At 44.5% G+C, this 288,358-nt stretch overlaps 1 protein-coding gene across 4 annotated transcripts; it reads left to right on the top strand.

Moving 5' to 3' along the window:
- Window positions 1–57,013: 57,013 nt before the first annotated feature.
- Window positions 57,014–236,761, top strand: LOC129868294 (mediator of RNA polymerase II transcription subunit 13-like). 4 transcript variants are annotated; one of them, XM_055942141.1, is made up of 30 exons: window positions 57,014–57,623; window positions 63,397–63,631; window positions 90,574–90,742; window positions 149,480–149,625; window positions 165,622–165,837; window positions 167,500–167,694; window positions 180,809–180,971; window positions 182,000–182,110; window positions 187,705–188,466; window positions 189,827–190,016; window positions 195,451–195,481; window positions 196,947–197,068; window positions 197,969–198,059; window positions 199,187–199,398; window positions 199,626–199,834; window positions 215,337–216,265; window positions 217,049–217,216; window positions 218,544–218,767; window positions 219,299–219,488; window positions 219,721–220,141; window positions 220,259–220,469; window positions 221,542–221,733; window positions 223,147–223,370; window positions 223,656–223,798; window positions 226,616–226,774; window positions 227,548–227,736; window positions 228,024–228,175; window positions 234,713–234,877; window positions 235,174–235,274; window positions 235,654–236,761. In XM_055942141.1, exons 1-30 carry the CDS (start codon window positions 57,558–57,560, stop codon window positions 235,784–235,786), a joined length of 6,519 nt encoding a protein of 2,172 aa, XP_055798116.1. In that variant the 5' UTR covers window positions 57,014–57,557; the 3' UTR covers window positions 235,787–236,761. The 4 variants fall into 4 exon arrangements, with proteins under 4 accessions (XP_055798116.1, XP_055798114.1, XP_055798115.1 ...); XM_055942139.1 differs by having other exon boundaries at window positions 215,301–216,265; XM_055942140.1 differs by having other exon boundaries at window positions 167,500–167,703.
- The last annotated feature ends 51,597 nt before the right edge of the window (window positions 236,762–288,358 follow it).

Raw genomic sequence — 288,358 nt, 5'->3', positions numbered from 1 at the left:
GAGACTGGGGACAACTACCACAACTGACCCATGTCACATTTGGCCCTGCTCTCCACTATAAATTCTTAGCAGTATCCCTTTGAATATTCCATGTCCATTATTAATTAACCTTCATTTGCATTCTGTGTTGTTTTTCTATATCTTGGAAGTGTTATGCTAGTATTGGAACAGAGCTTTAATGTAAGCAAATGGTATTACTATCCCGTTTGCCGCCCAATACATTATGTAGTGGTGCTGGTTTACAGTAGTATATCCCAGCAGAGGTCCTCCTAACTCCACTGCTTTTCTGTGCTCCTCTCCCAGAGGCTCCTCTCTAACCGCCTGGGCCCATATTCAGACATCTTCTAAGAGTGCTGATCTAAGATCAGGTCCTCACTGTCTATATATACTGAGTGTACAAAAATATTTAGTATAGTAGTATAATAGTTGCCCTCAGAACAGACTCAATTTGTCAGGGCATGTACCCTACAAGCTGTCAAAAGCATTCCACAGGGATGTTGGCCGAAGTTGACTCCAGTGCTTCCCACAGTTGTCAAGTTGGCTATTTGGATGGTGGACCATTCTCAATACACACGGGAAAGTGTTGTGGGAAAGTGTTGCGCATGAAAACCCCAGCAGCGTTGCAGTTCTTGACACACTCAAACCGATGCACCTACACCCATACCCTGTTCAAAGGCACGTAAATCTTTTGTCTTGCCCATTCACCCTCTGAATGGCACATATACACAATCCGTCTTAATTGTCTTAAAAATCTTTCTTTAACTTGTCTCCTCCCCTTCATCTACACTGATTGAAGAGGATTTAACAAGTGACATAATTAAGGGATCATAGATTTTACTTGGATTCACCTGGTCAGTTTATGTCATGGACAGAGCAGGTGTTCCTAATGTTCTCTACACTCAGTGTAATTCTAATTCAGTATGATTTAAAAGGCCAAACTGATCCTGTATCAGCAGCTCTGGAACACCATGCCAATCCTAATAAATACTGGTCGGAGTGTCACGACTTCCGCCGAAGTCGGCTCCTCTCCTTGTTCAGGCGGCTTTAGGCGGTCGACGTCACCGGCTTTCTAGCCATCGCTGCTCCATTTTTTATGTATCCATTTGTTTTGTCTTGTTCCCTGCACACCTGGTTTTCATTCCCCAATCCATATGTATTCATTCCTCTGTTCCCCATCATGTCTTTGTGTAACATTGTTTGAGTTACGTGTATTTTGGAATTGTGGATATTGTTACGCGCATACATTTTTTTCTATGTTCCGTGTTTGGGAACATTTTATGTTACTTTGTGCTGTCATTTTGGACCAGAATAAAAAGTGTGCCTGTTCACTACACTCTGCTCTCCTGCACCTGACTTCGCCTCCAATACACACTACTAACACGGAGAGCAGCAGCCCCACATTCCGCACACACACACAGAGACAGAGACACATCAGCCCTACATTCCAGAACAACAAGAACCTCCCTTAATCTGCCTCGGAGTCAGAGATGGAGCAACAGTTGGTGGGCGGGATGCAGGAGAGGGCTGTTGGGAGACTACCACAGGAGAGGAGAGCTCCCTGCTGGCAGCAGTGTGATGTGTATGTAAAACGCTGGGAATGTTGGAATTGGATTGATTCTCTACTCGTAGCTCTCCAGGCAGCTCTATAACAAACCACTGACTGAGAAGCAGATTTTGGCAGTTGTACTGGTTTTCCCCAAAGATGCAGGGAAACAGATCCTATTACGTTGTTTTTCCCATAATGTCGTGTGTGTGTGTGTGTGTGTGTGTGTGTGTGTGCGCGTGTGTGTGTGTGTGTGTGTGTGTGTGTGTGTGTGTGTGTGTGTGTGTGTGTGTGTGTGTGTGTGTGTATTTGGTTTGGGCACCTGTTGAACTTGGAAATGCTTTGCAGATGTGCAGAATGTCTATAGTTGAGCCCTGTTGCCATTTGTCTGCCAATTGACTGTTGTTGGCAGAGAGATGGACATAATTCACCTTGTAAGAGGGTTTGATGGGTTGGGTTCCCACCCTGTACAGATCTGTGTTATTTGTGGGGCAGGCTTTGTGAATGCATTGCTGTTATCATACACATTATGCCTCTTATGTTGAGTTATTGACTGATAGATTGATAGCGCCATTGTCACACCCTGGCCATAGAGAGGGTTTTTAGTCTCTATTTTGGTTAGGCCAGGGTGTGATTAGGGTGGGAAATGTTATGTGTTATATTTCTATGTTTTGTCCGGGTATGGTTCTCAATCAGGGACAGCTGTCTATCGTTGTCTCTGATTGGGAATCATACTTAGGCAGCCTTTTTTCCTTTTGGGAGTTGTGGGTAGTTATCTTTGTTAGTGGCACTATGGCCTTGTTAAGCTTCACGGTCGTTTCTTTGTTTCTTGTTTTGTTGGCGACATTTACAATAATAAAGGAAAATGTACGCTCACCACGCTGCACGTGACAACCATGTTAATAGTAATGGGTCCAGTGGGGTTTTGCGCTGACATGGCCCACACACAGGTAGCAGACTGAAGTGGTCTGGACTGGAATGTAGGATGTGGCCTATGGTCGTGTTTTCCTCTTGTAACGCTCGTCCTCCTCCTCGTCTGAAGAGGAGCATGGATCGGACCAAAACGCAGCGTTGGTTGAATACATATTTGTTTATTAATAATAATGAAGACGGAAAAACTCTTAAACAAACTACAAAACAATAAACGACGTGAACAGACCTGAACTTGTGAACATATAACATGAACGCACGAACAGGAAGGAACACATGAATGAAATAAACGAAACGAATGAAAACAGTCCCGTGTGGCACAAACACTGACACAGGAACAATCACCCACAAATAAACAGTGAGAACAGCCTACCTTAATATGGTTCTCAATCAGAGGAAACGTAAAACACCTGCCCCTGATTGAGAACCATATCAGGCTAATTGAAAATGAACCCAACATAGAAACACATAACATAGAATGCCCACCCAGCTCACGTCCTGACCAACTAAACAAAGACAAAACAAAGGAAATAAGGTCAGGAACGTGACACCTCTCTTGCTGTTGGTCGCTAGCCTCAATTGATTGCTTTAATTTGGCCTGTAATGTGCCATGACAATATATTGCTGACTATGTACCTGTCCAGGTTATCCACTTCTGATAGTGATGTTTCGAAAGCTGATAAAATGAAGTGAATTGATGTAACATTGTTGAATTTGTGACTTGAGTAGGACATGTTTTACATTTGTTTTTATACATTTATGAATCTCAACGCACCCTGAGAACACAGATGGTTTCTCCTAAGAGATTGTGGCATGTGAATATGTTTTGGCCTCTGTTATTATTAAACCCATGTACTGTATCTGTTACGGTACAGTAAAATCCCCTGCTGACTATGATGTCATCACTCTGTTGGTATGGATTTACAGTACAGGGGTGCGTAGGGAGGTAGCCCTTTCCTGCAGCCAAATTACCTAGTGGCCTCATGGCTGGAATGTTATTAATACACCGAAAATCTGGTCTTTGTTTTTAAAACAGTTTTGTTATTTCAGTCTTCTGTGATGTATATAAAGTGTAATATTGAGATCCAAACTCAAAATGTAATACACCTCAAGCCTTCCCAGAAGAGTGGCAGCTGTTATAGCCGCAAAGGGGGGCCAACTCCATATTAATGCCCATGGTTTTGGCCCGTGGTTTTGGAATGGGATGTCCAACAAGCTCATATAGGTGTGATGTTCAGGTGTCCACATACTTTTGGCCATATAGTGTATTTAGAATATCATCAAATTTAATTTCAAATCTGAGGTGGACAAGTACAGTTCTAAAATGTCTGTCACTGTCCATTTATCTTTGGTGTTGACTGTAATAGCATATTGAATTCACATACCTGAGTTTTATCTAATCTTTTCAACTTCCTACAGGTTTACCAGCCAAAACAACAATTGGCGGAGTAGCGCTACCTGCAGCATCCAGTATGAATTGTGCATATCTGTTACAGCACATAGTCAACCTCCCTTAGTAGTGCCCAACAGCATCAACACATCCCTCTCTATTTTTCCCCTCAACCAAAACCATTGTGTTTTTCTGAAATGTCACAATGCACTGTTAAGAATGAATGAATTGCTTTACGCTAAACCTCCTATCCATCCTCATAGGTCTCCAACAAAAGGAATCTGCATCCACAAGTCCTGTTCAGTCTCAAGAGATAATTACAATGATGTCTTGTTAGTACTGTACATGTTCATCTGTGATTTAACAGTGCTTTGATCAAAATAGCAACTCCCCTTTAATCCTTTCTGCTAAAACAGCTTGTCTAGGACCCAATTATGTCTCTGTTCTAATCAATGATGTTGTCTTGTTAAGCCTTTCAAACAAAGGTACTGATGAAGCTAGACATTATAATTTAGAACCAGCGAGAGCAACTGAGGCTCCTTAATCCTACAAGGCCATCGATCACAGTTGAGGACCTCGACATTCTGCCCTCACCGTTAGACTCTGTGGCTGATCTGAAGTTACTGTGTTAGTGGATCTCAACAGAGGAGAATTTTCACAAACAGTTGGTATGTTCTCACTACAAGTACTGTCAGACATATCAGTAATCAAATTGTCAATTACTCAACTAGACATCCTATCTCAGTATATATGGGTCCAACACATTGGAGAAGACTATGAGGAGGATGATAGGGCGCATTGGGACCAACAGACTGTAGTTCCACATCAGATATTTTGTGTTCATTAACAGTATGTAACAGTAGCACAAGTGTTTTACTTACTTGAAAATATTCATATTCATTGTAATTTCTCTGAATAATTCATTTGTATGATCGACTCCGTTGTAGCTCGCTAACACAACAGCTGGATGTTTAGCCTAGTGTAGCTAAATACCGTAGTATTCCACGAAGCAAAACATTAGCCAAGTAACAGCAGTAGCTATGACTTACCACATGCAAGTTATGCCTAACTATACATTAGTAACTATACAAGCTATTTATCTGTCGACAGGTCTACTTCATGGGTACAGCCATGTTTGTTTACTTCACCACTATCCCATAATGTTAGGTAACTTTCTTATTCCTTAACATTACTTGTCAAAATTGACACATCTGTCTCCAGAGAAGTAGAGAGTCGCAGATAAATAGAAAGAGCTCTGTGTGCCCAAATGGTGTGAGTGAGCACGAGCTGACTGTGCCTCTCAATTAAATGTTATTAGTTCAATGATGAGTTTTAACACTAAGTTACTTTGTTTCAGATCACAGCACCTGAAATGATGGAGAGAGACGGAAGCCTAAGAGACGGAAGCCCAAGAGAGAGAAGGAGCACAAGCATGGTGTCGACCATAATGCTTTTTGACTAAAGAGGACATTTTGTATCTCCAGTGATTTTATTAAATGGGTCCAGTGGTTAAAAAAAGGGAAATAGTAATGTAATTAGTTGCTAATCCAATTATAGTTCATCAATAGTTAGTAATTAACAGTTTTATATTGTATTTTGTATTTCCTTGTTGGTTAAATAATTTAAATGTTCTCTATAATAGTCTCCTTTTTAGTCATGTAAATAGTTACCAATCCAAGTATAGTTAATCAAAAGTTAGTATTTAACAGTTTTATATTGTATTTCCTTGTTGGTTAAAAAAAAATATATAGTCTTTATTAGTTGAAGCCATCATCGTATATGACACCTATTACCGCTAACCAACGTTTATTAAACATTGGCGAACGTTGATGGACGTTTGAAACCCAACCAAACCAACGTTGTAAAATACACCTATTATAAACATTTGCCAATGTTTGTTAAATGTTTGTGGATGTTCATTAACATTTAAAAGGAACTAATGGCCAATGTTGTAAATTACACTAATACCAACGTTAACCAAAACGTTGATGACACCTATGAAAAATGTTTACAAAACGTAATCTGTCCCCTACACTTTAACCAAAACCTAACATTTATCTGAATGCATTCAGAATGTTTAGACAGCCAATCAAATACCTACATTATTTTTATTTTTTTATAAAACCCATTTTTGCTACCTGGGTGATGTATAACAGTGCCAACATACTTGTTTTATTACATAGGGAAGTATGCAATGTGCTGTGTTGCATGTCTTGTGAAGGCTTGTAGAGTTGCATTTTGACAGACTGTTTCAAAGACAGTCACAACCCAAGTCTCACGTGAGTACCGAAAAGACTCCCAGCTGAGTTGCATATGAGTACCCAAGAGAGTCCCATGGTACTCATGTCCAATAGCCGTACCAGAACAGATTGGGCACCAGGTACCATGACAACTGCATCCTTCAGAGACAATAAGTAGTTTGCATTCAATGAGCTACATGTTTATGTATGTAGTGTATGATCACAACTACGAAATCATTATTTACAAAACAGAAACTCTTATCTGAAGTGAACTCAACCACTGTTTTAATTATCGAACAGCTTTTTATTCATTTGAAGTTTGGTACACGCTTCCTAATGATGGTGTTTCTGAGCGTGTGTGTGTGTCTACCACCAGCAGAATAAATACCAGTTGTTCTTCTCTTTCATTAAGCAGATAATCGCACATTGATTAACAAAGCTCATTACAATTTCCAATGCAGCACAAGCTGCTGATCTGAGTTCTATAGCGCTATAGGATCTAACAACCTGCCATGTTGAGGAGTAAATGGCTTGTCTTTTTTCTCTTACTCTCTTTTCAGATATCTGAGTCATTCTACATTATCCTTGACTGATACACCTCTCTGCTGTTTTTCAAGGAGGAAACACATACCTGCAGGTTCATGAGCATGCATGTATGGCCCAGTACATCACTGGGGCCAAGCTTCCTGCCATCCAGGACCTCTATACTAGGCGGTGTCAGAGGAAGGGACAAAAATGGTCAAAGGCTCCAGTCACCCAAGTCATAGATTGTTCTCTCTGCTTCTGCACGGCAAGCGTTACCGGAGCGCCAAGTCTAGGTCCAAAACTGTCATGCCCTGATCTGTTTCACCTGTCCTTGTGCCTGTCTAAACCCCCTCCAGGTGTCTCCCATCTTCCCCACTTATCCTCTGGGTATTTATACCTGTGTTTTATGCCAATTCGTCTTGTTTGTTCAAGCCTAACAGCGCTTTGTGTCTCAGCACCTGCCTTTTCCAGTTTCTCTTTTCTCGCCCTCCTGGTTTTGACCCTTGCCTGTCCTGACTCCGAGCCCGCATGCCTGACCACTCTGCCTGTCCCTGACCCTGAGCCTGCCTGCCGTCCTGTACCTTTGCTCCACCTCTGGATTACTGTACTCTGCCTGTCCGTGACCCTGAGCCTGCCTGCCGTCCTGTACCTTTGCTCCACCTCTGGATTACTGTACTCTGCCTGTCCGTGACCCTGAGCCTGCCTGCCGTCCTGTACCTTTGCTCCACCTCTGGATTACTGTACTCTGCCTGTCCCTGACCCTGAGCCTGCCTGCCGTCCTGTACCTTTGCTCCACCCCTGGATTACTGTACTCTGCCTGTCCCTGACCCTGAGCCTGCCTGCCGTCCTGTACCTTTGCTCCACCTCTGGATTACTGTACTCTGCCTGTCCGTGACCCTGAGCCTGCCTGCCGTCCTGTACCTTTGCTCCACCTCTGGATTACTGTACTCTGCCTGTCCCTGACCCTGAGCCTGCCTGCCGTCCTGTACCTTTGCTCCACCTCTGGATTACTGTACTCTGCCTGTCCGTGACCCTGAGCCTGCCTGCCGTCCTGTACCTTTGCTCCACCCCTGGATTACTGTACTCTGCCTGTCCGTGACCCTGAGCCTGCCTGCCGTCCTGTACCTTTGCTCCACCCCTGGATTACTGTACTCTGCCTGTCCGTGACCCTGAGCCTGCCTGCCGTCCTGTAACTTTGCTCCACCCCTGGATTACTGTACTCTGCCTGTCCCTGACCCTGAGCCTGCCTGCCGTCCTGTACCTTTGCTCCACCCCTGGATTACTGTACTCTGCCTGTCCCTGACCCTGAGCCTGCCTGCCGTCCTGTACCTTTGCTCCACCCCTGGATTACTGTACTCTGCCTGTCCCTGACCCTGAGCCTGCCTGCCGTCCTGTACCTTTGCTCCACCCCTGGATTACTGTACTCTGCCTGTCCTTGACCCTGAGCCTGCCTGCTATCCTGTACCTTTGCTCCTACTCTGGATTATCAATCCCTGCCTGCCTTGACCTGTCTTTTGCCTGCCCCTGTTGTTACAATAAACATTGTTACTTCAAACAGTCTGCACTTTGGTTTTATCTTGATCCCTGATAAAAACTCTGCTTAACGTCTTCTACCCCCACGACATATGTCAGGGTTTTTGTTGCTGGTCATTCGAGTCAAGTGCAGGAGAGCAGAGAATAGGTGATCAGGCGACTTTATTAGCCAAGAGCAACACACAGACGGGCGCAAACAGCTACAACTCAAGCCAACCGGCAAAAGTGACAAGCGCAAAATACCGTCAATAATATAACAATAAGGTTCACCAATAATTCCCCAAATAGGGTACAGGCAATGCCCAGGGTGAAAAACCAGACTGGCGCAATACAACAAACACAAAACAATTCCACACAAAGACATGGGGGGAACAGAGGAAATTAAATGTGCAGTGTGATTAGGGAATGTAAACCAGGTGTACGGGGAACAAGACAAAACAAATGGAACAATGAAAAATGGAGCGGCGATGGCTAGAAGGCCGGTGACGTCGACCGCCGAACGCCGCCCGAACAAGGAGGGGAGCCGACTTCGGCGGAAGTCGTGACAGCATAAGACTGCTGAACAATGAATAAAATGGCCACCCAGAATACTTGTATTGACCCCCTCCTTCCTGCTACTTGCTGTTTATTATCTGTGCATAGTCACTTTACCCTTACCTACAAATTACCTCGACTAACCTGTACCCCCTGTATATAGCCTCATTATTGTTATTTTATTGTGTTACTTTTTTAAACTTTAGTTTATTTACTAAACCTGTTGTATTCGGAGCATGTGACAAATAAAATGTGATGTGATTTTCATGCTCCTGAACAGTAGTCTACATCATCCCTTTGCCATCATACGGTACACTTCATTTCACTGCCCCAACGTTGCCTTGAATTTATAGAGGAGGTCTAAGGCGCACTAACAGTAGGTTATAATTGCTACTGAACTGTCTGCTCTCTGTGACTTGTGCTGAAACACACTGTTAATATACCTGTTGAGGACAGAGGGCGCTGTTTTCACTTTGGGGGAAAATCGTGCCCAATTTAAACGGCCTTATACTCAATTCTTGCTCGTACAATATGCATATTATTATTACTATTGGATAGAAAACACTCTCTAGTTTCTAAAACCGTTTGAATTATATCTGTAAGTAAAACAGAACTAATTTGGCACAAACTTCCTGACCAGGAAGTGGAAAGTCTGAAATCGAGGCTCTGTTCTAGGTCCTGCCTATAAATGGGCATGATACGTATTAGTATACATGCACATCATACACCTTCCCCTGGATGTCAAGAGGCAGTGAGAGAAGAAATGAGGGTTTATCTTGGTCTGAAGTGGAATAAATCCTCTTGGAATGACGTGTCACCCATTTCCTGTTTTCAGGAAGTCGCGAGAAGGAACCGGGGATTGCCTTATGAAAAGCTTTCGTTATAGGCGACTACTATCTCCGGCTTTGATTTTATTTGATACATGTGACCATATCATCGTAAAGTATGTTTTTTCAATATAGTTTAATCAGATTATTGAACTTTTTTCGGGAGTTTTGCCGTATTCCGTTCTCTTCCGTTTGTTGACATGGAGAGATTCGTGCCACTTGGCTAGTGTGCTTGCTAAATCGAGAGGGAAAAAGGCCGTTCTAAATCCAAACAACAATTGTTCTTGACAAAGGATCCGTTGTCCAACATTCTGATGAAAGATCAGCAAAAGTAGGAAACATTTTATGATGCTATTTCATATATCTGTCGTACATGTGAACTAGTCGTTGGCGCCCAGCTTTTGGGTACTCTCTAGTTATACCGAAGCTGTATGTCGTAATGAAGTTATTTTTAGAATTCTAACACGGCGATTTCATTAAGAACTAATGTATCTATCATTTCCTATACGACATGTATTTTTTAGTTATGTTTATGAATAGCTATTTGGTCAGAATATGTGTGTCAGAAAAAGTGTCAGAAAAATATCCGGACGTGGTGGGAAAAAGTAGCTACGTTAGCACAATGTATAACCACTGATTTCAGCTCTAAATAGGCACATTTTCGAACAAAACATAAGTGTATGTATAACCTGATGTTATAGGACTGTCATCTGATGAAGCATATCAAGGTTAGTCAAAAATTATATATCTTTTGCTGGTTTGTTACGATCGCTAACTTTTGCTACTGGGAAATGGCTTGTGTTTCTGGCTATTGTGGTAAGCTAATATAACGCTATATTGTGTTTTCGCTGTAAAACACTTAATAAATCGGAAATATTGGCTCGAATCACAAGATGCCTGTCTTTCATTTGCTGTACACTATGTATTTTTCAGAAATGTTTTATGATGAGTAATTAGGTATTTGACGTTGGTGTCTGTAATTATTATGGTTGCTTTTGGTGCAATTTCTGATTGTAGCTGCAATGTGAACTATGATTTATACCTGAAATATGCACATTTTTCGAACAAAACATAGATTTATTGAATAACATGTTATAAGACTGTCATCTGATGAAGTTGTTTGTTGGTTAGTTTGGTTGGTTCTTGGTTAGTTAGGTTGGCTTTGTGCATGCTACCTGTGCTGTGAAAAATGTCTGTCCTTTTTTGTATTTGGTGGTGAGCTAACATAAATATACGTGCTGTTTTCGCTGTAAAACATTTTAAAAATCAGACATGTTGGCTGGATTCACAAGATGTGTACCTTTCATTTGCTGTATTGGACTTGTTAATGTGTGAAAGTTAAATATTTCTAAAAAATATATTTTGAATTTCACGCTCTGCTTTTTCAGTGGAATGTGGGAGGAGTTCTGCTAGCGGAACGCCAGAGCAGTACTATAAACCATCCACTATATTCCATCAAGACCTACATTTATAAAATATTGTGCTGTTGTTGTAGAATTGCTATATAGAATTTATAGGGTTAGAGTTAGGGTTATGACTGGGCCTAGGATTGAACCAGGGTGTGGACATGAAGCTGGGCTTAGGGTTAGCGAGAACCACACAATCAGATGCTGACTGTTGTGTTTGTATACTGCACAGTAAGCATAGGCTGAAATAGTTCTGTGTTCTGTGGTTCTATCTTTACAGATCTACCCTTTACTCACGGTTTACTTACTGTATACAACTCTTTTCTTCCCCTAGTGCTCAGAAGTCTCTATCTCTTCCTGTGTTTTTCTCCTGAGCTGTAGACTGAGAGATGTCCCTACGAGATAACAGATGTTTTTTATTTATCCCCCTCCCCCAACACACAGAGAGATAAATGCTCACACAGAGAGATAAATGCTCACACAGAGAGATAAATGCTCACACAGAGAAATACATGCTCACACAGAGAGATACATGCTCACACAGAGAGATAAATGCTCACACAGAGAGATACATGCTCACACAGAGAGATACATGCTCACACAGAGAGATAAATGCTCACACAGAGAGATAAATGCTCACACAGAGAGATAAATGCTCTTGCCCATGAAACCATTTGCTAGTAGCAGGACTGTGAACACTGCTGCACTACATTCCTGTAGGAATTACATTTCTAACCCTCTCAATCTTCAGTGATGGTTATACTTAGAAACTCATTTCTAGGGAGCTAGCTATGTTTGTGTGGCTACACTGCATTGTATTTTTACTATGGCACTATTTCAAAGTACATGTGAAAAAATTATTTGCCAGTGTTTGTGTGTCTCAGATTGTGTAGACTGTGTAGATGCAGGTGTGTGTGTGTGTGTGTGTGTGTGTGTGTGTGTGTGTGTGTGTGTGTGTGTGTGTGTGTGTGTGTGTGTGTGTGTGTGTGTGTGTGTGTGTGTGTGTGTGTGCGTGCGTGCATGCGTGTGTGTGTGGAGATGCAAAGGGTAGGAGGCTGCTGTGTGTGTGATTGACTGCCTCCACTGAGCTGTGAGTGTGATCTGGCAGGCTGAGCTCCCGAGGTCTGACCCTCATGCTGTGGGCTTTAACACAGGCCTTAACTCCTCTATCTGGGCTGCCCAGGGTGGTCCACACACACAAACACACACTCGCACACTTACACACACAGAGAGGGCTCAAAACACACCCGTGTGCTCATCTTGGCGCTATTTACATACATACATTACCATAGATAATACATGTTAAGGTGGATACAAGGGCGTTTGATAAAACCCTCTCAATCATCACTGATGGAATGTGTTGTGGTAGCTAACTACAGAAAATGGCGTCTGGTCTGACAGGTCTGGAGACCCCCTGGGCTGGATGAAACCCCCGAAAGTGGCAGTGATGGAGCCTAACACTACAGAAATTAGCTCGTTTGCTAACTCCAGCACATTGACATTGATGTGAACACTGAAACCATTGATGTGAACACCCCCCCCCCTCCAATCATCCTCTTTTCTCTATTTCTCTCTGCTACCTGCTCATGCTGCTCAAGTGGGTGTTTTAAATGTGAAATATATATAATTACAGAGCAATAACACACTAGCACAGAACGCATGTCTTCCTTTGTTAGCGAAAGAACTCTTAAATGTTAAACAATGAGAGAGAGAGAGAGGCTGCCATGGTACACTGACCCTCCCTCTCTCTCTAGTTAATATGCATTTCATTAGCCTGCTATGAGCCCTGCTCTTTTGGCTTGTCTTCTCAGATTTCAGCGTGTCTCCCACAGGGACCGTTTCTAATCATTCTCATGGAAGGCAGCGCGTGCAAATACACTTCACATCTAGTCACATTGAAATGTATGGAAGCTGCATCGCACCATTCTTCTCCCTGTTCCTAAGTGAGATGGATGCAGCTGAGGGTTTTTAATATATACTGTGTGCGTGGGGCAGATGCCCTTAAGTCTGGAAATGGATTGGTCCAGTAGCTGCTTCCTTAGACTGGCTGGTGAGGCAGGCAGGCAGGCGTGGAGGATAATCTTATTTAAAGCATGTCATTACCCCCACCCTCCCGTCATTTTAAAGGCATTTTTTATTTAACAAGGGCAGGGAGTGGATGAGTGAAAACTGTGTCTGCTTAGGTAAAAATCACTCTTTGCACATTGCACACTCTTTCTTTCTCTTACTTCTTGGTGCCCCCCTCCTCTCTCTCTCTCTCTCTCTCTCTCTCTCTCTCTCTCTCCCTCTCTCTGTGTACAGCCGTCAGTGTCACTTTTCCCATCCATAATTGAGGAGTGCACAGTGCATAAAGCCCTGAAACCGTGTCATCCACTTCCAATTGCTCCTGTTGAATAATCAGCCATAACCAATGGGGACTGTAGGACAGGGAGGAATCTGCCCATGAAGCTGCCTGTCCTGTGTCACTGGGTTGAGTAGTCAGCCCCAGGTCCCCCTCCATCCCCAGAACTAACATTCCCCTGGTCCAGTTGCTCCAGATATGTTGTGTACGGGCAGAACTGACCTCAGTGGTCAGCTGTGAGAGGCAGTCGTGTGTGTCTGTGTCGTGTGTCTGTCTGGGGGTCATAAGGTTGTAGGGTTGGAGTGTCTGGATGAAACATGAAACTAAACACCAGTGCTCATCTGGTCCTGACTTTCACTCTGGGGTTATGGTAATGATGGTGGTGGAGTTGAATGGATCAAGTTGACCTCGAAATGATCAGTGCTTTGACTCAGCCATTCTCAATACCACTGGCAAAATTGTTAATATATTATCTTTGTCACGCTCGTGATTAAAGACGGATCAAGGCGCAGCGTGTGTAGAGTTCCACATCTTTATTAAACGTGAAACAAAACAAGTAACGAACAACGAAACGTGAAAGTCGTGGTGCACAAAAACACTCACACAAACAATATCCCACAAAGCAGGTGGGAGAAAGGGCTTCCTAAATATGATCCCCAATTAGAGGCAATGATTACCAGCTGCTTCTAATTGGGAACCATACAACCCAGCCACATAGAAAATCAATGACTAGAACACCCCCCCTATTCACGCTCTGACCTAAACACCATAGAGAACCGAGGGCTCTCTATGGTCAGGGCGTGACAATCTTACATTTACTGTAATTCTATTATCATATATGGTTATATTAGCTACTACTATTACCTCTTTGGTGCTAAGCATTTGCTAAGAGTACGTTGTTTGATTATTAGAATCTACATTTTAGTGTATGGTGGGTTACCTTTATTCAAGCCAAATCAGTGTTTATTAGTGAACAAACACTACCAGCTCCAAGATTAATTAACCACTGTGAGGTACAGTATCAGGAGATGTTTAATTAACCACTGTGGGGTACAGTATCAGGAGATGTTTAATTAACCACTGTGGGGTACAGTATCAGGAGATGCTTAATTAACCACTGTGGGGTACAGTATCAGGAGATGTTTAATTAACCACTGTGAGGTACAGTATCAGGAGATGTTTAATTAACCACTGTGAGGTACAGTATCAGGAGATGTTTAATTAATCACTGTGAGGTACAGTATCAGGAGATGTTTAATTAACCACTGTGAGGTACAGTATCAGGAGATGTTTAATTAACCACTGTGAGGTACAGTATCAGGAGATGTTTAATTAACCACTGTGAGGTACAGTATCAGGAGATGTTTAATTAACCACTGTGAGGTACAGTATCAGGAGATGTTTAATTAACCACTGTGAGGTACAGTATCAGGAGATGTTTAATTAACCACTGTGGGGTACAGTATCAGGAGATGTTTAATTAACCACTGTGAGGTACAGTATCAGGAGATGTTTAATTAACCACTGTGAGGTACAGTATCAGGAGATGTTTAATTAACCACTGTGAGGTACAGTATCAGGAGATGCTTAATTAACCACTGTGGGGTACAGTATCAGGAGATGTTTAATTAACCACTGTGAGGTACAGTATCAGGAGATGTTTAATTAACCACTGTGAGGTACAGTATCAGGAGATGTTTAATTAACCACTGTGGGGTACAGTATCAGGAGATGTTTAATTAACCACTGTGAGGTACAGTATCAGGAGATGTTTAATTAACCACTGTGAGGTACAGTATCAGGAGATGTTTAATTAACCACTGTGAGGTACAGTATCAGGAGATGTTTAATTAACCACTGTGAGGTACAGTATCAGGAGATGTTTTCTTTATCTCCCCCCTCTTTCTCCTCTTTCCTTCTGTCTTCATTCTCCCTCTCTCTCCTTTTCTCTCCTCTCTCTATCCCCCTTTCTCCCCTCTCTCTCTTTCTCTCTTTCTCTCTCTCTCCCCTCTTTCTCACTCTCTACCTTTCTCTCCCTCCGACTCTCTCCTTTTCCTCCCCCTCCTCCTTCCTCCCTTCTCTCTTCTGATAGCAGAACCTCAGCTCCACCTCACAGTGTCAGGACACAAAGCAGTTGGAGACATCCCAGGGAGCTGTGTGGTGGCGTGTGTGTGTACGTGTGTGTGTCAGCGTGTGTGTCTGCGTGTGGTTTGCGATGGCGACTGAGACATCCATCCCCATCCCGTCTTTTCATAATTAACCAACACCCTTCAGGAGCATCATGATTCACACAGTACTGTCTCAGGTGGAGGACCCTGATAATAATACCAGCCAACCCAGGTAATTCGCAAACAAATTAATCTGGTCCTTTAGAAAATCTTTAAAGACAAGTCAGAGTGCAAAGACAGGAAAGCTGTTAAATGAAAATCACTCAAAAACTCTCTTTTGGTATATTTCCCATTAGTCCACCCTTGATACAGTCCCAAAATGCTTTTCATGCCAGCAGTCAAGTTTTCAAGATATTGGAATTTCAAGAAGCAAAGTGTCACCCCGGCCACATCATCACTCGGTGCCTGGGTTTACCTCCCCTCTACCCGCTCCCCACCATACCCCTGTCTGCACATTATGCCCTGAATTTATTCTACCACGCCCAGAAATCTGCTCCTTTTATTCTCTGTCCCCAACGCACTAGAAGACCAGTTTTGATAGCCTTTAGCCGTACCCTCATCCTACTCCTCCTCTGTTCCTCGGGTGATGTGGAGGTTAGGGTTTTTCATTTTCCGTCAAGATAGAACTGCCAAAGGGGGAGGCGTTGCAATCTACTGCAGAGATAGCCTGCTATGTTCTGTCATACTTTCCAGGTCTATGCCCAAACAGTTCGAGCTTCTAATTTAAAAAATTAATCTCTCCAGAAATAAGTCTCACACTGTTGCCGCCTGTTATAGACCCCCCCCCCCCCCCCCCCCCCCAGCTGTGCCCTCGACATCATATGTGAAATGATTGCACCCCATCTATCTTCAGAGTTCGTTCTGCTTGGTGACCTAAACTGGGATATGCTTAACACCCCGGCAGTCCTACAATCTAAACTAGATTCCCTCAATCTCACACAAATTATCAAGGAACCCACCGGGTACAACCCCCTTATCCGTAAACACAGGAAGCCTCATAGATATTACATTGACCAACTTGCCCTCCAAATACAACTCTGCTGTTTTCAATCAGGATCTCAGCGATCACTGCCTCATTGCCTGCATCCGTTATGGGTCCGCGGTCAAACGACCACCCCTCATCACTGTCAAACGCTCCCTAAAACACTTCTGCTAGCAGGCCTTTCTAATCGACCTGGCCCGGGTATCCTGGAAGGATATTGACATCCCGTCAGACCAGGATGCCTGGTTGTTCTTTAAAAGTAATTTCCTCACCATCTTAAATAAGCATGCCCCTTTCAAAAAATGTAGAACTAAGAACAGATATAGCCCTTGGTTCACTCCAGACCTGACTGCCCTCGACCAGCACAAAAACATCCTGTGGCGGACTGCAATAGCATCGAATATTCCCTGCGATATGCAACTTTTCAGGGAAATCAGGAACCAATACACGCAGTCAGTCAGGAAAGCAAAGGCTAGCTTTTTCAAATAGCATCCTGTAGCTCTAACTCCAAAACGTTTTGGGACACTGTAAAGTCCATGGAGAATAAGAGCACCTCCTCCCAGCTGCCCACTGCACTGAGGCTAGGTAACACTGTCACCACCGATAAATCCACAATAATCGATAATTTCAATGAGCATTTCTCTACGGCTGGCCATGCTTTCCTCCTGGCCACCCTAACCCCGGCCAACAGCTCCGCACCCCCCGCAGCTACTTGCCCAAGCCTCCCCAGCTTCTCCTTCACCCAAACCCAGATAGCAGATGTTCTGAAAGAGCTGCAAAACCTGGACCAGTACAAATCAGCTGGGCTAGACAATCTGGACCCTCTCTTTCTAAAATTATCTGCCGCCATTGTTGCAACCCCTATAACCAGTCTGCTCAACCTCTCTTTCGTATCGTCCGAGATCCCTAAATATTGGAAAGCTGCCGCGGTCATCCCCCTCTTCAAAGGGGCGACACTCTAGACCCAAACTGTTATAGACCTATATCCATCCTGCCCTGCCTTTCTAAAGTCTTCAAAAGCCAAGTTAATAAACAGATCTCTGACCATTTCGAATCCCACCGTACCTTCTCAGCTGTGCAATACGGTTTCCGAGCTGGTCACGGGTGCACCTCAGCCACCCTCAAGGTACTAAACAATATCATAACCGCCATCGATAAAAGACAGTACTGTGCAGCCGTCTTCATCGACCTGGCCAAGGCTTTCGACTCTGTCAATCACCGTATCCTTATCGGCAGACTCAACAGCTTTGGTTACTCAGATGACTGCCTCGCCTGGTTCACCAACTACTTCTCAGACAGAGTTCAGTGTGTCAAATCGGAGGGCCTGTTGTCCGGACCACTGGCAGTCTCTATGGGGGTACCACAGGGTTCAATTCTCAGGCCGACTCTTTTCTCTGTATATATCAATGATGTTGCTCTTGCTGCGGGTGATTCCCTGATCCACATCTATGCAGACGACACCATTCTGTATACATCTGGCCCTTCTTTGGACACTCTGTTAACGAACCTCCAAACGAGCTTCAATGCCATACAACTCTCCTTCCGTGGCCTCCAACTGCTCTTAAACGCTAGTAAAACCAAATGCATGCTTTTCAACCGTTCGCACACGCCTGCCCGACTTGCATCACTACTCTGGACGGTTCAGACAACTACAAATACCTAGGTGTCTAGCTAGACTGTAAACTCTCCTTCCAGACTTATATTAAACATCTCCAATCCAAAATTGAATCTAGAATCAGCTTCCTATTTCGCAACAAAGCCTCCTTCACTCAAGCCGACAAACATACCCTCGTAAAACTGATTATCCTACCAATCCTTGACTTCGGCGATGTCATTTACAAAATAGCTTCCAATACTCTACTCAGCAAACTGGATGCAGTCTATCACAGTGCAATCCGTTTTTTCACTAAAGCCCCTTATACCACCCACCACTGCAACCTGTATGCTCTAGTCGGCTGGCCCTCGCTACATATTTGACGCCAGAACCACTGGCTCCAGGTCATCTATAAGTCTATGCTAGGTAAAGCTCCACCTTATCTCAGCTCACTGGTCACGATAACAACACCCACCCGTAGCACGCAGGTATATCTCACTGGTCGCCCCCAAAGTCAACACCTACTTTGGCTGCCTTTCCTTCCAGTTCTCTGCTGCCAATGACTGGAACGAATTGGAAAAAAAAACTGAAGCTGGAGACGTACATTTCCCAAACTAACTTTAAACATCAGCTATCTGAGCAACTAACCGATCGCTGCAGCTGTACATAGCCCATCTGTAAACAGCCCACCCAATTTACCTACCTCATCCCCATATTTTTTAAATTTACTTTTCTGCTCTTTTGCTCACCAGTATTTCTACCTGCACATCATAATCTGCTCATCTATCACTCCAGTGTTAATTTTCTAAACTGTAATTACTTCGCTACTATGGCCTATTTATTGCCTTACCTCCTCACACCATTTGCACACACTGTATATAAACTTTGTTTTTCTCTATTGTGTTATTGACTGTACGCTTGTTTATTCCATGTGTAACTCTGTGTTGTATGTGTCACACTGCTTTGCTTTATCTTGGCCAGGTCGCAGTTGTGAATGAGAACTTGTTCTCAACTAGCTTACCTGGTTAAATAAAGGTGAAATAAATAAAAATAAATAAAATGCTATATGCATTACCGACAATGTTCTATATGATCAAAAACCAAGGAATGTTCCACCTTACACATGAAGGTATTGTGTTTTCTAAGCACAGTAATCAGATAGATATAATTATTATGTAGTAGTGTGTGTAAAACCACCACTTCACAGGCATTTGGACAGGACACCCAAGCTCTTGGCTGAGAGTGGAGGTCCTCCATAACATGTGATGTTATGGTTCCCTGATCAGGGGTCTTGGTGGAACTATCCTACTGTGCACACACTGGTTGAACCAATGTTGTTTCCACTTAATTTCAATGAAATTATGTTGAACCAACGTGGAATAGACTTTGAATTGACATCTGTTCCCAGTGGGATAATAGACCCACTGCAATAGGGCCCAGTGATGGTGAGTTATCAGTGTGATATGGGGAGAGGAGAGGAGAGGGATCTCATGTTAAGATATATCTCCCGCTCCTCTCTGTCATAACTTATGGAACCATAAAGCTGTGTCACACCAAGATTCTGAGGAGATTGTGACTGATGGTGCTTTTACGACCAGGACTGGAACTCACTGGGAGACACTGGTCCTCAATGTCACTTTAATAGTGTTTTTATGGACATTTTTAAGAGCGTATGTGTTTTCAAATGTTTTTTCACTTTCTCTGTGTGTTCGTGTGCGTGTGCGTGTGTGACATAGAGGTGTGTCAGTGTGTGACTTGAAGTTACAGACGTCAGCTGTTCAGGTTGAGCTCCGGGGAGGATATGAGTCTCTCCGACTGCATAGGATGGGGATCACGGTATACATCACGCGCAGTAAAAACAGAGTCATATATGGAAGAGTGATTTCGTATGGTATCTCTTGTATGTTATTCACACAAAGATCTGTTTAATGACTTTATAATGTGAGGGGAAATAGTGGTTGTGAATGTGCAATAATTCATTGATACTGTTACTTTAATATTGACTCCACTGTTATACATTGCTCCTAAAAGCATCCCCATTATGTCTATGACCCATATTACAGGCACAGTTTGTCCCATGATCCTAGAGCAGGCTAATTTTCCACCGTCTCTGTCACGTTAATTCTGAATGATTTCTCTTTTTCTGTATTCCTGAATGGCCTGACAGGCTGAGTGTCCTTGGCTGAATCTCACTGAGCTGTCTGGAGAACGAGGGAGAATGTGCTCCTCGGTGTGTGTGTTTGTGTGTGTGTGTCTGCATGGATCCGCGTGTGTCTGTGTGAATGCCTGCGTGTGCGTGTGCATGCACGTGCATCCGCCCATGCGTTCGAGTGTGTGTGTTATGCTGATGAAGGAGGACCCAAAAGCGACGTAATAGAAACAGAGTCTTTATTCCAGTCTTAGACAAAAACGATACTCCTGATATATCTAAGGTAAAAACAAAACAGGAAAACTGAAATCCTCTCGTCAGTAGAGATGAACGACTGGAGACGCGACCACTAGACACCTGCTCACATGCAGCATCTGATGAAAGCAAAAACACGACAGGGCGGAACAAGGACACTGAACAGCAAACATCAAACAAGAATCCGACAAAGACAGAAGCAGAAAACAGAGGGAGAAATAGGGACTCAAATCAGAGGGCAAAATAGGGGACAGGTGTGAAAGAGTAAATGAGGTCGTTAGGAGAAAGAGAAACAGCTGGGAGCAGGAACGGAACGATAGAGAGAGAGAGCGGGGGAGGGAGAGAGGGAGGAGGAGAGAGAGGAATAGAAAGAGGGAAAGAACCTAATAACCAGCAGAGGGAAGCACAGGGACAAGACATGAAGATCAAAGACAAAACATGACAGTACCCCCCCACTCACCAAGCGCCTCCTGGCGCACTCGAGGAGGAACCCTGGCGGCGACGAAGGAAATCATCAATCAACGAACGGTCCAGCACGTCCCGAGATGGAACCCAACTCCTCTCCTCAGGACCGAAACCCTCCCCATCCACTAAGTACTGTTGACCACGTCCCTGAGAACGCATGTCCATGATCCTCCGTTCCTTGTAAATAGGTGCGCCCTCGACAAGGACGGGAGGGGGGGAGGGAAGACGAACGGGGGCGCGAAGAAAAGGCTTGACACAAGAGACATGGAAGACAGGGTGGACGCGACGAAGATGTCGCGGAAGAAGCAGTCGCACAGCGACTGGATTAACGACCTGAGAGACACGAAACGGACCAATGAACCGCGGAGTCAACTTGCGAGAAGCTGTCGTAAGGGAAAGGTTACGAGTGGAAAGCCACACTCTCTGACCGCGACAATACCTAGGACTCTTAATCCTACGTTTATTGGCGGCTCTCACAGTCCTCCCCGCAGACGAAGGCAGACCGGTACTAAAGTCTAAGGCGATCTGAGACCATGGTCGAGAAGGAATGGGAAGCGGTCTAAGACGACCGGCATGAGGAGAGTTACCTGACTTAGTCTGCGCGCAGTCCGGACAAGCAGCCACGAAACGGCGCGTGTCCCGCTCCTGAGTAGGCCACCAAAACCGCTGGCGAATAGAAGCAAGCGTACCCCGAACGCCGGGGTGACCAGCTAACTTGGCAGAATGAGCCCACTGAAGAACAGCCAGACGAATAGAGACAGGAACGAACAGAAGGTTACTAGGACAAGCGCGCGGCGACGCAGTGTGAGTGAGTGCTTGCTTTACCTGTCTCTCAATTCCCCAGACAGTCAACCCGACAACACGCCCTTCAGGGAGAATCCCCTCGGGTTCCGATGGCGACAATCGATGAGAAAAGTAAGCGCAGGGATGGACCTTATCGTCAGACTGGAAGCGCTGGGACAGAATGGCTCCCACGCCCACCTCTGAAGCGTCAACCTCGACAATGAATTGTTTAGTGACGTCAGGAGTAACAAGGATAGGGGCGGATGTAACACGCTTCTTGAGGAGATCAAAAGCTCCCTGGGCGGAACCAGACCACTTAAAGCAAGACTTGACAGAAGTCAGAGCTGTGAGAGGAGCAGCCACTTGACCGAAATTACGAATGAAACGCCGATAGAAATTAGCGAAACCGAGAAAGCGCTGTAACTCGACACGTGACTTAGGAACAGGCCAATCGCTGACATCCTGGACCTTAGCGGGATCCATCTGAATGCCTTCAGCAGACAGATAATCATCGAGAGCCTTACGTTCGGAAGCCGACAGAGAGAATAATCTACCCCGAGGAGAAGTGGTCCCCGGATGGAGATCAATACAACAATCATACGACCGGTGAGGAGGAAGAGAGTTGGCTCTGGACCGACTGAAGACCGTGCGCAGATCATGATGTTCCTCCGGCACTCCTGTCACATCACCAGGCTCCTCCTGAGTAGAGGGGACAGAAGAAACAGGAGGAATAGCAGACATTAAACACTTCACCTGACAAGAAACGTTCCAGGATAGGATAGAATTACTAGACCAATTAATAGAAGGATTATGACATACTAGCCAGGGATGACCCAAAACAACAGGTGTAACAGGTGAACAAAAAATCAAAAAAGAAATGGTCTCACTGTGGTTACCAGATACTGTGAGGGTTAAAGGTAGTGTCTCATATCTGATACTGGGGAGAGAACTACCATCTAAGGCGAACATGGGTGTGATCCTCCCTAACTCTCTGAGAGGAATGTCATGTTTCCGAGCCCATGCTTCGTCCATAAAACAACCCTCAGCCCCAGAGTCTATCAAGGCACTGCAGGAAGCAGCCGACCCGGTCCAGCGTAGATGGACCGACAAGGTAGTACAGGAACTTGATGGAGAGACCTGAGTAGTAGCGCTCACCAGTAGCCCTCCGCTTACTGATGATCTCTGACCTTTAACTGGACATGACATGACAAAATGTCCAGCAGAACCGCAATAGAAGCAAAGGCGGTTGGTGATTCTCCGTTCCCTCTCCTTAGTCGAGATGTGAACACCTCCCAGCTGCATGGGCTCAGTCTCTGAGCCGATGGAAGGAGATGGTCGAGATGCGGAGAAGGGAAGCCCCGCTGACGCGAGCTCTCTTCCCCGAGCTCGGTGACGAAGATCTACCCGTCGTTCTATGCGGATGGCGAGTGCAATCAACGAGTCCACGCTGGAAGGAACCTCCCGGGAGAGAATCTCATCCTTAACCTCAGCGTGGAGTCCCTCCAGAAAACGAGCGAGCAACGCCGGCTCGTTCCAGTCACTGGATGCAGCAAGAGTACGAAACTCTATAGAGTAATCCGTTATGGATCGATCACCTTGACATAGGGAAGCCAGACCCCTGGAAGCCTCCTTCCCAAAAACTGAACGATCAAAGACCCGTATCATCTCCTCCTTAAAGTTCTGATAAACGTCAGAACACTCAGCCCTTGCCTCCCAGATAGCTGTGCCCCACTCCCGAGCCCGCCCAGTAAGGAGTGATATGACGTAAGCGATCCGAGCTCTCTCTCCAGAGTATGTGTTGGGCTGGAGAGAGAACACAATATCACACTGGGTGAGAAAGGAGCGACACTCAGTGGGCTGTCCAGAGTAACATGGTGGATTATTAACCCTGGGTTCCGGAGACTCGGAAGACCAGGAAGTAGCTTGTGGTACGAGACGAAGACTCTGAAACTGTCCTGAGAGATCGGAAACCTGAGCGGCCAGGGTCTCAACGGCCTGACGAGCAGCAGACAATTCCTGCTCGTGTCTGCCGAGCATTGCTCCCTGGAACTTGACGGTAGTGTAGAGAGAATCCGTAGTCGCTGGGTCCATTCTTGGTCGGATTCTTCTGTTATGCTGATGAAGGAGGACCCAAAAGCGACGTAATAGAAACAGAGTCTTTATTCCAGTCTTAGACAAAAACGATACTCCTGATATATCTAAGGTAAAAACAAAACAGGAAAACTGAAATCCTCTCGTCAGTAGAGATGAACGACTGGAGACGCGACCACTAGACACCTGCTCACATGCAGCATCTGATGAAAGCAAAAACACGACAGGGCGGAACAAGGACACTGAACAGCAAACATCAAACAAGAATCCGACAAAGACAGAAGCAGAAAACAGAGGGAGAAATAGGGACTCAAATCAGAGGGCAAAATAGGGGACAGGTGTGAAAGAGTAAATGAGGTCGTTAGGAGAAAGAGAAACAGCTGGGAGCAGGAACGGAACGATAGAGAGAGAGAGCGGGGGAGGGAGAGAGGGAGGAGGAGAGAGAGGAATAGAAAGAGGGAAAGAACCTAATAACCAGCAGAGGGAAGCACAGGGACAAGACATGAAGATCAAAGACAAAACATGACAGTGTGTCTGTGTGTGTGTGTACAGTGAAACTCCCCAGCCCGGTGCTTTGGGCCTGAGCGGCGGTCCTCAGACATCCTGTGTTTTTCTGGTGAGTAATCAGGTAATTGATCATAGAGACAGGTAATTATTCCTGTGCCAAACTCCCTGGCAAACCAACAGCCCAGCTAGAAGGATCCATCTAATTCCAGTCTCCAACACAGTGAAGGATGAAAATGTGAGTAAGAAGCCCCGTTTATACCTGGTTCTAACTTGCGTCCTTTGTCCTGATCTTGTCCACGTTCTGATTGTGCTCACATTTTTAGACAGGTGTAGACAATCAAAAAGACACATTGTGATCTGATTGTGATCAGCTCATCCTGCCCACCTCATTAACCATTAACAGGTGGCACCATTGATTGAGTACATCAATATGTGTCTTACAATAAATAAATAAATAAATAAATAAATACATGGGGCGGGCGTGCATCAGATGGCCACATCACCAGATGCACAATGAATACAACTAAATGGTAGATAAAAATGTACTAGCATTCAAAATCTTCAGGCCATTTGTGAGCTTTGGCTTCCTGTTTCAGTCATAATCAATATCTGTCAGTACAATACAGGTGAGTTACTAATTTCCTCTATCACATTCACATCTGAATACGCAACTTCCATTGTACAGTACAGGGGATGCAACAGTCTCCTGCTTAATACAATTGATGACTGAGTCTTTGAAATCCGCGTCCTCTATATATTTCCTCTGAGCTATGTGTTTCTGGTCTACATGGTATGAAAGGTGAGCTGACTGTAGACTATGACAGAGTGCTTACAACTGGGCTTTTCCTTCCTCCTCCGTCCTTCCTTCTGGCCCTGCCTGACTACATCACATCACAGGCCTCTCAGCCTTCCAGCCTCCCAGCTTCATTTGTGTAATTTAGTTTTTTTCTGGGTTAGTGGGTAAACCAATCTCCTTACATATATCCCCCTGTCTGCACTCTGCCTTGATTTATGAACATCTAATAACCAGAGCAGAGCTTTGGGGCCAATTCTAACCTGTCATTAAGATGTACTTGTGGAGGGGTGTTTTGTTTTTACAGACAAATGGTTCATTCCAGTCCAAGGTAAATTCAGTCAGTGTTCCCTCTCAGTGTATTGTGGAGGAGAGGAGCGATTCATCCTGTTGGTTTTGATGCTGTGAATAAATCAGACAAAGGGAAAGGGTTATGGTATTGTTTGTGGTACAGTTTGTCTGTGGTAATAGCGCCGTGGCCGTCTCTACAATATATTTTTCCCCTCACCACTATGTTTCTTTGTCATTGTTCATATTAATGAGTGAGAGCATAGTCACGGGAAGTAGGGGTGCTGAGGGTGCTGCAGCTGGAAAAATCTGAATTTCAAAAAATACATTAATACCAACTCAAAACAAAAAAATATTTGTACAAAAGTAGTGCACTGGGCCTTTACTAGTCTTGTATTAGTGACCGATATAGCCGTCTGTAGCACATGTACAGCGCCGCAAAATGTACAGCGCCACAATATACTGAATCTCAGTTTATTGCATAAATCATGCATGCATTGTAATGCTGGTGCGGTAAAATAATCCGGCCCAGTTTAATGAATTACAGTGTAGACTAATCCATTTGTAGACTGACACAATGTAAGTGGAGAAGGATAAAACGTGGTCAGATCAAAATAGTGGCACGAAGTCTCCCGTTTAACGGAGGAGCTGTCCATGGTGCTGTCACTCAATGTCCTTCATTTACCCTGTTTGTAATGAGCATGGGACGGTTGCTTTTTGGCTTCTGCTCAGATGGATGATGCCAGCGGGCATCAGCGGGCATCTTTTAGATGAGGAAGCGCAAAAAAATGTGTAAATAACATCATCATTTCCTCAAAGTTTGTACCCAAAGATGCAGTCTATTGAACAGTTATCATGGCTCTCCAACCCTATTCCTGGAGTGCTACCGTCCTGAGGTTGTTACTAACCCCATTAGTTTTATAAAACAGATCATTTTTATAATCAGGTGCGATAGATTAGGATTGGAATGAAAACCTACAGGATGGTAGCTCTCCAGGAACAGGGTTGGAGAGTCATGATCTAAAATATGCATAACATGCATCCTCCAATTGCAACATTTGCCTATGCCCACACATATTGTCTCAAGAAAACGTTACATTTTTAATACCCTCAAACACCAAGTTAGGCATACCTAATTTCAAAATAGGCCATCATCATCACTGTCAATGGTGAATGATAATTATGCACCTTTTACAGGTGAAACTGCATCTGCATGCTAATCATTTGATTGATCTCAGTCAGTTTCATGGGAATAGCCTATGCATTTCGATATTCTTGAATTACTGTTTCGTGAGCGAATGATGATGATGTTAACTAACTATTAACCTTTCTTGTGTTTTGTTTCAATCAAAGCATATATCCTGCCTAGTGGCTCTGAGTTTTGGTGCATTATAATTTTTTGGGGACTACTCAGCTTTAGCTAACCATCCTAAAATCTCATTATAAATTAGCTGTTTTTTTAATGTTATAGGCCTGCTATGCGATCTTGCAAGACATTGATTCATCTTTGATCTAACATTACTAAACGAGCACCACTGTGAAAATGATAATCTTCTATTTGTAATAATAATAATACTAATAATAAGTGATGAGGACTATTAGGCAACAGATCTTGATGAAGGTTATTTGAAACGATTAGAGCGCCCTTCGTGGTTCTAAAAAGACAGCGCTAAATACATTTCAATTTGATTAACTTGAAGGGTTTTTCTTTATTTTTACTATTTTCTACATTGTAGAATTATAGTGAAGACATCAAAACTATGGAATAACACATATGGAATCATGTAGTAACCATAAAAGTGTTAAACAAATCAAAACATATTTTAGATTTTAGATTCTTCAAAGTAGCCCCCCTTTGCCTTGATGACAGCTTTGCACACTCTTGGCATTCTCTCAACAAGCTTCATGAGGAATGCTTTTCCAACACTCTTGAAGGAGTTACCACGTGTGCTGAGCACTGCTTTTCCTTCACTCTGTGGTCCAAGCCACCCCAAACAATCTCAATTGGGTTGAGGTTGGGTGATTGTGGAGTCCAGGTCATCTGATGCAGCACTCCGTCATTCTCCTTCTTGGTCAAATAGCCCTTACACAGCCTGGAGTTGTGTTTTGGGTCATTGTCTTGTTGAAAAATGGATTATTGTCCCACTAAGCGCAAGCCAGATGGGATGCCGTATCGCTGCAGAATTCTGTGGTAGCAATGCTGGTTAAGTGTGCCTTGAATTCTAAATAAATCACTGACAGTGTCACCAGCAAAGCACCCCCACACACTCACACCTCCTCCTCCATGCTTCATGTTGGGAAACACACATGTGGACATCATCCATTCACCTACTCTGCGTCTCACAAAGACACAGCGGTTGGAACAAAAAATCTCAAATTTGGACTCATCAGACCAAAGGACAGATTTCTACCAGTCTAATGTCCAATGTGCGTTTCTTGGCCCAAGCAAGTCTCTTCTTATTATTGGTGTCCTTTAGTAGTGGTTTCTTTGCAGCAATTTTACCATGAAGGCCTGACTCACGCAGTCTCCTCTGAACAGTTGATGTTGAGATGTGTCTGTTACTTGAACTCTGTTAAGCATTTATTTGGGCTGCAAACTGAGGCTGGTAACTCTGATGAATTTATCCTCTGCAGCAGAGGTAACTCTGGGTCTTCCTTTCCTGTGACGGTCCTCATGAGAGCCAGTTTCATCATAACGCTTGATGGTTTTTGTGACTGAACTTGAAGAAACTTTCAAAGTTCTTGAAATGTTCCGTATTGACGGACCTTCGTGTCTTAAAGTAATGATGGACTGTCGATTCTCTTTGCTTATTTGAGCTGTTCTTGCCATAATATGGACTTGGTATTTTACCAAATAGGTCTATCTTCTGTATACCACACTTACCATGTCACAACACAACTGATTGGCTCAAACGCATTAAGATGGAAGGAAATTCCACAAATACATTTTTAACAAGGCATACCTGTTAATTGAAATGCATTCCAGGTGACTACCTCATGAAGCTGGTTGAGATAGTGCATAAAGATGTCATCAAGGCAAAGGGTGGCTATTTGAAATATCTCAAATAGAAAATATATTTTGATTTAAGACTTTTATGGTTACTATAGGATTCAATAAGTGTTATTTCATAGTTTTGATGTCTTCACTATTATTCTACAAGTAGAAAATAGTAAAAAATAATGAAAAACTCTGGAATGAGTAGGTGTGTCCAAACTTTTGACTGGTACTGTGCCTATTATTACAGAATAAAAGAAAACAGAGGGCTTAACTATCAATACATATAATTTATTTGCATAGATTTAATCATCAAATCATTAGGCTAAGTAGTTAACATAAATCATTACCAGTGGTGTGTATTCATGGATGCCAAGAGAAGCCAGGCTTCCCCAACAATTTTACCAATATATATATATATATATATTAAACATTAAATAATTTATCTTCAGTTTTTCTGTGTTTCATACTTTTTCTTCAATTCAGCAAGCATCTGGCCTCCCTTGACAAAAAAAAGTATAAAAAATGTGCCAATCAGCATTGAGAACAAAACTGAGCGAGCTTCACTGTGAATGGTCCTGGCACACCAAAAAAAGTGTCAAGGGAAGCGAGCTTGGATTTGGTGTCACTCCTATCAAATCCCATTGAGAGCATACATCATTGACAGAAAAACTTGAATTGTTGCATCTCCTTGTGTTGTTGTCCAGCGGTGGCTAGTTAGCCAGCTAGCTAGAATTTGTCCCTTTCATAAATTAGCCATGGATGGAGATAGGGATTTGGACTTGTGGTTTTACTTAATTCTCCGTACTGGTCAATGATTATAAAGGCTTTTCTGATCCAACCATTAATTCATACATTGTTGTGCCCCTGGACTTAGAGGATGGAAGTTCAATATGTAGCTAGATGTAGAAGGCTAATGTTAACTAGCTAACGTTGACCATGAATGGAAGTTAGGCTAGCGAGCAAGCATTTCAGCTAGGTAGCCTGGGACAACAATAAATAAAAGCGTATACTGTATGACAGAGTGATAGACCGTTTTGTCAACATGAACGCGAGGAGGGTTGCATTGTCTTTTCTCTACAAGCAGGGTGAGTCAAGGTTTTTTTACTTGCACTAATGCCCACGGACACAACCACGCACACAGAAATCAGAACCTTGGACAGCCACATTATATTTAGCTTACGTTGATTGGACTAAATTGTTTTTGGTATCTTTTAGTTGTCACTGTATTAGACTAAGCAGAGTTGATTTGATGGTGCTGGAATAGTGGAGCCATCTCCTGTTTTCTTTGCGACTTGGAGTAACTCTCTGTGGTTCTAAATCAATAGTTGTTGGAAACATTAACTTGCTTGACCATGCTGTAGGTCATGTACCTGTCTGTTACTGTACATACAATATGCTTTGTGGACTTGACTGGACAGAAGTTGATGTCCGGTTTTGTAATAAGACAAAGGTGTGGTTGAATTTATCCTGCCACTGTGTCTTCTTATTGTTTTGGCCTTTGGGCCTATATATATATTACAGTCACAAGGCATATGAATTTATTATAGAGCAAACAACGCAATTATCACAACACATAGGTTGTAATATGTAGTACTGGCTTCGCCTCTACTGATCCTTACAACATAGAATTGCAGGAAATGTGTTTTCAAACAGCCATAAAATCAAGCTTTTGGTGTGGTGCATCTCAATAAACTAGAACCTAAATGCATTATTACCTCAAACTTGGCCCAAATCACATTTCCAATTTACCACACTGACATAGCCTACCCTAACGGGTCGTGCGTTTCAATCAATAGTAAATATAGGCTAAAGATCCCAAGCAGGGCTACAGCAACTTCCAGAGAGGGTCAGGCTCTTGGGCTTACGGTGGCCGCTCTGGTTCGGGTCTCCTCAGCAGAACGCTGTTGTTGTAACCACGTGGTCACATGTCTTTCTGGGTTCCACAGCGAAAGAGCAGGTCGTGGAGTTTTATAAACATCAAGGCAGACAGGAGATTTTTTTTGTGTGTTCTGAAGATGTCAAGCCTCCAATTGTCCTCTGCAGTGTACACATGTAGCCTACAGTTCTTCATAATTTGCCAGAGAGAAGACAAGGGCAGACGCCACTATTTACCTATTATTTACCCCCCCACCCAAAACTATATACTTCCAGCAGCTATGAGTAAGAGTTTTTTTCCCTCCTCTTTTGCTTCCACTTCCCTCCCACTCAGAATACTCTACCTCCCTCCTCTCTCCATGCAGTGAAGTTACTTCGTTGCACTCCTGTGGGCAGATATTATTCCCACTAGAGACAGACACTTAACTTGACTAACAGATAGAGCATAGAGCTAGCAGTGTGCTGAATGGAAATGCTAACTCTAGCATGAAACCAACCCAAGTCATGGGAGACTAATCAGTTGCTGAAAAGTAAATAAATAAATTGCGCATTGCAAATGTAATTTAGCCTGGACCTGGATGGACTTATGTTTCTGCATTTCAGAGTGAGGGGAAAACATCCTGACTGCTGCTAGGGCCTGAACTGTAAAACACAAGAGAACATTGGAAGCTTTCCTTTGTCTCTATATGGAAGGAAGGGTGAGGGGGAGGGATGGAGGGAGGGAAGGGGGGGGGGGGTGTATGATCCCCGCAGAGGTGAGAGGGGGAGAGAGGAAGTGAAGGGGTGGGGGGTAGAAAGTTGAAAGCAGCGAATCTCTGCACGACCAAGAAATTGTAGACTCACCATTAATTATGTATTTCTTCAATAGAAAACCCTCTAAATATACTCCCAGAACTGGCATTAAATTGGTGTCCTCTGAGCTATGGGGAGAGAGAGAAATAAAGAGCGAGAGAGAGAAAGGGAGAGAGAGAGAGAATATAGATGACAAGAAGAAAGAGGAAAGAGAGAGGGGAAGAGTAGTCAGAGAACCTGGAACCGTAGCCCTAATCACATGAAATGATATAAAATATTTAGTGACAGAATGGAGGAATGTCTGAAATATAAATCCAGGCATTGTTAACAGAAACATATGTCTACAACTATTTCAATTCCGTTATTCATGTCAGTAGAGTGCACATACAGTTGAAGTCGGAAGTTTACATACACTTAGGTTGGAGTCATTAAAACTCGTTTTCAACCACTCCACAAATTTCTTCTTAACAAACTATAGTTTTGGCAAGTCGGTTAAGACATCTACTTTGTGTATGACACAAGTAAGTTTTACAACAATTGTTTACAGACAGATTATTTCCCTTATAATTCACTGTATCACAATTCCAGTGGGTCAGAAGTTTACATACACGAAGTTGACTGTGCCTTTAAACAGCTTGGAAAATTACAGAACATTTTGTCATGGCTTTAGAAGCTTCAGATAGGCTAATTGACATCATTTGAGTCAATTGGAGGTGTACCTGTGGATGTATTTCAAGGCCTACCTTCAAACTCAGTGCCTCTTTGCTTGACAACATGGGGAAATCAAAAGAAATCAGCCAAGACCTCAGAAAACAATTGTTGACCTCCACAAGTCTGGATCATCATTGGGAGCAATTTCCAAATGCCTGAAGGTACCACGTTCATCTGTACAAACAATAGTACGCAAGTATAAACACCATGGGACCATACAGCCGTCATAACACTCAGGAAGGAGAGATGAACGTACTTTGGTGCGAAAAGTGCAAATCAATCCCAGAACAACAGCAAAGGACCTTGTGAAGATGCTGGAGAAACAGGTACAAAAGTATCTATATCCACAGTAAAAAGAGTCCTATATCGACATAACCTGAAAGGCCGCTCAGCAAGGAAGAAGCCACTGCTCCAAAACCACCATAAAAAAGCCAGACGGTTTGCAGCTGCCTATGGGGACAAAGATTTTACTTTTTGGAGAAATGTTCTCTGATCTGATGAAACAAAAATATAACTGTTTTACCATAATGACCATCGTTATGTTTGGAGGAAAAAGGGGGAGGCTTGCTAGCCGAAGAACACCATCGCAACCGTGAAGCACGGGGGTGGAAGCATTATGTTGTGTTGGTGCTTTGCTGCAGGAGGGACTGGTGCACTTCACAAAATAGATGGCATCACGAGGAGGACAATTATGTTGATATATTGAAGCAACATCTCAAGACATCAGTCAGGAAGTTAAAGCTTGGTCGCAAATGGGTCTTCCAAATGGACAATGACCCCAAGCATACTTCCAAAGTTGTGACAAAATGGCTTAAGGACAACAAAGTTAAGGTATTGGAGTGGCCATCGCAAAGCCCTGATCTCAATCCTATAGAACATTTGTGGGCGGAACTGAAAAAGCGTGTGCGAGCAAGGAGGCCTACAAACCTGATTCATTTACACCAGCTCTGTCAGGAGGAATGGGCCAAAATTCACCCAACTTATTGTGGGAAGCTTGTGGAAGTCAACTTGAAACGTTTGACCCAAGTTAATTAAACAATTTAAAGGCAATGCTACCAAATACCAATTGAGTGTATGTAAACTTCTGACCCACTGGGAATGTGATGAAAGAAATAAAAGCTGAAATAAATCATTCTCTCTGCTATTATTCTGACATTTCACATTCTTAAAATAAAGTGGTGATCTTAACTGACCTAAAACAGGGAATTTTTACTTGGATTAAATGCCAGGAATTGTGAAAAACTGAGTTTAAATGTATTTGGCTAAGGTGTATGTAAACTTCCGACTTCAACTGTAATACTAGAGAATGAATTTGACACCAGAAATAAAATAATTGGTCTGGATTTGACAGCTGTAATGAAATAATTGCATATCTAAAGCTGGCTAATGCTTCAGTATAATTATATAGCAACTTATGTGTACAGTGTTATTTATGACCTTGGACTTTTGAGTTGTAATATATATAATTAAGTATAGGTTCTTTTCAGATTGAATACGGACTCTTTGTATTAATTTTACTCTCTGGATAGATAATGCTGGAAGCTAATGACAGATCAATGTTCGTAGGACTAGAATGACGACTTGCCTTTTAGAAACCCGAGGGAGTGCCTTTCTCATACCTGGGAAACCCTCTGGGACATCTCTGAGTCTGTGTCACACTACCCTGCTCCCTCTGGCCGCTGACTGTCACACTAATTAGCCATCAGGTGTGGTGGCAGTATCTGTGACCTGGGGCTGGTATCAGAATAATTATCTATTTTTGTAGCTGATCATGGTTCCTCAGGAGGATCAGAGAGCAGGCTAGACCACTGCATCATCTGCCCAGAGATAGGAGCTCCTTCCCACTCCCCAGGATCTGCCACACAGCAAAGGGCAATGCGGTTATGGCTCAGCCAGACCCAGGCAAAGTTTTAATGGCCTAGTATGTGGAAACAACAATAGAGAGGCCAGAAGAGATGGATGTTGTGTGTACTACAGGGGCAGCAGAGGCAGAGGGGTCTCTATCTCTCTTTGTGTCTCTGTCTCCCTCTCTCTCTCTGTCTCTCTTTGCCCCTGTGGCTTTCACCCTAGAGATCGTTTCCCCTATACCCCCACTCACTTATCTAGTCCCTCAGAACAGAAATGATGAGGCTTTTCATCTCTACCAGTCGAGAATGATGAAGAGCGAGAAGAGACAGGAAGTGATGCTTTTTGTCAGCATTTGCTATATAATCTGTCTGCCAGTACTTGCTTCAATATCATTGAAACAAGATATATTATCAATAAGTCATATGTATTTTATGTGTTCTCCAAACAACAGACAAAAGAGTCAATGACAGGGACATTGGTTCAACAGTAACATTTGACAGTGACATTTGGTTCAACAGTAATTTGAGCTCTATAGTGTGACAGGCCACTATAGTGTGACAGGCCAGGCTGGGCTGTGAAGGGTTAACTCCGGGCCACAGACTCTTCTCTTTACTGTGCAGATAGAGTTCCATGGCTGACGGCAGGAATGCACACTGAGTGGATGCAGCCAGTGGACCTCTCACATACGATCTTCCCGACTGGGAGATAGATGGTTGAAAAACATGGAAATCGCATCACAAGCTCTCTGGGAGTTGTTCTCTTATTCCTTTCTCCCTTTACTTCCCTTAGCAGTCTCTGGAGTGAGGCCTCTGTGTCAGGGAATGGTAGTCAAGCCTGAGCTGGTGCCCGGTGGGTACTGTGCTGTGTATGTGTCTGTGTGTGTGCATGTTTTCATGTGTAAGTGTGTCTATGGTGTAGTGTGTGGCATGCGGTATACACTGAGTTTACAAAACATTAGGAACACCTGCTCTTTCCATGACATAGACTGACCAGGTGAATCCAGGTGTAAGCTATGATCCCTCATCAATGTCACCTGTTAAATTCACTTCAATCAGTGTAGATGAAGGGGAGGAGACAGGTTAAGGAAGGATTTTTAAGCCTTGAGATGATTGAGACGTGTATGTGTGCCTTCCAGATGGTGAACGGACAAGAAAACATTTAAGTGCCTTTGAGCGGTGTATGGTAGTAGGTGCCAGGTGCACCGATTTGAGTGTGTCAAGAACTGCAACGCTGCTGGGGTTTTCACTCTCAACAGTTTCCCGTGTATATCAAGGATGGTCCATTCCAGCCAGCCTCTCTGTGGGCTCATATTCATTTACATCATTGCATTTAAGTCATTTAGCAGACGCTCTTATCCAGAGCGACTTACAAATTGGATAGCATTGAGATTTTCACAGCTTTTCACTTTCTTACATATTTCAGTGTAGTTACATCATATTTCAATACTAGTTACATACAGTATATATATATTTTTATACCTTTATTTAACTAGGCAAGTCAGTTAAGAACAAATTCTTATTTTCAATGCCTAGGAACAGTGGGTTAACTGCCTTGTTCAGGGGCAGAACGACAGATTTGTACCTTGTCAGCTCGGGGATTTGAACTTGCAACCTTCCGGTTACTAGTCCAACACTCTAACCACTAGGAATAGGTAGCCTATTCCTCTGAGGCCATTGGCTGCCTGGACAGAGTGACTCATCATCAGCACCACAGAGAGATGAATCAGACAGGAGGAGAATTGGAAGAGTGAACTAGAGTGAACTGAGAGAAAGAGGAGATGAGAGGTGGAGAGTAGAGGAGCTGGGAGAGGAGAGGAAAAGGAAGGAGCTGGGAGAGGAGAGTATATTATACACTGTCCCCATAGGAGAACCCTTTTTGGTTCCAGGTATAAATGTTTTTAGTTTCATATGGAACCATTTTGGGTTCCATGCCGAACCCTCTGTGGAAGGGGTTCTTCGTGGAACCCAAAAGGGTTCTACTTGGAACCAAAAGTGTTTTATCTGAAACCAAAAAAAGTTCTTAAAAAAGTTATCCTATGGGGACAGCCGAATAACCCTTTTAGGTTCTAGATAGCACCTTTTTTTCTAAGAGTGTAGGAGAGAAGAAAGAGGAGAGGAGAGGAGAAAGAGGCAGACAGAGAGAAAGAGAGAGACAGACAGAGAAAGAGAGAGACAGAGAAAGAGACAGAGAGAGACGCACACGCAAACACACATATGCCCATGCTGTGAGCAGAGCAACAGGCCCAACACACATCAATGTGTTGGGCCTGCACGTGCACGTGCTTCTACACCTGCATTGCTTGCTGTTTGGGGTTTTAGGCTGGGTTTCTGTACAGCACTTTGAGATATCAGCTGATGTAAGAAGGGCAATATAAATAAATTTGATTTGATTTGATTTTACTATCGTATCCTGGAATATACAAGGCCTGAGGTCATCTGCCTTTGGCCTGAAGAGCAGGAACCTAGACTTCATAAAATAATTTGGAAATACATACTGTCAACCTACAAGAACCATGGTATAGAGGAGACGGACCAATTGGTTGCCATATCTGCTACAGAGAGCTCATAGTCCCATCCACCTAACTACCATGTGTGAAACAGGGAAGAGACTCAGGGGGTATGCTAATTTGGTATAGAGCAGACCTAACCCACACTATTAAATTAGTCAAAGCAGGAGCATTTTACATCCGGCTAGAAATTAAGAAGGAAATGATCTCAACAGAAATAAATGTCCTCTTATGTGCTCCCTACAGTAAATCCCCTCATACTTTAATGATGACAGCTTCTCCATCCTAGATGGGGAGATCAACCACTTCCAGGCTCAGGGACATGTACTAGTCTGTGGCGACCTAAATGCCATGACTGGACACGAACCTGACACTCTCAGCACACAAGGGGGACAAACACCTACTTGAAGGTGACAGCATTCCTTCCCCAATATGCCCCCCCCCCCCTAGACACAACTACGACAAAACAACCACCAGAAATGGGTCACAACTCTTGGCTCTATACATAGCCAATGGTAGGCTTCGAGGGGACTCCTATGGTTCATCCCTTGGCAGTAGTACTGTAGATTACTTTATCACTGACCTCAACCCAGAGTCTCTCAGCACGTTCACAGATGGTCATGCAACGTCACAATCTTAGCTCTCTCTCTCCCACTACTCTCTCCTCTTCTATCCTATCACCAGTCTGCTAAATCCTTCTCCCTCCTGTCTCCTGATTCTGCCTCTTCAACACTACTCTCTCCTCTTCTATCCTATCACCAGTCTGCTAAATCCTTCTCCCTCCTGTCTCCTGATTCTGCCTCTTCAACACTACTCTCCTCCCTTTCCGCATCCACGACTCGCACTGTCCCATTTCCTCCTTGCCGGCTCGACCCTCCCCTCCTTCTCCATGGCTGAATGACTCATTGCGAGCTTACAGAACAGGGCTACAGGCAGCTGAGTGAAAATTGAGAAAAACTAAACTTCAGGAGGACCTATCATTCTTTCAGTCCCTCCTCGCTACCGCCTCTTACTCTGTATCCGCTGCTAAAGTCACTTTCTATCACTCAAAATTTCGAGCTTCTGCCTCTAACCCTAGAAAACTATTTTCCACCTTCTCCTCCCTCCTTAATATTCACCCCCTTCTTTCCTCTCTCCTCCCTCTCTTCAAAGTGGTTGACAAAGTCGTCCGCAAAGAAGGTTGACGACATCCTCCCCTCATTCACCCAGCCTATTGAGTTTGCTGGTCATACTCCGACCCTACGCCTTGCTCTCTTTCTCCCCTCTCCTCTCCAGATGAAATCCTGTGACTAGTGAGGTCTGGCCGCCCGACAACCTGTCTGCTCGAACCCATTCCCTCCTCTCTTCTCTGGACCATCTCTGGAGACCTTCTCCCATTCCTCACTTCTCTCATCAACTCATCCCTGACCACTGGCTGTGTCCCCTTTGACTTCAAAAGGGCCAGAGTCCCTCCCCTCCTCAAGAAACCGACACTCGACTCATCTGCGTCAAAAACTATAGACCTGTACCCCTTTTCGCATTGCCAAAGCTGATACTTTCACCTCTGTTCTCATCCTCCTAGATCTATCCACTGCCTTCAATACTGTGAACCATCAGATCCTCCTCTCCACCCTCTCAGGGCTGGTCATCTCAGGCTCTGCACACTCTTGGATTGCGTCCTACCTAGATGGCTGCTCTTACTAGGTGACGTGGAGAGCATCTGTGTCTGCACCACATACTCTCACTACTGGTGTCCCCCAGAGTTCGGTTCTTGGCCCTCTCCACTTCTCTCTACACACCAAGTCAGTCGGCTCCATAATATCATCACATGGTCTCTCCTATCATTGCTATGCGGATGACACTCAAGCTCAAGCTCAACCTCGACAAGACGGAACTGCTCTTCCTCCCCAATGGTGGAGCCAACTTCCCCCTGGAGCTAGGACAGCAGAGTCCCTGCCCATCTTCAACATAAAGCACCTGAAACCCTATCTCTTCAAAGAGTATCTTAAATAATACCCCTCATCGACTCAACTGCAATCGCTCTGGATAAGAGTGTCTCCTAAATTACAAAAATGTAAATGATTCAATTTGGCATGAAGGTCTGCTATAAAAATGGATGGAAAGCGGTGTTGGGGGAAAAAAACATACATTATAAAACCCATCCACAAACAAGTGTACAGTTTAAATTGGCACATAAAACACACAGGTTTCTTTCCACAGGGCCGTGTGGTGAGACAAGGATGCAGCTTGAGCCCCACCCTCTTCAACATATACAGTATATCAACGAATTGGCGAGGGCACTGGAACAGTTTTCAGCACCCGGCCTCTCCCTACTAGACTGTGAAGTCAAATGTCTACTGTTTGCTGATGATCTGGTGCTTCTGTTCCCAACCAAGGAGTGCCTACAGCAGCACCTAGATCTTCTGCACAGATTCTGACAGACCTCAGTGAATCTTCGTAAGACAAAAATAATGGTGTTCCAAAAAATACAAATTCCATATAGACACCGTTGACCTAGAACACACAAACTATACCTACCTCAGCCTTAACCTCACCACCACAGGTAACTTCCACCAAGCTGTGAACGATCTAAGAGACAAGGCCAGAAAGGCCTTCTACTCCATCAAAGGGAACATACAATTTGACATACCAATTAGGATCTGGCAAAATATATTTGAATCAGTTTTAGAACCCATTGCTCTTTATAGTTGTGAGGTCTGGGGTCCGCTCACCAACTAAGAATTTACAAAATGGGACAAATACGAAATTGAGACCGCATTCAGAATTCTGTATAAACATCCTTGTACAATGTAAAACACCAAATAATGCATGCAAAGCAGAATTTGGACAATACCCGCTAATGATCGATATCCAGAAAAGAGCCATTAAATTCTACAACCACCTAAAAGGAAGCGATCCCCAAACCTTCCATCACGAAGTCATCACCTACAGCAGTGTTTCCCAACCATGGTCCTCGAGCACCCCCAACAGTACACATTTTTATTGTAACCCTGGGCAAGGACACCTGATTCAACGTGTCAACTAATCATCAAGCCATCAATGAGTTGAATGAGGTGTGTTTGTCAAGGGCTACCACGAAACTGAACTGTTGGGGGTACTTGAGGACCAGGGTTGGGAAACACTGACATACAGAGAGATTAACCTGGAAAAGAGTCCCCTCCGCAAGCTGGTCCTGGGGCTTTGTTCACAAACACACCCCTCAGAGCCCCAGGACAGCAACACAATTAGACCCAATCAAATCATGAGAAAACAAAAAGATAATATTCACCAAAAAACTGGAATGCTATTGAGCCCTAAACAGAGAGTCCACAGTGGCAGAATACCTGACCACTGTGACTGACCCAAAATTAAGAAAAGCATTGATTATGTACAGACTCAGTGAGAATAGCCTTGCTATTGAGAGAGGCCGCCGTAGGCAGACCTGGCTCTCAAGAGAAGACAGGCTGGCTATGTGCACGCTGCCTACAAAATGTAATGAAAACTGAGCTGCACTTCCTAACCTCCTGCCAAATGTATGACCATATTAAAGACACATAGATATACATACAAATCCAATTTTTATAAACTCCCATAACTGCCATCAGAGCAGCAAGATTTGCAACCTGTTGCCACAAGAAAAGGGCAACCAGTGAAGAACAAACACAATTCTAAATACAACCCTTATCAATTTACTTTCCATTGTCAAGGCTGTGGGCAACTGGTGAAAGGAGTCAGGCGCAGGAGAGCTGAGATGCGTGGAAAAGGTATTTAATACAAGAAAACACCAGTATAAACACAATACTATGGGGTGGGGAAAATACCGGTACCACGAAATAAACGGGCGTAATGACAAAACCCAGCAACAAAATACCAGCCGTCAGTAACAGCCTGAACAATAAAACAAACACGCACACAACATGGGGGAAACCAGAGGGTTAAATAATGAACATGTAATGGGGGAATTGAAACCAGGTGTGTAGAAAACAAAGACAAAACAAATGGAAAATGAAAAGTGGATTGGCGATGGCTAGAAGGCCTGTGACATCGACCGCCAAACTCCACTCCAACAAGGAGAGGGACCGACTCCGGCGGAAGTCGTGACATCCATTTTGTACTTCAGCTATTTCTACATTGTTACAACACTGTTGTACATAGCCATAATATACAATTTGAAATGGCTCTATTTTTAAAAAACATTTGTGAGTGTAATGTTTACTGTTAATTTCTTATTAGTTTATTTCACTTCTGTTTAATGTATTTCACTTGCTTTGGCAATGTAAACATGCGTTTCCCATGCCAATTGAGATAGAAAGAGAGAGAACCACTATAAACTACCTCATAATCAGGGGCGCAACTTTCACTGGGGACGGGGGGGACATTCTGCAACTGCATTTTTGTCCCCCACATTTTTAAAATTGGAATGTGATACAAAACGGGGCAACGGTGTGATTTAGGACCATCCAGACGCCTCTGAGCAGTCGGGTTGGCTGTTTGGAGTGTTTATCTGACACACCAAAAAATATATAGTTGAAGTCGGAAGTTTACATACACCTTAGCCAAATACATTTAAACTTTGTTTTTCACAATTCCTGACATTTAATCCTAGTAAAAATTACTTGTCTTAGGTCAGTTAGGATCACCACTTTATTGAAAGAATGTGAAATGTTATAATAATAGTAGAGAGAATAATTTATTTCAGCTTTTATTTATTTCACCACATTCCCAGTAGGTCAGAAGTTTACATACACTCAATTAGTATTTGGTAGCATTGCCTTTAAATTGTTTAACTTGGGTCAAATGTTTCAGGTAGCCTTCCACAAGCTTCCCACAATAAGTTGGGTGAATTTTTGCCCATTCCTCCTGACAGAGCTGGTGTAACTGAGTTAGGTTTGTAGGCCTCCTTGCTCATACACGCTTTTTCAGTTCTGCCCACAAATTTTCTATGGGATTGAGGTCAGGGCTTTGTGATGGCCACTCCAATACCTTGACTTTGTTGTCCTTAAGCCATTTTGCCACAACTTTGGAAGTATGCTTGGGGTCCTTGTCCATTTGGAAGACCCATTTTCGACCAAGCTTTAACTTCCTGACTGATGTCTTGAGATGTTGCTTCAATATATCCACATAATTGTCCTCCTCATGATGCCATCTATTTTGTGAAGTGCATCAGTCCCTCCTGCAGCAAAGCACCCCCACAACATGATGCTTCCACCCCGGTGCTTCACGGTTGGGATGTTGTTCTTCGGCTTGCAAGCCTCCCCCTTTGTCCTCCAAACATAACGATGGTCATTATGGTAAAACAGTTATATTTTTGTTTCATCAGACCAGAGGACATTTCTCCAAAAAGTACGATCTTTGTCCCCATGTGCAGTTGCAAACCGTAGTCTGGCTTTTTATGGTGGTTTTGGAGCAGTGGCTTCTTTCTTGCTGAGCGGCCTTTCAGGTTATGTCGATATAGGACTCTTTTTACTGTGGATATAGATACTTTTGTACATGTTTCTCCAGCATCTTCACAAGGTCCTTTGCTGTTGTTCTGGGATTGAGTTGCACTTTTTGCACCAAAGTACGTTCATCTCTCCTTCCTGAGTGTTATGACGGCTGCATGGTCCCATGGTGTTTATACTTGCGTACTATTGTTTGTACAGATGAACGTGGTACCTTCAGGCATTTGGAAATTGCTCCCAATGATGAACCAGACTTGTTGAGGTCAACAATTGTTTTCTGAGGTCTTGGCTGATTTCTTTTGATTTCCCCATGATGTCAAGCAAAGAGGCACTGAGTTTGAAGGTAGGCCTTGAAATACATCCACAGGTACACCTCCAATTGACTCAAATGATGTCAATTAGCCTATCGGAAGCTTCTAAAGCCATGACATAATTTTCTGTAATTTTCCAAGCTGTTTAAAGGCACAGTCAACTTCGTGTATGTAAACTTCTGACCCACTGGAATTGTGATACAGTGAATTATAAGGGAAATAATCTGTCTGTAAACAATTGTTGTAAAACTTACTTGTGTCATGCACAAAGTAGATATCCTAACCGACTAACCAAAACTATAGTTTGTTAACAAGTTAACAAAACGAGTTTTAATGACTCCAACCTAAGTGTATGTAAACTTCCGACTTCAACTGTATATATATATATAATGTCCCCCCCACTTCTAAAACCAAATTGCGCCCCTGCTCAAAGTAGTTTTTTTTCATTTTTTACAAGAGTTGATTTCAACCTTCTGTTTAAGGTAGAGATATATTTATCGTCTGCGTCTCAATACACTGCATCTGCCTATTTCAGCCTTCCGCATCTGCGGTGGAACGTGGCAGAGAAAATCGGTCTTCTCATGAAAACGGCTATAAGGTTTGGCCTACAAACTAATATGACCCCACTATGGAAAGGGGAGACTCATGAACAAGATGGTGTTCTAGGACCCCCACAAGTGTCACAGGACTCGTCTGAAGGTAACCCTGTACTGGTTTAAAAAATGTGTGGAAGTATGTAATTAGAACAGCCTCAATTCATTGGGGCATGGACTCTACAAGATGTTAAAAGCGTTCTGGCCCATGCTGGCCCATGTTGACTCCAATGCTTCCCACAGTTGTGTCAAGTTGGCTGGATTTCCTTTGAGTGGTAGACCGTTCTTGAGGAAACTGTTGAGTGTGAAAAACCCAGCAGTGCTGCAGTTCTTGACACAAACCGATGCGCCTGGCATCTACTACCATACCCCGTTCAAAAGCACTTAAATATTATTATTTAAAAAAAAATCACCCTCTGAATGGTACATACTCAATTGTCTCAAGGCTTAAAAATCCTTCTTTAACCCACTGATTGAAGTGGATTTAACTTGTGACATCAATAAGGGATTGTAGACTAACCAGGTGAATCCAGGTGAAAGATAATGTTTTGTGTACCCAATGTATATTTCCTGAGCTTTCTGACATCTCCTATATATTTCTCTGGCCAAAATCCAACGACGCTGGGCTTGTTGTGCACCGCCCTATGGGACTCCCAATCACAGCTGGATGTTATACAGCCTGGATTTGAACCAGGTACTATAGTGATGCCTTTTACACTGAATTGCAGTTCCTTAGACCACTGCACCACCCGGGAGTCCATATAGGACAGACACTTCAAAACCTTATTATTATTATTATTTATTTTTTGACTGTCTGTCACATTTATGAATGTGTTATTCAATGTGTTATTCGTTTCTATGGGCTATAGTAGTAAAGGCCAAATTCAATATTTTATTAAATCATTTTACAATATATTTTTTTATATCTACTGTAACAGTCCTGACCTGTTTTATGTTGTTTTTATGTGTTTATGGTCAGGGCATGTGTTTTGGGTGGGCAGTCTATGTTATTCGTTTCTATGTTGGTTTTGGTTTGCCTGGTATGGCTCTTGATTAGAGGCAGGTGGTTTGCATTTTCCTCTAATCAAGAGTCATATTTAGGTAGGGCATTTCACACTGTTTGTTTGTGGGTGGTTGTCTCCTGTGTTTGTGTCTGTGTGATGTTACACCACATGGGACTGTAGCGTTTTGTTTGTAGTCGTGTACCTGTTCGTGCGTTCTTCAAGTTATATGTAAGTTCGTGTCCAGGTCTGTTTTCATCGTTTATTTGTTTTGTAGTTTATTCAAGTATAGTTCGTTTTCTGTCTACGTCGTGTTTTGTTATTTTGTCGTGTCTTCAATAAATCATTATGTCTTCACAATCCGCTGCGCCTTGGTTCCCTCAATACTCCTCCTTCTCCGAAAATGGAGAGGAGGAGGAACGTCGTTACAGAACCACCCACCTCTCCAGAGCCAAGCAGCGGAGTCAAAGGAGAAAGGGACAGGAAAAGAAGGAGCAATGGACATGGGACGATGTTCTGGATGGAAAGGGTGTCTACACATGGGAGGAGATCCTAGCTGGTAGAGATCGCCTCCCATGGGAACAGCTGGAGGCACTGAGGAGAGCGGAGGCTACCGGAGAGAGGAACCGGAGCTATGAGGGAACGCGTCTGGCACGGAAGCCGAAAAAGCCCGTGAGTAACTCCCAAAAATTTCTTGGGGGGGGGCTAAAGGGTAGTGGGCCAAGGGCAGGTAGGAGACCTGCGCCCACTTCCCAGGCTTACCGTGGAGAGCGGGAGTACGGGCAGGCGCCGTGTTACGCAGTAGAGCGCACGGTGTCTCCTGTACGAGTGCATAGCCCAGTGCGGGTTATTCCACCTCCCCGCACTGGGAGGGCTAGATTGGGCATTGAGCCAGGTGTCATGAGGCCGGCTCAACGCGTCTGGTCTCCAGTGCGTCTCCTCGGGCCGGCATACATGGCACCTGCCTTACGCATGGTTTCCCAGGTTCGCCTACATAGGCCGGTGCGGGTTATTCCACCTCCCCGCACTGGTCGGGCAACCGGGAGCATTCAACCAGGTAAGGTTGGGCAGGTTCAATGCTCAAGAGTGCCAGTACGCCTCCACGGTCCGGTATTTCCGGCACCACCTCCCCGCCCCAGCCTAGTACCTACAGTGTCTACACTATGCACTAGGCTACCAGTGCGTATCCTGAGCCCTGTTCCTCCTCCACGCACTCTCCCTGTGGTGCGTGTATTTAGCCCGGTGCCTCCAGTTCCGGGCCCACGCACTAAGCTACCAGTGCGTCTCCAGAGCCCTGTACACACTGTATATTCTCCCCCTACTAATCCTGATGTGCTTGTCCTCAGCCCGGCGTCACCAGTGCCGGTACCACGCATCAGGGATAGAGTAGGCTTTGAGAATACAGTGTGCCCTGTCCCTGCTCCCCGCACTAGTAGGAAGGTGCTTGTCATTAGCACGGTGCCTCCAGTTCCGGCACCACGCACCAGGTCTACAGTGCGCCATATCCGGCCAGAGCCATCCATCTCCCCAGCGCCATCTGAGCCATCCGTCTCCCCAGCGCCATCTGAGCCATCCGTCTCCCCAGCGCCATCTGAGCCATCCGTCTCCCCAGCGCCATCTGAGCCATCCGTCTCCCCAGCGCCATCTGAGCCATCCGTCTGCAATGAGCCTGCAAAGCCGCCCGTCTGCCATGAGCCTGCAAAGCCGCCCGTCTGCCATGAGCCCACTGAGCCGTCCGCCAGACAGGAGCCGCTAGAGCCGCCAGCCAGACAGGAGCCGCTAGAGCCGCCCGCCAGACAGGATCTGCCAGAGCCGCCAACCAGACAGGATCTGCCAGAGCCGCCAACCAGAAGGGATCTGCCAGAGCCGCCAACCAGACAGGATCTGCCAGAGCCGCCAACCAGACAGGATCTGCCAGAGCCGCCAGCGAGCCATGAGCAGCCAGAGCCGTCAGAGAGCCATGAGCAGCCAGAGCCGTCAGAGCGCCATGAGCGTCGAGAGCCGTCAGCCTGCCATGAGCGTCGAGAGCCGTCAGCCTGCCATGAGCGTAGAGAGCCGTCAGTCTGCCATGAGCGTCGAGAGCCGTCAGCCTGCATGGACTTGCCAGAGCCGTCCAAACAGGACCTGCCAGAGTCCTTCAGCCGGGATCTGCCCCTTGTCCCGGTGTTGCCCCTTGTCCCGGTGCTGCCCCTTGTCCCGGTGCTGCCCCTTGTCCCGGTGCTGCCCCTTGTCCCGGTGCTGCCCCTTATCCCGGTGCTGCCCCTTGTCCCGGTGCTGCCCCTTGTCCCGGTGCTGCCCCTTGTCCCGGTGCTGCCCCTTGTCCCGGTGCTGCCCCTTATTCCGGTGCTGGTCCTTATCCTGGTGCTGCCCCTTGTCCCGGTGCTGCCCCTTGTCCCGGTGCTGCCCCTTGTCCCGGTGCTGCCCCTTGTTCCGGTGTTGGCCGTTTATTTAGGGGAAAGTGGTTTTAGGGTGGTCATTAGAAGGGGTAGACAGAAGAGGGGAGTGACTAAGGTGGTAAGGGGACAGCGTCCTGAGCCGGAACCACCACCGTGGTCAACTGCCCACCCGGACCCTCCCCTGGACTTTGTGCTTGTGCGCCCGGCGTGCGCATCTTGAGGGGGGGGTACTGTAACAGTCCTGACCTGTTTTATGCTGTTTTTATGTGTTTATGGTCAGGGCATGTGTTTTGGGTGGGCAGTCTATGTTATTCGTTTCTATGTTGGTTTTGGTTTGCCTGGTATGGCTCTTGATTAGAGGCAGGTGGTTTGCATTTTCCTCTAATCAAGAGTCATATTTAGGTAGGGCGTTATCACTGTGTGTTTGTGGGTGATTGTCTCCTGTGATGTCTATCGTGTGGTCGATGTTTTTTCACATTTGGAGCTGTTTTGCTGTTCGTTCGTTTTGATGTTCGTTCCTGTTCGTAAGTTTACGTTTTGTCCATGTAAGTTTATGTTCAGGTTCCGTTGTACGTCGTTTTCTTATTTTGTAGTTTTGAAAGTGTTTTGTTTTGTTTAGTCTACGTCGTATGTGTAATAAAAATGGCTTATTTCCCTAACTCCGCATTTTGGTCAGAAGATCCTTCTCTCCTCACCTCATCTGAGGATGAGGAGAGCGACAGCTCTAACAGAGGTCCCTCCCAGTTTCAGTCTGTTTTCTTCCATTTTGTGCTTAATGAATATGACCCAGCAGTCAGCCAGGGAGTGTGACTCACCCGGCACCCCCAGACAGGGATATCCCCATGGGGACTTGGAGGCCCTTCTAGTCCCTGCACTTCGGAAAGTATTCAAACCCCTTGACTTTTTCCACATTTTGTTACATTACGAAACGTAACGCTTTGGATACTTTTCGAAGGCATGTACCGCTCTGGCTAACATTATGGTAGAATAGTTTAGTCACTTCTCCTTTAACCCCTAAAAGTCTAAGCCCAATTTAGCATTCGATATCGAATTTTAGGACCCCGTAGATGTAACGACGTTCCTCCTCCTCTCCATTTTCGGAGAAGGAGGAGTATTGAGGGAACCAAGGCGCAGCGGATTGTGAAGACATAATGATTTATTGAAGACACGACAAAATAACAAAACACGACGTAGACAGAAAACGAACTATACTTGAATAAACTACAAAACAAATAAACGATGAAAACAGACCTGGACACGAACTTACATATAACTTGAAGAACGCACGAACAGGTACACGACTACAAACAAAACGCTACAGTCCCATGTGGTGTAACATCACACAGACACAAACACAGGAGACAACCACCCACAAACAAACAGTGTGAAATGCCCTACCTAAATATGACTCTTGATTAGAGGAAAATGCAAACCACCTGCCTCTAATCAAGAGCCATACCAGGCAAACCAAAACCAACATAGAAACGAATAACATAGACTGCCCACCCAAAACACATGCCCTGACCATAAACACATAAAAACAACATAAAACAGGTCAGGACTGTTACAGTACCCCCCCCTCAAGATGCGCACGCCGGGCGCACAAGCACAAAGTCCAGGGGAGGGTCCGGGTGGGCAGTTGACCACGGTGGTGGTTCCGGCTCAGGACGCTGTCCCCTTACCACCTTAGTCACTCCCCTCTTCTGTCTACCCCTTCTAATGACCACCCTAAAACCACTTTCCCCTAAATAAACGGCCAACACCGGAACAAGGGGCAGCACCGGGACAAGGGGCAGCACCGGGACAAGGGGCAGCACCGGGACAAGGGGCAGCACCAGGATAAGGACCAGCACCGGAATAAGGGGCAGCACCGGGACAAGGGGCAGCACCGGGACAAGGGGCAGCACCGGGACAAGGGGCAGCACCGGGACAAGGGGCAGCACCGGGATAAGGGGCAGCACCGGGACAAGGGGCAGCACCGGGACAAGGGGCAGCACCGGGACAAGGGGCAACACCGGGACAAGGGGCAGATCCCGGCTGAAGGACTCTGGCAGGTCCTGTTTGGACGGCTCTGGCAGGTCCATGCTGGCTGACGGCTCTCTACGCTCATGGCAGGCTGACGGCTCTTGACGCTCATGGCAGGCTGACGGCTCTCGACGCTCATGGCAGGCTGACGGCTCTTGACGCTCATGGCAGGCTGACGGCTCTCGACGCTCATGGCGCTCTGACGGCTCTGGCTGCTCATGGCTCTCTGACGGCTCTGGCTGCTCATGGCTCACTGACGGCTCTGGCTGCTCATGGCTCTTTGACGGCTCTGGCTGCTCATGGCTCACTGACGGCTCTGGCTGCTCATGGCTCGCTGGCGGCTCTGGCAGATCCTGTCTGGTTGGCGGCTCTGGCAGATCCTGTCTGGTTGGCGGCTCTGGCAGATCCTGTCTGGTTGGCGGCTCTGGCAGATCCTGTCTGGTTGGCGGCTCTGGCAGATCCTGTCTGGTTGGCGGCTCTGGCAGATCCTGTCTGGCTGACGGCTCTAGCGGCTCCTGTCTGGCTGACGGCTCTAGCGGCTCCTGTCTGGCGGATGGCTCTGTAGGCTCATGGCAGACGGGCGGCTTTGCAGGCTCATGGCAGACGGGCGGCTTTGCAGGCTCATGGCAGACGGATGGCTCAGACGGCGCTGGGGAGACGGATGGCTCAGATGGCGCTGGAGAGACGGATGGCTCAGATGGCGCTGGGGAGACGGATGGCTCAGATGGCGCTGGGGAGACGGATGGCTCAGATGGCGCTGGGGAGACGGATGGCTCAGATGGCGCTGGGGAGACAGATAGCTCTGTAGGGAGGAGAAGGAGAGACAGCCTGGTGCGTGGTCTAGGCACCGGCTGCACTGGAGAGGAGGAAACAGCAGGAGAGAGAACCCGGAGAGACAGCCTGGTACGGGGGGCTGCCACCGGAGGACTGGTACATGGAGGTGGCACCGGATATACCGGACCGTGAAGGAGGACACGTGCTCTTGAGCACCGAGCCTCCCCAACCCTACCAGGTTGAATGAACCCCGTAGCCCTGCCAGTGCGGCGAGGTGGAATAGCCCGCACTGGGCTATGCAGGCGAACCGGGGACACCACCTGTAAGGCTGGTGCCATGTACACCGGCCCGAGGAGACGTACTGGAGACCAGCTACGTTGGGCCGGCTTCATGGCACTCGGCTCGATGCCCAACCTAGCCCTCCCAGTGCGGCAAGGTGGAATAGCCCGCACTGGGCTAAGCACGCGTACTGGGGACACCGTGCGCTCTACCGCATAACAGGGTGTCTTACCAATACGACGCCTACTACCTCCACGGTAAGCACGGGGAGTTTGCTCGGGTATCTTACCCGGCTTTGCTACACTCCTCGTGTGCCCCCCCCAAGAAATTTTTTGGTCTGACTCACCGGCTCCCAACCGCGTCGTCTCGCTGCCTCCTCATACCAGCGCCGCTCAGCCTTCGCTGCTTCCAATTCCTCCTTTGGACGGCGATATTCCCCTGGTTGAGCCCAAGGTCCTCTACCGTCCAAGATCTCCTCCCAAGTCCAGAAGTTCTTATTGCTCCGTCGAGCATTCCCATACCGCTTGGTCACTGTTTGTTGGTGGGTGATTCTGTTAGAGCTGTCGCTCTCCTCATCCTCAGATGAGGTGAGGAGAGAAGGATCTTCTGACCAAAATGCGGAGTTAGGGAAATAAGCCATTTTTATTACACATACGACGTAGACTAAACAAAACAAAACACTTTCAAAACTACAAAATAAGAAAACGACGTACAACGGAACCTGAACATAAACTTACATGGACAAAACGTAAACTTACGAACAGGAACGAACATCAAAACGAACGAACAGCAAAACAGCTCCAAATGTGAAAAAACATCGACCACACGATAGACATCACAGGAGACAATCACCCACAAACACACAGTGATAACGCCCTACCTAAATATGACTCTTGATTAGAGGAAAATGCAAACCACCTGCCTCTAATCAAGAGCCATACCAGGCAAACCAAAACCAACATAGAAACGAATAACATAGACTGCCCACCCAAAACACATGCCCTGACCATAAACACATAAAAACAACATAAAACAGGTCAGGACTGTTACAACCTCCTTGAATCAAAATCACCTTTATTCACCAAATACATTTGCATGTACAGGAATTTGACTCTGTGAAATGGTGCTGCTGCAATAAAAATAATATACAGACAGATAATAAACAGAATATCCGGACAAAATATATAGGCACAGAATTGTCACAGTCCACATACAATGTACACTATAAACACTAAAGCTAAAAACTACAGACTACACTATAAACACTATAAGCTACATTATAACTATGAGTGCAGAGATGTACTGTATGCATAGAATGAAGGTGCAGGGTGCATAGTCTGTGAGTGGGAAGATCATCGTGGACCATGTGGCTGGTTAGTAAGGGCCACGGCACGGGTCAAATAAGAAAGACACTTTTTTTGTGACCGGTTGCAAAACTTTTTGCTATAGTATGCCCTAATGAATACAATCCGGGACTCAGTTAGGGGAAGCACCAAGGGCCGTCTCATAAGGATCTGAACCAGAACTGATTATGCTACTCTCTCAACATTCCACGTGTTCACTTCCTATTCAAACAACCATTATTTACTCCCGACTGTAATGTTCTGTTTTTCTGAAATATGGAGTTGGATACAGATCAGTCATACCATAACACACCCAGTTTAATCCAAGCCTTTTCTGCAACTGTTGCATTTCTTCTACTGTCTTTGATCTTCTAATGCAATGAGCTTCCATGCAGGAAGCTCAACGGTATAGAAGCCAATTCTCTGCCAGCATGGGGGTCTAGAGGAGCTGTATGAGCCCTGCTGCCTGGGGAAATGACTGCCTATCAATCAGCTGCGGAGACCAGCAGAATGCACATCTGGAACACATTGATGCTCTGGTGCCTTGATGCTTTTCCATCTTAGAGAGAGACAGTTTCCAATTAAACAATTAAGAGAATAAGAGCCTATGATGGGAAAAATGGCCGTTGAACTAGGGTCCTTTAGGTCTAGTGCATGGAGCACTGGTGAAGAAGCCCTCAAGGCATCATCATGGTAGGCTATACACCACCACTTCACCTTCCTAACCTAATCTTGGGTTTAACCACGGCCCTCCCCTGGTTTGGGTCTAATTGCTGCCTGCATCAGATGCAGGGGAAACTGCAGTGTGTGCAAACCTGATTGTTTCTCAGAGTTGTGTTTGTTTTTCTCATCTAGTGTTAACCATTCACAAGTGCCACAATGAAGAAAATGACAAAGTATCTGTCACAGAGAAATGTCAGATATGTTGTTACTCAGTCCTTAACACAGTTCAGGTTCTTCTGACTGTCTGACAGCAGTCTAGTTCATGTTTTTCGCTGACTTGACTTCTGTGCTTGACGGCCTAATTTCAACAATAATCTCATTCTTGCTGGGTGGTTTCAGGAACAGAGTCTGTGCTCCCTTCCTTTCCAGTTGCAGCAGCAGCAGACAGGGAGCCAAGGAGGTGTGGGAGCTCATCGCATTAGTTTACAATTCATATTGAATGTATAAATCCCATGCTGTTTTCTGAAGGCTGCTTAAGGAGAGAGAAAATCCCAGATATACACTCCTTTCCTCCATCTGCTCACAACATGTGTGTGTGTGTGTGTGTGTGTGTGTGTGTGTGTGTGTGTGTGTGTGTGTGTGTGTGTGTGTGTGTGTGTGTGTGTGTGTGTGTGTGTGTGTGTGTGTGTGTGTGTGTGTGTGTGAGAGAGAGAGAGAGAGAGAGAGAGAGAGAGAGAGAGAGAGAGAGAGAGAGAGAGAGAGAGGAGAGAGAGAGAGAGAGAGAGAGAGAGAGAGAGAGAGAGAGAGAGAGAGAGAGAGAGAGAGAGAGAGAGAGAGAGAGAGAGAGAGAGAGAGAGAGAGAGAGAGAGAGAGAGAGAGAGAGAGAGAGAGAGAGAGAGAGAGAGAGAGAGGAGGGGGGCACCAAGAAGTAAGAGAAAGAAAGAGTGTGCAATGTGCAAAGAGTGATTTTTACCTAAGCAGACACAGTTTTCACTCATCCATAGTTTACAATTCATATTGAATGTATAAATCCCATGCTGTTTTCTGAAGGCTGCTTAAGGAGAGAGAAAATCCCAGATATACACTCCTTTCCTCCATCTGCTCACAACATGTGTGTGTGTGTGTGTGTGTGTGTGTGTGTGTGTGTGTGTGTGTGTGTGTGTGTGTGTGTGTGTGTGTGTGTGTGTGTGTGTGTGTGTGTGTGTGTGTGTGAGAGAGAGAGAGAGAGAGAGAGAGAGAGAGAGAGAGAGAGAGAGAGAGAGAGAGAGAGAGAGAGAGAGAGAGAGAGAGAGAGAGAGAGAGAGAGAGAGAGAGAGAGAGAGAGTGTGAGTGTGAGTGTGAGTGTGAGTGTGAGTGTGAGTGAGTGAGAAGCGGGGGGGGGAAAGGGAAAGGGAAGTTGAGAGGGATCTTAACAACGAGGTTCTGTGCTAAAAGACTGCAGAAAAAGTGTGTCAGAACATTTACCAGCGGGGATGCGCGAAGTCGTCTTTTTCCTGGACGGCAGCCTTGCAGAAAAGCTCTTGTCTAGTCAGCAGCACAACAAAGGGATAACCATGGCTTTATTTGTGCCTCTAGAATGTTCCTGCACAGGCACTGCGTGTACCAGTGCCCATACAAGTGGCCACTTGCTTCAGCTGCATGGGGAGTGGGGTGCTGCTATAACACAGAACCGACTAGAGGCACACCCACATGTGCATGCACGCACTTACACAGAGGCTTCAGAGATCTGCAAACGTGTCTTAAAACAAGTGATGCTGCCAAATCACTTTATTCTCTCAAACTACAAAGTCCCTGGCAGCCGTGGTTGTGACTCAACTGAAAGAGCAGAGCACTGCTCTCTCTGCCCAACTGCCTTTGTGTGAGTGACACAATCTGACACAGTTCAAAAGAGGCCCTTTAGCCAGTAGCAGGCTCCGTATGTGCCTAACAGGCCCTTTACAAAGCACCTCTGTCGTGTTGGCCATGGAGGGCTGGAGTAGTGAGTCTGGCCCTGTACAGCTTTACATTGTGTCCAGCCCACTGCCTCCCTGCAACGACGTACCACATTGAAGACAGACAGACCTGCAATTACTCCCAGAAAGGCTAGCCTTATTGGGTCTCTCTCCAGAATTATGGTTTTCACTGGTTTCCCTTGTTGACCAGAGTTGTGCCTTTGAAATACTCCCCCTGCAGCTCTCTCAGAACATGGCTGTCTACAGGACACACAATGTATTTGGATTGTTGGCTTTCTTATTATCTTAATTCCACTGCTGAAATAATGTGAGTTGGTTAAAAAAAGAGCCTGATATACGGTTGACTAAATTCACTACATGAACACAGGCTTGATACTATATTTGCTGGCTACGTTAGAGGCTATAAAATGTGCATGTGGTTTTAGTATATGTATAATTAAGCCAGTTGTGTTCATATGTTAATTAGCAAACCATGTGTGAGTGTGTATGGGTGGGGGTTGGGACTAGAGGCTTTATTTGAACATGTTGACCCTTTTGATTACTAAAGCCATTCCTCCATTGTAGAAACTAAGACAAGGACATTACCACTTAGCCTTTGTAAACAAGAGTCTGTAAACAAGAGCTGTGCTGTTGAACTATACACCTTCCAATCCTGCCCTGCCTGGCCCTCAATGCTACTGACTGCCAACCCCCCCCCACACACACACATGTTTGAATGTCAATTTGGTAATAATGCACAATTGAATTCCAGCTGCTTTGACAACAATGAATGTCAATGAATCCCATTATTATGACGCACTCAAGCTATTCAGACTATTTAAAGACCTCCAGATATCTTGCATTCCATTCACTCTTCACTGTTTAGCTCACAGTCACTCACGTAGTAGTGATTGGTGCAATATCCTGCTCCTCTTGCTGCTGTTCTCCTGTCTTATCTGATCACATGTTTTCATTAAATGCAGGTTATGGCCTCACAGGCAAAATATCAGATGTAATATTCACTTTCTTTATACAGGATTTAGTCACAGAACAATACGACTTTTTGACAAGTGCTGCACACAGTTACTTTTTGCAGACAGATAGGGCCTGTAGACAGTGTTGAATCAGATGGTACAAGACCAGTGGGCTAACTCCTAAGTGCCAAACCACTTGTTATAAACTGGGTGGTTCGAGCCCTTAATGCTGATTGGCTGAAAGCCGTGGTATATCAGACCTTATACCATGGGTATGACAAAACGTTTTTTTTTTACTGCTCTAATTATGTTGGTAACCAGTCTATAATAGCAATAAGGCACCTCGGGGGTTGGTGATATATGGCCAATATACCACGTCTAAGAGCTGTGTCCTAGCACTCTGCGTTGCGTCGTGCATAAGAACAGCCCTTAGCTGTGGTATATTGGCTATATACCACACCCCCTCTTGCCTTATTGCTTAATTATATACAGTACCAGTCAAAAGTTTGGACACACCTACTCATCCAAGGGTTTTTCTTTATTTGTACTATTTTCTATACTGTAGAATAATAGTGAAGACATCAACACTATGAAATAACACAAATGGAATCATGTACTAACTAAAAAGAAGTGTTTAACAAATCAAAATATATTTCATATTTTATATTCTTCAAACCCTTTGCCTTGATGACAGCTTTGCATTCTCTCAACCAGCTTCACAAGGTAGTCACCTGGAATGCTTTTCCAACCGTCTTGAAGGAGTTCCCACATATGCTGAGCACTTTTCCTTCACTCTGCGGTCCAACACATCCCAAACCATCTCAATTGGGTTGAGGTCGGGTGATTGTGGAGGCCAGGTCATCTGATGCAGCACTCCATCACTCTCCTTCTTGGTCAAATAGCTCTTACACAGCCTGGAGGTGTGTTTTGGGTCATTGTCCTGTTGAAAAACAAATGATAGTCCCACTAAGCGCAAACCAGATGGGATGGTGTATTGTTGCATAATGCTGTGGTAGCCATGCTGTTTTAGTGTGCTTTGATTTCTAAAGAAATGACCGACAGTTTCACCAGCAAAGCACCCACGACACCATCACACCTCCTCCATGCTTCACGGTGGGAACCACACAGGCGGAGATCATCCATCACAAAGAGACAGTGGTTGGAACCAAACACCTCCAATTTGGACTCATCAGACCAAAGGACAGATTTCCACCAGGCTAATGTTTAATGTCTTTTCTTCTTAGTGGTGTACTTTAGTAGTGTTTTCTTTGCAGCAATTCGATCATGAAAGCCTGATTCACGCAGTCTCCTCTGAACAGTTGATGTGTTTGTTACCTGAACTCCGTGAGGTGCAATCTGAGGTTCAGTTAATTGCCGATTTCTGAGGCTGGTAACTAATGAACTTATCCTCTGCAGCAGAGCTAACTCTGGGTCTTCCTTTCCTGTGGCGATCCTCATGAGAGCCAGTTTCATCATAGCGCTTGATTGTTTTTGTAACTGCACTTGAAGGAACTTTCAAAGTTCTTGACATTTTCCGCATTGACTGACCTTCATGTCTTAAAGTAATGATGGCCTGTCGTTTCTCTTTGCAAATTTCAGCTGTTCTTGCCATAATATGGACTTTTACCATCTTCTGTATACCCCCCTACCTTGTCACAACACAACTGATTGGCTCAAACGCATGAAGAAGGAAAGAAATTACACAAATATATTTTTAACAACGTTAATTGAAAGGCATTCCAAGTGACTACCTCATGAAGCTGGTTGAGAGAATGCCAAGAGTGTGCAAAGCTGTCATCAAGGTAGAGGGTGGCTATTTTGAAGAATCTCAAATAGAAAATATATTTAGATTTGTTTAACACTTTTTTGGTTACTACATGATTCCATATGTGTTATTTCATAGTGTTGATGTCTTCACTATTATTCTACAATGTAGAAAATAGTAAAAATAAAGAAAAACCTTTGAATGAGTAGGTTTGTCCAAACTTTTAACTGGTACTGTATGTTATACTTTCATTTTCACAGTTGTTCTTATAGTTTGGCATTGTGTCAGTAGAGATTTAATGAGATAAGTAAGAGAAAGAAATAACATCAGAAGATTAGATATACATTTCCTGTTAGTTGCAATGTTATGACAATTGTGCTTATGAGGTCTATCATCAAATACTTTTCTTTAAAACAATCACACAGACACTTAATCATTCCCCAATAGCTTCTCATATCTAGTGGGAGTGATGATAAAGAGAAAAGAGCAGGGAGAGAGAGATTATCAGTGCTGTCTGGTGGGAGATAGATATAACGATGGGAGCTGTTGGACCTGTCAGGATTAGATCAGAATCACTGATGAAGGGAGAGAAAGCCTTGGAGACTGGCCTGCACAGTATCACAGCAGCAAGCATGAACACATGGCCATGCACTGGATGGGCTATGACTTTGACTGAGGATCTCACAGGCAGTGTGACAAAGTGATGCCGTTATCAGCTGGAGCTGCATAGCATTTTTTATATAGGTTATTAGATAAGTTAAAATGGCAAATTGTGCTGAATGCTTTGCTTCAATGTGGCTCTTTAGAATTATGTGCATTCATTACAACCAATCATCTAAAAGGATTAGCCTAATTGACATTTTTATACAAATGAAGGAGTAGAGCTCAGTATCTATTATTTAAAAAAAAGTATTAAAAAAAAAAAGTGTAGTCACTATTGGGTTGCAAAATTGAAATTGACTGAATACTTCATCACAACCAAATGTATTCAATCATCTTGAAGGATTGGCAGCAAAAAAACAAAAGAAAGTAATTTCTTCACACAGAGGTGCAACAATAATTTGATCATGTCACGTTTAGTTCTTTCATGGCATGTGTGGCCTGGGGCAACTTGAAATCTATTCATGTGCTTCAACTGTTACAGTGTTACTATTGGTGTTACAATAGTGTTACATTGTATCCCCGCCTACATTGACACATTCAAGGTGCACGTTTTGTACTCGAATTAGGGCTTTGTTTGGATTGCAAGGGCAGGGCAGGGCACACACAGTTGAATGATGTAAATATTGATGCAAGGAATGGATACATTTCTTTGTGTATGCACTAGGTGGTGCACTGTGAAAGTCGGCAAGTTAGGTTTGATCATTAGTAACAAAATCTGGTTGCTCAGTAGCGCCACTTGCTCTCGCCTGGCGGCAATACCCATCAGTTACAGTGTTATTACAGCCCTCATGACCATGAATGAGCCAATAGGCTTTGGGAGGCAGAGTTCTCCCTGTGGCCGCCATTAAAGAAAGGAATCCATGAATTCAAATGGAAACCAGCAGGAACAGAGACCGAAATAATGGTTAAAATGACCGTAAAAATATAGGCATATGCCAATTTTCGATTGGTTTTTAAGGATGTTATTCGTTTTTAGATCGATTTTGATGGTGATGGAGGAGTAGAGGGACGTTTTTAGCAAAGACCGTTTTAAGCTAAGGGGGAGGGGGAGAGTTGCTTATTTACTCTCCTTTTCTTTTTGTTTTAAAGCATTTTTCGCTCATTTAATTTGTTTACTTTGTGTATATTTGAGAGGTCGACAGAGAGGTTGCGAAGACGATATTTGAACTGCTTTTATTTTTGGGCGGACAATAGCTTTCGAAGGGTTGTTGAATTACATACTCCAGCCGATTGGTAAAAATAATTATCGTTGATTAGCTTATACACCTTGCAAAATACTACTGGAAATCGGTATTCATTTTCCCCGGAACTGAAATGATGGAATGTTCGATCTCGCTGTGAAAGGATGAGTTCTTGTTTTGTACCAAACGGGGCCAGTTTGGAGGATTGCCATTCCAATCTATTCTGTCTGGTAAGAGATTTAAAACTAAAGGAAAAGCAGCCATTTTTTACTAGCTGAAGAGAGCAAAAACGGTAGCCACAGCAGTGGGAAAACAGTCGTAGCACTGCAATTCAAACATCATTCAACAAGGCAATGGTTATTTGCATACTGAGAAGTTGTGCATGATTAAGAAATAATAAGGTTATCTATCACTTGCAGCTGCATGCATGTGTTTGCCATCAAAAATGTTCAGCTTGATCATATTAAATACATTCCGGCCCTGAGAGTTTTAGGTAATAAATGTGCAACTAATGTAATGTGTGTTGATAAACATCTTAGCCACATAGATATAACTAGCAACACTGAATACCATGCATGATGCATGTTTTTCCTCTTCTAGTTGTTTGCTTGGTTGAAGTAACGTTATGCTTTTTATTGAATGCATTGTGCAGCATGTTTACGTGACATAAAAATAAACCCAATCAGTTTGCTCGCCTGCTAACTAGCTTGCAATGTCATTCATTTGCACAAATAGCAAGTTAACTAAATGATAAATACATTTACATTCAGTCATGGAATGCAAAGTAAAGGCTTGTGAACATTGGCTTCTAATTTCAACTCTCATGTTCAATGAATGAATCATGTTGTTCTTGTCAGTGGGCCGGTGTAGTTGTTCAGATACATTGCTTGCTACATTGTTTTCTTTAAAGTAGCCAATGAAGAGCTTAGTTACTGAAACAGCGTATCTTATTCGCTGGCTTACATATACAGTACTTTCCCTTTGAAGTTGTCAGGTTTGCTTGCCAATCATTTGTTGTTTACACTCTTGGCTCGCGCATACTTAACGGAGGCACGGGCTGAAATATTAATAAACAAGAATGTATTCTTGGCTATTGTTAGTGCATTATAGACTTTAGGACTCACTTCTTGTCTGGCAAGTTGTCAAGTTGAATACATTGTTCATGACAGATTAATGCATTATTGTTAGAGTTGTTGTGTGTATTTATTTTGCTATTATAGTTCTCATAGTGCTGATTGATAACGTTACTGTTTCTAGTCAGTCGTTAAACAATTGAATTATATAGTTATCATAAACGCATACAACCAACAGTACCTAATAGATTTTGGTTATAGCGTACTATGACGACTGAAGGAAAAAGCTCACATGTCCACTCTTGTCCCTGGCACTACTACTACTCTAGAGGCTTCTCAGTAGTGCACTATCTATAGGTTTGTATCAATGCATTGCATTTTTTCTGTACAATATGCACTGCATGACATATGCTAACAATTATCCATCATGAAGGTTAAATAAATAAATAATGATACACTTTGGACATTGATAGACACGAACTGTTCTTGTCCAAAGCATTTGACAGTAGAGCTGAATGAAGAGGAGAAGCTATGAGGCCAGTAGTGAATGACTGGCTGCTGTATTGCAATAGCAGGGAGACATTTTACTGCATACTGAGACTAAGCATGATACCAGTGCTTCTGTTCACAGTCCTGTATGACTCACACACTAACCAGACTTAGTGGTTTTAACCTAAAAGAATGCAGTGAACGGTGGCACTTTTACCATAACTTTAAACAGTTCCCAGGAATCGTATAACAATGTTTTATATACAATTCCTGTTTGTATTTGAAGTAAAGCGGATTTTGGTAAAGTTTGAAGATTAGTTATTATGCTTTTCATAAGTAAAGTCACATCACAACTGCCCTGCTAGCCTAGTGTCTCCTGGCAGTCTTTAGTTCTCAGCCTTGTGTAGAAGAAAGTCATTTTAGCGGGCATCAAACTCCTTCCGGGCTGGGCAGGATTAGAACAAAAACCAACACTGCAGCAGCGACACATGCTGTGCAGAAGGAAAGGCTGGGCGAGACAAGAGAGTAGACCAAGTGGATTTGCATTTCTCTCCAGTTCTCCAAGATGCAAACAGACACTTGTTAACTCGTTTCATGTGTTGCCGCAGGAGGGTGAGGCCTTGACGGAGAGTTCCTTGTAGTGGTGGTGGGGTGTCTATGCGTCTGCTCAGGATTGATTTGAGCAACTTCACCTGTTGCCTGTCTCTGGGAGGGAGAATGGCCTGAGAGGGAGAATGTCAGGAAGTAAAGGGATTTTTGGGATACCTAGTCAGTTGTACAACTGAAAGCTTTCAACTGAAATGTGTCTTCCACATTTAACCCAACTCCTCTGAATCAGAGAGGTGTGGGGGGCTGCCTTAATCCACATCCACGTCATCGGCGCCCGGGGAACAGTGGGTTAACTATCTTGCTCAGGGGCAGAACAACAGATTTTTATCTTGTCAGCTCCGAGATTCGATCCAGCAACCTTTCGGTTACTGGCACAACGCTCCTACCCGCCAGGCTACCTGCCGCCCCAAAGCAAGGGAAGGATAGGCAGCGGTTGGCACTAAGTGTACTCCATAATGGGACCTGGAGCTGTGAGAGGGAAGGTGAGCAGAGCTGAGCAGCTGATGAAAGGAGGGGTCGTAACCCTCAAATCCCAGGCCTGATTAACGTCAACTTCCTGAGTCTGTCAAATGGCTTTGCCCTCAGATTCCCCTATCGCCACTATGGGGGTTTGGCTTGCCATCTGAAAAGGGAAACTTAACTTCACCCTGGTTCTTGGCCTTTTGGTGGGGTACACTTTGCATATACAGTTGCCCACATACCTGAGCATAATACTAACAGTCAGCTAGCCGTGCCATTAGTCATTTTGAAGGAAACAGACAGGTTTCCCTGACACTCACTCATTCATCCTGCATACAGACTGTAACTCAGATGTACTGAAAAGATGGATTGATTGATTGACCGCAGAAGGCACACAGACCCTTGACGGTGCAATCTGCCTCTTGAAGATTGCCACTTAGTATTTGCAGAGAATAGCCTAGTTTATGTATCGTAAGCTTCAACTTGATCTTTGACAGGGAAAACAGCCAAGCCAAGGGTTTGGATAGCCTCACATTGACAAAAAATCAGAGCTGTCATCAGAAAACTGGATTGTGCGATGAAAATACATTTCTGTAGAAGAATAAGTGAGATGTATGCAGGCAAACTGTCCAAGCATGGCCCGTTTCAGAAACAGTCAGTTTATGTAAGTGCGGACGATCTGGTTTCACACTTCAGTTTTTTTCCCATCCCCTTTCTTTCTGTGCAGCACAGATGTTTCTCTGCAAGATGCAGGTGTCAGGTAGTTCCTCACAACACTGTGTCTGCCAGAGAGAGGACTTGATGGAGGGAGTTAGTGAAACATAAACTGCAGCAGTAGTACTATACTGTGGAAGGAATAAGCTATAGGCTATAGGTCTATATGATAATTGAACATTGGCGTGTGAATATGGTCTTGTCTGGAACAGCGTTTGAATGCCCTTGAGCAAGATTCCTGAGGTGAGATATTTCCTATGATGTTGCTTGATGAACAGATACTACGTGATAACATGGCAGTTATGTAAGAGGCTGGGAGTTGGTGCCCATCATAATACATCTTAGTATTGAAAAACTCATTTAGGGGCACGTGGGACAGAGTAATGTTGAGGAAAGTCATTTTTTGTTCATATTTGTAGTCATCTTGTGATTTTTTTGTTGTTGTTGAGATTGTGCCACAAACTCAACAGCCTATGAGCTTTCAATAATTGGTATCTCTCAATTTATGTATACTGAACACAAATATAAACGCACCATGCAACAATTTCAAAGATTTTACTGAGTTACAGTTCATATAAGGAAATCAGTCAATTGAAATAAATTCATTAGGCCCTGATCTATTGATTTCACATGACTGGGCAGGGGTACAGCTATAGGCCCACCCACTGGGGAGCCAGGCCCAGCAAATCAGAATGTGTTTTTCCCCACAAAAGGGCTTTATTACAGACAGAAATACTCCTGTTCAGTATAGTTAAAGTTGCTCATCATATTTGGTATATGAGACTAGCAATTTTTTGCTGAGATAATTTTAGCATTAGGATTTCACTAGCGTTCTGTGGCCAGTGTATGGCCTTCCTTGCTGTCATGTTAAAATGAGTAACTAAAACCTGACTCCAGCTGACAACACATCTCCCAGCTTATCCGTGGCTATGATAAAGACTAGCTATAAGTTGAGTTCCCGCTCAGCCCAGTCAAAACTGTTCGCTGCTCTGGCACCCCAATGGTGGAACAAACTCCCTCACGACGCCAGGACAGCGGAGTCAATCACCACCTTCCGGAGACACCTGAAACCCCACCTCTTTAAGGAATACCTAGGATAGGATAAAGCAATCCTTCAGACACCCCCCCCCCCCCTTAAAAGATTTAGATGCACTATTGTAAAGTGGCTGTTCCACTGGATGTCATAAGGTGAATGCACCAATTTGTAAGTCGCTCTGGATAAGAGCGTCTGCTAAATGACTTAAATGTTAAATGTTAATGTTAAATGTTATAACACTACCAGGCTTTATTACTTGGTCATACTCATAGCTTTTAAATTAATTTCATTTTACCCTAAAATGTTAATAAATCGTCTACTTTTAACAAAGTGACAGTTGGTCGACTAGAACATATTGCCTAGCAGCGTAAAATAACCTGCCTAAAAAATCAGTAGGTCCAGTTGAAGAAAATCAGGTAAACTGTCTGCCATGCTGCAAGGATAAATAGGAGAGCCAGCTCCATCAAGAGTAGTACTGCAAGGCAATATAGGTTGTGCGGATCGAGTTGGCTTTTGCAGTGTGTAAGTGTATGAAATGGGCACAGAGTGTAAACCTAAAACACTGGAAGGCATGATGTATTCAGCAGTGTAAGTGTTAGTGGTGTGTTAGTGGTGTGAGAGACAGTGTATGGCGTCAGTGTAGGACATGAGCACAGGGATCGCTGGCTGGTTGTGTGTACGTAGGGCCTGCTGTCTGATGAGTGCCAGCCAGCCGGCACGGCCAAGCAGGCAGCAGTAGCAGTGGAGCGTAATGTTCCTGCTTTAACACTTCATAACCCTGTAGTAGCCTGTGCTGCTGCTGCCTGTGATTTATGACCTATGAGTTTCTCTGTGTTGTGTTTTCACTCTCTATAAAAGCCAAACAGCATTGGTTATTAGAGAGCAGTGTGCACACTCCCCAAAGCACTGATCATTAAAACAGATGAAGTTGGTCAGAGAACCCATTTACATGCATTAGGGAGTTTTATCGAGCTTTGAACACGTTGTTCATGTTGTTTTTCTTGAGATTATGTGCATTTTAGCTTCAGGTGCTTTCAGTCGGAACAAAAACAAACATGCTTTTTTGTGTGTGCTGCTTCGTTCTCCAGCCGTGTTTCTGTCTGTTTATATTGCAGCCTTTTCTATCACCATCTGTCTGTCTGTTGTCTCAAACCTCCTCTCTGTCTTCCTTTATCTCTCTCTTCCCGCTTTCTCTCTGTCTCTCTCTCTCCTTCCTCCCTCCATCTCTCTTCTCTCTCTCCTCCCTCTCTCTCTCTCCTCTCTCTATCTCTCCTCCCTCTATCTCTCCTCCCTCCCTCTTTCCTCCCTCTATCTCTCTCTTCTCCCTGCCTCTATTGTTGTCTCTTTCTCCTGACTTTCTGTTTTCCCTCTCTCTCCTCCCTCTATATCTCTGTCTCTCTCCTCTCTCTTTCTCTCTCTCTTTCTCTCCTCTCTCTCTGTTTTTCTCTTCCTGTGGCTGTCTTCCTTTGTGTCTCCTTGTCATAAGTGTTCCTGCTGAGGAGGCAGATGCTCCATAAAGGAGAATTAATGCTTGTTCTTTAGTACTCACAAGTACTGGCTGGGTGCTGAGTACTGGTGATTGTAGCAGAAGCTGACACTCTCTCTCTCCCTCCTTCCCCTCAGGCGGACTTGACGGGGATCAAATGGAAGCGGTACGTGTGGCAAGGCCCCACCTCGGCACCCATCCTCTTCCCGGTGACCGAGGAGGACCCCATCCTGTGCAGCTTCAGCCGCTGCCTCAAAGCGGACGTGCTGAGTGTGTGGCGGCGGAGCCAGAGGACCGGACGTAGGGAGCTCTGGCTCTTCTGGTGGGGGGACGACCCCAACTTCGCCAAGTTGATCCATCACGAACTTACAGGTGAGGCTAGAGGGAATGGGCGCGCACACACACACACACACGCTAGCTTGGCTATAATAATTGCCATGGTCCTGTGTAATGGCTTTGGCCTATTAACAGAAGAATACAGTCCAAGCCACAGCCCTCTCAGACCAGGAGTTTCACTCCTTTTCCTATGCTGCTTCCACGTTTCAGATTGCCTTAGCTGGTCACAAGAGATAAATGAGGGATTAATTTGTCTTTGGATGCACCTTTTCACATATTCACCAAAGATTATAGACGTATAGACGTTCTTGAAGAACAATCTGGCCTTAATGTCCATGTTCTTTTATAATCTCCACCTGGCACAGTCAGAAGAGGACTGGCCACCCCTCAGAGCCTGCTTCCTCTCTAGGTTTCTTTCTAGGTTCCTGCCTTTCTAGGGAGTTTTTCCTAGCCATCGTGCTTCTACATCTGCATTGCTTGCTGTTTGGGGTTTTAGGCTGAGTTTCTGTAAAGCACTTTGTGACAACTGCTGATGTAAAAAGGGCTTTATAAAATATTGATTCATTGATAGAGCTGGTTAAATGGGTGGTTATTGTAAAATTTAATGAAAAGGGCTTGTTACATCTGTTTGAAAAGGAGCATCTTGAGATGTTGCAGACCTCATAGAGCACGCCCTCTCTTTGTGATGATGGTAGTAGTGAGCTGGTTGTATAATGTGAAATATTGCATGGTTCAGGACAGGGGTTGATTGATGCTGGAAGCTCTGGGGATATTAATTTCCTGTAAATGAGAGCTTAGAAGGCGTTAGAGTTGGTGTAACCAGATAGTTCCCTTAGTTTCCCCCCTCACCCCCTAAATGACAAGCAGCCAGCCTGGCAGAGAACAGCTTTCCACCTGCACGTCAATTCTCACTGTTTGGAGCAAACGTTCACTGCAATCACAGTTTTGTTTTGTGTTAACACACATCGCGGCATCTAAGCGCCTTCCGCCCTCCGGCACACAATACAGCAGCACCCTGCACCTTGTGTCGCCAAGGCTGAACAAGAAAACCTATCCCATCTTCCCATTTAAAAAGGAGGATAGAAATGGAGCTCCCTCCTCCTCACATGACTTCTGTGAAAAATAGAATATGCAGGAGCAACGATGCAGAAATGAGCCTAGCACATCACGGAGGACAGCATCATGGAGGTCTGACCATTTTTTTCTGCAGCAGCAGTGGAGGATGGACAGAGACGTACTTTATACATACTCTCTTGCCGGGGAGATTGAACTCCTGAGTCAGAGACATTTCTCACTCACTCTCACTCACTCACTCACTCACTCACTCACTCACTCACTCACTCACTCACTCACTCACTCACTCACTCTACACAATGCGGGAGAACAGAGGAGCCTCACTGGACTGACCTCAGGGCAGCCAGACCCTCCCTCTCTCCTCTCTATGTGTCTATCTGTCTGGTGAGAGGGTGTGCTGTGAGCCCTGAGAACACACAGAGGTCATGACCCCTACCTCAACAGCCAGAGTTGTGAACCTGTGTTTCCCTCTGTGGATCACACTGACTCGCCTCTCTTCTCAGAGCCTGAAAAGTGCCTGTCCCACTGTGTGTGTCCTTGTGTGTGTGTAGACATTGCTGGGATGGGCTGAGACTGGCTGAGTCGTGATGATTCACAACCTGATGCATTGGAGCCTCTCATAGACATGCTGGCAGTGAAGGAGTGAAGCGACACACAGAAGCTAGCAACAACGTGTGTGTGTTTTGGTGGCGGTGATCAGACTGGCCGACACATCGCCAGTAATCTGGGATGCCACAGCTCTTTTCCCTCCATGTGGCTGATGGGTTTGTCCTTTTCCTCATCTGACTGTCCAAATCAAATTTGAATATCCCTGGAAATATTAAGCACTTTTTTGTTTGTCATTTTTTTATTTCCCCCATTGCAATGTTGGTGGTAAACATGAAAATCAGCTATTTTCTTTCAGTGGAAATGGCGGCGGCTTCTTTTACCCTTCCACACTCATTAGATTAGCTGCTTGGCTGTGGAAGTATTAATATTTTGAGCATGTGTGTCACAACTTCGACCGAGGCAGGCTCTCCTTCCCGTGCGGGTGGCGTTCGGCGGTCGTCGTCACCGGCCTATTAGCTGCCACTGATCTTTTTCTCCCCCTCCCTATGTGGTTATTGGGTTCACCTGTGGTGTATTAGGGTTAATTAGTTGGGCTTATTAGTCAGCCGGCCCGCACGTTTCTTTGTACGGGATTGTTTGCTTGTAAGTTGTGGTGTTGATTGTGTGCTACGTGTTTTCTGGACTGTGTTCCTTTTCCCCGTGTCTGGGGTTGGTTATATAGTACACCCAGTGTGTTAATAGGGTGGACTAGATGGTCCGTGTTCATTAAAGAACATTTTGGATTTGGCACCTGCTGTTTCCTGCGTGTTGACTCCACACTCCGACACCCAGGCCTTACAATGTGCCATTTCTGTGTAAATCAGTGGGCCAGTAATCCTTTCAAATCAAATCAAAACATATTTTATTTGTCACATGCGCGGAATACAACAGGTGTAGGTAGACATTACCATGAAATGCTTATTTACAAGCCCGTAACCAACAATTTCTCTCCAGCAAGTGAGAGAGAAGGAGAACGAGAGGGGGGCTAGAACATTACAAAATGTGGAACAAGTCAAGGGGTCTGAATACTTTCCAAATGCTCTGTACATATCGTGAATTGGCCATACGTTTGAAAAAAGCTGAGCTGGGATTTTTAGGCAATTTCGCCCGGCTGTAATGTTGACAATTAATCACCATTCAAGGAGCGCTGAGAGGAGGGGGGGGGGGGGGGGAGGAGGGGGGATCCCCATCCCCTCTCCCTCCTTCCCTTCACCCCTCCCTCCTGATGTTTACTCTTGTGGCTATCATGGAACCATACACACTATCAACCCCTCTGTATTACTCTGTCTCTACACAAAGCCCTTGCTTTGTCTAATCTGAGCTTGCAATGAGGAGGTTAAAAGCGAAACGAAAGAATTGTCTGTTTTGCAGAGCAGGATCTCTTATCAGCCCAGCCATCTCCACTGTGCTCCTGGGTAGCACACCCATTCATTACTGCATGTTGGTCAGATCTCTGGAGAAGGAGGAGGAAAGTACACTTGTCATACTGTGCCCCCTCTGCTGTTTCATGGACGGACAATACATTGTTTTGGATGTTTGTAAGGACTGAGAGCTAGGGGATGTGCTTCATTTAGTTTCTCTCTTGAGGGCTTTATTTTAGTATGGATGTGTGTGGCGCTAACAATCTGCAGGCATAGCTCTGCTCTTGTTATTTTTTGTTGGCTCTGCCAAAGTCTTTGGACATTTCCAGGCCTGCCCATTCTTTACTATTCAGAACAGCTCTGGTGTGCACCTCTCAGGGCAGCGCCAAGCTCCAAAGAACATATTTCAGTACCCTGGAGGGGCAGAGCAAGTCAAAGTTTTCACTTTTGTTTGCAGGTCAGGTCTTTGTTTTTCTTCCTTGCCCTGACCCTGTGAAGATGGCTACCATTCAGATTGAATGAGGCGTCTGGTGAAAAGAGATCCATCTCTCAGATCTGTGGGAAAGACAAAATCATTGAATGCAGATAATGTTGTTTTTGTCAGCCACTTTTCTACCGAATCTAAAATATATCAAGCACATCATGATTGTTTCAGTTGCTCGAGGACTTAAGAAATGTCAGGAATGTCAGTGTTCTACCATGGCCAGCGAAGAGTCCGGATGAAGAGCCCCGATCTCAAACCCATTGAGCACGTCTGGAACCTTTTGGATCGGAACCATTCCCCCCCAGAAATGTCCCGGGAACTTGCAGGTGCTTTTGGTGGAAGAGTGGGGTAACATCTCACAGCAAGAACTGGCAAATCTGGTACAGTACTTAATGCAGCTGGTGGCCACACCAGATACTGACTGTTACTTTTGATTTTGACCCCCGCCTTTGTTCAGGGACACATTATTCAATTTCTGTTAGTCACATGTCTGTGGAACTTGTTCAGTTTATATCTCAGTTGTTGAATCTTGTTATGTTCACACAAATATTTACACATGTTAAGTTTGCTGAAAATAACTTCAGTTGACAGTGAGAGGACGTTTCTTTTTTTGCTGAGTTTTTTAAAATATATATATACACTACCAGTCAAAAGTTTGGACACACCTACTCATTGAAGGGGTTATCTTTATTTTGACTATTTTCTACATTGTAGAATAATAGTGAAGACAACAACACTATGAAATAACACATATGGAATTATGTAGTAACCAAACAAGTGTTAAACAAATCTAAATATATTTTATATTTGAGATTCTTCAAACCCTTTGCCTTGATGACCTCTTTGCACACTCTTAGCATTCTCTGGACCAGCTTCATGAATGCCTTTCAATGAACAGGTGTGCCTTGTTAAAAGTCAGTTCGTGGAATTTCTTTCCTTCTTAATGTGTTTGAGCCAATTAGTTGTGTTGTGACAAGGTAGGGGTGGTATACAGAAGATAGCCTTATTTGTAAAAGACCAAGTCTGTATTATAGCAAGAAGAGCTCAAATAACCAAAGAGAAATGACAGTCCATCATTACTTTAAGACACGAAGGTCAGTCAATGTGGACCTTGTGTCTTCAAGTGCAGTTATAAAAACTATCAAGCGCTATGAAGAAACTGGCTCATGAGGACTGCCAAAGAAAAGGAAGAACCAGAGTTAACGCTGCTGCAGAGGATAAGTTTATTAGAGTCTCAGAAAATTAATTAGAACCTCCGAAATTGTAGCCCAAATAAATGCTTCAGAGTTCAAGTAACAGACACATCTCAACACCAACTGTTCATAGGAGACTCTGTTAATCAGGCCTTCATGATCAATTTGCTGCAAAGAAACCACTACTAAAGTACACCAATAAGAAGAAGTAACTTGCTTGGGCCAAGAAACACGAGCAATGAACATTAGACCGGTGGAAATCTGTCCTTTGGTCTGATGAGTCCAAATTTGAGATTTTTGGTTCCAACCTCTGTCTCTTTGTGAGACGCATGTATGTGAACGGATGATCTCCGCATGGGTAGTTCCCACCGTGAAGTGTGGAAGAGGAGGTGTGGGGGTGCTTTGCTGGTGACACTGTCTGTGATTTATTTAGAATTTAATGCACCCTTAACCAGCATGGCTATCACATGGCTACCAGTTCCCAGTCCAGAGCTTCCAGCGACAGTTCCCAGTTCAAAGCTTCCGGCAACGGTTCCCAGTCCAGAACTTCCGGCAACGGTTACAGTCCAGAGCTTCCGGAGACAGTTCCCAGTCCAGAGCTTCCGGAGACAGTTCCCAGTCCAGAGCTTCCGGAGACGGTTCCCAGTCCAGAGCTTCCGGTGACGGTTCCCAGTCCAGAGCTTCCGGTGACGGTTCCCAGTCCAGAGCTTCCGGGGACAGGTCCCAGTCCAGAGCTTCCGGCAACGGTCCACAGTCCGGAACCTCCAACGACGGTCCACAGTCCAGAACCTCCAACGACGGTCCACAGTCCGGAACCTCCTGCAACGGTCAACGGTCCGAAACCTCCAGCTCCATGGCCGGAGCCTTCCCCTGCGCCGATGCCCAGTCTAAGCTTGGCGTCCAGTCCAGCTCCAAGGCCAGAGTCTTCTTCAAATCAAAATCAAATCAAACTTATTTATATAGCCCTTCGTACATCAGCTGATATCTCAAAGTGCTGTACAGAAACCCAGCCTAAAACCCCAAACAGCAAGCAATGCAGGTGTAGAAGCACGGTGGCTAGGAAAAACTCCCTAGAAAGGCCAAAACCTAGGAAGAAACCTAGAAAGGAACCAGGCTATGAGGGGTGGCCAGTCCTCTTCTGGCTGTGCCGGTTGGAGATTATAACAGAACATGGCCAAGATGTTCAAATGTTCATAAATGACCAGCATGGTCAAATAATAATAATCACAGTAGTTATCGAGGGTGCAGCAAGTCAGCACCTCAGGCGTAAAAATGTCAGTTGGCTTTTTTAGCACGTCCGGTGAACAGGTCATGGTTCCATAGCCGCAGGCAGAACAGTTGAAACTGGAGCAGCAGCAAGGACAGGAGGACTGGGGACAGCAAGGAGTCATCATGCCAGGTAGTCTTGACACATGGTCCTAGGGCTCAGGTCCTCAGAGAGAGAGAACGAAAAAGAGAAGGAGAGATTTAGAGAGAGCATACTTAAATTCACACAGGACACCGGATAAGACAGGAGAAGTCCTCCAGATATAACAAACTGACCCTAGCCCCCCGACACATTAACTACTGCAGCATAAATACTGGAGGCTGAGACAGGAGGGGTCAGGAGACACTGTGGCCCCATCCGACGATACCCCCGGACAGGGCCAAACAGGAAGGATATAACCCCACCCACTTTGCCAAAGCACAGCCCCCACACCACTAGAGGGAAATCTTCAACCACCAACTTACCATCCTGAGACAAGGCCGAGTATAGCCCACAAAGATCTCCGCCACGGCACAAACCGAGGGGGGGCGCCAACCCAGACAGGAAGATCACGTCAGTGACTCAACCCACTCAAGTGGGTTGCTTCTGCGTTGGTTCCCAAGTCCAGGCACAGCGTCCAGTCCCGCTCCATGGTGGGAGCCTTCCCCTGCGCTGATGCCCAGTCCAGGCACGGCGTCCGGTCCAGCTCCATGGCCGGAGCCTTCTCCTGCGCCGGTGCTCAGTCCAGATACGGCGTCCAGTCCTGATCCATGGCAGGAGTCTTCTTCTGCACTGTTGTCCAGTCCAGATCTGGTGTCCAGTCCCGTTCCATGGCAGGAGCCTTCCTTGACACCGAGGTCCAGTCCAAGTGTTCAGCCCGGGTCAATGGCTGGATCCACGGGATGAGTGGGTTCTTCGGCCCGCACCAGAGCCGCCACCAAAGCTGGCGTATCCCCGAGCTGAGCGGGTTCTTTGTCCTGCACCGGTGCCGCCCCCGATGCTGGCGGATCCGCAGGATAAGCGGTTTCTTCATCCCACACCAGAGCCGCCACCAACACTAATCACCCCTCCCCACCCCATTTGGTTTCAGGTTTTGCGGCCAGGGCCCGCACCTTTGGGGGGGGGTTACTGTCACGCCCTGACCATAGAGAGCCTTTATTTTTCTATGGTATAGTAGGTAAGGGCGCAACTGGGGGTGTTCTAGTCAGTTATTTCTATGTGGGGTTCTGGGTTATTAAGTTAGTGTTAGATGTTAGAGCTGTGTTTGATGTTAGAGTTAGTGCACGTAGCATCTCTGTAGTCACGGTTCGTTGTTAGTTTATTGTTTATTTGTTTTTGTCTTTGCTAAGTTTCACTTTATTCATTAAATTATGTGGAACTCAAAATTTGCTGCGCCTTGGTCCGATCATTATTCCAACGAACGTGACAGAAGTAGGCCTATAGGCTACCTCGCCTGCGTACAAATGTAGGCATATTAATGTGACCATTTGGGATATTTCTGATTGGCTTAATTCACCACCACTAATAAGCTGTGGAGCTTCTCAAAGTAATGTTTTCTTCACCTTAAACAGCAAGCAAACAAAGTTTGTTTTTACATCCATTGAGAAAATAGTTTCTCAATATATTTTTTAAAACCTTTGCAGTGCTCTCCCTTTCGATAACCACTCAGCGTGAAAGGGAAAATAGCATGCTCTGATCCAGTGAAAACGTCATAAAATAGGCCTTCCTGATTACTTCTTATAAGAGCTTGACTTGCACTGAAATAGGTTCCGGTCCTCATTTTGGGTGCTGGTACTGTTTGTATTTAGTTGCAGGAGCTCCACAATACTTTTGAGCTAATATTCTATAAGAGGAACAGGAGCTCAAGCAGTAGAATATTTGAGGTGTCGGTACTCAGCTCCGGTGAGCTCCTGCCCAAGTTAAGCACTGCTTCTTATCCCTTGTGCAAATAGCTACAGCTGTGTCTGTCCCAAGCTCACTGGCGTGGGAAACTGAGGGCCCAGAATATTTGATTAAATCTCGCAAGTTCGCTAGTGCAAGCTTCTGGCCTAACCCAAGTTAATAGTTGTTTCAAGTTCGTTGCAGACAGGCCATGCGTAGCCAATGTGATTTCTAGGATATTTATTTTTATCTGGATATTTTCTACCTGCAGGCTGCAATGTTTTTATTTGTTGGCTTTATGTAGGCTATTTTGACATAGTTGGCAATGGCAATATAAGTTACTTTTTAGTTATGTATCATTTTCATTTAGATTTGGATTGAATTTTGATTAACCAAATGACAACGATTTTGAGGTATGAAGACGTCATTATAAATTAAATTAAACAGGTCCACGAAAATGTGCATATGAAAATCATAACTGGCACACAGATCGGTAGAAATTGTAAGCAAATTGGCTTTTCATGTGAGAAAGGTTGCAGACTCCTTGTGTAGCCTATTACCAGCAACTTTGGCAGCATAATGGCAGAGTCTGTGAAGGCCAGCAGGAGCGGGAGGAGAATGTTTGGGTCAGGTTAAGTTTTTTCCTCTTCTGGTTATCTAGATCTCTGGCTCCCTCTTGAGTCATTTGTGTCTTATTTCATCAAACAGTAAGCTTAAAGCATCAGACAAGCTCAATAGATATAGTTGATTTTATTAAGACACATAGTATGTTTAAATATGGAAGAATACACAGTAAAAACATTTGACCAATCGCTTGGTCGAAAGAACAGACGACTTTCGGTCGACCAAGATTGTAGTTAGTTGGCGACAGCCCTTGAGCAAATACTGTCCAAATCCATATGGAGGGGAGTGTATGTCCAAAACAAATGTATTCCCGTTGCACACATTTCAACGCATAGAAATGTGTATGTATTCTATTACCAGGTTATAAATTGTTATCTGGCCACACCTGAGGAAAATGTTTTATGTTTTCCCACCCAGGTGTTCCGCAAACAATTTAAACACAATCAAGTTGTAACTGTTCTCGATTACACATAGTAGGCCAAGTTGTTTAAATTATGGTTGGTTGTGGTTGCAAAAGCAGCAGTGTAGCGGCAGGGCTGTTGATGTGGGTCTAAGATAATTGGTGAGCGATATGCCCTATTAACCCAGGCTAAGGATTCTGGGTGCTTCAGTTTTACTCTGTTCTCTGTGTCAATGCTGCAAAGACAAATACACTGATACGTCTACTCTACTGGCTTGTAGTTTGCTTTTCAGAGAGAGGGATATATCCCTTTCGCACTAAGGTGTTTTTCCCGCCAACTTTACCGTACCGCCAACTTTTTCTGTCTTTTCTTTAAATCTGTAAAGGATTGACGATATCAAAGCCAATATCTTTATTTCTGCCAAACAACCTATTAATCATTTCAGTAAAGTTCTGCCTACGGTTTAGTGTGAAAAGTAGACACAATGCTGAGGTGGCATTAGCATGCACTACGCTCTTAAACTTTTGATGGTTGGGTTGCTAGGCAACATCCTTTTACCTGTTTTAAACTTTGCATGCCACTTTTCCCATCTATTCATATAGCCAACCACTAGGCATGCAGTGGATGGCTCTATAAAGAATTATTGTGGGAATAAATATCACAGAATTACAAAAATATTGGAATAAAGTAGGTTAATGCAATTGAAGACTTTACCAAAGTCATCCAATCCTTGTAATACATTTGAAGCAATAGCCTACCAGCATGTGGTCAACTAGATTATAATTTTAGCACCATGTTGATTGGAGACACGTCTTGATAAAAAAGCTGATACCGATTTAAGTCGGACGATTTATATATTTTTATATTGTAATAATGACAATTACAACAATACTGAATGGACACTTTTATTTTAACTTAATATAATACATCAATAAAATCAATTTAGCCTCAAATAGATAATGAAACATGTTCAATTTGGTTTAAATAATGCAAAAACAAAGTGTTGGAGAAGAAAGTATAAGAGCAATATGTGCCATGTAAAAAAGCTAACGTTTAAGTTCCTTGCTCAGAACATGAGAAAGCTGGTTCCTTTTAACATGAGTCTTCAATATTCACAGGTAAGAAGTTTTAGGTTGTAGTTATTATAGGACTATTTCTCTCTATACCATTTGTATTTCATATACCTTTGACTATTGGATGTTCTTATAGGCACTATAGTATTGCCAGTGGAACAGTATAGCTTCCGTCCCTCTCCTCGCTCCTACCTGGGCTCAAACCAGGGACACATCGACAACAGCCATCCTCGAAGCATCGTTACCCATCGCTCCACAAAAGCCGCAGCCCTTGCAGAGCAAGGGGAACAGCTATTTCAAGGTCTCAGAGCGAGTGACGTCACCGATTGAAACGCTATTAGCGCGCACACCGCTAACTAGCTAGCCATTTCACATCGGTTACACCAGGCTAATCTCGGGAGTTGATAGGCATAAACAGCTCAGTGCTTGAAGCACAGCGAAGAATTGCTGGGAAATGCAGGAAAGTGCTGTTTGAATGAATGCCTACGAGCATGCTGCTGCCTACCACCTCTCAGTCAGACTGCTCTATCAAATATCAACTCATAGACTTATTATAACATAATAACACACAGAAATATGAGCCTTAGGTCATACATATGATCAAATCCGGAAACTATAATTTCGTAAACAAAACATTTTCAAGAAGTGACACAATTTCCCTAGTTAAAATAAATTAATGTTAGCAGGCAATATTAACTAAATATGCAGGTTTAATGATATATACTTGTGTATTGATTTTAAAGAAAGGCATTGATGTTTATGGTTAGGTACATTGGTGCAACGACAGTGCTTTTTTCGCGAATGCGCTTGTTAAATCATCACCTGTTTGGCAAAGTAGGCTGTGATTCGATGAGAAATTAACAGCCACCGCATCGTTTACATGCAATGCAGGACAAGCTAGATAAACTAGTAATATCATCAACCGTGTGTAGTTAACTAGTGATTATGTTAAGATTGATTGATTGTTTTTTATAAGATAAGATTAACGCTAGCTATCAACTTACCTTGCGTAACAGGTAGTCAGCCTGCCACGCAGTCTCCTCGTGGAGTGCAATGTAATCGACCACAATCGGTGTCCAAAAATGGCCATTACCGATTGTTATGAAAACTTGAAATAGGCCCAATTAATCGTCCATTCCGATTAATCGGTTGACCTCTACTCATGATCATCTGTCTAGTTGGCTCATTTATTAGAACATGCCATGTTATGTAGTTTAACAAGTGGGTTATTTTGCTCTTCACTCGCTGTCGCCTAATAGCCTAGCCTAGGCCTACTCCCGACCAATTGCCTATGACTTCATTGTCTATCTATTTGTTGTCTCATCTATCACTAATCAGAAACATTTAGCATGCAATAATGGAGCCTAAATCAAGAGTAGGCCTATTATTTTGCTCGATCGCGTAGGGGGTACGCCCAATTTTTTTATTTTACCTTTAATTTTTCTTCACATTTTCAAACAGTCCATTTATATTTTCCAACGGGGCTATACATTTGGGTGAGGTTTTTCTTCTCGCCTGAGTAGCCTTGTTTCACTGCCAAAAATAAAATTAAACCATCTAGTGTTCAGCGAAATAACAACACAATGTCAAATACAGGTAGCCTAATCAAATCATTTACATCCAATCACATTAACCGTTACTCTCTCGCGGGAATTCCACTAACGGTCCTTATGTAGCCAAACGTAGCTGCTGCTCATGTTGGTATCTGTACTGATGGTGCAAAAACCATGACAGGGAGACATAGTGGACTGCAGTATCCACCGAGAGGCTCTTGCTGCCAAGGGAATGCCTGACAGCTTGAAAGACGTTTTGGACACTACAGTGAAATGATTAACTTTGTTAAATCAAGGCCCCTGAACTTTCATGTATTTTCTGCACTATGCAATGATATGGGCAGCGACCATGTAACGCTTTTACAACATACAGCACTGGTTATCAAGGGGCAAAGTATTGACACGTGTTTTTGAATTGAGAGACGAGCTTAAAGTTTTCTTTACTGACCATCATTTTCACTTGTCTGACCACTTGCATGATGATGAGTTTCTCACAAGACTGGCCTATCTGGGTGATGTTTTTTCTTGCCTGAATGATCTGAATCTAGGATTACAGGGACTCTCCGCAACTATATTCAATGTGCGGGACAAAATTGAGGCTATGATTTAAGAAGTTGGAGCTCTTCTCTGTCTGCATTAACAAGGACAACACACAGGTCTTTCCATCATTGTATGTTTTTTTGTGTGCAAATGAACTCAAGCTTACGGACAATGTAAATGTGAAATAGCAAAGCACCTGAGTGAGTTGGGTGCGCAATTACTCAGGTACTTTCCCGAAACGGCTGACACAAACAACTGGATTCGTTATCCATTTCATGCCCTGCCTCCAGTTCACTTACCGATATCTGAACAAGCCTCCTCGAAATTGCAACAAGCGGTTCTGTGAAAAATGTATTTAATCAGAAGCCACTGACAGATTTCTGGATTGGGCTGCGCTTGGCAAATTGTGCTGTTAAGACACTGATTCCCTTTGCAACCACGTACCTATGTGAGAGTGGATTCTTGTACCTCACTAGCATGAAAACTAAATACAAGCACGGACTGTATTTAGTGGAAAATCAGGTGGAAAATGATTTAAGACTGAGACTCTTTCCAATACAACCCAACATTGCAGAGTTATGAGCATCCTTTCATGCAGTGGATGGCTCTATAAAGAATTATTATACTCACCTGTGGTGAGTTATTCACAATTTTCAATGAATAAATAAAGTTTATATGTAAGATTGTTAAATAAAGAGCAAAATGATTGATTATTATTATTTATTATTTGTGCCCTGGTCCTATAAGAGCTCTTTGTCACTTCCCACGAGCCGTGGTGTATATTTGATGGTGTATATTCTCAATGGACCCACATCTTCACACACCTACTACCACTTGTCCCGGCATGCGGATGGGAGGTATAAACGGTTTATGAAGACAAGATTGTGGTAAAATCTTTTTTTTACAGGCAAAATACCATAAATCCTGTGTGAAAGTAGTAAGAGCAAGTCAGGGGAGTTGATGCCTTTTGTGCGTTGGGATCCATTTTTAAGGTGTAATCTCCTGAATGTGACCCCCTCCCTCTCCCTGTTATCTGATGGATCTCTGTTGGCTGGCTGGGGGGCTGTGGGACTGGTGTGGTGCAGCGCAGATGAGGACGGGGACTGGGAGGGATGAGGCCATACTTAATTAGTAATTGAGACTTTGTGGAACCCAAAGCATAAAAGACATCAACCCCCTTGACTCGCTATTACTGCGTTCACATCGGATTTACGGTATTTTGCTTGGAAAATTGTTTGCCTGGTTGCCAGCCTCTGTTAATATGTTGCATTCCACTCCTTGTACTCCGTGTCATTTGCCAAAGACACAGAGTACAATGAGTGAAATATTTAAAAAAAACTGGTAACCAGACTACCACCACTGGTCCCACTCTCTCTGCTGCTTGTGGATGGATGGGAAGGAGAGGAGGAAGGGTGGGAAGAGAGAAATAGAAAGAGGGGGGAAAAGATCCTCTGTCTAGCCTGGAAGGAAGAGTCTCCTGGAGGCCTGTGTATCACAAGACATTAATCTTGGTGTTTAATGAGCGACCAACTGCAGATTTCATTACCAGAGCATAGAGACCTGTGGCTGGAGGGACTGACCCCCTCCAAGCCTATGCCCTCTTACATTCACCCCTTAGCGCCAACAAACAAGTCTCAGAGCGAGTGACGTTTGAAACGCTATTAGCGCGCACCCCGCTAACTAGCTAGCCATTTCACATCGGTTACACCAGCCTAATCTTGGGAGTTGATAGGCTTGAAGCATTGCTAAGAGCTGCTGGCAAAACGCAATAAAGTGCTGTTTGAATGAATGCTTACGAGCCTGCTGCTGCCCTACCACCACTCAGTCAGACTGCTCTATCAAATGTCAAATCATTGACTTAATTATAATATAATAAACACAGAAATATGAGCCTTTGGTCATTAATATGGTCAAATCCGGAAGCTCATTTAGAAAAAACTAAAGGTTTATTCTTTCAGTGAAATACGGAACCGTTCCGTATTTTATCGAACGGGTGGCAACCCTAAGTCTAAATATTGCTGTTACATTGCACAACCTTCAATATTATGTAAAATTCTGGCAAATTAATTACGGTCTTCACACAGTTTGCAATGAGCCAATGAGCGGCCCAAACAGTTGCATATACCCTGACTCTGCGCTGAACGCAAGAGAAGTGACATATTTTCCCTAGTTAATATTGCCTACTAACATGAATTTCTTTTAACTAAATATGCAGGTTTAAAAAAATATACTTATGTGTATTGATTTTAAGAAAGACATTGATGTTTATGGTTAGGTACATTTGTGCAACGATTGTGCTTTTTTCGCGAATGCGCTTTTGTTAAATCATCACCCGTTTGGCGAAGTTGAAGTAGGCTGTGATTCGATGATAAATTAACAGGCACCGCATTGATTTTATGCAACGCAGGACAAGCTAGTTAACTTAGTAATATCATCAACCATGTGTAGTTAACTAGTGATTATGTGAAGATTGATTGTTTTTTATAACATAAGTTTAATGCTAGCTAGCAACTTACCTTGGCTCCTTGCTTCCACAAGGTCCTTTTGACGCTGCGCTTGCATAACAGGTGGTCAGCCTGCCACGCAGTTTCCTCGTGCATTGCAATGTAATCCAATCGGCCATAATTGGTGTCCAAAAAGGCTGATTACCGATTCTTATGAAAACTTGAAATCGGCCCTAATTAATCGGCCATGCCAATTAATCGGCCGACCTCTAGTTCAGATAGAAATATATAATGTGGAACAAGGAATCACGTCTAGGGCCGTGACGGTCATGACATTTTGTCAGCCGGTTATTGCCATGTAAATGACTGCCGGTCTCACGGTAATTTACCGTTAATTAACATTAACACATTTAGCATCTCCAGGCCTCCATGCATACAAGCCACTGAGGTGCACGTTTGGAACATCTACATTAAAAAAGGCTAGGCTATATGACAGAACCATACATTTGTAATCTCTAAACACACACTTTTTGCTGGAAACCCACTCCTATCAACACACTTTTCAGGATTGTCTTCTTTGAGCAGAATCAGAGATAGGTTTGGAATATTGCTCACAGTGACCAGAGGGGCTAAGGAAAAGCTTCTGAAAGAGGGGTAAAAAGGAATTGAAGAATGTGAGATGTTTTATAGTAGATGGTAGAAGGGTAGACTAGAGATATGAAAAACAAGGTCAAGCTCTCTCTCCAGAGTGGATAGACAGCTTTGTGCTTCAGCCCTTTTTAAGTTTCTCTTGCGGTTGTTTACAAGTGCACCAGTGAAATATAGCTGGCCCTCTACTTAACCTTTTTCTGCAGTGGACTAAATCAGGGTCACACAGTTTTTCTTGGTAGTCTTAAACAAATCTACTTTAAAACAAACGTATACACCTCACACACGTGGTTAAGGGCTTAAAAAACACCTGTACCATGTCAGATCTAGAGTTAAAATGTATTACATTTTGAGTTTGCGTCCCAATATTATACTTCACAGAAGACTGAGATATAACAAAACCGTTTGACATAAAAACACTGGATTTTCGCCGGGTCTTTTGAAATAATGTATAGTAGTTATGAAATTATGAAAAATATTAATAACATTCCACCCATTAGGGCTACAGGAAAAGGCTACAGTCCTGAAAAATATATAGCCCAGATTCCCTTAAACAAGCTGTTCAGCACTTGCTGCTCTACCATAGAGCTTCACTTACTGTTGATATGGGGGACAAAGGAATCACAGTTTAAATTCCTCTTTCAAAGGCAGAGAGACACTATAATCATTGATGTATGTTTATGTCTGTGTTGACTTTCTTCTCACCTAACTAAACTAATCTGTCTCCATTTAAGAATGTAGGCCTAATACATTTTAATTGACCTGAAGTTTATAGTTGCATAGTTTGGTAGCTAGCTCCTCAGTGCTGATAACCTGACTACACCGCTCACGTCGCGTGTGCGAGCGTTGCAAAATAAATGTAGAAATCAATGTTATTCAATTATTGCTCCCACACTGCTCGCACGCGTCAACGAGCGTCTGCGTTGCCATGGGCTAAAATAGAAGTCCTTTCTATTTCTGACGCAGATCGCTCTGCAAGTCCTGCCTCTCCCATCTCCTCATTGGTTTATAGAAGCAGGTACCCACGTGCCATCTCCTCATTGGTTATACCCACGTGGGTGATTGAAAGACGAACTGTGTTGCCGGTTGTCGTGGTAATACTATGAAAGTTTAGATGCCATTCACAATATAAGTTCAAAGATGAAAAAGCCTGGAAGGAGAGATGACTAGGAACGATTCGGTTGATCGTTTTATGTGTGGATTAATTGTCGGAGTAGAGGACCTTGTGCATTTCAGGTAAAATAACAACCTAATGTTTATATCCCAGGACAAATTAACTAGCAACAGCATGCTAGTAGCTAAATAGGACAAATTAGCTAGCAAGTGCAAGCTAACTAGCTAAATGGCCATAAATGTTTAATGCTTTTCGACCTGTCCCCAAATTAATATAATTGGTTCAGAGTTTGTTTTGACATTTTAACCTGCGTGTCGTGATCGCGTTTGGTGTGGGGGGGACAAAATACATTTATGCCCGACGGCGCACGCGCGCAGCCGGTTTGGGTTCCGTGTGAGTCTCACCACATTAAGGAACAACGTCTTGTCAAATAAGATATGTGGGATAATGTCTCGTGGTCATGTCTGGTGTTTATTTTTTTCTGTGCTGATCGGCGCTGCACACTGGGAGAAAGATGTTTGCTGGAGACATGTATAAAACAAGCTTAAGTGCTCTAAGATGTCTCACAGTGGCTGTTAATGAGATTAGCAGAGCATCCAGGCCACAGCCGAGCAGGATCCAGAAACAAACCCCACTACTATTACAGTCAGGTAATAAAGACAGTGCTAGTCCGCTCCCTGATCTGTTTGTGCTGTCTTGCCAAATCCTATGGTCATTGTCAAGACGGCACAAACAGATCCGGGACCAGGATAGAAAACATTTGCTGTCTTGTGTGGTATTCTCTGCACCATCAGACAGGAACCCTTGTTCTCTAAGGCATCAAGTGACAATGACCAAAGGAGTTTGACAAGACTGCACAAACAGATCAGGGACCAGGCAAAAACAGTGCATCTGGAGCTGCTATCTCTATCTACCATCAGCCAGCCTGCAACAGCGTTTTCACTTGACTCCTCTAACTGGGCTCAGACACACTTGAGTCATGAATGGAAACATGTGGTGAATTGTAGCTAGGTTGTCTGTTTTCTGTCTGCTGCAAAGAAAATGACTTGCTTTGGGTTTTTGGATGTAGGAAAATACATTTCCTGTTATAGTTTGTCTTTCCCTCTTGCTTGCTTACGGTCAACATGTGATTTTCAGATGCCACTATAATGACTGGCTATTTTGCATATCAGGAAATTAAGAGTTTCAAATCTCTATTTTTAGATGCCAGGTACAAAATGCTGCCCTTTGAAGTAGTAGGCTATAGTTTGTGATTGTCATCCGCTTCCTGCAGAATCTTCTATGTCTGTATGCTACAATTTTGATTTATATATATTTTTTATTTAACTAGGCATGTCAGTTAAGAGCAAATTGTTAATTACAATGACAGCCTAGGAACAGTGGGTTAACTGCCTTGTTCAGGGGCAGAACAACAGATTTTTACCTTGTCAGTTCAGGGGTTCGATCTAGCAACCTTTCGGTTACTGGCACAATGCTCTAACCACTAGGCTACCTGCCGCCCCTTATTATATAATAACTTTATTTTGTTTCTATGCAGTGTGCATAGTGTAGCTGCAAGACATAGCTCACATCAACTTCCCCCCTCTGCCTGTCTGATCTTTTGATCCCCTTCACCTCTGCTAGGCATCTGCTTTAGACTCATAAAAGTAAATTCATCAATGACAAGGCATGTTGAATGTATGGTAGCCTAGTTGTCAGACCTAGCTTGATGGATTAGGTCAGGGAGATGTTGGAGATCTGGAACAAGCTCATATAGGCCTAGTTCGTTTCATATTCCTAATAGCCTATAGTAAGCTAGAATAGCACATTTCATCCAGTCATTTAATTATTCATAATTTTATCCCCCAACAAAATTAAGAAGCCAGTTCACATTTTCACAAGTTTATCCACATAAAGACACCTATTAATTACAATAATAATTACTCCTAAATTTAACATAGAAACATTTTAAAGTGACATTAACCACATTACCATGCACAGTTTTTATGCGTGTAAAGCCATACCGTATATAAAAAAAAAAAATCACAACAGCTGTGATGGAAACAGGAAGTTTCGCTTCAATTTTACAAATGTCAACAGATAATTTGTTCGTTCGTTATGGTGGGATCTTTTTGTGTCTGTAAATTAATTATGCAAGAAATGTGGGTGGAAACACCTTTATGCCGCAAATATTTTTATAATAACCATCATATCAAAGTAAACTTGAAGTCACGCGATGATATGGTGTGTCGTCCTCCCACTATTACTCAGGAAACCATGCTTTTTATTAGGCTACAGATGTAATAATGTAACAGATGTAACAGATGGAATAAGTTATGATAAACTTCACAGGGTGTGAAAGTGCAAGGTGATCTTGATGCTCCTTTCCAAAAAATATCAAGGGTCTTATTCTGGTGAAATGATGATCGATGCTTGACTGCCATTTGACAAATAAAATATTCTCGCACTTATCCACAATAATCTCATCATGTAGACCAGGTATTCCCAAACTGGGGTACGCAATGGCATCGGTGGGTGCGCCAAATAAAAATGTAATTCACATTTTAAAAAATGAATACAATTTTCAAACAGTACATTTATGTTTTCCAATGGCGCTGTGCATTTGGGCGAGGTTTTTTTCTCGCCTGAGTAGCCTAATTTCACTTCCAAAAATAAAATTAAACCACCTAGTGTTTAGCGAAATAACAACACAATGTCAAATACAGGTAGCCTAGTCAAATAATTAACATCCAATCACATGAACCATTATTATTTCGCAGGAAACCTTCACTCTTGCGCAGACATTTAGAAACGAAACATGACAATTTGAAAAATAAGCCACAGGAGTTTTTTGAGCGAGAATAAAGATGACTTTTGAGTAGTAAGACATGTATAAAAGCAACAGATACCATTAATAGGGGCTATAAGCGTCTTACATGGTGAGCTACCAGGTGTCTAGGACAGGCAAGCCCCATACTATTGTGGAGGACTTAATTCTTCCTGCTGCCGCATATATGGCTGAGACAATGCTGGGGGAAAAGGCCCACAAAACTATACAGACAATTACTTCATCAAACAACACTGTTTCACAACACATCAGTGACATGGCAGGAGATGTTTTGAAACAATTATTGCTTCGCATACAAGCCAGTGAATTCTATGCGTTACAGCTGGATGTGGCGGGCCTGGCACAGCTCCTGCTACATGTCCGTTACGTTTATGGGGGGTCAATTAAGGAAGACATCCTCTTCTGCAAACCACTGGAAACCAGGACAACATGATATAATATTTTTAAAGTACTGAACAGCTTTGTGACATCAAATGGACTTTGGTAGTCAAGATGTGTTGGTATCTGTACTGATGGCGCAAAAGCCATGACGGAGACATAGTGGATTGGTAACGCGCACGCAAGCAGTTGCTCCCGACGCCACTTGGGTACACTGCAGCATCCACCGAGAGGCTTTTGCTGCCAAGGGAATGCCTGACAGCTTGAAAGATGTTTTGGACACTACAGTGAAAATGATTAACTTTGTTAAAGCAAGGCCCCTGAACTCTTGTGTATTTTCTGCATTATGCAATGATATGGGCAGCGACCATGTAATGCTTTTACAACATACAGAAGTGCGCTGGTTGTCAAGGGGCAACGTATTGACACATGTTTTTGAATTGAGAGATGAGTTTAACGTTTTCTTTACTTACCATCATTTTCACTTGTCTGACCGATGACGAGTTTCTCACACGACTGGCATATCTGGATGATGTTTTTTCTCACCTGAATGATCTGAATCTAGGATTACAGGGTCTCTCCGCAACTATATTCAATGTGCGGGACAAAATTGAGGCTATGATTAAAAAGTTGTAGCTCTGTTCTGTCTGCATTAACAAGGACAACACACAGGTATTTCCATCATTGTATGATTTTTTTGTGTGCAAATGTACTCAAGCTTATGGACAATATTAAATGTGAATGAGCAACGCACCTGTGTGAGTTGGGTGCGCAATTACGCAGGTACTTTCTCGAAACAGACGACACAAACAACTGGATTCGTTATCCCTTTTATGCCCTGCCTCCAGTCCACTTAATATTTTAAAATTGTACCTTTATTTAACTAGTCAGTTAACCTGTCTGGGAACGGAGTTCCACTAGCGAACCCCTCGCCAACAGCCAATCAAATTTCTCAAACATAAAAGTATTAGACACCATTTTAAAGATAAAATTCTCATTAATCCAACCACAGTGTCCGATTTCAAAAAGGCTTTTTGGCGAAAGCAGAACATATCATTATGTTAGGTCAGCAACTAGTCACAGAAAGCATACAGCAATTTTCCAAACAAAGAGAGGAGTCAAAAAAAGATTAAAAAAAAACAAAAAAAACATGTATTGTGTAACATGAAGTCCCTTGAGTGTCATCTGATGAAGATTATCAAAGGTTAGTGATTAATTTTATCTCTATTTCTGCTTTTTGTTACTGCTCTCTTTAGCTGGAAAAATGGCTGTCTTTTTCTGTTCATACCTAACATAATTGTTTGTTGTGCTTTCGTCGTAAAACCTTTTTGAAATCGGATACTTTGGCTGGATTTACAACAAGTGTAGCTTTAAAATGGTGTAAAATACTTGTATGTTTGAGGAATTTAAATTATGGCGCCCTGCAGTTTCACTGGCTGTTGACGAGGTGGGACGCTACCGTCCCACATACCCTAGAGAGGTTAAGAAGAGGTATATCTATAAATGTAGAAAGTTCAGCACTGTTGCTACTCTCCCTAGGAGTGGCTGTGCTGCAAAGATGACTGCAAGAGCACAGCGCGGAATGCTCATTGATTTTAAGAAGAATCATAGTGTCAGCTAAAGACTTACAGAAATCTCTGGAACATGCTAACATCTCTGTCGACAAGTCTACGATACGTGAACATTGCTGCACGTCTGAAGTTTGCAAAAGTGCACCTGGATGTTCCACAGCGCTACTGACAAAATATTCTGTGGACAGATGAAACTACACTTGAGTTGTTTGGAAGGAACACACAACACTATGTGTGGAGAAATACAGGCACAGCACACCAACATCAAAACTTCATCCCAACTGTAAAGTATGGTGGAGGGAGCATCATAGTTTGAGGCTGCTTTGCTGCTTCAGGGCCTGGACAGCTTGCTATCATCGATGGAAAAATTAATTTCCAAGTTTATCAAGACATTTTGCAGGAGAATGTTAGGCCACCAATTGAAGCTCAACAGAAGTTGGGTGATGCAACAGGACAACGACCCAAAACACAGAAGTAAATCAACAACAGAATGGCTTCAACAGAAGAAAATACGCCTTCTGGAGTGGCCCAGTCAGAGTCTTGACCTCCCGATTGAGATGCTGTGGCATGACCTTGAGGACATTTCACACCAGACATCCCAAGAAAATTGCTGAACTGAAACAGTTTTGTAAAGAGGAATGGTCCAAAATTCCTTCTGACTGTTGTGCAGGTCTGATCCGCAACTCCAGAAAACATTTGGTTGAGGTTATTGCTGCCAAAGGAGGATCAACCAGTTATTGCATCCAAGGGTTAACATACTTTCCCCACACTGCACTGTGAATGTTTACATGGTGTGTTCAATAAAGACAAGAAAACGTATAATTTTTTTGTGTTATTAGTTTAAGCAGACTGTGTTTGTCTATTGTTGTGACCTAGATGAAGATCAGATCAGATCAAATGTTATGACCTTTGCAGAAATCCAGGTATTTCCAAAGGGTTCACATACATACTTTTTCTTTCCACTGTATGTAAGAGTGGATTCTCGGCCCTCACGAGCATGAAAACTAAATACAGGCACAGACTGTGTGTGGAATATATATCTTTTTTATTATCTGAGACTCAACATTGCTCAACATGAGCATCGTTTCAAGCACACCCTTCTCATTAACCTGTGGTGAGTTATTCACCATTTTTGAAGAACAAATAATGTTGTATATGTAAAATGGCTAAATAAAGTGCAAAATAATTGATTATTATTATTATATTATTATTATTTGTGCCCTGGTCCTATAAGAGCTCTTTGTCACTTTCCACAAGCCGTATTGTGACAAAACCTCACACTCAATCTTATGTTTAATAAATGTATCGTATAGTGTTTGTGTGACAGGCTTACAAGGATGGCAAAAACCAACATTTGAGAGTGAGCTGACCCTGGTGCTAGAGGGGATACGCAGCTGGAGGTTGAATGTTTGAAGGGGTACGGGACTATAAAAGTTTGGGAACCACTGATGTAGACTAGCCTACCCTCACTGTATCTTTGAGCTGTTGGCTAGAGTGCACGTGCCATGACCAAAGTAGGCACTTTTGCTCATCAAAAAGAAAGGAGGACCAAGGCATTCTTCATATAGTTAATTAAAATGCCTTTATTAGTATGGCATGTTCAATAGAAACAAAGTTTTTTAAAACCGACACGTTTCGGCTGCATGGCCGAATAGCACATTTGCTATTTAAAGGGATACTTCTGGATTTTTGCCAAACTTTTGGGTACCATTTTTATGTGTCTGTGTCCAGTATACAGTTAGATGTAGTTTCACGAGCCAACGCTAACTAGTGTTAGCGCAATAACTGCAATTAATGGGGGCTATTGGCATGCTTTTGTAACTAAATGATCGTTTGAGTTGAAAATGCAATGGAAACACATCAAACTTTAGATTTTTATTCGGTACATGCAAGCTTAAAAACAAAAGTTAATTTTGTGTGCACTACATCATCAAACGCTGATTTTTATCCGCAACAAGTCCATTTGGTGGAAACACCAATGTTGATAAAATGCGCATATTTTCTTTATGCAGATTCTAGAATATTTGCGTTAAAATCTATCGCCAATTAGATGGAAACCTAACTAATGAGACCACCTCAATCATTTGGGATCAAACACAAGACTTCTGTGTTTGCTATGTTGTTTGATATAATTTAAGACTCTAGGTTTCAGGAACTGGCAGGTACAGCAGAAAAAAGGTAAGTACTGACCCCCTCCGGACCTCCCCACTACCCAACCATAGGCCTACATCAGCACCACCAGAGGAAAGCCCTGATTGTACATTTAAACATATTTCTAGCTAGCTACTGAAGAGTTGCCAATTACCAAGTACCCAAAACAGTCTATAGCTTACCATTCCTTCTGAGGCAGTCTTCTGCCAACACCATTATTAGGCTAAAAAAGGTAAATTTGGACTATGATTTGAGCAGTGTGGGTGTCGTATTGCCATAGAAATGATGTTTGATGCAGCTGATTAGCAGTTGCTGCTGTTTCAGGAGTTAAGGGTCACTGCAGGTGTCTCTACTGAACCTTTTTACCAGTTGCTTGCTGCCTCTGCAGCAGTTCATCTTTTCAAACTGAAGGCTTGACTTTTTTTTGTTTAATCTCATGCCAACGGAAACACTAAAGTGCATGAAGACGAGACACATGAAACATTTGTTTTTAGAAAATCACTCCGTCTGTAACGATAATCCTCCTCCTCTTCAACCGAAAAGGAGGAGTATTGAGGGAACCAAGGCGCAGCGGATTGTGAAGACATAATGATTTATTAAAGACAAGACGAAAACACGAACTTCACTATAAACTAACAAAATAACAAAACGAAAGTAGACAGTCCTGAACGACGAACTTACATACAACGTGAAGAACGAAATGAACAGACTACATGAAATGAACAAACCGTATACAGTCCCGTATGGTGCAAACATTGACACGGACACAGGAGACAACCACCCACAAACAAACAGTGTGAATGCCCTACCTAAATATGACTCTTAATTAGAGACAAACGCAAACCACCTGCCTCTAATCAAGAGCCATACCAGGCAAACCAAAACCAACATAGAAACAGATAACATAGAATGCCCACCCAACCTCACGTCCTGACCAACTAACACACAAAAACTAACATAAATAGGTCAGGAACGTGACAGTACCCCCCCCACAAGGTGCGAACTCCGGACGCACCAGCACAAAGTCTAGGGGAGGGTCTGGGTGGGCATCTAACCACGGTGGTGGCTCAGGCTCCGGGCGCGGTTCCCACCCCACCATAATCCATCCTAACTTCCTCCCACAAAGAATGTCCACCCTCTTTCTTCCCCCACACAATTCTCTTAATAATATATTAAATAAGGATAACACCAGGACAGAGAGATAAATCAAGATAGAGGGATAGATAAGACTATAGAGATAGATGAAGATAGAGAGGGAGATTAGGATAGAGGGGCAACTCCGGACTGAAAGGCAGCTCCGGACAGAGAGACAGCTCTGGACTGATGGGCAGTTCTGGGTATCCAGCCTTTTCAGGCTGAAGGGCAGCTCATGGCTGACTGACGACTCTCGATGCTCATGGCTGGCTGACGGCTCTCGACGCTCATGGCAGGCTGACAGCTCTCGACGCTCATGGCAGGCTGACGGCTCTCGACGCTCATGGCAGGCTGACGGCTCTCGACGCTCATGGCAGGCTGACGGCTCTCGACGCTCATGGCAGGCTGACGGCTCTCGACGCTCATGGCAGGCTGACGGCTCTCGACGCTCATGGCAGGCTGACGGCTCACGACGCTCATGGCGCTCTGACGGCTCTGGCTGCTCATGGCTCTCTGACGGCTCTGGCTGCTCATGGCTCACTGACGGCTCTGGCTGCTCATGGCTCTTTGACGGCTCTGGCTGCTCATGGCGCTCTGACGGCTCTGGCTGCTCATGGCTCGCTGACGGCTCTGGCAGATCCTGTCTGGTTGGCGGCTCTGGCAGATCCTGTCTGGTTGGCGGCTCTGGCAGATCCTGTCTGGTTAGCGGCTCTGGCAGATCCTGTCTGGTTGGCGGCTCTGGCAGATCCTGTCTGGTTGGCGGCTCTGGCAGATCCTGTCTGGCTGACGGCTCTAGCGGCTCCTGTCTGGCTGATGGCTCTAGCGGCTCCTGTCTGGCTGACGGCTCTGTAGGCTCATGGCAGACGGGCGGCTTTGCAGGCTCATGGCAGACGGGCGGCTTTGCAGGCTCCTGGCAGACGGATGGCTCAGATGGCGCTGGGGAGACGGATGGCTCAGATGGCGCTGGGGAGACGGATGGCTCAGATGGCGCTGGGGAGACGGATGGCTCAGATGGCGCTGGGGAGACGGATGGCTCAGATGGCGCTGGGGAGACGGATGGCTCAGATGGCGCTGGGGAGACGGATGGCTCTGGCCGGATATGGCGCACTGTAGACCTGGTGCGTGATGCCGGAACTGGAGGCACCGTGCTAATGATAAGCACCTTCCTACTAGTGCGGGGAGCAGGGACAGGGCACACTGTATCCTCAAAGCCTACTCTACCCCTGATGCGTGGTACCGGCACTGGTGACGCCGGGCTGAGGACAAGCACATCAGGATTAGTAGGGGGAGAATATATAGTGTGTACAGGGCTCTGGAGACGCACTGGTAGCTTAGTGCGTGGGGCCGGAACTGGAGGCACCGGGCTAGATGCACGCACTACAGGGAGAGTGCGTGGAGGAGGAACAGGGCTCTGGAAATGCACTGGTAGCCTAGTGCGTAATGTAGGCACTGTAGGTACTAGGCTGGGGCGGGGAGGTGGCGCCGGAAATACCGGACCGTGCAGGCGTACTGGCTCTCTTGAGCATTGAGCCTGCCCAACCTTACCTGGTTGAATGCTCCCGGTCGCCCTGCCAGTGCGGCGAGGTGGAATAGCCCGCACTGGGCTATGCAGGCGAACCGGGGAAACCATGCGTAAGGCAGGTGCCATGTATGCCGGCCCGAGGAGACGCACTGGAGACCAGACGCGTTGAGCCGGCCTCATGACACCTGGCTCAATGCCCAATCTAGCCCTACCAGTGCGGGGAGGTGGAATAACCCGCACTGGGCTATGCACACGTACAGGAGACACCGTGCGCTCTACTGCGTAACACGGTGTCTGCCCGTACTCCCGCTCTCCACGGTTAGCCTGGGAAGTGGGCGCAGGTCTCCTACCTGCCCTTGGCCCACAACCCCTTAGCCCCCCCCCAAGAAATTTTTGGGAATTACTCACGGGCTTTTCGGGCTTCCGTGCAAGACGCGTCCCCTCATAACTCCGGTTCTTCACTCCAGTAGCCTCTGCTCTCCTCAGTGCCTCCACCTGTTCCCATGGGAGGCGATCCCTTCCAGCCAGGATCTCCTCCCATGTGTAGCAACCTTTACCGTCCAATACATCGTCCCAAGTCCATTCCTCCTTCTTGTGCTGTCCCTTACTCCGTTTAAACCGCTGCTTGGTTCTGGATTGGTGGGTGGTTCTGTAACGATAATCCTCCTCCTCTTCAACCGAAAAGGAAGAGTATTGAGGGAACCAAGGCGCAGCGGATTGTGAAGACATAATGATTTATTAAAGACAAGACGAAAACACGAACTTCACTATAAACTAACAAAATAACAAAACGAAAGTAGACAGTCCTGAACGACGAACTTACATACAACGTGAAGAACGAAATGAACAGACTACATGAAATGAACAAACCGTATACAGTCCCGTATGGTGCAAACATTGACACGGACACAGGAGACAACCACCCACAAACAAACAGTGTGAATGCCCTACCTAAATATGACTCTTAATTAGAGACAAACGCAAACCACCTGCCTCTAATCAAGAACCATACCAGGCAAACCAAAACCAACATAGAAACAGATAACATAGAATGCCCACCCAACCTCACGTCCTGACCAACTAACACACAAAAACTAACATAAATAGGTCAGGAACGTGACACCGTCCTGTCTCTAACCCTATCGCTCTCTCTTCCTGTCTGTCTCTATAGCTGAGGAAGACGGTGTGTGGGAGAGTGGTCTGTCCTATGAGTGCAGGACGCTCCTGTTCAAAGCCATCCACAACCTGCTGGAGCGGTGTCTCATGAACCGTAGCTTCGTACGCATCGGCAAATGGTTCGTCAAGCCCTACGAGAAGGATGAGAAGCCCATTAATAAGAGGTAAGATGCTCTTACTCACTCCTCCTAACTCCCCAGTTCCACCTTCTTCCCTTCCCACTCCCCAGTTTCCCCCTTCTTCCATTCCCACTCCCCACTTCCCCCCTTCTTCCATTCCCACTCCCCACTTCCCCCCTTCTTCCCTTCCCACTCCCCACTTCCCCCCTTCTTCCCTTCCTCAATCCCCAGTTCCCCCTTCTTCCCTTCCCACTCCCCAGTTCCCCCCTTCTTCCCTTCCCACTCCCCAGTTCCCTTCTTCCCTTACCACTCCCCAGTTCCCCCTTCTTCCCTCCCCAGTTTCCCCCTTCTTCCCTTACCACTCCCCAGTTCCCCCTTCTTCCCTCCCCAGTTCCCCCCTTCTTCCCTTACCACTCCCCAGTTCCCCCTTCTTCCCTTCCCACTCCCCAGTTCCCCCCTTCTTCCCTTACCACTCCCCAGTTCCCCCTTCTTCCCTTACCATTACCCAGTTCCCCCTTCTTCCCTTACCATTACCCAGTTCCCGCTCCTTCTCTTCCCACTCCCCAGTTCCCCCCTTCTTCCATTCCTCGTTCCCCCCTTCTTCCATTCCTCGTTCCCCCCTTCTTCCATTCCTCGTTCCCCCTTCTTCCATTCCTCGTTCCCCCCTTCTTCCATTCCTCGTTCCCCCTTCTTCCCTTCCTCTCTCCCCAGTTTCCCCCTTCTTCCCTTCCTCTCTCCCCAGTTCCCCCCTTCTTCCATTCCTCGTTCCCCCTTCTTCCCTTCCTCTCTCCCCAGTTTCCCCCTTCTTCCCTTCCTCTCTCCCCAGTTCCCCCTTCTTCCTTCCCTCTCTCCCCAGTTCCCCCCTTCTTCCCTTCCCCTCTCCCCAGTTCTGCCTTCTACCCAACCCCAGTTCCCCCTTCTTCCCTTCCTCTCTCCCCAGTTCCCCCCTTCTTCCCTTCCTCTCTCCCCAGTTCTACCTTCTACCCATCCCCAGTTCCCCCTTCTTCCCTTCCTCTCTCCCCAGTTCCCCCCTTCTTCCCTTCCCCTCTCCCCAGTTCTGCCTTCTACCCATCCCCAGTTCCCCCTTCTTCCCTTCCTCTCTCCCCAGTTCCCCCTTTCTTCCTTCCCTCTCTCCCCAGTTCCCCCCTTCTTCCCTTCCTCTCTCCCCAGTTCCCCCCTTCTTCCCTTCCCCTTTCCCCAGTTCTGCCTTCTACCCATCCCCAGTTCCCCCTTCTTCCCTTCCTCTCTCTCCAGTTCCCCCCTTCTTCCCTTCCTCTCTCCCCAGTTCCCCCTTTCTTCCTTCCCTCTCTCCCCAGTTCCCCCCTTCTTCCCTTCCTCTCTCCCCAGTTCCCCCCTTCTTCCCTTCCCCTTTCCCCAGTTCTGCCTTCTACCCATCCCCAGTTCCCCCTTCTTCCCTTCCTCTCTCTCCAGTTCCCCCCTTCTTCCCTTCTTCCCTTCCTCTCTTTCCAGTTCCCCCCTTCTTCCCTTCCTCTCTCCCAAGTTCCCCCCTTCTTCCCTTCCTCTCTCCCCAGTTCCCCCTTCTTCCTTCCCTCTCTCCAGTGTCAACACTCCCACTGGTGTTGTAGTAACTCACTCAAGGGTATAATAAAGATGGATTGAAAACTTCATTTATCAATAGTTCAAAAACATCTGCTATGTGCCTCATTTACACTTGCGTGCTCTATTAGTGGTCTATTAATCAATCAGATATAAGTGCCCCTCTTGCTCCCTTACCGGGTAGATTTTGTCCTGAGCCCAATACCCACTGTCATCTCCCACAGAGAAGTGTGCTGCCTGCGTTGGTTAAATCAAGTTGTGAAGATTTTTACTGGAGAGCAGGGCTACAGACAGTGTCAATTCTGTTTTCTATACCCTGTTGGCTGTACTCCCTGGAAATGTGTTGTCGAGCCGCAGCAGTGGCTGAGCCATCCCCTCTCCCCTCTATTTGGTGGGCAGGATTTGTCTCTGTCAGTGTCTTACCTCTTACATAAGAGGAGATACACGGCTGCTGAGGAGAAAACAACCGAGGTGGTGACACTCAGTCCGTCACTGCCTTTGCATGGCTCCCACGACTTCATCTAGCTCCCTATTTCTCCCAGATGTTTGTGTGTATTGATATTTCAATGGAGGCTTAGAGCTCTGTTTATGTAGACTTCCTGTCCCTTTTCATTTCAATGTGAATATAGCCTATGTATTTCTGAGGTGAAGCTTCTGCAGATTAAATACTTAAACGGTAGTCAGTGTGGTGTGGTTATCAGCCCAGAGCAGGGATTGAAAGGCAAATGAGGAATGAATGATAAAAGCCCCTAACTAACAAGCTAGGGGAGACGGGAGCTCTGTTTTGTTTCATACTGGATGGACTCACGGTGTTGTCACAGTGCAGTCATCCCAGGCAAGGTATTGTGTGTTTTAGTTTTTGTACTAGACAAATGTCTCAAATGTTGTTGCCAGAAACCCCAGGAAATCAGGTGACCACAGGGAATGCAGTCGGGTGAGGCAGGCAGGCATCATTGTGATGTGATGTGAAATCTGGGAGCTACTGGCTGGCTGGGGCCACAGGATGGTGGTGGTTGATTCTATGGTTAGTTGTTTCACACTCAGTCAGTGCTACTGTGGTAACATCCATAGTTGATTATCTGATGGCTGTTATATTTTTATCTGGTGATCACATCATAAGTTCCAGCCTTAACAGTCTTTTCAGAGCCCCTGAAATATTACTCCTTATTAAAAAGCACAATGTTTTCATTGCGCTTGAATGGGAATAAAATGGCTTAATTTTCGCATAACTAATCATACTACTAACACCTAACTTCAGCAGCACTGCTCTCTCTCTCTTTACCTCTGCTGGCTGGCCCAGTCGAGGAAAATGAACAATGGGGTTTCCTCAATCAGCCCTGGAATTCGCAGCCAGCCAAGCCAGGCCCTTTCGCTCCAGTCTCCACCCACTGTGCTGCAAGGGGATGGGGACAGGGTATAAATATTGGAGATCTTCAGCCACTCAGAAAGAGACCAGCCATGTTCTCCTTAGGATGTTGTTGTTGTTCTTCACTCAGAAGTTTGTTCCTGTTCCAGCCGCTCGGCCACAGAGGCCAGACTAAGAGCAAAGCCATGACGATCGGACATTCATAACACATGGCTTGTGTTTTAATGTTGTGCCCGGTCGGAACCTCTGGTCTATCTGAGGAGGAGGCCTTGTACCTTTTAACCACCATCTTTCAAGAGGAAACGTTGCTTATTATCCTTTCTATTTAACTGGGACATTATAAGGATGTTTATTTCCAGAGAGCATTGTTTGAGTTGTTAGACTGTTAGGTACACAGTGCTGAGGTGCTGCTCAGGTCTAGTATTGAGAGAGAGAGAAGGAGCTCTTTGCTTTACCTCCCCAGTGGCCAGCTCCAAGTCTCCCAGCTCTGTGTGTTTTTCACCATGGCAAGGTTAAATTTGTCCTAGAGGAGCCACCGTAGATGGCTGTTCTTCCCCCAGGGAGCCTCCATCTACCAGGTTGGCGATACCGTACACCTTATCACACATACCTTACAGCAGTGCTTCCAAAACCTTTTATAGTCCTGTACCCCTTCAAACATTCAACCTCCAGCTGCGTACCCCCTCTAGCACCAGGGTCAGCTCACTCTCATATTTTGTTTTTTGCCATCGTTGTAAGCCTGCCACACACACACACACACACACACACACACACTATACAATAGTTTTATTAAACATAACAATGAGTGTGAGTTTTTGTCACAACCCAGCTTGTGGGAAGTGACAAAGAGCTCTTATAGGACCAGAGCACAAATAATAATATAAATATAATAATAATCAATAATCTTGCTCTTTATTTAACCATCTTACATATAAAACTTTTATTTGTTCATCAAAATTGTGAATAACTCACCACAGGTTGAGAAGGGTGTGCTTGAAAGGATGCACATAACTCTGCAAGGGGTTGGGTGTATTGGAGAGAGTCTCAGTCTTAAATCATTTCCCACACACAGTCTGCCTGTATTTAGCTTTCATGCTAGCGAGGGCCAAGAATCCACTCTCACATACAGTTGAAGTCGGAAGTTTACATACACTTAGGTTGGAGTCATTAAAACAAGTTTTTCAACCACTCCACACATTTCTTGTTAACACACTATAGTTTTGGCAAGTCGGTTAGGATATCTACTTTGTGCATGACACAAGTCATTTTTCCCGTAATTGTTTACAGACAGATTATTTCACTTTTAATTCACTTTATCACAATTACAGTGGGTCAGAAGTTTACATACACGAAGTTGACTGTGCCTTTAAACAGTTTGGAAAATTCCAGAAAATTATGGCTTTAGAAGCTTCAGATAGCCTAGCTGACATCATTTGAGTCAATTGGAGGTGTACCTGTGGATGTATTTCAAGGCCTGCTTTCAAACTCAGTGCCCCTTTTTGCTTGACATCATGGGAAAATCAAAAGAAATCAGCCAAGACTTCAGAATTTTTTTTGTAGACCTCCACAAGTCTGGTTCATCCTTGGAAGCAATTTCCAAACGCCTGAAGGTACCACGTTCATCTGTACAAACAATAGTACGCAGGTATAAACATCATGGGACCACATAGCCGTCATACCGCTCAGGAAGGAGACGCGTTCTGTCTCCTAGAGATGAACATACTTTGGAGCGAAAAGTGCAAATCAATCCCAGAACAACAGCAAAGGACCGTGTGAAGATGCTGGAGGAAACACAGTAAAACGAGTCCAATATCGACATAACCTGACAGGCCGTTCAGCAAGGAAGAAGCCACTGCTCCAAAACCGCCATGAAAAACCAGACTACGGTTTGCAACTGCACATGGGGACAAAGATCATACTTTTTGGAGAAATATCCTCTGGTCTGATGAAACAAAAATATAACTATTTTGCCATAATGACCATCGTTATGTTTGGAGGAAAAAGGGGGGGCTTGCAAGCCGAAGAACACCATCCCAACCGTGAAGCACGGGGGTGGCAGCATCATGTTGTGGGGGTGCTTTGCTGCAGGAGGGACTGGTGCACTTCACAAAATAGATGGCATCATGAGAAGGAAAATTACGTGGATATATTGAAGCAACATCTCAAGACATCAGTCAGGAAGTTAAAGCTTGGTCGCAAATGGGTCTTCCAAATGGACAGTGACCCCAAGCATACTTCCAAATTTGGGGCAAAATGGCTTAAGGACAACAAAGTCAAGGTATTGGAGTGGCCATCACAGAGCTCTGACCTCAATCCTATAGAAAATTTGTGGGCAGAACTGAAAAAGTGTGTGCGAGCAAGGAGGCCTACAAACCCGACTCAGTTACACCAGCTCTGTCAGGAGGAATGGGCCAAAATTCACCCAATTTATTGTGGAAAGCTTGTGGAAGGCTACCTGAAACATTTGACCCAAGTTAAACAATTTAAAGGCAATGTTACCAAATACTAACTGAGTGTATGTAAACTGCTGACCCACTGGGAATGTGATGAAAGAAATAAAAGCTGAAATAAATCACTCTCTACTATTACTCTGACATTTCACATTCTTAAAATAATGTGGTAAAACTAAATGACCTAAGACAGGAAATTTTTACTATGATTAAATGTCAGGAATTATGAAAAAACTGATTTTAAATGTATTTGGCTAAGGTGTATGTAAACTTCTGACTTCAACTCTAGGTATGTGGTTGCAAAGGGCATCAGTGTCTTTAAACATTGGGATTTGCCAAGGCAGGATACTCTGAGCGCAGCCCAATCCGGAAATCTGGCAATGTCTTCTGATTAAATAAAATGTTCACAGACCAGCTTGTTGCAATTTTGATGAGGCTCTCTTTTTCAGATATCGGTAAGTGGACTGGAGGCAGGGCATGAAAGGGATAACGAATCCAGTTGTTTGTGTCATCAGTTTCGGGAAAGTACCTGCGTAATTGCGCACCCAACTCACTCAGGTGCTTCGCTCTTTCACATTTGACATTTTCCGTAAGCTTGAGTTCATTTGCACACAAAAAAATCATACAATGATGGAAATACCTGTGTGTTGTCCTTGTTAATACAGACAGAGAAGCGCTCCACCTTCTTAATCATGACCTCAATTTTGTCCCGCACATTGAATATAGAACATCGTTACCAAGGTAGCTTAGCAGTTCAGACGTATTTTTCCGTGTTGTCGTGTCGTGTCCTGTATATATATATATTTACACCTTTTCACATATCTTTTATTTATTTTATTATCCAAGAACTCAACTACAAAAGCTTTCCTGCAAAAGCTTTCCTGCAACCCGCTTCACCAATTACAATAAGTACTATTCACCTCAATCTGAAAATCCATCGTGGAAGATAGCCAGGGGCTAATTCAGAAGCTAGCCTGAAAGCTAATCCAGAAGCTACTCCGATAGCTAGCCAGAAGCTAATCTGTAGCTGCCCCGAAATTAGCCGGTTTGCTGGCTAGCGTTGGTGTTTCAGCTGCCCACGTTTTGCGGTCATCAGCTATTCCTCTAGCTCGATAATCTACCGGCACTTTAGTGCAACGCGACTTGGACCGGAGCATTCCGGGACTTTTTTTCTCTCAGTTTCCCCGGATTCCAACCGCAGCCTCAGCCTCTATTTTGCACCTTGATTTCGCAGCTAGCTAGCTGCATACCGTGTGACTATTGGCTTACGTCGACCCCGGAGCTAACTCAAATCATGCTGGAGCTAGCCAGCTGAGGAGTTCCATCACCATCCGGACCCGCTTCTTTGTTGCTGCTGCAGATACGGAACCCCACCGGGCCTTCACGACTGACTGCCGACGTTATCTGCCCGAGGGATTTATCCAACCGGCACCTCCGTCCCGGCGTTACCTGAACGCTCATCTGAGGCCCGCTAATCGTTAGCTGTCTTATCGGCTGCTATCTGAACAAAACCCCACTACACGGAACCTACCGACGGAAACGCACGAGGTATCTACAAACAGACCTCCATCCTATGCTGCTACCGATAGCCATATACCCGGCCAGCTGTCTGGATCGCCACGACCCCAACCAACCTCTACTCACTGGACCCTTATTTATCACTCGATTAAGCTTGCCTCTCCTTAATGTAAATATGCCTTGTCCATTGCTGTTCTGGTTAGTGTTTATTGGCTTATTTCACTGTAGAGATTCTAGCCCTGCTCTCTATACCATATCCAACCCTGCAGTTCCACCACCCACATATGCGATGACATCACCTGGTTTCAATGATGTTTCTAGAGACAAGATCTCTCTCATCATCACTCAATACCTAGGTTTACCTCCACTGTATTCACATCCTACCATACCTTTGTCTGTACATTATTCCTTTAAACTATTTTATCGCCCCCAGAAACTTCCTTTTACTCTCTGCTCTGGTAGCTCTAGGCGACCAATTCTCATAGCTTTTAGCCGTACTATTATCCTACTTCTCCTCTGTTCCTCTGGTGATGTAGAGGTGAATCCAGGCCCTGCAGTACCTGGCTCCACTCCTATTCCCCAGGCGCTCTCTTTTGATGACTTCTGTAACCGTAATAGCCTTGGCTTCATGCATGTTAACATTAGGAGCCTCCTCCCTAAGTTTGTTTTGTTCACTGCTTTAGCACACTCTACCAACCCGGATGTATTAGCCGTGTCTGAATCCTGGCTTAGAAAGACCACCAAAAATTCAGACATTTTTATCCCCAATTACAATATTTTCAGACAAGATAGAACGGCCAAAGGGGGCGGTGTTGCAATCTACTGCAAAGACTGCCTGCAGAGTTCTGTTATACTATCCAGGTCTGTTCCCAAACAATTTGAACTTCTACTTTTAAAAATCCACCTCTCTAAAAACAAGTCTCTCACCGTTGCCGCCTGCTATAGACCACCCTCTGCCCCCAGCTGTGCTCTGGACACTATATGTGAACTGATTGCCCCCCATCTATCTTCAGAGCTCGTGCTGCTAGGCGACCTAAATTTGAACATGCTCAACACCCCAGCCACCCTACAATCTAAGCTTGATGCCCTCAATCTCACACAAATTATTAATGAACCTACCAGGTACCACCCCAATTCCGTAAACACGGGTACCCTCATAGATATCATCCTAACCAACTTGCCCTCCAAATACACCTCTGCTGTTTTTAACCAAGATCTCAGCGATCACTGCCTCATTGCCTGCATCCGTAATGGGTCAGCGGTCAAACGACCTCCACTCATCACTGTCAAACGCTCCCTGAAACACTTCAGCGAGCAGGCCTTCCTAATTGACCTGGCCGGGGTATCCTGGAAGGATATTGATCTCATCCCGTCAGTAGAGGATGCCTGGTCATTTTTTAAAAATGCCTTCCTCACCATCTTGAATAAGCATGCCCCATTCAAGAAATTTAGAACCAGGAACAGATATAGCCCTTGGTTCTCTCCTGACCTGACTGCCCTTAACCAACAGAAAAACATCCTATGGCGTTCTGCATTAGCATCGAACAGCCCCCGTGATATGCAACTTTTCAGGGAAGCCAGAAACCAATATACACAGGCAGTTAGAACAGCCAAGGCTAGCTTTTTCAAGCAGAAATTTGCTTCCTGCAACACAAATTCAAAAAAGTTCTGGGACACCGTAAAGTCCATGGAGAATAAGAACACCTCCTCCCAGCTTCCAACCGCCCTGAAGATAGGAAACACTGTCACCACCGACAAATCCACTATAATTGAGAATTTCAATAAGCATTTTTCTACGGCTGGCCATGCTTTCCACCTGGCTACCCCTACCCGGGACAACAGCACTGCCCTCCCCTCTGCTACTCGCCCAAGCCTTCCCCATTTCTCTTTCTCCCAAATACAGTCAGCTGATGTTCTTAATGAGCTGCAAAATCTGGACCCTTACAAATCAGCCGGGCTAGATAATCTGGACCCTTTCTTTCTAAAACTATCTGCTGAAATTGTTGCCACCCCTATTACTAGCCTCTTCAACCTCTCTTTCGTGTCGTCTGAGATACCCAAAGATTGGAAAGCAGCTGCGGTTATCCCCCTCTTCAAAGGGGGGGACACCCTTGACCCTAACTGCTACAGACCTATATCTATCCTACCCTGCCTTTCTAAGGTCTTCGAAAGCCAAGTCAACAAACAGATTACCGACCATTTCGAATCACACCACACCTTCTCCGCTATGCAATCTGGTTTCAGAGCTGGTCATGGGTGCACCTCAGCCACGCTCAAGGTCATAAACGATATCGTAACCGCCATCGATAGGAAACAATACTGTGCAGCCGTATTCATTGACCTGGCCAAGGCTTTTGACTCTGTCAATCACCACATCCTCATTGGCAGACTCGACAGCCTTGGTTTCTCTAATGATTGCCTCGCCTGGTTCACCAACTACTTCTCTGATAGAGTTCAGTGTGTCAAATCGGAGGGTCTGTTGTCCGGGCCTCTGGCAGTCTCTATGGGGGTGCCACAGGGTTCAATTCTTGGACCGACTCTCTTCTCTGTTTACATCAATGATGTCGCTCTTGCTGCTGGTGATTCTCTGATCCACCTCTACGCAGACGACACTATTCTGTATACTTCTGGCCCTTCTTTTGACACTGTGTTAACAACCCTCCAGGCGAGCTTCAATGCCATACAACTCTCCTTCCGTGGCCTCCAACTGCTCTTAAATACAAGTAAAACCAAATGCATGCTCTTCAACCGATCGCTGCCTGCTCCGGCCCGCCTGTCCAACATCACTACTTTGGACGGCTCTGACTTAGAATATGTGGACAACTACAAATACCTAGGTGTCTGGTTAGACTGTAAACTCTCCTTCCAGACCCACATCAAACATCTCCAATCCAAAGTCAAATCTAGAATTGGCTTCCTATTCCGCAACAAAGCATCCTTTACTCATGCTGCCAAACATACCCTTGTAAAACTGACCATCCTACCAATCCTCGACTTCGGTGATGTCATTTACAAAATAGCCTCCAAAACCCTACTCAATAAATTGGATGCAGTCTATCACAGTGCCATCCGTTTTGTCACCAAAGCCCCATATACTACCCACCACTGCGACCTGTACACTCTCGTTGGCTGGCCCTCGCTTCATACTCGTCGCCAAACCCATTGGTTCCAGGTCATCTACAAGACCCTGCTAGGTAAAGTCCCCCCTTATCTCAGCTCGCTGGTCACCATAGCAGCACCTACCCGTAGCACGCGCTCCAGCAGGTATATCTCTCTAGTCACCCCCAAAACCAATTCTTCCTTTGGACGCCTCTCCTTCCAGTTCTCTGCTGCCAATGACTGGAACGAACTACAAAAATCTCTGAAACTGGAAACACCTATCTCCCTCACTAGCTTTAAGCACCAGCTGTCAGAGCAGCTCATAGATTACTGCACCTGTACATAACCCATCTACAATTTAGCCCAAACAACTACCTCTTTACCTACTGTATTTATTTATTAATTTATTTTGCTCCTTTGCACCCCATTATTTCTGTCTCTACTTTGCACTTTCTTCCAATGCAAACCAACCATTCCAGTGTTTTTTTTAGTTTTTATTTTACTTGCTGTGTTGTACTCACTTCGCCTCCATGGCCTTTTTATATTTTTATTTATTTATACATATATCTGTTTGCCTTCACCTCCCTTATCTCACCTCACTTGCTCACATTGTATATAGACTTATTTTTTTTATCTTTTTCACTGTATTATTGACTATATGTTTGTTTTTACTCCATGTGTAACTATGTGTTGTTGTATGTGTCGAACTGCTTTGCTTTATCTTGGCCAGGTCGCAATTGTAAATGAGAACGTGTTCTCAATTTGCCTACCTGGTTAAATAAAGGTTAAATAAATAAATAAATAAATAGTTGCGCGAGTCCCTGTAATCCTAGATTCAGATCACTCAGGCAAGAAAAACCATCACCCAGATAGTCCAGTCATGTGAGAAACTCATTATCATGCCAGCGGTCAGACAAGTGAAAATGATGGTCAGTAAAGAAAACTTTAAGCTCATCTCTCAATTTAAAAAAACTTGTCAGTACTTTGCCCCTTGATAACCAGCACACTTCTTTATGTTGTAAAAGCGTTACATGGTCACTGCCCACGTATCTTTGCATAATGCAGAAAATACATGAGAGTTCAGGGGCCTTGCTTTCACAAAGTTAACCATTTTTGCTGTAGTGTCCAAAACGTCTTTCAAGCTGTCAGGCATTCTCTTGGCAGCAACAGCCTCTCGGTGGATGCTGCAGTGTACCCAAGTGGCGTCCGGAGCAACTGCTTGCACGCACGTTACCACTCCACTATGTCTCCCTGTCATGGCTTTGGCGCCATCAGTACAGATACCAACACATCTTGACCACCAAAGTCCATTTGATGTCCTTAATTGACCCCCCATAAATGTAATGGACATATACCAGGAGATGTGCCAGGCCCGCCACGTCTGTTGACTCGTCCAACTGTAATGCATAGAATTCACTGGCTTGTATGCGAAGCAGTAATTGTTTCAAAACATCTCCTGCCCTGTCACTGATGCGTCGTGAAACAGTTTTCTTTGATGAAGGCATGTCTGTATAGTTTTTTGTGCCTTTTCCCCCAGCATTGTCCCAGCCATATCCGCGGCAGCAGGAAGAATTAAGTCCCCCACAATAGTATGGGGCTTGCCTGTCCTAGACACTCGGTAGCTCACCATATAAGATCCTGCCCCTTCTTCTTAATGGCATCTGTTTCTTTTCTACATGTCTTACTACTCGAAAGTTGTCTTTATTCTCGCTCAAAAAACACCGGTGGCTTATTTTTGTTTCTAAATGTCTGCGCAAGAGTGAAGGTTTCATCAAGTTGTGAGATAGTACTTTTGCACTTATAACACACTGTGGCTGAGGAAAGGCACTTCACCCAATATAAATTAACCCCAAATCAATGTAGTTCTCATCATATTTGCTGCTTTTGATGGTCCAACGTCCCTGTCTGTTGTTCTGTGCTCTCCCGGGTAAAGGGGCAGTTGCACTTCGGCTGCATCAAATTCACAACTGTCAGTGTCCATGCTAGCTGTGCTAACAACAAATGTAGAATTACTAATACTAGCATTGGATGTGCCTGTGGAAGCAGAACAACTTGTGTCATCGACAGGTGCAGGTGTCGTACTGCTGGTAGTAGCAGTACTACCAGTAGAGCTGGTATGTGTCTCTATGGACGCCGGACTTTCTTTTTTTAACCATTTATTACTTTTCGGTCAAACGGAATGAGCAGCAGCTACGTTTGGCTACATACGGACCATTAATGGAATTCCTATGAGAGAGTAATGGTTAATGTGATTGAATGTTAATTATTTGACTAGGCTACCTGTATTTGACATTGTGTTGTTATTTCGATGAACACTATTATTTTTGGCAGTGAAACGAGGCTACTCAAGCGAAAGAAAAACCTCTCCCAAATGTATAGCCCTGTAATGTGAATCAGATTTTTATTTGGCGTACCCCCAAATGCATTGCGCGTACCCCAGTTTGGGAATACCTACCTTACAGCATTTCCCACTCCCCCTGGGGGTTATAGAAGTGAAATTACTTTTCTGTTCTCCTAACTACTGGTTCAGGAATGGTTGCGTTGTTTTCAAATAATCAAATCAAATTGTATTTGTCACATGCGCCGAATACAACAGGTGTAGACCTTACGGTGAAATGCTTACTTACAATGCAGTTCAAGAAATAGAGTCAAGAAAACATTTCCAAAATAATCTAAAATAAAACAATTTGGTCAAAAAGTAACACAAGAAAGTTAATAACCAATAACGAGGCTATATACAGGGGGTACCGGTACCGAGTCAATGTGCTGGGTTATAGGTTAATAGAGGTCATTTGTAAAGTGACTATGCATAGATAATAAACAGCGGATAGCACCAGTGTAAAAACAAAGGAGGGTGGGGGTGTCAATGTAAATAGTCAGGGTGGCCATTTGATTAATATTTCATCAGTCTTATGGCTTGTGGGTAGAAGGTGTTAAGGAGCCTTCTGGACCTAGACTTGAGGCTCCGGTACCGCTTGCCGTGCGGTAGCAGAGACAGCAATCTATGACTTGGGTGACTGGAGTCTTTGACAACTTTTTGGGCCTTCCTCTGACACCGCCTGGTATAGACGTCCTGGATGGCAGGAAGCTTGGCCCCAGTGATGTACTGGGCTGTATGCAGTACCCTCTTTAGCGCCTTACTGTAAGATGCTGAGCAGTTGCCATACCAGGCGGGGATGCAACCAGTCAGGATGCTCTCGATGATGCAGCTATAGAACTTTTTGAGGATCTGGGGACCCATGACAAATATTTTCAGTCTCCTGAGGGGAGACTATCTTCTTCACAACTGTCATGGTGCGTTTGGACCATGATAGTTCGTTTGTGATGTGGACACCAAGGAACTTGAAACTCTCAACCTTCTCCACTACAGCCCCGTCAATGTTAATGGGGGCCTGTTCGGCCCTCCTTTTCTTATAGTCCATGATCAGCTCCATTGTCTTGCTCACATTGAGGGAGAGGTGCCAGGTCTCTGACCTCCTCCCTATAGGCTGTCTCATCGTTGTCAGTGATCAGGCCTACCACTGTTGTGTCGTCAGCAAACTTAATGATGGTGTTGGAGTAGTGCACGGCCACGCAGTCGTATGTGAACATGGAGTGCAGGAGGGGAATAAGCACACACCCCGATGGGCACAAGTGTTGAAGATCAGCGCGGCAGATGTGTTGTTGCCTACCCTTACTACCGGGGTGCGGATCCAGTTGCAGAGGGAGGTGTTTAGTCCCAGGGTCCTTAGCTTAGTGATGCGCTATGTGGACACTGTGGTGTTAAACGCTGAGCTGTAGTCAAGAAACAGCATTCTCACATCGGTGTTCCTTCTGTCCAGGTGGGAAAGGGCAGTGTGGAGTGCAATTGAGATTGAGTCATCTGTGGATGTGTTTGGGTGGTATGCAGATTGGAGTGGGTCTAGGGTTTCCGGTATGATGGTTGATGTGAGCCATGACTAGCCTTTCAAAGCACTTCATGGCTTTCGAGTGCAACAAGGCTGTAATCATTAAGGCAGGTTACCTTCACTTTCTTTGGCACAGGATATGTTTGAAACATATAGGTATTACAGACTTGGTCAGGGAGAGGTTGAAAATGTAAGTGAAGACACTTGCCAGTTGGTCAGCACATGCTTTGAGTACACGTCCTGGTAATCCGTCTGGCCCTGCGGCTTTGTGAATGTTGACCTGTTTAACTTCTTATGGCTGCAATCCCGTTAACGGGATGATATGACAACAGCCAGTGAAAGTGCACGGCGCCACATTCAAACAACAGAAATCTCATAATAAAAATTCCTCAAACATACATGTATCTTGTACCATTTTAAAGGTAATCTTGTTGTTAATCCCACCAAAGTGTCCAATTTCAAAAAGGCTTTTCAGCGAAAGCACCACAAATGATTATGTTAGGTCACCACCAACTCACAGAAAAATTATGCCATTTTTCCAGCCAAAGAGAGGAGTCACAAAAAGCACAAATAGAGATAAAATTAGTCACGAACCTTTGATGAATTTCATCAGATGACACTCATAGGACCTCATGTTACACAATACATATATGTCTTGTTCGATTAAGTTCATATTTATATCCAAAAACCTCAGTTTACATTGGCGCCATGTTCAGAAATGCCTCCAAAATATCCGGAGAAATTGCAGAGAGCCACATCAAATAACAGAAATACTCATCATAAACTTTGATGAAAGATACATGTTTTACATAGAATTAAAGATACACTTGTTCTTAATGCAACCGCTGTGTCAGATTTCAAAAAGCTTTACGGCAAAACACAATATTCAATAACCTGAAAACAGCGTTCAGCCACAAAAGCAAGCCATACAGTTACCCGCCAAATTGTGCAGTCAACAAAACTCATAAAAAGCATTATAAATCTTCACTTACCTTTGCTGATCTTCATTGGAATGCACTACCAGGACTCCCACTTCCACAGAAATGTTAGGTTTTGTTTGGTAATATTCATAATTTATGTCCAAATAGCTATTTTTGGTAGCGTGTTTGGTAAACAAATCCAACGTCAGGAAGCGCGTTCACTAAAAGCTGACAAAATGTCCAAAAGTTCCGTAACAGTCAGTAGAAACATGTCAAACGATGTATTGAATCAATCTTTAGAATGCTTTTAACATACATCTTGAATAACGTTCCAACCGGAGAATTACATTGACTTCAGATGAGCGATGGAACAGAGCTCCCTCTCATGTGAATGCGCATGGTCAAAGCATGGTCAAAGCATAATCAGGTCATGGCAGACCTTACTAATTCCCCTCTCATTCGGCCCCCCCTTCACAGTAGAGGCATCAGACAAGGTTCTACAGACTGTTGACATCTAGTAGAAGCTGTAGGAAGTGCAAACTCATCCATATCTCGCTGTGATTTCAATAGGATATTGGTTGAAAATCAACCATTCTCAGAATTCCCACTTCCTGTTTAGATTTTTTCTCAGGTTTTTGCCTGCCATATGAGTTATGTTATACTCACAGACACAATTCAAACAGTTTTAGAAACTTCAGAGTGTTTTCTATCCAATACTACTAATAATATGCATATATTAGCAACTATGACTGAGGAGCAGGCCGTTTACTCTGGGCACCTCTGTGCACCTTTCATCCAAGCTACTCAATACTGCCCCTGCAGCCATAAGAAGTGGAGAGTATCATCACACAGTCGTCCGGAACAGCTGGTGTTCTCACGCATGCTTCAGTGTTGCTTGCCTCGAAGCGAGCATAAAAAGCATTTAGCTCTTTTGGTAGGCTTGCGTCACTGGGCAGCTTTGTGGTAGTAAATAGATGTCTACGAATAATATAGATGAGAACTCTCTTGGTATATAGTGTGGTCTACAGCTTATCATGAGGTATTCTACATCCTTTCGAGCAATATCTCAAGTCTTCTTTAATATTTGACTGCGCTCTAGCAGTAATTGACAAATAGACACACACCCTCGCCCCTCATCTTACCAGACGTAGCTGCTCTGTCCTGCCAATGCACGGAGAAGTCAGCCAGTTCTATATTATCCGTGTTGTCGGTTAGCCACGTCTCGGTGAAACTTAAGATATTACAGTTTTTAATGTCCTGTTGGTAGGATAGTCTTAATTGTAGATTGTTTTCCAATGATTGAACATTGGCCAATAATACAGAGGATAGTGGTGGTTTACCTACTCGTAGGCCAAATTCTTACGAGGCACTCTACCCTCCTACCCCTTTTTTGCCGTCTTTTCTTCACGTGGATGACGGGGATTTTGGCCTTGTCTCGACAAAGCAGTACACACACACACCAATTGATTAATGGACTGCTGAATGTATATTTGTTTCTCTGGCTTTGTTTGCTCTTTTCAGTATTATGTCTATCTCTGATAAGCTACATAGGAAATGGCTGAAAATAGCCCATATTAATATACAGTGGGGAGAACAAGTATTTGATACACTGCCGATTTTGCAGGTTTTCCTACTTACAAAGCATGTAGAGGTCTGTCATTTTTTATCATAGTTACACTTCAACTGTGAGAGACGGAATCTAAAACAAAAATCCAGAAAATCACATTGTATGATTTTTAAGTAATTAATTTGCATTTTATTGCATGACATAATTATTTGATCACCTACCAACCAGTAAGAATTCCGGCTCTCACAGACATGTTAGTTTTTCTTTAACTTCTTATGGCTGCAAGGGGCAGTATTGAGTAGCCAGTTAAATCGTGCCCATTTCAAAAGGCCTCGTACTCAATTCTTGCTCGTACAATATACATATTATTATTACTATTGGATAGAAAACACTCTCTAGTTTCTAAAACCGTTTGAATTATTTCTCTGAGTGAAACAGAACTCATTCTGCAGCACATTTCCTGACCAGGAAGTGGAATGTCAGAAATCGATGCTCTGTTCAACTTCATGCCTATACATGGGCAATGAACGTAAGAGTCTACGTACACTTCATACACCTTCCCCTGGTTGTCAAGAGGCGGTGAGAGAAGAAATTTCGTGTCTATCTTGGTCTGAGGTGGAATTAAAGCTCTTTGTATGACGTGACCGTCCATTTCCTGTTTCTGGAGCGCGCGAAAGAGGACATGGATTTGGCTTCTGTTTAGCTGTCGTTATGGACGACTAACATCTCCGGTTTAGATTTTATTTGATACATGTGACCATATCATCGTAAAGTATGTTTTTTCAATATAGTTTAATCAGATTATTGAAATTTTTTCGGGAGTTTTGCCGTGTTCCGTTCTCTGACTTTGTTGACGTTGGAGAGATCCGTGTCACTTGGCAAGTGCCCATGCTAAATCAAGAGGGAAATTTGCCGTTCCAGATCCAAACAACGACTGTTCTGGACAAAGGACACCTTGTCCAACATTCTGACGGAAGATCACCAAAAGTAAGAAACATTTTATGATGCTATTTCTAATATCTGTCGCGCATGTGAACTGGTCGTCGGCGCCCAAGTGTTTCTGGCTATTGTGGCTACGCCAATATAACGCTACATTTTGTTTTCGCTGTAAAACACTTGATAAATCAGAAATATTGTCTGGAATCACAAGATGCCTGTCTTTCAATTGCTGTACACTATGTATTTTTCAGAAATGTTTTATGATGAGTATTTAGTTATTTGGCGTTGGTGTCTGTAATTTTTCTGTCTGCTTTCGGTGCAATTTCTGACTGTAGCTGCAATGTAAACTATGATTTATACCTGAAATATGCACATTTTTCGAAAAAAACATAAGCTATACAATAAATATGTTATCAGACTGTCATCTGATGAGGTTGTTTCTTGGTTAGTGGCTATTTATATCTTTATTTGGCCGAATTTGTGATAGCTACTGATGGAGTCAAAAACTGATGGAGTAATAAAAGGGGAGTCTTTTGCTAACGTGGTTAGCTAATAGATTTGCATATTTTGTCTTCCCTGTAAAACATTTTAAAAATCGGACATGTTGGCTTGATTCACGAGATGTGTGCCTTTCATATTGCTGTATTGGACTTGTTAATGTGTGAAAGTTAAATATTTAAAAAAATATATATTTTGAATTTCGCGCCCTGCACTTGAAGTGGCTGTTGTCATAAATGTACTGACGTCAGGCTTGCACGCCAAACAGGTTAAGAAGCAGTCCTGTTCTCCACTCATTACCTGTATTAACTGCACCTGTTTGAACTCGTTACCTGTATAAAAGTCACCTGTCACACACACACTCATTCAAACAGACTCCAACCTCTCCACAATGGCCAAGACCAGAGAGCTGTGTAAGGACATCAGGGATAAAATTGTAGACCTGCACAAGGCTGAGATGGGCTACAGGACAATAGGCAAGCAGCTTGGTGAGAAGGCAACAACTGTTGGCGCAATTATTAGAAAATGGAAGAAGTTCAAGATGACGGTCAATCACCCTCGGTCTGGGGCTCCATGCAAGATCTCATCTCGTGGGGCATCAATGATCATGAGGAAGGTGAGGGATCAGCCCAGAACTACACGGCAGGACCTGGTCAATGACCTGAAGAGAGCTGGGACCACAGTCTCAAAGAAAACCATTAGTAACACACTACGCCGTCATGGATTAAAATCCTGCAGCGCACGCAAGGTTCCCCTGCTCAAGCCAGCGCATGTCCAGGCCCGTCTGAAGTTTGCCAATGACCATCTGGATGATCCAGAGGAGGAATGGGAGAAGGTCATGTGGTCTGATGAGACAAAAATAGAGCTTTTTGGTCTAAACTCCACTCGCCGTGTTTGGAGGAAGAAGAAGGATGAGTACAACCCCAAGAACATCATCCCAACCGTGAAGCATGGAGGTGGAAACATCATTCTTTGGGGATGCTTTTTTGCAAAGGGGACAGGACGACTGCACCGTATTGAGGGGAGGATGGATGGGGCCATGTATCGCGAGATCTTGGCCAACAACCTCCTTCCCTCAGTAAGAGCATTGAAGATAGGTCGTGGCTGTGTCTTCCAGCATGACAACGACCCGAAACACACAGCCAGGGCAACTAAGGAGTGGCTCCGTAAGAAGCATCTCAAGGTCCTGGAGTGGCCTAGCCAGTCTCCAGACCTGAACCCAATAGAACATCTTTGGAGAGAGCTGAAGGCCGTATTGCCCAGCGACAGCCACGAAACCTGAAGGATCTGGAGAAGGTCTGTATGGAGGAGTGGGCCAAAATCCCTGCTGCAGTGTGTGCAAACCTGGTCAAGAACTACAGGAAACGTTCGATCTCTGTAATTGCAAGCAAAGGTTTCTGTACCAAATATTATGTTCTGCTTTTCTGATGTATCAAATACTTATGTCATGCAATAAAATGCAAATTAATTACTTAAAAATCGTACAATGTGATTTTCTGGATTTTTGTTTTAGATTTCGTCTCTCACAGTTGAAGTGTACCTATGATAAATATTACAGACCTCTACATGCTTTGTAAGTAGGAAAATCTCCAAAATCGTCAGTGTCTCAAATACTTGTTCTCCCCACTGTATGTAGCCTTAGAAATAAGGTTAATGAAATCAAAAACTTTCTAACATCAGATAACATTCATTTATTAGCCATTTCTGAGACTCACTTAGATAATTAATTTTATGATACATCAGTAGCAATACAAGGATATTACATTTATAGAAGAGACAGAAATGCTTATGGGGAAGGTGTTGCTGTATATCTTCAGAGCCATATCCCTGTAATGCTTAGAGAAGATCTTATGTCAAGTGTTACTGAAGTGTTGTGGTTGCAGGTTCACTTGGCACATCTAAGCCTTTTCCTTTGGGGTGTTGCTATAGGCCACGACGTGCTAACAGTCAACAGTCTAAATAATATGTGTGAAATGCTTGATAGTGTATGTGATGTAAACAGAGAGGTCAACTTTCTTGGGGACCTGAATATTAACTGGTTTTCATCAAGCTATCCGAAGCTTCTTAATTCGTTGTTCTGTTGAAAAATATAAAACTCCTATTCCGCCATTAATTTCGGTGCGGTCTCGCTTTAACGCACGCTGTATGTCGTAGTAACGTTAATTTAAAACATCTAACATAGCGGTTGCATTAAGAACTAATGTATCTTTCACTTGCTCTCCAACCTGTATTTATTAGTCAAGTTTATGATTAGTTAATGATTAGATTAGGTGCCTCTCCCAAGATTTCTCCCGACATTTTGTTGGCAGCTTGGCTACTATTCTCATTATATAACCACGATTTGTGCCGCTAAATATGCACATTTCCGAACAAACTATATGTATTGTGTAATATGATGTTAAAGGACTGTCATCTGAAGAAGTTTGAGAAGGTTAGTGAAAAAATGTATATCTTTTGCTGGTTTATTCGTTATCGCTATTGTTGGCTTGAATCAATGCTGTTGTGTGGTTGGCTATTGTAGTAAGCTAATATAATGCTATATTGTGTTTTCGCTGTAAAACACTTAAAAAATCTGAAATATTGGCTGGATTCACAAGATCTTTGTCTTTCATTTGCTGTACGCTGTGTATTTTTCCTAAATGTTTTATGATGAGTATTTAGGTAATTCACGTTGGTCTCTGTAGTTATTCTAGTTGCTTTGGTGAGAGTTGTGATGGTGGCTGCAATGTAAAACTATGATTTATACCTTAAATATGCACATTTTTCTAACAAAACATATGCTATACAATAAATATGTTATCAGACTGTTATCTGATGAAGTTGTTTCTTGGTTAGTGGCTATTTATATCTTTATTTGGTCGAAATTGTGATAGCTACCTATGCAGGGAAAAAATGGTGGGGAAAAAAAGTTGTGTCTTTTGCTATCGTGGTTAGCTAATAGAAATACATATTGTGTCTTCCTTGTAAAACATTTTAAAAATCAGAAATGATGGCTGGATTCACAAGATGTGTATCTTTCATCTGGTGTCTTGGACTTGTGATTTAATGATATTTAGATGCTAGTATTTACTTGTGACGCTATGCTAGGCTATGCTAGTCAGCTTTTTTACTGATGGGGGTGCTCCCGGATCCGGGATTGTGATGAAGTAGAAGTTAATGAAACCAGTGCCTGTAATCTGGTTCAGGTTATTAATCAACCTACTATGGTGTTTACAAACACTACAGGAACAAGATCATCCACATGTATCGATCACAATTTTACTAATGCTGTAGAACTTTGTCCTTAAGCTATATCTGTACCCATTGGATGCAGTGATCACAGTATAGTGGCTATATCTAGGAAAGCCAAAGTTCCAACAGTTGGGCCTAAAATAGCATAAGAGATCATACAAAATATTTTGTTGTGACCCTAATGTGGATGATGTTAAAAATATTTGTTGGTCTGATGTGATTAATGAGGAGCATCCAGACACTGCACTTGATGAGTTTCTGAAATTGCTTCTTCCAATTTTTGATAAGCATGCACCTGTTAAGAAACTGACTGTTAGAACTGTTACGGCTCCATGGATGGATGTGGAATTGAAAAACTGTATTGTTGAAAGAGATGTGGCAAAAGGAGTGGCTAATAAGTCTGGCTGCACATCTGACTGGCTTACTTACTGCAAATTGAGAAATGATGTGACTAAACTCAGCAAAAAGAAGAAACTTTATTATGAAGCCAAGATCGATGATATAAAGAATGATGGAAAAAAACTTTGGAGTACTTTAAATTAAATTATGGGAAGAAAGATCAAATTCAACTCCATCTTTCATCGAATCAGATGGCTTATTCATCACAAAACCATTTGATGTTGCCAGTTATTTTAATGATTATTTCATTGGCAAAGTGGGCATACTTATACAGGATATGCCCACAACAAACAGTGAGCAATTGTATTCCTGCATAAAAAAACTAATAATGAAAGAAAAGCAGTGCAAGTTTGAATTTTGTAAAGTTAGTGTGGGAGAGGTGGAAGAATGATTGTTGTCGATCAATAATGACAAACCTCCTGGCGTTGACAACTTAGATGGAAAGCTACTGAGGGTGGTAGCTGACTCTATCGCCACTCCTATCTGTCATATTTTTAATCTGAGCCTAGAGGAAAGTCTTGGTCCTCAGGCCTGGAGGGAAGCCAAAGTAATTCCGCTACCCAAGAGTGGTAAAGCGGCCTTTATTGGTTATAACAGCAGACCTATAAGCTTGCTGCCAGCTCTTAGCAAACTGTTGGAAAAAATTGTGTTTGACCAAATACAATGCTATTTCTCTGTAAACAAATTTACAGACTTTCAGCATGCTTATTGAGAAGGGCACTCAACATGTACTGCACTGACACAAATGACTGATGATTGGCTGAAAATAATTGACAATAAGAAGATTGTGGGAGCTGTACTGTTAGATTTCAGTGCAGCCTTTGATATTATTGACCATAACCTTTTGTCGAAAAAAACGTTTGTGCTATGGCTTTTCAACCTCTGCCATATCGTAGATTCAGAGCTATCTATCTAATAGAACTCAGAGGGTTTTCTTTAATGAAAGCTTCTCTAATGTCAAACATGTAAAGTGTGGTGTACCGCAGGGCAGCTCTCTAGGCCCTCTACTCTATTCTATTTTTACCAATGACCTGCCACTGGCATTAAACAAAGCATGTGTGTAGCAACTACAGCTAATGAAGTCACTGAAACCCTTAACAAAGAGTTGCAGTCTGTTTTGGAATGGGTGGCCAGTGACAGATGATGATACAGTTGATGATGATGATGATGCAGTTGATGCCAGGTGATGAAGTTGGCTTGCTGGCACATTTTATGCTCACTTCGAGGCAGATAATACCGAGCCATCCAGGAAGACTCGTGCTCTGAACTACCAGGTGCTTTTGATCTCCAAGGCTGACGCAAGGAAAACTCTCAAAAGAGTGATTACTCGCAAGGGCACCTGCCTAGATGGCATCCCTGGCAGCGTCCTCAGGGTGTGTGCTGACCAGCTGGCGGGCATCTTCTCAGACATCTTCAACTTTGCTTTAAGGAGGTGACATGCCCAAATGACTATTGCCACATCGTGCTCACCTTGGTGATCATGAAGTGCCTCTGGACCCACTCCAATGGACCCACTCCAATAGATCCACGGAAGATGCCATTTCCATCACTATTCACATGGCCGTAACACATCTACGGAGAGACAAGAGGAACACCTATGTGAGAATTCTGTTCATTGACTACAGTTCAGCATTCAACACTGTTGTTCCCTCCAAGCTCGACACCAAGCTCAGAGCCCTGGGTCTGGACACCACCGCCTGCAACTGGATCCTGGACTTCCTGACAGGCAGACCACAAGCTGTGAGGATTGACAACAACACCTTCTCCACACTAACTGTTAACACACGGGCCCCCCAGGGGTGTGTCCTCAGTCCTCTGCTGTACTCCCTGTTCACCCACGACTGCGTGGATTTGCACAACACCAACTCCATCAACAAGTTTGCCGACGACACCACAGTTTTAGGCCTGAGGGTCCTCTCCAAATACTACTGCTGCACCATCGAGAGCATCCTAACTGGTTGCATCACAGCTTAGTATGGGAATTGCTCCGTCTACGACCGCAAGGCCCTCCAGCAGGTGAAGACGGCCCAGTACATCACTGGGACTGTGCTCTGACCCATCCAGGATATCTAGTCGAAACGGTGCCTGAGGAAGGTGAGCAGTATCACCAAGGACCCGACACACCCCAGCCACAAGCTGTTCTCTCCCTTGCCATTGGGCAGACGGTATCGGAGCATGATGTCTGATACCAAAAGGCTCAGAGACAGTTTCTATCTACAAGCAAATCAGACTGCTGAGCACTTGAACTGTACTGACCACCTGTTCTGATTCTCCACACCTTAGCCTGTCTAGGACAGGGGTTCCGCTACCTTTAGTTGGCTCTCCCGATTTTGATTTCTAGACAACATCCTTTATCTGATTTCCCTGAATAATTTTTGCTCCACCTTTTTTGTTTGCTTCCTGTCTTTAACCTGTACTGCTCTGGCATTCCGCCAGCGGAACTCCTCCCACATTCCACTGAAAAGGCAGAGCGCGAAATTCAAAAAATATTTTTTTGAAATATTTAACTTTCACACATTAACAAGTCCAATACAGCTAATGAAAGATACACATCGTGTGAATCCAGCCAACATGTCCGATTTTTTAAATGTTTTACAGGGAAAACACAACATATATTTATGTTAGCTCACCAACAAATAGAAAAAAAGCACAGACATTTTTCACAGCACAGGTAGGTAGCATGCACAAAATCAACCAAACTAACCTAGAACAAACCAAAGAAACCAAGAAACAACTTCATCAGATGACAGTCTTATAAAATGTTATACAATAAATCTATGTTTTGTTGGAAAAATGTGCATATTTCAGGTATAAATCATAGTTTACATTGCGGCTACAATCAGAAATTGCACCGAAAGCAGACAGAATAATTACAGACACCAACGTGACATACCGAAATACTCATCATAAAACATTTCTGAAAAATACATGGTGTATAGCAAATGAAAGACAAAGATCTTGTGACTACAGACAATATTTCCGATTTTGTAAGTGTTTTACAGCGAAAACATAATATAGCCTTATATTAGCTTACTACAATAGCCTACCACACGACCGCATTCATTCATCAAGGCACGTTAGCGATAGCAATAGGCACGTTAGCGTTAGCGAATAAACCAGCAAAAGATATTAAATTTCACTAACCTTCATAAACCTTCCTCAGATGACAGTCCTATAACATCAGGTTATACATACACTTATGTTTTGTTCGAACATGTGCATATTTAGAGCTGAAATCCGTGGTTATACAACGTAGCATAACGTTCTAACGTAGCATCTTTTCCCCAGAATGTGCAGATATTTCTATTAGACTCTCACCTATTCTGACCAAATAGCTATTCATAAACATTACAAAAAAATACATGTTGTATAGGAAACGATAGATCCATTAGTTCTTAATGCAATCACAGTGTTAGAATTCTAAAAATATCTTCATTACGACATAAGACTTAGTTATGGTAAGGGAATAACCAAAACCTGAGCGCAAAGCTACTAGTACACAGTTCGACAGATATATGAAATAGCATCACAAAATGGTTCTTACTTTTGCTGATCTTCTATCAGAATGTTGTACCTTTGGTCCTTTGTCCAGAAGCGTCTTTGTTTGGATTCAGAACGTTCTTTATCCCTCTTGAATTAGCAAGCACACTGGCCATGCGGCGCTAAGCTCTCCAACCTCAACAAAGTCAAACAACGCAACACAACTAACGTCCCGAATAAATTTCCATAATCTAATGAAACTATATTGAAAAAACATACTTTAGGATGATATTGTAACATGTATCAAATAAAATCAAAGCCGGAGATCATATTCGCCCATAACGACTGGTTTCCAGTAGGCAATAACAGGTCCCGACACGCGCCTTGCAGAAAACAGAAAATTGGGGACACGTTGTTCCAAGAGGGCTTATTCAACGTCAGACAGAGATAATCAACTCCTTTTTCCTCTCACTTCCTCTTGACATCCGGGTGAAGGTGTATGACGTGTGCGTATAGCCATACCTATCATGGCCATTTATAGGCAGTCACTTGAACAGAACATAGATTTCAGACTTTCCACTTCCAGGTCACAAAGTGTGCTGCCAAATGAGTTCTGTTTTACCCACAGACAAAATTCCAACGGTTTTAGAAACTAGAGAGTGTTTTCTATCCAATAAAATTAATAATATGCATATTGTACGAGCAAGAATTGAGTACGAGGCCGTTTAAATTGGAGACGTTTTCCCCCAAAAGTGAAAACAGCACCCCCTGTCCTCATCAGTTTAGCACACATGCAGTCACTCATGCATACACACACAGAGATATACACACACACTCTTATACATTCATGCTACACACACATCACAACTGCTGCTACCAAAATCTTATTATACGGCATCTGAGGTAAAGTAGTTTCTGGCTACAACTGGAGTGAGGCGTGGGAGAATGAGCCGACTGAAGGGGGAGGGGGGAAATTACAGTATATTATTTTGATTGATTCTTATTAAGTAAACTATATTAGGCCTACACTACCATTCCTGCGGGTCCCGCGGGAGTCCTGTTCCCGTGTCAACCTCTAGTGTTGAGTACAGATAAATACTTTTCTCAGGTGACCTGGGTAAACGTGTTAACGTTAGAGTTGTAGGCCATGTCATGCTGTCGTCGCAGCAACCGTGCTGCAGCTTAAAGTCACACTCTCCCAGTCACTATAATAATCTAATGTCTTATGCAAAGCAGGCTAGCTCAGACTGCAAACTCACTGTTTGGTTGTGCTGCGAAACCCATCCTTTTCGAAGAGTATCTTAAATAATCCCACAGCACCCCACCTCACACCCCCTCATCAGTCCCCCATCGCCCCCCCCCCCCCCCAAAACAAAATATGATATGTGGATGTCCCACCTAGGAGGGAGAGAGGGAGAGAGCGAGATCAGGTCTGTAAACCTACTCTAGATAACCCCAAAGCACCTCTCTGAAGTCTTCTGCTGCTGTAATGTGTTTGAGAGAGAATGCACTGTCTGAAAGAGGAAGGGAGAGAACCTCCTCGTTGTCATGGCAGCAGGGAGATGCACCCCGGGATGGGGATTGTGTGTTTCCATGGGGAAGGAGGATGCCTGTCCGCTATTGGTCAGCTTCAAACAGACTTGTCTATGTGTTGTTTATCCTAGACCTAATTGGTCCCATTTTCAAAGAGCTCAGAAATTCTTTAAGATCAGTCATCTCCTAGCCAATGTTCATAATGTTAATAGAATTTTCTTGATATGTTGATAGATTTTGCTTGATAATTCTGCTTGATCTCAACATTTCCTTTTAAATATGGCTAAGTGTTCAATAAATTCACTAAACAACACATGAAGTCCATGTATACTTTCAGTGTTAGCTTCTGTTAGATTTATAGCAGATTGAACAGGTTCTTTGTTATTAAATGGAATGGTTGATATCAGTTTGCCTGACTGACAATTAATTAATGCAATGCAGTACGTTATGCAATAGAGCATATGCCTGTGTGTTTATGACGAGTGTTTGCATCCGTGGGTTGTACAGTTCTCCTTGCTCGCTCTTCCCCTCCTCTCTTCCTCACTCTCTTCCTTTCCTCCCTCCCTCTCTGCCTCCCCCATCTCCTTCTCGCTCTCGTTCTCTCTCTCACTCTCTCGCTCTCTCGCGCTCTCTGTCCTTCCCTCACTCCCTCTCAGATGGAGAGATGGAGAGGCAAGGGAGGGTGGTGAGTGACACTCCTCTCCTGTGCAGGGCGGAATCAGAGAGCAGAGCAGCGTTAAGTAGGACAGTGCAGGATAAAGACACACACACACACTGCCTCCAGTCTGGGGCTAAAGCACTCAATGTATCCCCTCCCAACACACACATGCAGATACAGACACACAAATATGCACACACATTCACAGTAGATAGACACACATGTTTACAAAAATAAACCAATAGCAAACACACAAATGCACATGAAGACAGACAAATGCAGTGCCTTCAGAAAGTATTCACACCCCTTGACTTATTCCACATTTTTGTTGTGTTACAGCTTGAATTCAAAATGTATTAAATAGATTTTTTCTCTCACCCATCTACACAATACCACACAGTCTCTCTCTATGGCACACCGTCTCTCTCTATGGCACACAGTCTCTCTCTATGGCACATGGTATCTCTCTATGGCACACGGTCTCTGTGTGTCTGAGTGGAGACAGACAGGAGAAAGAGGGAGGCTATTCCAGAGACAGAAAGACCGTAGTGAGGAAATTATGGAGCGATTTCATTGCCAACAGAAACTGTATTTGAATTCAATATTTATTACATTTGCATTTAGATATTGAATTTGTAATGCACAAATTCAATAATTGAATAAAAACATTAAGACTTGTATTTCATGATTTGACATGGAATTTAATGACTTACATTCAGTTTTAAAGTTATATTTCAATTTAATTGAATATTCAAATTCAATATTTGTATTTTCAGCTACAGTGTGGTAAATATTGCATTCATTTTCTGTGTATCAAGTTTACAAACTATCATTCCAAGTTTACCAGAGTTTCATATACAATGCATTCAGAAAGTATTCATATCCCTTGACTTATTCCACATGTTGTTGTTACAGCCTGAATTCAAAATTGGTTGAAATAATAATAATAATTCGGCCACTCAAGAACATTCACTGTCTTCTTAGAATGCAACTCCAGTGTACATTTGGTTTTGTGTTTTAGGTTGTTGTCCTGCTGAAAGGTGAATTAATTTCCCAGTGTCTGGTGGGATACAGACTGAACCAGGTTTTCCTCTAGGATTTTTCCTTTGCTTAGCTCTATTCCATTTATTTTTTATCCTGAAAAACTCCCCAGTGCTTAACGATTACAAGCATATCCATAACATGATGAAGCCACCACTATGCTTTAAAATATAGTGAGTGGTACTCAGTAATAAGTTATTGGCTTTGCCCCAAACATAACACTTTGTATTCAGGACAAAAAGTTAATTGCTTTGCCACATTTTTTGCAGTATTACTTTAGTGCCTTGTTGCAAACAGGATGCATGTTTTGGAAATTGTACTAATCCTTCTTTTCACTCTGTCAATTAGGTTAGTTTTGTGGAGTAACTACAATGCTGTTGATCCATCCTCAGTTTTCTCCTATCACAGCCATTAAACTCTGTAACTGTTTTAAAGTCACCAATGGCCTCATGGTGAAATCGCTGAGCAGTTTCTTCCCTCTCCGGCAAATGAGTTAGGAAGGACGCCTGTATCTTTGTAGTGACTGGGTGTATTGATACACCATCTAAAGTGTAATTAATAACTTCACCATGCTCAAAGGGATATTCAATGTCTGTTTTGTTTTTTTACCCATCTACCAGTAGGGGACCTTCTTTGCGAGGTATTGGGAAATCTTCCTGGTCTTTGTGGGTGAATCTGTGTTTGAAATGAACTGGTTGACTGAGGGACCTGAAAGATAATTGTATGTGTGGGGTACAGAGATGAGGTAGTCATAAAAAAATCATGTTAAACACTATTTTTGCTCACAGAGTGAATCCATGCAACTTATTATGTGACTTTTTTACACACATTTTTTTCTCCTGAACTCAAGCTTTTCATTATTAATTCATTTGTAAAAATGTCTATAAACATAATTCCATTTTGACATTATGGGGTGTTGTGTGTAGGCCAGAAAAACAATCTAAATCTCAATTCAGTTTAAATTCAGGCCGTATCACAACAAAATGTGGAAAAAGTCAAGTTGTTTGTGTACTTTCTGAAGGCAATGTATATGCTATTTAGCAGACACGAAAAGGTCTGTTTGAAACATGTACATTGCCTTCAGAAAGTATTCACCTTTCAGCAGAACAATAACCTAAAACACAAGGCCAAATATACACTGGAGTTGTTTACCAAGATGACATTGAATGTTCCTGAGTGGTCTAGTTACAGTTTTGACTTGAATCGGCTTGAAGATCTGTGGCAAGACTTAAAAATGTCTGTTAACAATGCTCAACTTGACAGAGCTTGAAGACTTTTTAAAATAATAATGTGCAAATATTGTACAATCCAGGTGTGTAAAGCTATTAGAGACTTACCCAGAAAGAGTCACAGCTGTAATCACTGCCAAAGGTGATTCTAACATGTATTGACTCGGGGGGTTGAATACTTATCTAATCAATATATATTTTAGTATTTTAGTATTTTAGTATTTTACATTTTCCAGATAATCTCTGTAAATGTTAGAATTGTTCTTCTACATTGACATTACAGAGTATTTTGAGTAGATCGTTGACATAAAATGGCAATTAAGTCCATTTTAATCCCACTTTGTAACACAACAAGAAGTAGAAAGGGTAAAGGTGTTGTCACGAATATCACCGAAGGTGGCTCCTCCCCTTCCCGTTCGGGTGGCGCTCGGCGGTCGTCGTCGCCGGTCTACTAGCTGCTACCGATCCCCTTTTCCCTTTTTGTTTTGTTGGGTCTAATTGGTTTCACCTGTTCCTTTTCGCCTGTGTTCGGCGTCACCCTCTTTGTGCGCGGTATTGTACGGAATAAAGTGTTTTTTTCCGAATCCTCTGCTCTCTGCACCTGACTCCACACCCATCACTCTACGCACCGTTACATGTATGTAAATACTTACTGAAGTCACTGTATACACACACACACACACACACACACACACACACACACACACACACACACACACACACACACACACACACACACACACACACACACACACACACACACACACACACACACACACACACACACACACACACTCATCAACCCATCCCTGCGCCCACCCAAGTTGTATCTCCAGCAACAGGAATTCCTTAGAGACCAGCAGTGTTTGGCCATGTGACTAGGCAGGGATGCAGGCAGCTCTGTAGATGTATCATGTTGCCTCATGTCAAAACATAGAGAGGGAGAGAGAAAAGGAAGGAGAGAGAGAACAAGAAAGAGAAGGAGAGAGTGAGCGAGATCCTGCAGAGCAGATAAATATGGCTCTTAAGCGCTACACAGGAGTGAGATTACCAACGCCAGTGAGTCCCCACTTCCTCTCTAATACCAGCCCTTTTACTGTGTCTACTACTAATACCATCTGGCCTCACAGTGAACACAGAAACACACAGCAACAGTCATAACAGTCTGATAATCTCTCTACTCAGATATAGCAGATGTCATAATGCTACTCAAAGCCTTTTAGTAGCACATTAAAATTCATATGAAAATGGCATAAAACAGAGCGGTTAAAAATATGACAATAGAAGGGCTCCTATTACGGTAGTGAGTGAACTTGTGTAAAGGGCTAAAGGGGGGGCTAAGCCATTCATGTTCCCCCTCTCTCTCCTCCCTTTCCTCTCCACTCCTCTGCCCGCTCTCAGACCCTAACCAGGCATTCCTCCCATTCCATCCCTCTCGCCTCTTCTCTTCCCATGTGACCTGGGGCTCTGGCAGAGCCTTGCTCATTCTGAGGAAGTCATCAGAGTTAATCTGTCTGTCTGTTTGTGTGTGTGTGTGTGTGTGTGTGTGTGTGTGTGTGTGTGTGTGTGTGTGTGTGTGTGTGTGTGTGTGTGTGTGTGTGTGTTTCCTATGAACTCTCTTTTAGTTCAGTATACAGTTGAAGTCGGAAGTTTGCGCTTAGGTTAACTTGTTTTTCAACCACTCCACACATTTCTTGTTAACAAACTATAGTTTTGGCAAGTCGGTTAGAACATCTACTTTCTGCATGACACAAGTCATTTTTCCAACAATTGTTTACAGACAGATTATTTCACTTAATTCCCTGTATCACAATTCCACTGGGTCAGAAGTTTACATACACTAAGTTGACTGTGCCTTTAAACAGCTTGGACAATTCCAGAAAACGATGGCATGGCTTTAGAAGCTTCTGATAGGCTAATTGACATAATTTGAGTCAATTGGAGGTGTATCTGTGGATGTATTTCAAGGCCCACCTTCAAACTCAGTGCCTCTTTGCTTGACATCATGGGAAAATCAAAAGATATCAGCCAAGACCTCAGAAAAATATTTGTAGACCTCCACAAGTCTGGTTCATCCTTGGGAGCAATTTCCAAATGTCTGAAGGTACCACGTTCATCTGTACAAACAATAATACGCAAGTATAAACACCATGGGACCACACAGCCGTCATACTGCTCAGGAAGGAGACGCGTTCAGTCTCCTAGAGATGAACATACTTTGGTGCGAAAAGTGCAAATCAATCCCAGAACAACAGCAAAGGACCTTGTGAAGATGCTGGAGGAAACAGGTACAAAAGTATCTTTATACGCAGTAAAACGACATAACCTGAAAGGTCGCTCAGCAAGGAAGAAGTAACTGCTCCAAAACCGCCATAAAAAAATCCAAATTACGTTTTTCAACTGCGCATGGGGACAAAGATCGTACCTTTTGGAGAAATGTCCTTTGGTCTGATGAAACAAATATAAAACTTTTTGGCCATAATGGACAAAGGGGGAGGCTTGGAAGCCTATGAACACCATCCCAACCGTGAAGCACAAGGGTGGCAGCATCATGTTGTGAGGGTGCTTTGCTGCAGGAGGGACTGGTGCACTTCACAAAATAAATGGCATCATGAGGAAGGACAGTTATGTGGAAAAATTGAAGCAACATCTCAAGACATCAGTCAGGAAGTTAAAAGCTTGGTCGCAAATGGGTCTTCCAAATGGACAGTGACCCCAAGCATACTTCCAAAGTTGTGGCAAAATGGCTTAAGGACAACAATGTCAAGGGATTGGAGTGGCCATCACAAAGCCCTGATCTCAATCCTATATAACATTTGTGGGCAGAACTGAAAAGCGTGTGCGAGCAAGGAGGCCTACAAACCTGACCCAGTTACACCAGCTCTGTCAGGAGGAATGGGCCAAAATCCACCCAACATATTGTGGAAAGCTTGTGGAAGGCTACCCGAAACATTTGACCCAAGTTAATCAATTTAAAGGCAATGCTACCAAATACTAATTGAGTGTATGTAAACTGCTGACCCACTGGGAATGTGATCACTCTCTACTATTACTCTGACATTTCACATTCTTAAAATAAAGTGGTGATCCTAAATGACCTAAGACAGGGAATTTTTACCCGGATTAAATGTCAGGAATTGTGAAAAACTGATTTTAAATGTATTTGGCTAAGGTGTATGTAAACTTCAAATGTTTTTATTAAAGGGCTCCCCTTAAAACGATACCCAAGCTCACAGGCCTCTAAATATAGCCTCTAAATAATTTTTCTACTAAATAGTTGAAGAAGCACATGCAGTGGCTGAAAGGAAAACAGATCTGGCAATAAGAATAAGCAATAGATAGTCTTGATCATTTGGGACCCCTTGGCTATTTCGCTAAGGAGAGTTTATAGAAAAGACTTAATCAATATTTCGTTTTGTCTCATTTATTGAAATAGATATTGCCTCTGCGTGATGGGCCTATATACAGAGTGGAATTCAATAAAACAACAGTCAAAATGCCTAATATAAGGCCTACAGTCCGTGCTCCCAAATACTGCAACAAGTGGGATTCATTAGGTTGCATGATCAGCACAGCAGCCCCACGTGGCTATAAAAATACATTATGAAATTATATGGCCATTAAATAATACTGCATGGCATATTTAGTAGTGGAATAAGCCTAGCCTAAATCATATTTACTTTCTATTTTGCAGCTCAGGCAGTTATTCTAGACAAGGCTCTTCTTTGTCTTTATCATTCTCACACAAGTCATTTGCTGAAGGCCCAAGCCTATACTAGGCCATCTACTGGTATCATGTCATTATTGAATGCAGCTCAAAAACAAGCTCTAGACATTTATTTAGGAAATGAAACCGGAAGCTGCTAAGCAACTAACGTCTGGGCTAGTTTGATTGATTGCTTGATTGACTAGCTAACTTCTTTGCAAATGCCACATTACTGACAAAAGTTTGTACGCATAAACAAGATCTTTAAAACCTCTTACAGCTAACCCCCCCTTCTTTCAATTTCCACCTGAAGACATACCCAAATCTAACTGCCTCTAGCTCAGGCCCAGGAGCAAGGATATACATATTCTTGGTACCATTTGAAAGAAAACATTCTGAAGTGTGTGTAAATGTGAATTGAATGTAGGAGAATATAACACAATAGATCTGGTTTAGATAATACAATGAAAAAACCATACGTTTTTTCTTTTTAATTGTTGTATCATCATCTTTAAAATGAACAAGATAAAACAAACATTCAGATATAAATATGGGGACAATTTCAGTGAAAAACATAAGAGGGCAACAGTACTTGTGCAACGTTTCAGAATGATAACTTCCAAAATGAGTGTGCTACATGACATTTATCATGAAGTCACCCAGGTGTCCCACACAAGTAGCCCAAATGTACCCAAGTTGCCAAATTGGTGAAGGTATACATTTTGAAACAAATAACTATATACAAAATACCAAAATGGTATTCTAACCCCCCACCCCCCAAAATGGAGGGAAAAAAATATAAAGAAAAAATATATATACTTTTTCAAAATAACATGGGTAACTATTTACACACTTTCAATATTTGGAAGACCCTTAGTCCTCTATCAAATCAAATCAATTTATATAGCCCTCAAGAGTAAATATGAACAGTTTACCTCTAGATGGCCCGGGTGGTGTGGAGCCAGAGACAGCAGGGGTCCAGCTGGATGAACCAGCTTCATAGGGGGATGGACACACGTTGGGGATGGACACGTTGGCGGCAGACACACACATCTCGACCATGCTCCCTCTAATCCATAATATGTAGACTGAGTTGAGGAAGCACGCGCTGGAGGAAGTATAGCCAATGTGTACTTTACACATTTCATTACATTTTTATATATTGCAAATAAAATGTAAAAACAATCACAAATAATATTTTATATTATTAATTTCAAACAACGGCATTAGCATGAGAAGAACTCAACAGTCCAAAACAATGTCCTCTCCGTTCAAAAAATATGCTTCCATTTGAGTCATTGTCACTAACTGAGTCGTCTTCCAAAAGCATATGTTTCACTTTCACGATCAATTTCCTCTATAATTTTGTCTACATTCGTATATCTAGTCTTAGATTTAGCTTTCCCTGACTTATTCGCCATGATTTTCTATATATAAACATCTGAAGATGCATGTTACCGAAACAGTGCTGTGCGTAATGAGTTTGGCTACTTCCAGTATGAAACTTCAATGGCGAATGACAATCTTTACGCCGGAGTTTACTACATGGGTTGGTCTTCCAAAACACAAACATTAGATATTGCCGTTTACCTCTGCTCATTGGCTATCTACCCAGCTAGATTTCAAGACGATCGGTGGTCATTGGGTTAAAATAGTCAATCAACGAAACAGTGGTCATATAATTGGTGCATAATGAGGTCGTTACTTGTCGGTTTTTTCAGGTCAATACGTCCCGCGAAATGACCCATCAAGTTTGGTTGTGTTACAAACAAACAGTTGATTGCAAGGAAACCAAACATGACTGGATAAAGTCAGGTTTAGCCTGTGCATTTACGTCGAATGTTTCGTCGAAAATTGAACGACACGAAATTCAACGAGATAAGCGTTCACAAAATGTTTTGTGTTAGGCTATAAAAATGCATTTAACTGAGCAAAAGACCATTCATTGTGTAACAATGAGCCTTGGGATTGCAAACAGAGCAAGATCTTCAAAGGTAAACAATTTATTTCATTGCTATACTTGTTTTTTTGTTACGCCTGTACTGGTTGAAAAAGTAGTTTGGTATGGGGCTCTGTGCTCAGATAATCGCATCGTATTCTTTCGCAGTAAATCCTTTTTTAAATCTGACAACGCAGTTGGATTAGCAAGATTCTAGGCTTTTGAAGCATGTGAGACACTTGTATTTTCAGGAATGTTTAATATGACTATTTGTGGCGATCACCATATGTTGTCGAATTCAAACCCGCATCTGGTATCCGTAGATAAGAGAAGTTAACCGAGTAAAGGGAGACGTAAAGTAAGAATTGAACGTGTAAATGTTAATTCATAGTCGTAACATAGGTTTACGTACGTTTACAGATCTAACTTAACATTTACGTTTGATGTTTCATGCATGGCTTTATTTACGACCCAAACTATTTACGTATGGATTTTCATACAATCCTAACGACACGTATGTTCAACCTTTTGGCAGTTATCTCCCTCCATATTCGCAAGCCACCTATGAGTAGCTCCCCAAACAATTCTGAAAGTACATGCAATTTTCATATGTTCCGCCGCAAACTGTCATAAACAAATCTCACAGGTATCAGACACTGTAAACTCCCAGCTACTATATAATCAGTGCAACATTGAGATTATCCCACCCCTGGTGAGCCACTTTTGGCTTACCAAGCCAAACTTAAAACTATCTGACAAGTAATTTTCAGCAATATTGCTCCTGTCTGTCTGTGTGGTGCGCTCGTTTCTCTGTCCGTGTAGCCAGTTGATGTGATAATCTTGTGGGTTCCCCAAAACCCTCTTAATTATATGTTAACTGCAAGGTAGGCTTACCTGGCAGAAGTACAGTACCAGTCAAACGTTTAGACACACCTATCTTTATTTTTTACTATCTTCTACATTGTAGAATAATAGTGAAGACATCAAAACTATGAAATAGTAGTAACCAAAAAAGTGTTAAACAAATCAAAATATATTTTATATTTGAGTTTCTTCAATGTTGCCACCTTCTACCTTGATGACAGCTTTGCACACTCTTGGCGTTCTCTCAACCAGTTTCATGAGGTAGTCATCTGGAATGTCAGAGCAGCTCACAGATTACTGCACCTGTACGTAGCCCATCTATAATTTAGCCCAAACAACTCCCTCTTCCCCTACGGTATTTATTTATTTATTTATTTTGCTCCTTTGCACCACATTATTTATATTTCTACTTTGCACATTCTTCCACTGCAAATCTACCATTCCAGTGTTTTAATTGCTATATTGTATTTACCTCGTCACCATGGCCTTTTTTTTGCCTTTAGCTCCCTTATCTCACCTCATTTGCTCACATTATATATAGACTTATTTTTCTACTGTATTATTGACTGTATGTTTGTTTTACTCCATGTGTAACTCTGTGTTGTTGTGTGTGTCGAACTGCTTTGCTTTATCTTGGCCAGGTCGCAATTGTAAATGAGAACTTGTTCTCAACTTGCCTACCTGGTTAAATAAAGGTGAAAAAATAAATACAATTAAAAAATGCATTTTAATTAACAGGTGTGCCTTGTTAAAAGTTAATTTGTGGAATTCCTTTCCTTAATGCGTTTGAGCCAATCAGTTGTGTTGTGACAAGGTAAGGGGGTATATAGAAGATAGCCTTATTTGGTAAAAGACCAAGTCCATATTATGGCAAGAACAGCTCAAATAAGCAAAGAGAAACGACAGTCCATTATTTCTTTAAGACATGAAGGTCAGTCAATGCAGAACATTTAAAAAACGTTTAAAGTTTCTTCAAGTGCAGTCACAAAAACCATCAAGAGCTATGATGAAACTGTCTCTCATGAGGACCGCCACAGGAAAGGAAGACCCAGAGTTACCTCTGCTGCAGAGGATAAGTTCATTAGCGTCTCAGAAAATTCATTAGAGCCTCCGAAATGCAGCCCAAATAAATGCTTCACAGAGTTCAAGTAACAGACACATCTCAACATCAACTGTTCAGAGGAGACTGTGAGGCAGGCCTTCATGGTCAAATTGCTGCAAAGAAACCACTACTATAGTACACGAATAAGAAGAAGAGACTTGCTTGGGCCAAGAAACACGAGCAATGGACAATAGACCGGTGGAGATCTCTCCTTTGGTCTGATGAGTCCAACTTAGATTTTTTTTGGTTCCAAATACCGTGTCTTTGTGAGACGCAGAGTAGGTGAACGGATGATCTCCGCATGTGTGGTTCCCACTATGAAGCATGGAGGAGATGGTGTGGGGGTGCATGGCTGGTGACACTGTCTTTGATTTATTTAGAATTCAAGGCACACTTAACCAACATGGCTACCACATTATTCTGCAGCGATACGCCATCCCATCTGATTTGGGCTTAGTGGGACTATCATTTGTTTTTCAACAGGACAATGACAGGACAGCCCTCCAGGCTGTGTAAGGGCTATTTAACCAAGAAGGAGAGTGATGGAGCGCTGCATCAGATGACCTGACAACATTTGTCCTGTGTATCATAAGGATGTATATCATTTGTATCTATTATTTGTTATTTGCAAACTTTGCCATGAAATGAGTAGCAGCAGTACAGAACTGTCACTAGACCAGCACATTGGACTGCACATTCCTCTCTCGCTAGATGTGCATTTAAATTAAAAGGGAATTACATTCAAAAATCTATTTCATAGTTTTCTTCCAGACCTAAAAATAATGGTCTTCTGATGTGATTTAAGCATTGGCATGGACTTAGAACATCCCATGTTGGTGTTTCTCTTTGAACAATTTTAATTTTGAGTGTGAAAAAATTAAGAAATCTAAATCCAGAAATGTTTTTTTTTACAGGGCCATTGGAGTTGCTTATTAACTCTTTTTTTTTTTACCAGGTATATTGACAAAAAACACAGTGCACTACTTCCTCTACACTAAGGACCTACGGAGGAGTTGCAGGGGAGAGGAGAAGAATGTGCCTATTTGAAAACTAGAAAAAATGTGTAGCTTACTGCATGTTCCCTTTTTTAAAAGTAGCTCTCAGGCTAGAAAAGGTTAGACCCCTGGATTAGAGAGATGTCAGTACACTGTCTGGGTAGAAGAAGTGATCTGGGTGCAGCACTGTTTCTCGCTCCCTGAAAAATATGGAATTAATTGGATTTCTCTGGTTTCTATTTCTCCTGGAGTCTTGTTCTTTCAAGCGCTCTCTCTCTCCTCTCTCTTGTTGACTGCTCCAATCAGACATGTATAAAGTGTCTCTTCTCTATTTGTGGCAGAGAAAAATCTATTCTAAGTAATATGGCTTGGCTGTGTGTGAGCACGTGGGTGTGTAGAGTTGGTTTAGTGTGCTGCTACACCATAGCTTTAGTATGCTGCCTCAATAAACGGTGTGGTAATGTTTCTAAGTTGTGTATTTGTGTGTATATGCCACGGGTTGTGTGTGTGTTTGCGTGTGCACATGTTTTCCAGCACGTTCCCCGGCCTGCAGGCTGTGCTGCTGTGTGCAGTGGTCAGGTGGTCTGACAGTAGGGGGAGATGACATCACTCTGGAAGCGTCTCTCTCTCTCTCTCTCTCTCTCTCTCTCTCTCTCTCTCTCTCTCTCTCTCTCTCTCTCTCTCTCTCTCTCTCGTTCTCTCTGTTCTCTCTTCTCTCTCTCTGTTCTCTCTCACTCACTTTTCGCTGTCTTTCTCTTGTGTTCGCTAGCTCTCTCTCACTTGCAATCCTCTTTTCTCTATCTCTCTCTCTCTCTTTCCGCCTTTGTTTGGTAATGGTAGCAACTCTCGTCATCACAGGGGAGTTCGTAAATTGTTTTTGTTTGGCATACATTTTACAGTGAAAAATTGGAGTCTCAGCGTAAATCCGTTACTGTGGAATTGCCCTCATACTGTATGTGGCTTTCACATCAGAACCATTCTACAGAAGCATTACTTGTCAAATCGACCATCTTCCCCTGGGGGATAATAAAGTTAATCTTATATTTGATTGTGTGTGTATTGAGGCCCACCCCATGCTAGAGCCACTTGTTGTCAGGAGTGTACAGCAGACCTGTTTTTATAGCACTGCTAGCCAATCCAAACAAACATCTAAGGAATGTGACATCCCTCCCTCTCTCTCCCTCCCTCTATCGCTCTCTCTCTCCAAATCATTTCTGTCCTCAATCAAACTTTCTGTTTACCCTCAAAATTGATTATGTGTGTGAGGAATCTATATGTATGTGCATACACGTTCATGTGTGTTAGTGTTTAAGTATGTGTGTTGAAAGGCCTGTGGTGATCCTCTGGGCTGGTGTGTTTATGTGGTGATGATGATATGATGCATATTCTACTATAAAGTGGAAGTAGTGATAAGAGTCAGCCTGATAATGATAACACTACCAGTTATTTCCCTTCCTCTCCTCCCCTGGCGCTGCCTCCAGGCTGTCTTGCTTCCAGACAGCCCTTTACCACCTCATTTCCATAGCCTGCCTTTGCCAACCAACACAAGGCAAATTACCCACCTGGTCTTTAAGGTGCACTATGGCACGGGACCAAGTAAATTCGCTTTTCTAGATACTTTACTTAGGACAGCTAATCAGCCGTACCAGTGATTGTCCGGGAGGTGACTTCATCGTCTCTACCTCGTGTTGAGATTTCAGAGTTCGAACCATTTTGGACGTGAGCTGCAACTCAAAACATTTACACGAACAGCCGAATAATAATATATGCACAATCTGTTCCGAACTGCTTAGGCTTTTTAGCCTATTCATTGATGTAAATAATAGTCGATGTAAATACGTTTGACCTGTCATGCTTATCGATCTATTGGTTAATTTTCATAAATTAGTGGAATTAAATTGGTGGAATTATGTATCTTATTTATCACACATATACAGCATACAGATACAGAGTCTTTGAATGGAAAATATGTCAGACTGCGCAAAGGCTGCTGCTGCAGCATCTTGCAGGAACTGGGAACTCAGAAAAATACGAGGTCAAATATTGACGTCAGTGATCTTCAGGTTAGAAAGTCGGAGCTCTAGAAGGAGGCCAGAGATCTCATGTTGGAATTTTGATTTGGATGACTGTTGAAAACGATTTTTCCCAGTCGGAGCTAGTTTTTTGCTCCGGTTGTTTTGAACTCGGCATAAAAGGTCACCAGAAGGCAGGCTTCATCAGCGCGTCACACCACACAGCAATGAGCTGGAGGCAGGATGCATTTTGAAAACATTGTTTGAAACCTGAATGTTTTAATACATATTATGAGGCATGTTTTACCTTGCTTCAAAGTAGCCTATTAGATCTCCTGTATGTGCTGTGCCCTTTTGTTTTCCTGCTAATTTCATTAAATCAAATCAAATTGTATTTGTCACATGCGCCGAATACAACAGGTGTAGACCTTACAGTGAAATGCTTACAAGCCCTTAACCAACGATGCAGTTTTAAGAAAACACCTAAAAAATAAAAAGTAAAAAAAAGTAGGAGGTAAGAAAACAAATAATTAAAGAGCAGCAGTAAATAACAATAGCGGGGCTATATACAGGGGGTACCGGTACAGAGTCAATGTGTCAATGTGCGGGGGCACCGGTGTCGAGGTATTTGAGATAATTATGTACATGCAGGTAGGGTTGTCGAAGTGACTATGCATAGATAATAACAGAGAGTAGCAGCAGCGTAGTGGGGGGTGCATATAGTCTGGGTAGCCATTCGATTAGCTGTTCAGGAGTCTTATGGCTTAGGGGTAGAAGCTGTTTAGAAGCCTCTTGGACCTAGACTTTGCGCTCCGGTACCACTTGCCGTGCGGTAGCAGAGAGAACAGTCTATGACTAGGGTGGCTGGAGTCTTTGATGATTTTTAGGGCCTTCATCTGCCTGGTATAGAGGATCTGGGTGGCAGGAAGCTTGGCCCCGGTGATGTACTGGGCCGTACGCGCTACCCTCTGTAGTGCCTTGCGGTTGGAGGCCGAACAGTTGCCATACCAGGCAATGATTCAACCTGTCAGGATGCTCTCGATGGTGCAGCTGTAGAACCTTTTGAGGACCTGAGGACCCATGCCAAATCTTTTCAGTCTCCTGAGGGGGAATAGGTTTTGTCGTGCCCTCACGACTGTCTTGGTGTGCTTGGACCATGTGTGCTTGGACCATGTTAGTTTGTTGGTGATGTGGACACACCAAGGAACTTGAAGCTCTCAACCTGCTCCACTACAGTCCCGTTGATGAGAATGGGGACGTGCTCAGTCCTCCTTTTCCTGTCTTTCACAATCATCTCCTTTGTCTTGATCACGTTGAGGGAGAGGTTGTTGTCCTGGCACCACATGGTCACATCTATGACTTCCTCCCTATAGGCCGTCTCATCGTTGTCAGTGAACAGGCCAACCACTGTTGTGTCATCAGCAAACTTAATGATGGTGTTGGAGTTGTGCCTGGCTGTGCAGTCATGAGTGAACAGGGAGTACAGGAGGGGACTGAGGAGGGGACTGAGCACACACCCTGCGGGGCCCCCGTGTTGAGGATCAGCGTGTTGTTACCTACCCTTAACACCTGCGGGCGGCCCGTCAGGAAGTCTGATCTAGTTGCAGAGGGAGCTGTTTAGTCCCAGGGTCCTTAGCTTAGTGATGCGCTATATGGACTCTATGGTGTTAAACGCTGAGCTGTAGTCAAGAAACAGCATTCTCACATAGGTGTTCCTTTTGTCCAGGTGGGAAAGGGCAGTGTGGAGTGCAAGAGCTTGCATCATCTGTGGATCTGTTGGTGCGGTATGCAAATTGGAGTGGGCCTAGGGTTTCTGGGATAATGGTGTTGGTGTGAGCCATGACCAGCCTTTCAAACCATTTCTTGGCTGCAGACGTGAGTGCTACGGGTCGATAGTCATTTAGGCAGGTTACCTTAGTGTTCTTTGGCACAGGGACGATGGTGGTCTGCTTGAAACATGTTGGTATTACAGACTCCGACAGGGAGAGGTTGAAAATATCAGTGAAGACATTTGCCAGTTGGTCAGCGCATGCTCGCAGTAAATGTCCTGGTAATCCGTCTGTCCCAGCTGCCTTGTGAATGTTGACCTGTTTAAAGGTCCTCACAACAGTTGGTGCTCTCATATATGTTTCAGTGTTACTTGCCGCGAAGCGAGCATAGAAGTTATTTTGCTAGTCTGGTAGGCTCGTGTGACTGGGCAGCTCTCAGCTGTGCTTCCCTTTGTAGTCTGTAATAGTTTGCAAGTCCTGCCACATCCGACGAGCGTCGGAGTCGGTGTAGTACAATTCGATCTTAGTCCTGTATTGACGCTTTGCCTGTTTGATGGTTCATTGGAGGGCAAAGCGGGATTTCTTATAAGCTTCCGGGTTAGAGTCTCGCTCCTTGAAAGCGGCAGCTCTACCCTTTAGCTCAGTGAGGATGTTGCCTGTAATCCATGGCTTCTGGTTGGGGTATGTACTTACTGTCACTGTGGGGACGACGTCTTCAATGCACTTATTGATAAAGCCAGTGACTGATGCGGCTGGGGAACCAAGACCTTTTCACCGGACGTGCTACCTGTCCCAGACCTGCTGTTTTCAACTCTCTAGAGACAGCAGGAGCGGTAGAGATACTCTCAATCATCGGCTATGAAAAGCCAACTGACATTTACTCCTGAGGTGCTGACCTGTTGCACCCTCGACAACTACTGTGAGTATTATTATTTGACCATGCTGGTCATTTATGAACATTTGAACATCTTGGCCATGTTCTGTTATAATCTCCACCCGGCACAGCCAGAAGAGGACTGGCCACCCCTCATAGCCTGGTTCCTCTCTAGGTTTCTTCCTAGCTTTTGGCCTTTCTAGGGAGTTTTTCCTAGCCACCGTGCTTCTACACCTGCATTGCTTACTGTTTGGGGTTTTAGGCTGGGTTTCTGTACAGCACTGAGATATCAGCTGATGTAAGAAGGGCTTTATAAATACATTTGATTTGATTTTGATTTGTGTACTCCTCAATGCAATCGGAAGAATCCCGGAACATGTTCCAGTCTGTGATAGCAAAACAGTCCTGTAGTTTAGCATCTGCTTCATCTGACCACTGTTTTATAGACCGAGTCACTGGTGCATCCTGCTTTAATTTTTGATTGTAAGCAGGAATCAGGAGGATAGAGTTATGGTCAGATTTCCCAAATGGAGGGCGAGGGAGAGCTTTGTACGGGTCTCTGTGTGTGGAGTAGATCTAAAAACAATGTTCCTCTGGTTGCACATTTAACATGTTGATAGAAATTTGGTAAAACTGGTGTAAGTTTCCCTGCAATAAAGTCACCGGCCACTAGGACCGCCGCCTCTGGAGGAGCGTTTTCCTATGGCAGAATACAGCTCATTTATTGCGGTTTTAGTGCCAACCTCGCTCTGTGGTGGTTTGTAGACAGCTACGAAAAATACAGATGAAAACTCTCTGGGTAAATAGTGTGGTCTACAGCTTATCATAAGATACTCATCCTCAGGCGAGCAAAACTTTGAGACTTCCTTAGATATTGTGCACCACCATGCATAGGCCCCCACCCTGTGTCTTACCAGAAGCTGCTGTTCTGTCTTGCCGATAGAGTGTATAACCCACCCGCTCTCTGTTCTTAATGTCGTCATCCACAACTCGGTGAAGCATAAAATATTACTGTTTTTAATGTCCCGTTGGTAAGATATACGTGCTTTCAGTTTGTCCCATTTATTTTCTAGCGATTGAACATTAGCTAGCAGAACAGAGCGCAAGGGCAGATTAGCCACTCCTTGCCTGGTCCTCACATGGCACCCTGATCTTTTGCCTCGAAATTTCCGTTTCCTTCTCCAGCGAATCACGGGGATTGGGGCCTGGCCGGGTGTCAACAGTATATCCCTCGCGTCCGACTCATTGAAGAAAAACTCTTCATCTAGTTTGAGGTGAGCAATCCCAGTTCTGATGTCTAGAAGCTCTTTTCGGTCATAGGAGACGGTAGCAGCAACATTATCTACAAAACAAGTTATGGACATTTGCTGGTGGCCTACTACCTTGTGCATATTTCTGGATTTACAATGTTCTGATATGTTGCACCAGACTCATTGCCTTTAATGTTTTTTTTTTTCTCCTAGGGCTACTGGTTGTATAAATGTGGTATCTTATCGTCCCACAACTGTCCCAGAGTCTGTTTGCAATAAGCTATTTCTTTCTCCACAAGCTGACCAATAGATTGGTAGCCTGAACGTTTCTACTATAGTAGATTTACATAGGCTAGTGATTTTGTTTTTCGTTAATAGTCTTGTTGGTTGAGGAAAAGTACAAAATGAACATCAGAATTCATTAAGAAGGACCACACATTATTGCATCCCCGACTTGCATGTTCTGTTAATATGAATTACCATATTTTAGGGTGTGATTTCTGACATACTTAGCACCATGGGTGGGCACCTTAATCTGGTTACGCACCCAATGTATTTGGGTCTGGTAAATTTCTCAATGTCCGGTTAATTCAAATGTTGCCGGTGAAATTTATTGTGCCACATTTTCCTAATGGAAATCGTGCACCCTACATACCTTGACACAGCCCAACCCCACCCTTCCTGCCCCAGAAGAATTGAGAGATTACAGAGTTTGTTTGGAGCTGACAGTGTATGCGCTGGCCGTGACAGGGACAATGGGGCCGTGGTGGCACCCCACACAGCCGTTGCAACAGCAGGCACGTCAGCCGAGCCTGGCCCAATGTGATTGTGCTGCGTTTTTCAGCCAACTCCCCTCACAGGGGCTGGCGACAAATCCCCTGCCCCTTTGTGTGTGTGTCTGTGTGTGTGTGTGTGTGTGTGTGTGCGTGTGTGTGCGTGTGAGTAACACAGCAGTTAGGTCATGTGTCTCTGCTGTATTTGTTGTTGTTTTTATCATTACGGGCATGGGGGTTACTAAGGATTAAAAGCAAACACCTGTCGTCTATCTATATTGACATTTATTCCTTGCACAATGGACAAAAAAATCAGCCGTTGAGAAATGCCTCATTGAGTCCTTGAGAATTTGATCAATACTCACTGTTTAATACACTCTCCATGTGATGATATTTAAGATATAGGATACATTGTTTACATCTCCATTTTAGACAGCTCTCAGGAACCTTCTCATCTTGACCGTCTCATTGTTGTTTTATCTTAAAAATTAATATTAGCCACTTTCAATGGTAGTTTACTCGACTGATGAGTGAGTATCTCTAAAGTGAGTTTCTCTGATAGAGAGGATGAAAAGAAGCATGTCCAGACACTGTTGATGTGGTGTGGCTGCCGTTCTGCCTAATGGGCTACAGGTGGCAGCCCTCTATTCTTTTAGCTCCCTCAGCCGGACAACACATACACACACCATCAACATTTGTAGAAAAGGAAAAAGGAAATGAGCATTCCTTATTGGATTTCACTCTGTGTCAAAATGTTCTCTCCTGTCAGACTCTTTAGATCACACACTCTCAGCACAGTATGCGACTGGTGTGTAGAAGTCAACTGGAGTGGGTTTTGAGAGGCAGAGTGTGAGACCAGAGTGAGTGTGAGTAAACGATTTTGTGGTTTCTGTGGTTACTCCTGCTCCTGTCTCCCCCCCATCTCTCTCTCTCTCTCTCTCTCTCTCTCTCTCTCTCTCTCTCTCTCTCTCTCTCTCTCTCTCTCTCTCTCTCTCTCTCTCTCTCTCTCTCTCTCTCTCTCTCTCTCTCTCTCTCTCTCTCTCTCTCTCTCTCTCTCTCTCTCTCTCTCTCTCTCTCTCTCTTTGTCTTTGTCTCCTTCCCCTCAGTACCTATCCCTCCCTCCCTCCCTCCTGAAGCAACAATATGCATATTCTTCATACCATTTGATAGGAAACACTTTGAAGTTTGTGGAAATGTGAAATGAATGTAGGAGAGTATAACACATGAGATCTGGTAAAAGATAATACAAACCAAAAAACATGCGTTTTTCAATTATTTATTATTCTTCATCATCTTTGAAATGCAAGAAAAAGGCTATAATATAATATTGCAGTTTAGACACAATTTAGATTTTGTTCACTAGATAGCAGCAGTGTGTGTGCAAAGTTTCAGATTGATCCAGTGAAGCATTGCAATACTAATATTTTGTATCAAGTCTGCCCAAATGTGCCGAATTGGTCAATTGATACATTTTCAAGTTCAAAACTTTAGGGAACATACAATAATTATATGGTAATACAACATTTAAGTTTACACACTCCCAGGAATGTCATACATGATGGATCATTAGCTTAAACACTAACTTTTACACATCTATGTCACGATCGTCGTATTGTGGAAGAGAGGAGGACCAAGGCGCAGCGTGATAACTATACATCTTCTTTTATTTGAAGACGAAAACGAAACGAAGAACACTGGCAAACTATACAAAACAACAAATGACCTTGAAGCTATATAAACAAATAGTGCTGACACTAAACACTACACATAGACAATCACCCACGAACTACCTAATGAATATGGCTGCCTAAATATGGTTCCCAATCAGAGACAACGATAGACAGCTGTCTCTAATTGAGAACCAATCTAGGCAACCATAGACATACATACACCTAGACTGAACACTGCCCCATAAACATACAAAAAACCCTAGACAATACAAAACACAAACATCCCCCATGTCACAACCTGACCTAACTAAAATAATAAAGAAAACAAAGATAACTAAGGCCAGGGTGTGACAGTACCCCCCCACCCCCCAAAGGTGCGGACTCTAGCCGCAAAACCTGACACAGAAGGGGAGGGTCCGGGTTTGCCTTCTCACGGCGGCGGCTCGGGTGCGGGGAGCAGCAACAGGACGTACAGGACTCTGGAGACGCACAGTAGGCTTGGTGCGTGGTGCCGGAACTGGTGGTACCGGGTTGGGGCGAGGAGGTGGCACTGGAGACCCAGCACAGCCCAGTGCGGGCTATTCAACCAGGTAAGGTTGGGCAGGCTCGGTATATCCGGTGCCACCTCCACGTACCAGTCCTCCGGTGGCAGCCCCCCGCACCAGGCTGACTCTCCGTTTTCTCTCTACAGTTGCTCCCGTCTGTCCTGAGCCGCCAGAGCCTTCCTCTTCTCCAGCGCCGTCTGAGCTGCCCGTCTGTCCAGCGCCGTCTGAGCTGCCCGTCTGTCCAGCGCCGTCTGAGCAGCCCGTCTGTCCAGCGCCGTCTGAGCCGCCCGTCTGTCCAGCGCCGTCTGAGCCGCCCGTCTGTCCAGCGCCATCTGAGCCGCCCGTCTGTCCTGATCCGCCAGAGCCGTCCGTCAGTCAGGAGCCGCCAGAGCCGCCCGCCAGTCAGGAGCCGCCAGAGCCGCCCGCCAGTCAGGAGCCGCCAGAGCCGCCCGCCAGTCAGGAGCCGCCAGAGCCGCCAGCCAGCCAGGAGCTGCCAGAGCCGCCAGCCAGCCAGGAGCTGCCAGAGCCGCCAGCCAGCCAGGAGCTGCCAGAGCCGCCAGCCAGCCAGGAGCTGCCAGAGCCGCCAGCCAGCCAGGAGCTGCCAGAGCCGCCAGCCAGCCAGGAGCTGCCAGATCCGCCAGCCAGCCAGGAGCTGCCAGAGCCGCCAGCCAGCCAGGAGCTGCCAGATCCTCCAGCCAGCCAGGAGCTGCCAGATCCGCCAGCCAGCCAGGAGCTGCCAGATCCGCCAGCCAGCCAGGAGCTGCCAGAGCCGCCAGCCAGCCAGGAGCTGCCAGAGCCGCCAGCCAGCCAGGAGCTGCCAGAGCCGCCAGCCAGCCAGGACCTGCCAGAGCCGCCAGTCAGCCAGGACCTGCCAGAGCCGCCAGCCAGCCAGGAGCTGCCAGAGCCGCCAGCCAGCCAGGAGCTGCCAGAGCCGCCAGCCAGCCAGGAGCTGCCAGAGCCGCCAGCCAGCCAGGACCTGCCAGAGCCGCCAGCCAGCCAGGACCTGCCAGAGCCGCCAGTCAGCCAGGACCTGCCAGAGCCGCCAGCCAGCCAGGAGCTGCCAGAGCCGTCAGTCAGCCAGGATCTGCCAGAGTCGTCAGTCAGCCAGGAGCTGCCAGAACCGCCTGTCACGCCGGCGATGCCCGGATTTGCTCCTCAGTCCGGAGCTGCCCCTCAGTCCGGAACTGCCCCTCAGTGCAGAGGTGCCTTTCAGTCCATGAGCCCATTTATTGAGGTTTCCAGGCCAAGGTCGGCGGTCGGCGGTGAGGGTCGCCGCTCATAAGAGGCCACGGGGGCGGTTAAGGAAGCGGGCAAAAACTATGGTGAAGTGGGGTCCACGTCCCGCGCCAGAGCCGCCACCGCGGACAGACGCCCACCCAGACACTCCCCTATAGGTTTAGGTTTTCCGCACCTTTGGTGGGGTACTGTCACGTTCTGACCGTTATTTTCCTTTGTTTTGTCTTTAGTTAGTATGGTCAGGGCGTGAGATGGGGTGGGCATTCTATGTTATGTGTTTCTATGTTTAGGTTTGTATTTTGGCCTAATATGGTTCTCAATCAGAGGCAGGTGTTTTGCATTGTCTCTGATTTGGGAACCATATTTAGGTTGCCTGTTTTCACTGTTGGTTTGTGGGTGTTTGTCTTCTGTGTCAGTGTTTGTGCCACACGGGACTGTTGTTCGGTTAGATTCTCTTTGTTATTTTGTTTTGTGTAGTGTTCAGTTTTTTTATATTAAAACATGGACACTTACCACTCTGCGTTTTGGTCCGATCCCTACTACACCTCTTCAGACGAAGAGGAGGAAATCAGCCGTTACAATCTAGATGGCCAGGTGGGGTGGGTGTGGAGCCAGAGACAGCAGGGGTTCAAACTGTAGAACCCAGTTTCTACATTTGAACATGAAAATTGATTTTATCAAACAAAACTATGCTACATTTTATCTCTGGGACCCTCAGGATGACAAATCATAGCAAGATTACTGAATGTAAGTACATTACTTAGCTTCAGAGGTGAATGTATCAAACCAGTTTTTTGTTGTTGTGCACTCTCCTCAAAAAATAGAATGGTATTTTTTCAGTGTAATAGCTACTGTAAATTGGACAGTGCAGTTAGATTAACAAGAATTTAAGCTTTCTACCCAGCTTTCTGGAAAGTTTGCTGTTACTTACAATGTCATGCTAATCACATTAGCGCACACTAGCTCAACCGTCCCGGTATCAAATCAAATCAAATCAAATTTTATTTGTCACATACACATGGTTAGCAGATGTTAATGCAAGTGTAGCGAAATGCTTGTGCTTCTAGTCCCGACAATGCAGTAATAACCAACGAGTAATCTAACCTAACAATTCCACAACTACTACCTTATACACACAAGTGTAAAGGGATAAAGAATATGTACATAAAGATATATGAATGAGTGATGGTACAGAACGGCATAGGCAAGATGCAGTAGATGGTATAGAGTACAGTATATACATATACATATGAGATGAGTAATGTAGGGTATATAAACATAAAGTGGCATAGTTTAAAGTGGCTAGTTATACATGTATTACATAAAGATGGCAAGATGCAGTAGATGATATAGAGTACAGTATATACATATACATATGAGATGAGTAATGTAGGGTATGTAAACATTATATTAAGTGGCATTGTTTAAAAGGGGCTAGTGATACATTTTTACATAAATTTCCATCAATTCCCATTATTAAAGTGGCTGGAGTTGAGTCAGTATGTTGGCAGCGGCCACTAAATGTTAGTGGTGGCTGTTTAACAGTCTGATGGCCTTGAGATAGAAGCTGTTTTTCAGTCTCTCGGTCCCTGCTTTGATGCACCTGTACTGACCTCGCCTTCTGGATGATAGCGGGGTGAACAGGCAGTGGCTCGGGTGGTTGTTGTCCTTGATGATCTTTATGGCCTACCTGTGACATCGGGTGGTGTAGGTGTCCTGGAGGGCAGGTAGTTTGCCCCCGGTGATGCGTTGTGCAGACCTCACTACCCTCTGGAGAGCCTTACGGCTGTGGGCGGAGCAGTTGCCGTACCAGGTGATACAGCCCGGCAGGATGCTCTCGATTGTGCATCTGTAGAAGTTTGTGAGTGCTTTTGGTGACAAGCCAAATTTCTTCAGCCTCCTGAGGTTGAAGAGGCGCTGCTGCGCCTTCTTCACAACGCTGTCTGTGTGGGTGGACCAATTCAGTTTGTCCGTGATGTGTACACCGAGGAACTTAAAACTTACTATCCTCTCCACTACTGTCCTGTCGATGTGGATAGGGGGGTGCTCCCTCTGCTGTTTCCTGAAGTCCACAATCATCTCCTTTGTTTTGTTGACGTTGAGTGTGAGGTTATTTTCCTGACACCACACTCCGAGGGCCCTCACCTCCTCCCTGTAGGCCGTCTCGTCGTTGTTGGTAATCAAGCCTACCACTGTAGTGTCGTCCGCAAACTTAATGATTGAGTTGGAGGCGTGCATGGCCACGCAGTCGTGGGTGAACAGGGAGTACTGGAGAGGGCTCAGAACGCACCCTTGTGGGGCCCCAGTGTTGAGGATCAGCGGGGTAGAGATGTTGTTACCTACCCTCACCACCTGGGGGGGGCCCGTCAGGAAGTCCAGTACCCAGTTGCACAGGGCGGGGTCGAGACCCAGGGTCTCGAGCTTGATGACGAGTTTGGATGGTACTATGGTGTTAAATGCTGAGTTGTAGTCGATGACCAGCATTCTCACATAGGTATTCCTCTTGTCCAGATGGGTTAGGGCAGTGTGCAGTGTGGTTGCAATTGCGTCTTCTGTGGACCTATTGGGTCGGTAAGCAAATTGGAGTGGGTCTAGGGTGTCAGGTAGGGTGGAGGGGATATGGTCCTTGACTAGTCTCTCAAAGCACTTCATGATGACGGAAGTGAGTGCTACGGGGCGGTAGTCGTTTAGCTCAGTTACCTTAGCTTTCTAGGGAACAGGAACAGTGATGGCCCTCTTGAAGCATGTGGGAACAGCAGACTGGGATAAGGATTGATTGTATATGTCCGTAAACACAGCAGCCAGCTGGTCTGCGCATGCTCTGAGGACGCGGCTGGGAATGCCGTCTGGGCCTGCAGCCTTGCGAGGGTTAACACGTTTAAATGTTTTACTCACCTCGGCTGCAGTGAAGGAGAGCCCGCAGGTTTTGATAGCGGGCCGTGTCAGTGGCACTGTATTGTCCTCAAAGCGAGCAAAACATTTATTTAGTCTGTCTGAGAGCAAGACATCCTGGTCCGCGACGGGGCGGGTTTTCTTTTTGTAATCCGTGTTTGACCGTAGACCCTGCCACATACCTCTTGTGTCTGAGCTGTTGAATTGCGACTCTACTTTGTCTCTATACTGGCACTTAGCTTGTTTGATTGCCTTGCGGAGGGAATAGCTACACTGTTTGTATTCGGTCATGTTTCCGGTCACCTTGCCCTGGTTAAAAGCAGTGGTTCGCGCTTTCAGTTTCACGCGAATGCTGCCATCAATCCACGGTTTCTGGTTTGGGAATGTTTTAATCGTTGCTGTGGGTACGACATCGTCAATGCACTTTCTAATGAACTCGCTCACCGAATCAGCGAATTCGTCAATGTTGTTGTTGGACGCAATCCGGAACATATCCCAATCCACGTGATCGAAGCAGTCTTGAAGCGTGGAATCAGATTGGTCGGACCAGCGTTGAACAGACCTGAGCGCTGGAGCTTCTTGTTTTAGTTTATGTTTGTAAGCTGGAAGCAACAAAATGGAGTCGTGGTCAGCTTTTCCGAATGGAAGGCGGGGGAGGGCCTTATATGCGTCGCGGAAGTTAGTATAACAATGATCCAAGGTTTTACCAGCCCTGGTAGCACAATCGATATGCTGATAGAATTTAGGGAGTTTTGTTTTCAGATTAACCTTGTTAAAATCCCCAGCTACGAAGAATGCAGCCTCAGGGTGTGTGGTTTCCAGTTTACATAGAGTCAGATAAAGTTCGTTCAAGGCCAACGATGTGTCTGCTGGGGGGGGGAATATATACGGCTGTGATTATAATGTGCCCGTCTCCGAAGCCTGACCAGAAGACCGCTTCGTTTGCCCCTTTTACGGCGTCGTTGTTTAGAGTTGCTCTTATATTCAGTAGTTCCTTCCGACTGTATGTAATGAAACCTAAGATTACCTGGGGTACCAATGTAAGAAATAACACGTAAAAAAACAAAAAACTGCATAGTTTCCTAGGAACGCGAAGCGAGGTGGCCATCTCTTTTGGCGCCGGAAGTAGTGTATAGGGACATTAAGTAGTGTATAGGGACATTAATCAGTAGTCGGTATTCAGACTTACCGTATGCAGGTGCTTAAAGGGCTTTGCAGGTGTGACTCCAGATTTGGAGTTCTCATTCAATAGGCTTTTCAGTCAATTTATCTAAAGCCATCCCTTTAAGTACAGTGTACCTTTAATTCAATTTTCCTTGACAAACTCACTAGAATATATACTGAACAAAAATACATAAAACAGGCAACAATTTTAAAGATTTTACTGAGTTACAGTGCATAATAGAAGTCAATTTAAATCAGTCAATTTAAATAAATTCATTAGGCCCTAATCTATAGATTTCACATGACTGGGCAGGGGTGCAACCATGGCGGTTGGCCTTTGCGGGCATAGGCTCACCCACTGGGCAGCCAGGCTCACCCACTAGGGAGCCAGGCTCAGCCAATCAGAATGAGTTTTTCCCAACAAAAGGCCTTTATTACAAACAGAAATTCTCCTCAGCACCCACCCCACCCCCTGTCAGACGATCCTTCAGGTGAAGAATCCAGATGTGGAGGTCCTGGGCTGGGTGGTTACATGTGGGCTGTGGTTGTGAGGCTGGTTGGACGTACTGTCAAATTTCTGTCTGGATCGACTGACCTTCATGTCTTAAAGTAATGATGGACTGTCGTTTCGCTTTGCTTATTTGAGCTGGTCTTGCCATAATATGGACTTGGTCTTTTACAAATAGGGCTATCTTCTGTATATCCACCCCTACCTTGTCACAACACAACTGATTGGCTCAAACACATTAAGAAGGAAAGAAATTACACCAATTACCTTTTTACAGGGCACACCTGATAATTGAAATGCATTCCAGGTGACTACCTCATGAAGCTGGTTGAGAGAATGCCAAGAGTGTGCAAAGCTGTCATCAAGGCAAAGGGTGACTGCTTTGAAGAATCTCAAATATAAAATATATTTTGATTTGTTTAGAACTTTTTTGGTTACTACATGTTTTCATATGTGTTATTTCATAGTTTTGATGTCTTCACTATTATTCTACAATGTAGAAAATAGTAAAAATAAAGAAAAACCCTTGAATCACTAGGTGTGTCCAAACTTTTGACTGGTACTAGACTGAACAAAAATATAAACTTAACATGTAAAGTGTTGGTCCCTTGTTTCAAGAGCTGAAATAAAAAAAATCCCAGAAATTTTCCAGATGCACAAAAAGCTTATTTTCGCTTAAATTTTGTGCACAAATTTGTTTACATCCCTGCTAGTGAACATTTCTTCTTTGCCAAGATAATCCATTCACCTGACAGGTGTGGCATATCAAGTGGCTGATTAAACAGCATGAGCATTACACAGGTGCACGTTGTGCTGGTAACAATAAAAGGCCACTCTAAAATGTGCAGTTTTGTTACACAACACAATGCCACAGATGTCTCAAGTTTTGAGGGAGCGTGCAATTGGAATGTTGACTGCAGGAATGTACATCAGAGCTTTTTCCCCAGATAATTTCATGTCAATTTCTTTACCAATAGCCGAGTCCAACGTTGTTTTAGGTGAATTTGGAATGATTTTTCATGAATGGCGTCGTGTGGGCGAGCAGTTTGCTGATGTCAACATTGTGAACAAACATGGTGGGGTTATGGTATTGGCAGGGATAAGCTACAGACAACTAACACAATTGCATTTTATCAATGGCAATTTGAATGCACAAAAATACCGTGACAAGATCCTGAGGCCCATTTTCTTTTTTAAAGGTATCTGTATCCAACATTTACATTTAAGTCATTTAGCAGACGCTCTTATCCAGAGCGACTTACATACATTCATACTTTTTTTGTACTGGCCCCCCGTGGGAATCGAACCCACAACCCTGGCATGCAAGCGCCATGCTCTACCAACTGAGCCACACGGGGCCTAACAGATATGTATCTGTATTCCCAGTCATGTGACATCCATAAATTAAGACCTAATGAATTTATTTCAATTGAGTGATTTCCTCATATGAACTGTTACTCAGTAAAATCTTTGAAATTATTGCGGTGTTGTGTTTATATTTTTGTTCAGTATAATATTTTTGAAATTGTAAAAAAAAACTAAAACTAAAACTACTGAAAAGTCTGGGCATATAATGAAAACATACAGTGCATAAATCAACTTAGTATTGCGCATGGGTTTCCATAGACTATAGCCTCGGCTTGGGTCTCCAAATGTCACCCTTGCAACCTATGCAACCTATGCAACCTAAGCCAAAGGCCAACAATAAAAATTTGGTATAACGTCACAGCTATTTATACTTCACTATGGAAAAGAGGCTGAAATACCTCTCATGTTGAAATGCTTTTCAGTTTGCTGAAATATGAATGGTTTCACATTTGAGAGCTTGGGACTGTATTATTTTCCAAATTGAGTTATTAACATAGCCTTGTTCTGGTCAGTGTTTTCTACCTATATGGTATTCTAAATACACCAATGTATGTAGTTAAGATAAAAAGAATGCAAGATAAAACTTGCTGACACCATTCAAACCAATGAGTGTTCGGAACTTTAAAGCCACATATCTCAGAATCATCTTTTTGCAGATATAACCAAGCTCACGATTTGTCTATATCAGATCATAAGGTAAAATTAGATCTAAAACAATTGTAATTTATATTTACAATCCCCTTATCCAAACAGATTACTCAAATGGTCTTAACCGATAGCTCTTATCAATTTATGCATTAGAGTGCATAGAGATTGGTGTTATTTATTATTATTATTTTTCACCTCCTTTTTTCTCCCCTATTTCGTGGTATCCAATTGGATAGTCTTGTTACAGAGACAAGTTACATTCTCGTCTCGTCAACTGCTTTACGGACTCGGGAGAGGCGAAGGTTGAGAGCCATGCATCCTCCGAAACACAACTAAACCAAGCCGCACTGCTTCTTGACACAATGCCCACTTAACCCGGAAGCCAGCTGCACCAATGTGTCGGAGGAAACACCGTACACCTGGCAACAGTGTCAGCGTGCACTGCACCCGGCCCGCCACAGGAGTCGCTAGTGCGCGATGAGACAAGGATATCCCTACCGGTCAAACCCTCCCTAACCCGGACGACGCTAGGCCAATTGTGCGCCGCCCCAATGGGCTTCCCGGTCGCGGCCGGCTGCGACAGAGCCTGGACTCGAACCCAGAGTCTCTTGTGGCACAGCTAGCACTGCGGTGCAGTGCCTTAGACCACTGCGCCACTCGGGAGGGGTCGGTGTTATTTCTATCGGGAAAAAGTAAGTCAATGTTTTATCACTTAGAACCGACAGGTTGCTCGACCTTATTCATGGTTTCCACATAAAGGTGGTGGAATTATAAGGGAATTAAGTCAAGATCAGAATACTACGTATCTGCAGACACAACTCTGCCACACCTCCATTTCTGTAATCTCCACCCCAAGCGAATATCTGTCTGACACATGCTTTTGCCCATGCTTAAGTTCAAGGTCAGAATACGCATAGAGAGAAAGGTGCATAAAAAGGGAATTGAGTTCCAGTTACTCATGGGTAATTCCTAGAGAATAAAGGAGAGGTATGAGGTTTCTTTCACTCGCTAATTTGTTGGCTCCCTGCCCCACCTTGCCTTAACAGCCCAGACACACACACCACAGGAGGCCCGAGAGGCTCAGCGCTCTACTTCTGGGCGGTCCTGCCCTGACACACCTTACTAACAGAGCCTGTTTCTCTCTCACAGCCACTGGGAAGCCATGTTTTTTTACTCCTCTATTATTACCGGACAGCTCTTTAATATTAGCTGACTTTGATCTGGCAGTCACTTACCTAGCTGCCCTTTGATACTAGCTGTCTCCGATCTAGCTGTGTTGCTCATGTTTTTCTTTCTTTCTTTGGCACTCAGTCTCTCTCTATGGTAAATAGTCTCTCTCTCACACGGTCCGTCCCACCTTGACCTCCCAGTCAGGCTGCCCTTGGGGCAGGGAGAGACCGTCCCACTGTGACCTCCCAGTCAGTCTGCCCGAAGGCCCCAGGACAGGCAGAGACAGGCTGTTCTGTTGGAACCTAACAGCAGCCAGAATGTCTGAGTGGAGACAGACAGACCGTAGTGAGGAAATTATGGAGCGATTTCATTGCCAACAGAAAAATCTATTTGAATTCAAGATTTTTTGCAGTTAGATATTGAATTTGTAAATTAAGACATGATTTCAAACGGAATTGAATGACTGTTACATTCAGTTTAAAAATGATATTTCAATTTAATTGAATATTCAAATTATGTATTTATATATTCATATTCAGTATGGTTAATATTGCATTATTTGTCTAGTTACAAACTATAATTTAAAGTTTACCAAAGTTTACCATACCCCTTGACTGATTCCAACTTTTTTTGTGTTACAGCCTGAGTTAAAAATGGATAACGTTTTTGCAAATGTATTGAAAATAAAATACAGAAATATCTCATTTACATAAGTATTCACACCCGAGTCAATACATGTTAGAATCACCGTTAGCAGTGATTACAGCTGTGACTCTTTCTGGGTATATCTTTTCACACCTGGATTTGACAATATTTGCACATTATTCTGTTAAAAAAAATATGTATATATTCAAGCTCTGTTAAATTGGTTGTTGTTCAATGCTAAACAGCAATTCTCAGTGTGGGACTGCAACCTTACAATTATCTGTATGTGTGAGGTACAGAGATGAGGCAGTAATTAAAAAATCATGTTAAACACTATTTTTTGCACAAACAGTGAGTCCATGCAACTTATGTGACTTGTTAAGATAAGTTTTACTCCTGAACATATGTAGGATTGCCATGAAAGGGGTTGAATACCTTTTGACTCAAGACATTTCAGCTTTTCATTTTTAATGAATTTGTATTAAAAAAATGAATCATAATTCCACTTTGACATTATGGGGTGTTGTGTGTAGGCCAGTGACAAATAAAACTCAATTTAATCCAGTTTAAATTCAGGCTGTAATACCAACAAAATGTGGAATAAGTCAAGGGGTGTGAATACTCTCTGAAGGCACTGCATTCAACTTTTCTAATACATTCAGATTCAGTTTTCAAATTCAGTTCTATAAATTCTAATTCAAAACCAGAGACAACATCCTGGTACTTGTCCAAAAAGGAATGGCAGAAGAGATCCGGTATAATCAAACACTCTCTTTTAAACAGGTTTCTGACTGTTTCTGAAACCAATGTGGCATTTTGAATTTGCTTATTCATACAGTATGAGTTTGGCTCTAGTGTTTGAACTGTTTGTGTTATTAGCTATTATGACCCCATTCCTGAAAGATAAGATTCTCTGGAACATGGTCATGCCTTCTGTTCCCCTCTATTGTGTTAGAAGGGAGTGTGACGATAAACTTAATTTGGCCCCCATAACAATATATTTGAATTGCCCTGTCATAGCACATCCTCAGATAGCTATTCCACTCCCTATTTAATCTTGATCTTGTAACTGACTGGGTTCAAACCGGGTCTCCTGCATGTCTTACGACTGTATTAGCCCACTTAGCTAAAGCCCATGCATTACATTATTTTTTATACATCAAGGATATAACAAACTTACAGTCTTATTGCATTGTATAGGCTATCCTTGTTAGTGCATGTCTAGTATACATTAGTCTGTAGTGGAAATGTTTCTCTTCTCCAGCCTTGTGCCACTCAGTTCTTCCTCAGACCTGTCTCATGATAATGATATATTATTAGTCTGATTCCTTCACTCCTTTTTCATTCCCATTCTTTTCTTTAATCCTCTGCAGCAGCAGCTCTGCCAGGGAGAGATGGAGGGAGAGAGACAGAGTGGTAGAGAAGCGGGATAGATATTTACTTAACCAAATCCTCTAAGGAGGCAACCCCTCTTTGATCCCTCTACTAAATTAACCGCGTCCGCTTTCATTTGGTCTTCTGTCAGGTGGCTGTGCTGCGTAGGATGAGAGGAAGCAGAGAGAGAGGGAGGCTGGAAACAATAGTCTCTCTCTCTCTCTCTCTCTCGCTTTATTTCCACCTCTCTCGCTTCTGCTCGCTTTCGTTCTCTACTCCCTCTATCTCTCTCTCTCTCTCTCTCTCTCTCGCTTCCTCTCACCCCAATCGAAGTCGCGCTGGCTGCGACCGGTGTGTTTTTCAGCATCAAAGCTTTGTGTGGCATGTCTTTAACTCTGTATGTGTGGGTTAGGGTTCTCAAGAGTTCATGCCTCAGAGTTAGCCCACTTTGTTGGTCACTTGGAGTGCAAACAACATTCACACTACACACACTACAGTACAGACTCAGCATTCTACTGTAGTATAAGAATACAGATATTTGAAACGACTTTATTTTGATTGTGATGATGTCATATTAAGTCTCTGTTAAATCAGTGACATATCATTTCCCTAACCCCTCTCCACCTTTGGTATTCTACCCAGGAGACCCTGTCAAGTTAGAGATTTTGCTCCATGGCTGAACGATGTCATTGTTATCTCCCAAAATCTCTCCGCTCCTCCGTCCAGCCATTAGCAGGCAAATTCAGTGTTTTGCCCTCTCTCATCTTCTATGGCTCCCCCTCTCATCCTCGCCCTCGCTCTTCCTCTGTTGTATCATTCAACAGTTCACACACTTCCGCTTCCAGAATCATCCAAGCTAAAATGACTCACTCTGTGCTCTCTCTCTTTCTTTCTCTCTCTCCACAGTGAACACCTGTCGTGCTCGTTCACCTTCTTCCTCCACGGGGAGAGTAACGTGTGCACTAGCGTAGAGATCAACCAGCACCAGCCTGTCTACCAGCTGAGTGACGAGCACCTCACCCTGGCCCAGCAGGCCTCCAGCCCATTCCAAGGTAGGTGGAGTGTACACACACCTGTGCACGCGCACACACATATACATACACATGCACTGCAGATATGCACATGCATGCAGACACACACACACACACACACACACACACACACACACACACACACACACACACACACACACACACACACACACACACACACACACACACACACACACACACACACACACACACACACACACACACACACACACACAGTCCTTTCACCCCACACTACCCCTCAGGGAAAGGAGTTCATTGCTTAAGTGAACATGTATCATTGGCTTTGAGCACATGTAGAACCCAAAGGGGAAAAAAGAGGGAGAGCAGTGGAGTATATCAGTGCTGTGTGAGAACAGACTGCTCTGTTCTCTCAGCTTCGTGTCATGTCTCTAATAGAAGACAGGGGTAATCCTCAGGTATTAAGAACAGGCTCCTCTCCTCTGCTCTGCTCCTTCATCAGACAGCCTGACAGTAATGATGTGCCACCAGCAGCCTTCACACACCCCCTCTGTCCCTCCCCCATCTATCCCAATGTTCTGCTTTTCCCTGTCCTCCTACTCTTCCTCACTTACCCCTCCCTCTTTTCTCCACCTCTCTCCTGCTCCCATCCTCATCTTCATCTCATTTTCTCTCTCCCTCCACCTTCTTCTTCTCTTCTTATTTCTTCCTCCCTCTTTCCCTCCCCCTCCCTCTAGCCCTCAGAGGGCTGTCCCCACTAGCTGAGGTCTGCTGCTGGAGACATCTGTACAATTAGCGGTCCCAACGGCAGCAGCTGTAAAAGACACACAGAGGACAGAGAGGAGGGAGCCTACAAAAACACTGCAACAAAATAAATCCTAACAAAAGAAAGAGGAGGAGAAGGAGGAAAGCTTGAAGGAGCGATCATTACACCAGGCACAAGGGCTTTGCCTTAGGTTAACTAACAAAATGCCTACCCCACTCCTTCCCACCCCATTCCTTCCCACCCCACTCCTTCCCACCCCACTCCTTCCCACCCCACTCCTTCCCACCACACTCCTTCCCACCCCACTCCTTCCCACCCCACTCCTTCCTACCCCACTCCTTCCCACCCCATTCCTTCCCACCACACTCCTTCCCACCCCACTCCTTCCCACCCCCACTCCTTCCCACCCCACTCCTTCCCACCTGGAACCTAATAATGGTGATCACTCTGTCCATTCTCTGATCTGACTGGAGCGCAGCACTGCACAGGGAAAACTAGCTGCAGTCATTCTTTCATCCACTAGCCTCACAGTAATAATGTCAATTTAAGTTAGAGCCTGGTGCTGTTTAAATGTAAAATTAATGTAAATGTAAACAAACACTGTATAGCCTCAAAACATGGTTAAAAATAAATAAATTATATGATGGATGGTCAGTTCATGGCATCCATAGCTCTTTCTATGAATTTGAGAGTGGTTACATTTCTCCAGCCCTATCATTCAGCTTTTTACAGAAATAGTGGCGGGGAAGACGCTTTGTAATTGTTTCAACTGCGGATTGCCCCTTTAAAACCTCCTGCTCTGTAGATTCAATAGCAGGTTAATGGATATATAAACTCAGCAGAAGAAGAAACGTCCTCTCACTGTCAACTGTGTTTATTTTCAGCAAACTTAACATGTGTAAATATTTGTATGAACATAACAAGATTCAACAACTGAGACATAAACTGAACAAGTTCCACAGACATGTGACTAACAGAAATGGAATAAAGTGTCCCTGAATAAAGGGGGGGTCAAAATCCAAAGTAACAGTCTGGTGTGGTCACCAGCTGCATTAACTTCTTAGGTATAGGGGGCGACATTTTCACTTTTGGATGAATTTGTGCCCAAATTAAACGGCCTCGTACTCTGTCCTAGATCATATGATATGCATATTATTATTACTATTGGATAGAAAACACTCTGAAGTTTCTAAAACTGTTTGAATTATATCTGTGAGTAAAACAGAACTCATATGGCAGGCAAACTTCCAAACAGGAAGTGAAAATTCTGAAATGGGTTGCTGTGAAAGGCATCACCTATTCAATTGCCTTATATTTATGGATCTGTATGCACTTCATACGCCTTCCACTAGATGTCAACAGGCAGTAGAACGTGGAATGAAGCATATAGCTTCATGTGGGACCGGATGAGAGCCTTTGGAGTGACAGGTCAGGCAGATTGCCAGTTCTTGGCCACGCACAGAGGGCATGTGATGTCTTTGTCTGCACTGCGTTAGATAGACATGAAGAAATGCTCCGTTTGGGACGTTATTGGATATATATGAGAAAAACATCCTGAAATTGATTCTCAACTGAGTTTGACCAGTTTATTCGACTTGTAATACCACTTTTTGAAGTTTTCGTTCAACGTTTTCGTTCAATTGCGCAAGTGTTTGGACACGTGTACTACACATACTAGCCAAAGTTGCTAATTCGACAGAAGTAATGGACATTATAAAACAAAACAAAGATTTATTGTGGAACTAGGATTCCTGGCACTGCATTCTGGGAATATTTATGATGTAATTTCGTATTTCAATTGACTCCAACATGGCGGAGAATGGCTGAGCGCTGTCTCAGATTATTGCATGCTGTGCTTTTTACTAAAGTTTTTTTTTAAATCTAACACAGCGGTTGCGTTAAGAACCAGTGTATCTTTAATTATATGTTAAAATGTATCTTTCATCAAAGTTTATGATGAGTATTTCTGTATTTCACGTTGCTATCTGTAATTACTTTCGCTATTTTGGAGCCATTTCTGAACATGGCGCCAATGTAAAACCACGATTTCTGGCTATAAATATGCACATAATCGAACAAAACATAAATGTATTGTATAACAAGGGTGTCATATGACTGTCATCTGATGAAGTTGTTCAAAGGTTAGTGATTCATTTTATCTCTATTTGTGGGTTTTGTGAAAGCTATCTTTTCTGTGAAAAAATGGCGGTATATTTTTGGATATTGTGGTGGGCTAACATAAATATATGTTGTGTTTTCGCTGTAAAACATTTTAAAAATCGGACATGTTGGCTGGATTCACAAGATGTTTATCTTTAATTATATGTACAACATGTATTTTTCATCAAAGTTTTATGATGAGTATTTCTGTATTTCACGTTGCTCTCTGTAATTATTCTGGCTATTTTGGAGCCATTTCTGAACATGGCACCAATGTAAAACCACGATTTCTGGCTATAAATATGCACATAACCGAACAAAACATAAATGTATTGTATAACATGAGGTCTGTCATCTGATGAAGTTGTTCAAAGGTTAGTGATTAATTTTATCTCTATTTGTGGGTTTTGTGAAAGCTATCTTTCCTGTGAAAAAATGCCTGTGTTTTTTGGGATATGGTGGCGAGCTAACATAAATATATGTTGTGTTTTCGCTGTAAAACATTTTAAAAATCGGACATGTTGGCTGGATTCACAAGATGTTTATCTTTCATTTGCTGTATTGGACTTGTGATTTCATAAAATTATATTATATTATATCCCTGTGGCACTAGGCTAGGCTATGCTAGTCAGCGTTTCTGATGACAGTTATCCCGGATCCGGGATGGGTGGTCCAGAGAGGTTTTAAGCACTGCAGTGCATCTCCTCCTCATGTGCTGCACCCGATTTGCCAGTTCTTTCTGTGAGATGTTACCCCACTCTTCCACCAAGGCACCTGCACGTTCCGGGACATTTCTGGGCGGAATGGCCCTAGCCCTCGCCCTCCGATCCAACAATGGGGTTGAGATCCAGGCTCTTCGCTGGCTATGGCAGAACACTGCCATAGCCAACATGATTTCCTGTCTTGCAGGATCACGCACAGAACGAGCAGTATGGCTGGTGGCATTGTCATGCTGGAGGGTCATGTCAGGATGAGCCTGCAGGAAGGGTACCACATGAGGGAGGAGGATGTCTTCCCTGTAAAGCACAGCGTTGAGATTGCCTGCAATGACAACAAGCTCAGTCCGATGATGCTGTGACAAACCACCCAGACCATGACGGCCCCTCCACCTCCAAATCGATCCCGCTCCAGAGTACAGGCCTCGGTGTAACGCTCATTCCTTCGACGATAAACATGAATCCGAACATGAATGAGACAAAACCGCGACTCGTCAGTGAGCACTTTTTGCCAGTTCTGTCTGGTCCAGCGATGGTGGGTTTGTGCCCAACAGGCCTACAAGCTCTCAGTCCAGCTTCTCTCAGCCTATTGCAGACAGTCTGAGCACTGATGGAGGGATTGTGCGTTCCTGGTTTAACTCGGGCAGATGTTGTTGCCATCCTGTACCTGTCCCGCAGGTGTGATTTTCGAATGTACCGATCCTGTGCAGGTGTTGTTACTCGTAGTCTGCCATGTGTGAGGACGATCAGCTGTCTGTCCTGTCTCCCTGTAGCGCTGTCTAAGGCGTCTCACAGTATGGACATTGAAATTTATTGCCCTGGCCACATCTGCAGTCCTCATGCCTCCTTACAGCACGCCTAAGGCACGTTCACGCAGATGAGCAGGGACCTTGGGCATCTTTCTTTTGGTGTTTTTCAGAGTCAGTGGAATGGCCTATTTAGTGTCCTAAGTTTTCATAACCGTGACCTTAATTGCCTACAGACGGTAAGCTGTTAGTGTCTTAACGGCCGTTCCAAAGGGGCATGTTCATGAATTGTTTATGGTTCATTGAACAAACATGGGAAACAGTGTTTAAAACCTTTACAATAAACAATCTTTGATGTTATTTTGATTTATATAAATTATGTTTGAAAGACAGGGTCCTGAAAAAGGGACGTTTCTTTTTTTGCTGAGTTTAGATAGATAGATACTGTAATTAGATAGCACAGCACAGCTTTCCACTTTGTCTGTCTCTCTTCAGTCACTAGTATATGTCAGTAGATGTATGCTATATCAGGGTTTGGAAAGTATATCAGATAGTGGTCCAGACCTTTAGCTACTGTACTGCCTCTGCTCTTTTTCCAACATACCAACCTGCCCATACCATGTATTGGACTTGAGGTTGCAGACCGGAAGATATGCTGCTCTATGTGTTTGGTGCCATAGTGCACAGGCAAATGGATCAATGGGTTTAATGTGGTATCAATTGTCCTCTGGTCATCAAATTATCTTCAATTAAAGATGGCGTTTAATGCTCTGTTGTGGGACCACTGATGTGACCAGTACTTTATGTCAGAGCACTGCCCTTCTATGAATGGGTGGTGTTTGTGTATTTGACATCAGTACAAACAAACCCGCAGAATTCCCAGGATATGTGTGCCAGTATGTGTTCTCGCCATGAGCTATGTGTCTGTTTTAGCAGCCCGAGCGTAGCGGCAGAGAGGGGCTGACGTCTGCTAGTCCCCCGCCCTCCTACACCTCCCTTCTTCTACCCCCTCACTCCCTCCTTCCCTCCTTCCTCTCATCTCTGACAGGCTTGGTTTAGTGTGCGGCAGAGCACCCCAGCCTTTTCAAGATATGACCTCATAAAACAGAGCAGCGTGAATGTAATGAACTCTCAGCACCTTTGACTGATCTGAGCATATTTACCATGTCTTCAGGGAGATGGAGACAGAATGAGAGAAGGGGACGGAAGGAGGCTTGTGTATTATGGAGTGGACAGCATAGAACATCAGAGGTGTGTATGATTCAGTCAGTCTTGTCACACTGTCTGTTTCCTATTGTAGTGTCTGAGTAAACTGGATGTTCACTCAATTGTCTGGTGAGGTCACCATCCACTTACTAGCTACTATGGCCCCTCCATTTAATCTCAGTGTGGTGGGAATATGAATATAGATTGACTGCAAGCCTTCTCCTTAAAATGTCCTGACCTTGAGTGGCTTGCATTTAGCTGGCCAGCACTGTGTGTGTTCTAGATGTTCTCTCTCTGTGAGACTGCCTTCTCTCCCCCTTCTCCCTCCCTCCCTCAAGCCAGCCAGCCCCTGTTAGTTTCAAGTTTTAATGTCATGTGCACAAATACAGTGAAATGCCTTTCTCGCAAACTCAAAACCCAACAATCAATGACAATGTAATACAAAAAAATAAGAAGAAATATATGAAGAACACAACTAAGTAAGCATTCTAAATACAGACTGATGGAGAACGATTGAGTATGTACAGGGGTAAGGTGACTAGTAGAGGTCAACCGATTATGATTTTCAATGCCGATACCGATACCGATTATTGGAGGACCAAAAAAGCCGATACCGATTAATCGGACAATTTTTATTTTTATTTTATATATTTATTTGTAATAATGACAATTACAACAATACTGAATGAACACTTTTATTTTAAGTTAATATAATACATCAATCAAATCAATATAGCCTCAAATAAATAATGAAACATGTTCAATTTGGTTTAAATAATGCAAAAACTAAGTGTTGGAGAAGAAAGTAAAAGTGCAATATGTGCCATGTAAAAAAGCTAACGTTTAAGTTCCTTGCTCAGAACATATGAAAGCTGGTGGTTCCTTTTAACATGAATCTTCAATATTCCCAGGTAAGAAGTTTTAGGTTGTAGTTATTATAGGAATTATAGGACTATTTTGTATTTCATATACCTTTGACTATTGGATGTTCTTATAGGCACTCTAGTATTTCCAGTGTAACAGTATAGCTTCCGTCCCTCTCCTCACCCCTACCTGGGCTCGAACCAGGAACACATCGAAAACAGCCAGCCTCGAAGCATCGTTACCCATCGCTCCACAAAAGCCGCGGCCCATGCAGAGCAAGGGGAACAACTACTCCAAGTCCCAGAGCGAGTGACGTTTGAAACGCTATTAGCGCGCACCCCACTAACTAGCTAGCCATTTCACATCGGTTACACCAGCCTAATCTCGGGAGTTGATAGGCTTAAAGTCATAAACAGCTGCTGGAAAACGCACAAAAGTGTTGTTTGAATGAATGCTTACAAGCCTGCTGCTGCCTACCACCGCTCAGTCAGACTGCTCTATTAAATATCAAATAATAGACTTAATTATAACATAATAACACACAGAAATACAAGCCTTTGGTCATTAATATGGTCGAATCATTTCGAAAACAAAACGTTTATTCTTTTAGTGAAATACGGAACCGTTCCGTATTTTATCTAAAGGGTGGCATCCATAAGTTTAAATATTCCTGTTACATTGCACAACCTTCAATGTTATGTCATAATTACGTAAAATTCTGGCAAATTAGTTCGCAATGAGCCAGGCGGCCCAAACTGTTGCATATACCCTGATTCTGCGTGCAATGAACGCAAGAGAAGTGACACAATTTCACCTGGATAATATTGCCTGCTAACCTGGATTTCTTTTAGCTAAATATGCATGTTTAAAAATATATACTTCTGTGTATTGATTTTAAGAAAGGCATTGATGTTTATGGTTAGGTACAGTCGTGCAACGATTGTGCTTTTTTCGCAAATGCGCTTTTGTTAATTCATCCCCCGTTTGGCGAAGTAGGCTGTCTTTGTTAGGAAGAAATAGTCTTCACACAGTTTGCAATGAGCTAGGCAGCCCAAACTGCTGCATATGCCCTGACTCTGTTGCAAGAGAAGTGACATCATTTTTCCTAGTTAAAAGAAATTCATGTTAGCAGGCAATATTAACTAAATATGCAGGTTTAACAATATATACTTGTGTATTGATTTTAAGAAAAGCATTGATGTTTATGGTTAGGTACACGTTGGAGCAACGACAGTCCTTTTTTCGCGAATGCCAACACATCGATTATATGCAACGCAGGACACGCTAGATAAACTAGTAATATCATCAACCATGTGTAGTTAACTAGTGATTATGATTGATTGATTGATTGTTTTTTATAAGATAAGTTTAATGCTAGCTAGCAACTTACCGTGGCTTCTTACTGCATTCGCGTAACAGGCAGGCTCCTCGTGGAGTGCAATGAAAACCGGTGGTTAGAGAGTTGGACTAGTTAACTGTAAGGTTGCAAGTTTGAATTCCCGAGCTGACAAGGTAAAAATCTGTCGTTTTTCCCCTGAACAAGCCAGTTAACCCACCGTTCCTAGGCCGTCACGGAAAATAAGAATGTGTTCTTAACCGACTTGCCTGGTTAAATAAAGGTGTAAAAAAAAATCTGATTGTTATGAAACTTGAAATCAGCCCTAATTAATCGGCCATTCCGATTAATCGGTCGACCTCTAGTGACTAGGCAACAGGATATAAGATAAACAGAGTAGCAGCAGCTTGTATGTGAGTGGGTGTAGAGTCAGTATAAATGTATGTGCATATTATGTGTGAGTGTGTAGGGCCCTGTGAGTGTGCATAGAGACAGTGCAAAAATAAAAGGTCAATAAGGGGATACAACGTTAACTCGGATAGTTCGTGTAGCTATTTTGTTAGCATTTTCTCAGTCTTATTGCTTGGGGATAGAAGCTGTTCAAGAGCCTGTTGGTGCCAGACATGATCCACCGGTACTGCTTGCCGTGCGGAAGCAGAAAGAATAGTCTATGGCTTGGGTGGTTGGAGTTTTTAACGATTTTCCAGGCCTTCCTACCACTACGCCTGATAAAGATGTCCTGGATGGCAGGGAGTTCTGCCCCAGTGATGTACAGCGTTGTCCGCACCACCCTCTGTAGCGCCATGCGATCGAGGGCGGTGCTATTACCATACCAGTTAGTGATGCAGCCAGTCAAAATGCTGTCAATGGTACAGCTGTTTAACTTTTTTTCAACATCCTGAGGGGGAAGAGGCGCTGTCACACCTTCTTCACTACTGTGCGCGTTTGTTTGGACCATTTTAAGTATTTTGTGATTTGGAAACTGAGGAACTTGAAGATCTCGTCATGCTCCACTGCGGCCACGTCAATGTGGATGGAGGCGTGCTTGTCCCCCGTTTCTTGTAGTCCACGATCAGCTCCTTGGTCTTACTGACATTTAGGGAGAGGTTATTGTTCTGGCACCACACTGCCTGATCACTGACCTCCTCCCTGTAGGCTGACTTAACGTCGCCGGTGATCAGTCCACACAGTCGTGGGTGAACAGGGAGTACAGGAGGCGACTAAGTACATACCCCTGTGGAGCCCCTGTGTTTAGGGTCAGTGTGGCGGAGGGGATGTTGCCTACCCTCACCACCTAGGGTCGGCCCGTCAGGTAGTCCAGGATCCAGTTGCAGAGGGAGGTGTTCAGACCCTAAGCTTGATGAGGAGCTTGAAGAGGACAATAATGTTGAGCTGTAGTCAAGGGGACAATTATGTTGAACAGCATTCTCATATAGGTATTCCTCTTATCTACAGTGAATTCGGAAAGTATTCTGACCCCTTGACTTTTTCCACATTTTGTTACGTCCCGGCCTTATTCTAAAATTGATTAAATGTGTTTTTTTACTCATCAATCTACACACAATACCCCATATTGACAAAGCAAAAACAGGTTTATAAAAAAAAATGTAAAACTGACATATCACATTTGCATAAGTATTCAGACCCTTTAGTCTAATTTATTAAAGCACATTTGGCAGCGATTACAGCCTCGAGTCTTCTTGGGTATGACGCTACAAGCTTTGCACACCTGTATTTGGGGAGTTGCTCCCATTATTCTCTGCAGATCCTCTCAAGCTCTGTCAGGTTAGATGGGGAGCGTCGCTGCACAGCTATTTTCAGTTCTCTCCAGAGATATTCGATCGGGTTCAAGTCCGGGCTCTGGCTGGGCCTCTCAAGGACATTCAGAGACTTGTCTCGAAGCCACTCCTGCATTGTCTTGGCTGTGTGCTTAGGGTTGTTGTCCTGATGGAAGGTGAACCTTAGCCCCAGTCTGAGGTCCTGAGCGCTCTGGAGCAGGTTTTCATCAAGGATCTCTCTGTACTTTGCTCCGTTCATCATTCCCTTGATCCTGACTAGTCTCCCAGTCCCTGCAGCTGTTAAACATCCCCACAGCATGATGCTGCCACCACCATGCTTCACTGTAGGGATGGTGCCAGATTTCCTCCAGACTTGACACTTGGCATTCAGGCCAAAGAGTTCAGTATTGGTTTCATCAGACCAGAGAATCTTCTTTCTCATGCTCTGAGAGTCATTTAGGTTCCTTTTGGCAAACTCCAAGCAGGCTGTCATGTGTCTTTTACTGAGGAGTGGCTTCCGTCTGGCAATGGTTGTTGGAGTGCTGCAGAGATGGTTGTCCTTCTGGAAGGTTCTCCCATCTCCACAGATGAACTCTGGAGCTCTGTCAGAGTGACCATCGGGTTCTTGGCCATCTCCCTGACGAAGGCCCTTCTCCCCTGATTGCTCAGTTTGGACGGGCGTTCAGCTCTAGGAAGAGTCTTGGTGGTTACAAATGTCTTCCATGTAAGAATGATGGAGGCCACTGTGTTCTTGGGGACCTTCAATGCTGCAGAAATGTTTTGGTACCCTTCCCCAGATCTGTGCCTCGACACAATCCTGTCTCGGATCTCTACGGACAATTCCTTCGACCTCATGGCTTGGATTTTGCTCTGACATGCACTTTCAACTGTGGAACCTTATATAGACAGGTGTGTGCCTTTCCAAAGCATGTCCAATCAATTGAATTTACCACAGGTGGATTTCAATCAAGTTGTAGAAACATTTCAGGGATGATCAATGGAAACAGGATGTACCTTAGCTCAATTTCGAGTCTCATAGCAAAGGATTTGGATATATTTAATTTTTTCATTTTTAATACTTTTGCACAAAAAAATAAATAAATCTGTTTTCTCTTTCTCATTATGGGGTATTGTGTGTAGATTGATGATGAAAATGTATAATTTAATCCATTTTAGAATAAGGCTTTAACGTAACAAAACATGGAAAAAGTCAAGGGCTCTGAATACTTCCGAATGCATTGTATATACAGTTGAAGTCGGAGGTTTACATACACTTAGGTTCTCGTTTTTTAACCACTCCACAAATCTCTTGTTAACAAACTATAGTTTTTTCAAGTCGGTTAGGACATCTACTTTGCATGACACAAGTCATTTTTCCAACAATTGTTTACAGACAGATTATTTCACTTTTAATTCACTGTATCACAATTCCATTTGGTCAGAAGTTTACATACACTAAGTTGACTGTGCCTTTAAACAGCTTGGAAAATTCCAGAAAATGATGTCATGGCTTTAGAAGCTTCTGATAGGCTACTTGACATAATTTGAGTCAATTGGAGGTGTACCTGTGGATGTATGTCAAGGCCTACCTTCAAACTCAGTGCCTCTTTGCTTGACATCATGGGAAAATCAAAAGAAATAAGCCAAGACCTCAGATTTTTCTTTTAGACCTCCACAAGTCTGGTTCATCATTGGAAGCAATTTCCAAATGCCTGACGGTACCACGTTCATCTGTACAAACAATAGTACCCAAGTATAAACACCATGGGACCACATCAGTCGTCATAACGCTCAGGCAGGAGACACGTTCTGTCTCTTAGAGATGAACATACTTTGGTGTGAAAAGTGCAAATCAATCCCAGAACAACAGCAAAGGACTATATCCACAGTTAAAAGAGTCCTATATCGACATAACCTGAAAGGTCACTCAGCAAGGAAGAAGCCACTGCTCCAAAACCGCTGTAAGAAAGCCAGACTATGGTTTGCAACTGCACATGGGGACAACGATCGTCCTTTTTTGGAGAAATGTCCTCTGGTCTGATGAAACAAAAATAGAACTGTTTGGCCATAATGACCATTGTTATGTAAGGAGGAAAAATGAGGAGGCTTGCAAGCCGAAGAACACTATCCCAACCGTGAAGCACGGGGGTGGCAGCATCATGTTGTGGGGGTGCTTTGCTACAGGAGAGACTGGTGCACTTCACAAAATAGGTGGATATTTTGAAGCAACATCTCAAGACATCAGTCAGGAAGTTAAAGTTTGGTCGCAAATGGGTATTCCAAAAGGAAAATGACCCCAAGCACACTTCCAAAGTTGTGGCAAAATGGCTTAAGGACATCGAAGTCAAGGTTTTGGAGTGACTATCATAAAGCCCTGACCTCAATCCTATAGAACATTTGTGGGTAGAACTGAAAAAGCATGTGCGAGCAAGGAGGCCTACAAACCTGACTCAGTTACACCAGCTCTGTCAGGAGCAATGGGCCAAAATTCACCCAACTTATTGTGGGAAGCTTGTGGAAGGCTACCCAAAACGTTTGACCCAAGTTAAAGAATTTAAAGGCAATGCTACCAAATACTAATTGAGTGTATGTAAACTTCTGACCCACTGGGAATGTGATGAAAGAAATAAAAGCTGAAATAAATCATTCTCTCTACTACTTTCATTTCACAATCTTAAAATAAAGTGGTGATCCCAACTTACCTAAGACAGGGAATTTTTACTCGGGTTAAATGTCAGGATTTGTGCAAAACTGAGTTTAAATGTATTTGGCTAAGGTGTATGTAAACTTCCAACTTCAACTGTATCTTTTGTCTTTCTGCCAAAAGTCAAAGAGATTAGTCCCCCCCCCCCCCTGTGCTTCTTATAAGCATTTTGTCCTCCTTTCTTCTCCCCTCTGCTCCCCGTACACATGCATGCATTTCTGAAGGATGTGCAGCATCACAACTTTATTCATCTGCCCAATTTCTCTCATTCACTTTTGCTTGTAAGTGTCCCCACTACTAGCTCTGCTTGTATAACCTTTTAAGCTGTCTTTGCAATTAGTTTAGGTTAGTTTTCACTTGTTAGCATTTAGCTGTGTGATTTCGCTATTAGTTTGTGCAAATTTTGTTAGCATTCTGGTAATAGAGGACTAATGGGATTTTCTTGTGTTTTTAGTGCCTACTTGTGAGCAATGCCGTTAACCTGTCTAGGATGAGGGTGCCGCTAGCGGCACTCCCCCCCCACCCCCACTGAAAAACCAGTGCCGCGAAATTCAAAAAAAATATTTTTTTTAAATATTTAACTTTCACACATTAAAGTCCAATACAGCTAATGAAAGACACAGATCTTGTGAATCCAGCCAACATGTCCGATTTTTAAAATGTTTTACAGGGAAGACACAATATGTAAAGATGTACATCTATTACCTAAAAACACATTAGCATAATCCACCATCTTTTATTTGTCCACCAACACCAGTAGCTATCACCAATTCGGCTAAACTAAGATATTTATAGCCCCTAACCAAGAAAAAAACTCATCAGATGACAGTCTGATAACATATTTATGGTATGGGATAGGATAGGTTTTTGTTAGAAAAAAGTGCATATTTCAGGTAGATGGCATAGGTTACAATTGCACCCACCGTCACAAATGGACAAGAAAAACTACATAGAGCAACGTGTTTACCTACTTACTAATCATCAAACATTTCGTAAAAATACACAGCATACACTAATCGAAAGACACAGATCCTGTGAATTTAGACAATATTTCAGATTTTCTAAGTGTCTTACAGCGAAAACACAATAAATCGTTATATTAGCATAGCACATAGCACATAGCAGCCCAGCATTGATTCTAGCCAAAGTGAGCGATGATGTCAACATCGCCAAAATATATTAATTTTTTCACTAACCTTCTCAGAATTCTTCAGATGACACTCCTGTAACATCATATTACACAATCCATATAGAGTTTGATCGAAAATGTTTATATTTAGCCACCAAAATCATGGTTAGACAATGTGAAATGTAGCCCAGCTGGTGAGAAAATGTCCGTGCGCCATATTAGACAGTGATCTATTCTTATACATAAATACTCATAAACGTGACTAAAAAAATAGGGTGGACAGGGATTGATAGACAATTTAATTCTTAATACAATCGCGGAATTACATTTTTTAAATTATCCTTACTTTTCAATACAGTTTGCGCCAAGCGAAGCTACGTCAAAAAACATGGCGTCCTAAGCCACTAACATTTTTCGACAGAAACACGATTTATCATAATAAAAATGTCCTACTTTGAGCTGTTCTTCCATCAGTATCTTGGGCAAAGGATCCTTTCTTGGGTCTAATCGTCTTTTGGTGGAAAGCTGTCCTCTTGCCATGTGGAAATGCCAACTGCGTTCGGGATGAACTGGAAGCGTGCCCAGCAATTCACAGCGTTTCAGAAATAAATGTCCCAAAATCGCACTAAACGGATATAAATTGCTATAAAACGCTTTAAATTAACTACCTTATGATGTTTTTAACTCCCATAACGAGTAGAAACATGACCAGAGTAATATTACTCCCTCCACTAATGCTTGGAACAGGTGCGGGTCGGTGTCCTCTAGGCGCATGACGCAGCTCCAAAAGAGTGACTAGCCTCAGGGTTTTTTAATTTGTAGTGCCTGTGAACGCGCAATCGACCCCATTCAAATCGTCATCACGTAAAGGCATCCAGGGGAAGACGTAAGCAGTGTCCGTATACTCATAGCAATAACTGTGACCTTTTAACTGACTCCAGATCAGGGGCCAAAATTTCTGAAATCTGACTCCATGTCAGGGAAATTGCTGTAGAATGACTTCTGTTCCACTTAGAGACAAAATTTCAACTCCTGTAGAAACTATAGACTGTTTTCTATCCAATAATAATAATAATATGCATATTGTACGATCAAGAATTTTGTGGGAAGCCGTTTCAAAAATTACACGATTAGCATAAATAGTGACAACAGCGCCCCCATCCTCAACAGGTTTTAATACCGTAAATCCCATGAAGAGAGAAGGAGGGTATGATGATATGAAAATCTGGATACTACCCAAGCCTAGTATACACCCTTGTGTTATACTTGGGAAATTGTGTTTCCATAGCTAGGGCTGACTATAGCTAGGTTCCATACAATTGTCGACAGATTTTTATGCAGATATTTTAAAATCGGCATAATTTTCTTTCTTCCCACAAGAGATATTTCCATCGAATTCACTTGTTGCTGATTAAAGGCTGTGCGTGATGAGGCAGTGCATATAAAAATACCTTTTGTGGTTAAATTATACAAGTTAAATGGGTTTCCATCGCATTTTCAACTCGACTGATGGTTTTCTCACAAAAATGTTGCGTTATATAGCGAGTGTGCCCACTCTGGTAGTGGCACTTGTACTCAATTATTATTATTACTATATATATATATTTTATACCTTTATTAAACTAGGCAACAGCTCCAGATACAGTGTAGGTATAACCTACAATACATGATGAGATTATTATGGACAAAAGCACAAGATCATTTTTATTTGTCAAACGGCAGCCAAGCATCACTGATCATGTCACCAGAATAAGACCCTCAAAATGTATTAGAACGTAGCATCAAGCTCATACCATGCACTTTCACCACCCTGTGAAGTTCATCATAACTTATTTAATATGCAGCCTAGTAAACTGCATGCTTTGCCGAGTCGTAGAGGGAGGACCACGCAACATGTCATCACGTGACTCCTAGTGTACTTTGATATAATGGTTATTATATAAATATTTGCGCATAAAAGCGTTTCCGCCATTTATCGCATAATACATTTCACCGGCACAAAAAGATCCGACCTTGTCTAGTGTATTTTATTTTGACGATCTTTGGAAAGTTTACAGACAAATGTTCTGTTTCTATCAGGCCTGTCCATATACTTTACTCGCATGAAAAAGTTGGATGTAATCTTGGTTACTGAGGACTTGTAAAGAGTAGAATCAACAACCTCTGCAACAAAGACTGTTGCTTTGTGAGAATGTGTGAAAGTTCACAGTTAGCCATTATTATGGAAATGACAGCTGAAAAGTACCAGTGACCTGGCATTGTCCTCAAGTCAGAGAAGGTCCACCGGAGACATGGCCCAGTGAGACACGGGTGCCGGTCCATGTAGATGGAAACAGAAAAGTCTGAGCCTTTTGGGTAAAACAGTGGGGTAAATTCTACATGGAAATATGCCCCAATCCTGTACCAGTATGAACACTGGATGGGCTGGTGGCAGGGATGGGGGTGATAGGTGGGTGGAAGGAGAATGGATGAAAGGATGGGGTTATAGAAAAGACTCAGGCGTAATGGTGGGGGATGGATGGATGCAGTATGATGTGGATGGGGATTTATTCTGAAGTAACACAGCTTCTGTACTGAGACTGGCTGTGTGTATCTCTCTCCCTCTCTCCCTCTCTCTCCCTCTCTCCCTCCAGTCATCCTAAGTCCGTTTGGTCTGAACGGGACTCTGACGGGTCAGTCATTCAAGCTCTCAGATCCTCCCACCCAGAAACTGATAGAGGAGTGGAACCAGTTCTATCCCATAAACCCCAGCTCTAAAGACAAGGACAAAAATGACTCTCCATCGGAGGACAAGATGGAGTACATGGACTGGGAGGACAACTCGCTGGCCGCTGTGGAGGTCCTCGTTGGTAAGACCTCTCTCTCGCCAACACAGACCCCTTGACTTTTTCCACATTTTGTTATGTTACAGTCTAAACTGCATTAAATAGTTTTTTGCCCCCAATATTCCACACACACTGCTCCATAATGATGAAGCGAAAACAGTTTTTTATACATTTTAACAAATGTATAAAAAACAGAAATACCTTATTTACATAAGTATTCAGACTCGAAATTGAGCTCAGGTGCATCCTGTTTCCATTTATCATCCTTGAGATGTTTCTTCAACTTGTTTGCAGACCACCTGTGGTAAATTCAATTGATTGGACATGATTTGGAAAGGCACACACCTGTCTATTTAAGGTCCCACAGTTGACAGTGCATGTCAGAGCAAAAACCAAGCATTGAGGTCGAAGGAATTATCCGTAGAGCTCCGAGACAGGATTGTGTCGACTTCACAGATCTGGGGAAGGGTACCAAAAAATGTCTGCAGCATTGAAGGTCCCCAATAACACAGTGGCCTCCATCATTCTTAAATATAAGAAGTTTGGAACCACCAAGACTCTTCCTAGAGCTGGCCCCCCGGCCATACTGAGCAATCAGGGGAGAAGGGCCTTGGCCAGGGAGGTGACCAAGAACCCGATGGTCACTCTGACAGAGCTCCAGAGTTCCTCAGTGGAGATGGGAGAAGGACAACCATCCAGAAGGACAACCATCTCTGCAGCACTCCACAAAGCAGGCCTTTATGGTAGAGTGGCCAGACGGAAGCCACTCCTCAGTAAAAGGCACATGACAACCCGCATGGAGTTTGTCTTTGGTCGGTTGAAGCCAATAATTGAACTATTTGGCCTGAACGCCAAGCGTCACGTCTGGAAGAAACCTGGCACCATCTCTACGATGAAGCATGGGGGTGGCAGCATCATGCTGTGGGGATGTTTTTCAGCGGCAGGGACTGGGAGACTAGTTAGTCCAGTTAGTCGGAAAGATGAACGGAGCAATGTACAGAAAGATCCTTGATGAAAACCTGCTCCAGAGCGCTCAGGATCTCAGACTGGGGCAGTTTCACCTTCCAGCAGGACATCAACCCTAGGCACAAAGTAAAGACAACGCTGGAGTGGCTTCGAGACAAGTCTTTGAATGTCCTTGAATGGCCCAGCCAGAGCCCGGACTTGAACCTGATCAAACATCTCCGGAGAGACCTGAAAATAGCTGTGCAGCGACGCTCCCCATCCAACCTGACAGAGCTTGAGAGGATCTGCAGAGAATAATGAGAGCAACTCCCCAAATACAGGTGTGCCAAGCTTCCAGCATCTTACACAAGACAAATTGAGTCTGTAATTGCTGCCAAAGATGCTTCAAATAAGAACTGAGTGAAGGGTCTGAATACTTATGTAAATGTGATATTTAAATTATATATTTTTTTACACATTTGCAAAAAAACTCTAAAAAACTGTTTTTGCTTTGTCATTATGTGGTATTGTGTATAGATTAATGAGGGGGGGGGGAATGATTTAGTTCATTTTGGAATCACGCTGTAATATAACAAAATGTGGAAAAAATCAAGGGGTCTGAATACTTTCCGAATGCACTGTATATGGAATGGGATAAAAGGATGGGGGTTCTATTCCTGCACGGATCACATACACATACTTAACTGCTAATAATGAGTGGGTGTTTGTCTCTCTCTCTAGGTGGTGTGAGGATGGTGTACCCAGCCTGCCTGGTGCTGGTGCCCCAGTCTGACATCCCGGCCGTGGTCCCCCAGGGGTCCTCGCACTGCACCGCCGTCTACTCTGGTGGCCACCAAGTGCCTGCATCCCAACGAGACCCTGCCATTTCCTCAGTCACCCTCACGCCCCCAACCTCACCTGAGGAGGCCCATACAGGTACAATGAGTACGTGGATAGAAACATGTCAACCTATATTTAAATCTGTCTGTACATTATAGATTAGGCCAGTGGTCACCAATCGGTCGACAGCGATTGACTGGTTGATCTCCAAAGCATTTCTAGTCGGTCGGCAAACATTCCTGTAAAAAAAAAAACAACAATAAAGCTGCGTTCCTCTTTTTTTATTAGTCTCTCGCTGTTGGTGGTAGGTGCACCCGATTCAGCTGCCCTGCGCGCATGGTAAGCGAAGGGTTCCGATTTTGAACCATTTCATGTGTCTGAAGGTACAAACTCTACCTTCCTGGCGGGCCCGGAGAGCAAATCAAGTGCACTATAGGTTTACCGCTGGCCAATCGGATGTCACAAATTACCGTATCTGCAGTAACGTAGCAGGTGTCAAAGAAAGCTACAGCAAAGTTGATAGTGAAAGTTTTGAAAACTTTTACAGTGCCTTTGCAAAAGTATTCATCCACCTTGGTGTTTTTCCTATTTTGTTACATTACAACCTGTAATTTAAATAGATTTGTATTATGATTTCATCTAATGGACATCAAAATTGGTGAAGTGAAATTAAAATAATAACTTTTTTTATTTTTTTTAACACAAAGTGGTATGTGCAGTGCATGCAATGAATCCCCTAAATAAGATCTGGTGCAACCAATTACAGCTTTTTGGCCATCAAAGAAAATGCTATTTCTGCCGCAAACACACCACTCATCCCCCCGAGAACACCATCTCCACAGTGAAGCATGGTGGTGGCAGCATCATGCTGTGGGGATGTTTTTCATCAGCAGGGACTGGGAAACTGGTCAGAATTGAAGGAATGATGGATGGCACTAAATACAGGGAAATTCTTGAGGGAAATCTGTTTCAGTCTTCCAGAGATTTGAGACTGGGACGGAGGTCCACCTTCCAAAAGTACAATGACCCTAAGCATACTGCTAAAGCAACACTCGAGTGGTTTAAGGGGAAATATTTAAATGTCTTGGAATGGCCTAGTCAAAGCCCTGACCTCAATCCAATTGAGAATCTGTGGTATGACTTAACGATTGCTGTACACCAGCAGAACCCATCCAACTTGAAGGAGCTGGAGCAGTTTTGCCTCGAAGAATAGACAAAAATCCCAGTGGCTAGATGTGCCAAGCTTATAGAGACATACCCCAAGAGACTTGCAGCTGTAATTGCTGCAAAAGGTGGCTCTACAAAGTATTGAATTTGGGGGGGTGAATAGTTATGCACGTTCAAGTTTTCAGTTTTTTTGTCTTATTTCTTGTTTGTTTCCCAATAAAAAATATTTTGCATCTTCAAAGTGGTAGGCATGTTGTGTAAATCAAATGATACAAACCCCCCAAAAATCGATTTAATTCCAGGTTGTAAGGCAACAAAATAGGAAAATGCCAAGGGGGTGAATACTTTCGCAAGCCACTGTAAAACCATGACTAGAGACTGTCAACAAATACAGCAAAGAGCTGCTGTTTTTATGAGTGAGTTCATGTTTCAGTTCTTACTGTCAACACTTTTTATTCAACACTTTTACAAGCCATACATTTACGCATCCTTCCTACTTCCACTTGCACTACAACCAGCACTGCAGCTGTAATGAAAGAGTAGGAATATGTATCAATAGTGTTGCGTTGTTATTGCTAGCGGCTTGTTTTTAATTTATAGAGGAATATTTCACTTTCTCTGTTCATAGGAGTAACAACATGAATTTGTGCATGAGTCAGAAATAATGCAGTGTGACTTGAGTTTCGCCATCCGCTGGAAGACGGTGTCCCCTTTTTGGTCAGTGTCAACGACCGAAAGGGACAGCGGAGGGGCGTTCTGAGGCGGACCCTCAGTCTGCTGCTCTCTCCCTCCGCTGAGACAGAACATCAGATGCAGGCACCATCAGCCCAGTAAAATAAAAAATAAAAAGCAAGCTGTGCCTCAGAAGTAATACAACAACTGATGTATTTCCAGTGTGATCATATAGCCTACCTCAAATTTTGAAATATATATATTTTTTAAATATCCGACTACGAAGCATTGGCAGGGCAATTCAAGCAAAGCCAATATGTGGTGATAATATGGGCCTATAGCCTACTGCCCAAACCTAATTGCTACTGTACAATTTTAAATAGGTTAATGTAGCATAGGCCTACTTTTTTAAAATCATGTATGAAAAAATCTGAGTGGTAGATCCCGGCTTGTATTTTCACTCCGAAAGTGATCTTGACCCAGAAAAAGTTGTTGACCACTGGATTAGGTAAATATGAGATATCATATTTCATAAATCATGTAGTAATAGATTATATATGATAAAAATGTGTCTGGAGAGTTGCTGTGACACATGTCCCTCATACATGGGCGCCTGACTTTGTCTGAAAGTGGGAGTGCAAAATATATACACTGCTCAAAAAAATAAAGGGAACACTTAAACAACACAATGTAACTCCAAGTCAATCACACTTCTGTGAAATCAAACTGTCCACTTAGGAAGCAACACTGATTGACAATACATTTCACATGCTGTTGTGCAAATGGAATAGACAAAAGGTGGAAATTATGGGCAATTAGCAAGACACCCCCCAAAACAGGAGTGATTCTGCAGGTGGTGACCACAGACCACTTCTCAGTTCCTATGCTTCCTGGCTGATGTTTTGGTCACTTTTGAATGCTGGCGGTGCTCTCACTCTAGTGGTAGCATGAGACGGAGTCTACAACCCACACAAGTGGCTCAGGTAGTGCAGTTCATCCAGGATGGCACATCAATGCGAACTGTGGCAAAAAGGTTTGCTGTGTCTGTCAGCGTAGTGTCAAGAGCATGCAGGCGCTACCAGGAGACAGGCCAGTACATCAGGAGACGTGGAGGAGGCCGTAGGAGGACAACAACCCAGCAGCAGGACCGCTACCTCCGCCTTTGCAAGGAGGTGCACTGCCAGAGCCCTGCAAAATGACCTCCAGCAGGCCACAAATGTGCATGTGTCAGCATATGGTCTCACAAGGGGTCTGAGGATCTCATCTCGGTACCTAATGGCAGTCAGGCTACCTCTGGCGAGCACAAAGCATAAATTATATTGAAAATGTTTTTTAATGACTAGATTGCTAATCTACTCCCTTCCCTGAAAATCCCACCCCTAATAATGAATTGACGGGTCTGAAACTCTACCAACCCTTTGACTCACAAACATCTCACCCCCTTCCTTGAAAACCCCACCCATAGGGATTGATTTGCAGGTCTGAAACCCTTCCAGCTCTGTGACTCTCACAGATATCCTGCTCCTCCCCTGACAATCCCACCCACAGTGATCGATTGACAGGCCAAACTGCTAACTTCTCTAGGGTAGGTGAGATGCTAACGTCCCACCAGGTCAACATCCGGTGAAACTGCAGAGAGCTAACATTTTAAATACACCATTCGTTTTATTAAACATTCTTGTAAATACATGTATCTTACATCATTTAAAAGATGAACGTCTTATTAATCCAGCCGCTGTGTCAGATTTCAAAAAGGTTTACTGCAAAAGCAAACATGCGATTTTCTGAAGACGGCGCGCCACACACACAGGTATTACTAGCATTTTCCAACCAAGCATTAGCGTCACGAAAGTCAGAAATAACAATAAAATAAATCGCTTACCATTGAAGATCTTCTTATGGTGGCAATGCCAAGTGTCCTAACTACACAGTGAATGTTCGTTTTGTTTGATAAAATCAATTTTTATAGCTTAACACAAAACATTTGTAAACCGGTTGCGTCGTGATTTCCGTCTCATTCAACTTTGGACGAAGCGTTCATGGTAATTACACACACTAAACAAACGTTTATCCAGTCATGGTTGGTTTCATTGCAATCCTCTGGTTGTTACTAACACAACCATACATGATGGTTCTTTTCCCGGGACGTATTGACCGAAACAAACCGATTTGAAGACACCAATCAATGACCTCATTGCGCACCAATGGTAGGACCGGTCTATCGTTGATTGACTGTATTTTGGCCGAATGACCACTGATAATCTTGAAATCTAGCTTGGAAGATAGCCAATGAGCTGAGGTAAACGGCAATATGTAATGGCTATATGTAAGAGCTGTCGCTCTCCTCATCCTCAGATGAGGTGAGGAGAGAAGGATCTTCAGACCAATATGCGGAGTCAGGGAAATATGCCATCTTTTATTATTAATACGAAAACTGATGACAGGAAAACAAACACTTTCAAAATTTACAAAATAACAAAACGACGTACACGCAACCTGAACATAAACTTACATGGACAAACGTAAACTCACAAACAGGAACGGACATCGAAACATACGAACAGCCAAACAGCTCCAAAAGTGAATACAACGAACATAACGAAGACATCACAGGAGACAATCACCCACAAACACACAGTGATAATGCCCTACCTAAATATGACTCTTGATTAGAGGAAAATGCAAACCACCTGCCTCTAATCAAGAGCCATACCAGGCAAACCGAAACCAACATAGAAACAGGTAACATAGACTGCCCACCCAAAACACATGCCCTGACCAAAAACACATAAAAAACAACATAAAACAGGTCAGGACTGTTACAGTACCCCCCCCTCAAGATGCGCACGCCGGGCGCACAAGCACAAAGTCCAGGGGAGGGTCCGGGTGGGCAGTTGACCACGGTGGTGGTTCCGGCTCAGGACGCTGTCCCCATACCACCATAGTCACTCCCCTCTTCTGTCTACCCCCTCTAATGCCCACCCTAACACTACCTTCCCCTAAATAAACAGCTAGCACCAGGACAAGGGGCAGCACCGGGACAAGGGGTAGCACCGGGACAAGGGGCAGCACCAGAACAAGGGGCAGCACCAGGATAAGGACCATCACTGGAATAAGGGGCAGCACCGGGACAAGGGGCAGCACCGGGACAAGGGGCAGCACCGGGACAAGGGGCAGCACCGGGACAAGGGGCAGCACCGGGACAAGGGGCAGCACCGGGACAAGGGGCAGCACCGGGACAAGGGGCAGCACCGGGACAAGGGGCAGCACCGGGACAAGGGGCAGCACCGGGACAAGGGGCAGCACCGGGACAAGGGGCAACACCGGGACAAGGGGCAACACCGGGACAAGGGGCAGATCCCGGCTGAAGGACTCTGGCAGGTCCTGTTTGGACGGCTCTGGCAGGTCCATGCAGGCTGACGGCTCTCGACGCTCATGGCAGACTGACGGCTCTCTACGCTCATGGCAGGCTGACGGCTCTCGACGCTCATGGCAGGCTGACGGCTCTCGACGCTCATGGCAGGCTGACGGCTCTCGACGCTCATGGCAGGCTGACGGCTCTCGACGCTCATGGCAGGCTGACGGCTCTCGACGCTCATGGCAGGCTGACGGCTCTGGCTGCTCATGGCTCTCTGACGGCTCTGGCTGCTCATGGCTCTCTGACGGCTCTGGCTGCTCATGGCTCACTGACGGCTCTGGCTGCTCATGGCTCTCTGACGGCTCTGGCTGCTCATGGCTCTCTGACGGCTCTGGCTGCTCATGGCTCGCTGACGGCTCTGGCTGCTCATGGCTCGCTGACGGCTCTGGCAGATCCTGTCTGGTTGGCGGCTCTGGCAGATCCTGTCTGGTTGGCGGCTCTGGCAGATCCTGTCTGGTTGGCGGCTCTGGCAGATCCTGTCTGGTTGGCGGCTCTGGCAGATCCTGTCTGGTTGGCGGCTCTGGCAGATCCTGTCTGGTTGGCGGCTCTGGCAGATCCTGTCTGGCGGGCGGCTCTAGCGGCTCCTGTCTGGCTGACGGCTCTAGCGGCTCCTGTCTGGCGGATGGCTCTGTAGGCTCATGGCAGACGGGCGGCTTTGCAGGCTCATGGCAGACGGGCGGCTTTGCAGGCTCCTGGCAGACGGATGGCTCAGATGGCGCTGGGGAGACGGATGGCTCAGATGGCGCTGGGGAGACGGATGGCTCAGATGGCGCTGGGGAGACGGATGGCTCAGATGGCGCTGGGGAGACGGATGGCTCAGATGGCGCTGGGGAGACGGATGGCTCAGATGGCGCTGGGGAGACGGATGGCTCTGGCCGGATACGGCGCACTGTAGACCTGGTGCGTGGTGCCGGAACTGGAGGCACCGGGCTAATGATAAGCACCCTCCTACTAGTGCGTGGAGCAGGGACAGGGCACACTGAACTCTCAAAGCGTACTCTATACCTGGTGCGTGGTACCGGCACTGGTGGCACCTGGCTGAGGGCACGCACCTCAGGACTAGTACGGGGAGAAGTGACAGTGTGTACAGGACTTAGGAGACGCACAGGTGGCTTAGTGCGTGGGGCCGGAACTGGAGGCACTGAACTGGATACACGCACTATAGGGAGAGTGCGTGGAGGAGGAACAGGGCTCTGGAAATGCACTGGTAGCCTAGTGCGTAATGTAGGCACTGTAGGTACTAGGCTGGGGCGGGGAGGTGGCGCCGGAAATACCGGACCGTGCAGGCGTACTGGCTCTCTTGAGCATTGAGCCTGCCCAACCTTACCCGGTTGAATGCTCCCGGTCGCCCTGCCAGTGCGGCGAGGTGGAATAGCCCGCACTGGGCTATGCAGGCGAACCGGGGAAACCATGCGTAAGGCAGGTGCCATGTATGCCGGCCCGAGGAGACGCACTGGAGACCAGACGCGTTGAGCCGGCCTCATGACACCTGGCTCAATGCCCAATCTCGCCCTACCAGTGCAGGGAGGTGGAATAACCCGCACCGGGCTATGCACACGTACAGGAGACACCGTGCGCTCTACTGCGTAACACGGTGTCTGCCCGTACTCCCGCTCTCCACGGTTAGCCTGGGAAGTGGGCGCAGGTCTCCTACCTGCCCTAGGCCCACTACCCTTTAGCCCCCCCCCAAGAAATTTTTGGGAGTTACTCACGGGCTTTTTCGGCTTCCGTGCCAGACGCGTTCCCTCATAATTCCGGTTCCTCTCTCCGGTAGCCTCCGCTCTCCTAAGTGCCTCCAGCTGTTCCCATGGAAGGCGATCTCTACCTGCTAGGATCTCCTCCCATGTGTAGACACCTTTTCCATTCAATACATCGTCCCATGTCCATTGCTCCTTCTTCTGTCCCTTACTCCGTTTAGCATTCCCATACCGCTTGGTCTTTGTATTTTGGTGGGTGATTCTGTAAGAGCTGTCGCTCTCCTCATCCTCAGATGAGGTGAGGAGAGAAGGATCTTCAGACCAATATGCGGAGTCAGGGAAATATGCCATCTTTTATTATTAATACGAAAACTGATGACAGGAAAACAAACACTTTCAAAATTTACAAAATAACAAAACGACGTACACGCAACCTGAACATAAACTTACATGGACAAACGTAAACTCACAAACAGGAACGGACATCGAAACATACGAACAGCCAAACAGCTCCAAAAGTGAATACAACGAACATAACGAAGACATCACAGGAGACAATCACCCACAAACACACAGTGATAATGCCCTACCTAAATATGACTCTTGATTAGAGGAAAATGCAAACCACCTGCCTCTAATCAAGAGCCATACCAGGCAAACCGAAACCAACATAGAAACAGGTAACATAGACTGCCCACCCAAAACACATGCCCTGACCAAAAACACATAAAAAACAACATAAAACAGGTCAGGACTGTTACACTATACTTTCGAAGACCAGCCTTTGTCGTAAACTCTGGCGTAAAAGAGGTTCATTCGCCATTGCAAATCCTACTTGACGGAGCCACTAGTGTTACGCATAGCAGTACATATTCAAGAGCATTTTCAACAAGTTTATATATTTAAATATTTGCGAATAAATCAGGAAAAGCTAAAACAAAGTCTAGGTATACAGATTTAACCCAAATTATAGAGGAAATTGATAGAGACAGTGAGACCGAGTTTCTTCAGGAAGATGAATCTTTCAGCGAAGCTAGTTTTGACTCCCAGGCGGAAGAAATGTTTCTGCACGGCGAGGATGCCATGCTGGATTGGTAAGTTCTAATGCTAATGTCATTGTTTGAAATTAATATGAAATATTGTTATTATTATTATTATTTTTTTGCAATTAATAAAAATATCATATGTAATGAAATGTGTAAAGTACACATTGGCAATACTGTGTGTGTGTGATATATTTTTAAAATGTATTTTACATAAACATGGAATGGAACAACACTTCACCATAGTGATTATGTTCCCTGTACTCTATATATATCTATTTATTTTACGTGTTGATACAGGGCTCATACGTGAAAGTATTGTAACTGATTTGTTTTATATTTCACAGTATCAGGGATTCTGATAATGAGCCGCCAATGTCTAGGTGTCCATCTCCCTCTGAAGCTGGTTCATCCAGCCGGACCCCCGCTGTCTCTGGCTCAACACCTACCCGGCCATCTAGAGGTGTGAAGTCAGTGACAAATAAGAGGAGGTGGGGAAGACTCTGTGTTAGAAGATGATGTGGAACCAATCTGTGTTAGAAGATGATGTGGAACCAAATCCACCAGTTTTTAGACCCAAAAGGCAGCCAGGACCTCAACTAGACATGACTGCAAAGTACAGCCCCCTTCAACTTTTTCAACTGTTTTTCACCTCGTCAGTTGTTGATTCCCTGGTGGCAAACACCAATAAGTACGGGGCTAAGAAGCAGGCAGGAAAGAAAGAGGCATGGAAGACCATTTCCATGTCAGACCTTTTCTGCTACTTTTCAATGGTCATTTACATGGGGCTAGTGAAGTTGAAAACTCTAAGGGACTACTGGAAAACGTCAGCTCTCTATCAACTGCCTTTGCCCATGACTGTCATGTCTTCTAAAAGGTTTCTGACTATTTCACGGGCGCTTCACATCAGTGACCCAGAAGTTGATGGGGAGAATGACAAGAAGAGAGGCACACCAAGGTTTGATAGGCTCTGTAAAATAATACCTCTACCCCAGCATCGTTGATGCCTGAAGACTTATTTTCAGCCCGCCCAGAACCTGTCCATCGATGAGAGGATGGTAGCCTCAAAGGCCAGAATCAGCCTCAAACAATACATGCGTAACAAAACAACCAAATGGGGTTACAAGCTGTTTGTTTTGGCTGATTCTGTGTGTGCCTACACTTGCAATTTCTTTTGTTTATGAGGGGGAAAACAGTTTTGCTACCGGTAATGGACTGAGTTATGATTCCGTTATGGAGTTATTGGAATTTCAACTGCTGGGGAAGGGCTACAAACTGTTTGTAGATAACTTCTACACTAGCCCTATTCTGTTTACAGAGCTGAGGAAGCAGGAAGTGTGGGCTTGTGGCACCATTCGTACCAACAGGGTGGGATTTCCAAAGACCAAGGTGAACGATATGCCTAAGCGGGCTGAGCGGGGTACCATGCGATGGATCCGTGAAGATGGCCTGCTGTTTGTGAAGTGGATGGATACCAGAGAGGTGGTTCATGTGCTCCAGTATACACAAGTCCTTCAGTGGAGATCACGTCGTCAGGCGTGTGAAGGACGGTGCCGGGGCATGGACCACAAAAAATGTCCCCATTCCAGCGCATGTGAAGGACTACAACAAGAGCATGGGAGGTGTGGACCTGTCAGATGCGCTGATAGGATACTACAATGTTCTTCACAAGAAGTGCAAAACGTTTTTCTATCATTTCATGAACATTGCTGTGGTGAATTCCTTCATCCTCCAGAAGGAAATGGCCAAGAGCTGTGGACAGCCCCTCATCTCCCAGCTAGCCTTCAGGGAGCTGCTCATCCAGGAGCTTGCTCGCTACAGCAAGTCCACTGCAGCACCTTCTGCTCCAACCAGTGCTGTTCACCTGCCCAGATTCATCTCTGCAGGCATGAATGTGCCTCAGGGCAAAAAGGGCACAGTGGGGAGGCGATGTTGTGCCCTTTGTCACAGGAAATGCCCCATCACCTGCACCACCTGTTCAGTAACCCTCTGCTTTACAGCAGAAAGAGACTGCTATTGGGCCATGGCACCAGCAGCACAATATTATGTAGAGGACTGAGGGTCTTCACAATATTGTAAATAGAAAATGTGTAAATAGTTACCCTTGTTATTTTTTATTTTTTGGGGGGTGTGTTAGAATAGCATTTATGTATTTTGTATATAGTTATTTCCTTCAAATTGTATCACTGTACCAATGCGGCCACTTGGGTACATTTGGGTACATTTGTGTGGGACACCTGGGTGACTTAATGCTCAATGTCATGTAGCTCGCTCATTTTTGAAGTTATCTGTCTAAAACTTTGCTCAGCTATTGTGGCCATCTTATGTTCTTCATTCAAATCATCCACAGCATCCTATCTGTATGTTTCACTGTTCTTGGCCATTTGAAAGATGATGCAGCAACAATAAAAAACAGAAAACGTATGTTTATTTCCTTGTATTTTCTTCTACCAGATCTATTGTGTTATATTCTCCTACATTCAATTTACATTTCCACAAAACTCGGAGTGTTTCCTTTCAAATGATACCAAGAATATGCATATCCTTGCTTCTGGGCCTGAGCTACAGGCAGTTAGATTAGGGTATGTCTTTAGGCGGAAATTGAGAAGAAGGGGGGGTACCCCAAAGAAGTTAAAGATAAAACAGTTTTACATTTGATCAAATCTGTAGCCTGCAGCTACAGGACTAGGCTACTATTAATTGTCATTCTGTTTAATAGTTTCAAGTTTTAATGTCACATGCACAAGTACAGTGAAATGCCTTTCTTGCAAACTCAAAACCCAACAATGCAGTAATCAAAATCAGTGTATTACTAGAAAAAAACATAGGTGCATACAGACAGCTTGGCTACATTGCAGGGGTTGGAACCAGTCCTTTTTTTGAGGAGCAGAATCAGAGCCGCGTAAGTGACCTATACTGTTCTGGAACAGAACAATTATTTTTAAGGCATGGGAACCGGTTAATAAAGTTATTTTACATTCCAGGCATTTTTTTTTCAGTCCCACAAAAACGCAACAAAGTGTCTATGCAAAGCCCTCACTCTGTCATTCAGAAATATATTCCAGTGTCTGCCTGACAGCTGAAAATATTTGCCTGTGTGTGTGTGTAGGCTACCTGCCCCTCCCCCTCCGAAATATAGGCTACTGTAGCCTAATGATGTTACAAGCGTGATTCAGAAATTAGGAAGAGAGATTTTTAATTGGAGAATAATGGATTCACTTTTTGAATGCTAGTTAATGATATTCTAGTTATCACATTTCACATTGGATTTATTAATTACAAAAGGTTAGAAGTATTTTTATTTCAATTCTGGTGCCACTCTGCACACACAAGCTTGTTAGCTAGCTATCTCTCGTCCAACGTTAAGCCAACTCTCTGTTCAATGACATTCAAAGTTCCTTTATAGAAGCTGCACCTCGTAGGTATAATTTGGTCAGTCTAATTCAGATAATGCATGTCATAACAACAAGATGCCCAGCATTTCAAGCCAAGCCTCCTCCACGCTTTCTTGCTCGCTCCCCACCCCAAAAAATGATCTCGCATCTCGCGCCCTACACTTGTCTGTCTAATGTATGTAAATAGCTTGCCAATTCCATAGCAAGCTGCTCTATCCGCACTGATTGGTTAAGTAATTTAATGTTGAGCTAAATGTAAAAAAAACCCATTGATTTCAGAGGTTTAAAAAGGAACAGAAAGGAATGGTATAAACCGTTACTTTTTTGGGGTTCGAACCGGTCCAGAACTTTATTTTGCTGGTTGGAACAGTGGCACGAAATGAAAAAAAAAAAAAAAAGATTCTGTTCAGAACAACTTGCCTTGTGGTTAGTGTCTGACCTGAGATTGGAAGGCCGAGTCAGATAAAAGACTGTAAGAATGGGACCTGATGCCTCTCTGCTTGGCGCTCAGCATTAAGGAGATTGGGGGTAAGGCCCTGCGATAGACTAACATCCTGTCCAGGGGGTCTACTTGTACATCAAGCTGCATCAAGCTATACAGAAACAGGAGATAGGCTCCTGCCTTATGAGCTGTTCTGGCTTACACAAGCAAAGACTCTGGCAAGGCTACTTACAGTACATACGAAAAGATTGGAAAGTAATTTTAGTTCCAACCCCTGCTACATTGTAACCGCGAAGTGGCCCCGATGCACTAGCATATCAGGCTTAGCCAGGACTGTTTCTTTTGTAACTGAATGAAAACATTTTAACGATGTGATTTAACTGACTGACGTTGGGGAAATAAATGGCAAAAATGCAGAATGGTGTTGAATGTCTGTAAACAGCTTGTGGATAATTTTTCTCCCAAAAATGTAATCATGTAATAATATTAGTCGTACTGATTATTTCTCAGTATCTACTTTGCTAGCTACTCATTGACAGCCCGCGAGCTACCGGACATGCAGTTTCTCATGCGAATCCCAATTGCATACTACTCGTGTCCTCTCTCCTCGCTTCCTTCTCAAAACCCATTGAATGAGAAAGCCAGAGGTCCCTCCCCTCTGACCTTCTCCAATGAGTTTTGAGAAGGAGGCGAGAAGAGAGGACACGAGCAACTGAGATTCTCCCAGAGACTGAGATACCTCAAAGCCTAATCAGACATGCCCGTGCTCATCATGGTTCTTAGAGGTAAAGTGAAATGACAAAATTTGCTCGTGGTGCTGCTCAAATTATATGTAACAACACCCTGAGTGCATCGAACATTAAACAACGATACAAATGTAACAACAGGTCAACAAAATAGACAAAAAGACCAGTGGCGCAACTTGTGCTTTCTAACTGCTCTGTTCCAAAATACTGGAGAGACGCGGCGAAGCAAAACTTTAGAGAGGGCAAAACCATTAATCTTCCGAACGACGGGGGGGGCTACAAACTGCAATCTTTTAATTAATTATATAGTGTATAAAATGGGCATATCTATTTTAATATAGACTAGCTCAAAAACATTACTAATCATCGAAAATTGCCCAATGGATCAGGATACTTTTGTGGTAACAAAAAGAAATTGGGGTGCAAAAACATGTTTGCAGCACCTCTATTTTGAAAGTGGGTATGCAGCTGCTCCATTTGCTCTATTGCTCAGGTGCCTATACCCCCATATAGTGAGCAGTGGTCAAGAGGTGTGTTGTCAAAGCTGGTAATTGTAGGACAATAAATATTGCCACTTGCGGTTTGATGAGCCGATTCAGAACCACTCCCTTCCATCCCTCCCTCCCCCAGTGGACTCCCAGTCGGCTCTGAAGTGGGTGAAGATGTCGTCGGCTGAGGACGGCTTCAGTGTGGACAGCACCAGTCACCACGAGGGGAAGATCCCTGGCAGGCTAGCCAGCCAGGTGGTGGAGAGGGTCTGGCAGGAGTGCAATATCAACAGAGCTCAGAACAAGTACGTGTCTCTGCTACTGGCTCAGCATACACACACTCTCAACCAAAGCCCTAGAACAAGTACGTGTCTCTGCTACTGGCTCAGCATACACACACTCTCAACCAAAGCCCTAGAACAAGTAGAATTGCTATAGGTGTGTGAGCTGCACGATGGGCAAAATATGTATTTGCAATATTTTTACAGAATATCGAGATTTCGATTTGACTTGCGATATAGATTAAAACACTTGGGTGAAATTTTGGAATCATAGAAATTAAATCATTTATCTTAAGAAGCAAAGTGGAACGCAGCATCGTTCTTGTTTGGAAAAATCTTTTGACTGCATTTGACCAAACAGAACAGCCTGCAAACTTATAGTGAATCTAACAGCGAGGAGAAGGAACTGAGCTGCTTGACTGGCAGAAGGCGCTGCTTGGTGTGTGTGCGAAGCAGCTGCAAGAGGAGAGAGGAAGAGAGATGACAAATGGAGTAAACTAACACGACTGAATGGCATTTAAAAGTGTTGCATGAGATATGGAGCTCTTGCATTATGGATATTGTGCATGTCAATATTGCGATTTCGATCTGAATTCAATTAATTGTGCAGCCCTAACAAGCATACACATACACATGGTCACACACACTGTCAACGAACACATGCTCACACACAGCTGAAAAGAAACCTCACACACATACATGTTTACCACACCATAGACACATTCAACGAAGCCTAGAGAGAATATGCAGGATCTACCACAACACGTGCGCGCACACACACACAAACACACACACACACACACACACACACACACACACACACACACACACACACACACACACACACACACACACACACACACACACACACACACACACACACACACACACACACACAATCAACGTTGCCTAACATGTTTGTCAAATAACAGGCACACGCCTTCACAATGACGCTTCATTTACCAAATTGATATTTTAGAGAAGTATAGTAAGAAACACAATGGACATATGGTTAATGTTTTGAGTCAATGGTTGTGTGTTGTGTTGTCCAGGCGTAAGTTCTCAGCTACAGCCAACGGTACCTGTGAGGAGGAGCTGATGGAGAAAGTAGGGGCCTGGGACTTTGTAGAATCAACACACAGGTCAAACTGCAACTGCTCCAGGTAAATGATGCATACTGTGTTTATTTGTTTGTTTATTTGTGTTCCTCTTGTCTAGGACCTGTACCCTAAGCCCTCTGTAAGGGGATATACTTCTAGTTTATTGTGTAGACAGACACAAGCTTTCCTTTTAAGGAAGTCTTACTCATTGGAAGTCTTACTCAGCAAAACAACATTCGATACGTCAGTCTAAAATCTGAGATGTATTTTAATATCAATGCATATGACATTCATCTCTATTTGTCTGTTAAGAAACCCTCCTGTCAGGGTTCAATAGTAGTGCACAATGAAGGGAATTGGGTGTGATTTAGGACCCAGTGGGAGAGACCCAGGGGCCACTCCGACCTCTAGAAGGCTTTGGTAGGGAGATAGCTGGTCTAAAAATGGAGAGTGTCTGTAGACCCTAATGTTGACAAATGATCTGCTGCATCTAGAGTGGGTTAATGTGTGGATGTGAGGTTGACTGTTGCCAGGCTGTTTCTGTTTGGGGGTTGGGACACAGACAGACAGACAATATCATGTGTGTGTGTGTGTGTGTGTGTGTGTGTGTGTGTGTGTGTGTGTGTGTGTGTGTGTGTGTGTGTGTGTGTGTGTGTGTGTGTGTGTGTGTGTGTGTGTGCGTGCGTGCGTGCGTGCGTGCGTGCGTGCGTGCGTGCGTGCGTGCGTGCGTGCGTGCGTGCGTGCGTGCGTGCGTGCGTGCGTGCGTGCGTGCGTGCGTGCGTGCGTGCGTGCGTGCGTGCGTGCGTGCGTGCGTGCGTGCGTGCGTGCGTGCGTGCGTGCGTGCGTGCGTGCGTGCGTGCGTGCGTGCGTGCGTGCGTGCGTGCGTGCGTGCGTGCGTGCGTGCGTGCGTGCGTGCGTGCGTGCGTGCGTGCGTGCGTGCGTGCGTGCGTGCGTGCGTGCGTGCGTGCGTGCGTGCGTGCGTGCGTGCGTGCGTGCGTGCGTGCGTGCGTGCGTGCGTGCGTGCGTGCGTGCGTGCGTGCGTGCGTGCGTGCGTGCGTGCGTGCGTGCGTGCGTGTTCTCTCTGAAGGGGAAAGGCTGCAGTCAGCATGTCCCGCTGCTGTCTCCTGGCAGAAACATACACGGCGGCAGAAACACACGTCACACTGCAGCTTGCACAGAAATAGGTGCTTGACAAATCAAATCAAAGTTTATTTGTCACGTGCGCCGAATACAACAGGTGTTACTTACAGGCTCTAACCAACAGTGAAAATATATATATTAGGTGAACAATAGTTAGGTAAAGAAATAAAACAGCAGTAAAAAAGACTGTGAAAAATAACAGTAGCGAGGCTATATACAGTAGCGAGGCTATATACAGGCATCGGTTAGTCAGGCTGATTGAGGTAGTATGTACATGTAGATATGGTTAAAGTGACTATGCATGTATGATAAACAGAGTAGCAGTAGACACTCTGTTCCTTTATGTTCTCTCTCTGGGAGTTTGCTTTGTGTATGTTTGTGTCTTTTTGCTCGAGGAGCCCTTTCACTATAGATTGGGCGAGCCCCTTGTTCTCCACTGGTGGTGTGAGGGAAGGCAGGCTGTGTATGGGGATGCAGTGGGAGAGACCCAGAGGCCAGTCAGACCTCTAGAAGACCTGTTTAAGGAGTGGGTTAATGTGTGGATGTGAGAACTGACTTTGGGGAAGTCTGGCTAGAGGTGTTAATTAGTTGGAGGGAACCTAGATGAGGAGTTCCCTAACTCTTTGGGGCTTGGGACCCCTGTTGTGATAGCAAATTCAGCAGAGACCCCTCATAATCAGAACACACCTCTAGTGAGAGAAAAATACCATACAAGGAGTTCTACTATGACTTTGGCAGTGCATGACTGAATGAACCAAGTCTCAGGAAGGAACATTTTAAAGGCTCATCCCTGAGAATTTGGATAATTTTTCCCCCCAGTTTTCAAGCACATTTCCTGCAATTCTACACATTTTGTCACGGGGCAGATAATTGTTTTGGGTTATTGCAGCTTTAAAGCTAATTCAAAATAATTGAAAAAGAATGTGGATACCAATATACCAATATCTCTGTGAGCTTCCCAGGTCTATTTTTCTGTGTTTTATATATATTTCCACACTATGAGTTTGGAATAATACTGTAAAATTGCCCAAATTATGATAATGCCCTTTTAGGTAAGAGCTGTTTAAAAAGACAGCCTGAAATTTCTGCCTGTTTTGGTGGGAGTGAGTTTTGGCCTTCTATGGTGGCATCATCATGCAGTAAATTAGTTAATAGACCAATAAGAAAAAGACTCTGCCAATAAAAGCACATTTTCAGTTTTCCCCTCCCCATAAACAACTCCGAGACAGTTCTTACTTGAGAAATTGGTATTTTCTAAGAAGCTATTTTTATTTATCTTTGACCATTTTAATTGAAAACAATCACAGTAAGGTACTTAATCGTTACCCAGATTTGATATGGAGATTAAAAAAATGGCTGCATTGGACCTTTATGATCATAAATTGTAGATAATAATATTACATTGTATTGTATTGCACCCTCTAAACTTATTCCACGGATCCCTTGGCCAAAATTTGTTTAATATGTTGTTGTTAGTAATATTCATGAAAACAAATTAAATGTAAAGAAAGAAAGAAAGAAAGAAAAACTTTGAGAATCCCTGACCTAGAGTACTGGAGGTGACATTGAAAAGGGAATTCCTGTGTGTGCAGCGCAAATTCTAATGGCTATCGGCTTGGCTGCAGGAAGTTGTTTGTGTGTGTGTGTTATTGTTTACCCACTCGGCATATTATTTTTGCTGCGTCTTGCCGCTCTCTGCCTGCTGACAGTTAAACAGCCCGGTTATATTATAATCCTGTGAAGTAGTGGGAAGGACAACAGCTACCTCTCTCCCTCAACATGCTGCCTGCTCCACAACCACAAGAGTAGCCTGTGGTTACCGTGCTGACAGACCACCAGCCAAATAACATCCCGGTGCCCCCTCTAGCTGAGCTGACCCCTCTAGCTGAGCTGACCCTGAGTTGACCCCCCTCATTCTGCTCCTCCACAGCCACTAGCCAGTGTCATAGCCTGACTTTAGATTTATTGCTCCTCGGCAGGGGTGTAAAGTACTGAAATAAAAATACTTTAAAGTACTACTTAAGTAGTTTTTTGGTGTATCTGTACTTTACTATTTATATTTTTGCCAACTTTTACTTTTACTTCACTACATCCCTAAAGAAAATAATGTACTTTAGACTCCATACATTTTCCCTGACACCCAAAAGTACTCGTTACATTTTGAATGCTTAGCAGGACAGGAAAATTGTCCAATTCACGCTCTTATAGACAAAATCCCTGGTCATCCCTACTGCCTCTGATCTGACAGACTAACTAAACACAAATACTTAATTTGTAAATGATGTCTGAGTGTTTGAGTATGCCCCTGACTATTTGTAAATAATGGTTTGCTTAATATAAGGAATTTGAAATTATTTATACTTTTACTTTTGATACTTAAGAATATTTTATCAATTATATTTACTTTTGTTACTAAAGTATATTTAAAACTAAAGACTTGTAGTATTTTACTGAGTGACTTTCACTTTTACTTGAGTCATTTTCTATTAAGGTATCTTTACTTTTACTCAAGTATGACACATGAGTACTTTTTCCACCACTGCTCCTCGGTCCCCTTACAGTGAAACATGAGAGGTAACTTAGTGGCTGCCTCTCCCCGGGCCTGAACTGGGGACAGTGTGTGTGTTTGAGTGTTGACAGCAGAGGTGGTGGTGGTATGCACTGGGCCAGGGTCAGCAGTAACAGGCAGGCTGGTTAGCAGGGGAGCTTGACTCAGCCAGAGGTTTATGGGGTCTGGTCACGACGCAACACACACGATGGTCACAGAGGGGCCAGGCCAGGTGTCTGACAGGGCAGCCTAGAGAGCTAAGGGCTGGGGACCACCACAACACATTCCAGACAATTTAAACCCAACCAGAAACAGGTCTCCTTCCAACCTGGGCCATGTTCAGGAGGGCACACACGCTTCACTCAGTTTTCTCCCCAATAAACACAGCCTTTGGGGAATGCTCTATTCTAGTGGGTGTGAGCTAGACAAGATGCATGGTTTTGGTTGTGGTTAGGAGGCCAATAGAGTGCAGGATAATAACATCAGTTTAATATGTTTGTTAGAGTAGCATCAGCATGACATGAGGAGTTTATTAGATTTGAGAGGAATTCATTTGTTTATTTTACAGTGGCAAGAAAAAGTATGTGAACCCTTTGGAATTACCTGGATTTCTGCATAAATTGGTCATAAAATGTCACAACAATAGTGTGCTTAAAATAATAACACACAAATTATTGTATTTTTCTTGTATATTTTGAATACATAATTTAAACATTCACAGTGTAGGTTGGAAACAGTATGTGAACCCCTAGGCTAATGACTTCTTCAAAAGCTAATTGGAGTCAGCAGTCAGCTAACCTGGAGTCCAATCAATGAGACAAGATTAGAGATGTTAACATCTCACCTGGATGTTCCACAGCGCTTCTGGCCAAATGTTCTGTGGACAGATGAAACTACACTTGAGTTGTTTGGAAGGAACACACAACACTATGTGTGGAGAAATACAGGCACAGCACACCAACATCAAAACTTCATCCCCACTGTAAAGTATGGTGGAGGGAGCATCATGGTTTGGGGCTGCTTTGCTGCCTCAGGACCTGGACAGCTCGTTATCATCAACGGAAAATTGACTTCCCAAGTTTATCAAGACAGTTTGCAGGAGAATGTTAGGCTATCTGTCCACCAATTGAAGCTCAACAGAAGTTGGCTGATGCAACAGGGCAACGACCCAAAACACAGAAGTAAATCAACAACAGAATGGCTTCAACAGAAGAAAATAGGCCTTCTGGAGTGGCCCAGTCAGAGTCCTGACCTCAACTCGATTGAGATGCTGTGGCATGACCTCGAGAGCGGTTCACATCAGACTTCCCAAGAATATTGCTGAACTGAAACAGTTTTGTAAAGAGGAATGGTCCAAAATTGCTCCTGACCGTTGTGCAGCTCTGATCCGCAACTACAGAAAACGTTTGGTTGAGGTTATTGCTGCCAAAGGAGGGTCAACCAGTTATTAAATCCAAGGGTTCACATACTTTTCCCAACCTGCACTGTGAATGTTTACATGGTGTGTTCAGTAAAGACATGAAAACGTAGAATTGCCAGATTGGTCCTTTGACTGGTTACATTTACTTTTAACACAAAGCAAATGAGAAAGTAGGAAGTGAAAGATCTACAGTTTACTATATGTAATTGGGAATAAATGTAATGAATGTGTTTCATACTATTTGCTCAATATACATCTGCATTAAATATGTATGCAATATAAATCTGCGTGAAATATATTTTCAGTATAAATCAGCATTAAATATGAATTCAATATAAATGTACAAATCTCAAACACCTGACTTTGAGTCTGAATTTAAATGTTCTGTAGATCAGTTTGTTTTTGGTAATTGATTGAAGTAGATCAGTGTTGCCTCTCAACACTGTTTATTGAGCTAATGAATTAACACAGGTGATAGAATGGCATTATTGTTTGTCTTGCAGTGAGACATGTAAATTACATGCTTTCTCTTCCTCTGTTTCCTTCCAGGCATAAAGCCCTGAAACAGCGAGGTGGTGGTACCCCTGGCCAGCCCCAGTCAGCAGGCCAGCCCACCCACACCCAGCCAACCACCAAGCACAAGACTGGGGGTGACAAGCCAGAGAAGAGCGACAAGCAGACCAAGAGGCCACAGACACCCTTCCACCACCGCAGCGCCGCCTGCGATGACATTACCATGGAGACGAAGGCGGCAGGCCAGAGGCTTGCCATGAGGGCCCAGCAGGAGCGGGGTCGCTTCCCTGGCCTCCACCCTGCCAACGGTGTCACCAAGACCCCCCAGGGGCACGACGGAGGGGTGGGTAGTGGCGGGGGTTCCTCAGAGATGACAGGTTCCCCCCAGCCCCCTCCCCTCAGCCCCCACCCCTGTGAGCGCGACAGAGGAGAGGAGACGGGTGACGGCTCTTTAAAGAACCCCTCCACCCCCCACAGCGAACACTTCTACCAGTCACCCCCGGAGCCCTGCCTGGCGGAACAGAAGGGTGATGTCGGGGACCACCGTGGACTGGATTGCCTGGCCCAGCAATTCCACCACCCCCACACGGCCTACCCACCCGAGCCCCTGGAGCCCACTGTGTACGTAGGCTCTGCAGTCAATCTGGAGGAGGACGGCTCCCCAGCGCCATGGAGGTTCTTCAACCTGCCCAGGAGGAAAGAGGCCGCAATACCCACGCCAACGCTGCCTTGGGACAAGCTGAGGGACAGGGAGAGAGACGAGGCCTCGGGAGGACAGGAGGTGGTGTCTGTCACTGAGTGAGTGTCTATCCCTGTTCATTCATTCATTCTTATCTCCCCATTGATTTAACCATTCAACACCCACTATTGCCCATAGAGGGTGCTAGAGGCCCCCAACCATTTACTGACTCACTGGTCAGCCATCCAACCCTCCCTCCCTTCCCATCACCCCCTCTGGCACACAGACAGACGGGCCCCATTTTGAGTACCTCCAACATTCTAGAAAATAAAGTGATTGAAAGAGCAGTGATGCACAACCAGGCCTCCCCTCCCTCCCTCCCCGCCCCTGCCTTAGAATGTTCTGTGGTGGCGCTGAGCACACACGGCATGTTAATCTCTCGCTATGTGCCCTTTTGACATCGTACATCACTAATGTGCATGGCCAGCACTGCAGCAGAGACTGGAGAGAGCTTATTGATCCCCCCAATACACACACACGCACGCGCGCGCGCACACACACACACACACACACACACACACACACACACACACACACACACACACACACACAGGGCCCCAGAGATGGAGGGATAGAGGTAGGGTTATATAAATAAATGGATCCATCTATCTACGCCCTCTCCATTACAACTCCCCCTGCTTCCTTCCTCTCCACCCTGAACACGTGAAGGAGGTATCTTCAAAACCTTGATGTCAGAGCAGAGGTGTCGCTTCACTGAGAGAGGGAGAAGATAGAAGTGGACTCGAAGGAAGCAAAGAGAAAGGGATGTGGAGGGAGAGAGGGATGCAAAGAGTGACAGAGAGGCTGAGACGGACTAGGATCGGTGCGCCTGAGAGCAGGCAGGCAGGCTAGCCTTTCGGCCAGGCCGAGCAGTGGCGGTCTTGGGAATTATCGGAGGGGTTATACAATTTCAGGGATGGATGCTGGACAGTGCTGTGGGCAGGGCTATTCTGGTGCGGAGAGCGGGCGGGAGTAATCATGGTGGCCGGGAAGCAGCTCTAAATGGCTGCTAATCTCTGTCCGGGGCCACTGCGCACTGTCACCTCGCATCATAGCCTAGCCGGAGAGAGGGAGGGAGAGAGAGAGAAGGGACCTACATGAGCTGGGTCCCTCCCCTCAGAGGGGCCCAGCGGGGCTCATTTAGTCCAGTAACATCTGAACAACAACATCAGCAACTAGAACACAGGCCCATAGTCATAGGAAAGATTATTCACAGATTACGATGAAAAAGAGACATGCATAGCAAGAGATTAAAATGTCTCTACCTCCCCACAATGTTGATAGATGATCTGCACAGCTATATAGGCCTAAACAAACAGTATAACTGCATCCCACTCTGTTATCAGTAAATTACTGTACTATCTGGCCCTATATATCATAATGAATATTCTGTCCTCTCACTGTGTCTCCTGTTCCCAGGCTGATGGCCACATCTAAGCGGCCTCTGAAGGTGTCTGAGGAGCGCGTGCAGATGTACATTCAGCGGAGGAACCAGTACCTGGTCGCCGCCATCACCGACGATGACCATGAGCCTGAGGTGGACCCCTACGCCTTCTCCGACAAGAAGGACAAAACGGGTGGCGAACGCCAGCCCGGGAAGAAACACAAGGTAGGGCTAAATGTACAACTTGAAAAGAGTAACTGAAAGGTTGAGTAACTGAAAGGTTGAGTAACTGAAAGGTTGAGTAACTGAAAGGTTGAGTAACTGAAAGGTTGAGTAACTGAAAGGGTAAAGAGTAACTGAAAGGTTGCTGGTTTGAATCCCCGAGCCGACTAGGCACAAAAAAACTATCCTGTAAGTCGCTCTAGATAAGAGCGTCTGCTAAGTGACTAAAATTGTACTTGTAACTGGGGCGGCTGAGGCAAATCCTTTCCTCCCCTCGCTGCTGACTCCAACTTGCCACTGTTGTGATGCTCTTTAGGGTCAGGAAGTAGGAAGAGTTCGGTTTAGGGTCACAAGATAAGGCGTCAGCAACCCTACACTGTAAATGTGTCACTAGCTGTATTCTGCCCTCGTTTCCACAAAATATACTGCTCAGGAAGCCAGCTCCAGCTCCCTTTGTTATCCCAGTAGAGAGATGCCAAAATAGTTTTGTATTTTCCAGCTGCCCCATCTCTCGCTCTACTAGACTGTGGGCTCAAGTCTCGCTCTACTAGCCTGTGGGCTCAGTCTCCCTCTACTAGACTGTGGGCTCAAGTCTCACTCTACTAAACTGTGGGCTCAAGTCTCGCTCTACTAGGCTGTGGGCTCAGTTTCGCTCTACTAGCCTGTGGGCTCAGTCTCGCTCTACTAAACTGTGGGCTCAAGTCTCGCTTTACTAGCCTGTGGGCTCAGTTTCGCTCTACTAGCCTGTGGGCTCAGTCTCGCTCTAATAGCCTGTGGGCTCAGTCTTGCTCTACTAGCCTGTGGGCTCAAGTCTCGCTCTACTAGCCTGTGGGCTCAGTCTCGCTCTGCTAGCCTGTGGGCTCAGTCTCGCTCTTCTAGCCTGTGGGCTCAGTCTCGCTCTACTAGCCTGTGGACTCAGTCTCGCTCTGCTAGCCTGTGGGCTCAGTCTCGCTCTGCTAGCCTGTGGGCTCAGTCTCACTCTACTAGCCTGTGGGATCAGTCTCGCTCTGCTAGCCTGTGGGCTCAGTCTCGCTCTGCTAGCCTGTGGGCTCAGTCTCGCTCTACTAGACTGTGGGCTCAGTCTCGCTCTACTAGCCTGTGGGATCAGTCTCGCTCTGCTAGCCTGTGGGCTCAGTCTCGCTCTGCTAGCCTGTGGGCTCAGTCTCGCTCTACTAGACTGTGGGCTCAGTCTCGCTCTACTAGCCTGTGGGATCAGTCTCGCTCTGCTAGCCTGTGGGCTCACTCTTGCTCTACTAGCTTGTGGGCTCAGTCTCACTCTACTAGACTGTGGGCTCAGTCTCCCTCTACTAGACTGTGGGCTCAGTCTCGCTCTACTAGCCTGTGGGCTCAGTCTCGCTCTGCTAGCCTGTGGGCTCAGTCTCGCTCTACTAGCCTGTGGGCTCAGTCTTGTCTTAATATTGTTTCTCTCTGTTTCTAAACCTGGACCACCTGTTAGCTGTGGAAACGCCGTCAGCACTAGGGGTAGGACAGGGGGAGAGCGTGGGAATGGGAGTCTGCCTCCCTGGCAGTCAGCCTCCCTGGCCCTGCCTGCTTCCCTGCCTGTCTGCCTGTGAGGATGCATGTCTGCAGCAGGCTGGTGTGGAGGAGGAGGGATGTGCGAGGCTGGCTGGGGCTTTAACAGGCCAATAAACCTGGCTCACTGAACCGTGCATTTTTAAAATAGCTTTTTTGTTTTATTTCACGAGGGTTGCTGATATTTTTTTCTTCACCGTTGTGTGTGTGGTGTTGTACTGTGTGTGTGGTGTTGTACTGTGTGTGTGTGTGTGTGTGTGTGTGTGTGTGTGTGTGTGTGTGTGTGTGTGTGTGTGTGTGTGTGTGTGTGTGTGTGTGTGTGTGTGTGTGTGGTGTTGTACTGTGTGTGTGGTGTTGTACTGTGTGTGTGGTGTTGTACTGCGTGTGTGTGTGGTATGTGGTATTGTACTGTGTGTGTGGTGTTGTACTGTGTGTGTGGTGTTGTACTGTGTGTGTGTGTGGTACTGTACTGTGTGTGTGTGTGTGTGTGTGTGTGTGTGTGTGTGTGTGTGTGTGTGTGTGTGTGTGTGTGTGTGTGTGTGTGTGTGTGTGTGTGTGTGTGTGTGTGTGTGGTATTGTACTGTGTGTGTGGTGTGTGGTATTGTACTGTGTGTGTGTGTGTGTGTGTGTGTGTGTGGCATTGTACTGTGTGTGTGTGTGTGTGTGTGTGTGTGTGTGTGTGTGTGTGTGTGTGTGTGTGTGTGTGTGTGTGTGTGTGTGTGTGTGTGGTATTGTACTGTGTGTGTGGTGTGTGGTATTGTACTGTTTTTTTGTGGTGTTGTACTGTGTGTGTGGTGTTGTACTGTGTGTGGTGTTGTACTGTGTGTGTGTGTGTGTGTGTGTGTGTGTGTGTGTGTGTGTGTGTGTGTGTGTGTGTGTGTGTGTGTGTGTGTGTGGTATTGTACTGTGTGTGTGGTGTGTGGTATTGTACTGTGTGTGGTGTTGTACTGTGTGTGTGTGGTGTTGTACTGTGTGTGTGGTGTTGTACTGTGTGTGTGTGTGTGGTATTGTACTGTGTGTGTGTGTGTGTGTGTGTGTGTGTGTGTGTGTGTGTGTGTGTGTGTGTGTGTGGTATTGTACTGTGTGTGTGGTGTTGTACTGTGTGTGTGGTGTTGTACTGTGTGTGTGGTATTGTACTGTGTGTGTGGGGTTGTACTGTGTGTGTGTGGTGGTGTACTGTGTGTGTGTGTGTGTGTGGTATTGTACTGTGTGTGTGTGTGTGTGTGTGGTATTGTACTGTGTGTGTGGTGTTGTACTGTGTGTGTGTGTGTGGTATTGTACTGTGTGTGTGGTGTTGTACTGTGTGTGTGTGTGTGTGTGTGTGTGGTATTGTACTGTGTGTGTGGTGTGTGTGTGTGTGTGTGTGTGTGTGTGTGTGTGTGTGTGTGTGTGTGTGGTATTGTTCTGTGTGTGTGTGTGTGTGTGTGTGTGGTGTGTGTGTGTGTGTGTGTGTGTGTGTGTGTGTGTGTGTGTGCGGTATTGTACTGTGTGTGTGTGGTATTGTACTGTGTGTGTGGTATTGTACTGTGTGTGTGTGTGTGTGTGTGTGTGTGTGGTATTGTACTGTGTGTGTGTGTGTGTGGTATTGTACTGTGCGTGTGTGTGGTATTGTACTGTGTGTGTGGTATTGTACTGTGTGTGTGTGTGTGTGTGGTATTGTACTGTGTGTGTGTGTGTGTGTGTGTGTGTGTGTGTGTGTGTGTGTGTGTGTGTGTGTGTGTGTGTGTGTGTGTGTGTGTGTGTGTGTGTGTGTGTGTGTGTGTGTGTGTGTGTGTGTGTGTGTGTGTGCGGTATTGTACTGTGTGTGTGTGGTATTGTACTGTGTGTGTGTGTGTGTGTGTGGTATTGTACTGTGTGTGTGGTATTGTACTGTGTGTGTGTGTGTTTGGTATTGTACTGTGTGTGTGTGTGGTATTGTACTGTGTGTGTGTGTGTGTGGTATTGTACTGTGTGCGGTTGCTGCTGCGCTGCTTCTATACAGGAGGTCCCCCAGTGGCCACTATGTGCAGTGGTGCCACAGTCTGCTGCTGTGTGTGTGTGTGTGTGTGTGTGTGTGTGTGTGTGTGTGTGTGTGTGTGTGTGTGTGTGTGTGTGTGTGTGTGTGTGTGTGTGTGTGTGTGTGTGTGTGTGTGTGTGTGTGTGTGTGTGTGTGTGTTCAGCTACCTCCTCCCCCCTGGGTCATGCTTCACACTCCATTGATGATACTCCAAAGTGACAGCCTATCTTTTGTGCACTTTTATGTGTGTGTTCATGAGTGGGTGCGGGACACAGACTTTCTAGGTAGTGCTATTTGCCAAATTGGTTTATGTTCACCACCTCCTGAGTTGTCTGTGTGCTGGCAAAGCTCCAAACGTTCTGTAGTTGAACCCCTAGAAACTCCTGCCAATGAAATAATATAGCACAGTCACTTAGCAGTGGAGCCGGGCGTACAGCAGCAGCAGAGAATACAGGAAAGGCAGGTCACTGGTGCTATACTGTGGGGCACATATGAACACCACACTGACTGCCATGTCACTAGTGCTTCCACGCTCGCATTATTTGGCGTCACAGAGTGGAGAGAGAGAGAGAGAGAGAGAGAGAGAGAGAGAGAGAGAGAGAGAGAGAGAGAGAGAGAGAGAGAGAGAGAGAGAGAGAGAGAGAGAGAGAGAGAGAGAGAGAGAGAGAGAGAGAGAGAGAGAGAGAGAGAGAGAGAGAGAGAGAGAGAGAGAGAGAGAGAGAGAGAGAGAGAGAGAGAGAGAGAGAGAGAGAGAGAGAGAGAGAGAGAGAGCATTCCCTCAGCCCCAACCCCTTGTGTTTGTGCATATTTGCTCGCACGGCGAGTGTCTGCCTGCCATGTACACGGGGGCCCCATCATAAGAGCATACAGCCCTATCACAGAGAGATATTGACAAAGTGTAGTGGCATTAGGGCTCCCTCCCAGGCGGCCATGGCATTTCTCCCATACACTGGGAGCCTTGTCTGGAAATCTCCTCAGAGTCGTTCGTTCCCCTCTTCTCTTTATTCTCTCTGCATTTTTTGAAGTGTGCCAAAAATAAACGTACTCTCCACTGAGACTGAGAGAGCATCCCGGCTCTCACGGGCTGGAGGCACCTGTGTACTTTCTACAGTACTTTCTCTTATGTTATTTAGTCTGTGTTTATTGTATTATTTTCTTTGCAGTTTCATATAGACTATCTGCTATTGCCTTTTATCCATTATCGATATAATTTTATTGTTTGATCAGCTGTATCCTATTGGTTTTGTTTCTTTGCATTTGTTTTGTGCACAATATTGATCTCTCTCTTTGTCTGTCTCGCTCTCTCGCTATCTGTATCTCCATTTGTTTCTCTCTCTGTCTCTGTCTGTCTCTCTCCCTGTATCTGTGTCTCTCTTTGTTTCTCTCTCTGTCTCTGTCTGTCTCTCTCCCTCTATCTGTATCTCTCTTTGTTTCTCTCTCTGTCTGTCTGTCTCTCTCCCTCTATCTGTATCTCTCTTTGTTTCTCTGTCTGTCTGTCTGTCTGTCTGTCTGTCTGTCTGTCTGTCTGTCTGTCTGTCTGTCTGTCTGTCTGTCTGTCTGTCTGTCTGTCTGTCTGTCTGTCTGTCTGTCTCTATCTGTATCTCTCTTTGTTTCTCTCTCTGTCTCTGTCTGTCTCTCTCCCTCTATCTGTATCTCTCTTTGTTTCTCTGTCTGTCTGTCTGTCTGTCTGTCTGTCTGTCTGTCTGTCTGTCTCTCTCCCTCTATCTGTATCTCTCTTTGTTTCTCTCTCTGTCTCTGTCTGTCTCTCTCCCTCTATCTGTATCTCTCTTTGTTTCTCTGTCTGTCTCTATCTCTCTCTCTATCTCTCTTTGTTTCTCTCTCTGTCTCACTCTTTGTTTATCTTTCTCTGTTTCTCTCTCTCTCTCTCTCTTTGCTTCTCGCTCGCAGGGGGAGGATGGAGCAGCAGGTCCATCAGATGGTAAGGATCCTGCCTGTCTCTGCTGTACTGTACAACTCTTGGCTCTGTTAGATGACAGGGACATGGCTGTCATTACCTGGGTCAATTACCTGAGTGACAGCAGTAGCAGCCTTTAGTTTGACTTACTGGGGGAGGACAGGTAATGTAATTACATGCACGAGCACAAAACACCATGTCATTTTAGTCCCGTCCCAATCTGCCATGTCGGTAATTCTTAGTTGGCGGGAAGGTTATTATTCCAGCTCCAAGAACCTTTTGTTCTTCTGCAAACTCCCAGGTCCTCTGATAAAGCCTGTGCAAATCCTCAGCCCTGTGTTTTGAGGGATATTACAAACTCCCAGGTCCTCTGATAAAGCCTGTGCAAATCGTCAGCCCTGTGTTTTGAGGGATATTACAAACTCCCAGGTCCTCTGATAAAGCCTGTGCAAATCGTCAGCCCTGTGTTTTGAGGGATATTACAAACTCCCAGGTCCTCTGATAAAGCCTGTGCAAATCGTCAGCCCTGTGTTTTGAGGGATATTACAAACTCCCAGGTCCTCTGATAAAGCCTGTGCAAATCCTCAGCCCTGTGTTTTGAGGGATATTACAAACTCCCAGGCCCTCTGATAAAGCCTGTGCAAATCCTCAGCCCTGTGTTTTGAGGGATATTACAGAGTAGAACAGGTGCTGAATCCCAGTTTGGGTCAGAACATGGGAACACATTGATGCTTAAAACAAAGTGCTGCACGTAGCCTACAGATGAATGGTCTGGTTTGTCACATAACTTTCATAGTGCCTTTTTCTCTTGAACGATTCAGCGGATGATATTGTGCAAATTCATTTATTAATTACAGTTCATGGTTCTTACTGATATATATAATTTTTTTCTTCGAACTGAAAGCCAAACTATCTCTAGAGAAGTTGAAATATCTTCACTCCTAGAAGAGCCTCCAGGCTTCCGTCAGAACGGTCCATTTGGAATGAGGAAAAATGAATTCCGTCCAAAATGTCCAATGGAAAAACAGACATGCTGGGTTAACAATGACATAACCGACGTTCTATAGTAATACTGGTCCCGTGCGAATAGAGCTTATGGTAGCCTTGGATGATGGGGTGAAGCCTGTAGCTTACCACCTGTCTGTCATAGGCTTCTCTCAGCAACAGTAAATGCAATAAGTCAGTCTCAGCCAGAATAGTGTGGGGTATCCATAGTTCACACTGCATATGAATCTTAATGACAGTCTTCTCTAGATCCCTCAGGCATGTAGGTGCATTACTACGTTTCATTGACTTCATTCAGAATTGATTTAGCAGGGTGTTAGAGCGTTCTCACATGTTTACTAGCTATTGAATGCAGCCTCAGGGCCACTTGTAAGACTGCCAGCCTCTGATGTTGAGGTATATATGGGAGTGTTAGAGAGAGCCTGAGCTAGAGGTGGGTTATTTACCTAGCCCTGGTGTTTGTTGTTCCTCTCCCCCCGTCCAGACGCAGCACGGGAAGCAGCAAACGCACGCACTGCGTCCACTAGCCTAATCCACGAGACCGACCTGGCCGTGTCCATCAACGACCTTGACAACCTCTTCAACTCTGATGAGGACGAGCTCACGGTCAGTACGGGGCCTGTGTGTGCGTGTGCGTGTGTGTGTGTGTGTGTGAGAGAGAGAGTGTGAGAGAGACGAGCATGAACTCGCGGTCAGTGAGGCCTGCCAGCACTACAGCCTGCCCACTGCACTAAACCACAATGAATATCCCATTAGCTAGAGTACCGCCTGGCAAGAGACGCCAAGTGTTTGTGTGTGCGTGCGCATCTTGTGTGTGTTGGTGAGCCAGACTGTTGTATACGTGCAGTATCTCAACGGCTGTGGTTAACACGTCATCCTACAACACATTGCAGTGTAATAGTCTGTTTACACAGGCAGACCAATTCTGATCTGTTGTCCAATTATTGGCAAAAGATTTGATCTGATTGGTCAAAAGACCAATTAGTGGCAAAAATATCAAAATTGGGTTGCCTGTGTAAATGCAGCCATAGTGGCTTAGATTCAGAAAGTATTTATCCCAGGCCCAAAGATGGATATGGTGGCTTCCAAAGGGCTCTGTTCTGACTCTGGCCCCCACAGAACAGAGCAGGCACAGTCCAACCCCTTCTGTGCTCTGCTATCTCTGGTGACTAGGTGGCTGGGTACCAACTGTGCAACAATACACTGAGGAGTGTAATGTTACAGCCTGTTGACAGGGTTCCCCAACCCATCATTGCAGGGGCTTTGTTGTTGTTGCGGAACTAATGTCATATCAACTTGCTGACAGTCACTGTCCTCAGGTTTCAGATTTGTTTAAATATTGATTCATGTTAGGTTGTGTTATTTTATGTAAACTTTATACAGGTTTGTCTCATTAAGATAAACTATTTTGCAAGAGATACATGCAATTACATGTTTTATGTTTTTGTAGATAAACTTCTATGTTTTTAATCTTATTATTGCCATGTTTTTGTTTATATTCAACAGCCTGGTTCCAGACGTGCGGTGAATGGAACAGATAATACATTTGGCAACAAGGAACCAAAGCCAGCCCCTCATGACCCAGTCTCCTGCATCAGTAAGTCTGCTTCTCACTGCTTTAGACAGAGCTATGGATGTAAGGTCTCACCATCCATGATATCAAAATGATACTTTTAAGCATGTTTTGAGGCTATACAGTGTTTATAAAACATCGGTGTAAAACAAGGTTATATTTTGGGTTCTGATGGGGGTACGACAGTTGAATCCAGCTCATGAGGCATTTCTAAGTTATATTCAATGTGTATATATCATTCATTTATAAGTCCAAAAATGGATGTCGCAATCACAGATTGCCGCTTAAAAGGCCTAAGGATGATACACTGAAAATGTGCTCGAGGCAACTCAAACCCATGCAGAAACTCATCAGATAACACTTGCAAAGCACACGCAGTTCATACTAATGAATTCACTAATGAAGCATGAAGTTTCTTCAGTCACTAGTCTCAGCACACGTTTGCATTCCAGGATCTTTATGTATCAGGCATCTCAGTAGGAGTGGCGATCTAATATCAGCTCCTCGTATTCATAATCATCTGATCAGTGGAGGCTGCTGAGGTGAGGATGGCTCATAATACTGTCTGGAACTGAGCGAATGGAAGGGCATCAAACATATGTCCACCTTGGAAACCATGTGTTTGATGTTGTTGATACTATTCTATTTATTCCACTCCTGAAATGACAATGTGCCCGTCCTCCCCAATTAAGGTGCCACCAACCTCCTGTGAATCTTATTCATTATGATCCAAAAGGCTAAACTGATCCTAGATCAGCACTCCTACTCTGAGAAAGGTGATGCATACGGCCCAAAAAGATGTTGTTTCCCTATGCTGCTCCCCCTTGTGGCAATAACAGTTGTACAACAGTCACTGGCTGAGTGGCCCTGCTCTACTCCAAACAGACAGCTCTGTGCCTTGGGGCAGGAACAAGTGGCTCATTATCTACCTCTCTATGTGACTAGTCTATAGCTTTGTGTGTGAAACAAGGTGCTTGTTGCCTCAGCACTTAGACTGTTGAACTGTTGAGCCTCGACTGCCTTTTGACACTTCAGATCTTCAGCTGTTGTTGTCACTGAATGGGAACCTTGATTTATCTCTAGTTTCTCACGGCCTCTCTCTCCCCCATCTTTCTCTCTCTTTCTCCATCTCGCTCCACTCTCTCCTACAGGCTCGGCAGACCTGCATCAGATGTTCCCCACTCCCCCCAGCCTGGAGCAGCACATCATGGGCTACTCCCCCATGAACATGGGCAGTAAGGAATACGGCAGCATAGAGTCTGGACATGGCATGACCAACCTGGACGGTGCCTCGTCCCTTGAGGGACACTTCAAGATTGAAGTGGAGGAGGACTACTGCAGCCCCAAGCCACAGGAAATCAAGGTGGGTTTTTGGGCCCTACATTTAAACTTGATCCCCTATCTGACCATGCTTAGGAGTCATGGATAATTCCTCTGTATGGCCTAACTGTCTTTGGCCTAACTGTGCATTTTCGATAAAGATGAATGTCAAATGAAAACAGAAATCTAAGTCATATCAGTGTAGCAGCCATTGGACTAGTCAGTGTACATACAGGACATGGTCTCACCCTCCCTGTCTCTCCCCCCCAGGACTTCTCATTTGTTTACCAGCCGGAGCTATGCCAGGCATTTGTGGGCTGCTCCATGTTTGCCCCCCTGAAGACCCTGCCCAGCCAGTGTCTGCCCCCCATCAAGCTGCCAGAGGAGTGCATCTACAGGCCCAGCTGGACAACAGTGGGCAAACTGGAAATGCTCAACCACCCCCATGTGCCCGCCATGGCCTACCTCAACAAAGACAGGTAAACACCTGCCATTTCATTGGTGTGAGGCTGTGCATTTTAATTGCTGATATAGTAAATCAAATCAATCAATCTCTATATGAATCACTCATGACCAGGGATAAGAGTTGTTCCTGGCTGCTAGGGCTAGCTGACTGTCTCAGGACCCTCTCCTCCTAAAGCCTGCGCAACCAATGGATGTTTTTCAAACCGCTCGGAGGGTTCTTTACAATTCGTAATGCTTATCTGTGCTGAGGTGTAATTTAGACTTACAGGATATAGGCAGACAAACACACACACTGGCTGGCACGCATGTGTACGCATGGGGAGAGGTGGAGGACACTCTGAGGAGCCTGTTCCATTCCTCATGCATGGCTGATTAATGCAGAGGAGAGCAGAGAGCATGGTGATTGATACAGAGGAGAGGAGAGGAGAGAGCATGGTGATTGATACAGAACAGAGGAGTGTAGAGAGCATGGTGATTGATACCGAACAGAGGAGTGTAGAGAGCATGGTGATTGATACCGAACAGAGGAGTGTAGAGAGCATGGTGATTGATACAGAGGAGATGAGAGGAGAGAGCATGGTGATTGATACCGAACAGAGGAGTGTAGAGAGCATGGTGATTGATACCGAACAGAGGAGTGTAGAGAGCATGGCGATTGATACAGAGGAGATGAGAGGAGAGAGCATGGTGATTGATACAGAGCAGAGGAGTGTAGAGAGCATGGTGATTGATACAGAGGAGATGAGAGGAGAGAGCATGGTGATTGATACAGAACAGAGGAGTGTAGAGAGCATGGTGATTGATACCGAACAGAGGAGTGTAGAGAGCATGGTGATTGATACAGAGGAGATGAGAGCAGAGAGCATGGTGATTGATACAGAGGAGAGGAGTGTAGAGAGCATGGTGATTGATACAGAGGAGAGGAGTGTAGAGAGCATGGTGATTGATACAGAACAGAGGAGAGTAGAGAGCATGGTGATTGATACAGAGGAGATGAGTGTAGAGAGCATGGTGATTGATACAGAACAGAGGAGAGTAGAGAGCATGGTGATTGATACAGAGGAGATGAGAGGAGAGAGCATGGTGATTGATACAGAGGAGAGGAGTGTAGAGAGCATGGTGATTGATACAGAGGAGAGGAGAGGAGAGAGCATGGTGATTGATACAGAACAGAGGAGTGTAGAGAGCATGGTGATTGATACCGAACAGAGGAGTGTAGAGAGCATGGTGATTGATACAGAGGAGAGGAGAGCAGAGAGCATGGTGATTGATACAGAACAGAGGAGTGTAGAGAGCATGGTGATTGATACCGAACAGAGGAGTGTAGAGAGCATGGTGATTGATACCGAACAGAGGAGTGTAGAGAGCATGGTGATTGATACAGAGGAGATGAGAGGAGAGAGCATGGTGATTGATACCGAACAGAGGAGTGTAGAGAGCATGGTGATTGATACCGAACAGAGGAGTGTAGAGAGCATGGCGATTGATACAGAGGAGATGAGAGGAGAGAGCATGGTGATTGATACAGAGCAGAGGAGTGTAGAGAGCATGGTGATTGATACAGAGGAGATGAGAGGAGAGAGCATGGTGATTGATACAGAACAGAGGAGTGTAGAGAGCATGGTGATTGATACCGAACAGAGGAGTGTAGAGAGCATGGTGATTGATACAGAGGAGATGAGAGCAGAGAGCATGGTGATTGATACAGAGGAGAGGAGTGTAGAGAGCATGGTGATTGATACAGAGGAGAGGAGTGTAGAGAGCATGGTGATTGATACAGAACAGAGGAGAGTAGAGAGCATGGTGATTGATACAGAGGAGATGAGTGTAGAGAGCATGGTGATTGATACAGAACAGAGGAGAGTAGAGAGCATGGTGATTGATACAGAGGAGATGAGAGGAGAGAGCATGGTGATTGATACAGAGGAGAGGAGTGTAGAGAGCATGGTGATTGATACAGAGGAGAGGAGAGGAGAGAGCATGGTGATTGATACAGAACAGAGGAGTGTAGAGAGCATGGTGATTGATACCGAACAGAGGAGTGTAGAGAGCATGGTGATTGATACAGAGGAGATGAGAGCAGAGAGCATGGTGATTGATACAGAACAGAGGAGTGTAGAGAGCATGGTGATTGATACAGAGGAGATGAGAGCAGAGAGCATGGTGATTGATACAGAGGAGATGAGAGGAGAGAGCATGGTGATTGATACAGAGGAGAGGAGTGTAGAGAGCATGGTGATTGATACAGAGGAGAGGAGTGTAGAGAGCATGGTGATTGATACAGAACAGAGGAGTGTAGAGAGCATGGTGATTGATACAGAGGAGATGAGAGCAGAGAGCATGGTGATTGATACAGAACAGAGGAGTGTAGAGAGCATGGTGATTGATACAGAACAGAGGAGTGTAGAGAGCATGGTGATTGATACAGAGGAGATGAGAGCAGAGAGCATGGTGATTGATACAGAACAGAGGAGTGTAGAGAGCATGGTGATTGATACAGAGGAGAGGAGAGGAGAGAGCATGGTGATTGATACAGAGGAGAGGAGAGGAGAGAGCATGGTGATTGATACAGAGGAGAGGAGAGGAGAGAGCATGGTGATTGATACAGAGGAGATGAGAGCAGAGAGCATGGTGATTGATACCGAACAGAGGAGTGTAGAGAGCATGGTGATTGATACAGAACAGAGGAGTGTAGAGAGCATGGTGATTGATACAGAACAGAGGAGTGTAGAGAGCATGGTGATTGATACAGAGGAGAGGAGAGGAGAGAGCATGGTGATTGATACAGAGGAGAGGAGAGGAGAGAGCATGGTGATTGATACAGAGGAGAGGAGTGTAGAGAGCATGGTGATTGATACAGAACAGAGGAGTGTAGAGAGCATGGTGATTGATGCAGAACAGAGGAGTGTAGAGAGCATGGTGATTGATACAGAGGAGAGGAGAGGAGAGAGCATGGTGATTGATACAGAGGAGAGGAGTGTAGAGAGCATGGTGATTGATACAGAACAGAGGAGTGTAGAGAGCATGGTGATTGATACAGAGGAGAGGAGAGGAGAGAGCATGGTGATTGATACAGAGGAGAGGAGAGGAGAGAGCATGGTGATTGATACAGAGGAGAGGAGAGCAGAGAGCATGGTGATTGATGCAGAACAGAGGAGTGTAGAGAGCATGGTGATTGATACAGAGGAGAGGAGAGCAGAGAGCATGGTGATTGATACAGAGGAGATGAGAGGAGAGAGCATGGTGATTGATACAGAACAGAGGAGTGTAGAGAGCATGGTGATTGATACAGAGGAGAGGAGAGCAGAGAGCATGGTGATTGATACAGAACAGAGGAGTGTAGAGAGCATGGTGATTGATACAGAGGAGAGGAGAGTAGAGAGCATGGCGATTGATACAGAGGAGATGAGAGGAGAGAGCATGGTGATTGATACAGAACAGAGGAGTGTAGAGAGCATGGTGATTGATACAGAGCAGATGAGAGCAGAGAGCATGGTGATTGATACAGAGGAGATGAGAGGAGAGAGCATGGTGATTGATACAGAGCAGAGGAGTGTAGAGAGCATGGTGATTGATACAGAGCAGAGGAGTGTAGAGAGCATGGTGATTGATACAGAACAGAGGAGTGTAGAGAGCATGGTGATTGATACAGAGGAGATGAGAGGAGAGAGCATGGTGATTGATACAGAGCAGAGGAGTGTAGAGAGCATGGTGATTGATACAGAGGAGAGGAGTGTAGAGAGCATGGTGATTGATACAGAGGAGAGGAGAGGAGAGGAGAGAGCATGGTGATTGATACAGAGGAGAGGAGTGTAGAGAGCATGGTGATTGATACAGAGGAGAGGAGTGTAGAGAGCATGGTGATTGATACAGAGGAGAGGAGTGTAGAGAGCATGGTGATTGATACCGAACAGAGGAGTGTAGAGAGCATGGTGATTGATACAGAACAGAGGAGTGTAGAGAGCATGGTGATTGATACAGAACAGAGGAGTGTAGAGAGCATGGTGATTGATACAGAGGAGATGAGAGGAGAGAGCATGGTGATTGATACAGAACAGAGGAGTTTAGAGAGCATGGTGATTGATACAGAACAGAGGAGTGTAGAGAGCATGGTGATTGATACAGAGGAGAGGAGTGTAGAGAGCATGGTGATTGATACAGAGGAGATGAGAGCAGAGAGCATGGTGATTGATACAGAGGAGAGGAGTGTAGAGAGCATGGTGATTGATACAGAGGAGAGGAGTGTAGAGAGCATGGTGATTGATACAGAACAGAGGAGTGTAGAGAGCATGGTGATTGATACAGAACAGAGGAGTGTAGAGAGCATGTTGATTGATACAGAGGAGAGGAGAGGAGAGAGCATGGTGATTGATACAGAGGAGAGGAGTGTAGAGAGCATGGTGATTGATACAGAACAGAGGAGTGTAGAGAGCATGGTGATTGATACAGAACAGAGGAGTGTAGAGAGCATGGTGATTGATACAGAACAGAGGAGTGTAGAGAGCATGGTGATTGATACAGAGGAGATGAGAGCAGAGAGCATGGTGATTGATACAGAACAGAGGAGTGTAGAGAGCATGGTGATTGATGCAGAACAGAGGAGTGTAGAGAGCATGGTGATTGATACCGAACAGAGGAGTGTAGAGAGCATGGTGATTGATACAGAGGAGAGGAGAGGAGAGAGCATGGTGATTGATACAGAGGAGAGGAGTGTAGAGAGCATGGTGATTGATACAGAGGAGATGAGAGCAGAGAGCATGGTGATTGATACAGAGGAGATGAGAGGAGAGAGCATGGTGATTGATACAGAGGAGAGGAGTGTAGAGAGCATGGTGATTGATACAGAACAGAGGAGTGTAGAGAGCATGGTGATTGGTACAGAACAGAGGAGTGTAGAGAGCATGGTGATTGATACAGAGGAGAGGAGTGTAGAGAGCATGGTGATTGATACCGAACAGAGGAGTGTAGAGAGCATGGTGATTGATACAGAGGAGAGGAGAGGAGAGAGCATGGTGATTGATACAGAGGAGAGGAGTGTAGAGAGCATGGTGATTGATACAGAGGAGAGGAGAGCAGAGAGCATGGTGATTGATACAGAGGAGATGAGTGTAGAGAGCATGGTGATTGATACAGAGGAGAGGAGAGGAGAGAGCATGGTGATTGATACAGAGGAGAGGAGTGTAGAGAGCATGGTGATTGATACAGAGGAGAGGAGAGGAGAGAGCATGGTGATTGATACAGAGGAGAGGAGTGTAGAGAGCATGGTGATTGATACAGAGGAGATGAGAGGAGAGAGCATGGTGATTGATACAGAACTTAGAGCTTTGACAGTAGGTTGAATGTCACCTTTCTGCCTTTCTGCCTTGTTCGGGGATGAGGAGGGGGGCCTGCCTCCTTAGCTAGGGTGGTGTAGAGTGGTATAGAAGGCACTGTAGAGTGGTATAGAGGGCAGTGTAGAGTGGTATAGAGGGAGGTGTAGAGTGGTGTAGAGGGTGGTGTAGAGTGGTATAGAGGGAGGTGTAGAGTGGTATAGAGGGGGGTGTAGAGTGGTATAGAGGGGGGTGTAGAGTGGTATAGAGGGAGGTGTAGAGTGGTATAGAGGGGGGTGTAGAGTGGTATAGAGGGAGGTGTAGAGTGGTATAGAGGGGGGTGTAGAGTGGTATAGAGGGAGGTGTAGAGTGGTATAGAGGGCGGTGTAGAGTGGTATAGAGGGCGGTGTAGAATGGTATAGAGGGGGGTGTAGAGTGGTGTAGAGTGGTATAGAGGGCGGTGTAGAATGGTATAGAGGGGGGTGTAGAATGGTATAGAGGGGGGTGTAGAGTGGTGTAGAGTGGTATAGAGGGCGGTGTAGAGTGGTATAGAGGGGGGTGTAGAGTGGTATAGAGGGAGGTGTAGAGTGGTATAGAGGGGGGTGTAGAGTGGTATAGAGGGAGGTGTAGAGTGGTATAGAGGGAGGTGTAGAGTGGTATAGAGGGCGGTGTAGAGTGGTATAGAGGGCGGTGTAGAATGGTATAGAGGGGGTGTAGAGTGGTGTAGATGGAGGTGTAGAGTGGTATAGAGAGCGGTGTAGAATGGTATAGAGGGGGGTGTAGAGTGGTATAGAGGGAGGTATAGAGTGGTATAGAGGGGGGTGTAGAGTGGTATAGAGGGGGTGTAGAGTGGTATAGAGGGAGGTGTAGAGTGGTATAGAGGGGGGTGTAGAGTGGTATAGAGGGAGGTGTAGAGTGGTATAGAGGGGGGTGTAGAGTGGTATAGAGGGAGGTGTAGAGTGGGTTAGAGGGAGGTGTAGAGTGGTATAGAGGGGGATGTAGAGTGGTATAGAGGGCAGTGTAGAGTGGTATAGAGGGTGGTGTAGAGTGGTAAAGAAGGGGATGTAGAGTGGTATAGAGGGCGGTGTAGAGTGGTATAGAGGGGGATGTAGAGTGGTATGGAGGGCAGTGTAGAGTAGTATAGAGGGGGGTGTGGAGTGGTATAGAGGGAGGTGTAGAGTGGTATAGAGGGAGGTGTAGAGTGGTATAGAGGGGGATGTAGAGTGGTATAGAGGGGGATGTAGAGTGGTATAGAGGGCGGTGTAGAGTGGTATAGAGGGGGATGTAGAGTGGTATAGAGGGCGGTGTAGAGTGGTATAGAGGGGATGTAGAGTGGTATGGAGGGCAGTGTAGAGTAGTATAGAGGGGGGTGTGGAGTGGTATAGAGGGAGGTGTAGAGTGGTATAGAGGGAGGTGTAGAGTGGTATAGAGGGGGATGTAGAGTGGTATAGAGGGCGGTGTAGAGTGGTATAGAGGGAGGTGTAGAGTGGTATAGAGGGAGGTGTAGAGTGGTATAGAGGGAGGTGTAGAGTGGTATAGAGTGGGATGTAGAGTGGTATAGAGGGCGGTGTAGAGTGGTATAGAGGGCGGTGTAGAATGGTATAGAGGGCGGTGTAGAGTGGTATAGAGGGCGGTGTAGAATGGTATAGAGGGGGGTGTAGAATGGTATAGAGGGGGGTGTAGAGTGGTGTAGAGTGGTATAGAGGGCGGTGTAGAGTGGTATAGAGGGCGGTGTAGAATGGTATAGAGGGGGGTGTAGAGTGGTGTAGAGGGAGGTGTAGAGTGGTATAGAGGGCGGTGTAGAATGGTATAGAGGGGGGTGTAGAATGGTATAGAGGGGGGTGTAGAGTGGTATAGAGGGCGGTGTAGAGTGGTATAGAGGGGGGTGTAGAGTGGTATAGAAGGCGGTGTAGAGTGGTATAGAGGGCGGTGTAGAATGGTATAGAGGGGGGTGTAGAGTGGTATAGAGGGCGGTGTAGAATGGTATAGAGGGGGGTGTAGAATGGTATAGAGGGGGGTGTAGAGTGGTGTAGAGTGGTATAGAGGGCGGTGTAGAGTGGTATAGAGGGCTGTCTAGAATGGTATAGAGGGGGGTGTAGAGTGGTATAGAGGGAGGTGTAGAGTGGTATAGAGGGGGGTGTAGAGTGGTATAGAGGGGGGTGTAGAGTGGTGTAGAGTGGTATAGAGGGGGGTGTAGAGTGGTATAGAGGGGATGTAGAGTGGTATGGAGGGCAGTGTAGAGTAGTATAGAGGGGGGTGTGGAGTGGTATAGAGGGAGGTGTAGAGTGGTATAGAGGGAGGTGTAGAGTGGTATAGAGGGGGATGTAGAGTGGTATAGAGGGCGGTGTAGAGTGGTATAGAGGGAGGTGTAGAGTGGTATAGAGGGAGGTGTAGAGTGGTATAGAGGGAGGTGTAGAGTGGTATAGAGGGGGATGTAGAGTGGTATAGAGGGCGGTGTAGAGTGGTATAGAGGGCGGTGTAGAATGGTATAGAGGGCGGTGTAGAGTGGTATAGAGGGCGGTGTAGAATGGTATAGAGGGGGGTGTAGAATGGTATAGAGGGGGGTGTAGAGTGGTGTAGAGTGGTATAGAGGGCGGTGTAGAGTGGTATAGAGGGCGGTGTAGAATGGTATAGAGGGGGGTGTAGAGTGGTGTAGAGGGAGGTGTAGAGTGGTATAGAGGGCGGTGTAGAATGGTATAGAGGGGGGTGTAGAATGGTATAGAGGGGGGTGTAGAGTGGTATAGAGGGCGGTGTAGAGTGGTATAGAGGGGGGTGTAGAGTGGTATAGAGGGCGGTGTAGAGTGGTATAGAGGGCGGTGTAGAATGGTATAGAGGGGGGTGTAGAGTGGTATAGAGGGCGGTGTAGAATGGTATAGAGGGGGGTGTAGAATGGTATAGAGGGGGGTGTAGAGTGGTGTAGAGTGGTATAGAGGGCGGTGTAGAGTGGTATAGAGGGCTGTCTAGAATGGTATAGAGGGGGGTGTAGAGTGGTATAGAGGGAGGTGTAGAGTGGTATAGAGGGGGGTGTAGAGTGGTATAGAGGGGGGTGTAGAGTGGTGTAGAGTGGTATAGAGGGGGGTGTAGAGTGGTATAGAGGGCGGTGTAGAGTGGTATAGAGGGGGATGTAGAGTGGCATAGAGGGCAGTGTAGAGTAGTATAGAGGGGGGTGTAGAGTGGTATAGAGGGAGGTGTAGAGTGGTATAGAGGGAGGTGTAGAGTGGTATAGAGGGGGATGTAGAGTGGTATTGAGGGCGGTGTAGAGCGGTGTAGAGGGAGGTGTAGAGTGGTATAGAGGGCGGTGTAGAATGGTATAGAGGGGGGTGTAGAATGGTATAGAGGGGGGTGTAGAGTGGTATAGAGGGCGGTGTAGAGTGGTATAGAGGGCGGTGTAGAATGGTATAGAGGGGGGTGTAGAGTGGTGTAGAGGGAGGTATAGAGTGGTATAGAGGGCGGTGTAGAATGGTATAGAGGGGGGTGTAGAATGGTATAGAGGGGGGTGTAGAGTGGTATAGTGGGCGGTGTAGAGTGGTATAGAGGGCGGTGTAGAATGGTATAGAGGGGGTGTAGAGTGGTATAGAGTGGTATAGAGGGCAGTGTAGAGTGGTATAGAGGGAGGTGTAGAGTGGTATAGAGGGCAGTGTAGAGTGGTGTAGAGGGCAGTGTAGAGTGGTGTAGAGGGCGGTTTAGAGTGGTATAGAGGACAGTGTAGAGTGGTATAGAGGGGGGTGTAGAGTGGTGTAGAGTGGTATAGAGGGGGGTGTAGAGTGGTATAGAGGGCAGTGTAAAATGGTATAGAGGGGGGTGTAGAGTGGTGTAGAGTGGTATAGAGGGCGGTGTAGAATGGTATAGAGGTGGGTGTAGAGTGGTGTAGAGTGGTATAGAGGGCAGTGTAGAGTGGTATAGAGGGCAGTGTAGAGTGGTATAGAGGGCGGTGTAGAGTGGTATAGAGGGCGGGGTAGAGGGGGATGTAGAGTGGTATAGAGGGCGGTGTAGAGTGGTATAGAGGGCGGTATAGAATGGTATAGAGGGGGGTGTAGAGTGGTGTAGAGTAGTATAGAGGGCGGTGTAGAGTGGTATAGAGGGGGGTGTAGAGTGGTATAGACGGCAGTGTAGAGTGGTATAGAGGGCGGTGTAGAATGGTATAGAGGGGGTGTAGAGTGGTATAGAGGGCGGTGTAGAATGGTATAGAGGGGGGTGTAGAGTGGTGTAGAGTGGTATAGAGGGCAGTGTAGAGTGGTATAGAGGGCGGTGTAGAATGGTATAGAGGGGGGTGTAGAGGGGGATGTAGGGTGGTATAGAGGGCGGTGTAGAGTGGTATAGAGGGCGGTGTAGAATGGTATAGAGGGGGGTGTAGAGGGGGATGTAGAGTGGTATAGAGGGCGGTGTAGAGTGGTATAGAGGGGGGTGTAGAGGGCGGTGTAGAATGGTATAGAGGGGGGTGTATAGTGGTGTAGAGTGGTATAGATTGCAGTGTAGAGTGGTATAGAGGGCGGTATAGAGGGGGGTGTAGAGGGGGATGTAGAGTGGTATAGAGGGCAGTGTAGAGTGGTATAGAGGGCGGTGTAGAGTGGTATAGAGGGGGGTGTAGAGTGGTATAGAGGGGGGTGTAGAGTTGTGTAGAGTGGGATGTAGAGTGGTATAGAGGGGGGTGTAGAGTGGTATAGAGGGGGGTGTAGAGTGGTATAGAGGGGGGTGTAGAGTGGTATAGAGGGGGGTGTAGAGTTGTATAGAGGGGGGTGTAGAGTGGTATAGAGGGGGGTGTAGAGGGGGATGTAGAGTGGTATAGAGGGCGGTGTAGAGTGGTATAGAGGGCGGTGTAGAGTTGTATAGAGGGGGGTGTAGAGTGGTATAGAGGGGGGTGTAGAGTTGTATAGAGGGTGGTGTAGAGTTGTATAGAGGGGGATGTAGAGGGGGATGTAGAGTGGTATAGAGATTATAACAGAACATGGCCAAGATGTTCAAATGTTCATAAATGACCAGCAGGGTCAAATAATAATAATCACAGTAGTTGTCGAGGGTGCAACAGGTCAGCACCCCAGGAGTAAATGTCAGTTGGCTTTTCATAGCCAATCATTCAGAGTATCTCTACCGCTCCTGCTGTCTCTAGAGAGTTGAAAACAGCAGGTCTGGGACAGGTAGCACGTCCGGTGAACAGCTGCAGGCAGAACAGTTGAAACTGGAGCACCAGAATGGCCAGGTGGACTGGGGACAGCAAGGAGTCATCAGGCAAAGGTAGTCCTGAGGCATGGTCCTAGGGCTCAGGTCCCCTGAGAGAGAGAAAGAAAGAGAGAAAGAGAGAATTAGAGAGAGCTTACTTAAATTCACACAGGACACCGGATAAGACAGGATAAATACTCCAGATATAACAGACTGACCCTAGCCCACCGACATAAACTACTGCAGCATCAATACTGGAGGCTGAGACAGGAGGGGTCGGGAGACACTGTGACCCCATCCGACGATACCCCCGGACAGGGGCAAACAGGCAGGATATAATGCAGGCAAACTTACATTTTACCTAATTTCTACCAGCATGTCACATGTGCAACCAGGGGGGGGGGAAATCTGGACCACCTGTACTCCACACAGAAACGCGTTACAAAGCTCTCCCTCACCCTCCATTTGGCAAATCTGACAATAATTCTATCCTCCTAAATCCTGCTTACAAGCTAAAACTAATGCAGGAAGTACCAGTGACTCGCTCAATACGGAAGTGGTCAGATGACGTGAATGCTACGCTACAGGATTGTTTTGCTAGCATAGTCTGGAATATGTTCCGGGATTCATCCAATGGCATTGAGGAGTATACCACCTCAGTCACCGGCTTCATTAATAAGTGCATCGATGACGTCGTCCCCACAGTGACCGTACGTACATATCCCAACCAGAAGTCATGGATTACAGGCAACATCCGCATCGAGCTAAAGGCTAGAGCTTCCGCATTCAAGGAGCAGGACACTAATCCGGATCCTTATAAAAAAATCTGGCTACACCCTCAGACGAACCATCTTACAGGCAAAGCGTGAATACAGGATTAAGATAGAACGGGTGTAGTAGGATTCAGATGCTCGTTGGATGTGGAAGGGCTTGAAAACTATTACGAACTACAAAGGAAAACCCAACCGCGAGCTGCCCAGTGAGGTAAGCCTACCAGACAAGCTAAATGCCTTTTATGCTCGCTTCAAGGCAAGTAACACTGAAGTATGCATGAGAGCACCAGCTGTTCCGAACAACTGTGTGATAACGCTCTCGGTAGCCGATGTGAGCAAGACCTTTAAATAGGTCAACATTCACAAAGCCACAGGGCCAGACGGATTACCAGGACGTATACTCAAAGCATGCGCGGACCAACTGGCAAGTGTCTTCACAGACATTTTCAACCTCTCCCTGACAGAGTCTGTAATACCTACATGTTTCAAGCAGACCACCATTGTCCCTGTGCCCAAGGAAGCGAAGGTAACCTGCCTAAATGATTAATTGACACGTAGCATTCACGTCAGTAGCCATGAAGTGCTTTAAAAGGCTGGTCATGAGGCTCACATCAACAGCATCATACCGGATACCCTAGACCCACTCCAATTCGCGTACTGCAAGAACAGATCCACAAATGATGCAATCGCACTCCACCCTGCCCTTTTCCACCTGGACAAAAGGAACACCTATGTGAGAATGCTGTTTATTGACTACAGCTCAGCGTTCAACACCATAGTGCCCTCAAAGCTCATCAGGACCCTGGGACTGAACACCTCCCTCTGCAACTGGATCCTGGACGTCCTGAATGAATGTCCCCCCCCCCCCCCCCCCAAGGTGGTAAGGGAGGGCAACAACACGTCTGCCATGCTGATCCTCAACACTGAGACCCCTCAGGGGTGCGTGCTTAGTCCCCTCCTGTACTCCCTGTTCACCCACGACTGCGAAACACGACTCCAACACCATCATTAAGTTTGCTGACGACACAACAATGTTAGGCCTGATCACTGACAACAAAGAGACACCCTATAGGGAGGAGGTCAGAGACCTGGAAATGTGGTGCCAGGACAACAACCTCTCCTTCAATGTGAGCCAACAAACGAGCTGATCGTGGACTACAGGAAAAAGCGGGCCGAACAGTTCCCCATTAACATCGACGGGGCTGTAGTGGAGCGGGTTGAGAGTTTCAAATGGCCACCCGGACTATTTACATTGACCCCCCCCAAATATGTTTTACACTGCTGCCACTCGCTGTTTATTAGCTATGCCTAGTCACTTTACCCCTACCTACATGTACAAATTACCTCGACTAATCTGTACCTGTCACGCCCTGGCCTTAGTTATCTTTGTTTTCTTTATTATATTAGTTAGGTCAGGGTGTGACATGGGGGATGTTTGTGTGTATTTGTCTCGTCTTGGGTGGTTGTATTGTATAGGGGGTTTTGTAGAGTGTATAGGGTTGTGTTCAGTGTAGGTGATTAGGAATGTCTATGTGATGTTGCATGTTTGCACTCAGTATTATAGCGGTCACATTCGTTTTGTTATTTTGTATTGTTTGTTAAGTGTTCTTCGTTATTAAAAAGAAGAATGTATTTCTCTCACGCTGCGCCTTGGTCTCCTCACTACGACGATCGTGACAGAATTACCCACCATAGCAGGACCAAGCAGCGTGGTAAACGGCAGGAGAAGCAGCAGCAGCAGCAGCAGGAGAGGCTGCAGCAGCAGGAGAGGCTGCAGCAGCAGGAGAGGCTGCAGCAGCAGGAGAGGCTGCAGCAGCAGGAGAGGCTGCAGCAGCAGGAGAGGCTGCACTATTTGGAGGAATGGACATGGGAGGACGAATTAGACGGCAAAGGACCCTGGGCAGAGCCAGGGGAATATCGCCGCCCCAAAGAAGACCTGGAGGCAGCGAAGGCGGAGAGGCGCTATTATGAGGCTCTAGCACGGCAGAGCGGCTGGAGGCCCGAGAGGCAGCCCCAAGAATTTCTTGGGGGGGGGGGGGGGGGACACGGGGAGTGTGGCAGAGTCAGGAGTCAGACCTGAGCCAACTCCCCCTGCTTACCGTAAGGAGCCGGTCAGGTCGGAATTGGAGGTGAGCGACGCAGAGACAGTGAAGGAGTTAATGGGGAAATTGGAGGAAAGAGTTATGAGGGAGGTGCTGGTTTGGTGCAGGAGGCACGACATCCGCCCGACTGAACGTGTCGGGGAGTTGATGTCACAGGGGACAGCTCTCCATACTCGTCCTGAGGTGCGTGCTAGCCGTCTGGTTAAGACTGTGCCAGCCTCACGCACCAGGCCTCCTGTGCGCCTCCCTAGCCCTTCACGTCCTCTGCCAGCTCGGCGCTACAGCTCTCCCAGCCGTGCTTCCAGTGGAGAGAGGGGGCGTCGTACCGGGCAGGCACCGTGTTATGCGGTGGAGCGCACGGTGTTCCCGGTGCGTGTGCTTAGCCCGGTGCGCAACATCCCAGCTCCCCACATCTGACGGGCTAGGGTGAAGATCCAGCCAGGGCGGATGGTGCCAGCCCTGCTCTCAAGATCTCCAGTGCGCTTTCACGGTCCGGTCTACCCAGTGCCACCTCCACGCACCAGCCCTCCGGTGGCAGCCCCCCGCACCAGGCTGTCTCTCCGTCTCATCGCTACAGAGTCTCCCGCCTGTCCAGCGCTGCCAGAGCCTTCCTCCTCTCCAGCGCTGCCGGAGTCTCCCGCCTGTCCGGCGCTGCCAGAGCTTCAGCCCCTCGGTCCAGAGGCGCCAGAGCCAATCTGCCCAGAGCTGTCTGAGCTGTCTGCCTGCCCAGAGCTGTCTGAAATGTCTGCCTGTCCAGCACCGTCTGAGCTGCCTGCCTGGCCAGTGCCGTCTGAGCCGAGCCGTCAGAGCTGCCCGTCTGTCTCGAGCCGTCAGAGCCGCCCGTCTGTCCCGAGCCGTTCGTCTGTCCCGAGCCGCCAGAGCCGTCCGCCAGACAGGAGCAGCCAGAGCCGTCCGCCAGACAGGAGCAGCCAGAGCCGTCCGCCAGACAGGAGCAGCCAGAGCCGTCCGCCAGACAGGAGCAGCCAGAGCCGTCCGCCAGACAGGAGCAGCCAGAGCCGTCCGCCAGACAGGAGCAGCCAGAGCCGTCCGCCAGCCAGGCGCTGCCAGAGTTCGCCAGCCAGGAGCTGCCAGAGTTCGCCAGCCAGGAGCTGCCAGAGTTCGCCAGCCAGGACCTGCCAGAGTCCGCCAGCCAAGACCTGCCAGAGTCCGCCAGCCAGGACCTGCCAGAGTCCGCCAGCCAGGACCTGCCAGAGTCCGCCAGCCAGGACCTGCCAGAGTCCGCCAGCCAGGACCTGCCAGAGTCCGCCAGCCAGGAGCTGCCAGAGCCAGCCAGCCAGGATCTGCCCCTCAGTCCGGTGCTGCCCCTCAGTCCGGTGTTGCCCCTCAGTCCGGTGCTGCCCCTTAGTCCAGTGGGGTTATTATGGAGGGTGGCCGTTAGGAGGAGGCCACGGAAGCGGGTAGTGACTATGGTGAAGTGGGGGCCACGTCCCACACCCGAGCCGCCGCCATAAGAAAGCCTATTTCTCTCACGCTGCGCCTTGGTCTCCTCACTACGACGATCGTGACAGTACCCCCTGTATGTAGCCTCGTTATTGTTGTTTTGTGTTACTTTTTATTATTTATTTTTTATTAATTAGTATATTTAGTAAATATTTTATTTTTCTTGAACTGCATTGTTGGTTAAGGGCTTGTAAGTAAGCATTTCACGGTAAGGTTTACACTTGTTGTATTCAGCATTTCACGGTAAGGTTTACACTTGTTGTATTCAAAGCATGTTGTATTCGACGCATGTGATTTGATTTGAAATTAAGAATAACATTTTTTATGAATATTTACCATAAAGCCAATTTCTTTCTTTACAGCTGGCCCATCTAGCGGAAATCACTCCGTTCTGTCTTCAGGGCAAGATACATGACAATAAACATCAACCTGCCAAAAATATAGTCGTTTCTCTCACAGAGGGGCTGCTTGAAATGGCAGTGCATTTGCATACCCTGGCAGCCAGTTGTCTCTGCTTGTTGGTTTACCATTCCTCCTTCTGATGTTAGTTTTTTACCTCTGCCTTGTAATGGAGGTTCAGTGGGTACTGGAATGTATTGTTGATTGTTTTGTTACAATATACTGAGCTCTGCTTTGTTGTTGTGTATTGAATCAAACTCTAACATATTGTCCCAACAGGCTGTGTGACGGACTCCTCTCTTCTCTCTGTCACAGTAACATCCCCAGTGTGGGCAGTGCCATGGACCAGGACTACAGCCAGAGCTACACACCCCAGACCCATACGCCCTTCATGTCCAACAGTGCCCCCCCCAGCAACAGTGGCACGGGCATCCTGCCCTCACCGGCCACCCCGCGCTTCTCCGCCCCCACACCACGCACTCCCCGTACCCCACGCACCCCCAGAGGACCCGCCAGTGTCCAGGGCTCGCTTAAGTACGAGAACTCGGACCTCTACTCGCCTGCCTCCACCCCCTCCACCTGTCGACCTCTCAACTCAGTGGAACCTGCCACCGTGCCCTCCATCCCCGAGGCCCACAGCCTCTACGTCACCCTCATCCTCTCTGAGTCCGTCATGAACCTCTTCAAGGACTGCAACTTCGACAGCTGCTGCATCTGCGTGTGCAACATGAACATCAAGGGGGCCGACGTGGGTGTGTACCTGAGCGACCCCACGGGAGAGGCCCAGTACCCCTGCACCTGCGGTTTCAGCGCTGTGGTCAACCGCCGCTACGGCAACGGCTCGGGCCTCTTCCTGGAGGACGAGCTTGACATCATCGGACGCGACTCGGACGTCAGCCGCGAAGCAGAGAAGCGCTTTGAGGCACTGCGACAACATTCGCTGGAGAGGACGGGTGGAGGAGGGAGGGGGGAGAGGGTACCAGATGAGCTGATCTTACTGCTACAGGACCAGTGCACCAACCCCTTCTCACCCATGGCTGGGATGGAGCCTGACAGCCTGGCAGCGCGGGCGGCCGGGGGTTGTCCAGTGCCGGCCTGTGTGAGGGTAGAGGAGAGGGACTACCACAGTGACTGCTACATGGCTCTGGAGCACGGCCGCCAGTTCATGGACAACATGTCAGGAGGCAAGGTGGACGAGGCCCTGGTCAAGAGTACCTGTCTACACCACTGGTCCAAACAAAACGGTAAGAAAAGCACCTTTTTGTTGATCTAACCAACATTCAAGTCTGTGTCTAATAATAAATTGTTCTTGGCATTTGGCCCTGTAGAGCTTCAGTTGGCTAGCATAACTAACCAATATAAACCAGTCCGTTCATTTTCCCTGACAGTTATCAGAATGTTGCTATCTTTTGTGTCGTCAGTGCTCTGTGTTCTCTTTCTAACCGTCCTCCCCCTCTCCCCAGCGGTGGACGTCAGTGCTCTGTGTGTTCTCTTTCTAACCGTCCTCCCCCTCTCCCCAGCGGTGGACGTCAGTGCTCTGTGTGTTCTCTTTCTAACCGTCCTCCCCCTCTCCCCAGCGGTGGACGTCAGTGCTCTGTGTTCTCTTTCTAACCGTCCTCCCCCTCTCCCCAGCGGTGGACGTCAGTGCTCTGTGTGTTCTCTTTCTAACCGTCCTCCCCCTCTCCCCAGCGGTGGACGTCAGTGCTCTGTGTGTTCTCTTTCTAACCGTCCTCCCCCTCTCCCCAGCGGTGGACGTCAGTGCTCTGTGTTCTCTTTCTAACCGTCCTCCCCCTCTCCCCAGCGGTGGACGTCAGTGCTCTGTGTTCTCTTTCTAACCGTCCTCCCCCTCTCCCCAGCGGTGGACGTCAGTGCTCTGTGTGTTCTCTTTCTAACCGTCCTCCCCCTCTCCCCAGCGGTGGACGTCAGTGCTCTGTGTGTTCTCTTTCTAACCGTCCTCCCCCTCTCCCCAGCGGTGGACGTCAGTGCTCTGTGTGTTCTCTTTCTAACCGTCCTGCCCCTCTCCCCAGCGGTGGACGTCAGTGCTCTGTGCTCTCAGGACGTGTTGCGGGTGCTGCTCTCCCTCCAGCCTGTACTCCAGGATGCCATCCAGAAGAAGAGGACGGTGCGCTCCTGGGGCGTTCAGGGACCCCTCACCTGGCAGCAGTTCCACAAGATGGCTGGACGGGGCTCCTACGGTAAGCCACCAGCTCCAAGAGCCACTGGCTTACACAGGCAGATGCGACGTAGCCTGTGTTTGCAGGTAGATCAGTAGTTATCTCAGTCACACTGCTATAGTCCAGATGTCAGATAAGTGGGAAGGCTGTTGTGATGGGTTCACTTTGGGCTCTCAACCCTTCTCTGTGAATGTGACAGGTGGCAACGCTGGCTTGTTTAAAGCCCTAATCTAGTCTCATTTTCACCCCATTTAACACCTGATTTATTTAACAAAAGGCACATCTCAATAGGTGGTCCAGGTAAGTCATGACATGGCACAAGTGGGGGTGGTGGGGGCGGGGCGGACGGACGTTTCCTCTTTTGTTCTCTATTGCTCCTCTACCATCAGACCAACTCCTTGAAGTTTGCAGTTGTGTCTAAAAAACACTATTTTGCTCAAAAGATATGTTTTATCCTTTAGTGTGTCTACTTTACTGTTTTTTTGTTTTTTTCACCTTTATTTAACCAGGTAGGCTAGTTGAGAACAAGTTCTCATTTACAACTGCGTCCTGGCCAAGATAAAGCAAAGCAGTGCGACAAAAGCAAACAACACAGATATACACATAAACAAACGTACAGTCAATAACACAATACAAAAAAATCTATGTATTTATGCTTGGTATATCACTTTTCAACAGAAAAAGTTTTTGGTTTTTTTTATCGCTGGAGGATGACTAAGTACTTAATCCCTCTCTTCTCCCTCTCCTCTCCTCCCTTCCGTTCCCCCGCCCATCCTCTCCTGCCTCTCCTCCCTTCCGTTCCCCCGCCCATCCTCTCCTGCCTCTCCTCCCTTCCGTTCCCCCGCCCATCCTCTCCTGCCTCTCCTCCCTTCCGTTCCCCCGCCCATCCTCTCCTGCCTCTCCTCCCTTCCGTTCCCCCGCCCATCCTCTCCTGCCTCTCCTCCCTTCCGTTCCCCCGCCCATCCTCTCCTGCCTCTCCTCCCTTCCGTTCCCCCGCCCATCCTCTCCTGCCTCTCCTCCCTTCCGTTCCCCCGCCCATCCTCTCCTGCCTCTCCTCCCTTCCGTTCCCCCGCCCATCCTCTCCTGCCTCTCCTCCCTTCCGTTCCCCCGCCCATCCTCTCCTGCCTCTCCTCCCTTCCGTTCCCCCGCCCATCCTCTCCTGCCTCTCCTCCCTTCCGTTCCCCCGCCCATCCTCTCCTGCCTCTCCTCCCTTCCGTTCCCCCGCCCATCCTCTCCTGCCTCTCCTCCCTTCCGTTCCCCCGCCCATCCTCTCCTGCCTCTCCTCCCTTCCGTTCCCCCGCCCATCCTCTCCTGCCTCTCCTCCCTTCTCCCCCCTCCCCTCCATCAGGCACAGATGAGTCTCCAGAGCCCCTGCCCATCCCAACCTTCCTGGTGGGTTATGAGTATGACTTTGTGGTGCTGTCTCCATTCGGCCTGCCCTACTGGGAGAAGCTGCTACTGGACCCATTTGGCTCCCACAGGGACGTGGGCTACCTGGTGGTCTGTCCTGACAACGAGGCCCTGCTCCAGGGGGCTAAGAGCTTCTTCAGGGACCTCACCGCCGTCTACGAGGTGAGGCTGGAGAACGTCAACAACTGTCCATTTATCATGCAAGAGAGTGGGCATCTTGGACAGCTGAAGCAACCACCTTTTTGGAGTTGCCTGGTCCCAGATCTTGTGTTTTTCATGACAATGACCCATTGGAGTTGACCATAGGAGTTAGGGGTTAAGAGCATATGACCAAAAATGCAAGAATGCACAAATAGATTGAGGACCAGGCTAGGGTTGGGGTCAGATGCGTTTTAATTTTGGATATGAAACATTTACAAATTCCTATTTGAAAACAAAGGTCACTTTTCAATTCTTCAATGAAATAGGCTTGACCCAGACCTTACTAGACGCTTACTGACTTGCCTGTTTAAATTAAACATTTTAAAAACATACTAGACGCTTACAACCCAGCCTACTGTAAAAAAAGAAAAAGGTCTGTCTACTCCATTTCCTTACCATTCCTTATTGCCTCGACATCAAGTCACTCAGTCACTCCTGTGCTGTTGTCTAACTATTCATCCAGCCCTTTCTCTCCCTCCATGTTCCCTGCAGTCATGTCGTCTGGGCCAGCACCAGCCAATCTCAAAAGGTCACCCGGACGGCATCGTGAGAGTGGGCGGATCGGCTGCTAAGAAGCTAGCGGAGCAGCCCGTCAGCGATTGGTTCATCAAGGCTGCCAGCGGCAACAGCGATGCCTTTGCCAAACTCAAGCTCTATGCACAAGTCTGCCGCCACGACCTCGGTAGGTTCCAATGACGACACAGGTGGGGAATTGGTCGGGCTCAGGCCTTTCTGTACCCCCCATGCCCATATACCCAAGGCTTTAGAAGATCAAAAAGCCTATTTTTGGATTCTAAAAGGATCTTGTTTTTCTAAAAGGTTTGTTGTAGCGGATGCTGACTAAAGTGTAATGCTAATTTGTTTAGATGGCTTATAAATGCAGATTTTCTCTGTGCTCCTGTCTCTGCCATCAGCTCCATACCTCGCCGCACAGCCTTTAGACAGCTCCCTCCTCACACAGCCCACGCCTCCTCCTGCCACCAACCAATCCTCATCCACACAATCCTCTGGCTCCTCCTCCACCACCTCGGCTTGCCCCCAAAACTCAGCGACCCCCTCCCTCCCCAACAACAGCAACAACAGCAGCAGCGTGCCTAGTAACAACACTGGTGTAGCCAACAGCACGGCGTCGTCAGGGAGCCAGCCCAGCAGTGGGGTGCAGTCTGCCAAGCCCAGCTCCTTCCCTCCCTTTGGGACCATGAGCATGCAGAACCAGGGCCAGGGTGGTGGCACCCAGGGAGGGCAGCTGGGCCAGCAGGCTGGGGCCCAGAACGCAGGCCTCCCCGGGGGGGACTCAGCCAGCCAGGCCCAGGCACCCACTGAACCCCTTGAGAGGTAGGTACAACACCGGGCCTGAATTCACTCATGTACACACACACACACATACACAGTCCCCGGAGCGAAACCCCATTCCTTGTCCGAACTCCCTCTCTCTCTTGTCCTCCTCTCCAGCACCATGGAGCGAGAGAAGGTGGGTGTGCCAACGGATGGAGATTCTCATGCCATAACGTACCCCCCGGCCATCGTGGTGTACATCGTGGACCCCTTCACCTATGAGGAGCCTGAGGCGGGGTCCAGTGTGTGGACCCTGGGCCTGCTGCGCTGCTACCTGGAGATGCTCCAATTCCTCCCACCACACATCCGCAACTCTGTCTCTGTACAGGTAACCTCAACACAACTCTGTCTCTGTACAGGTAACCTCAACACAACTCTGTCTCTGTACAGGTAACCTCAACACAAGTCTGTCTCTGTACAGGTAACCTCAACACAAGTCTGTCTCTGTACAGGTAACCTCAACACAAGTCTGTCTCTGTACAGGTAACCTCAACACAACTCTGTCTCTGTACAGGTAACCTCAACACAACTCTGTCTCTGTACAGGTAACCTCAACACAAGTCTGTCTCTGTACAGGTAACCTCAACACAACTCTGTCTCTGTACAGGTAACCTCAACACAAGTCTGTCTCTGTACAGGTAACCTCAACACAACTCTGTCTCTGTACAGGTAACCTCAACACAACTCTTTCTCTGTACAGGTAACCTCAACACAAGTCTGTCTCTGTACAGGTAACCTCAACACAAGTCTGTCTCTGTACAGGTAACCTCAACACAAGTCTGTCTCTGTACAGGTAACCTCAACACAAGTCTGTCTCTGTACAGGTAACCTCAACACAACTCTGTCTCTGTACAGGTAACCTCAACACAACTCTGTCTCTGTACAGGTAACCTCAACACAAGTCTGTCTCTGTACAGGTAACCTCAACACAACTCTGTCTCTGTACAGGTAACCTCAACACAACTCTGTCTCTGTACAGGTAACCTCAACACAAGTCTGTCTCTGTACAGGTAACCTCAACACAAGTCTGTCTCTGTACAGGTAACCTCAACACAACTCTGTCTCTGTACAGGTAACCTCAACACAACTCTGTCTCTGTACAGGTAACCTCAACACAAGTCTGTCTCTGTACAGGTAACCTCAACACAACTCTGTGCGTGTGTGTGTTGATGAAAGAATGTTTGGTGGCAATGTTAGAACTTGTATGTTAGAACGTGTATGTTAGAACGTGTATGTTAGAACGTGTATGTTTATTTACAATAAAATGTTTCACAAATAGTTGATAAGACTTTGTTTTAGTGCCAAATATGTCAGGCAGGACAATCGGTACAAGAGAAGATAGAATGTACTTTTGTTAAAGTTGTATGCCGACCGATTGGTTTCCACCTCTCCCCTCTCAGATCATCCCGTGCCAGTACCTGCTCCAGCCGGTGAGGAGCGAGGAGCGTCATATCTATGCTCAACACCTCAAGTCCCTGGCCTTCTCAGTGTTCTCCCAGTGTAGGCGGCCCCTCCCCAGATCCACCAACGTCAAGTCACTAACTGGCTTTGGCCCTGGCCTGGCCATCGACACTGCACTGAAGAGCCCAGAGGTAAACAAACATCCCTGACAAAAACAAACATGACAGGAGCCTAACTAACATTATCCCAACTTTAACTTAACTAACATTATGCAGCTCCTACACCAGGGGGGGGGGGGGGCATGTCGGGTCCTAAGTGTCTGCTGGTTTGAATCATTGACTGGTTTAGAGCTGGGAAACCAGGTGTGTGTGCTATGGGAAAACAATGATGAATGAAATGCCAGGGAGAACTGTAAACCGGCAGACACAACCTCCCCTGAGGACCAGGATTGCCCATCCCTGTCATAGCCTGACCCTCCCCATCTGCTCCTCAGCCCTCTGCTCCTCAGCCCTCTGCTCCTCAGCCCTCTGCTCCTCAGCCCTCTGCTCCTCAGCCCCTCAGCCCTCTGCTCCTCAGCCCTCTGCTCCTCAGCCCCTCAGCCCTCTGCTCCTCAGCCCTCTGCTCCTCAGCCCCTCAGCCCTCTGCTCCTCAGCCCTCTGCTCCTCAGCCCTCTGCTCCTCAGCCCCTCAGCCCTCTGCTCCTCAGCCCCTCAGCCCCTCAGCCCTCTGCTCCTCAGCCCTCTGCTCCTCAGCCCCTCAGCCCTCTGCTCCTCAGCCCTCTTCTCCTCAGCCCTCTGCTCCTCAGCCCTCTGCTCCTCAGCCCTCTGCTCCTCAGCCCTCTGCTCCTCAGCCCCTCAGCCCTCTGCTCCTCAGCCCCTCAGCCCTCTGCTCCTCAGCCCTCTGCTCCTCAGCCCCTCAGCCCTCTGCTCCTCAGCCCTCTGCTCCTCAGCCCTCTGCTCCTCAGCCCTACTCTGGCCATGTGTGGTGTGCCAGCAAGAGAACGATAGCGAGGGAGAGAGGAAAGGGGCACTGAGATGGAGAAAGTGTTACACTAACCCCCTTAGTCCTGGAACAAGACCATGGGATCTTATAACCCTTTTCCTTCTCTCCAGTTTTCTTTCCATTATCTGCTTGGCTAGCTTCCGGAGACCTCCCTAAGGGCTTCCAGGCTACAGGTTTAGACAGGGAGAGGCCCCAGACTGCCACCCAATCCTATTTAACTTTCCCAGGCCAGCCAGCCACTACATTACATTTACCCTGTACACAGTGGAGTGTAGTGGAGTGGGGACTAGAGCAGGAGCTGAGCTACTTAGCTAGCTGGATAAATGGCATCTCAGTAGTGACACTGGTAGAATGTTGGCTGTCGACTAACCAACCCAGTGACTCTTGTACATACAATGTCTGTCTAGAGTAGACAGACAGATATAGTCCTGGGTTGTGTTCAGTAGGGCACAATGTACCTAAGCGTGTTGCAATGGTAAATAAAAAAATATGCATTGTTATTAGACATAAGTAGATAGCTACCTCCCAGTAAAAAAAAGATCCTTACTGAACATGACCCTCGTCTAACCCCTAACCTTTGACCCCTCTCTCTCTACCAAACAGAGACCAGAGTCTTTGCGGCTCTACACGCCTCCCTTCATCCTGGCACCCACCAAGGACAAGCAGACTGAGCTGGGGGAGACGTTCGGAGAGGCCTCTCAGAAGTACAACGTGCTGTTTGTGGGCTACTGCCTGTCCCACGACCAACGCTGGCTCCTGGCCACCTGCACTGACCTGTACGGAGAGCTGCTGGAGACCTGCATCATCAGCATCGACGTGCCCAACAGGTGGGACTACCTGGCAGCACACACCATCATCATCCTCATCACTTCTACCACCATCTAGAGTCAGCAAACCTCAAGCAGAGCATTGCAAATGTATTTTGCAGCTAGTATTTTTTATTTTTTTTGCAAAACAATGTTTGTTGTGGGTTGTTTCCAGGTAACGATGAAAACAATGCAAGATCCACAATCTCCACGTTTCCTTCAACCTGGCAACTCCTTGGTGATTTGTAGTTATGAGTGTAGTGTTAAATGTTTTAGGTGTGACAGTATGTGGGTGTTTTTGTTCAGAGCACGGAGGAGAAAAGGCTCTGCCCGGAGGTCGGGCCTGCAGAAGCTGTGGGATTGGTGCTTGGGGCTGGTGCAGATGACATCTGTGCCATGGAGGGTGGTGATAGGTCGCTTGGGCCGAATGGGACACGGCGAGTTGAGAGGTGAGGAGGACAACAGTCAACCAGCAGTTTAGGATCTAGCCCTCTAGAATATCAATGGGGTATTTAGGATCTAGCCCTCTATAATCTCAATGGGGTATTTAGGATCTAGCCCTCTATAATATCAATGGGGTATTTAGGATCTAGCCCTCTATAATCTCAATGGGGTATTTAGGATCTAGCCCTCTATAATCTCAATGGGGTATTTAGGATCTAGCCCTCTATAATATCAATGGGGTATTTAGGATCTAGCCCTCTATAATCTCAATGGGGTATTTAGGATCTAGCACTCTATAATCTCAATGGGGTATTTAGGATCTAGCCCTCTATAATATCAATGGGGTATTTAGGATCTAGCCCTCTATAATCTCAATGGGGTATTTAGGATCTAGCCCTCTATAATATCAATGGGGTATTTAGGATCTAGCCCTCTATAATCTCAATGGGATATTTAGGATCTAGCCCTCTATAATATCAATGGGGTATTTAGGATCTAGCCCTCTATAAAATCAATGGGGTATTTAGGATCTAGCCCTCTATAATCTCAATGGGATATTTAGGATCTAGCCCTCTATAATCTCAATGGGGTATTTAGGATCTAGCCTTCTATAATCTCAATGGGGTATTTAGGATCTAGCCCTCTATAATATCAATGGGGTATTTAGGATCTAGCCCTCTATAATATCAATGGGGTATTTAGGATCTAGCCCTCTATAATCGCAATGGGGTATTTAGGATCTAGCCCTCTATAATCTCAATGGGGTATTTAGGATCTAGCCCTCTATAATATCAATGGGGTATTTAGGATCTAGCCCTCTATAATCTCAATGGGGTATTTAGGATCTAGCCCTCTATAATATCAATGGGGTATTTAGGATCTAGCCCTCTATAATCTCAATGGGATATTTAGGATCTAGCCCTCTATAATATCAATGGGGTATTTAGGATCTAGCCCTCTATAATCTCAATGGGGTATTTAGGATCTAGCCCTAATTTAGGATCTAGCCCTCTATAATCTCAATGGGGTACTTAGGATCTAGCCCTCTATAATCTCAATGGGGTACTGAGGATTTATCCCTCTATAATATCAATGGGGTATTTAGGATCTAGCCCTCTATAATCTCAATGGGGTATTTAGGATCTAGCCATCTATAATATCAATGGGGTATTTTGGATCTAGCCCTCTATAATCTCAATGGGGTATTTAGGATCTAGCCCTAATTTAGGATCTAGCCCTCTATAATCTCAATGGGGTACTTAGGATCTAGCCCTCTATAATCTCAATGGGGTATTTAGGATTTAGCCCTCTATAATCTCAATGGGGTATTTAGGATTTAGCCCTCTATTATCTCAATGGGGTATTTAGGATTTAGCCCTGTATCTGAATGGGGTATTTAGGATTTAGCACTCTATAATCTCAATGGGGTATTTAGGATTTATCCCTCTATAATCTCAATGGGGGTACTTAGGATCTAGCCCTCTATAATCTCAATGGGGTATTTAGGATCTAGCCCTCTATAATCTCAATGGGGTACTAAGGATCTAGCCCTCTATAATCTCAGTGGGGCATTTAGGATCTAGCCCTCTATAATCTCAATAGGGTACTTAGGTTCTAGCCCTCTATAATCTCAATGCTGTACTTAGGATCTAGCCCTCTATAATCTCAGTGGGGTATTTAGGATCTAGCCCTATATAATCTCAATAGGGTACTTAGGTTCTAGCCCTCTATAATCTCAATGGGGTATTTAGGATTTATCCCTCTATAATCTCAATGGGGTATTTAGGATTTAGCCCTCTATAATCTCAATGGGGTATTTAGGATCTAGCCCTCTATAATCTCAATGGGGTACTTAGGATCTAGCCCTCTATAATCTCAATGGGGTATTTAGGATCTAGCCCTCTATAATATCAATGGGGTATTTAGGATCTAGCCCTCTATAATCTCAATGGGGTACTTAGGTTCTAGCCCTCTATAATCTCAATGGGGTATTTAGGATTTATCCCTCTATAATCTCAATGGGGTACTTAGGATCTAGCCCTCTATAATCTCAATTGGGTACTTAGGATCTAGCCCTCTATAATCTCAATGGGGTATTTAGGATCTAGCCCTCTATAATCTCAATAGGGTACTTAGGTTCTAGCCCTCTATAATCTCAATGGGGTACTTAGGATCTAGCCCTCTATAATCTCAATGGGGTATTTAGGATCTAGCCCTCTATAATCTCAATGGGATATTTAGGATCTAGCCCTCTATAATCTCAATGGGGTATTTAGGATCTAGCCTTCTATAATCTCAATGGGGTATTTAGGATCTAGCCCTCTATAATCTCAATTGGGTACTTAGGATCTACCCCTCTATAATCTCAATGGGGTATTTAGGATCTAGCCCTCTATAATCTCAATAGGGTACTTAGGTTCTAGCCCTCTATAATCTCAATGGGGTACTTAGGATCTAGCCCTCTATAATCTCAATGGGGTATTTAGGATCTAGCCCTCTAAAATCTCAATAGGGTACTTGGGTTCTAGCCCTCTATAATCTCAAGATGGTACTTAGGATCTAGCCCTCTATAATCTCAATGGGGTATTTAGGATCTAGCCCTCTATAATCTCAATGGGGTATTTAGGATCTAGCCCTCTCAATGGGGTACTTTGCTGTTTTACACTCATCTTGTTTTACTCATTCTTTTCAATCTCCTCCATAACACATTATTGCTAGTCAAAGAATAGTGGTGTCCTCAGAGGTACTTTGCTATTTTACATTTATCTTGTCTTACTCATTGACTTATTCTTCTCTTTCTTCCCTCTCTCCCTCCTTTCCAGACTGGAGTATTCTGCTGAGCAGGAGGAACCTGCAGTCTCTAAGTCGCCGTCTCAAGGAGATGTGTCGTATGTGTGGCATCTCTGCCTCCGACACTCCCAGCATCCTTAGCGCCTGTCTGGTCGCCATGGAGCCACAGTGCTCTTTTGTCATCATGCCAGGTACTATGTCCTCCTGCCTCTGTGTGTGTGTGTGTGTGTGTGTGTGTGTGTGTGTGTGTGTGTGTGTGTGTGTGTGTGTGTGTGTGTGTGTGTGTGTGTGTGTGTGTGTGTGTGTGTGTGTGTGTGTGTGTGTGTGTGTGTGTGTGTGTGTGTGTGTGTGAGCATGTACTTGCATCTGATGGATGGTGGCAGCCTGTTATAATGCATGTCGCTCCTTGTCGTTATCAGATTGATAGTTTTGAGGACACTGCTTCTCTCAGTCATAAACCACTAGTTCTCAGGCTCCATTTATTTCTGTGTGATGTGATGGAGCTCTAGATCAGTGGGTTTATTTTGGGGAGTGATTGGCATGGACCATTGACACTGTCAGTGTATAATATGGGTCTACTGCTGTATATGAGGAGGGGCTGGACGGGTCCCTCCAGACCGGTGGTTTTGGTGAACAGAGACGGCTGTCTCCTTTCCCAGGACGTAGCTTTGACCCAGACATTGTGGGTTGTACTCAACAGATAATCATTATAATCTGTGAATAGAGCGCTGGACTAATTAATAATGGCCAGTTGAAAGATGGTTGCTTTTATTGGCACCACTTACATTTTTGCTGCATCAATTAAATGGTGTTACTAATTCATTCACAGATTCATTTAATGGATGATAGCTATAGCAGATGTCAACAGTTTTCATTTGTGTGTATACTGTATGCATTCAATGTAGATTCAATGAAGATGAACGTACTGTATTCTTAGCCTGTCTCCCCCTCTCTCTCTCTCCAGACTCTGTGTCTACAGGCTCAGTGTTTGGCCGTAGCACCACTCTAAACATGCAGACGTCCCAGCTGAGTACTCCCCAGGACACGTCCTGTACCCACATCCTGGTGTTCCCCACTTCAGCCTTCGTCCAGGTGGCCAGCTCCAACTACACTACTGACACCAACATAGACATCGCCTTCAACCCTATCCCCGGTGAGTCACAATGCTTTTCCCTCTGGCCTCACCTCTCAACTCTCACCTTTGACCTCAATTCATCCGTTTTATTGGAAGGCTTCTACTGCAACTTGTGTTGTCTTATCTCTCTTGAAAATAATTGATTGAGTCCACTGGAAATAGTTTTTTGCGCTATTCAAGTTCTCAACTCCGTCTTGTTTTTTTGCTTCATATGGGTCTCTATCTCTCTCCATTTAGCCTCAGAGTATATTGAAAATTCAAAGCTTATTCTAAGTCTCTGTCCTCTTCTCCTCCCTTCTGTCTAGATGGGTCGGACGCCATCGGGATCTTTGACCTGCTGGATCAGGAGAACGACCTGGTGGACCCTGACATCATCAACATCCTGCCCTCCTCGCCCACCACCTCACCCGTACACTCCCCCGGCGGCCACTACCACCAGGGGGGAGACGGCAGCAAGGTAGACCCACCACAACACATCTCATCTGTGTAGAGACTAGTAGTAGTACAGACTTTATAGAAGCAAAGAAATAACCTACATTTAAGATTAACACAAAGTCATTTATACTGAACAAAAAATATAAACACAACATGTAAAGTGTTGGTCCCATGTTTCACGAGCTGAAATAAAAGATCCCATAAATGTTCCATACATACAAAAAGCTTATTTCTCAAAAATCTTGTGCACAAATTTGTTTACATCCCTTTTAGTTAGCGTTTCTCCTTTGCCAAGATAATCCACACACCTGACAGGTGTGGCATTTCAAGAATCTGATTAAACAGCATGATCATTACACAGGTGTACCTTGTGCTGGGGACAATAAAAGGCCACTCTAGAATGTGCAGTTTTGTCATAATACAATGTCACAGATGTCTCAAGTTTTGAGGAAGCGTGCAATTGGCATGCTGACTGCTGGAATGTCCACCAGAGCTGTTGACAGATAAGTTAATGTTAATTTCTCTACCATAAGCTGCCTCCAACGTCGTTTTAGAAAATTTGGCAATAAGTCCAACTGGCCTCACAACTGGAGACCACCGTGTAACCACGCCAGCCCAGGACCTCCACATCCGGCTTCTTCACCTGCAGGATCGTTTGAGACCAGCAACCTGGACAGCTGATGAAACTGTGGGTTTGCACAAATGGTCAGAAATCGTCTCAGGGAAGCTCATCTGTGTGCTCGTCATCCTCACCAGTGTCTTGACCTGACTGCAGTTCGCCATCGTAATCAACTAAAGTGGGAAAATGCTAATCTTCGATGGCCACTGGCATGCTGGAGTCGTGTGCTCTTCACAGATGAATCCCCCCAACAGGGGCGGGCAAACGACAGGTCAAGGCAGGCAGGGGTCGATAATCCAGAGTAGTGGGGCAAATGTACAGGATGGCAGGCAGGCTCAGGTTCAGGGGCAGGTCAAAACCAGGAGCGAGAGAAAAAGAGAGACTGGGAAAAGCAGGAGCTGAGACAAAACGCTGGTTGACTTGACAAACAAGATGAACTAGCACAGACAAACAGAGAACACAGGTCTAAATACCCAGGGGATAATGGGGAAGATGGGCGACACTTGAAGGGGGTGGAGACAAGCACAAGGGCAGGTGACACTGCCTCCTGTCGCAAGGATCTTTACAAAATTCCTGGAAGCAGAAAATGTCCCAATTCTTCAATGGCCTGCATACTCAGACATATCACCCATTGAGCATGTGTGGGATGCTCTGGATCGATGTGTACGACTGCATGTTCCAGTTCCTGCCAATATCTAGCAACTTCGCACAGCCATTAAAGAGGAGTGGGACAACATTCCACAGGCCACAATCAACAGCCTGATTAACTCTATGCGAAAGAGATGTGTCGTGCTGCATGAGGCAAATGGTGGTCACACCAGATACTGACTGATTTTCTGATCCACGCCCCTACTTTTTTTTTTTAAAGTATCTGTGACCAACATATCTGTATTCCCAGTCAATGTAAAATTCATAGATTGAGGCCTATTGAATTTATTTAAATGGACTGATTTCCTTATATGAACTCGAACTCAGGAATTGTTGCATGTTGCGTTTATATGTTTGTTAAGTGCAGTAAAGTCGATTTGGCTTGGGATAAATGGCTGGATTGATAATGCTAGTGTTACTTAGTATTGAGGAGTTGATCTGTATTGTATGAAAAAGCAATAGCCTTGTACAGTGTACATCAGGGCTATTAAACTATATTATTTTGGGGGCCAGATGTAAAAAGGTTAATTACAGGGAGGTCAGACATTTTCCACATGCCATTATTCTGTATATTCTGCAACGCACAACCACCAATAAATAACTTTTCCTAAAATGAAATGTTGCTAAAAGTCATTAGGAAAGTGGAGGCCAGCTCAACTAACGTGAATGGAGATGCAACCAAACAATGTGATCGTCATTGTAAAGGAAAAGGCGCAACACTTGCTCATAACACTTCTTAAAAATAATTAGGTCATATTAAAATCATCTAAAAACTAAGCATCTCAATAAATAACACAAGTATGTGGACACCTGCTCGGCATTAATATGAAGTTTGTCCCATTTTTGCTGATATAACAGCCTCCACTCTTCTGGGAAGGTTTCCACTAGATGTTGGAACATTGCTGAGGGGCTTACATCCACAAGAGCATTAGTGAGGTCGGGCACTGATGTTGGGCGATTAGGCCTGGCTCGCAGTAGGCTTTCTAATGGATCCCTTTTTTCTATGGGATTGAGGTCAGGGCTCTGTGCAGGCCAGTCAAGTTCTTCCACACTGATCTCGATCTCGACAAACCATTTCTGTATGGACTTCGCTTTGTCAATTGTCATGCTGAAACAGTAAAGGGCCTTTCCCAAACTGTTGCCACAAAGTTGGAAGCACAGAATCGTCTAGAATGTAATTGTATGCTGTCACGTTAAGATTTCCCTTTACTGGAACTAAAGGGCCGAGCCCAAACCATGAAAAACAGCCCCAGACCATTATTCCTCCTCCACCAAACTTTACAGTTGGCACTATGTATTCGGCCAGGTAGCCCAGATTTGTCCATCGGTGTGCCAGATGGTGAAGCGTGATTCATCACTCCAGAGAATGCGTTTCCACTGCTCCAGAGTCCAATGGTGTCGAGCTTTACAAATCAAATCAAAATGTATTTGTCACATGCACCGAATACATACTTACTTACAAGCCCTTAACCAACAATGCAGTTCAAGAAATAGTTAAAATATTTACTAAATAAACTAACTAAAATCAATCAATGGGTAACACAAGAAATCTATATAACAATAACGAGGCTATATACAGGGGGTACCGGTACCGAGTCAATGTGCAGGGATACAGGTTCATCGAGGTAATTTGTAAAGTGCCTATGCATAGATAATAAACAGTGAGTAGTAGCAGTGTAAAAACAAAGGGGGGGGTCAATGTAAATAGTCCGGGTGGCCATTTGATTAGTTGTTCAGCAGTCGTATGGCTTGGGGGTAGAAGATGTTAATGAGCCTTTTGGTCCAAGACTTGGCGCTCCGGTACCGCTTTCCGTGCGGTAGCAGAGAGAACAACAGTCTATGACTTGAGTGACTGGAGTCTTTGACAATTTTCTGGGCCTTCCTCTGACACAGCCTAGTATATAGGTCCTGGATGTCAGGAAGCTTGGCCCCGGTGATGTAGCGCCTTCCGGTCAGATGCCGAGCAGTTGCCATACCAGGCGGTAACTGTAGAACTTTTTGAGGATCTGGGGACCCATATGTTGAGGATCAGCATGGCAGATGTGTTGTTGCCTAACCTTACCACCTGGGGGCAGCCCGTCAGGAAGTCCAGGATCCAGTTGCAGAGAGAGGTGTTTAGTCCCAGAGCCTTAGGTTAGTGATGACCTTTGTGGGCACTATGGTGTTGAACGCTGAGCTGTAGTCAATGAACAGCATTCTCACATAGGTGTTCCTTTTGTCCAGATGGGAAAGGGCAGTGTGGAGTGCGATTGAGATTGCGTCAATTGTGGATCTGTTGGGGCGGTATGTGAATTGGAGTGGGTCTAGGGTTTCTGGCATGATGGTGTTGATGTGAGCCATGACCAGCCTTTCAAAGCACTTCATGGCTACCGGCGTGAGTGCTACAGGGCGGTAATCATTTAGGCAGGTTACCTTCGCTATCTTGGGCACAGGGCCAATGGTGGTCTGTTTGAAATATGGAGGTATTACAGACTTGGCCAGGGAGAGGTTGAAAATGTCAGTGAAGACACTTGCCAGTTGGTCAGAGCATGCTTTGATAACATCCTGGTAATCCGTCTGGCCCCGCGGCTTTGTGAATGTTGACCTGTTTAAAGGTCTTGCTCACATCGGCTATGGAGAGCTTGATCACACAGTTGTCCGGAACAGCTGGTACTCTCGTGCAAGCTTCAGTGTTGCTTGCCTCAAAGCGAGCATGAAAAGCATTTCGTTCGTCTGGTAGGCTCACATCACTGGGCAGCTCGCGGCTGGGATTCCCTTTGTAGTCCTTAATAGTTTTCAAGCCCTGCCACATCCGACGAGCGTCAGAGCCGTTGTAGTAGGATTCAATCTTAGTCCTGTATTGAAGCTTTGCCTGTTTGATGGTTTGTCTGAGGGCATAGCAGGATTTCTTATAAGCGTCCGGATTAGTGTCCCACTCCTTGCATGCGGAAGCTCTAGGCTTTAGCTCGGTGCTGATGTTGCCTGTAATCCATGGCTTCTGGTTGGGATATGTACGTATGGCCACTGTGGTGACGATGTCGTTGATGCACCTATTGATGAAGCCGATGACTGAGGTGGTATACTCCTCAATGCCATTGGATAAATACCAGGAAAATATTCCATTCTGTGCTAACAAAACAGTCCTGTAGCGTAGCATTCGCGTCATCTGACCACTTCTGTATTGAGCAAGTCACTGGTACTTCCTGCTTTAGATTTTGCTTGTAAGCAGGAACCAGCAGGTTAGAATTATGTTCATATTTGCCAAATGGAGGACAATGGAGAGCTTTGTATGTGTCTCTGTGTGGAGTAAAGGTGGTAGGTTTGCCTGCATTAAAGTCCCCGGCCACTAGGAGCTCCGCTTCTGGATGAGCATTTTCTTGTTTGCTTATGGCCTAATACAGCTGGTTGAGTGCAGTTTTAGTGCCAGCAGTTTGTGGTGGTAAATAGACGGCTACGAATAATATAGATGTAAACTCTCTTGGTAGATAGTGTGGTCGACAGCTTATCATAAGGTACTCTACCTCGCGAGCAAAAACTTGAGACTTCTTTAATATTAGACTTCACGCACCAGCAGTTATTGACAAATAGACACTCCACCGCCCCTCATCTTACCAGACGTAGCTGCTCTGTCCTGCCGAAAAACGGAGAAGCCAGCCAGCTCTATATTATCCGTGTCGTCGTTCAGCCAAGTCTCGGTGAAACATAAGATATTACAGTTTTTAATGTCCCGTTGGTAGGATAGTCTTAATTGTAGATTGTCCAGTTTGTTTTACAATGATTGCTTGTTGGCCAATAATACAGAGGGTAGTGGTGGTTTACTCTCCAACAAATTCGCACACAGACCTCAGCTCTCTGTATTTCTGTCCTTTCTTTACGCAAATGACAGGGATTTGGGCCTTGTATTGACAAAGCAGTATATCCTCCGTGTCGGACTCATTAGCGAAAAAAATCTTAGTCCAGTGAGTAGTCACTGTTCTGATGTCCAGAAGCTCTTTTCGGTCATAAGAGACAGTAGCAGCAACATTATGTACAGAATGAGTTACAAAAAATGCGAAAATACTATTAAAATAGCACAGTTGGTTAGAAGCATGTAAAATGATAGCCATCCCCTCCGGCGGCAGCCATCACACTCCAGCCAACAATTGGCATTCCGCATGGGGATCTTAGGCTTATATGCGGCTGCTCGGCCATGGAAACTAATTTCGTGAAGCTAACAGACTTGTTGGAGAGGTGGCATCCTATCACGTTGAAAGCCACTGAGCTCTTCAGTACAGGCCATTATACTGCCAATGTTTGTCTATGGAGATTGCATGACTGTGTGCTCAGTTTTATACACCTGTCAGCAACGGGTGTGGCTGAAATAGCCAAATCCACTCATTTGAATGTGTGTCCACCAGATTGTAGTGTATGTCATATCAGGTAATGCCAAATTCCAGTCTAAAGGAAGTATATTTGGAATTCATTCCCCTCAGTCTATCAAGGCACAAGGCGAGACCCAAATGCAGACACAGGAGGCAGAAGGTTGGACTCTTTCAATGCTTATTAATCCAAAGTGGTAGGCAAGAGAATGGTCATGGACAGGCAAAAAGGTCAAAACCAGATCAGAGTCCAGGAGGTACAGAGTGGCAGACAGGCTCGTGGTCAAGGCAAGCAGAATGGTCAGGCAGGCGGGTACAAAGTCCAGAAACAGGCAAGGGTCAAAACCGGGAGGAATAGAAAAATAAGAATGCAAAAAGCATGAGAAATGGAAAATCGCTGGTTGACTTGAAAACATACAAGACGAACTGGCACAGAGAGACAGGAAACACAAGGATAAATACACTGGGGAAACAAGCGACACCTGGAGGGGGTGGAGACAATAACGAGGACAGGTGAAACAGATCAGGGCGTGACACAGTCATTCGGTGTGTTTTTGTCACACTTCTAAGGAGTCCTTGTGAGTATCAGAGAGGGAAACAGAAGTCACGTATGAGTTCCTTAGAGTCGTAGCTTTCAGGAAAGTAGTCATAATATTTTAGCTTAAACTGTTCAAATGCTAGAGCCAAATTCATATGAAGAAAATATTATCAACATGCCATATAGGCGCTAAAAACCGATAGAAACCACACTAGACAACCACCAAAGTTATTGTCATTTTGGCACTGAACATCGGATTTTGGCAGGGATTTTCCCCCCAGATTTGATTAATGTTCAGAATTTTTTAAAGGGCCAATGTAAATGAATAAACGGTACGGATCTGGCCTGTGGGCCACCAGTTGTATAGCCCTGTTGTACATTATAACAAGCCAGAGACTAACTCCTCCTCCCTTCCAGGGCCAGAGTACGGATCGGATGGAATCCCATGATGAAGCTCCTAACATTCTGCAGCAGCCCCTGGCCCTGGGCTACTTTGTGTCCACAGCCAAAGCCGGCGCACTGCCTGACTGGTTCTGGTCAGCTTGCCCTCAAGCTCAGAACCAGTGTCCTCTTTTCCTCAAGGTATACCTGTCAGACAACCTCTGCCAGCCATTTTATGCTAGCTAGCTTGAAGTACTTATTAATGGTCTTTTTTTTAAAGGATTGTTTTTTACTGATAGGAGTTGATAGACTAAAGCTTGCAGTTGGCATATCAAACACTCAGAGTTAATTGAAACATCCTTTTCTTTAGACCTGTATTAATATTCACTTGCTCAGGATATTAGCGATTGACTGACATTTGCTCTGGTATTACTGTGTGAATGGCTTAACTAGGCCTGTCACTGACTCCCTGTGTGTCTTGTATTGTCTTTGCTCAGGCCTCTTTGCACCTCCACGTGTCTTCAGTGCAATCAGATGAACTGCTGCACAGCAAACACTCCCATCCCCTTGACTCCAATCAGACCTCGGACGTACTCAGGTAAACACACACCCACCCACACACACTCTGCAGTCACACACACACACACACAATCTGCAGCCACACACGCACACACACAATCTGCAGCCACACATACTACACTCTGTGGTCACACATGCACTCTCATCTGTGAATCTCATCCACAGCTCAGCCATTGAAGATATTAAAAAATGTCCTAGCCTGTCTCTGTATCTAATGTGCTTATGGAAGAGAGAGTGAAGTATTCCACTTGATATCAAGGTTTTTGCTCTCTTTGAGAGGTGTTCATTGTGAATAACACATGTTTTATCTCTCCTCCTCCCTCTCTCCTCCTCCTCTCTCCTCCTCCCCCCGCCCTTCTCTCTCCTCCCCCCGCTCTTCTCTCTCCTCCCCCCTTCAGATTTGTGCTGGAGCAGTACAATGCCCTCTCTTGGCTGACGTGTGACCCCGCAACGCAGGACCGGCGCTCCTGTCTGCCCATCCACTTTGTGGTGCTCAACCAGATGTACAACTTCATCATGAACATGTTGTAACAAATAGCCTGAGGGGGAGTAGGAGAAGAGGGGACACGTCCAACCTGACAGGCTGATGCTGGACTGCAGTGTTGGACTTCACTATGCGTTGTGTGGTTCTAGATCTGAATAGGAGATCAGAGGGCTTCCGGATGGAAGGAAGCCCTCAGCCATAACAACGGGCAATAGAAACGGCTCAGTCTGCTCCTGCCACTGTGACACACACAAGAAGATGAAGAAGGAAGAGGAGGAGGAAGAAAAAGAGGGCGATTTCTGGAACGGGTTATGCTAATAACAGGAACAAGAGAAAAAGAGATCCATAGTCAGACAGTCCTTTTGGAAAACGTCTGTAAAGTATTGGAAGAAAAGGGACATTTCAGTGAACAAAAACTTGAGAATGGATCCTTGGTTTTAAGACCTGAAATATTCACTATTTTCCTTAGGATAAAATGTTATCCAAATGAAATGCCTGCATCTATCTTATTTATTATAAGTTTTTAAATGTATAATTTGTCTTATTTCTTAAACTCTTTTATATATATATATATAAAATATAGAAGGTTTATATCGCCTTCCTGCTTTTTAAGCAACTTGTCGAAGATATATGTAATAATCTTAATTAAAAAACAAACAAAAACCCAGAAAAATGTAATAAAGTTGCAGTAGGTTGCTTTTAGAGTATTATTTTTTTGTATTGGGGACAAAATATTTGTATTGTCACGATGTACAGAAGAAGTAGATTGGAGAATTATGTCCATGCCTTTGTGCGTGCAGGATTTACAGCTAAGCTGTAGCAGCAGTGGACTTGTACAGCAATGAAGTTCACTGTGTTCAAATAAAGAGGTACATTGTCGTATATAGTATTTTATACCACACATTTAGACACACAAACCAAACGGCAATATATATATATAGAGAGAGAGATATATGAATGCCATGCCAGCGATGGGTGGTGCGGCTTCTGCTTTAGGAATAAAGTGTGTCAACTCAATTTTACATCTGCTTGTGTGTTGTGGTTCTTGCTTATTGGGTGAGTGATTGTGATGTGCAACTATTTGACAAGGACACCAATAGTGGAGTGGAAGAAAACTATTGGCTTCTCTTGGATGTAGCTGACCTCACGTTTGACCCCTGTCTGGTGACAGATCTTGATGGAGAAAGAAAAAAGAATAGAGCAAGAAAGGTTCCTTTCAGATTCAGCACATCCCTCTATACCTCTTCTTATCCATACAAATCCCAATTTGCTCTTGAGGTTTTGCTTTTTGCCACCATTTCTGAGTGGTAACAGATGCATTTGGACCAACTCCATTTGACTTGTGTGTGGTGTAAATGAATAACTTTGGCCAAATGGATGGGTGCCCATTGGATATGCAGTGTTTATTTGTGCAGAGGAAGATCATATCTTGTATCTTCACCTGTTCAGAATAAAACTGTCCTTTCAGTAAATCCAAATTTGACACCGTATGGTGTATTCATGCATAAGCTTGCAAGACATTTTTTATCATCAAGATGTACTACTATGGTCTGCTTTTGTGTGTAAATAGACCTCTATTCATACATATATATATATATTTGTTGTGCTACATTACTTTTCTGTTTTGTTCATAGTCCAAATCGAGTGTTTGGTTGACAAATAGTTCCTCCTACAATATGCATGCCGTTGGTGCGAAGCAACTTCATGACCTTTGATGACATTATTTTTGTAAAGTTCAAGCAGTCAACATTACTGTTGTCGCGTTCAAAACAGGGAACTCGAAAATCTCAGACTTCAGTGAGTTCAAACTGGGAAATCAGAAAAAAACGACTTCCGGCTGGGAACTCTGGCCTCTTTCTAGAGCTCCAACTTTCCGACCTGAAGATCACTAACATTGTGATTTGACCTTGTATTTTTCTAAGTTCCCAGTTGTTTTGAATGTAACATGAGAAACAGAAAACCTAGACCTACAACATAGAATACCCAGACATAGAATACCCACCCACATCACACCCTGACCAAACTAAAAATAGAAACATACAAAGCAATCTACGGTCAGGGCGTGACAGTACAACCCCCCCCCCCCCCCCCCCCCCAAAGGCGCGGACTCCGGCCGCAAAACCTGAACCAATAGGGGAGGGTCTGGGTGGGCATTTCACCACGGTGGCGGCTCTGGTGCGGGACGTGGACCCTGCTCCACCTTAGTCCTGGCCCACTTAGTTGGCATCTCTGGAGCGGGGACCCTTACCGCCGACCCCGGACCTCTCACAGCGGGCCCCGGACAGGAGGGAGACTCTGGCTGTTCCAGACAGGAGGGAGACTCTGGATCATCACTGGAGGCTTCTTGCCATGGATTATCACTCGAGGCTTCTTGCCATGGATCATCACTGGAGGCTTCGTGCCATGGATCATCACTGGAGGCTTCTTGCCATGGATCATCACTGGAGGCTTCTTGCCATGGATCATCACTGGAGGCTTCGTGCCATGGATCATCACTGGAGGCTTCGTGCCATGGATCATCACTGGAGGCTTCGTGCCATGGATCATCACTGGAGGCTTCTTGCCATGGATTATCACTGGGTGCTTCTTGCCATGGATTATCACTGAAGGCTTTGTGCCATGGATCATCACTGGAGGCTTCTTGCCATGGATCATCACTGGAGGCTTCGTGCCATGGACCATCACTGGAGGCTTCGTGCCATGGACCGTCACTGGAGGCTTCGTGCCATGGATCATCACTGGAGGCTTCTTGCCATGGATTATCACAGGAGGCTTTGCTCTGGGAGAAGGCACAGGACTCACCAGGCTGGGGAGACATGCAGGAGGGTTAGAGTTTAGCACAGGCACATGACTCACCAGGCTGGGGAGACATGCTGGAGGCCTTGTCCTTGGCCGAGGCACCGGATACACTTACTTACTTACTTACTTTATTGTCCCCATGGGGAAATTTTGTTGCAGTGTCATGTACACATTTAAAGTGGCGTTAAATACAAAACAAGATTGACAATACAACTTTCAATAACAGTCACGCACCAATAAAAAAAAAAAAAATAATAATAATAGTAAGAAATAAGAAATAAAACATTTAAAACATAAAAAAATGTTAAAAACATTTAAATACAAAAAATTTAAAATTTAAAAACAAAAGAAAAAAAAACAAAAGAAGAAAAGACTAACCTGCTGGCCTTACGGGGTCAATGGGAACATTTGCCCGAGCTATTTAAGAGGGATATCACAAATGATTGTCTCGTTCTATTTTTCCTGCTGAGGGGTGCCCTATACCTGCGCCCAGAGGGGAGTAATTCAAAGTCCAGGTACAGGGGGTGACTTGGGTCTAAAATGATTTTGTGAGCCTTACGGAGGGCCCTGACCTTAAATATCTCATCCAGGCCTGTCTGTTTGACTCCAAGTACCTTACTTGCTGTGGTAATAATCCTTCTCAGCATGTTTCTCTGACTGGCAGTGGCATTGCCAAACCAACAAACAATACAAAAAGTTAAAATACTCTCAATAAAGGATTTGTAAAACAGAGTCAATATAGTACAGTCTATATTAATAGAACCCAACTTTTTTAGAAAGTACAGTCTCTGTTGGCTCTTTTTGTAGATCTTGTCTGTACATTTATTCCACTGAAGCTTACTGTCCAAAATGACACCCCGATATTTATATTCCTCTACAATTTCTATATTCTGGCCTCTGATAGATGTTGCAGAGGTAAGTGTTGTACGCTTCCTGAAGTCTATGCACATCTCTTTGGTCTTGTTAGTATTGAGGACCAAGTGTGATTCCTCACACCACTCTACAAAGTCATCTAGGACCGGGCCATGATGTTCCTCGTCATCATGCAACAGGCTGATCAAGGCAGTGTCATCAGCGAACTTAACGAGGTGTCTGTCAGTATGGGAACTAGTACAACTATTAGTGTACAAGATGTACAGAAGTGGGGACAAAACACATCCCTGAGGAGAGCCTGTGTTGGTGATGGAGTGGGGACAAAACACATCCCTGAGGAGAGCCTGTGTTGGTGATGGAGTGGGGACAAAACACATCCCTGAGGAGAGCCTGTGTTGGTGATGGAGTGGGGACAAAACACATCCCTGAGGAGAGCCTGTGTTGGTGTTGGAGTGGGGACAAAACACATCCCTGAGGAGAGCCTGTGTTGGTGATGGAGTGGGGACAAAACACATCCCTGAGGAGAGCCTGTGTTGGTGATGGAGTGGGGACAAAACACATCCCTGAGGAGAGCCTGTGTTGGTGATGGAGTGGGGACAAAACACATCCCTGAGGAGAGCCTGTGTTGGTGATGGAGTGGGGACAAAACACATCCCTGAGGAGAGCCTGTGTTGGTGATGGAGTGGGGACAAAACACATCCCTGAGGAGAGCCTGTGTTGGTGTTGGAGTGGGGACAAAACACATCCCTGAGGAGAGCCTGTGTTGGTGTTGGAGTGGGGACAAAACACATCCCTGAGGAGAGCCTGTGTTGGTGATGGAGTGGGGACAAAACACATCCCTGAGGAGAGCCTGTGTTGGTGTTGGAGTGGGGACAAAACACATCCCTGAGGAGAGCCTGTGTTGGTGATGGAGTGGGGACAAAACACATCCCTGAGGAGAGCCTGTGTTGGTGTTGTGTATATCCGACACGTGGGGACCTATTTTGACTCGCTGTGAGCGTTGGCTCAGGAAGTCCAACAGCCACAAAACCAGCCCCCCATCTAAGGAAAAGTCCCGAATGAGTCTCTGTGCCAGAATGTAGGGCTGGATTGTGTTGAAGGCAGAAGAAAAGTCAACAAACAGAACCCTGACATGGGATTTGGCACCTTCTAGATGTCTATAGACCATGTTAAGGAGGGTAAGAATGGCATCATCAACTCCTCTGCTGGTCTGATAGGCAAACTGAAATGGGTCGAGGAGCTTCTGGGTGACACTGAGAATATGACTTTTCACAATTTTCTCAAGGCATTTCATAACTAAGGATGTCAAAGCGACAGGGCGATAGTCATTCAGCACAGAGGGATTCGATACTTTAGGAATTGGTATAATTATTGATTTTTTCCACAACACTGGAACGTGTTGCTGGTTGAGTGAGGATTGGAAAATGTCTGTAAAAACACCAGCCAGTTGTTCAGCACAGTGCTTTAACACATGCCCACTTATTTTGTCTGGGCCTGGGCTTTTGTATGTGTTACATCCCCTGAACAACTTTAGAACATCAGACTGTTGAACAACAACTCTCTCAAACATTTGTAATGATGCTTCCATTTGTTTTACCTCTGACACGAAGTTGTCTGATTCAAATCTTGAGAAGAAAACATTCAGTTCATTAGCCATGTTCTGGCCCTCATATCCCCCAAGGTCAGCACTGGTTTTTCCCCTGCCTATATGGGGGGCGCTAGCCATGGATTTAATCCCTTGCCAGGCCACCCTTGAGTTTCCTGAGGAGAGGGTCCTCTCCACCCTTTGCTTGTATGCCTCCTTGTCCACCAGTATCTGTCTTTTGATCTCACGTTGTACATCTCTTAAAGCCTGTCTATCACCCCCAGCATAAACTGTCTTCTTCCTATCAAGTAGTGATTTTAGATGTTTTGATACCCAAGGCTTGTTGTTAGGGAAGATTTTGTCTGATGTCCCCAGAGGAGGTCTGGTGGTGGCAGAGAACGCCTTTGGTATTGTCCCATAGCACAAATCAAGAGTCCTATTTTTCCTAGTGTGACATTTCACATACTGATGGTATGTGCGCAAGACTTTGCGCAAGGTACAGTTGTTAAAATCCCCTAAAATAAATTTGGGTGCGTCGGGGGAGATGGATTCCAGTTTCTGTGACAGATTATAAATAATCTCTGATGCCTTTGTTATATTAGCTTTAGGTTGAATCACAACGGTAACAAACAATTGGGGGAACTCACGGGGCAGATAGTAAGGTCGCAGTGACACAGAAAGCAGTTCAATGTCGGGGGTACAGAGTCTCTCTCTTACCAGGATCGATTTACACCACTGGTCCCTGACAAGCAGGCAGACGCCCCTGCCGTGAAGTTTCCCTGTGACTGTCAGATCGCGGTCCGCTCTGACCAGGGTGAAGCCGGCCGGCTCCACTTCTCTGTCCGGGACTCTGTCATCCAGCCAAGTCTCAGTAAATGCCAGCAAACAGGCCTCCCGATATTCGTGTTGGAAGCGCAGATTCGCTGACAACTCATCCGCTTTCCCCCGCAGTCACTGGGCATTAATCAGCAAGGTGGTGGGTAAGGGAAGTTTGTTCTTAATTTTTTTAAGTCGTTGTCTGATTCCCCCGCGTTTTCCACGTTTGCATTTCGGTTTGTAATCCACTCGCAGACAATCAGGTATTAGATGGGCCATTGGGATATCCATCGCGTTCGTATTTGAGTTGCATTGTAGTAAAAACTCCCTGCTGTATTGGATTCCGCTGCCAGCAGCGTTTTCATTATTTAGTCCGTTCGTAGCGGGTATGTACACGATCAACAAGATCAGTCCAACACCCCACCACTGGAAATCCATGGTTGGCAGAATGTTTGTAACCTAAGTGTACAAATTAAAAACATAAAATAACGCCACTAAGTGTACAAATTAAAAACACAAGATAACGCCACACCAAACGTCACACACACTGCAGGTCGCAACAGAGCCGCGCCCTCCACACTGGGCCGTGGAGGCACACTGGAGGTCTCGAGCAAAGAGCCTGCACAACCCGTCCTGGCTGTATGGTGACTTTGGCCCTGCACGTGCGGGGCGCAGGCACAGGACACCCTGGGCTGTGCAGACGTACTGGAGACACAGTGTGCAGAGCTGGCGCAGGATAACCTGGGCCGAAGAGGGGCGCTAGAGGCCTGGAGAGCAGGGCTGGCACACTCTTTCCTGGCTCGATGCCCACTCTCGCCCGGCAGATGCGAGGAGCTGCGATGTAACGTACCGGGCTATGAACACGTACTGGAGACACCGTGCGCTCCACCGCATAGCACAGTGCCTGACCAGTACGACGCTCGCCACAGTAAGCACGGGGAGTTAGCTCAGGTCTCCTACCTGACTCCGCCAATCTCCCTGTGTTCCCCCCCCCAAAAAAATTATGGGGCTGCCTCTCGGGTTTCCTTGCCAACCGTGTTCCCTCATACCGCCGGTTCCTTTCTCCTGCTGCCTCCGCTCTCCTGGCTGCTTCCACCTGTTCCCATGGTAGGCAATCCCTTCCAGCCAGGATCTCCTCCCATGTGTAAGATCCCTTGCCGTCCAGAATGTCCTCCCATGTCCATTCCTCCTTTTTACCACGCTGCTTGGTCCGTTGTTGGTGGGTGGTTCTGTAACGATTCTCGTCTGGTGAAGGAGAAGAGGACCAAAATGCAGCGTGGTAAGTATTCGTCATATTTTAATAATGACTGAACACGACAAAATACAAAAATAACAAAGTGAATGATAATGAAAACCGAAACAGTCCTGAATGGTGACACAAACACAAAAGCAGGAAACAACCACCCACAAACAAAAGTGGGAAAACAGGCTACCTAAATATGGCTCCCAATCAGAGACAACAATAGACAGCTGCCTCTGATTGGGAACCACACCAGGCCAAACACACAGAAACAGAAAACCTAGACCTACATCATAGAATACCCAGACATAGAATACCCACCCACATCACACCCTGACCAATCTAAAAATAGAAACATACAAAGCAATCTACGGTCAGGGCGTGACAGCGCTGTTGGTTAGGGGCTCGTAAGTAAGCATTTCACTGTAACCTGTTGTATTTGGCGCATGTGACTAATAAAATTTGATTTGACCTACATGTAACATTCAAATGGTTGATTTGGCCTGTCTTTAGCATACACACAGTTTTTCTTGCTCGGTTTTATATTTCATGTTTTGTCTTCCAGGTGGCTGATTCCAATGAGGTATGGTTCCTAAAGTCGCCTGAGCTCTTTGAGTGCTCTGTATACCTGGAATAAGTTACAGATGTCCTCTGTATACTACAAGCAGGTGCATGCATCTCTCTATATCTCCAACAAGTTGATCGCGAGCTACCAGTAGCTCACAGCCACCTATGAGTAGCTCGCCAAACAATTATGTTCTTCAATTGTTCCATCACAAACTGTCATGAAGTATCAGACACCTCAAAATCCCGGCTACTATCCAATCAAATCCAAATTGACATTATCCCACCCCTGGTTAGCCACAATTGGCTTAGAAAGCCAAACGTAACACAATATATGCAAATTAATTTCCGAGCAATATTGCCCCTGTATGTCTGGTGTGCGCATTTGTCAATCATTCACTTTGTGTAGCCAGTTAGCGATAATGATAACTGTCTTCTGGGTAGATTATCCCAAAAACCTTCTCAATTAAATGTGAACTGCAAAGTAGGCTTACCTGGCAGAATTATATCAAGGCTGTATTTGTATCAATCGGATGGGCTTTTGTTTTGTAAACTCTGTCATGACACATGCAGCAGCAAAAACATCTCTTGATGAGAACATTCCTCTCGAAAATGCGCAATTAAATGGGTATTACACAAAAAATCTAAAATGTTTCGTTTTTTTCCCAGCTCTCAAAATGGTAATCTGATGTGATTTTAAATATTGACATCGAATTTACAAATTTGGAAAATACAGTGCTTATTTGAAAGCTAGGAAAAAATGTAGTAGTTTGTGAGTAGGTTTCGCGGAAAGAGATCAGCCTTGTGAGGATCAGGAGACGAGTGGCTAATTTGCCCTTGCCTTTCGTTCTGCTAGCTAACGTTCAATCGCTGGAAAATAAATGGGACGAACTGAAAGCACGTTTATCCTACCAACGGGAAATTAAAAACTGTAATAACTTATGTCACACCTGAAACCCCACCTCTTTAAGGAATACCTAGGATAGGATAAAGTAACCATTCTAACCCCCCCCCCCCCCCCCCCTTAAAAGATTTAGATGCACTATTGTAAAGTGGTTGTTCCACTGGATATCATAAGGTGAATGCACCAATTTGTAAGTCGCTCTGGATAAGAGCATCTGCTAAATGACTTAAATGTAAATGTAATGTAAATGTGACATGTTTAATCATTTAAAAGTAGCTCTCAAGTTAAAAAAGGTTGGGCACCCCTGTTCTATATAATGTAGGTATGTAACATCTGACCACGTTTTCAGTTGTCTTATCTGAAAAGGCTGTTTTGTATTTGTTTGGAGAGAAATGCAACACTTCTTTGGATAATGATTTGGAAGATGTAGGCAAGTTTACTACACGGTCTGCCACTACACAGAAGGCTGCTTCATGGATGCTTCCGCTCTCCAGAAGCATCCATGGTGTGGTGTCTCATGTTTTATTCCCACCCTTTCTCAGAGTTGCCCTCCCTGCTTTCCATCATAGACGTGGCAGAGGCTTTGTGAGAAACGGTGACTGGTTCCTGTGCCTGCTGGTTGCTAATGTCTCCGACAGCTTCAATGACAGTTGACTGAAAGATACAAAATAATGTCTATGCAAATAGTAAATGGACAATAAAGATCATACGCTGTTCTAATCTGTATGTTTGGAGAAGGGTTAGCTGCATCCCAATATGGTGACCGGAGTGTGGGTGTGTCGAAAGGATAGTAGTGGGCTTGTGGAAAGGAGTGGGTGGTGTCGACAGTGCTCTGCAATAGGTTAGAGTTTTGATTGAGCTGTATTTTTCCATTTTTTCTTCCATTTCTTACTATGCATCTACCATATATTGCGCTACCTTACCGCAAGAGTTTGGACTGTTTTTAAGCAAAGGATGATTCTGAGTTGTATTTCACTGTTATTTTGACACATATGATTGTACATTTCAGTTATAAAACTATTAGTTTATTTCTTATTAAAAGGTTTGATGCTTGGTGCTTTGTATGGGTGTGCTTACTGTGACTGTCACCCTGATTGGCTACTAGGTAGCTACTTCCCACACCGTTGCGGAACAGTAGTGTTTGTCAAGTGGGAGCTAATGACACTGTACCCCGTATTGTTGCCGTTCATGCTCTCCTCATTGAGTAGTAGACTATGTATGTATCAAGGTGACGTCTAGATGTTCATCAATATTAGTTATTTCTTGTGTAGGCTGCTATCCTAATTGAAATAAAATAATGTGAGCGAAAAAAAATTGTAGCTACCGCTGGCAGCAAGACCATGAGAACCAGTAGGAAGCACTTGAAGTCGTCAGGCACACACCGGAGTACTGGTTGCCGGGTTACTATCTACTCGTGGCAACAAATCTGCCCAATTAGCTGATTCGCTTTCTACCCACTCCTTTTGACACACCCACATTCGCCCATACTCAAGTCACCATATTGGGCTGTAGCTACTTGTATGTTTGGGCTCTTACAATATGGTGCACAAACTGTTTAGCTTTCATTAGTCAACTAATCCATTAGTATTAATGGCTATTTGGTTTTATTGAGCCCAGAGCCTGTCTTATGCTTGGCAAAATCATCCTAGAGGGAGTATACTTAATCTAATAGATCTCATTGTAATTCTAGGCAGAGAATTATTGACGTTGGCTGGCTATTTCCTGTTTTTTTCACCCAATTAGGTATTTCCACTCGTAGTTGGACAATGTTTCAACCCCAGGAGGTAGTCCTAGTCTAATGGTAATGTATTCTCCTTATAATATCGATGATGAATATGATTGTCTTGCTACAGGGCCTGTGTGTGTGCTCTCTGCTTTAAAATACACATTCTGAAGAAGGAAATGGAGATCTAGCTCCTCTAGTTGTCTCTCTAGTGCCTCCTTATCCCCCAGGGCTCAGGCCTGAGTCAATAGCTTATTTGCGTTAGCGAGGTGAGAAGGGATGAAGAAGTCAGTCGGTAGGCAGCGTTACATTACATAGTGCTGAACATTAGTGAATCCTCATGGCTTGTTATTGGAATTGGCCTCTTTTATTGTATCGCATTTAAAGGAATCACTTTAAGTTGGTGAAACGGTCGGGAAATGGACCCTGTCTCGAGGCATTGCATAGCCTAGCCTATAACATGAAGCGGTAACTAACTCAGTTGCTCTGAGTATTTTATGGCACATGCAATTCTCTGTAAGTAGCGGAGATGGAAGCTAATATCGTTTCAGTCACCATCTCAGTTGACCATAAACATTTAGCCTTTTAAACTGACAGCTGCAGTGAAGAACAGGCCAAAAAGAGAAGCCCTGTTAAAGTGCAGTAGCTTTTGAGAGCTATTAGATCTTATTACAGGCAGATAAATGAGTAATGATACCATTGTATTTCCGTAAGCAGTCCGTCAGCTATGACATAATGCACTGCTACAGACATGGAAGGCAACACAAGTAGACCAAAAAATGCTCTGGTGGGAGTAATAATGCAGATCCTTGAGAGAAGGTTAATGAGTGGAGCACTGTGGTCTATAAAAACATGGGACAATGTCTTCATGTGTCTTTGAAAATACTGATGTCCTTTGTTATTATTGCAACATTCAAGTACCAATAAGTGCCAACTCTGCTAAATAAAACACATAAAACACATAAAACATTTGACCGGATTAATTGAATAATCCGGTCAAATCCCATTATTTCATAACTCTTTTAATTGTGCTTTGGAATTCCATAAAGCCTTCCATATCCTCAGAAAATTACCCTTCTCTACATACTGTTGGAACCAATATCTCTACTGTGTGTGCAGGGGTCTAATAAAGAATGGGGAACATCAGGATGAGGAGAGCATGGGTGGGAGGCGCAGGACAGAAGCACTGAGGAAGCTGTGTCAGATAAACCCCTCCCAGGCTCTCAACATCAGAGCCATGGTGGTGAGTCTGTCTTATATCATTTTCACACTATCGTGCTGACCTGAACCGTTTGTTCTTTCAAGACGGTTCCAGCTAGGTTGGATAAGTAACCAGGCCAGCACAGTATAGCTCGTCTTTTAAAGCTTTTTAAAGCAGCAATCAGCAGTAAAAACAATAACAAAGCATTTTCCCCTTGTCTGTTTCGGAAAAAAGCTGAGGGATGGGGCTGGATAAATTGAGTAAAACAAGCTTATATTTTGGGTTATGGTGTACGACAGTTCAACTAGGCTCATGAGGCATTTAGAAGTTATATTCATCAAGAATCAATGGGTACATATAAAAAAAATGGATGTAGCAATTGCTGATTGCCCATTTAAGTTGTGCCAATGCCAGCTCTGTTTGCAGCCCTGAAGACAACCGCCGTAAATCTATAGAAAACCTCACTGTTGTTCTGTCCATGTGTGTCCCCTGTCCCCAGGTGGAGGAGTGTCACCTGCCAGGTATGGGTGTGGCCCTGACCCTGGACTATAAGCCTGACGCGGCCGACGATGCGGCCAGCCTTCTGGTGTCCTACGTCAGTGCCCCTCAGTGCAACTCACTCTGTACAGCTCAAACAGACATATCTACTGCTGATAAGCCTCCCAGTAAAGCGATAAATACAATCAAGAATCCCAGAAATGTGCAAAAAATAGCCCACATTAACATATTTAGCTTAAGAAACATGGTTCATGAAATCGATAACATGCTAGTGCAGATAACATTCATATATTGACCATCCCTGAAACTGACTTAGATAATACCTTTGATACAGTGTTAGCAATGCATGGTTTCAACATCTTGAGAAATCAAGCTGCCCACTCAAGAAAAAGCTTCAAACTGTAACCAGTGCCTGCAACCTGGTTCAGGATATCAGTCAACCTACCAGGGTATTTACAAACAGCACAGGAATTAAATCATCCACATGTATTGATCACATCTTTACTGATTCTGAAGAAATCTGCTCTAAAGCAGTATCCAAATCGATTGGATGTAGTTATCATAATATAGTAGCCATATCTAGGAAAATAAGAGGTCATACAATATGTTTTGTAGTGATTCCTATGTTGACGATGTAAATAATATTTGCTGGTCTGTGGTGTACAGTCGTGGCCAAAGGTTTTGAGAGTGACACAAATATAAATGTTCACAAAGTCTGCTGCCTCAGTTTGTATGATGGCAATTTGCATATACTCCAGAATGTTATGAAGCGTGATCAGATGAATTGCAAATAATTGCAAAGATCCTCTTTGCCATGCAAATGAACTGAATCCCCCAAAAACATTTCCACTGCATTTCAGCCCTGCCACAAAAGGACAGCTGACATCATGTCAGTGATTCTCTCGTTAACACAGGTGTGAGTGTTGAAGAGGACACGGCTGGAGATCACTCTGTCATGCTGATTGAGATCAAATAACATACTTGAAGCTTCAAAAGGAGGGTGGTGCTTGGAATCATTGATCTTCCTCTGTTAACCATGGTTACCTGCAAGGAAACACGTGCTGTTATCATCATTGCTTTGCACAAAAAGGGCTTCACAGGCAAGGATATTGCTGCCAGTAAGATTGCACCTAAATCAACCATTTATCGGATCATCAAGAACTTCAAGGAGAGCGGTTCAATTGTTGTGAAGAAGGCTTCAGGACGCCCAAGAAAGTCCAGCAAGCGCCAGGACCGTCTCCTAAAGTTGATTCAGCTGCAGGATTGGGAAAAAAGCTTGTCCGGAGAAGACAAGGTGAGCGCTACCATCAGTCCTGTGTCATGCCAACAGTAAAGCATCCTGAGACCATTCATGTGTGGGGTTGCTTCTCAGCCAAGGGAGTGGGCTCACTCACAATTTTGCCTAAGAACACACCATAAATAAAGAATGGTACCAACACATCCTCCGAGAGCAACTTCTCCCAACCATCCAGGAACAGTTTGGTGACGAACAATGCCTTTTCCAGCATGATGTAGCACCTTGCCATAAGGCAAAAGTGATAACTAAGTGGCTCGGGGAACAAAACATTGATATTTTGGGTCCATGGCCAGGGAACTCCCCAGACCTTAATCCCATTGAGAACTTGTGATCAATCCTCAAGAGGCGGGTGGACAAACAAAAACCCACAAACTCCAAGCATTGATTATGCAAGAATGGGCTGCCATCAGTCAGGATGTGGCCCAGAAGTTAATTGACAGCATGCCGGGGCGGATTGCAGAGGTCTTGAAAAAGAAGGGTCAACACTGCAAATATTGACTCTTTGCATCAACTTCATGTAATTGTCAAGCCTTAGACACTTATGTGTAACGATCGTCGTCTGAAGATGAGGAATCATCGGACCAAAGCGCAGCGTGGTAAGTGTTCATGTTATATTTTTATTAAAACAGAACACTAAACAAAAATAACAAAGAGAAGGAACGAAAACGAAACAGTCCTGTAAGGTGCAGCAACACAAAACAGAAAACAACTACCCACAAAACCAACATGGAAATGGCTACCTAAATAGGCTCCCCAATCAAAGACAATGGGAAACAGCTGTCTCTGATTGGGAACCAACTCAGACCACCATAAACCTACATACCCATAGACCATTAAAATCCCCATAGATAAACAAAAACCCTAGACAAGAGGAAAACCCTAGACAATACAAAAACTAAACAAACCACCCTTGTCACACCCTGACCTAACCAAAAATAAAGAAAACAAAATATAACTAAAGTTAGGGCGTGACATTATAAAATGCTTGTAATTATACTTCAGTATTCCATTGTAACATCTGACAAAAATATTTAAAGACACTGAAGCAGCAGACTTTGTGAAAATGTATATTTGTGTCATTCTCAAAACATTTGGCCACAACTGTAACGTTATTCGTCGGGCGAAAGAGAGGAGGACCAAGATGCAGCGTGGTGAGTATGCATTTTAATAGAATACTTTAACAACGAACAAAAACAATAAACCGACGAAATGAACGAAGACGAAACAGTCCCGTAACGTGAACACAGACACAAGAACACAGTATCAGGAACAATCACCCACAACCCACAAGGACAAAACAGGCTACCTAAATATGGCTCCCAATCAGAGACAACGACTAACACCTGCCTCTGATTGAGAACCATATCAGGCCAAACACATAGAAACAGACAAACTAGACATACAACATGGAATGTCCACTCATATCACACCCTGACCAAACAAAACATAGAAACATACAGCGCAAACTATGGTCAGGGCTTGACAGTACCCCCCCCCCCCCCCCCCCAAGGTGCGGACTCCGGCCGCAAAACCTAAACCTAGGGGAGGGTCTGGGTGGGCATCTGTCCGCGGTGGCGGCTCTGGCGCGGGACGTGGACCCCACTCCACCATAGTCATTACCCGCTTCAGTGGCCTCTTTAGAGCGGCGACCCTTGCCGCCGACCCTGGACTGGGAACCCTAATAAGGGGCCCCACTGGACTGAGGAGCGCCTCTAGACTGACGGGCAGCTCCGGACTGAGGGGGTGCTCCGGACTGAATGGCAGCTCCGGACTGAATGGCAGCTCCGGACTGAAGGGCAGCTCCGGACTGAAGGGCAGCTCCGGACTGAAGGGCAGCTCCGGACTGAAGGGCAGCTCAGGCGGCTCAGGCGCCTCTGTACTGAAGGGCGGCTCAGGCGGCTCAGGACAGACGGGCGGCTCAGGCGGCTCAGGACAGACGGGCGGCTCAGGCGGCTCAGGACAGACGGGCGGCTCAGGTGGCTCAGGACAGACAGACGGCTCAGGCGGCTCAGGACAGACGGACGGCTCAGGCCCACAAAGACAAAACAGGCTACCTAAATTTGGCTCCCAATCAGAGACAACGACTAACACCTGCCTCTGATTGAGAACCATATCAAGCCAAACACATAGAAACAGACAAACTAGACATACAACATAGAATGCCCACTCATATCACACCCATACCAAACAAAACATAGAAACATACAGCGCAAACTATGGTCAGGGCTTGACAGTACCCCCCCCCCCCCCCCCCAAGGTGCGGACTCCGGCCGCAAAACCTAAACCTAGGGGAGGGTCTGGGTGGGCATCTGTCCGCGGTGGCGGCTCTGGCGCGGGACGTGGACCCCACTCCACCATAGTCATTACCCGCTTCAGTGGCCTCTTTAGAGCGGCGACCCTTGCCGCCGACCCTGGACTGGGAACCCTAATAAGGGGCCCCACTGGACTGAGGAGCGCCTCTAGACTGACGGGCAGCTCCGGACTGAGGGGGTGCTCCGGACTGAATGGCAGCTCCGGACTGAATGGCAGCTCCGGACTGAAGGGCAGCTCCGGACTGAAGGGCAGCTCCGGACTGAAGGGCAGCTCCGGACTGAAGGGCGGCTCAGGCGGCTCAGGACAGACGGGCGGCTCAGGCGGCTCAGGACAGACGGGCGGCTCAGGCGGCTCAGGACAGACGGGCGGCTCAGGTGGCTCAGGACAGACAGACGGCTCAGGCGGCTCAGGACAGACGGACGGCTCAGGCCCACAAAGACAAAACAGGCTACCTAAATTTGGCTCCCAATCAGAGACAACGACTAACACCTGCCTCTGATTGAGAACCATATCAAGCCAAACACATAGAAACAGACAAACTAGACATACAACATAGAATGCCCACTCATATCACACCCATACCAAACAAAACATAGAAACATACAATGCAAACTATGGTCAAGGCGTGACAACGACTGTATAATGAGGAGCAACCAACCCTTAGTAAACTTTTAGATGTATTTTTTTGTTGACCAGATACAATGCTATTTCAGAGTAAACAAATTAACAGATTTTCATCACACTTATATGGAAGGCCATTCAACATGTATGGCACTTACACAAATAACTGATTGGCTGAGAGGAATTGATTATAAAAAGATTGTGGCAGCTGTTTTGTTAGACTTCATTGCAGCTTTTGACATTATCGATCATAGTCTTCTGCTGGAAAAAGTATGGCCAATACCTGCCAGTCTGCAGGCGCGATATCAACCCAGAGCATATTGGACTGCTTTTTCTCTACCACATCACCGGATTCCTGACGCAAGCTCTGGACAATTACACCGGATCATCGTCGCTAGCTAGCTGCAACCAAGTGGCTACTACTGGCTAATACCTCTGTCCCGAAACAAGCACCAGTTAGCCTTGAGCTAGCCTCGAGCTAGGCCCATCTGCCGGCTAGCCGAAGAGGCCTACCAGCGAATTCTTGGGCTACAATACCTCTTTTGCCAATTGGACTGGACCCTTTATTGCCGACACGGAGCCCCGCCGATCCATCACGACTGGTCTGCCGACGTAATTGTCCGTGGTGGTTTCAACAGGCTTTTCCATTGCGACGTTTCTGAATACCCATCTGCCAATTATTAGCTGTCTTATCGGCTGCTATCTAAATAAATATACCGGACAATTTTTTTTTCTTTTTTTCCTGGGTCACTATATCTATTTTGCCAATTGGATCGATCCCCTCTACCACACGGAACCCCACTAATCTACCGACGGAAACGAACGAGGTGACAAAAAAAACAAAAACAACAAAAAAAAAACAGACCTCCATCCTATGTTATCTTGCTACCGATAGCCAGCTACCCGGCCAGCTGTCTGGATCGCCGTGCCCCCAACCAACCTCTACTCACTGGACCCTTATGATCACTCGATTAAGCATGCCTCTCCTTAATGTAAATATGCCTTGTCCATTGCTGTTCTGGTTAGTGTTTATTGGCTTATTTCACTGTAGAGCCTCTAGCCCTGCTCACTATATATCCAACCTCTCAGTTCCACCACCCACATATGCGATGACATCACCTGGTTTCAATGATGTTTCTAGAGACTATATCTCTCTCATCATCACCCATTACCTAGGTTTACCTCCACTGTATTCACATCCTACCATACCTACCATTTGTCTGTACATTATTCCTTGAAGCTATTTTATCGCCCCCAGAAACTTCCTTTTACTCTCTGTTCTAGACGTTCCAAACGACCAATTCTCATAGCTTTTAGCCGTACCCTTATCCTACTCCTCCTCTGTTCCTCTGGTGATGTAGAGGTGAATCCAGGCCCTGCAGTACCTAGCTACACTCCTATTCCCCAGGCGCTCTCTTTTGATGACTTCTGTAACCGTAATAGCCTTGGTTTCATGCATGTTAACATTAGAAGCCTCCTCCCTAAGTTTGTTTTGTTCACTGCTTTAGCACACTCTGCCAACCCAGATGTTTTAGCCGTGTCTGAATCCTGGCTTAGGAAGACCACCAAAAATTCTGACATTTTCATCCCTAACTACAAGATTTTCCGACAAGATAGAACGGCCAAAGGGGGTGGTGTTGCAATCTACTGCAAGGATTGCCTGCAGAGTTCTGTTTTACTATCCAGGTCTGTTCCGAAACAATTTGAACTCCTACTTTTAAAAATCCACCTCTCTAAAAACAAGTCTCTCACTGTTGCCGCCTGCTATAGACCACCCTCTGCCCCCAGCTGTGCTCTGGACACCATATGTGAACTGATTGCCCCCCATCTATCTTCAGAGCTTGTGCTGCTAGGCGACCTAAATTGGAACATGCTTAACACCCCAGCCATCCTACAATCTAAGCTTGATGCCCTCAATCTCACACAAATTATCAATGAACCTACCAGGTATCACCCCAATTCCGTAAACACGGGTACCCTCATAGACATCATCCTAACCAACTTGCCCTCCAAATACACCTCTGCTGTTTTCAACCAAGATCTCAGCGATCACTGCCTCATTGCCTGTATCCGTAATGGGTCAGCGATCAAACGACCTCCACTCATCACTGTCAAACGCTCCCTGAAACACTTCAGCGAGCAGGCCTTTCTAATCAACCTGGCCGAGGTATCCTGGAAGGATATTGATCTCATCCCGTCAGTAGAGGATGCCTGGATATTTTTTTTAAATGCCTTCCTCACCATCTTGAATAAGCATGCCCCATTCAAGAAATTTAGAACCAGGAACAGATATAGCCCTTGGTTCTCTCCTGACCTGACTGCCCTTAACCAACAGAAAAACATCCTATGGCGTTCCTCATTAGCATCGAACAGCCCCCGTGATATGCAACTTTTCAGGGAAGCTAGAAACCAGTATACACAGGCAGTTAGAAAAGCCAAGGCTAGCTTTTTCAAGCAGATATTTGCTTCCTGCAACACAAACTCAAAAAAGTTCTGGGACACTGTAAAGTCCATGGAGAATAAGAACACCTCCTCCCAGCTTCCAACTGCACTGAAGATAGGAAATACTGTCACCACCGACAAATCCATTATAATTGAGAATTTCAATAAGCATTTTTCTACGGCTGGCCATGCTTTCCACCTGGCTACCCCTACCCCGGTCAACAGCACTGCCCTCCCCTCTGCTACTCGCCCAAGCCTACCCCATTTCTCTTTCTCCCAAATACAGTCAGCTGATGTTCTGAAAGAGCTGCAAAATCTGGACCCTTACAAATCAGCCGGGCTAGATAATCTGGACCCTTTCTTTCTAAAACTATCTGCTGAAATTGTTGCCACCCCTATTACCAGCCTTTTCAACCTCTCTTTCGTGTCGTCTGAGATTCCCAAAGATTGGAAAGCAGCTGCGGTTATCCCCCTCTTCAAAGGGGGAGACACTCTAGACCCAAACTGCTACAGACCTATATCTATCCTACCCTGCCTTTCTAAGGTCTTCGAAAGCCAAGTCAACAAACAGATTACCGACCATCTCGAATCCCACCATACCTTCTCCGCTATGCAATCTGGTTTCAGAGCTGGTCATGGGTGCACCTCAGCCACGCTCAAGGTCATAAACGATATCTTAACCGCTATCGATAGGAAACAGTATTGTGCAGCCATATTCATTGACCTGGCCAAGGCTTTTGACTCTGTCAATCACCACATCCTCATCGGTAGACTCGACAGCCTTGGTTTCTCTAATGATTGCCTCGCCTGGTTCACCAACTACTTCTCTGATCGAGTTCAGTGTGTCAAATCGGAGGGTCTGTTGTCCGGACCTCTGGCAGTCTCTATGGGGGTGCCACAGGGTTCAATTCTTGGACCGACTCTCTTCTCTGTATACATCAATGATGTCGCTCTTGCTGCTGGTGAGTCTCTGATCCACCTCTACGCAGACGACACTATTCTGTATACTTCTGGCCCTTCTCTTGACACTGTGTTAACAACCCTCCAGGCGAGCTTCAATGCCATACAACTCTCCTTCCGTGGCCTCCAATTGCTCTTAAATACAAGTAAAACTAAATGCATGCTCTTCAACCGATCGCTGCCTGCACCTGCCCGCCTGTCCAGCATCACTACTCTGGACGGCTCTGACTTAGAATATGTGGACAACTACAAATACCTAGGTGTCTGGTTAGACTGTAAACTCTCCTTCCAGACTCACATCAAGCATCTCCAATCCAAAGTTAAATCTAGAATCGGCTTCCTATTCCGCAACAAAGCATCCTTCACTCATGCTGCCAAACATACCCTTGTAAAACTGACCATCCTACCAATCCTCGACTTCGGTGATGTCATTTACAAAATAGCCTCCAAAACCCTACTCAATAAATTGGATGCAGTCTATCACAGTGCCATCCGTTTTTTCACCAAAGCCCCATATACTACCCACCACTGCGACCTGTACGCTCTCGTTGGCTGGCCCTCGCTTCACACTCGTCGCCAAACCCACTGGCTCCAGGTCATCTACAAGACCCTGCTAGGTAAAGTCCCCCCTTATCTCAGCTCGCTGGTCACCATAGCAACGCCCACCCGTAGCACGCGCTCCAGCAGGTATATCTCTCTGGTCACCCCCAAAACCAATTCTACCTTTGGCCGCCTCTCCTTCCAGTTCTCTGCTGCCAATGACTGGAACGAACTACAAAAATCTCTGAAACTGGAAACACTTATCTCCCTCACTAGCTTTAAGCACCAGCTGTCAGAGCAGCTCATAGATTACTGCACCTGTACATAGCCCATCTATAATTTAGCCCAAACAACTACCTCTTTACCTACTGTATTTATTTATTTTGCTCCTTTGCACCCCATTATTTCTATCTCTACTTTGCACCTTCTTCCACTGCAAACCAACCATTCCAGTGTTATTTTTTTACTTGCTATATTGTATTTACTTCGCCACCATGGCCTTTTTATATATATTTTTTATTTATTTATATATATATTTTGTTTGCCTTCACCTCCCTTATCTCACCTCACTTGCTCTTATTGTATATAGACTTATTTTCACTGTATTATTGACTGTATGTTTGTTTTACTCCATGTGTAACTATGTGTTGTTGTATGTGTCGAACTGCTTTGCTTTATCTTGGCCAGGTGGCAATTGTAAATGAGAACGTGTTCTCAATTTGCCTACCTGGTTAAATAAAGGTGAAATAAATAAATAAATAAAAATGTGCTATGGTTTACCCCCTGCTATATTGTGAATAAAGACTTACCTGTCTAACAGAACAGTGAGTGTGTTCTTTAATGGAAGCATCCAACACAATCCAGGTAGAGTCAGGCATTCCCCAGGGCAGCTGTCTAGGACCCTTATTTTTTCCTGCCACTGGCTCTGAGTAAAGCCTATGCGTCTGCTGATGACTCAACACTATACACGTCAGCTACCACAGCAAGTGAAATTACTGCAACACTTAACAAGAGCTGCAGTTAGTTTCAGAGTGGGTGGCAAGGAATAAGTTAGTCCTACATTTTCCTTAAACTAAAAGCATTCTATTTGGGACAAATCATTCACTAAACCCTAAACCTCAACCAAATCTTGTAATGAATAATTTGGAAATTGAGCACGTTGAGGTCATGGTCAAAACATATTGATGCAACAGTAGCTATGATGGGGAGAGGTCTGTCCATAATAAAGCGCTATTCTGCTTTCTTAAGGCAGCTCCTACAGGCCCTAGTTTTGTCGCAACGGGACTAAGGAACTTAGGAAAATTGCAAATGGCCTAGAACAGGGCTGGCCCTTAAATGTACACAGAGAACTAACATTAATAATATGCATGTCAATCTCTCCTGGCTCAAGGTAGTGTAGAGATTTCATCTCTACTCAATGCACCTTGGGGTCTGTTTTAAACAACTAGCATACAGCTCAGACACCCATGCATACCACAAAACATGCCACCAGAGCTCTCTTCACAGTCCACTAGGTCAGAACAGACTATGGGAGGCGCATAGTACTACGTAGATCCATGACTACATGGAACGCTTTCACTTCAAGTAACTCATTTATTTATTTTAATTTTATTTTAACTAGGCAAGTCCGTTAGGAACGCATTCTTATTTACAATGACTGCCTACTCATGCAAGCAGTAAAATCAGATTTAAAAAAGACGATAAAACTACACCTTATGTAACAGCAGGGACTTTTTTTGTGGTGTGATTTTCATATAAGCCCATGGGCTTCCAACCACATCACCACACAGTTTTTTAAATTTAAATTTGATCTGCATTGTTGTATATCCCTTGTTTTCTTTTGCGCAAATAAAACTTAAGAGACACACACAGGCACAGACACGCATACACACACATGATAACATACACACACGTACACATTAATTTTGTGGTTGTAAAGTGGTCGCCTGAGGGCACACTGTTGTGTAATGTTGATTCTCAACTGAGTTTGACCAGTTTATTCGATTTTGTCACGTTCCTGACCTATTTCTGTTAGTTTGTTGTATGTGTTAGTTGGTCAGGATGTGAGTTTGGGTGGGCATTCTATGTTTTCTGTTTCTATGTTGGTTTAAGGGTTGCCTGGTATGGCTCTTAATTAGAGGCAGGTGTTTGGCGTTTTCCTCTAATTGAGAGTCATATTTAGGTAGGTTGTTTCACAGTGTTCGTTGTGGGTGGTTGTCTCCCGTGTCAGTGTTTGTCGCACCATACGGGACTGTTCGGTTTGTTTTTGTACATTGTCATTTTGTGTAGTCTATTTTCCCTGTTCGTGCGTTCTTCGTGTTTAATGTAAGTTCGTCGTCCAGGTCTGTCTACTCCGTTTGTTGTTTTGTTAGTTATAGTGAAGTTCGTGTTTTTTCGTCTTGTCTTTAAATAAATTATGTGTTCACAACCCGCTGCGCCTTGGTTCCATCACTACTCCTCCTTTTCGGTTGAAGAGGAGGAGGACTACCGTTACAGATTTGTAATATCACTTTTTGAAGTTTTCGTTCATTAGCATAAACTTCGATGGACATGTGAACTACACATGCTAGCCAAAGTTGCTAATTCGACAGAAGTAATGGACATTATAAAACAAAAAAACGATTTATTATGGAACTAAGATTCCTGGCACTGCATTCTGATGAAAGATCATCAAAGGTAAGGGAACATTTATGATGTAATTTCGTATTTCTGTTGACTCCAACATGGCGGAGAATGGCTGAGTGCTGTCTCAGATTATTGCATGCTGTGCTTTTTACTAAAGTTATTTTTTAAATCTAACACGGTGGTTGCATTAAGAACCAGTGTATCTTTGATTATATGTTAAACATGTATCTTTCATCAAAGTTTATGATGAGTATTTCTGTATTTCATGTGGCTATCTGTACTTTAGCTATTTTGGAGCCATTTCTGAACATGGCGCCAATGTAAAACCACAATTTGTGGCTATAAATATGCACATAATCGAACAAAACATAAATGTATTTTATAACATGATGTCATATGACTGTCATCTGATGAAGTTGTTCAAAGGTTAGTGATTAATTTTATCTCTATTTGTGGGTTTTGGGAAAGCTATCTTTTCTGTGAAAAAATGGCGGTGTGTTTTTGGATATTGTGGTGAGCTAACATAAATATATGTTGTGTTTTCGCTGTAAAACATTTTAAATATCTGACATGTTGGCTGGATTCACAAGATGTTTATCTTTCATTTGCTGTATTGGACTTGTGATTTCATGAAATTATATTATATTATATCCCTGTGGCGCTAGGCCAGGCTATGCTAGTCAGCGTTTCTGATTACAATGATCCCGGATCCGGGATGGGTAATCCAGAAGGGTTAATTTTGCTGGACCCCAGTAAGAGTAGCTGCCGCTTTGGCAAGAGTCGTCTGTTCTTTTGACCAATCGTTTAGTCGACATTTTTAAACATGTATTTTTCCATATGTTGATACATCCTGTGTTTTTAGGAAAAACATTCCCTATTCCCTCAGACCTTGCTCTCTTTACGTGACACATGTATGCATCGCATGCACGTGCCCAAAGACCTATTTGCATGTTGATTATGTAATTATTACTCAAGAATGTCTGTTATTCCAGAGGACGATTTGGACCGGATTCGTTTTTTTCCCTAACTGCCCCCTGTAATTCTAAATGTAAAAAAATATATATATATTCTAAATTGACAGGACGCAAGCTTTTTTATTCTAGGTGTGAAGGTACAGTATTTCATAGGTGATAGGGCTACACTGAACTTGAGCTCAGTTCCTAAGTTTCTAAACCAAACCATCTTTCCTATCGTATCGTCATAGTATTGGAATTGAGGAAGTCAAATCAAATTTTATTAGTCACATGCGCCGAATACAACTGGTGTAGACCTTACAGTGAAATGCTTACTTACAACCTCTAACCAACAATGCAGTTTAAAAAATAAAAATAAGAAATAAAAGTAACAAGTAGTTAAAGAGCAGTAAAGAGCAGCAGTAAAATAACAATAGCGAGACTATATACAGGGGGTACCGGTACAGAGTCAATGTGCGGGTGCACCGGTTAAGGTAATTTTGGTAATATGTACATGTAGGTAGAGTTATTAAAGTGACTATGCATAGATAATAACAGAGAGTAGCAGTGGTGGAAAAGGGGAGGGGGGGCAATGCAAATAATCTGGGAAGCCATTTGATTAGATGTTCAGGAGTCTTATGGCTTGGGGGTAAAAGGTTTTTAGAAGCCTCTTGGACCTAGACTTGGTGCTCTGGTACCGCTTGCCGTGCGGTAGCAGAGAGAACAGTCTATGACTAGGGTAACTGGAGTCTTTGGCAATTTTTAGGGCCTTCCTCTGACACTGCCTGGTATAGAGGTCCTGGATGGCAGGAAGCTTGGCCCCAGTGATGTACTGGGCTGTACGCACTACTAGTGCCTTGCGGTCGGAGGCTGAGCAGTTGCCATACCAGGCAGTGATGCAACCAGTCAGGATGCTCTCGATGGTACAGCTGGTACCTTTTGAGGATCTGAGGACCCATGCAAAATCTTTTCAGTCTCCTGAGGGAGAATAGGTTTTGTTGTGTCCTCTTCACGACTGTCATGGTGTGCTTGGACCATGTTAGTTTGTTGGTGATGTGGACACCAAGGAACTTGAAGCTCTCAACCTGTTCCACCACAGCCCCATCGATGAGAATGGGGGCGTGCTCGGTCCTCCTTTTCCTGTAGTCCACAATCATCTCCTTTGTCTTGCTAACGTTGAAGGAGAGGTTGTTGTCCTGGCACCACACAGCCAGGTCTCTGACCTCCTCCCTATGGGCTGTCTCGTTGTTGTCGGTGATCAGGCCACTTAATGATCTTGTTGGAGTCGTGCCTGGCCGTGCAGTCATGAGTGAACAGGGAGTACAGGAGGGGACTGAGCGCCCCTCAGGATCCCCTGAGTTGAGGATCGGCGTGGCGGATGGGTTGTTACCTACCCTTACCACCTGGGGGCGGCATGTCAGGAAGTCCAGGATCCAATTGCGGAGGGAGGTGTTTAGTCCCAGGGTCCTTAGCTTATTGATGAGTGATCATAATGTGTGATCATAATCATTGGGATATTTTAGCAATCTGCAGTACGTCCTAAATGCCCCCCCCCCACCCTTCAGATGTGAGCTTAACATTGCACTTGAGACTCATTTTAAGGGAATGGATGAGAAAGTAAACTTATAATTTCCAAACATTTAGGTCAGTTGTATACTGTTGCTTTGTGGTCTATTAAGAGGATTGCATTAAATAGGCCCAACAATTTTTTTTGTGATGCATTTGTTAATAGTCAATTCATACACACAAAACCATATAAACAAAAACATTCACTGTGAAATTTGATAGGCTGCATGTAGGCCATTCATGATATACCTACATTTATCGAATCAGTTAGTTTTCATGCGCAAAGTGTGAGCAACACCTGTCAAACTCAGACATTTATCTCAAAACACATGAATGTCGATTCGCATGGGACTTGTATTATCAGAGGACCTTGGAGTTAGCCAAAAAACAGGGTATTCTGGTTGGAAATGTTACTCTCCTGCCATCTAATTATTTCATATAAATATATATTTAACTAGGCAGTCAGTTATCCTCTACAGAGTACCTAACCCGGATCCGGGAGCACCCCCCACACCCCCCACACTGATTAGCATCGCTAGCATAGCGTCACAATTAAATAGTAGCATCTAAATATCATTAAATCACAAGTCCAAGACACCCAATGAAAGACACAGATCTTGTGAATAAAACCACCATTTCAGATTTTTTAAATGTTTTACAGGGAAGACACAATATGTAAATCTATTAACTAAACACGTTAGCAAAATGACACCATTTTCTTACTCCAACAGTTTCTTACTCCATCAGGTGCTATCACCAATTCGGCTAAACTAAGATATTGATAGCCACTAACCAACAAAAAAATTCTTAAGATGACAGTCTGATAACATATTTATGGTATAGCATAGTTTTTTTTTTTTAAATGTGCATTTTTCAGGTATAAATCACAGTTCTACATTGCAGCTGCAATCTGATATAGTGCTGATGCAGCTAGAACAATTACAGAGACCAACGTTATATAACTAATTACTTGTCTTAAAACATTTCAGAAAAAATACACAGCGTACAGACATTGAAAGCCCAACATCTGGTGAATCCAAACAATATTTCAGATTTTTTAAATGTTTTATAGCGAAATTAGCATAACTAGCTAATTAGCATAACCAGGCCAGCCAAAACCAGCTGGACGCGCGCGACCAGTTCACATGCACGACAGATATATGAAATAACATCGTAAATTGGGTCTTACTATTGCTGGTCTTTCATCAGAATGTTGATCAAGGTGTCCTTAGTCCTGATGAGTCGTTCAATCCATTCACAATGGCAACTTCCCCTCTTCATTTAGCCTGGGTACTGGTCGACTGGCACGGTCCATGTCCAAAGTTAAAAAACTCAAAGAACGGAACACGGCAAAACTCCCGAAAAAATTCTAATAATCTGATTAAACTATATTGAAAAAACATACATTACGGTGATATGGTCACATGTATCAAACAAACTTCGACACGGAGATAGTTTTCATCCGTAACGTCAGCATAACAAAAGACAATGCCACCTCTGAAAACGCGCATCTCAGAAACCGGAAGTTGTCGGTCACGCTAAAGAAATAGGTCTTATTTCACGTCAGTACAAGATAAACAAAAAATTTCTCCTCTGACGTCTTCCAGACACCCAGAGGAAGAAGAAGGAAGTGTCATTCGGGTCATAGGTCGCGTGACCATATATAGGCAGAGCTTTGAAGCGAGCATACACATCTTGCAATCTTTTTCTGGCTCAGGGAAAGTGCTGTGAAATGACCTGTGTTTGACTCAGAGACTCAATTGGAACGGTTTTAGAAACCATAGCTTGTTTTCTATCCAATGCTATATGGTTATATGCATATAGTAACAGCAATAATTGAATAAGAGGCAGTTTAGTCTGTAGAGGCAATTATGCTAATGCGAAACAGCACCCCCTGTATTCTCAAGAAGTTAAGAACAAATTCTTATTAACAATGACGGCCTACGGCCAAATGACGGCCAAACCCTAACCCGGACAACACTGGGCCAACTGTGCGCCGCCCTATAGGACTCCCTAACACGGCCGGTTGTGATAGAGCCTGCAATCGAACCAGGGTCTGTAGGGATGCCTCTAGCACTGAGATGCAGTGTCTTAGATCGCTGCGCCACTCGGGAGATTTCTGACATAGCAGATTCAGATGGGACAAAAATTACAGATGTGGTGTTTTGTGATCGTGCACATAATTACATTACCCGACCTCCCCCAGTAAAACTAATCCTGTCCGAATAGGGCACAATGGAGCCTGACCTATAGCCAGGACCGCTCTTTGCCGTTCTGCTGCCATAGGCGAGACCAAAAAATGCTGTCCTTTGCGAAACTAGAATAGTCCCAGTAAGCAAAATGTATTTAACTAGGCAAGTCTTCTTGACGCTAGGGGTCAGATTTTTTTTATTTTTTAAATAACGTTCCCAAGGTAAACAGACTATTTCTCAGGTCCAGATCGTAGAATATGCATATAATTTACAGATTAGGATAGAAAACACTCCAAAGTTTCCAAAACTGTCAAAATATTGTTTGTGAATACAACACAACTGATTTTGCAAGCGAAAATCTGAGGAAATCTAACCCGGAAGTGCTTTTTAAAAATTTTAAATCTGTGTTTCATTGCCCGTCTTTCTTCCATTTAAAGGGGTATCATCCAGATTCATTTTCAATTGGCTTCCTCAGGCTGTGACCAGGCTTTAGACATAGTTTCAGGCTTTCATTTTGAAAAATGAGCGAGATTTTTCAAAACTAGTCAGGTGTCCTTTGATTAGTTCCTGCGTGTGAGAGGGTAGCTCTCCATTTTCTTTCTCTCTTTTATTGAATAGGTTACGGTCCGGTTGAAATATTGTCGATTATGTATGTTTAAAACAACCTGAGGATTGATTATAAAAAACATTTGACATGTTTCTACGAACATTACGGATACTTTTTGGAATTTTCGTCGAACGGAACGAGGCTGTGGTTTTCTGAACATAACGCGCAACCCAAATTGCGTTTTTTTGTTATAAAAGTAATATTTATCGAACAAAAATAACATTTATTGTGTAACTGGGAGTCTCGTGAGTGCAAACATCTGAAGATTATCAAAGGTAAGCGATTAATTTTATTGCTTTTCTGACTTTCGTGACCATGCTAATTTGGGGCTAGCTGTTCTAGCATTGATTGATACACTCACAAAAGCTTGGATTGCTTTCGCTGTAAAGCATACTTTCAAAATCTGACACGATAGGTGGATTAACAACAAGCTAAGCTGTGTTTTGGTATATTTCACTTATGATTGCATGATTATAAATATTTTTAGTAATATTCGGTGCCCTGCAATTCAGCGGTTGTTTAGGAAAATGATCCCGCTAAAGGGATCCGTAGCGCAGAGAGGTTAAGAATAAATTATTTCAATGACAGCCTAGGAACAGTGGGTTAATTGCCTTGTTCAGGGGCAGAACAAGAGATTATTACCTTGTCAGCTCAGGAATTCGATCTTGCAACCTTTCGTTTACTAGTCCAACGCTCTAACCACTAGGCTACCTGCTGCCCCAAACAATGACGTTGAAAAGATTTCTAACATACATATTTTCCAGACATTGACGTTTGGTTAAATTTAGGTTCTGAATAAAAGATGAAAATGTACTTTCCATATGTTTTAAAATATGCATTTTCCAGAACGCTGAAAAGTCATATTTTCCTGGACATTGAAAATTACATATTTTCCAGACGTTAAAATCAGGTACATTTTTCATTCTGAATGAAAATGGAAAATACTTATCTATTATTGGTTCATATTTGGACCTGAACAAAAACCAATGTCTGTGGATGTGGAAAATCCAGGCCGGTCCGGAACTGCACCAAAAAAAGACATCCAAAAGGCGTCGGTGTCAGTCCGTGCTTGCTGAGGTGTAGCCTACAGTGTTGCCTGAAATTACATTTTATTAACTCCCATCTATGTGGTATGCCTACTGTTTCTAAAACACCAAAAACCGACATCTGTACAGGACCGAAAAAATACTTCCAAAAGACGTCGGCTCTTGCTTACTCTGGTGTAGCCTGCCATGTCAGCCCGCAATGGATTTTATGAATCCCCATCCGTTTGTAAAACAGGCCATTGTTTTGGCTTTATTAGTCGTGATTCCTGTGACTAATCAATTTGGCTATTTACGCACTGAATATCAGCTACCCAACTTTATCAGGAGCTGTTGTTGTGGAAAATATTGAATCAAATACTTCTCAGATACCGGAGCTTGTGAATTCAAATAGACTTTATTACAGAGTAACAAAGCTGAGCAATTCCATGGAAGAACTGAATCTTCATTCTTAGTACTTGGCTTTTATACAGTCTTACCCTTACATAACGTTGTCACTCCACTTTACAAATCTTGTTATTTTACTTAGTTTCCATTCTCTTATTGGCTTAGACATTGGGGCATAGATTATATTGGTGGCATGACATGTATACTCCTACTGGTGCCTATCACTGATTAGCTGTCCAAAGGTCTTCACAAGTTCAGGCCGATGTTGTCTATGTATGATTAACCCACATGCATGTCCAGTAGCCTTCACAAGATCAGATATGGCCCAGACCAGTCACGTCTTGTTGATCTAACTTGCCTCATCCACACAGATTCTGCTTACGTTCTGTTTTTTACATGTCTAATAGTTGACTCGACATTGATCCAGCTTTGTACACTCACATGGGCTTCAGCCTTCACTCTGCTTACACATGTCTAATATTTAAACGTATATCGATTATTCTTTCTACTTCAAAGAGAACAGTATAGGTACTGAGAATCATCAGATGACTGGAAAATCTCCTACACTATGTCAAGTCTATTTGCAATGTGTTTACACATTGGGAAATGCAGGAGTATTTTTACTTTTTCGCTATGATCAGCTTGTCAAAATAATTACAGATATGAACTTGAAACCACTGATCATGACAATGGGGTGAAACTCCTAAAAAACAGTTGTGATTGTCTATTCCATAATATCCATTTTACTTTGACCTGTCCTGTTTTTAGGATATGCTGTTTGTTAACATAACAGCTCATTTTTTATTTGATTGAGCGCCATTTAGGTTAGGCTATTTGATTGGAGAAACCGGCATAATGTAAAAAGTGTCCGTCTCATTACATTGTAATTCATTTTATCTCCAGCCTGTAGGCTACAGAAAAGGCCACATACTCTTTCTACCGCATCCTATATCTGCTACATGATTTATGTTGGATTGTTTTTTTTGGGACTGAACGTTGATGCGTTTCCAACAGCACCCTGGAAAGGTGCGCTGGGAATGGACAAGAAACATATTTTGTACCCCTGCCTTTGACAATGTGGGCACTGCTTATCAAAGGGCGGCATCAGCGCTCACCTAAAAAGCCCATATGCCACCGGTTGGGAGAAATTGTCATTGTTTTTGGCCAGAATTGTGTGAGGTTTTATGTGTTGTTGTTGGAGGTGCGTCTTGGTCAGTTAGGCTCAGAAAATGCCACCCTCGTCAATCTGCTGCCATAGGCGGCCTCCTAATCCTGCTTAATGACGTGACAAATAAACTCGAAATGGGGGAATATTTACAGGTTGCTCAGGAGGTAAAGGAAAAAACAGATGTGTGGAATAAATGTGGCTAGTTGTGGAAAATACTGGAGATCAAGAAAAAGAAGGTAAGGAGCAAGCGCTGCGTGTATATTATGGGTGCCAAACAGGTGCTGTATAGATTACAATATCATTTCTCTGACCGTTTGGAACAATGCAAACAACCCTAAATAAAGTATAAGCGTACCAGAGAGTCTGGTGTAACGTTTTTTGGGTAAGCCTTTATTACAGCAAAGACAAACAGTCGCAATCATTGGTGAATGCAATATCTGAAATGTAACGGTTTATTCACTGTTTAAGCTAATTATTAAATGCTCGCTTTATTATTTTAAAAATAAAATGTGTGATTGCATTTAAAATCATGAATGACTTGTTTCTTGTGTGATGACATGAACGAATGAATGATTGATTAATACTGTAGCCTATGGAAGTATTGAAATGAAGTTACGGTATTAAGACTTAACAGGATGTGTTCATTGGCCTACAGCTCAATGGTGGTTATACAGGACTACTATACCAAGGCTACTAATGATGACATTACTTATTATAAAAATAACAGTAAGGAGAACAAGAAAAAGGGGCATTTATTAATATTTTTCAGACAATTTGGAACAGTGTAAACACTAAATAAATGAGAACAGCCTCTGGTATTATTTATAATGAAGAAAAAGTGTAAAGCTTTTTCTACAGCAAAGCAAAGATAAAAAATACTGCCGAATGTGAAATTGTTTCTTGGTGCTCACGGAATCAGTAGGCTATTAAACAAACACTCGAACAGGCAACAGACATAGGATCAGTCTTATTTCTGTAGATATATTGATGATTTATAAAGCCAGGCATATTTAACAGGGTATTGATTATAGACCTAACTAAGTTCGGGTTTCCTCTCTCCTCACTTTTCTTAGACAATAAGGCAAGAGCTGTTTTCTCATCTCCTCATTTGGTTTCTGACTCCGGTATTGTTCTCAACACCTATGTGCTGGCTATTATGCACATAGCAACATGGTCTAAGAAAAGGCGCAATGATGTCTTTCAGAACCGTGGATAGCAACAGCTATCCAACGAGGGAGAAAGCGCATTTGTTATAAAATAATATTAAACCGTTGTTTAGGTAATATAACCATGTACAATTTCAGTAGCACATGTCTTAGACTGACTGTGCCATCCCCACGGCCTCCACAATGGATCAGTCCACTTGAATCAGACAGGTATCTTGTACATTCTGTTACTCATACACACACACAGCTCTTACTGATACCTTGAAAGTGACTTATATTCTCTCATACAGCTCTCAACCCCCCTCCCTCTTTCTCTCTCGCCATCTCTCCGTTGCTCCCTCACTCGCTCCATCAGAGAAAGCATGAGAACACCTCAGTGTGGAGGACGCAGAGAGCAGCTCAGGGTACTCAGGTCTCAGGGAGTAGCACGTGGTGAAGGCCTCCGCCCTGCTCCGACTCTACTGTGCACTGATGGGCATCGCAGGACTCAGGTAGGCAACACTGCAGAGAGGAGAGGACATCAGTAGGGATGGCACTGATGGTCTCTTCTGATTGTTACTGTTTTATGAGTTCTTTTCAAGAGGGGGGTGAGGAGTTATCTTAGTTTTGTTTGTGTGAGAATGTAATTGACTTTTGAAAGATGGTGTATGTAATGTTTGTGGGTGTTTAACTTATGGTTGCAATTTTGGGTGTTTTGTGAGATTTGATGCAATGGTGGTGTGTGTGTCTTCCCCCATGGACAGGCCTACTGATGAGGAGGCAGAGCAGCTTCTCCAGCTGATGACCAGCAGGCCTCCGGCCACTCCAGCTGGGGTTCGCTTTGTCTCTCTGTCCTTCTGTAAACTACTAGCCTTCCCCACACTAGTCAGGTAGGACCATGTTACCACTACAACCAGCCTCCTACTCGTCCGTATCTCCTTACTCACCACGTCCTACAGATGTTATTGGCTCTTTCTCAATTGTCCATACACACTCTTCACTTCATTGCACTGATCTGAAAGAACTGAGGTAAAAGCCACCATTGTTTTAGCCTGTCAAATATTTCCCAATCAGTGCAGATGAAGAGGAGAAATGAGGAGAAGGTAGATGTTTAAGCAGTTGAGTTGGTCATTGTATCCTATGCCAAGCAGTTGGCAGACAGATTCTCGCTGGGCTAACAGAGCCAGGTTCAACAGGTAGCTTGTTTGGAAAGGTACCTGATGTTATGTTAAGTGGTATTTGACGGTGTTGTGTTATCTGGTGTTCTCCTGCTGCACCCCGGAGCAGGAGCAGCTGATGGTGATGTGGCTCAGCTAGATGATCAAAAAGGAGGAGTATTTCGAGAGGTGATTACGACCTGTCCTTATGTTTTTGTTTATTAAGCTCTCTTTCATGTTTCATCTGTTCCCCCAGTAACTGCGGAATGAGCAGTCTATCGCTGGTGGGGTAGGTTTCTCAAAAACATGTACATTCTATAACATCCAATATACATTGAAAATACAGATTCTGTTAAAATAAAGTGAATTTCTCCTTTAATGCTGCCTCGCAAAACACAGGTGTACTGTGCATGTTAATGCTCCATCTCCACGTCTTGTTCTTCCCTCCCCTTCTCCTCTCTGCTCTGGTCTATGCTACTGGAGGGGAAAGGCAGAGGGCAGACAGCTCATCTAAAAATAAGAAAAAACGGTGCAGGGACGTGGGGTGGAATAGAGCAGGGCTAGGGAGGGATAGGGGAGTGGGGGGGGCAACCCGAGAGGCCCTGACAGGCTTTCAAAAATGTAATAAGCCCTTCATCGTCTGTGAGTTATTACTGCATCAGCCCAACTCCCTGTCTGTGTAAATGTGTGTTTCCTCTGTGTGCTGTGGACCCATCAGTGGGAAGGTAAATCAGTGTAGAGGGGGCACTGGGCCGGAGGAGGAGGGAGCAGGGTGTCTGTCATAGTTGGGTATAATCAGTTTATTAAAGTGCCATCCTCCTAAGATGCATTGTAAGCTGCCGGTTTAAATCTCTCTCCACTGTATTTCTCTCTCTCTCTCCCTCTCTCTCCCTCTCTCTCTCTCTCTCTCTCTCTCTCTCTCTCTCTCTCTCTCTCTCTCTCTCTCTCTCTCTCTCTCTCTCTCTCTCTCTCTCTCTCTCTCTCTCTCTCTCTCTCTCTCTCTCTCTCTCTCTCTCTCTCTCTCTCTCTCTCTCTCTCTCTCTCTCTCTCTCTCTCTCTCTCTCTCTCTCTCTCTCTCTCTCTCTCTCTCTGTCTGTGTGTGTACAGTGCTGCGGGTGTCTCCGCTTCTTTCGCAGAGATGCTATTACTGGTTGCCATGTATTTCCATAGCAACCAGCTCAGCGCCATCATCGAGCTGGTCTGCTCCACGTTGGGGATGAAGTTAAGGTGGAGTGATGGTGGAAGGTGGGGGGGATCTCAATTGCATACACCTCGTCTCCTTCTCAAAACCCATTGGATGAGAAAGCCAGAGGTCCCCCCCCTAGAGAGAGAGAGAGAGACTATATAGTACATCCTCCACTGCAGGAAGCGTACAAACTGAGACTGCTGCCTGCCAATACACTGACTGTTGTGTTCAGTTATTTCAGCTGTCACTTCATTTTTCAGAGAAAGAGGGAGCAATGTAATTTGATTGTTTTGAACTTTATTTCCCACCCAAGGCTGCCTAAGAATTTTATCCAATATGAATAGAGTAGAATTATTAAATGCAAGGTTCATTCATTGCTCTCAGGAGGTTTTCAATAGGTACTGGCTGCAGTAAAAGCAGAGATGGTGGTAGTGGCACCTCTGCCAGCAGATCTCTCCCCGAGTAAAATCAGTCAAATTGATATCTGTGTAAATGATACCAGTCTAACTGATCTATGGGTAAATGCTCACCTGCAGATTGTCATTAAACCAAGCTCTCTGAGCAAAATGAAGACCATCTTTACCCAGGAGATCTTCATTGAGCAGGTACTTCATATACACAGCCACATGTCCACAGTTAGCTTCATCTTTTTAGATTAAATATTTCTTAAAGATGTACATACTGTATGTTGTTTATTTGCGATACAGTGCAATATTATTTTATTTGTAATTTGGACTGAATTGGTTCTTTATCCATAGTATTGGCCAGGTGTATTGATATTCTATTGGTTGTTGTCCAGGTGGTCACTGCCCACGCTGTGAGGGTGGCGGTTACCAACAACCTGTGTGCCAAAATCACAGGCTTCCTGCCCGTCCACTATATCTACCAGATGCTCCGCAGCAGAGCCTTCACCAAGCGCAAGGTCTCCATCAAGGTAGGCCTTTCTCCAGTCTGTGGTTATGTTATTGGCCTCATGCCTTTTCTCTTCATTCATGGCTCCATCTACTGGCTATTTCCATTGAACAAGGGTCATGGCTTTGGTGAGCAGCATGGAGAATTCCACCTGCTATATTTTGAGACATGGGAATGAGAACTCACACCTGATCAATTGTTTTTTACTGGTGCTGGTCTCTTGGTACAATAGCCTATACAACAAATACATATCGATATACTAGGGATGTGTATCTTTCCCTTTCAAGGCGATTAGATGCGTATCTATACACATGAGCTCCGATACGATACAGGAATGATAGGTTTTAGTTGAAAACGTTTCGATGCGGTTCAGTTTGATTAGAGAACGAATCAATGCGGTACAATACGATTCAATGCACTAACATTTGTTCATTAAATATCATTCATTTTCCATTCTAAATGAAAATCTCCTGCTGATGGAGCTCATGAGCTAGGCCTGTCTGAGCTGACGTGTGTGTGTGTAAATTATTTATGACTATGGTGTATGTACTATGTTGGCACCTGAGCTGAGCCATAAGGGAGACTAACTGCTGCCACTATCAGATGGGCTGGCAGGCAACGTAGCCTATATTTTTGGGTTCTGAAATCACTATGACCCATTAATTGTTGTCATTTTTGCAGATTAAGTGTTTGCACTAGTAATGTGTCCATATTTATCGTTTACAAATTAGCTATGACATACTGTCCAAACAGATCTGTGAGGAAGGGGGATCCTTTTAAATATGCTATTGGACCATAAACAGATTTGGCAAATGTATCTATGTAGTCCAAATAATGACGATCAACGCTTTTTGGAAATATACACCGCTGAAGTTGGAAGTTTACATACACCTTAGACAAATACATTTAAACTACATTTTTCACATTTCCTGAAATTTAATCCTCGTAAACATTCCCTGTTTTAGGTCAGTTAGGATCACCACTTTATTTTAAGAATGTTAAATGTCAGAATAATAGTAGAGAGAATGATTTATTTCATATTTTATTTCTTTCATCACATTCCCAGTGGGTCAGAAGTTTACATACACTCAATTAGTATTTGGTAGCATTGCCTTTACATTCTTTAACTTGGGTCAAACGTTTTGGGTAGCCTTCCACAAGCTTCCCACAATAAGTTGGGTGAATTTTGGCCCATTCCTCCTGACAGAGCTGGTGTAACTGAGTCAGGTTTGTAGGCCTCCTTGCTCGCACACGCTTTTTCAGTTCTGCCCACAAATTTTCTATGGGATTGAGGTCAGGGCTTTGTGATGGCCACTCCAATACCTTGACTTTGTTGTCCTTAAGCCATTTTGCCACAACGTTGGAAGTATGCTTGGGGTCACTGTCCATTTGGAAGACCCATTTGCGACCAAGCTTTAAATTCCTGACTGATGTCTTGAGATGTTGCTTCAATATATCCACCTAATTTTCCTGCCTCATGATGCCATCTATTTTGTGAAGTGCACCAGTCCCTCCTACAGCAAAGCACCCCCACAACATGATGTTGCCACCCCCGTGCTTCACGGTTGGGATGTTGTTCTTCGGCTTGCAAGCCTCCCCCTTTTTCCTCCAAACATAACGATTATGGCCAAACAGTTCTATTTTTGTTTCATCAGACCAGAGGACATTTCTCCAAAAAGAACGACCTTTGTCCCCATGTGCAGTTGCAAACCGTAGTCTGGCTTTTTTATGACGGTTTTGGAACAGTGGCTTCTTCTTTGCTGAGCGGCCTTTCAGGTTATGTCAAATCAAATCAAATGTGTTTGTCACATGGTTAGCAGATGTTAAAACCTTTTCTCAATAGGGGGTGCTGTTTGCACTTTGTAATAATTTCGTTCCCAAATTAAACTGCCTCGTACTCAATTCTTGCTCGTACAATATGCATATTATTATTACTATTGGATAGAAAACACTCTCTAGTTTCTAAAACCGTTTGAATTATATCTGTGAGTAAAACAGAACTCGAGTTGGAGCAATTTTCCTATGAGGAAGTGAGAAATCTGAAATCTGCAGGCTGTTCTGAGGTCGGTTTATTAATTTGCCTGTCTTCTATTGGTTGAGATGCACTGCATACACCTTCCCCTGGATGTCAGTGAATAGTGAGAATTGAAATGGAGTTGCTAGGCAGATCTGAGGCCTTATAAATGGGCTGGCAACGTGGGGTCCTCCCTTTCTTCTCTTCGCCATGACGCAAGACAGACCTCAGGATGGCCTTCTAGAAAGCTCCCGTTATAGCCCTTAGATATATCCGGCTCTGATCTGACTCCGAGTTATATCAGTTTATATCAGTATATTGCGATTTATGGGTATTTATTTGTGCTGCGTTCTAGGGAGTTGGACACGTCTGGCCCACATGGCTAATGTTTACTGCTAATTCCAACGTTGAAGGCGACAATCTACAACCGAGCAACGATTATTTTGGAAAAAGGACAACTTGCCCAAGATTCTGATGGGAGCTCATCAAAAAGTAAGAACTATTTATGATGTTAATTCGTTGTTCTGTTGAAAAATGTAAAACTCATATTCCACCATTAATTACGGTGCGGTCTCGCTTTAACGCACGCTGTATGTCGTAGTAACGTTAATTTTAAAAATCTAACACAGCGATTGCATTAAGAACTAATGTATCTTTCATTTGCTGTCCAACCTGTATTTTTTAGTCAAGTTTAAATTTAGTTAGTGATTAGATTAGGTGCCTCTCCCAAGATTTCTCCCGACATATTGTTGGCAGCTTGGCTACTATTCTCATTGTATAACCACGATTTGTGCCGCTAAATATGCACATTTTCGAACAAACTCTATATGTATTGTGTAATATGATGTTATAGGACTGTCATCTGAAGAAGTTTGAGAAGGTTAGTGAAAAAATTAATATCTTTTGCTGGTTTATTCGTTATCGCTATTGTTGGCTTGAATCAATGCTGTTGTGTGGTTGGCTATTGTAGTAAGCTAATATAATGCTATATTGTGTTTTCGCTGTAAAACACTTAAAAAATCTGAAATATTGGCTGGATTCACAAGATCTTTGTCTTTCATTTGCTGTACGCTGTGTATTTTTCATAAATGATTTATGATGAGTATTTAGGTAATTCACGTTGGTCTCTGTAGTTATTCTAGTTGCTTTGGTGAGAGTTGTGATGGTGGCTGCAATGGTAAACTATGATTTATACCTGAAATATGCACATTTTTCTAACAAAACATATGCTATACAATAAATATGTTAACCTGTCTAGGATCAGCGTGGCGCTAGCGGCACTCCCCCCCCCCCCCCCACTGAAAAACCAGTGCCGCGAAATTCAAAAAAAATATTTTTTTAAAATATTTAACTTTCACACATTAAAGTCCAATACAGCTAATGAAAGACACAGATCTTATGAATCCAGTCAACATTTCCGATTTTTAAAATGTTTTACAGGGAAGACACAATATGTAAAGATGTACATCTATTACCTAAAAACACATTAGCATAATCCACCATCTTTTATTTGTCCACCAACACCAGTAGCCATCACCAATTCGGCTAAACTAAGATATTTATAGCCCCTAACCAACAAAAAAACTCATTAGATGACAGTCTGATAACATATTTATGGTATGGGATAGGTTTTGTTAGAAAAAAGTGCATATTTCAGGTATATGGCATAGTTTACAATTGCACCCACCATCACAAATGGACTAGAATAATTACAATGAGCAACGTGTTTACCTAACTACTAATCATCAAACATTTCGTAAAAATACACAGCATACACGAATCGAAAGACACAGATCCTGTGAATACAGACAATATTTCAGATTTTCTAAGTGTCTTACAGCGAAAACACAATAAATCGTTATATTAGCTTAGCACATAGCAATTAGCAGCCCAGCATTGATTCTAGCCAAAGTGAGCGATAAAAGTCAACATCGCCAAAAGATATTAATTTTTTCACTAACCTTCTCAGAATTCTTCCGATGACACTCCTGTAACATCACATTACAACATGCATATACAGTTTGATCGAAAATGTTTATATTTAGCCACCAAAATCATGGTTAGACAATGTGAAATGTAGACAAGCTGGTAAAGAAAACGTCCTTGCGCCACTTAGACAGTGATCTACTCTTATACATAAATACTCATAAACGTGACTAAAAAATATAGGGTGGACAGGGATTGATAGACAATTTAATTCTTAATACAATTGCGTTATTACATTTTTTAATTTATCCTTACTTTTCAATACAGTTTGCGCCAAGCGAAGCTACGTCAAAAAACATGGCGTCCTAAGCCACTAAAATGTTTCGACAGAAACACGATTTATCATAATAAAAATGTCCTACCTTGAGCTGTTCTTCCATCAGTATCTTGGGCAAAGGATCCTTTCTTGGGAGAAATCGTCTTTTGGTGGAAAGCTGTCCTCTTGCCATGTGGAAATGTCAACTACGTTCGGGATGAACTGAAAAGCGTGCCCAACTTTTCACATCGTTGCAAAAATAAATGTCCCAAAATCGCACTAAACGGATATAAATTGCTATAAAACGCTTTAAATTAACTACTTTGTGATGTTTGTAACTCCTATAATGAGTGAAAAGATGACCGGAGAAATATAACAGGCTAAACTAACGCTTGGAACAGGAGAGGGTCGGTGTCTTCCACGCGCGTTACGCAGCAAGAAAAGACTTGCTAGCTAAAGGTTTTTTTCATTTGTAGGGCCTGTGAACGAGCAATCGAGCCCGTTGGAATCGTCATCACGTAAAGGCATCCAGGGGAAGACGTAAGAAGTGTCCGTATAGTCATAGCAACGACAGTGCCCGTTTAAATGACTTCAGAAAAGTGGCCAACGTTTCTCAAATCTGACTCCATGTCAGGGAAATTGCTGTAGAATGGGCTCTGTTCCACTTAGAGACAAAATTTCAACTCCTATAGAAACTATAGACTGTTTTCTATCCAATAATAATAATAATATGCATATTGTACGATCAAGGATTTTGTGGGAAGCCGTTTAAAAAATTAGCCACATTAGCATAAATAGTCTAAACAGCGCCCCCATCCCCAACAGGTTAACAGACTGTCATCTGATGAAGTTGTTTCTTGGTTAGTGGCTATTTATATCTTTATTTGGTCGAAATTGTGATAGCTACCTATGCAGGAAAAAAATGGTGGAAAAAAGAAGTTGTGTCATTTGCTATCGTGGTTAACTAATAGATTTACATATTGTGTCTTCCCTGTAAAACATTTTAAAAATCAGAAATGATGGCTGGATTCACAAGATGTGTATCTTTCATCTGGTTTCTTGGACTTGTGATTTAATGATATTTAGATGCTAGTATTTACTTGTGACGCTATGCTAGGCTATGCTAGTCAGCTTTTTTACTGATGGGGGTGCTCCCGGATCCGGGATTGTGATGAAGTAGAAGTTAATGTAAGTGTAGCGAAATTCTTGTGCTTCTAGTTCCGACCATGCAGTAATATCTAACAAGTAATATAACCTAACAATTACACAACAATTACCTTATACACACAAGTGTAAAGGAATTAATAGGAATATGTACATAAAAATATATAAATGAGTGATGGCCGAACGGCATAGGCAGGATGCAGTAGATGGTAGAGAGTACAGTATATACATATGAGATGAGTAATGTAGGGTATGAGAACATTATATAAAGTGGCATTGTTTAAAGTGGCTAGTGATACATTTAATTACATCAAGATGGAAAGATGCAGTAAATGGTATAGCGTACAGTATATACATATGGGATGAGTAATGTAGGGTATGTAAACATTATATAAAGTGGCTAGTGATAAATTGAATCCATCAATTTTTCCATTATTAAAGTGGCTGGAGTTGAGTTAGTATGTTGGCAGCAGCCACTCAATGTTAGTGATGGCTGTTTAACAGTCTGATGGCCTTGAGATAGAAGCTGTTTTTCAGTCTCTCGGTTCCCGCTTTAATGCACCTGTACTGACCTCGCCTTCTGGATGATAGCGGGGTGTACAGGCAGTGGCTCGGGTGGTTGTTGTCCTTGATGATACCCTCTGGAGAGCCTTCCGGTTATGGGCGGAGCAGCTGCCATACCAGGCGGGGATACAGCCAGACAGGATGCTCTCGATTGTGCATCTGTAAAGGTTTGTGAGTGTTTTTGGTGACAAGCCGAACTTCTGCGCCTTCTTCACCACGCTGTCTGTGTTTCAGATTGTCCGTGATGTGTATGCCAAGGAACCTAAATCTTTTCACCTTCTCCACTACTGTCCCGTCGATGTGGATAGGGGTTGCTCCCTCTGCTGTTTCCTGAAGTTCACGATCAGTTCCTTTGTTTTGTTGACATTGAGTGTGAGGTTATTTTCCTGACACCACACTCCGAGGGCCCTTACCTCCTCCCTGTAGGCCGTCTCGTCGTTGTTGGTAATCAAGCCTACCACTGTAGTGTCGTCCGCAAACTTGATGATTGAGTTGGAGGTGTGCATGGCCACGCAGTCATGGGTGAACAGGGAGTACAGGAGAGGGCTGAGAACGCACCCTTGTGGGGCCCCAGTGTTGAGGATCAGCGGGGTGGAGATGTTGTTTCTTACCCTCACCACCTGGGGGCGGCCCGTCAAAGTTCAGGACCCAGTTGCACAGGACGGGGTCGAGACCCAGGGTAGTTTCAAAGCACTTCCTGATGACGGAGGTGAGTGCTACGGGGTGATAGTTGTTTAGCTCAGTTACCTTAGCTTTCTTGGGAACAGGAATGTCCCAGGAACGCTCTTCATTCAGGTTACAACATCTCACTTTCGGTTATTTGAAAATGAAATAATCGCCAAAATATCACTTTTTTTTAAACGAGCCATAGAATGCTGGTTGCAATTTCAGTTTAATCCACCAGAAAAAAACAGTATTACAACAAATATTATGGTTAAACTCAAATATACTAGTTGATGATGAAAAACCCTTTTTGAGATTGTCTTTTAACTGTATAATCTTTAATTATATAATTAGGACTGGTGGAGTTATGTCACACATGCAGCTAACAAAAATATATGGAAATGTCAAGCTCTATCCAAAATTACAACCAACTGATTGCAGTATTACCTCAATTGGAGGAGGAAAGTGGAAGGGGGAGAAGGTAAGGAACTTCTCTGTCGACCCTGCATTAAACACCAACATTTTATTTATTTATTTAAACATTGTGATGAATAAAAGAAGTATACTAGTTGCATTTAAGGACCAGAAAATTGACAGCTGCAAAATACAAGTTGTAAAATAGTTCGGAAGATATTTTTGCTGTGTTTATGAACTGATGCACAAAACAATGCTGGATTCAACATTTTAAATTTAACTTATTATACAAAATTCTTGCAACGAATAGAATGTTATCTACAGTGCATTCGGAAAGTATTCAGACCCCTTGACTTTTTCTACATTTTCTTACATTACAGCCTTATTCTAAAATGTATTAATTAGTTGTTTCCCATCATCAATCTACACACAATACCCTATAATGACAAAGCAATAACAGCAATTTTCTTTTGCAAATGTATGAAGAAAAAAAGAATCGCATTTTACGTAAGTATTCAGCCCCTTTACTCCGTACTTTGTTGAAGCACCTTTTGGCAGCGATTACAAACTTCTTGGGTATGAAGCTACAAGCTTGGCACACCTGTATTTGGGGAGTTTTGGATGGGGAGCATCGCTGCACAGCTATTTTCAGGTCTCTCCAGAGAGTTTCTATTGGGTTCAAGTCTGGGCTCTGGATGGGCCACTCAACGACATTCAGAGACTTGACCCGAAGCCACTCCTGCATGGTCTTGGCTGTGTGCTTAGGGTTGTTGTCCTGCTGGAAGCTGGCCCTTCGACCAAGTCTGACGTACTGAGTGCTCTGGCGCAGGTTTTCATCAAGGGTCTCTGTACTTTGCTTCGTTCATCTTTCCCTTGATCCTGACTAGTCTCCCAGTCCCTGCCGCTGAAAAACATCCCCACCACATGATGCTGCCACCAGCATGCTTCACTGTAGGGATGGTGCCAGGTTTCCTCCAGACGTGACGCTTGGCATTCAGGCCAAAGAGTTCAATCCTGGTTTCATCAGACCAGATAATCTTGTTTCTCATGGTCAGAGTCCTTTCAGGTGCCTTTTGGCTGCAGCGATCGTTGTCCTTCTGGAAAGTTCTCCAATCTCCACAGAAGAACTCTGTAGCTCTGTCAGAGTGACCATTGTTTTCTTGGTCACCTCCCTGACCAAGGCCCTTCGCCCCAGATTGCTCAGTTTGGCCGGGTGGCCAGCTCTAGGAAGAGTTTTGGTGGTTCTAAACTAATTCCATTTATGAATGATGGAGACAACTGTGTTCTCGGGGACCTTCAATGCTGCCAACATTTGTTGGTACCCTTCCCCAGATCTGTGCCCCGACACAATCCTGTCTCGGAGCTCTACGGACAGTTCTTTCAACCTCATTGCTTGGTATTTGTTCTGACATACACTGTCAACTGTGGGACCTTATATACATTTAGACAGGTGTGTGCCTTTCCAAATCAATTGAATTTACCACAGGTGGACTCCAATCAAGTTGTATAAACATCTCAAGGATGATCAATAGAAACAGCATGTTTTCTGTGAACAGACAATCATTATATCACTTGTCTTGGTACTGCCCATATGTACCTTGTTTTTGGTCGGTGGTTCAGGAATGGCTGAAAAAAATCACAACATTTATCTAAAGCTAGCTTTGCAAATAGCAGTGCTGGGTGACTTGAAAAGCCGTACACAATCTATCAATAATATAATAATACTCTTGGTCATCTTTAATTTTTTAATTCTGGAGAAACTATGAGAGTAGAAAGGTTCAGAACTTTTGTGAAACATCACAGCACAGTTGAAACATATATGCCAACTTGCAGCGACGAAACAAGATCGTAATTGGGTATAATGAAAAAGGGGGGGTAATATATCTATTTTTTAAAGAGCCCACAATCTGTTACTAGCTTACTTTATTACGGTAAAACACAATTTTCCATAGGTTGTCACTCAACTAATTAAACCTAATATCACGCAAGCCATGGTAGCGTTTTAATGCTAAAGGTGCCGAGGAGATGTGGTCAGCCCGCAAAGCTGGGCACAGTGTGCAGTTTGACAAGGCTATTGGTATTACCTGGAGTTGCAAAATGCTAAATGACTTGGAGATCAATGACTGTCTCAACAGTTACATCCAGTTAGACACTGAAGGGGATGACGAATCAGTTGTGACAGAAGATGAGGTCTTCTTCGGACACTAGAAAGAATGTAATATGAGCAAAATACATTTCTAGAACAAACTTTTGTGAACTGGTGGTTCGTAAAGTTTGAATATGTTTTCTGACCAATGCATGCTACATTTGGATTAGTTTTGGGTCTGCAGAACAATGCACTTGTATCTTAAACATTTTAATTGGCAACCGATACGTATCGGTGAATCGTTACATCCCTATAATATACACATTAATGCTGTTGCACTCCATCTTGTCTCCTATAGGACTGGATCTACAGGCAGCTGTGTGAGACGTCCAGTACTCTCCACACCCAGCTGCTGTCCCTCATCAACGTCTACATCAACTCCATCCTCACCCCGGGCCTCCAAGGCCAACCCCAAGGCCGCCAATGACCGAGCAGGAGGTCTTCACCGTCTACCAAGGCTCAGCTGGGGTGAGCGTTGTCACTGCATAAACGCATCTACACAAACACACAGTAACCAAAGGGTTAACTATGCTATAAATGTCTCTGAACTTATTAATTGAATCAGTACAGATTGATACATTTGTTTTCAATTGAGTTGGAGGTCAAAACCCATTTCATCAATGCTAATAATTAGACAAACTTGTAGGGGTGCAGAATTCCAGTACATTTCCCCAAATTCCTTGGTTTTCCAGAAATCCTTTTTAGAAGATTCCTGATTATTTCCTTCCACATGGGAATTTTGGGTAACTTACTGGAATTTTGCATCCCTAGAGTCACATCAACCTAGCTCAATTAATAGCTCCCAGATAGTATGTCCTTATATGTGTGTGTGTGTGTGTATGTATGTATGTATGTATGTATGTATGTATGTATGTATGTATGTATGTATGTATGTATGTATGTATGTATGTACGTACGTACAGTTGAAGTCGGAGGTTAAAAATACACTTAGGTTGGAGTCATTAAAACTCGTTTTTCAACCACTCCACAAATTTCTTGTTAACAAACTATAGTTTTGGCAAGTCGGTTAGAACATCTACTTTGTGCATGACACAAGTCATTTTTCCAACAATTGTTTACAGACAGATTATTTCACTTTTAATTCACTGTATCACAATTCCAGTGGGTCAGAAGTTTACATACACTAAGTTGACTGTGCCTTTAAACAGCTTGGAAAATTCCAGAAAATTATGTCATTGCTTTAGAAGCTTCTGATAGGCTGATTTGACTTAATTTGAGTCAATTGGAGGTGTACCTGTGGATGTATTTCAAGACCTACCTTCAAACTCAGTGCCTCTTTGCTTGACATCATGGGAAAATCAAAAGAAATCAGCCAAGACCTCATAAAAAAGTTTGGTTCATCGTTGGGAGCAATTTCCAAACGCCTGAAGGTACCACGTTCATCTGTACAAACAATAGTACGCAAGTATAAACACCATGGAACCACGCAGCTGTCATACCGCTCAGGAAGGAGACGCGTTCTATCTTCTAAAGATGAATGTACTTTGGGCAAAAAGTTTGACCCAAGTTAAACAATTTAAAGGCAATGCTACCAAATACGAATTGAGTATGTAAAGTTCTGACCCACTGGGAATATGATGAAATAAATCATTCTCTCTGCTATTATTCTGACATTTCACATTCTTAAAATAAAGTGGTGATCCTAACTGACCTAAGAAAGGGAATTTTTATAAGGATTAAATGTCAGGAATTGTGGAAAAACTGAGTTTAAATATATTTGGTTAAGGTGTGTGTGTGTGTGTGTGTGTGTGTGTGTGTGTGTGTGTGTGTGTGTGTGTGTGTGTGTGTGTGTGTGTGTGTGTGTGTGTGTGTGTGTGTGTGTGTGTGTGTGTGTGTGTGTGTGTGTGTGTGTGTGTGTGTGTGTGTGTGTGTGTGTGTGTGTGTGTGTGTGTGTATGTATGTATGTATGTATGTATGTATGTATGTATATATATATATATATATATATATCTCTCTATCCTTCCCTCTTCATGCTGTCAGGTTTTTGCCAAGACTGTTCGGGTTTTGGTCACTAGATGTCCCCATTGCACCTTTTTTGTACCTTTTTTTTTCATGCTCTAATTATTGTTTGCACCTGTAGGTCATTCCCTTGTTAGTATTTAAACCCTGTGTGTTCCTCAGTTCCTTGCTCAGTGTTTGTAAGTTAGCACCCAGCCCCAGCCTTGTTTTATACAGATATTTCTCTTGTTGGATTTTCCAGAGGTTCTCTGGTTTAGTTCTTGTGCATTATTTGAGTAGTCTTTTGAGGTTTGTTTTTTGCCCTGCTGTTTTTTACCACTTTGTGGAGTTTCTTTTGTATTTTGGAGGATTTCCATTTTGTGCCTCTTGGCTTTATTTTTGGACATTGTGGATTTAGTTTCTTTGCCTGACGATTTTGTTCTTTTATTAAACCACCATCTCTAGTACTGCTGTGTCTGCCTCATCTTCTGGGTTCTGATGATTATTAGTGACTGTTTCTCGCACCGGGTCCTGACACATGCTGTAAAATGTTGATAACTAATGGGTTGTAAAAGTTTTTTACACAATTGCTGAGTGGTGCACATTTGAAAAGCAGGCAGTGATATAAAACCACCATGTAAAGACATTTCAACATCAAATGATAGTTGGTCTGTTTCAATTAATCCAGTCATTCGTTATGTTTGGAGGCCATTGGGAGTAAATTGCCTTCAATATCATTATGGTCTCCCCGAGCTATTGGGCTGTCAGCAGCCACTGACTGATATGATATTTAATTGTGTCATACATCAGCCATGCCCTATAGATGTCCCATCATTCACCTGATTATTTTATTCCGCCTTGGTCGCCCTAGAAGGGGAGGCCATTTGTTGCTAGTGGTCCATTGGCTCTGCAGTGTAGAACACTGGGGTGACCTGCCCCTGACCTCTACTCGTCTCGTTTTCTCCCTCTTCTCTCAGGTCTTGTTCTCTCCATCACTATCCGTCTCTCTCTCTGGCAGGTTGAGGGTGGTCGAGGGGTGCGTTCCAGATACAGCATCACCACACAGCTCCTCATCCTCTACTATATTCTGTCCTATGAAGAGGCTCTACTGACCAATACTAAACAACTCTGTACGTATCCTACTGTACAGTGTCTCCTCCTGGCTATGTACCATAGTGTATACTACTCCTGAACACCATTCATTCAGCCACACTTGGCTTCTCTCCGAGCCACCCTGTTGCTGCTTCTCTTCTTTCATTGTTTTCTCCTCCATTGAAGATGGTATGCTGTGTTTGAGAAGGTCAGAGAGAAAGTGTGTAGGGGGGCAAGAGAAATTGCGGGCTTTGTCTTTTGTTGTTAAGCTACTTGGAAACTCTCTATTGCTTGGGGGGTTTCCTTCCCCCAGCTTCGCTTTCTCTCAGGAGAGGTGTTACCTAGGGCTGTTGTGGTGATCATATTACCGCTACACCAGCAGTCACGAGTCATGACTGCAGGTAAAATAATCTCCTCTTATGCACTAATGGCCTGGTACTCAGGGCTCTATAGTACCTCTAACTACTCTGACATCAATGCAAGTGCAATCAAAAATCACATCAAACATTTATCAAAAGAGTATTGTGCTTTTAAAACTCACCTCACTGTGATTGATCAATTTGAAGAAAGAAGTTCAACAACAGGTTAAAACTGAGTGGAAAACATGGTCGTTGTGGATGTTGTTTCAAAGCCTGTTTCAAACAATGAAATGGACAGTGTTTTCTAAGGTGATGATTAATTCAAAGCATCCATACACATATTAGAGCTTACGCATACGCTTAGGCCTATATATGAGCCCAAGCCTGAAAAAACTAAACTGAATTAAAATAATTATTGTGCGGTTATACATGACATAGCCTACCGCATATTACGCATGGCAGAAAACATTAAAATGGATGATGTATTTTATATTTATTATGGATCCCTATTCTCTTCCTGGGGTCCAGCTAAATCACTAGTTTATACAATTTTAAAAACGTTACAATACATTCACAGATTTCACAACACACTGTGTGCCCTCAGGCCCCTAATTCACCACTAACACACATCTACAGTACTAAATCCATGTGTATGTTATTGTGTGTATGCATGTGTCTGTGCCTATGTTTGAGTTGCTTCACAGTCCCCGCTGTTCCATAAGATGTATTTTTAGCAGTTTTTTAAATACATTTTTACTGCTTGCGTCAGTTACTTGATGTGGAATAGAGTTCCATGTAGTCATGGCTCTATGTAGTACTGTGTGCCTCCCGACTGTTCTGGACTTGGGGACTGTGAAGAGACCTTTGCTGGCATGTCTTGTGAGGTATGGATGGAAGCTGTGTGCTAGTCATTTAAACAGACAGCTCGGTACTTCAACATGTTAATACCTCTCACAAATACAAGTAGTGATGTAGTCAATCTCTCCTCCACTTTGAGCCAGGAGAGATTGACATGCATATTATTAATGTTAGCTCTCTGTGTACATCCAAGGGCCAGCTGTGCTGCCCTTATCTGTGCCATCTGAAATTTTCCTAAGTCCCTTTTTGTGGTTCCTGACCACACGACTGAACAATAGTCCAGGTGCGACAAAATTAGGGCCTGTATGACCTGCCTTGTTGATAGTGCTGGTAAAAAACTTCTTCAGGCTAGGGTCCTTTTTTCTCAATTTCCGCCTGACTGACGTGCCCAAAGTAAACTGCCTGTTGCTCAGGCCCTGAAGCCAGGATATGCATATAATTGGTACCATTGGAAAGAAGACACTTTGAAGTTTGTAGAACTTTGTAGAAAATATTGTAGGAGACTATAGCACAATAGATATGGTAGGAGAAAATCCAAAGAAAAACGAACCAGAATTATTTTGTTAGGTTGAGAGCCCATACTCTTACAATGGAAAGTATAGGGAAATAATTAAATCTAGCTCCCAGTACGCAATTCCTATGGCTTCCACTGGGTGTCAGCACTCAATGATCAAGGTTTCAGGTTTGTTTCTTCCAAAATGAGTAAGAATATTGAGTTTTAGTAAAGGGACACACTATTGGAAATTTGTGTATGTGTGCACGATGAAGACAAGACGCACCTGCTAATATCGTTTTCCTATTGAACATACTTCTTTCCATATGAAATATTATAGTTTGATTACATTTTAGGGTATCTGAGGAGTCAATAGAAACGTATTTTGACTTGTTTTAGCAAAGTTTAGCGGAAGATTTTTGGATTCCTTTCTCTGCAGGAAGAACGGTTTTTATCTGACATTATGACTCTACATGTTATAGCTGGGACCCTTTGGATGACAAATCAGAGGAAGATTTTCAAAAAGTAAGTGAATATTTAATCGCTATTTGTGAATTTATGAAACCTGTGCAGGTGGAAAAATATTTTGTGGGGTGCTGTCCTCAAACAATTGCATGGCATGCTTTCGCTGTAATGGCTACTGTAAATTGGGCAGTGCAGTTAGATTAGCAAGAATTTAAGCTTTCAACCGATATAAGACACTTTGTTTAATATCCATCATTTTTATGAATTTTTATTTGAATTGCGCACCCTCCAGTTTCACCGAAAGTTGTCCCGCTAGCGGGACGCCGAGCCTTAGGTAGAGCAGCGCTTTATTATGGATATACTTCTCCCCATCTTAGCTACTGTTGTATCAATATGTTTTGACCATGACAGTTTACAATTCAGGATTACTGCAAGCAGTTTAGTCACCTTAATTGGCTCAATTTCCACATTATTTTTTACAAGATTGAGTTGAGGTTAAGGGCTTAGTGAATGATTTGTCCCAAATACAATGCTTTTAGTTTTAGAAAAATGTAGGACTAACTTATTCCTTGCCACCCACTCTGAAACTAACTGCAGTTTTTTGTTAAACGTTGCAGTCATTACAGTCGCTGTAGTAGCTGACATGTATAGTGTTGAGTCATCCGCATACTTAGACACACTGGCTTTACTCAAAGCAAGTGGCATGTCATTAGTAAAGATTGAAAAAAGCTGTCCTGGGCAATTCCTGATTCTACTTGGATTATAATGGAGAGGCTTCCATTAAAGAATACCCTCTGTGTTCTGTTACAAGTAACTCTTTATCCACAATATAGCAGTGGGTGTAAAGCTATAACACAAGTTATTCCAGCAGCAGACTATGATCGATAATGTCAAAAGCTGCACTGAAGTCTAACAAGACAGCTCCCACAATCTTTTATCATCAATTTCTCTCAGCCAATCATTCATTTCATTTCTATCAGTCATTTCTATCAGTGCTGTGCTTGTTGAATGTCCTTCCCTATAAGCTTGCTGAAAGTTTGCCAATTTGTTTATTGTAAAATAGCATTGTATCTGGTCAAACACCATTTAAAAAAAAGTTTACTAAGGGTTGGTAACAGGCTGTTTGGTCGGCTATTTGAGCCAGTGAAGGGGGCTTTACTATTCTTAGGTAGTGGAATAACCTTTGCTTCCCTCCAAGCCTGGGGGCACACACTTTCTAGTAGGCTTAAATTGAAGATATGGCAAATAGGAGTGGCAATATTGTCCAGTTTTATCCTCAGTAATTTTACATCCATGTTGTCAGACCCCGGTGGCTTGTCATTGTTGATGGACATCAAAAAAAAAAATCACCTCTTCCACACTCACTTTACGGAATTCAAAATTACAATGCTTGTCTTTCATAATTTGGTCAGATATACTTGGATGTGTAGTGTCAGTGTTTGTTGCTGGCATGTCATTCCTAAATGAGCTAATCTTGCCAATGAAAACAATCATTAAAGTAGTTGACAATATCAGTTGGTTTTGTGATGAATGAGCCATCTGATTCAATGAATGATGGAGCTGAGTTTTTTCCAAAAATCCAATTTAAGATTCTCCAAAGATTTTTACTATCATTCTTTGTCATTTATCTTTGTTTCATAGTGTAGTTTCTTCTTTTATTCCGTTTAGACAAATGATTTCTCAATTTGCAATACGTTTTGCCAATTGGTTGTGCAGCCAGACATATTTGCCATTCCTTTTGCCTTATCCCTCTCAACCATACAGGTCTTTGTTACATAATTGGTCTGGCCTATTCTCCAAAATTAAACCGTTTCTATTAATCGCCTTTGAGTATGTGCTCTATTATTATGCATACTGGATGGACTGGTTACCTTATGCTACGCTCCAAACTTTCTATCCATGAGTCTGGGAGTTTTTGCAGTGCTGCTTTACAGAGTTAGCCTACAATTATCGTGAATTAGTATTAGCCTAGTAATAGGGTATTTTTTTATATTTTCATAATTTAATAGGCTGACACGTTACCTCTCTCTCTCTCTCCTTTATTCCTTTGTCGAATGCGCAGAGAGTGGGGCTGTCAACAGTTTAAGGAAATATGTTTTGTTGTGAAAACATGTCATTATCGATGTTCCCGAACAGATTTCACTTGGTTTCCCGAATTAAGCACTGGGTAGCTGCAGGAATAGGGTTAGAGAGCCTATGGGCAGAATATCACCTGTCGCACAGCAAGAGGCTGCATGCTCCTCAAACAGGGGATGATGTATGGAGTGAAATAACCGAAGTAGCCTCCCCAGCATGATAAAAAAAATAAAAAAATGTAAAATGCGGCCTCCATTCGCTATTCGAATGCACACAGATGATGTGATAATGGGCCATTTTTAAATTGAAACTAATTTTACATATTAGTAAAGAAAATATTAAATTGAGTATAGTCTGATTGTTGAAAATATGATCACTTGATGAGAGAACAGCATGTGCAGCCTGAGGCAAAGAACCGAGCGCAATCTTTTTTTGCTACATTTTTTTGCGATATCAATAGACTATAGTTGCATAATGCAGCCCATATGTTTTTATTTTTAAGACATTCTAAGGTTTTTATCATTCGCAACTTAAGTTGTCAAAACTCTAAATCTACCATATAGGACTGGTTTCAAATGATAGCCACTTCATATGCACACTCGCTCCGGAATGGGAAAAATATCCTTTGTGCTTTATTCAGCAAAGTTCAGTTAGATTCTTCTTACTATAAAATCATATACTATTAAATAATGGCACAGGACTTACAGTATAAGTATATCTTGTCTGCTAAATTAACAAGCTTAGTCTATTGCATGGCACAAATCCAGATAACGTACAGTAACTCATATTCTGT

The sequence above is a fragment of the Salvelinus fontinalis genome, chromosome 13, assembly GCF_029448725.1.
Source record: "Salvelinus fontinalis isolate EN_2023a chromosome 13, ASM2944872v1, whole genome shotgun sequence".
Lineage (NCBI taxonomy): Eukaryota > Metazoa > Chordata > Actinopteri > Salmoniformes > Salmonidae > Salvelinus > Salvelinus fontinalis.
The sequence above is the reverse complement of the archived record's forward strand: the minus strand, read 5'-3'. Positions and strand labels throughout refer to the sequence as shown.

Bases quoted from the DNA above. Each gene is read 5' to 3' on its own strand.
- LOC129868294 (XM_055942138.1), top strand. From the start codon at position 57,558: ATGAGTTCTTGTTTTGTACCAAACGGGGCCAGTTTGGAGGATTGCCAT. The intron at 63,632-90,573 runs GTGAGGCTAGAG...CTGTCTCTATAG, and splicing joins GATCCATCACGAACTTACAG to CTGAGGAAGACGGTGTGTGG. The intron at 90,743-149,479 runs GTAAGATGCTCT...CTCTCTCCACAG, and splicing joins GAGAAGCCCATTAATAAGAG to TGAACACCTGTCGTGCTCGT.